This window comes from Homalodisca vitripennis, chromosome 3 (assembly GCF_021130785.1).
Source record: "Homalodisca vitripennis isolate AUS2020 chromosome 3, UT_GWSS_2.1, whole genome shotgun sequence".
NCBI classification, from domain to species: Eukaryota; Metazoa; Arthropoda; class Insecta; order Hemiptera; family Cicadellidae; genus Homalodisca; species Homalodisca vitripennis.
This window is the reverse complement of record NC_060209.1, coordinates 139,047,386-139,323,127: the sequence shown is the minus strand read 5'-3', so window position 1 is coordinate 139,323,127 and position 275,742 is coordinate 139,047,386. Positions and strand designations below refer to the sequence as shown.

The following is a 275,742-nucleotide window of genomic DNA, read 5'->3' as shown; positions in this document are numbered from 1 at the left end:
GGATCTCGACTGCTGGAATAAATTTTTTAGCCTCTTTCGCAAAATTAGCTAAAGGAGTCAACATCTTTTAGCATCAGTTAAACTTGGATTATGTTTCAAGAGTACTTTCAATATTTTACCAATTTCTAAAATATTTAAGGGAAATTTTTACCACAAGAAAACCTTTATCAGACTCCATCACTATTTAACGGTTCAGTTTTATTATATAGGGAGTAATATTTAAACTTATTATATATATATATATATATATATACTCACGAATTGGTAATTTTTAATATTCTCATTATTTTATTTTACAATAGTTATTTATTATGAAAGGATATAATTGAATAGATTAAGTTAAACCTGTCAGCAATGAAATTCAAGTTGTTAAAGAAGAGGTTGTTCCATCGTAATAGTTTACCAATTTCCTAAGTTTGTATTTCATTCTACAGTCTCTAACAACTATTCCAATAAGAACATTATATATGTGATAAACTTACGTTTCCTTTATCAAACATGACTTCACTCAGACTTGGTTCGACTTAATTCTTGGTGGTTTAGTCCTGAGAAATATTTTACACAAACATAAATTATTTAATTAATTATAATTGTAACACAAAGTTAATGTTTAAGTAAATATTTTCATTTACTTACTTTTATAAACGTGTTAAAATAATAAATTTAGGTTTGCAAGCTGCATTTCATACTGCACTGTTAAATATGATCTATCAGTTGAGTAGATATGAAAAGATTTATGCCATATAGAAGTACACACTAACTGCAATACTCTTATTTTATTACTTTTAGCACATGCAGTAGAAAGAACATATGGTAGCTATTAAGAGAAAGAATATGTACAGCAAATTAGAAACATTAAAAATCCAGGGTGGACTTTCATCCTACAAACCACTCGCCAATAAAACCAATGTATTTTTTGCAATCAAAAGAGATAGTTCTCATGAATGTTGAATCGCTCAACTCAAGATTAAAGTGCTCATCAGAGATATAGCTTGAAGCCAAAAATTGAGCTTATCCTCTTCTATGTGCGTATTAGGGCTTCCCGAATTAAAAGATATATAAAATTAAAAATTATTATTGTAAGTGGCAGTGAATATTCAATCAACGGTTTGGCTAAACCATTTACGTTATTGATTAATATGCCATATACATGTATATCTGTAATAAGCTGCATGTACTTTTGAGGAAAATGTAATGATTATGTTTTAGTTATAACAATATAATAACTTGTATTGAATTAGGGAATAGAATATATTATTTTTAATATTACAATGTTTTTATAATCACATAGAGTGCCTTCATTTCTGACATAGTAAATATTATTTACTATTATTATTTTACTTACAATAGGGCAAGTGACAAATTTAAATCAGGTTACCTAATTCTTTGTATATTTTTAACCAAACTATAACATTCATTTATGTTTAATGTTCAAAATTAATATTTGCACGAAACGTACCCGATGTTTGGTTGTCCTAACATTGTGATACCGAGTATTTACAGTGTAGCTGTAGAAAAAAACTAAAAAGACGTACAATAAAATAACACTATTGTGACAGTCTTCCCGTGGCGAGCCACTGACCATTGCATATGAAATCGCAAAGTAATGCACCAGACACAAGGTGCAGTTTTTTAGGGTTGAGAAAGCATGGAGGGAGGAGCGAGTACGTTTTGCACTGACAGTAGATACGAGACTGATTAGTTTTATACAAGTTTATATTATTCTATATAAACTATACGGACTATAAGTAACTAGGATAATATAGTGAACAAATATCGCAGGGTACAGACTTGCACTCTGCTGAATCAGGTGTATTTTCCAAGAATGTAAAGCGAGGACAATAATGAATGTGAGCCCATAATAATAATAATCATTATTATTATTATGATTATTAATAACATTACCCCCCCCCATTGGGGGGGGGGGGGGTAATGTTTTGCGAGCTGGTTGGTCCGCAAAACAGACAGATGCTTTTTTAAGTTAAATCTGTTATACAAAAGCTACTTTGTACAGTTGTTTCGAAAGTTTACAAAAACGCTAAAATAGTACACAATTTGATCCGCTTAGGTTGAATGTGAAACTTCAAATATACAGTTTATATCATTCTCGAGATGTCATGCCGACTGATAGACAGACATAACATCAGTCGGACATCAGACTTTTTAATCATAAAGAAAAAATGTATATTCCCTCAGTCGACAAGAATAAAAATTATCAGCATACAGAGTGATAAGCTTCAATAAAGCTCAGCCAAATTCCATGGTTGGATATCCTTCATTATAGAACTTATTCTTACATATTTAGAAATGATACTCCATACAGTATTTTAGGTCTTTGGATGAAATTATTCTTGAGATATTTTCCCTCATGATGATTCACAAACTTTATCACTAAGGTAGTTTTAATAGCTCCTATAATTCATATTAAAAAAGTCCGTTAGGGTGGTACAATGAAGAGGTGAGCTAAAATAAATTCTTACCACTAACTTTTAATTACTCTATGAATTCATAGTTTTAATCAATGAATACATTTCACATATTAAAATACGAATACTCAGTTTGTTTAAATATTTATTGATTCTGCTATTTATCCGTTGCCACCATAGTTACTCATAAGACAGCCGTAAAAATATTGACTAACGCTCAGCAAAATCCCAAAGAGTGGCATATTATATCATCGACTCAATATTCCCAGTATAGAAATGAAGGTTGTTAAAAAAAAAGTAAATGGTAATTTACTTTTCGAGATATCGTGTAGATAGATAGACTGAAATTATATTTTTCCAGTCCCTTGAATTTTATATGTACCACTGTGAAATTTCGTAGAAACGCTAAAATAATATGTTCCTCAAGAAAGCTAAAAGAATTAATTTAGTGTTCCTCTTCCTGGCCTAAGATAGTTCAATTACTACTTGTCTCTGTTGTGCTGTAACGTAGTTTTACTGGTGTGTTGTATCACTGTACTGGTGGTAAATGTCCGGAACAAAATCTGTTACTTTCCAGTTGCCAACATTTATCTTAAGAAAATAATGACATTTATAAAAACGCGGAAGCTGCGCTAACATCCAATACATGTTAATTTATCTTTAAAACAAAATATTTTTATTAGTTTCAGATCTTCAGTGAGATTTTTTTAATATATGTTGGACTTTTTAAAAGACAATCCAATTTTTTATAGTAAAATTAATATTAATATATGAGCTTTGTACATCGACGTAGCTACACGTACTTATTTTCAGACGAATAGTAATATAAGGAGGCATTGGGTGTAATAGGAGCATAAGCCGTAACCCGTTACGTAACCAATGCACTTTGAGCAATACACTTCAGATTTTCCGTTATTAAACACTAATTAATATACTAATTGTACAACGATGGACTCAATATTTTACAAAGTATCAGCCATATTTCACAAATACAGCCCCTTGGTCATTTGACTTTATATGATCGATAAAAATGACCTAAAACTGTCAGTATAAACTCTTCAATATTTTACCACATAATAAAAAGTTAATACTCAAGGATTGACTATTTACCTGAAGCATCATAAGTTGCGGAACTCACGGCATTATTTAAAATGGTGTTATCAATTTAAAATACCAGTACTCTTCTTTAAACCTGTTGCTGTAACCATCTGTAGTCGATATCGGCTTACACATGTTTTGACTTGACTCTTGCACTTATTGTGACATTACATTAATACGCACACTGATATAACCTGTTGAGTATCTGAAGATATGTTTGAAATTAAACTGCTTAAACAGTCTGGATTTAAAAGAATGTTATGGATACTGACTACAAACATCTATTGTCATACGAAATATAGAACTTCCAGAAACACGCAATACAATAACATCGTTAAGCTGCAATGCAACATAATTTATTATGTCCTTTTATATCCAAACTTGACATTACCATATGCAAACAACTTGGCTTGTCACAGGTTTTATGGTAATATTTACAAGAGTATGGTAATGATATTGTGGTCATGGTTGGAAATAAAATCTCTACTTTGCGGAAATCACATTTAACTAGTCTTAATCACTGTTTGTCAGTGTGGCCATGGCAAGGGGGGCAACGGGAATACCATATAAATTAACTTATAAGCTAGTTGAAACCTCCTTCAGCCAAAGTGTGTTATGAAAGTCATCACCACAATCCGCATTAAAATAATTCAGTAATGTATACTGGATTTACTCATAAAATCGAATTTGGAATATTTATTCTAAAATCTTGCATCGCACTAAAGAAAATATTTCAACAGAAAAACTATTAGTTCTCATTAATGCACCAATGTTTAAAGCACTACATCCTAAGTGGGTTTTAACAGTTATATTTTACAAACAGTCTTATAATAATGGGAAATTTAAAATTCTGAGCATAAAAACAAAAAATCAAAAGGTTTTGTAGCATAAAAATATAGAATAATATGGTTACATAATACTAAGGGTAGACATTTTCTATTGCTATAAAAGTTTTGTAATTTAATAAACTACGGCTGCATTAAAACATTCAAAATTTCAGTACTGAGCCACTTGAAAGGAAACGTAATTAACTTGTTGAAATTGCTAAAATCAGCCTATGTAAATTTTTTTATATGCAGCATATGTCAATCTTTAAACGTGTTCCTTTTCTATTTCATATTGTACATTGTTCAATTTTTTTATTTTACATTTTTTAAGCAGATAATAATGTATATGTCATGTTATAATATCGGGGATATTATCAATAAATATTAGACGTCGTAGTCTATAATCCTATGTGATATTACTGACAATTTACTCATTATATTTAAATAATACATAGCTCTCACATTCGTTAGCGTATTAGTGCACGAAATACACAGTGTTTTTTAACTGCCAGTTACGTTTAAGCATAAATCTATTTGATAGCACTTACGACATTTTATTGCAAGTCCAGGCCATTCTAACCACTAATTTGTGGAAACTGGAATCCTGCTTTATTGTAAGCTGGAAACATTTTTATTTGGGTTGAAAGTAATTAATCAAATAATAGTTTATTCAAATCTTTAGGTAACAATATGATATCAAACGTAATGATGTAGTTTATATGATCAATATAACGGATTGTATTTTCTTTTAGAATTTCCCAATTTCAAATTCATGAATAGATACAATAAGCCTTATATAACAATTATGTCACTGGAGGATTTAACAAGCAAAAGGCTCTTGTTATGAAACAAACATTGCGTTTATTTAACTGATGGACCATTTAACTACTAAACTACATCCAAATTTCTTTACCATATATTTCTTAGACAAATTCGTGCCTAATATGTCAGTATAGTTCATTGATTTATAAAACTACCGTGTTTGCTTACAATACTAGACACAAAAATATTTTACTGGCGCATCATGCAGTGAAACATATGCTTAAGCGTGTAAAATATACTTAATAGATTAGTATAGATATACTTAAAGTAAATTTTATATATATATATATATATATATATATATAAATTCTAATTTTTATTTGGCCCTAGTTACAAGTTTGCCTAAATGTCCCTACTGAAATTTGTTGTAAAGAGAAAAAAAATGTTATTTAAAGAGCAATTCTTGAAAATAAAAAATATAAAAAAACCATAAACCAACTGCACCACCTTAAACGACCAACGAGCAGTATTTGTAACACATCTGATATTAGCTTACTAAAATTAAAACTCTGTATTACCAGATATATTTCAAACCCACTAGATTTGCATTTTAAATTCAACTCTGCTACTTCAGTTGTGAATGAGATGATGCAATTGAAACTATAATAGCCACTTTACGGAACTCAGCCACTTTAAATGTAAAATACACCGCTCGGCATGTCAGCGCCAGCCGAATATCCAAGTGGCCTATTCATTCTGGCGCTGTTCTAGCCATGCATTTTACATGTCTTCGGTGGCGTTATTCCCCAGAGTTATGAGTGAGAACGAGTGTAGATAGAGAGCGAATCGGAGGTACATCAGCATAATGACATGATGCGTATAATGTGATGATTAAGAAGAAGGGGTGAGAGGGAATGTGGGGGAGAGCAGACCGCGAGCAGACAATTGGGGTTGGGTGGGGGGTATCGCAATCGTGAATAATCGGAATAGTAAAAAAATATTTCGCCTCAGTGATTTATTTCGACAGCAATGACAGTGGTTAGTAAATGTTTCTATAACCATATTGGTAAAAAATCTATTGTTTACTTTTTCAACAAACAGGCAATTTTAAAATGTTACTGCTTTATTTAAGCATGCTTACTTTTAATCTGTGCACATTATATATTCATAAAAGTATTTAAATATTCTTCTACCGTACATGTCACGTTATTTTGTTTGATATATTGAAAAATAATGTAAATTCTCGTTTTATGAAGTTAGTTAAGTAGGCTACATTCTCCAGTTAAACGTAACCATGGATTTTTGTTCAAACATAGCCAAACATATAATAATTACGTACGTTTGTTATTGACTCTCTTTGCACACTTTTCTAGCATTTAATATATGTTATAAAACAACGATAATATTTACTCTTGTAATACCTATAGTTATGTATATTGTTAACAGTACGCTGTAAGGTGTGAGTGCATCTTGAATTAAACCTTTGTAATTACTACCATGACAAATAAACGCAAATATAACAGCGATTCGGAAATTTAAATACTGACAGCTTTTGGAATGATTACAATAAACGTAAAAAACCACGTACGAATTATCACCTAAAAATATATTGATTGTTATAAATATAATTTATATATAGTTTAAACACGTTAAATTATTAAATTAACAATTATACAATTCTTAAGTGTATTATAAACAACAATTCCTTCCTTTCCAGGAATTATGAAATTATTTACACAACAAAATTTTTGTTCGATATTAAAAATAAAGGCTTTGACACCTTTAAAAATTTTTATTACAAAATATACTCCAAAATATATTTAAAATTATTTAAAAACTTGCAATTTTAAAATAAAATATTATTACGACCAGCTATGAAAGTTCGCAAGATTTTACAGGGCGCAGTCAAGACACTCGCCCTGATACTGATGGTCCAGTGCAATAAATATCTTTTAATTAAATGAATTCTAACCGCATCCGGAAAGATCGCGGATTTAGGAAACAGTCATGGATCGAGAAAATCCTCTATTTAAGAAATTCTGATAGTTTTAACTACACTGGAGAATAGAACCTTTCAGGAATTCCTAGTAACTGAGAGTTTTTATAATCCGAAAACATCTAGAAACTATAACGTTTAACAGGCTGGCTCCGAGAAATGTATAAACCAAATAGGAAAAGCCATTTAGAACCCTGAAATTTCTTAATCCGGAAAACGTTCATTATATCTTCTACGGACTGTAAGCTCTCTGACGCCAAGAACCTCTAGAGGGTGGGATTTCCCAGAGATGCTTCCAGAGTCCAGGTGCTTTCACAGGCAAATATATAATATATACCGAGATCTCCTAGAGACTTTTACCAGATAACACTACGTGCTCAGAGGTCGGGACCTTTTAACAGCCGAAGCTCTCACAGCAAATATTTCCCATATATCGGAACATGATAGATATCTAGAACTTATAAAGGCTGGAAGCTTGCAAAGGCAAGAAGTTTCGACAAACTTGAACCTTCCAAAAGCCGCTGGCTTGCTGAAGCTGGTGTTACAGCTCTCTGATGTCAATATTTCATAAGCAGAAGTGAATGGCTTTCAGAGATTGGTGACCTCTGAAAAAAAGGTGCGATATGCTGGATGCTATTGATCTTACGTGGAGCAACATCTAGATGATTCTCGTAAACATCAAGTAGTACAAGCTATTATATTTTAAAGGTTAAGTTAACTAAAACATGATGTATTGTACATTTTAAGCCGGAACTTTTCATGAGCCCATTCTAGCCTGGATAGTTTAAAAATGAAATTTTTCTATTAATCAAATACATCAATCACGTAACGGTGACCTGCAGAGTTTTTTTGTTAAATAGAGTGTATTATATATATATATATATATATATATATATATATATATATATATATGTATGTATATATATATATATATATATATACATATCAATGAGTGTTTTTCTGTATGTCCTTTATATAATCGTAAACCGTTTGACCGATCATTATAAAAATATACGTATATGTACTTTTCCACAGAGAAGGCTATGCCCATTGATGTAACTCACCACCCGGCAGCGTGGCGCTGCAAAAGATGAAAGTTTTCAAAGCGCCTGCACACTACAAACTGCAATTACGTGACAGTTACGTATTATAAATAGCCTATTTTAAGGCGCTAAGTTATTATGTATATTTGTCTTTATGATAAATTTCTGGTTGAACTTAATAGACCACTTTATAATAAAGTACATGTACGTGTACAATGGCGTTGGAAATATAATTCATTTGAACCAAAAGTGCCCATACATGAGCAAAGCTTAAGAACATTGTGCGAAGCCACGAAAATAGCTAGAACAAAATAGATACAACCTCCTTCTAATTGGCAGATTTTCATAATTTTCAAATCTATTTTATGAAGAATTGAGTATTTATATAATGGAGGTTTAAAATTCTAATTGAATTATTTTCGTCATCAGCTCAATAACTGATCCTCACTTATAAGACTACATTCCATAAACATAAACGTGACAAATATATAAGCCAACGCGATTAAAATTTAAAGGGTATTTTTATAAGAAGTTACATTTCTATCGTTCTGTTGGGTTGTGTGGGGGGAGTTATTTATATTTGTTTGCATTAAATATCAAAGTTTAAAAACACATTCAAAGCACTAGCAAACAAAATAAGTTTGATTCCAAATGTTCGCAATCAGCAAAATTATGTAGACACATTGAATGAAGTATCTGTACTACTAATTAATAATGAATTACTAAGCAAATGAAACAGGGACGTTATTGAGTCCATGTACACGTACAAATACTGTACACTTTTATACCCTACCACTAAATGTAATCTGTTTTAATTACATCACTTTCCATCAATATTGATAATATTGTGCTATGATTGATAACCATCCAACAACGACATGTATTGAATCCAACTGTAAAATTGGAACAATACAATCTACATAGTAATAGCACATTATTTTGCTGTTTTATGTGCTTCCTGTGCTTGGTATTACTGGGTGATTTTGTAATAAAATGATTTATATTCTATTTCACTGCAGCAATTGAAAGTAACTGATTAGGCATAATAAATAGAAAATAATTAAACAAATAAAAGAAAAAACTTCTACAGCTGTTCAATGGACTGAACAAAAATACATAATTTATAAATAATATAATTTTAATTCCTCAAGACATAAATTTGTATAAAACATGTTGTTTATAATATCTTATATCCTACTAGGAATATAATTTTATGTCCTACACCAAAGTTTAAGTAGTCTAAGTGTACATAAAAATAAATACTAAGTGTTTACACATTGCTTTTTATTGTCCTGTACCGTTTCTTTATTTTTTTTAAACAACCCTGTTGCTTGTTATTAGCTATCAATATTTTTCCCGTGTTCTTGGAACTTAATTCTTGGAGGAATCACAACCTAAATATCACGCGTAGTGCTCTCTTCTTTATTAAATTCATAGCTGACCATCTGATAAGGACCTCGCGTGCTTTGTCCGTAAGTAAAATTAATATTTTTTTATCATCGATTAGCCCTTTCATAGGAAACGTGTATGTATATGTATTATAAAGTAAATGTGTACATAGTGAAACACATTATCTGTGATGACCTTTTTGCCAAATATCAAATGATTAAATTTGTGAGGGTGTCCCACTGACAAGACCAAATAGTCGTAAATGTAAGTTGCCTCGATACAGGTAAATGGCTAATCCTGTCGCGATACCGTTTAGGCGAGTTCCGTTTTCAGCTTTAATCTTCAATTCTGTTCTTCATCCCAGCTATATTGTTTTCTTAACTTCACCCCGAGTTCAATTCTTTGGACTAAAAACTTTTGAGCTCTAATGTCTGAAGTTAATGTCGAGCAGAGTCTGTTTTTGAACCGAGTTAATTTTGTAGTTTGTCTATCAACGTCTTAATTTAGGGAAGTCATGCTAGTGTTTTAATAATGACAAAGAACTTTCGTAGGAAAGATTCTAAAGACCATTGGAAGCACTAGGTCCACCTGCAGATACCAATTATGTTCGTTTTTATGATATATTGGTAGCAAGGCGGCAAAGCTATTTATGTATTTAAGACCTAGCAGTGGTGCGTCAAAGTTTACTTGCCACTCTTAAAGTTCAATGTAAACTTTTTAATTTCGAGTATTTATTACTTCGACCTTAGACATATCCACCCTATGTTTTCTGACCATTTTGGACAATATTTTTGCCAGTACATATGTATTACAAACAGTAAATACTACATAAAAGATGGTTTATTATTATAACGTGTTAGTTTATACAAACTGTAAACGCCAATAAAGTCTTCGTTTACTGTAATTGAAATGTCGAGATTGACAAGAGGACAATAATATTTAATATTAGAAATGACTAATAGGTTAAATAGACTAAGAATAGAAATGACTAGTGTCCTTGTTGAAGAGGCATTCGAAGGTGTAACCGGAGTTGAAGAATGGCATCCTTGTACCAGTATTAGCAAAATATTACTGTGTGTGTGTGTGTGTGTGTGTGTGTGTGTGTGTGTGTGTGTGTGTGTGTGTGTGTGTTGGCAAAACATCACACATTATTCCCTCTGGTTTATCAGTCCCTGGGAAAATTGTGGGATCTAATGATCTTTTAAATAATAAACCAAAACATATTATTTTAAAATATTTATAACTAATATTTTTAAATAATACTAGAGATATTACTGCCTACTACTATTACTTCACTATTACTTGCGTTCTTCATTATTTTTTTTATAAATGTAAATATTGTAGCATTACATAAATAATGAAATGCCATATCAGGATCATATTACTTTCATAAAATTATCCAACGTCACCTATAGCCTGTTCAAAATTGAATGTATGTGCAATCAGGTTACTTAGTTTATGAATATTCGTCATCCTTAGACATATACATACTTTTACACACGTAGTAGGAACAATAATACGTATAATTTCATCAATTATTTTGTACGTTAAATATTATTACAGAAGATTTTATTTATTTATTTTCTTATTGCTTGTCAAGTTATGAATAACTATGTTGATGAATGATTTGTGGAATGAATGGGATGTCTTGTTGCTATTTTAAGTGAACATGAAACGGAATAGTTGTGACTATGGAAGCTAGGTACGAAACATCTTAACGTAAGTTCCGAGTAACATAGATCTTAGTTCTTAGCAATAAGAACTGCAAATTAACTGATTAATAAGAACGGTATCTCAATCCTCATATTGACCGTCATAGATCAAAGTTATAAACATATGGTAATACTTACCAACCTCGGCTCACTGTATGACATGTTCCAATACAAATCTTTTCACTGAATAATTAAAATTAAGTTGTAACTCCATTCATTTTTGTTGGTCTGTATTGGATAATATGCACCAAGGAGCACAGTTCATCAATGTCGTTATTGATAGGGAACTTGTCGAAAACCCAAAGGGATGTAATATTCTATGACCAAGGCAGAAGATAGGAAAAAATCACACCCCGACGGGTTTCAATGACGACAGGAAGCAGGGGAGCAGCGAATTGAATCCGAGGGCAAATTGGCGACGGATTAGCGTGGAGTGTCGGCAATCAGGACGGGGCGGGAAAGAGATGATGGGAGTTTGATGGGGTGTGACTCACATGTGCGGCAAGTGGTGGAGGGGCCTTAGACAAACCGAACACTGAATTCCAATAGAAGATGACAACTAGATTAAAGTCAAGGGGAGGCCGTCTCTTCAGAGTCATCTAGTCCAATGTAGGACATTATAAGGCTTTTGCTACTGTTAACTTGAAACGTAGACGTTATGACTTATAGGAAATAATGTACGTATTTTATGATGTTATTAATCATGGCAAATAAATCAGCTATCATGAAGATAACATCACACTTCTAAAATGGGTATACAACCAACACAGGTATTTATGTATGTATTATAGACGTGGGATGTACCCAGTTTCTTAATACTTAACTCGTATATACCCCTTATAGTGCAGTCATTGAAGCGAAAAATACGGTCTTACCTCCGAATTTTTTTACTGTGAACCGATTTGCATGAAATTTTGGAATTAGCCTCATCTTACCCTTAACTTCAAAAGTGAAAATGATCTGAACTCCGCCTATTATTTTTAAGGGGTGTAAACAACCCCTTAATGGAAAAATCGACATTGAGCCATTTTATCGCTAGAAAACATGTTTAATAGTAAGTGGTGAAATTTTAAAGTGTTTTCTAACACAATTACCTCATATTAAAATAATTTTCAACCCCTTGAACATCTTACAACCCTTGCAAACAACCCCTAATTTGAAAAAAATCACAAAAAATACTTTCGTATGATATAAAAAGATGTAAGTATAGAGTTAGTAATATTTTATATTTTCTATAATTATTATCAAATTTTTTATACCTACACTTTTATTCGTATATGTCGTCACTTTTGAGATATTATGAAAAAAGGTGGTTTTTTAAAAACTTGAAATTTTTTTTAATCGTGACTTTTTTGAAAAATATGTGTCCTGAAGCAGCCAAACTGATAAAATCTATTACACTCTTCATAAAAAAAGTTGATTCTAGGCGGAATACGATTAATTTTTAATTTTGGTGGAAATGGCACTTCCATTTCGTGAAACAATTGCGAATTTTCAATTGCCAATAACTTGAAAAGTATTGGATTTTTCGAAAAACGTTATAGATGATTTTTTGCTTAAAGTTAGGCCTTCTATCGATATCCGAGGTTATTTTGAAAAAAAAATAAGTTCACTTCCGAGAAGGGGTGGCAACCACCCCCAGGGTGGTTGCGGAGTTCAAATCATGTTCACTTTTGAAGTTGAGGGTAAGATGAACCTAATTCCAAAATTTTATGCAATTCGGTTCACAGTAAAAAAATTCGGACCAACAATGCTTCAATGACTGCACTATTAGTGTTTAAGATTATTAAAAAAGGTAAGGGTACGCCACACTACATGTCGAAACAGGCTTCGATAAGATTGTATGGAAACTTTTAAGGCAACTATCTCATTTCATTCTCGTGATGACCTGCAGACAGATAAATAGGCAGACAAACAGACATAAAAGAAATGTTTACATCCCTCCCGGCAAAAAAAGAGAAACTGAGTGATAGGCTTCAATTCCACTCATCCAAATCCATGATTGGACATGCAGCATCATAGAACTTATTTTTTTGCCTATAAATGAAGTTAATATACAATTTTAAGTCTACATAGGAAATCCTTCTCGAGATCTTGCCACATGTTACATTCACTTTTGTGAAATCGTTATTTTGTTTAATATTTTGGGTTCCATATCAGTGTTTAAAAAATGGACTAAACATCAGATCACCAAAACATGATATTGTATGTATTAGGTAGTTAGGCTATATTTTTTTAAGATATCACAAGTAAAAACTTCATATGTTTCTAACCTGTTTATTTAAAACCTATTTAGTTTTCTATGTTCTCGTTGACATCATGGTTACTGATGAGACCAATGTAAAAGTATTCGCTAATACTCAACAAAAACCCATGGAGTGACATGGTCCATCATCGAGCACAGTTTTGCCTTTATAATATATAAATATAATGAAGCTTCGTAAAATCTTTCAAGACTATAAGTCAGCTTGTTATCAAGGTATCGTTGCGGGCAGACATACGGGTAGGCAGACAGACAAAATACCAAATTGCTACCTTTCAAGTAGTAGGCTTCGCTACCGTTCGGCCAATTATCCTATTGTTAGTTTTGTTAATAAATATCGATTTGTAACCCGGAAACTCGTAAAGACGATATAATGTTTTAATATGATGGCCGTTCACTTTCGAAAATGTTTCTTTCAACTATATCTAAACGAAGACCCAAAAACGAAACGTCTTTTAGAAATAGTAGGTGATGAAATAGTTTTCTCTCTTTTTTATAACTTTTAGGGTTAGAAGATAGCGGCCGTAGAAAATTATGAAAATGAATGGTTTGATTGAAATTATTAGATATCGCACAGCAAAATGAAACTTTAAAATCTACGAGTAGATTATAACAACATTTTTCTTTTTACCTTGTTCCACCTTATGTCGAATTGATACCTTATTTAATTGGATCAAGGCTCTAACATTTACCGTAGGTTTGAATAAATTATGACATTAATTTTGTATTAGTGCGTAAATATTTTACAAAACTCGCAGAAGTTTCCTCCAGAGCCTTGTGTTGGGAAATGATGAAAGGGAGACGAGGGTCGGAGGGGATCGTCCACAGCTGTTACCTCTTGTCAAAACTCGAGTCTTACTCTTTCTGGAATCACAATTTAAGGGCTGCTCTGAATCAGAAAAATATTAGCTTGGCGCAGTCTGCTTCTTTTGTACTTAGTGAATATTGATATCCATTTTATATATGTCGCTGGGGAGTGTTGACTTATTGATTGCCGTCGTTACATTACTACTGTACGTAATGTACATTTACATTTTACATTTTATAAACTGTCGTCCAAAACATTATTACATATTTTATATACGTGTAAAATATTACAGAGAAGATATTGTATATTAGGCCTATTAGTCAAGCATTTAAAAGAGATCTTGATCTTTATTAAAAATTATGACATTTGCTGGTGATACTCGTAAATTATAAGTGGTAACAGATTGTTTGGGGAGAATGAAGCCATATCATTTAACTTACGCACCAAACTCTGTATTTAAAATATGCTTTTCACTTACTTTCTTATATGGCTGGAATTTAAAAACCCATAGGAAACAGAGACAAACTGAGCTACGTTATAAAATACCCTCAAATACGGTATTTTTATATTGATACGCAACGATAAGAAAATTAGCTAGATTCATCCTCTTGTTTACAAAGAGACCATGTTTGTCATTACCTACCCCTACCTTACACCCAATCAAATTGCCTTAGTAATTCCAAACCAAAACATTGCTGTAAGTGTAAAGGATTTATCTCGGAGTACTCTCCTTAGATGAGTGTTCCATTTCAAAATGTTTTCACACTATAATGAATTGTTGAATAAAAAAACATGATCCTCATTATTTCTGTACGAATAGACCAACCAATATTCATTATACCTGTAATTTTCTGTAAAACAACTCGGGCTACAGGCCTTAGGAAAACATCGACGACGAATAGATCTTGTCTTAATTGATATATCGTGTCACAGATATCGCGTTTTTTGTAACTAGTGCAGTTTCAGAGCTTTTATCAATCATTCCTCTGATTGATGACGTCACGTCCCCCGTTCGTATCAGTAGCGACCGGAAGTAGGGTTGATGGGAATTGAATCGGTTTGCAAATTGACGGGATTAGCTGCGTTGGAAGCAATCAGCGGCCTGTGCGGCGCGGCCTCGGTCTGACGAGAGGGTGATAACAGAAACTATGCAGGGGGCCCACTAAATTTGTAAATTTATCAATTGTACAGGGTAACTACAACCAATGTGCATGGTTTGATAAATTGGGCAAAATGTATGCAAATAATACTGAACATTTCCCAATCTGGCATAACTGAGCTTATGAAAATTTATTTGTGCATAGCTGTAATATTTTTTAATTAACGCACATAATTTACAACTTAACAAGGCTACGTAGAACAGTATTTTAGATTTTGGCTGAATAAAAAATTACATTTATTTAAAATTTTATGCCAATTGTTGAAAATAAGGGAAGAATAAAACATTTTAGAAACACAAAAGATCGCCAGAAAATATAAAACGTTTAGTACCTTATGTTATTATACAATGAAAATAACTTAATCTTTTAAGCATTTTAAGAAACCGTTTCAAGGAATATACGTAGCTGAAGAGTAAAAAATGTTATATTCTATCATAATTTGGCAAACGAGGCGTCAAATATATTACGTTTTTTGCTCGTTTTTCTTATATCCTATTAATGTTTTATCTTTGATGGTCTTTATACGGTCTTTGATGGTTCTTAGTCTTAAGTCTTAATACGTTCTAGGCTATTTGTAAATAAATTTAAAAAGTTTTTTACTTTTTTATGGCTTTACTTTCCAAACGTTAATGGTCTGATTTTATTTATTTATTATGTATAAGCTTTTCAATTGAGGGGTAACTCATAGCGAAGTATGATATTTTCAGAGAAAGAATATATGTTGTTTTAATAGCTTTTATACATGTATTTCACTGCATTAAAGCTAATTTAGTGACTTTTGCCGTATCATGCCAGCATATTCAGGCCGCCTATCAGAAGTGTGTCGAGTTACGAGACGGTGAGGAAAGACATGCTATCACTAAGATAGAGCTGTTTGATTGAAATTCTCATTCCTAGGCATAGCCACATGTTATCTTAGTTGAAAGGAGGATGGCTGGACACTGCTGTAAGAACGTGATCTCAGCCAATCACGGAACTCACTCCTTTGAGGGGAAATGCTTCCTTCCTACTGATGGAATGAGTGATTGAACTGTTTCTTTTATCCAGTTATGACCAGTACAACATTAATCCGAGTTAAATAAAAAGTACAAACAATATGTTGATAGTTGAACGCTGTCCAAGCAGATATAAACTGTTAGGAACAGGCATTGTGCAACGACAAAAAGAACCATCCATGATTACTGCGTTTCAACACAACAATAATTTCATAGAAGAAAATATAATTCATTATAAATAGAAATTAAAAGCTGATGAAAGCCGATTCCTGATTCCCAGATATTTTTAAGGAAACATACGGAATGTAGAGACTACAAAACGTTTGAAATTTCTCTTTCACGATACATTTGAGACAGTGATTAGTAAGGAAGCATGCTTACTCTAAACGCCTTCTAAAATTTGTACATGAACTATACAAAAAACGGGTTCCGGATATACCTTACAACGGAAGTAGATCGTATTTCACCGAAGAAGAATTTCCAGACCAAATTATTTCTAAGTTTTCTTGACAAGTGTAACAATGCAAATACTACGACGGTGCCAAAATTACCTTAGACCTTAAGTCAGTTACAATGACCGGAAGTAAACGCTTTTTGGCCATAGAGAACGTTTCAGACCTACGTTTGTATTTATTTTCTTAAGGACATCATTAATCCACGCTATCTGTAATTCTGTTAATAGTATATGGCATATGGTCTCCGTGTTTGCCGGCCTCCCCGTGGCGAGACTGGATATGTCATGCTTACATTTAAAGCATTGACAAACTAACGGGCAAACACCAGTTTCAACAACAATAAGTTATTACCAAATCATTTGACACAAGTATATAAACAACTAAATTTGTACACGATATGAGTGAACATCATTAACCAACGATTGCTGTAATTTTGTTAATAATATATGGTCTCAGTGTTTGCCGGCCTACCCGTGGCGAGACTGGATACGTCGTGATTACAGTACATGACATACTAACGGGCAAACAACATTTTTATGAGCTAAAAGTTACTTGCAACTAATTTGACAGAAATATATGTACCGATAAATCTCCCAACTTGCACACGTGATGCGTAAACATTATTAGTAACGATTTGACCGCTATCGGACCCGAAATCTCAATTTTCACGTAAATTTTACCAGAATTTCGAACGTAATCGCGTTTTATGTGCCTAAACAAGGTAGATACTGCAAAATACTACTTGAGTTTTGTGTAGACAACATTATACACTAAATACTGTTTAATAATGTGTTTTACCACGAGAAATGACACAGTAGGGGACAGGTAAATGGAAAACATCAAGTCCGAATTGAACCAAGAACCAAATCGCTCCTGTTCCCGAATTCCGCTTATCCCCGAAGTTGGCCAATACCCAAATGGGGGCCGAAGGCGAGTAAGAATATAAAGCCCGACATTAAATAGTTTTCTACAGTAGGCTTCTCCGAACGTGTAAGTAAATATTTTTGTAACGTTAAAGAAAAGGAAATTCTACCCCGGAAATATATTTGGATTGAACCAAAAATGTTATTTCACGCGCACAATGTGAAGTAATTGTCAGTATCAATTTTGTTTAGCTTTTGAACCTCTTAACAGTGAACATTTAAATAATATGTACCTCAGATATGTCTGCTTACAATTCAAAATTATTATATAACTCGATCATTTTACATCATAATTGCTCTCATTAGGATTTCTATGGACTTATTATTTCTCGTCTCGTGTCAAAATTAATTATATATATAATAAATAAGTGTTACGGAAGTTTGTTGGACCTATTAATTCAAACACTACTGTTAAATAACTAATTCTAGCTTATTTAAATTTACAGGTTAAACTATATCGATCTTAAATAAGAAGGATAACTTTTTTATTCTTCTCCCCTCCTACAGCTTAAACAACGAACAGTTTTTATGTGTTTGGTTTAAAAGCACGCTTCATTGTACAACCCTTTAATGGGCGAATTTAAACCTCGCAATTAGCCAGCATCCGAGCCTCGATTATACGGCGATACTGAGGTTATATTTTAGAAGCAACATTTGAAATAAATGTGTCGTTTTTATGTTGAACGTCATGATAAGTCTTAATATAATTTAAATAATATACAAATAAATTGCTTTTATATTTTTAATCATTTCAGAGTATATACTTTAGTTGTGGCGGCTTAACATGTCATTAAATGCATACGTAGTAACCTAGGTTATGTTTATTTACAGTTATGACAACAGAACTATTAGAGGAAATCCAACACAAACTGACAGATGAGATGATGAAACAAGTTTGCATACGTTAACATAAGCTTTAATGATGCAAAGTTTTGTTCTGAATGAGCAATGCAAGATTGCCATTCCCCTCGTTTGTTATCCGAGCGTTGTAAAAGTTTCACTATTTGAACTCAAATCCCACTTTATAATGAGCCTGGAACACGAGGTTTAAATCAGAAGTAAATTAATTATGAAGAACAATTTCGCACATGGGTAACTATGTAAATTACTTTGTTGAACTTCCAAACTTCTCCCGTTCGGTCGTACCTTTGGCGGAAAGAAGGCAAATGCTCAAGGTTTGCTGTGAAAGAATTGTTTTCTCTGCTCCTTTGCCAATAAAGTTACTTAGAGTAATAAGTCCAAATATATGTATGGAAATTTTTGCGTACTAACCCTTTAAAAATATTGTATTTATTACTTAGTATTGCTAGACTGTATTTTCAATAATGATTTTTTTCATTACTTTCAAACATGTGAGCGTTTAAAGAGAAAATTTTTATCTCACACATAATTTCATAATCAAAGAATAGTTACCGTTTTACAAATCTCTTTGTATTATTTTGATATAACTTGATTTATTTTATTTTTTACACCTTTCTGTGAGGCTCAAAGCCTTCTCACTTCTATTTCTAAAATGCTAAATATAGTGATCACATATGTTTTCACATGTTAGTTTTTAAACAATGGAGATACTTCAACACTTATTACCATATAATAATTAATTTTTATTTCATAATTCTATACTAAAATTATATAACAGCAACATATATGACCAAAAGAATAAACATCAAAAAATATTATATGAACAAGGCCTCCATCTACTTTTACTGTATCGACTTAAGTGCTTAGACGACAAATTCAAATAAAGTCATTGCAAGAATTACAAATCGCCTTTAAATTTAAATTCAAGGTCTACCAATACCAACATGAAACATCAATTGTGGCTTTCTTTGTTCAACGAAACCAATTGCAATTCTTCTTTAATTAGAACACTAAAACCAACATGAAAGGCAAAGACCTAGTGTCGCCTTCAGTTAATTAAACTCTCACTGAAACCCTATTGAATTTCAATTTCCTATCGGCAAAACTGCACAGAAGGGTCGGTAGCATCCACCATCCTCCCCCCTCCCGCCCACATTCAACTCTGAGTCCTCGAGGAGGACATGCTCTGCATTGTTACAAGACTTAATCAATTGTCTATCCCTGGCCCTGCCGCTAACTGACCCCGACACTACTCTGTCCGGGCTCTCAATTCATTTAAATTATGATATTCCTTCGATTAAACTACTAGTGTATCTGGCTTAGCACTATATGTAGTTAATTCGCTGAGCGTTTGCAAAGCCTATCACCTAAGGGGCTGGAAAAATGTCATTTCTATACGTCGTTTATCTGTTGGCTGTTTCTCTCCATCGATATATAGAGAACAAACTTGCCTCTAGACTTTACATTAGGCATGAATCTTCACTTTTATACAGGGTGTTTCCAAAAGGTGTTCCAAGTTCCAATATTGTGGTATTTTGTTCTAGACGTGAAAATGAGCAAATAAACTTTCATATGGAGGTATGTCCTAAAACTTTTAATTTTCCGTCTATCTGTCTGTACGTGATTTTTACCTAAAAAGTTATATCTTTTATACCAGTAAAGATAAAGTTATGAAACTGTGCAGTTGTGTTGGCCTTTTGTATGGCCATTTGAGAAAGAAAAATGAACAAATTATCTTTACCCGTTTCAAAATGGCAGCCAATCATAACTTTTGATGTTGCATTCCGCAAAATCGATACGCTGTATGAAACTTTTACAAGAATATTTAAATGTTGTAAACTTTATTCTAAATCTAACAGTGGTTGTTTCATTAAAATTGGATAACAAACAACTGATTAGTACTACCAAAACATAATACCATGTTTTACACATAACACAACAGGAAGTATAGTATGTTTTCTAAACTGTTTTCTCCGAACAGCTGATTTAAAGTCAATGAGCTGATTAATGTGAACAGCTGTTTATTTAAGTATTAAAAGTTGTTTAATTCTGAGTTCGTAAATTGGTAATATCATTGTTTACCATTCCTGTTGCTAATGAAAAGAAACTAAATCATAAAAACTTACTAATTAAAACAAACAATACTTTATACTAAAGTAATTGGAATGGAGACAAAACAACTTTTACATTACAGAAGAAATAGGTTAAGTTAGTTATGAGTAAAATGCAAACCATGCCAGAAACATAAATACCTAATGATAGCTTAAATAAACAGCTGTTCACATTAATCAGCTCATTGACTTTAAATCAGCTGTTCAGAGTAAAACAGTTTAGAAAACATACTATACTTCCTGATGTGTTATGTGTAAAACATGGTATTATGTTTGGTAGTACTAATCAGTTGTTTGTTATTCGATTTTAATGAAACAACTACTTTTAGATTTAGAATAAAGTTTACAACATTTAAATATTCTTGTAAAAGTTTCATACAGGGTATCGATTTTGCGGAATTTAACATCTAAATTTATGATTGGCTGCCATTTTGAAACGGGTAAAGATAATTTGTTCATATTTTTTCTCAAATGTGCATAAAAAAGGCCAACACAACTGAAAAGTTTCATAACTTTATCTTTACTGGTATAACAGATATAACTTTTTTTAGGTAAAAATCACATACAGACAGATAGACGGAAAACTAAAAGTTTTAGGACATACCTCCATATGAAGTTTTTTGCTCATTTTCACGTCTAGAACAAAATACCACAATATTAGGACACCTTTAGGAAACACCCTGTATATGCAACATCGAGTTCGATTATGGTTTATTTCACTTCATGGGATTTACCTTAGCTTTAACCAAAAAAATTCTTACAATTAATATTAACATAACTTCGTAAAACAGTTCAGATAGTAGGCATTAACGCTAGTATAGTTTTGACTACTAACAAGTCGTGCCAGTATTACAAAATATATAAAAACAATGGCTGTCATGTAATTTCGTGAGTAATGTGTCTATCAAGTGTTATATGTCTCTTTATTTTATTTATGTATTCGTTGTGTTTGTGCTGGGTTTGTACATTTAAAACTATGGCAACTCCGGATGGATAATCCTCACAATTTAATACTTATTGACGCCAAAAATATGACTTTGTAGAAGATGAAACTATAGTAGCGTATATGTTTACTATTTGAACTGTTTGGCGAAGGTGTGAATTAATATTCTATACTCAGCTTAGGGCTATAATAATAATATTTTACATTTTTACATTGACCTCAAGGACGACCATGATGGCTACGAGAAACTAAGTATTTATTTGTAAGATATTGCTATGAAATCTAACTGTATGAACAAAAATGTGAAAATATCATATGGAAGATATCTAGAGAAAGATTTCATCTGTAAACGTAAACTTTTACAAAAAACATTAATTCCATATAGGGAACACTGAATTCTATGATGGTAGATGTCTAACCATGACAATTTGGGTGAGTGTCATTGAAGCTGATCACCCGAAAGGGTGACACAATTTATTTTTATCTGCCTTGGGGGTGTAAAAATTATTTTATGCATGATTTTTTGTCTGCCTATCTGTAGGCAGGACATTTCGAGAATAAAATGAGCTATCGACTTGAAATTGTGCATATAATCTTTGCTAAGCGTGTTACGCGACACGTGGTGTGGTATATTTATGTACCACGTCTCAATGCTCAATATATCAATAACAGGTTAAACTTTTTGCATCCAATTTCACGTATGCTTTATTATTTTACTCTATAGTTTTTTTATAAAATATACAAAGAACTGCATTTTCTGCACTTCTTGCTGTATATTTTAATATTTCAAAGGAACATATATTTGAATCCTCTTATTGCTATGAAAAAATGTATGATTACTTTATTTCTTTCTGTTCTAGCCTGAAGTTCCCTCTGGTTCTGGATATGTCACAGCGTTGTGAAACGCCTTTAGATGAAACCTACGCGGAATGTATAATTTTTTACCCCTCATTGCGTAAATGACATTCTGATCTTATGACATTCCAGATTTGGATAACCGCGTTCCGAAATCGCTTCTGGTTCTTAATCATAGCCAAAATTTTAATTACATAACTTCCTACATTTAAATGTTTCTAACAAAAAATTACTGAATGGTGGCAGTTGTGCAAAAAAAGCCTGGCTACATTCACAAACTCTTCATTAGATGACTGGTGACGTAATGTGTCTGTGATAAACGGCCACATCAGGTTTCAATTAGATTGTTCACGACAATATTGTTACTGAGCAGAACGTATAACCGTACGGCTTATGACAATGTATAAAGTTTGCTGGGCGTTCATGGGACTTATCACTCCAGGAGCTGAAAAGTTAAATTTCTGTATGTTTGCTATCGTATATTAATCAGCCTCCATAACATCTTAAGAATAAACAAACCTAAAGACTAGAAATTTTACATAAAGTTTATTTTGTTAGGAATATTGAGATAGTAATAATACACGTCATTTGGCTGAGCGTTAAAGAACATTTTTATATCGGACTTATGGCAACGATTATTTATATTTTTTATATAATATATTTTATAACCATGATGGCAACGAGAAAATCACACAATAAATAAATTAGTAAAAGAATAGAATATAATTATGTGATAAGTAACATAGTAACACATGTAGCCTAATGAATTGAGGTACAGATCATGACATGATATATTGAAACCTTCAACGCGACACGTGTTTAACGTATTTCTAAATTACAGTATAATATATAAGCTATTTGTTTGGATAGCTACACATTGAACTATAACGGTAAATTTTATATTTTCTGTACTAAAATTGAATTGCGTTACAAAAATGAAACTTTTTATGTAGGCCTGTTTAGTATTAATATTTTCCAAGCTAATTACATCAAACTTACTTTAGTTAAAGAATAAAAAGTTATCATTGTCCTTGTTTTGTGTGGAGCACCATGTTGTGTTAGGTGTAACATTTACACAACATATTGAGTAAGATGTTGACAGAGTGAACTTTCAGTGATGAATTGTTGTATTTAAAGAAAAAATGTTGTCTCTTCAGTGGACATAACATTCCGCACGAACCACTATTATGTCACAACAAATTCTCTTCCCGCTCGCTTACAACAGTGTCCGACAGTAAAATAAGAGACACGAGACAACGGACGAGTCCATTACAGTAGTGATCCTAATAGTTTTGTCTTTCAGTACACAGTAATATAATTAATATAAAATTTAACGATTTCTTACACCAAATTCGTCTGTGAAATAACTTTTAAAAGCCCCAACCAGTTTTCTTGAAAACTTATCGTGAATACTACTTGTTATATAAATTGTTCTTCTCGTAAATAATCTGTTCTACGTGTATATCCGGAGCTTTCTTGTTTAGCTGCTAACAAATTTGCTAAACTCTGCTTGTTGAATAGTGACCCTTCAGGGATTATACTCGTATCCCTTTATTACCTTCACACACACACACACACACACATTAACTCAGGTGGTCGTCCCACGCGCCGACTAGCTGACTTATCTATAGTCATTAAGTGGTAGCATAGCGTACAAAATCAAAGTTTTTTTTTATCTTTATAAAAGAATCTAAATAAAATAAAAAAAGAAAAAGAAGTCTAAATATGGCAAAATATATTGAGCAGTTTTTTTAATCCACTAGGCTGTTTGGCGTGATTTATTTCTTAGGACGTCTTTTGTGAGTTGTGTTTCTAAACATTACGTTGCTACTGTTTACTGCGACTTATTTCAGTTGATTATGAGATAAGGGGTTGATTTTCTGGGAAAATTCCACCAATCTTAAAGATATTCTTTAAATACAGGAGAAGGCTATTCGTATCATGACCAAGTCTCACTGCCAGGCTGATTGTACACCACTTTTTATTAATTTCGGTATTTTAACTGTTTTGAATATATATATATATTTTTTTTTTGCTAATATAATATTCATATGTATATCTCATTTAACGTGACAAATGAAATTCATGAAAAATCTGCAAGGCCCGTTAATACTCTTCACGTGACTTGAAATAAATGGTTTATTTGTAGGTCTGTTACGTTTTAGAGATTTGTCCCTTTTATTTATTAAGTAGCTTATTTATTTATTTTAAAATCTTATATTGATATTCAACAATGTTATTTTATTTCAAAATTTATCATAACCAAATACGTTTTACTTAGCATGAACAAGTTTTATGTTATCACTTTACACTAGCCCACACCTACCTAAGCTGTATAAACTTTGCTATGACAAGTTATGATCTGTAACACAACATTTACTTTATTGTATGCCTAAGGGCAATAAAGATTTTTATATTTACTTACGATTTGGAGTAGTGAATTTATGGTTTTAATACAGTCATATACGTTATAAGTTAGCTTTAATGTTGTATATGTAAAGTGAATTTGGCTGTGCCGATGGTTGAGCGGTTTAAAATGTTAAACTTCATGAAACTCTGAGGTAGAGATAGCGCATGTTCGAATTCTCTCTGTGACCGTTGCACTTTTCATCAGTACCAGGATCTTATACTGTATAGACTCTACCTCTTATTCTGTTTCCTGAGATCTTCGCACAGGCCATTGGTCCATGAGGGCGGGCAGTATAAAGCTTAAAAGAAGATCGGCTTCTCCTTAAAAATATTGCACTCATTTTGTTTATTATAAAGATGTTTTCAATTATATGAAGAAGTTGTTTGAAAAAAAGGTTTCCAAATTTAAAAGAGGTTAATCAAACTTATCAATGCACATTTTGGACAGTTGACGATTGACAGGTCAGTCTGCCATGAGAACTGTGAGTGCACGAGCTGTTGGGTTTGGCGAGGGTCGGTAATCCTTTTCTGTACAAGAGGAGGTAAGATTTTTTTTCTGTACAAAGTATACATAAATACTCTACTACTTTACAAAAATATTTATTTTTGTGCTGACAACATCTTTCTTATTAACCTTTACAAATATTAAAGTATTTTTCAGCTACATATATGACGCTCTTCTGCTTACTAATAATAATTAAAAGAAACACACAAAATTAACGAGTTAAGAAAATTAACATGAATAAAGATGAAAAAACAAACAAAAAATAAAATAATTGTAATTATTTTTAATAATTTTATTTTTTTTTAAATAATTTTATAGGTTTTTGTTTTATAAAATAAATTCTCAGTCTAGATATCGTTTAATTTAGTGATGGAATTTCAGACGGTCTATAAAATCATCAAGATTTATTTAAATTGAACCTTATATCATCGCAGAGAAATATTCATATTTGCTTCTAAACCACATTCTTTACAATTGAGAAACATGTTCGTTCAATTTGCCCAAACGTGACGAGTTGTTGAAAAATGACAAGGGATGTAGATGTAGAAAGTTACGAGGCGAATGGTGGTCGGGTGGGGGTAAACAGCTGGTGCGACAAGCCCATTCCTGCCCCGAGTTATTGACGCAATTGTAACCCTGTAGAATACATTTAGGCCAAACACGGCTCTGTATTACTGTGTTTGACGAGAATTCACTAAACTGAAAGAAAATTCATTACTCATTAATAAACTTTTTATAAACAACAGTAATCGCAAAGTAAATATATAAATAAACGTCTAATCCATGGAATTTTATGAAATTTCATTTCAACCGTTGGCTGCTAAATACGTATAGTACTGACATATAAAATAATAAGTATTAAATGAATATCTAACTCCTATTCAAACTCCTAACTTGTATTCAAATCTTATAACATGATTGTGCCAATTTTTACACAGAAAGTTGAATTACTTTAAAATTATTCACAGAAATATTTGTAAATTATTAATCTCTGTCGTATATTTAATTTCATATTCCAAAGCTGTTTTTCAATCTTTTTATGAGGGTTTAAAATACACCATATCTAGAATTATTATTTAAATTATAAAATGAAATATATAAATGTAAAAATTCATGAATTTCTCAAAGCGAAATAACCTCAGGCATCTTCAAATTGTAATAAGTTGCTAACATTTTTTGAAACAATAAATTTTACACTTGAAACATGAAAAATATGGAACAAATATTCATTATCGTATCTAAATTTGTGTTGCAACAAGCACAACCTTCCAGAGGGTCTGAAAATGACAGCAGACTCAATGTGGAGATGAGTTACTGGGCCCCCACTTGAAAGTTTATAAACATTAAGGTACACAGTAAGTTTATAAATATCCTAAGTATTAAAAGTAAGTATGCAGTTTCAGTATACAGTTAGTATATATTTTTGTAAGGACTAAGTTATAATACAGTAATAAAATAAGGTTATTGAAAACAAAGATTCGCGTATGGAATGGGAATTTGGAAATTTGTTAATCATATTCAAAACCAATAATGATAATTAATTGTCTAAATCTTTATGGGAATACAGTAATAATATAAAACCAAAATATTTAGTATATTAAGGTTTTAACGTTCTAAATTCCCCTATAGAAATATTTAGCAACATGACAATCTAGCTATTGCTGAATACTGCATTGAGGAAATATCAACCTTATGACAATGAGCTCTTTAGTGCAAAATGGCACCTGCTGACCTAGGACATCTTAGAACGACATACGTTGAATATTTAAGAGTTATTCCTTACTTAACCAAATAGTAATTTTAACATCAATGATGATCGACAAATTGGATTGAAAAAAATTTATTTTTCGATGGAAGCGTTGTAAGAATATAAATATTCTATCTTTCGGAAGGATTTTCAGGTACATTTCGGTATATTTCAGGTTTGTAGGTATACCATACATATTTATTCTAAAATATTTGCTTATCTTTTTTATAGTGTAGAATTCATTTAGCTGAAAGAAATTATTCCATGCGGATAAAAAGCGGTCGAGGATAAATATAATCGCATTTAAACCCTCTTTTCTATTTCTCAGGGACGGTTTCGTGACAACTTGAGGTATTATCGGAGATGTGTCAATAACTCGTGCTACAATATTTGTCGTCACACACCGGCTGACAACCCTCCCCTCCTCCTCACACCCCCTACACATCCCTTCTCACCCTCAAAACAACCTCTACAACACAAAGCTTCTTAGGCAGACACTTCTTGAATAATAAGTGTATCCCGTTACACTACTGTAGTTTCCTAGTTTAGCGCAGGGAGTTATGACTTAGAATACATGTACATAGCTTAAAGGCTTATAAAAACAAAAAAACTTGTAATTTGTTAATTTGGGAAACTTTTCATTCACTACGCACATTTATTGGCTAGATTTCTACCTCTATCATCTAATCACATATCCAAACATGAAGTATTTAATTTCTTAAGATTACTACAATATTTTTGCTTCGCTGTCGAAAGCTGTTAAACCGATTAATGCTTCTTATTGGCAGTTACAGTTAAGCATCTGTTGACTGACGATGGCTCTCCGTAGAGAAGCTGAAAAGTTTCGAGAATTGTGTAGGCAATAAATAATTATACGCGGTATAAATAGGAAAACTTAGTCAACTTAAACATTATACATTTTTATAGCAAACGAATACAGAATACGTAAAAACATAAGCATTAAACTTAGTGTTTGGATCTGTATATGAATAATATTTAAAAATTAACAAAATGGTATACAGTATAAAAATCAAAATAAATGTAATTAGAAACGTTTAAAATATTTAAAATATATACGTTTTTGTTAGTTTTCTGTTTGTTTTTGTATTTGTAGTAGTATTTTCTTGTGTCATTTCTCCAGATAGAGGATCGGTCGCAGTCAGCCATCTGCAAGGTGTTCCTGACTGTATAGGTGAACTATACGCTTCCTAATTTACTAAACTTGTTGCTTCTTTGTTAAATAATTTTCTCATTCTTCACATATAAACGAAATACGTTTTGGATAGCAATACTTTTCTTGATTGTTAAGCGTACTTTGTCGCTATACGGTTATATAGCGATGAAACTTCAATTAAAGAAATTCATCAAACATCATACTAGTGTATAAAATATCAGTTTAACTCACATTGTACTGATAAGGTCGTGTGAATTCATCCCTGTTTAGTTCCATTTAATCACAATCTGTCTTCTGGTTTGTAAAGAACTACTTAAAATTACAATATTGAAAAAGATTCTCAATACATTAGTGGTAGACAGCACATGTAGGCACGTTGTCAACATGGAGAAGTGGCACTAGGAGAGTGGTGATGGCGGCAAGCGGTATTGACGTGTGATTAGAGCGATATCAGGCGCTACGTGACATTTCTATGTTCTACACCCTCCCTCTCACGCCCGCCCATGGACCTGAAGCTCACTAACGTGACAAGGGGAGTCTCCCTATGTCTGACATCTCTAGTCTGGACATGAGAATAGTTACCGGTTTACATCACCCAGATTCCAGGAACCACTATAGTCTGTAAAATTATGTAGATTGTACAAGTCGTTAACATCGAGAAGTTGCACAATTACACTGGTGGTGGCGACTTTTAATAAATTTATGAATTTTAAATCTGGCTAGTTGACATTGGAAGGAAAACTTCAAAAAGAATCTCGGACTAAATATTTGTATTGATTATTACATCAACAATGTAAAAACTAACGATTAATCAAATCAATAATACAGAAATGGGTTTGAGATGTGACAGTGAAATCTTAATTCAATAGCATAAAACCTTTTCTTTTCTGGAAAACGATATAGGACTTCTTTCTAAAAATGCAATCCATCGTTAGTTACAGTAAATATAAAAAGGGGAAAAAAATAAAACTAACTTTTTCTTGACTCATATTTTCTCTAGTTAATATGTATGCCAACCGTTTGGCAGATGAATAACATTAGTTAGTCAACTACCCTGAATTTCTTATTTTTCGGGTCTGTATACGGTTAGATGACACTATTATTAGTGTTGCAATTATCAAAATAATTTAATAAAATGCGAATTCTTATATTCTAAGATTAGTTTCATATGAGCTGGCAGACATGTCAGAAAATAATATATGAATTGTTGTAATATTTTTATTTCAATGAATTCGTTGTGTTCAATTAACTTTATTGTTTTGTTAAATTATTTTAAGTATAATTATTCACAAAATCTTTTAGGAGCGTAATTTTGAAATAAAATGCTTAAGCCGACACTATTAGGATGCTTTCTACACTCAATGTTTATGCAAATTTTGTGTTGAATACACTAAAAATAACAATCGAACTAGCATAATGTAACTAATTAATAAATATTTGTATTGTAAAAAATTATTGGGTCAAAAAATAGGACTTTTTAATTTATTGCTCGCTGGGTCACAGAGATTTATGCTCCTTCAATAATGTTTTTGGCAATACTAGTTGGTATAAATGAGTTTTTATTGCAGCAGCATGAATGAAGGCACTAAAATAGCAAAGAATTATTATCTCAAGTAAGAACATCAAATCGGATAACGATGTACATTCATTCGTAGAATGACGTAAATTTACTACTAGCTTGATTTTCTTAATACAGAATATTATAATGCTTTTAAATTAGCTACCTTTACCAAGTGATAAATATAATTGAATAATACCTAAGTTATAGTTTAATTTACAAGATTTTTAAAGTGATCTTCTTATAGACTTTAACATTTCCAAAACCAACATAGGAAACATCTGTATTAACGCACGCACATAAACCAAAACCTACAAGTAAATAACCTGCAAGTACTTTCTGGAGTTTTCTGCTGCCCCGATATAGGACTATTGACACGTGTAAATTAGGACGTAAAAAGTAATAAACATTTACGTTGCAGTTATTTTCAGTGTGTAATTCTTTACCTCAGCTATTACTTTGAATTTTGCTACAATGACAATCAAACCGCTTTAAATGTTATATATCTAAAACGGAATCTTCGAAATTCAGTAGGCTCTCTTGAGAAGAAATTATATCAATGAATAGAACATAACATTCAAGAGGGTTTTTTACAGCTAGTTTGATTTAAAGTTCATTCATTTGACATTATAACAGAACGGAACATTTAACTAGTGACGTAGGTATATTATTGCCTACTGCGTGAGTAAATAAAAGCCGGAAGCTGTACAAGAAGCTATTCATTGTTATCACTAGCTCGAGTAGAGGAAAGGCTTCATGGAGAAAATACGCAGGATCGTGTTGCCGATAATGAAGCTCTCTAAGTTAGCTAAGTTCTATTTAAGTTACAAGTCATATTAGACTCTTCAGACCTTACCGCTGAGTCTTACCTAACAATGCTAATTGGGATCTGTGTTCCCTTCTCTATAGTTCTCTTCGTTAATACATAGATACTAAGAAATGTATTTTAATCAGTTACTTCCATAAAAATATCAGTTATATTTGTCTTATCAGAAAGTTTTAAACACATTCATATGTTTTGTTTATGTTTTATTTATTTATTTTTAAAACACCAATTCATCTCAACATTTTTTTATTATACTATTATAGTAATGGATAAAGCAATCTCATCTGAAAAACTCTGGTTTCCTAGAAGTATCAGTAATGAGTATTCAAAAATCTACCTGATACTCAGATTCTTGAGGGATTCCGGTCAGCACTGCTACGCCTAGTTTGAGATGACCCTCAATAATTATTTCATGTTAGCTAAACATTAAAATTTATTAAACTAAAACTTAAAGAAACCAGTTATATCGGCTGCTTCAAGGTTAGTAGTAGAATTTAATAGTGATAAAGATAGAACCCTTGTCCAAAGTTAATAAAGTTGCACTACTACTTTTGTACATATTCTGTGCCTGTTCAAGTAGATCTACTATCACTAAAACCAAAATTGTTTATAACAACAAAAACTCCTTCCAAATAGATCACACCTCGTGCCTACACTTTCGTATTACTGAACGATGACAAATGTCCGGAAAATTATGTTTCCTTCACAATCATTTCATCGTAAAAACAAACTTTAAACAAAGAATCTATCCAGATACTCGACATATTCAGGTTGAATAAGTTTCTCCAAGATTATAAAGAAAACTTAAAGCAAAGTAATGAGAAAAATAAGACAATCCAGATGAGTTGCTTTAATATTCTAAAATATTGATATGAAAACCCTTCGGATTTTTATTTAGAAAATGTCCTTTATTTTGTAAATCAGAAACTATATTTATTTCAATTTATTATAAAAGACAATATTGGAGATGTATGATCTGCATTGGATTCAAAAAAAAACTTCAAACGAAAAGATTGTACGAGTAACTTATGTTCGGACTGTACAGGACAACCTACATACCGTATGCGGCTCTGATTGTACCATAGCTAGATAATGATTAACTGATTAAATTCCAGCGCAATACACAGCAAAGTACGGCGCCCACTGAGACCGGCCCGGCCTTATTGTAAAGTCGAAATACACGCAATCAAATGGACACCTACCAACTGCGACTGGCCCGGCCTGGATGGACTCGGTCCACAAGGCACCGGCAAAGTCCCCCCAAGAGCCGACCGAGGCCGGATAGGCCGAGCCGGACTGGGCTGGTCGCAGTGGGCGGTTGACCATTTCATTGCATGCATTTCGACATTTCGTGAAGACCGGAAGGGAGGTGATGGTATGGTGGGTTGGGGATACCCTTCTACATGGTCTCCTTTATCTGTCTAGAATTTTTCCATTCTCCGAACGTCGCCTCAGCAGTGCAGGTCGTTTTATTGATCCCTTTGATAAAAATGGCTAGTTGCGTCTATTCAGACGAAATCTTGTAAGTGATCTGGGAAGAGATGAACAAAATCGCCACATTATTACCTTTTTAAATTGATATTGCCGATCCAGTACCTTGGTTCTCTTATGCCTAGCTTACAGCAAGCTACAGCTATCTTAATATCTTCTTCGTCAGAACTTGTATCTTCACCACTTAATATGTTTAGTATAACACGAGTAGAAGTAGTAACAGTGATTTCACAGCGGTAAATCAACGAAGTGTGAGGTTGGAGAGAGACTACTGACTGCGCTGGTGCAGGTGGAGTAGATATCACGGCGTTGACGTAACAAGGGCTGACCGGGCCGGGCCGGTCGCAGTGTGCGGGTACATCTGGCAATGCGTGGAGGCAGACCGGAAGTGGGCCGGGTCATGCTGGGCCGGGCCGGTCGCAGTGGGCGGGTACATCTGGCAATGCGCGTAGGCAGACCGGAAGTGGGCCGGGTCGAGCTGGGCCGGGCCGGTCGCAGTGGGCGCCGTCCTCAACTACTCGTATTAGTTATGACTATTCATCATCAGATGGTCTCCATACCTCACCAGTTCACATTTGTACTTGAATTCCCAAAAACCTTTATGTACAAAATTGTATGAACGTTTTCTTTAAAAAATTGGATTGTTATGTCTTCGGGAGAAATCCTTTATGCTTTATGCAATAATAGTCCTTTAATATAACTTCTCCAAGCACAAAACAAGCAAGCAGCTTCTCCTGTCCTGTCCTTGCAAGCAGCCCGCCTGCCCGGCCATTGGTGGTGGTTCGGAAGTCACCTTTAAGCTGTTGGTCCCCAGGTTAAGTGTTAGAGAGGGCTTCTTAGCCCTAACTTCGCCTGGTACAGTTCGAGGACTTTGGCTGTGCACGTGACCTTGAGTGTGTGTTGATAGGCGGGAGGGGTGGCGGGGTAGCATTATGCGCTGCGTCCCGAAAACATTTCCTATGTTCCTATGTCCTGGGTAAAACCCTCCTTTCAGGAATCGTATTGGCCCAAATAACTCATCATACTCGCTAAAATCGTGTGTTTTGTGACAGTGCTGAGTGTGGTGGTATCTTGTGCTTCGCTTTTACCCATAATGTCTGTTGAGTTAAAGTCGAAAGTCAAAGGCAAAACTATTCATAGTCAGGCTCGCGAAATTGTGAGTAATGTTTATACATTTATGAAAGAGGAGGCAGACTATCAAACTGTTAAAATTCCGTTGTCAAAGGCTCGCCAAAGAACTGCTGCAGAAGCTGGAGAGTCAGAGCGAGTTGTGACTAAAATAAACAGTGAACTTGAAAAGTTTAAGGTTAGTAACCTGTGTGAGGCAAGTTTTACTACGCCAAACAAAAACCGTCAACTACGTAGAACAGTTACTCATTTAGATGACTTCGATAAATGTGTAGTGAGAGGACTAGTGTACAATTTCCATATTGAAGAACATCAAATACCGAGTGCAAAAACTATTGAGGGAGGCGCTAAGGGACAAAGTAAATTTTCCAGGGTTGTGAGAAAAGTTTGAGGTGGTTATTAAAGGACCCGGGATTTACTTGGAGAAGGACGGCAAACAATAGGAGATTATTAATTGAAATGCCAGAAGTCCGAGAGAAAAGTATAACATACTTGAGAGCGTTGAAAAAATTACATGGAGCAAGGACGCCCCATAATTTATTTAGACGAATCTTATATACTATCGTCTCACATCTAACCAAACTTGGTCGGATAGCTCAAATGAAGGGTTACACGTGCCGATTTCCAAGGGCGAGAGACTAATAATTATCCATGCGGGTGGAGAGGAAGGGTTTGTGCCCAATGCTTTTACCTGTAGGAAAGCAAGCAACCATAGTGGAGACCACCACGACAACGTGAACGGGGACATATTTATGAAGTGGAGAAAGGAAAAAGTGTTACCGAATTTGGAACCAAATTCAGTACTGATAGTCAGTCGATAACGCGCCCTACCATAACATACAAATTGATAAAGCCCCTACTTCAAAAAGTAGGAAGCAAGATATGAAGGTGTGGCTTTCAAAAAACGGAATACTATTCTGCGACGATAAGCTTTTACCTGAACTCTACAAACTTGTGCAGCTATATATATATATATATATAATATATATATATATATATATATCCGGTACGCCTTGGACGAAACTGTTCAACTAGAGGGTCATGACATCTTACGACTTCCGCCCTACCACCCAGACCTCAATCCCATTGAGTTAATTTGGGCCGAAGTCAAAAGTTATGTGGCTATGAGAAATAAATCTTTCACTATGTCTCAAGCTAAAGTGATGATAAAGTGTATCATGCAACGCGAAGACAAGACTTCAAGTATGGGCGCAGAAGAGTGGTCAGTAAAGTGCAAGCACGTAGAGAAAATCGAAAGGGACTATGCACCCGCAGAACCCCAGATTGACAATATTATAGAATCCCTTATTATATCAGTTGGTTCGGATACAGACAGCAGTGACAGTGACCCAGAAGAGGAGGACAATTTAAGTGGGATTGAAGTAACATTTGTTATTAGAAAATTATATTCCAGCATTATAATTAACTAAATATTATTGAAGTTATTGTAAATTAAATAATAAGAGAATACCAAATAATAGCAATAATGGGACATATCCTTGTTTTTCAGTTGTTATAGTATTCTTGAAGTGTTTTTGAAAATAGCGTATTTGTCAATACTAATCTGCAAATCTAAATCGTGAGTTTAAAGTCGATTGTTGCGCCTTCATCTCAGCGGCTAGCACGTAAACGCAACCCGCCACACAGATAGCGTTTGTTTGTTGAAAGGGTAGTATTAGGGCTGCACGAGCACAGCTAAATTCCTCCAACTGTTTTGATTTAAGAGAAACTAGAGGCACTTAGGAAACGAGAAAACTGTGTAATCAGGACCTGATAAATCAGTTGAAATTAGAAATGTTTACAATATGTGCTGTAGATGATTTACAGCTTTGGGGCGTTACGTAGCTTTTATTTCAGAAAAAAGTAAGTTCGTTAAGGAAAACATATAGTATACAAACATGTAATGTATTGAAATTATATTTAATACAAAAGTACGATTTCTTTAAGTCATAAATAAGTAAAGAAACTCAAGTACTGTAAATGTTTCCGGTTTTACTTAACTCTCTTTCACAGGAAATGGTCCTAAAGGACAATTCAATTTCTTCATAGATAAATAGCTGATTTTTCCCCAATTTGAGCCTAAAATGATAGGTAATTTTTTTCCCTGCTGTACGGAAGGATATAGACTGAACACACCACTCTTTATTACAATCCTAGAACAAGTTTTATTTGCTGTCTCATAAGTATGTACGTACAACATTTCTCCTACGTCGTGTGAAAAGATATTTTTACTTTATGATACCATAATATAAACAATAGAATACCTTGTTACACAAGTTCACAGCCTCAAAATTCTCACACATCTTCAATCTTGGGAATTGTACACTGAGATAGGAGTAGAATACATCATATCCTATGTCACCTAACAATCTTCGCTGAAGTATCTTCAGCCCTATGCCGAAATTAGTTACTTATTAAAATGTCGTATAATTGCTCTCAGATTGTTTACATGTTTATATAACTTTGTTTTTCTCGTTGCCACCATGGTAATCCATGGGGCTGATGTATAATTGTTCGTTAATACTCAGCGAAATACCATTGAATGACATGCACTATTTATTTCGTCTCATTGAAATAAGGAAGAGTCTTAAAAGAAGTTTTAACTGGCTTTCGAATAACCTTATAAACGTACATACGAATTTTCATTATACTCGTATGAAAATTAGCTGTTAATATTAGTTTTTGGGGTAGATATTAAAATTATATTATGAATTTCTGTATGTAAAAATATTTTATGATTTGAACTAAATCTCATGTGACAGATCAAATAAAAAATCTTTTTCGTCGTTTAAATTGGAGTCAATGGCCAAATGTTCATGCGAGATCCATTGTTTATCACCCAGATCTAGCTGTCATAAGTGTGTCTTCCTACTATTTTGTCCTAGATGCTGGTCAAATAGAATGGTTAAAATATGAAAGTGCATGGACCAGGTGTTTCTTTCTCTATTCTCATTGCTTATTCAGTGAGAACCAGACCACCTGGACCACTGATTGTAGTGCCATAACAAGTGAATATAGAAACTCCGTTTCAACTGTTCTGCCCACCCCCCTATTTTCTGGATTAAAAGTTGGATACCATTATTCTGATCCCCCAAAACATATGTAAGAAGTATGTGGGGAAGGGGAGGTAGGGCATTATTTTTGGGAATTTTGTAAATGTAGATATGGGGCATGTAATACCTCATTCTAAAGGTCTCTTGGCACAGATACTTTTTAAATGTTTTCAATTTATCTTGTAATAAATATTAAAAAATAACAGATGTAACAGGTTTTGTATTGTTACTTTATTGGTCAACGTATTAACCACTAAATATTAATAGTGCAGCAGTCATGCGTCAGAGCTCGAAGGGAACGGACGGTCTGCCTCTTATCAGTTCCTTACCTGAAGTAACCTAGTGAAACACAGAGCGGTATGTTTTAACAAGCGTGTGTATTGGTTAACTTTTGTTAATGTGACTTGTTGTCTGAGTTACCACTGTTTTTTGTGGTGTTGTAAAAAGTGTAAGTGCTTTGTTTTTAGAATAATAGTTATCATGTCGGATAAATGTGGAGTTTGCGTTAAAAAAGTTGTGGCAAATAGTCTGAAAGTACAATGCGTTGATTGCAAAGGCAGATTTCATGGAGCTTGTGCAGGGATGTCAAAGGATGATATTGATTTTATTCAGAAGGAAAATCAAATCTGGAGATGTACACAATGCAGTAGGCTTCGTAGAACAAGTATGCAAGTGGAATCCGAGCTGGAGAAGAGTTCACCAGACATAAGTGACGTCATGAAGCTACTACTCGAGATGAGACAAGAAAACAAAGATCAAACTAAAAACCTTGAACTTGAACTTGGAAAATCCATTGAACTCTGCCATCAAACTATCTCTGAGTTAAGGAAAACTGTGGATTCACAGTCTGAGGCTTTGAACAGGTATAAAGACTTGTATGAACAACTTTTGTCCGAACATAAAAGGCTGCAAATTAAAATTGTTGAGCTGGAAACCCGTCAAGACGAAGCTGAGCAATACTCTAGACTTAATACAATAGAAATCAATGGGATTCCTGAGAATGAAAATGAAAATGTTTTCAGTCTAGTTCAACAAGTCGGAAACAGTCTAAACATACAAGTAAAGGAAGAGATGGTGGATGTCTGCCACAGACTTGGAGGAAAAAGTGGCGAAAGACCCCGAGGCATCGTAGTGAAGTTTACAAGAAGAACAGTCAAGGAAGAGTTTCTGCAAAAAAGGAGAGTCAAGAGAAATCTGAATACGTCTGACATTGGTTTCCCAAGCCCAGCAAGTGTCATCTATGTAAATGAGAGCCTTACTCCTACAAGACGGCGGATATTCAACGAAGTACGATCGATCAAGAAAGAAAAAGGATTCACGTTCGTCTGGATACGGAACGGCAAGATCCTGGTCCGACCATCAGAAGGTGACAAGGTGTCAGCAGTGAGCAACTGGAACGACGTGGAGAAGCTGAGGAAGCTGCCGGCAACAACAGGCTCGCCTCAAGCTCCAGGTAACAACTCCTCACCGACAACAGTACAAACAGTTCATCATGTTCACCTAAATGAATAGTTTAAAAGAAACAAGTTTCAAAAATAGTTTGTTTACTACTATTGATAGTTCAGATTTAATAATAGTACATCAAAACATCCGTAGTTTAAGGTCTAATTTTGACAATTTTTTAGTGTTTCTAGAAAGTTTGAAAAGAAAGCCTGACATTATTATACTAACAGAAATTTGGATAAGTGACAGTGAGGTGGGTCAGTACAATTTGCCTACTTTCTTGTTAAATGTTCAATGTAATAATAAGTACCGTGCGGGGGCGTGGCGGTGTTTGTATCCGACCAATTGAATTGTGTACGTCAGGTTAAAACAACAATGGCGACGGCAGATGTCGTACACCTTCACTTCAAACTTGAACGGGGCATAGCTGTTGATCTTTTAGCAGTTTACAGATTACAGGCGTTCTCAATCAATATGTTTAATGACGAATTTCAAAACACACTAAGCGGTATAAAATCTGAAAATTTTATAGTGAAAGGGGATTTAAATATTAATTTGTTGGATACATCTATTAGAAGTGTAGAGGACTATTTAATTTTAATGGCAAGTCATGGACTCAACTCACTCGTCAATGAACCCACAAGGGTAAATAATCATTCAGAAACCTGAATAGACCATGTTTTTTGTAGAAGTAAGTTTGATAGTTCTGTTAAGTACACAGCAGAAGTCTTGAAGATAAATATAACCGATCATTGGATGACAGTTTTGGTATTAAATATTAAAAATACTTGTATATCACGTAAAACAAAAAACTGTTTTGAACATGTTTCAGTAAATTTAAATACACTTAAATTACTTATAAGCCAAGAAAACTGGTTGGAAATATACAACTGTACTTCAATATCCGATGCATTTGAAATGTTCCTGATTAAAATTCAAAGTTATGTTTCAGTCTCTACGAATTGTGTAAACGTTAGTAATAAGTTTTTAAAACCCTGGGTCAATGCAAGTATTGTAAAAGCAGTTAAAGAAAAAAATAATTTGTACAAAAAAGTTGTCAAGCAGCCTAATGATGTGAATTTAAGAAATAGGTACAGGATTATTAACAACAGTTTAAAAAACCAAATAAAGCGCACTAAACAATTGTATTATTCAAATGTTATAGAGTCAAACAAAACCAATACAAAAAAACAGTGGAAAACTATAAAGGAATTAGTAGGGGATAAAGTTAAAAACTCAGGTGTAATTCTGGTGAAAAACCACAATGATATTATAACTTCAAACCCGAAAGAGGTGTCCAACATTTTGAATAATTTCTTTTGTTCAATTGCAGTAGACCTGAGACAAACAATAGAAGCAGAAAACACTCCCACAGAATCCCACTCGTATGAATAGTTGTCACCAAAATATCTTCCATACTGTGGCAATAAAAGACTCGATGTTTTTGTATCCGACTAATAACAAAGAAATAAGCAATATAATAAAATCTTTAAAAAATAACAAAGCTCCTGGTTTTGATAATATTACACCTGTTATCATCAAAGAAATATCCGAATCAATTACAGACGTGCTAGTTTATTTGATAAATCTTAGCTTGTCGACAGGACAGTTCCCAAAAAATTTTAAAACATGCGGTAGTCACTCCACTCTTCAAAAAAAATGACAGATCAAATCCTGGCAACTATCGACCTATTGCGTTACTTTCAATATTTTCTAAAATACTCGAAAGAATTGTTAAAGTGAGGCTAGTGAATTTTCTTACAAAACATAGTTTTTATAGTAAAAAACAGTATGGGTTCCAAAGTAAGTTAAATACAAGTGCTGCCTTATTGGACTTCATGTCTCAGGTCTACACAGGCATGAATGAAGGAAAAGTGTGCGCTGGACTATTTGTCGACGTCATGAAGGCGTTCGATACAGTGGATCATCGAGTACTTTTAAATAGAATGCATGACGCAGGCATCAGGGGAATTGCTTTGCAATGGTTTTGTTCTTATTTGACAGATAGAACCCAAGTAACTAGAGCTAATAAAACTTTTAGTGAAGTAGGTAAACTAGGTATAGGGATACCCCAAGGACCAGTTTTGTCTGGCCCTCTTTTTCTAATTTATATTAATAATTTGTGCAATGGTAATTTCAAGGGCAAGATTGTAGCATTTGCGGATGATACTGCTTTATTTTATAAAGCAGACTCACTAGCACAAGTACAACTGAGTATGCAACATGATGTAAATGCTTTAAGATGGTGGTTTTCTAATAACTTCATGGTAATGAGCCCTAAAACCAAATACTTATTATTTAACTTATGTAGAAAAGTATCCTTTATTTCACCTGTTAAATACCATGTTTTGAGTTGTTATTCTAATAATAATATAGTGTGTAATTGTTCAAACTTAGAACAGGTTGATAGTATTAAATATCTTGGATTACTGGTAGATTCAAAGTTGAATTGGAAATCTCATATAGCTGAAGTTAAGTCTAAACTAGTGAAGTATGTTAGACTTTTTTATTCTCTTAGAACGGTATGCTATACAGGATTGCTTAAACAAGTTTATTTTGCTTTTATAAATTCTAAAATTGAATACGGTTTAGAAATTTGGGGAGGAACTTATATTACAACCCTCAAACCAATTATTACTCTGCAAAGACATTTCATAAGAATAATAAAATTTAAGAATAAAATGGAGAGTTCAGCTCCAATTTTTAGAGATTTAAATGTGTTACCGATAAAAAATCTGTATATCTATAAAGCATTAAAATCATTTTATAATCAAAGCAGCAGTTTTTACAATGCAAATTCACATTATAGTCAGAGAAGAATAAACGTTCAAGTTCCGAGACCCCATCTAACCTTGTTTAAAAAATTCTATCTTTTTTTAGGACCAAAGTTTTTTAATTGTTTACCAGAATATTTAAGAAAATGTAAAATCAAAAATAAGTTTGTTAAAATGCTTCGGCATTTTTTGTTATTAGAAGAAGATGTAGACAGGTTTTACAACACTATAGTATGATCATTACACTTTTAAATTGTAACTTTATATTATAATTTACCTGAAAATCTGATCAACATTTCACGTATATTCCGTTTTATGTTACTTTTTTTTAGAAGTTAATCTAGTTATAGTTGTTTCAGAGTGTATCATTACGAGGATCTGGTAGGGCAGTCCTTTTTTTTCGAGTTGCTGTTTCTTTCTGTGTACTAGTGTAATTCCCGAACAGGTATTTTGTTACCTCGGGCTTTATTGTTGATTTTAGTTTAAGATGTACTGTATGTAAAATGTACAACTGACAACAATAAAGAAATTTTTCATTCATTCATTCATTCAATATTACTCAACATTTTTAAGGATCTATCGTTCCAAAAAATAACTAAAAACTGTATGTTCCTAATATTTCGACATTTACAAATTCTTTACTTTTTGAAAATAAAAAATGTTTATAACCAAGAATATTAAATACATTAGCAAATGGTTTGGTTTAAATTACATAAAATTAAAGATTTGGAATAAAATGTTGTTTTTCGTACTTTATCTCAAGCGGTTTCGGTTCTGTTACCAAAAAACAATATCAAATTATTTAAAATATGTTTTTCGTCTAATCAAATGCAATAGAACAATTATTGAACACTAATAATACTTTTAAAAGAACTCCTTCAAGCCCACCAACACCTTACAGGTGCTCATACTGTTTCCCACCGTTGCCAATTCAAACCTCCACGCCCACCCACTGAAGCTGTCTACTGAACGCTGGATTTCTTCTAGAGAAATGTAAGCTACTGCATTTCTTATTCTTTCCATCATATCATCTCTAGGGAGTTTGTCTTGTAGGATAAAACATATACTTCAACCTTACTCAAAGGTAGTTCAAACATACACATGTGGAGAACGGGCGAAATAACTGACTGTTGCACCCCGTCTTATCCATTTATCAGGGAACTGTTAATTAAGTGTACTAATACGAACGATAACATAATTTGGAGTGGCGCCATCTTGCTACAACCACATTCTATGTCTACGTTCGTTCAGGAGACCCATCAGCAGGTAAGGCAAGACATTTTTAAGGAAATAATTGTACATGTCTCCATTGACGTTTCCTCCAAAGAAGTGGGGGCCGATTATTCTGCTTCCAATGATGCCACACCACGTGTTGGGTGTCCAATATCTTTGAATGTCTACTGCACATATCCAATGTGGGTTCTCAAAGGAGCAATAACGCATGTTAAGGTGATTCATCTCGTCGTTACTTCTAAATGTCGCCTCTTCACACCATAGGGCATCATCAGAAGACAGGATTCATTCTCTCTTGGGCTTCATAAACAAAAGTTGATCCGCTGAAGACAGTATGTTTGCTAAACTCTTGATGTAACGATATTTTGTAGTGGCTGCATCCTTTTTTTTTCGTGAAGGATTTTCAGAACTGATGTTTGACTCAACTCAAAATCAGTTGCTATACTTTGGCTTGAGTCATGTGGGTTTTTTAGAACAGCCGCTATAACATTGGCATAGTTTTCGCTTCTAGTTCATAGTTCATAGCTTCACAATCATCTTACCGGTGTTGCGATCACAATTCAAAGTTCCAGTTTCAAGAATATGATCAGCTAAGATTCGAAATACCTTTCGTGACTAGTGATTTCTTTCAGGAAAGCGTTCAGCGCACAATGCAGCCGCTGCGGTGATGTTTTGATAACACTCACGCAAAACCATCAACATAACAAACTCTCCGTACTGGAGCGAGTTCAAGCCGCTTTAAAATTTAAATAAATACAATTACAAATGAAACAAAATTACTTTAATTTTACGGTGAGTAACTTTCAGAACTGAGACTGTCACAAGAGTAACAAACATCAAAGAAACAAAGATAATGCTTCCTAGCTATCATAGACTTGTTCAGTGCTGAATTGGCTGTTAATACAATATTAGTACACCAGGTAATTTTTTAAAACAATGACGATACCTGCATTATCATAATTGTTTCCCAGAATAATAATGCACACCTTATCACCTGACAAAAGTTGACGGTCAAATTACACAGAAGCTAAAACTATAATAACATGAAGACGAGGTACATTTTTATGTATAACTTATGTATTATTATTAAAATGTATGTATTATTATGTATTTTATGTACTAGCCCAATTTCAAGGTCTATTGAAATTGGGCTAGTACGTTATGTATTAGAAGACGATCAGAGTTTGAGGACCAGCAACAATTTTACAACTTTTATAAAGACATTGCTTAGAGAATTTGCAATTGTTATGTTTGCCTATAGAACCGAAACAACGATACAAAGCCATATTTTAAATAAAAAAATTATTGTTTTTACTACCTTTAATTTGGTGTAATTTTATCGGATTCTTTTGGTACAATATGGGGGGGGGGGTTCAGTCGAAACGCAGTTTCTGTTTTCCCTTGTTATACCACTACAATCAGTGACCCAGGTGGTCTGATTCACCCTTTATATATTTTTGTTTTGTTTTCATATTAGCTACACCTTTAATGTAACTTTTAACCAAAAAGGAGTGCTAATTTTGAAATTAATTTATAAGTAAGTTATTTCTGCAATTTTTGTGATGTATTTTGGAATTTTTGTTTTAAAACCCTTACTTAGAAACAAGAATAGAATAGAACTTTGTAACGGATGAAGTTAGGATACTCAATCTTCGATTTACGCTTTTTAGTTATTCATTCAAAAAAGTGTCAAAAACTATAAAATTCTAATAATATCTGTGAAATTCGATGTGTTCTAATTATAGGCGTATGTGGTGCTTGTACTGGTTTTGTAAGGAGCCTGTAGATACCGAGATGTTTCTTTTTTATTGATTTCTTAGATTATGATTTCTTAAATTTACGCTAATTAAATATTTTCACTCCCCATCCACGTTTCTAGAAAGGAGAGCAAATTCGTTATCTTTACAAGAACACTATTGTCTTGAAGATAGCGAGTCGCAAGGAAGCACAAGGGGGTGTGCATTATTTAGTACATCAAAAATATATTTCCCCGCTTGTACCCCGCCTTTGTTAGGCGCTTTGTGAACGCCGCGCCACAGTCGTTCTGGAATTGAATTATTTTTAACAAAAGGCCGGCAACTGCACCTTTGTTCGTTTCACCTCCCTTTCTTATTCATTACGACAACTTTGCTGGATCTTCACAACTTATAAAGAGGCTGCTCTCGGCTCTTAATTTGTCCGAGTGAAAACGTACACGGTGCAAATTTCGACTGAAAAATATCTCCGGTTTAAATTGTTTTGCACCCTAATTCTTTCCGCTTATACATACAGACTTCAATTACTGACGCAGAGAAATTAGAAATTATTATGAATAAAAACTAATTAAGATGTGACAGAAAATTACTAATTACGTGCTGTTCACTGATGTCCCTCGGCTGCTGCAAGGTCATTACGGGATAGTGTCGGAATGTTTGATTAACCTTTATAAAAATTAATCCTAAATGTTGTGTACCAAATTATATTTAAACTTGTAAATTGTAATCAACATTTCTAGACTTGATTATATTAAACTAATTGGCCGAGCATTAACGAAGCCTATCACTCTAGAACCGAGAAAAAATCATTTTTGTCTGTCTGCCCATCTAGTTTCTGCACAATATCACGATAATTAGGCCTCTTATGTGCACGACGCCTCATTTTTATATGGGCAATACTAAGTTTGATGATGTTCCATGTAACTTAATGGGATTTGGCTGAGCGTTTGCTAATATGTTTAAATTACCAAGTGAGAATTTAAAGCACCTGATTAACACATGTTTATAGTCATCAAAAAGAGCAAAATATCATACACAGTGTTAACATAAATTAACAATAAATTTAATGTTAAAATTGGGTGATAAGATTTGATTCAGCACACTGTTCCCTTGCAGTACATTCTCTACCCAAATTCGAAACTTATATTATTTAAACACTGATATAAAACATAACTAAAAGAACGTAATATAAATGTATTATGCAGGAAGATACGTTGAGGAAGATTTAATCTATTGACTTTAAATTTTGCAAGAAACTTAATTTCTATATAAACGAGAATGGTTTCTATGATAGTTTATATCTAGCCATGGAATTTGGCAGAGCGTCATTAAAGCACATTACTAATTATGCTGACAGAAGTTCTTCTTGGATTGTCGGCGAAGGTGAACATTTCTTTCCTATATAATTTCCTATCTGTCGACAGGACACCTCGAGAATGTAAATGAGCTATAGACATCTAATTTGGCACACAACTTCAGCGAAGCCGGTTAAGTTTAACGTGGTGTGGCATGCCTCTATAACTTGTATGAAATAACAAACAAGAAGTTCACCAATAGATACTATGAATTTATATGAACCTGATTAAATTGTACCTCGTTTAAAATTAAGCTTAGAAAGTAACATTCCTAGTCTACTTATACTGTTTCAAAACTTAGGAGCCGTGTTATATTAAAGTTCAAATGTTAAAATAAAGCAAAGGTATCTCATCAAAAATTAAGAAATTTACTTGATGGTAATCAAAATAATATTACTTTTTTGGTCAGTAAATCACAAATAGGTAAATGTCAACAAATAGGTTTTTGAGATTAAAAAGAATAGCTTTTACTTGGAGGAGTTATTTTTGTTTTTATAGCAGATCTCAGTATGATCTTTTGCGTAACATGCCACAATCGTTCTTATATAGTTATAAAACTTAAAATATCCTAAATTCCTTGATTGTACTAACATATATAATTTTGCTTCTTTGATAATAAACACGTTGCATGACACAGATAAAAACATAAATGTAAGGTGCATGACACAGATAAAAATATAAATGTAAGGTGCTAAACTTTTAAATAAGTTACTATGCATAAAGCACGACATTACTAGTCAGCCACGACAATGAAAAATAAAAGGTCTAACTACTTTACTTGTATAATTATACTCAAAATTAAAATATATCTGTAGATAGAGAACATACTTTTACCACACCGGTCGTAGAGAATATCTGTGGTAAGGAATGTGCACAAGAATGAATATTATCTAACAGCGAATATCAGCTGTTTATAACAGTCAGGTATTTATTGTTGTACCATAGGCTAGTATTGTGATTGTACTAATCAGCTCAATCACGACAATATTGTTACTGTGGCAACAACATTTTTCAGACGTCATACTTTATTTTATCAACTGTCCGTTACGTCTGTATACGTAAGTTTCCAAACTTTGGTATCATGGCTTGTTTCACATTTCACGATGGTTTATTTGAAAGGATACCAGTATTTCAAACTTTCAAAACAATTTTATTTTTGGAAGGAAAAATTTCTGTTACCAAGAAGGGCTTTGAAATATCGTCCAGTTTTGTTTCTTTTGTTAATTTTTGTACGTACATGTCTGATCTTAGATCTAAGGTTTCGACATCTGAAGAAGAATAATATTCCAGTTTTCGATACGTAGGGTTTTCCACTATGTGTTTCTTTATTCATAAATAGTTCTTTGACAATTACATTTTACCTTGTAATGTTTATTTATGTATACTCCCAATGTGTGTAGATTGCATTGTACCGATGAGAGGCAAAGTATACTTGTGTTTTCAAAAAGACGATGCTCTTGCCCACTTCGTGGATGAGGATTGTAAGTTCAAATTGAACTGTTTGTCTTATATTAAATGGACTACCCTTCACAGTGGTGTTAGGGAGGCAAAAACCACCATTTTCTTAGTTATCTCCAATTTTCGACTCTATACTATATGTTGTACAAACAAAAGAAGTAAAGTGTTTCAAGTGCAATGAATCAGGTTTGATGGTATTATAGAAGCTCGTAAAGTAAAAAATAAGTCGAAAATATCGATCAAACTCTTTTTACGTGTCAACTTAGAACGTTAATATGTTGTGTTGGTAGAGCGATGTTGCTAGAACTCTCTCCCCTATTTATGAGTACTTATAGCTATAGCCAAGATATAAAGTACAACAACTTATTAACTTTACACTTGTTTTGTAGCTTATAAATTAATTTGACATGCATGACAAAAATACATAATACTAAAATTGAAGATCTTCAAAGCGCCAACGTGCTCCAAAATAAGCCTACGATAAAAATATTCATTTGCGCGTATGTAACCTAAAATATTAAATCCGATCTGAGACAACCGGCAGCCTTTGTGGATTTATCCTTAGATCACTTAGATACCAGCTCTATCTGATTAGCATACAAAGATCGATTACAGTAAATCAATGTGACTGAATAATTAATTAAAAATTTCCTTAGTTACTTTGTTCATTTGAGTCAATGGTTAGTTATTAAGGAAATCATGATTCAATCATGAGTCAATCAAGATTGAATCATTATTCAATCTTGTAATTTTTTAATCGGTGCTCTTAGTTTGAATTAATATGTGAAGTATTAGAATGTGTATGTGACTCACATACAGGCTGGTATCTTAGTCAAATATTTCTTGACCACCTTCATAAAATATGGCAAAAAGTGGGTCAAAATAAGAGAACTTTTTTAATAACCATATACATTTATTTGAAAACGCGTTTAGTATCAAAGGACTCACATCCAGAGCTCAGGTACTGGGCGGGTTGGTTGGCCGAGTAAATCTTTCGAGGTATGTTCAGAACGGACTAAACGAACTAAATTGAAACAGGTTCAAAGGAACTGATATTTCCCGCACATATAAATCATAAGAAAGCATTTTTTAAACATGCATGGTTTTCCATGTCTCTATTTCCGAATCTATTAAAGGATAATTACGGTTTATTTATAAATTAGTTCTATGGAATAGGAATTACGTTCATCCTGCCTGTGACGAAATTTTAAAAGCAAAAGAACTATGTTACTCACATGATATTGAAACTTGTGAAACGTTTGCTATATTGCCTTTACAATTTTTGTTTGATAATAAACATGGAAAAACTTTTCTCGCTGTAAAAAAATCACTTTGTCAAGGGATCAATAATATATATCCCACAATGGGTTTTGTGATACCTCATGGGTTCTGTAGTGAAAATAAGATTTTACGTATACTAGATAGAGGATATTATAATACAATTAACCAATAATTCTGTTTATATGGTACGAAATTAATTTAGAATTTATATACATTTCTGAATACTCTCATAGAGGCTAAACGCCTGTGCGTGATGCGTGAAGTGTCTAATAGAACTCTCAATTAATTCATCTAAAATCACCGAATAATGCACGTTACATTAGTTAGCTCGGCAGGCCTTAGTTTGAGATGCAACCGGTTACCGACAGACGTGCAAGACTCACTCTCCTCTCCCCCCCCCCCCCCCCCCCCACCAACTCTCCATACCTACAACCAATCACCAACATTGTCTCGGCTTATTGCTCACAACCAATATTTGAGTAATTAACATACACTCATTATCTAAACACATTTCCACTTTAGCATCTATATCACACACTCCTGCATTCACGCGCGTCGTTCTCTCATTCCACATGCCATACAAGGAAGCATACACATATATTTTAGACACAGACATCCTTTAAGCCACTATAAAAAAAGAAATATAAAATAAATACACATGTAAAAAAACACAAAACCATTTAATAGTTTTTTTTTTTTTTTTTTTTTTTTTTTTGCCTCAAATTTTAAGAACTGGTGTACGTTATAGTGTCAATCTGTCGGCAGATTCCTGTAAAGAATGTGGGCTGTATAAAGATACCACACAAGTCAGGATTATTGCAAATTTGGGTATCTACTCCGAGTTTAAAAAATTCAAATTTTGATTCACTAAAAATATTTCCAACGCAAATGTATTCCATTTTATAACTTGAATTAAAGATATTTGAAACTGAGCAACTTTTATATTTAAAGTTTTGTCTTATTAGATATCCTTTTAAAAATGGCAGCCTAAGCATAGATTTTTTTTTTTTTTTATTAAGTACCTATTAAACTGAAGGTATTGAAATTGGGAAATTACTATCAAATAATAATAACGTTAAAAATTTCAATAGTAACATTCTTGTAAACTACTTAATAAAATAGCTATTATTAGTCGACATTGTAATTAATGCAGAAGTTTCTAAGGATATTTTGTTATGCTAATGGTTACTTCATACACACGCGTTATGATAAAGTTATACTGTTTCCTGAGTTCCGTATATCAAAACAAATTCTAGGTAACTTTGATAGAGCGTAAGGATATTCGGCCTAAAGAGTCGGACTTTGATCCTGAATTTGTGATAGTGCAGGAACATATCCTGTTTGTAACTTTTGTGACTCCACCTTTTTAAGCCTGGCTGAATCGTGCCGAATCGTTTTGGCACGTCCCGTACAAATTCTAATGGAATGGTTTACATCAAATCTAATGGTGGTGGCCACACGGCAACGTCACAACACGTCGCGTCCCGTCCAAATTTTAATGGAATGCTGTAAAATAAATCAAATAGTGGTGGCTACATGGCAACGTCACAAAAAGTCACGTCCCGTCCAAATGTTAATGGAATGCTGTACAATAAATCAAATAGTGGTGGGAACACAAAACATCACAACACGTCGCGTCCCGTCCAAATTTTAATGGAATGCTGTGCAATAAATCAAATAGTGGTGGGTACATGGCAACGTCACATCCCGTCTAAATTCTAATTGAATACTGTACAGTAAATCAACTGGAGGAGGCTGCAAAGCAACGTCACTCATGTCACGTCACTTCCAATTTCTAATGAAATGCTGTACAATAAATCAAATTGTGGTGGCTACACGGCTACGAGTCGGGAGAATGCTGTCAGAACTATCCATAGCGGACAGGATGTAGCGTCCATAACAGAAAAATAATATTTTTGTTTAAAGTTAATTAAAGTTAATTGTTTTCATGGCAATACGCTCAACGTTTATAAAATTGTTTAAGGGCGCAATCCTATCTTTTATGGAGCCTCCCGTTAAGCAAGGCGTCCACTGCGGTCTGACCAGCACAGCCCTTGCCAGCCTTTTCGTAAAGTCTAAACATATGTAATCAAATGGACTCGGCCCACGCGGCAAGGGCATAGTTGCCAAAAGAGCTGTGGTTGGTCGAGGCCGGATAGCCTGGCCGGGCCGGGCTGGTCTGGGCCGGAAGCAGTGAGCGGGTGTCCGTTTGATTGCATACATTTAGGGATCTTCAGAAAGCCCGGGACGGTAAGTATGGTAAGGGGTAGGGAAGTTACACGATCTCTACCATCCTCGAGATTTTCTGCTACTGTCTGCACTAACTTAATACAGTGTAGTTCGGAGCAGTCACTGATATGAGTAATATGTCTAATTGTGTACCTGATTAACACGACGGTCCGCCACTATGTGGGCATTTATTATGTTTATTAAGAACGTCACTCACACAAGCGACATATATGATCTGGCAGAATAAAGCTGAAAAGGAGTATTATTTAAAAAAATGTAAATTCTTTATAATTCAAAGCTCTTAACTATGACTAGCCATAAAATTTCATTTATTTACGAACCACTTACGTTTTATGTATCTAGCGATAATGGAGTATAGCTTTATAACATTATCTAAGACTTACATAAAATCCACATCTCCAAAGTTACTATTCCTTTACTACAAAGAAATCGCGACCTTACAAAAGCTATAGTTTGTCTTTGAAGTTAGCAATACAATGAGATTTCTTTTGATTTATAAATGAACCACTCCTTCCCAGACTAAAGCCGTAACAAAACAAGACTTTGTTTTCTTGTTCCCCTCTGAGTACACAGTTTCAGTGTGTTTTCATTCCTCTTCTTTTGGTTGACTTTTCTCTAAGAGTTTTGATTTCCGACCAAAGAAAACGTTTCAGAACCATCGAAACCTACAGGTGAATCTTTTATAATAGTGTGAAACACATGGAAATAGAAATTATAACTCCCATTACTTCGTTTCATATCTTTTAGATACAATTTCAAGCCTATATTATTAATTCTTAAAGTACCAGCCAATAGGCTGAGTTGCTAGACAGGTGGTGTATGTCCCTGACAATTGACATTACAATACAAAATTTTAAATATGTACGTTCTTGTCACTTTTTACAACGTAGAATAATTTTTATAGCGCTAATTTTTTAATCAGGGGTTTATTCCAAACTAATTATTAGATTACGTGTTATAAAAACAAATTAGTAAACACAACAAATTCTGAAGCATGCTTAGATTGTTTGAATGAGCTATTTTACGATACGTTATCTACTTATCTCTAGACAACAATGATTCAGTGTAATGTAAAGAACGCAGCAGATGAACGTGCGTGGATTCTGTCAGTTCATTAATAGTATATACCACTTAAGTCTTACATGAGAATTAAACCTTTTTTAAATTTGTTTCATATTTAAAAAATTATAATGACCTAAAACATTGGAAATTCATACACTTTTCTAATTATAAAGTGGGAGTCAGCCACACCACGTGTCGTAACAGAACTCATTATGAGTGTATTGCGTTTGATTGCAAATTTATTTATCCTGATATTTTCTAGTTGCCATCGTGATTACTCGAAAGACCAGTTTAAAAATATTAGCTAATGCTCAGCCGGCTGGATTTCATGGAGTGACAAGCACATATATAGAAATGAGTGTTCCTCATATGGAAATGAAGCTTCATGCAAAATTTATCAAGCATTTCAATATGTCGTGCAGGCAAACAGATAGACAGACAGACAAACAGAAATGACACTTTTGCAGCCCTCAAGAGCAATAGAAATTTCTAGAAATATAAATTAGAAACCTTATCAAGTGGCCGATACTATAGCTTTTCTGATTAACTTGGCTGATAATGAGGGTTGTCTTTAATCCAAATGAGTAGACTTTTAAGGGTTACTGGAGGATTACAAGTTTTCGAGAGGGCCAAAAACGTTCGTAAATGGAATTTTTATCACTAAAATCAGTAATAGTTTTAACGAATCATTCAAAGCTATTATTGCACCATAAAGTAAGAATAATTAATAAGATAGCAAATTATATAAGAATAAAGCGCCAAAATAAACATTATGGTATTTTTTGTTTACTTACTATGCCCAAAACTCTTTAAAGCTATGATTTTCTGGAGCAAATAATAAAAATTTAGTGTTTATAGACTCATATTAGATCATATATGAAAGCAATAGACAATATATATTAATACTAAATACGGAATGAATATTTTCCAGATAGGCATTTGGATATTTTTTCTATACAAGAGTAGAACAAACAAACTCTTCAATAATTTATTAGTTTGGTCCAACTGAGATACATTTAAAATAATGGATCTATTAATAGGATCAATTGTATTTACTGACCTGACGCTAATCTAGAATTGATTGAACTAGCTGTACCACATAAATTTACAAAGCCTAACATCGCATTAGGATTTTTTCCGACAACTAAAATTGTACAGATTTTATAAAGTACAAATAATAACAAGTTATTGTAAAACAAGTACTAATTATTTATAATAATATTTTTTAATAGTATTATAACTATAAACTGCAGAACAATACAATAAGCACGCATATAAATATTTTATTTAGATAATGGAAGAGTTCAAACCAGTATTAATTAAAATCTATATATTTATTCTCATTGACACTTACATATTTTTTACTATGTCATACTTTGAACTTAAGCACATTTTATCCATTCCACATTTACCTATTAATATTACCTAATTAAAATATTTAATTACATTTATTATGTCAGAATTTTAAATCCATTTGTGGGGCATACAAATAAAAATTTTATGCGTAATTGTAGAACAGTTTTACATTTTTGTAGCTTTAAATGTTAAAAGTTTCAGAAGTGTGCAATCTAGGCAGGCCTAGAAGTTGGAGTGTCGTCGCCAATAAATGGCTGCATTGTGAATAGTGGGGAGTGTTTTCGGATGAGTGAACTTAAGAGTGAATGTGACAATAACAAGCGGACAAAGGTCGAGAGTGACTCACGGAAGGGCAGCAACCCTATCTACCCTCCGAGTCAGTGGAGTTCTGAGAATCATTAAGGGATCATTGCTGTTAGGGTTAATACTATAAATAGTACATTATTTGGATCTCTAAACTGATATTCGTGTTGAACTTAAAAGTAAACACTTTTCGATTTGGGTATAGTTCTGCAGAAGAACACAATACCTTTGTTATAAACTATTAAAGGATAGTGCGAACAAAGGAAGTAACATGTGCGCCAAGGATCACTTGAGCCTGCACAGAGATGTCATGATATATTAACCACGGAGTGCAAGAGGGGTGAATGTCTGATATGCAGTTCACCTCCACCACCCCTAGGGACACTGCCGCCCGTTCACCGCCGATCTCTGACTGTCAGGTGTATGAGTGTCTGTACATCATCTGATCCTCCTAGAGATGTGACGTGCTCAGTATCTACGTTTTGGAGGGAGAATTTTATATTCAATCATCAATAGTGGGAGATAAAAATTTAAAAATTTAGTTTACTTTTATTGACCTTTACCGCCAACTCTATGCGATTAGTTGGGAATAATTAGTTCTTATTGCACTATATATAATTTAATTTAATTCACTATCACAAATATTTAAATTATCTATATAGGCTCTGGTTTTTACAACCTGACATAATTTGAAGTACTTTTATTCTTTGAGCTATTTAGTAAAAGAACATTCAATTCACATTTAGCTTATTAATACCTTTTCACTTCAGTCTAACAGTGTACGCTGTAGAATAGCCGAGAGAAATGTTTTTCACAAATAAATATAAATGACCGCCATGCCGAAGCTTTTAACTGCATTGAGTTGGTTTATGAACTTGTTTAGGACATTATACGAAAATAAAATAGGTTTAGTTCCAATCAGTTCCAAATTATGAACGATTGCTTTCACTCGTATTATTGGTTTTCACTCTAACTTTTTTATTTACAAACTTGAACATAAGACATACCACACACATTATATTGACTAAAGTTGTTTTAGGTGGTCTATTACTTTGTAACAATCACTTTTTATCATTGGTTTGTAATAGTTTATAGCTCAAAAATACAATCACTTTAACAAATTACAGAATATTACTTAATCCACTCCGCTTTAATATTTAAACCTACAGAATTATAAAAAACGTGAAAAAATAAATATTGTTTTAGATTTATTAGTTTCTAAGGTATGGTGGAACGTTGTTAGTTACAATACTGCAATAAACTATATAATCTATAACGGTAAACAACCACCATGGTTATGTATGATCACGTTTTAATTATTTCTAAACGTATATAAAACACTTTTTTAAAGATTAACCCTCAGTCTTAGCCAACTCAACGATGCTGAAAATCTCACAATTGTTTACGTCAATTTAAAACAGAAATATTTCAGACCACCATATTTACATCTTAACTTAAATCTTTATAACTATTCAATCCCAAACTCATTGTGCTATTTATTGTCATTAAACGTGCAAATAATGTTTAAATAACAAGTGTACTCTTTGTGTAATCATGTAGTAGTGTATGAATGAATAAATTTATAAAAAACAAATATAGATTAAATTGTCTATAGTTAATACATTCCGTAGATGTTTCTCAATTTTTAAAACCATTCGACCTTTTTAAATTGATATTTTTATTTTAATATTCTTATACGTATTATATTATTGTATATTAAGTAGAGAGGGTTAATTAAAAGTCTGGAGAGCCTTAGATAACTTTGTTGTGTGAATTAGTAAAAAGGAACTGTATTTACTTGGAGTAAACATGTATTTTTATGCGTGGACAAATACGCCCACATGCCAAACAAATTGGAAATCTTGATGACTGCTCAGAACTTTTAATTGAAAAATAATATCATAGGCTTCCCTTTTTGAAGGTCAAGACTGGAGGTATCTATCTCTAAACCCCCAAATGATAAACACTATAAATAACGCACAATTAACAACTTGGAATCTTTTGAACTATTTCTCATTATAACATGAACAACTTAATAAGGTTTGAATCAATACTATTTATGACTAATATACTTTTGTCTTCTTAACACCACAACGTGAACTTTGCAAGCTGGATCATCTGATGAGGAACTAATTGAATTTCCTGGTATTTTAGAACGATTTCTAAAATCTATAACACTTTGTTGTACGTTTAGTAACTCTGTATTTGGCGTAATCCCAAATGAAGTAGTCCCGTGGTGACAAATCCGGTGATCTGACAGGCCACTCAACCGCACCACAACTGCCTATCCATCGCTCTGGAAATCATTAACTAAATAGTGAATATGTTTTGTCACCATGAGGAGCCTGATTTAGCATGATTATTGGCAGAAACTTTTACATAAAATACTAAACTATTTCTTTCAACTAACGATCTCGATATTGATTTCGATCAGGGTTTCAATCTTGAGTAAATTCCTTCCTTCATTGTAAGAGCGAAATCTGTTAACTGTAACCACGCATAATTAACACTTACCACATAATAAATAACAATCTCGCTCACTTAATTCATCATAAATAAAGAAGAAAATGGATATTACTCATTAATGGAATGAGACTGTAATATTAGTAAGGAAATACCCAACAACTGATAATAGTTGAACAGCCAGTCAGTTTACACGGGTCAGAGTTCATTTGAGGATTGAAGTTGAGTTTTGGAATTTCCCAAGAATGTTGTTTTTCTTTTAACAGTTGTCATTCAGGGCAAGATAGAGATAAAGACCAATAATTAACACTGGTCATTTTCTTTTACCAAGGCCTTAATAAAGAATGGTCACATGATGGAGTTTGCATTTTAAAATATTGAGCAGTTCTCAAGATTTCTAATTATTTTTTGCATGTAGGGACACTGAGCCATGGATAAAAGAGTAAGGTCTTATTCATTATAAATATATGAGCTTGTTTTGTGTATAAAAGTTTGTTTATAGTCTTTTAATCCGGTATATTCTCCAGAGATAAAAATTATAATTTGTTTGTACATGGACACTAGCCATGATAACAGTTATTTAAATTAATACATCAATTACATAGTAAAAGATAAATGGCTTATCGCAGATTAAGAAAACCGAGTTAGTATTAGGTAAACATTTCCTGCTCCAATAACGCGTTGATATGACGGTATAATTTTCCTCTAAGTTGCGATTACAGAATCATTTTTATCTGTAATTCCTTTCTTTTGGGTAACCAAAACATGGCCAACATTCACCTCCTTCTATTTATTAATGATATCAATTTTTATTTAAGTACAATTTTTTACTATTACTTGAACCAATTTTTTTAAGTGGGTCTGAGTATGTTATTATGTTTTCCTTAAGGCGAAAGGTCTTAAAAATGATAGTTCATTATTGGAGTGCTTGATTTTTAAATTGATGAAAAAAGGCAGTGTTACGGGAACAGCAGGCCCTACAAACAGAGTATTTTATATGGTGGTATAATTTTGTACTATACTGCTGTTACATAACCATTCTTATCAGTAATTCTTCTGCTGTGGGGAACAGGAACGAAGAGAGTATTACGGAAACGTCAGGCCGCGCCAACAGAGTGTGTTTATACGACGGTATAATTTTCCACTACATTGCAGTTACAAAATCATTTTCACCAGTTGTTCTACTGATGGGGAAAGAAAATGTGCTATATTAAATAAAGAAACATTTTTCATTGAATTTGATTAAAGATAATAACTTAACTTTGTGTTGTATTTTCATTTGAAAACTAACCGAATGAGTTTTGTAACAGATTGTTTACAAAATATTATTAAATATATTAGAAGATTTTTAAAACTTACCACTAACTTTTAAGTAACTCAAACTCGATTATAACACACTAAGTAAAACTTCCTCCTGATCGGTTCATTAACCTGATCACTACATTCCTGGCATTAAAATGCAAAATTATTATATATACTAAATGAAAACATAAGGATGGTAATTAATGGTTACCCTATGAAAAATAACGTGTAAAAATGAATGCATCATAACACAACAATAAATACAGTACAGTTATTATAATATAACTGTATCAACTATTTCTTACTAAAGTTTTAAAAGTAATAAAGCATAACCCTGCTAGCTTTTCTATCCTTGGCTTCCTGTTTTCGACGTCTATGATATTATAAATTTACCGAAAAATGGATTTGATTTGTTAATTTTTATTTAGGATCATAAAACATATCTAGACTAGGTTGATTCTGATATGGCAACTATCATTAATTATAAAGTCATGCATATCATTCGAAGTTATGCGGTATTAGCGTTACTATTTAGGAATTAGTTCAAGAATCTTCAGCTATAACAGAACCAACAAATAATTTTAGAGCCGTCAGTAGTGAAATTTCTTACTTTTACCCCTTCAAATTGAAATTTCTTACTTTTACCCCTTCAAATCAATCAATTTTTAAAATCCTCAAAAACTGTTTACGCTATGATAGAAATGCATAAATTTCACAATATTTTGTCACAGAACTATAGTTCATGATTCAATTAGAGATGTAATTTTACAAATCCAAATGCTTTTAGTTTTTCTTGTAAAAATGTTTATTTTTTAGTATTCTAAAGATCAAGTGCGATAAATTGGAGTGTTTTGAGAAACCTATTAAAGTAGAGAAACCCCTAAAAAGAGTTTAGATTAAATTTTGACAACGAGACTCCCCTATAACTGTATGATTAAAAATAAGGGCGTAAAAGTGTTTGGTATTTTAGACCATTCAGGTGAGGGCTAGATCAAAATACAGGCTAGTACAGCCGACGTTAAAATCACGAAAACTTATATACAACATATTTTTTGCAACTCAACGAGAATATTAGGTGTTATACCTCCAATATAACCTCGTAGTTCTATTGTGTTATGAAACACAACACATGTTTAAATACTTTAAGAATTCTGAAAACATTACGTAATTTGTTGTTGACAAAGTTGAGTTCAACTCTTGTTATGTTTGCGACTTGTCACATGTAATGTGTAAGATAGAATGAATAATAATCATAAAGTAATCAATAATAATAATAATAATGGACTTATTTTACGGCCTCGTATAGTGAGAAATAAAATTCAAAACTCGAGGGTGAAAATATCTACTCTCACTTGTAGCATTTTTAAAGTGCTCGTCTAACGGCTCGCACAAGGAAACCCTCTTTTTTACTACTAGTTTTGAAATATACAATCTACACCGAACAGTAATATTGCCTAATGCTATCATTGTGTTTGGATATTAATGTAAACAGTGTAATTAATATACACACTACAATGCGAGACGGCCTCGGCGCTACAGACGAAGGGAACTGCGGTGTTTGTCTCTCCTTTGTGGAAACGTATTCCCCACCGGGAGAAATGGCAAGGGGTGAACAAGGGACGTGTTTGACATTGTTACTTGTGTAATCAATCCCCACAGTCCGTCTTTGTGTTGCTAGTCAACCGGCGCTACCAAGGCTAGTAGTCTCCTACTAACTATGTTCAGGCATGTTTATTTATGTACCATGCACTCTAGTATAGCTACAAGCACACTTGAATTAGCACACAGAAACTTTGTATATCACTGTTAGTTTCATTAAAAAAAAATAATTTATACGTTTTATCACCATTTATGATAGTTAAGATAATTGTCTGTTTATAGCAGAACCGTATCACCCATTAAATGAATACCAGCTACCTAATATAAATTTTTATTATACTACACAGAAAAGCATGTATTATGTCTAAAAAGTTGTTTATTTCCTCTTTCAACACGTACATATGAAAAGTTAATGCAAATTGCATACGTTACGTTTCCCGCTCCTTTTCTAGTGAAACAGCTGTTCATCTCTTGTTATGTCTATAATTACAATTATACATAAATTTTTTGTAGGCTATACCAAATTTTTATTTTTATTATAAATGAAGTTAGTGACGTGCGGATTATATTATAACGTACTAATTGTTCTTGAAAGTAGGCTTAGTAAGCAATATTTTTCTCGGAGTTTATTGGAAAAGGTTAAACAAGTGTTTAAAGACTAGGTATATAATATTTCGCGATACTTGTACGAGAAAGAATTCAATGTAATGTACTATATTGATCAATCAAAGAGTTTATAGTATATATTGAGTACATAATTTGCATTATATTGAAAAGTATCGTTCATAACTCGTCCGAAAAGCAATTCGAGTGCTTGAACGCCCGCTACTCCTCATTAGAAAAACGTAGTCTCTCACTAAAAATAAACATTTCTGGACTTAATGAAATAGACTATTTTATCACAAAATGAAGAGTGGTTATTTTCCATGTGGAATCGTGACTAACGAGTTCCTAACTAACTCGTAAATACGATTACGTTCAAAAGACACTTGCGCTCCTTTTGATAAACAATATCTTTTATAAAAAAATTTAACATATATTATAACTATTATATCAATTTTCAAGTATACATGAATACAGCTGTAATTTACGTGTACTAAAATAATAACAAAATTTAAGGTTAGCACACTAAAAAAACTTCAACTATACCCCAATTAATTTCTTAGACTCCTGTCATGAGGAGATAAAAAAACAATTACCGCATGGCCCAGCTCAAGTACAGAACGCATTATTTTTTATAATAATGTTTACTTCAAATATTTATTTTAGCATAATGATTAAAAATATACATTATGTACCCTAGCGTTTACTTAACATTTTTCTTTTAATTTAAGAATTATTAATATTTAAATAGGTTGTTACATACCTTTATTGAGCAATCCAAATCCAATATTGCACTTACACGTTTCGATGTTACACAATCACTGTCAAATCTGTGTTATAATCCTTAAATTTTTCAGCACTGGGCGTCATCATAAATTAAATCACAAACATGCACACAAATGTAAAATACTTTTCAAAACATTACAAACACATTTGGTAGGCATACCGATACGGTTCGGTTGTGGGCAGGTACGGCACACTATAACTTATCAGATCTACGATTTATTGTTTAACGCACGTTCACACAAGTGCTACAATTTTACTACGTTAGCTGCATCGTATAAAATTTGGAAAGTTGTTTTTCGAAAACGAAATCACTATTTAACTTGCAGTGCAGTTGTGGTTAAAGATATGGTAAGACACTTTTTGAAAGAAACAAATTTGATTTCCAATATCTTATGTCTGTGAATCTTGAATTTTAGAGCTGAATAGTACCTCGTTTATTAATATATTTTACCAAAGATATTTCAAACGTAAGCAAGAATTCAAGCTTGAAATAATCCATTTGGTAGAAATGATTGCTATTTTTCACAAATTGCAGTTTAGTCTAAGATTTTGTAGCAACCCTAGATTCATAATCTTTGAATACAAGTAGTAAATTCTGTACTCAAGCTATTATAAACTCGTTATAAACAAGAACATCTACTTATTTCAGGTTTTGTTATTATATTTATTACTTAAAATTAAGTTGCTTTTGTCTTTTCATATCCAGTAGTAAAAATTTAAATCACTTAAACATTCCACAGAAAACTTCCTCAGAATATAATATAAAATATACAAGAAAATATTGTATCCTATTTTATACCTTGATTACTGGTACATACATACTCATTTTGGTTTTTTTACATCTTTAGTACTAATACCATCTATAACGAAATTTTTTTAAAGAGGTAAATGATAACAAACGTTTTTCTTCTAGTATAAAAAGCCTTTAATGAATAAACACACATAAAATTATTAAATAATTTTAGAAATCTCTATATAAAAATATATACTACAGTATATAGATATTTTCTCTAAACAAACGAAGAAAGATCGTTGTTGTGAGAAAACTGGTGGGATAATAAACATTTACAAATAGAGAGTAACGAATAAAACAGTTTAAAACCTTCTCAGCCGCCTTTTAAATGCCTCCAAACTCTCATCAGCCATCTGCCTTTTCCTGATGACACCCATGATGAGTCTCTTGACCTGCTTACTACGAACCTTCAGACTCTGGGAGATTTCCCACAGCTTCTGGGAACTCCACTCCTCCTCGGAGTCATGGTGATGCTGGAGACTCGGGAGACTCGACAGTTGATCTGTAGGGGTGGCTGACCTCGGAGTGGGAGTCGTTTCGACGATTACCTCAGACTCGTAAAACATGTCGGGGGAATTCTCGTAGTGATGATCAGCTGCTACTGTGATCTCGGAAGGAGTAGAAGACGGCAACGAAGGATTTTCCACTGAAGACACGTCCAGAGGGGCATCTGAAGTTGCTGAAGAGATCAACATATCCTCTCCCTTCTGCGTAGGCTGTTCGTCGGAATCTTCATCCGGTGATAAAGCTAGATTTAAATCCGAAGTATCGCCTTCTTCCTCTTCTTCAAGACATTCATCAGAGTCCAAATAAATATCCGGTATTTCATCGCTATACTCGGTTTCTTCTGACCATTCGCCGGAACTGACGGAGGAAGCGCGGACTCTGTTTGAGTCGCAATGCTCGCAACTAATTTTAGATAATTTACTATATGAATGAAATACCAGTTTATGATTCGATGCCTTCCAACACTGACATCCGGCGTCGATGTTTTCGTCACTGCTGCTTGACACCATTTCGGAAAATAAATCACTGCTCTGCATTTTTAGGAAATAGACGCAAAAATTACAAGTTCTAACCACACAGGGCAACACCCACAAGGTTGGTAACACTCCGAGTTCGCACACGCACGGACACCTTGCAACTCACCCCGGCGACTGTCGAAGTGCAACTGTCCACCACGACTGAGGAACTACCGAAGACTACCAGCCGCAAGCCTAAGTTGTCCACTGAGTAAACACGCTACGTCATCGCTACGGAATGTCATTAGAAGCGAGCTGCTCAGTCAGACTTTCTATACTAGATCAGCCGATCCTATTGTTGTGCCTTGTCAGACTTATCGGTCTACCGCACAGTCATTGGGTCAAAGTCTGCTACTCATTGTTATAGATGTTCTCGTCTGGTGTCCGTCTGACGTTTCTAAAGATAACTTCAGTATGTTTGCTAAAGACTAAACAAATACTTTAAGTGCGTTTCTTTCACTAGGACAAGTCAAAAATGGGTTTTAGAATTAAAATAGTTCAACTATTTTAAAACCGCGTTTATAGTAATCGTGCATGTATTCTGAAGTTAAATTTGAATTGTTCAGTCATCACGGACTGAAATAGGCAACTTTTGATTTGTACATAATTATAAGTACGGTAATTTTTTATTCATATTTTTAAATTACAGACATAGGTACTATAAAAATTAAAAATCCCAAATTAAAGAAACTATTGTAAAAATTCATTAAAACAACAACTAACGTTAATATATGTTTGAATTGCAGCACAGTTTATTATTGTATTTTTTAATGAAATTTCTTTCGTCTACATAGAAAAAGTTTTTATGTCAACACTCTGCTATCTGCAAACCAACCGTATTGTACTCATTCTATCTACAATTAACATTTTGTACATGCATAGAAATATATTGACAGCGACTCGCAGATGTAAACATATTTAGTGAGATTTTACCATATTAAACATTTTACCTTTTATTTATTCCTTTGGTAAAGAATCATACCTTCGTTTAAGTTCACCTTTCGGTAAACTCATTCTATGATGAACCAATCCACCTACTCTACGTTGGTACTCTCATAATTAACTCAACTCCTTAAAGAAAGCAGCACCTGTTCTTTTAACCCCGGTAACCCTACCCTCCCTGGGAATATCTTCTAGACGAAATAAAACACCCTGACCACTTTATTCGGCTAATAAAGATTACCGTATATGGTTAAGTATTCCCCAGGTATTCCGGACACCTTTACCTTTAAACCCTCGGCGAGACTGACTTAAAATGTACAATGCCAAGCCTACATACTGATATACTAGAAACTTGAAATTTGACAAAATTATGGCTTAGTCTCTGCACCCACTAGAAAACACCTGAAAGCTATAAATTTCTTCTTTTACATTAACAAATTCAAGGATAAGAGGATTTATGTAAAACATTTGAATTCGGGGCTGACGTTTTCCAGGGATTAGTAGATATATTAGTAGATCGTAATGCCTACTTGCTTTCTGGATTTTATCGAGATTTTGATTTTGATGGTGTTTTCGAGCTTAACCGTTGGAGATACGACGAAAGGTGACTGGATCTTCTATGCAGAAAATTAAAAAACAATTTACAGTGGATTTGAGCTAAGTACTGATCTGCCCTATACACAGGTTGGGAGAAAAGACTGCATTATGCATTTTTGGATTAATAAAATAGCCGCCATCTTATAAAGTTTTATTGGTTAAGAAAGGCTAACAACCTCGTCTAAGCAATGTACAAATTCTGTCGAGGTAACGGGTTTGGTCTGAATCTATTAAGAAGTATGGTAATTATCGTGTTGAAAATCACTAACGCAACGTTGTATACTTGTTAAAACTATGTACGCCCACTATCTGAAAAGCATATGTAATATCTAAAATTTCTGCAAATGACCTAAAAATTCTAAAACACTTTTTTTGCGCTATAATTTATAATAAATAATATAATATATAGCTATTCATTCCAAAAATTCGAATTGCCGCCATTTTAAAAACCTAATAAATATCGAAAAAGTTATGAATAAAAGTTGTAATGTCCTAATATTTATTTTTTTATCTATATTTGTGAACTACAAAATTCTTTCTCGAATTTGAATGGCCACCATTTCGGACGTACCAAATCTCGATATTTGTAAAACTGCAACAGTTCTCGAGTTCACAAGTTCGCTTTATATTGTATAAGCCCATATATATATATATATATATTATATATATATATATATATATATATATATATATATATATATATATATTGGCCCGGTCAATATTGAAGAGAATACAAAACATCTCTCGGAAATTCCGTCATGAAGACAATTGCCCACTATACCTAAAATATACCTAAAAATAAAAAATATTTTTTAAGTTTAGCATTGCATTTCTTGTAATTTTGTCATTATTAAACGAATCCAAGCCGTTAGCGTATACACATAAGCAATACACAAATTGGAATTAAAAAATATTTTTTAGCTGCCCTCCATTTCAGTTTGATGAGTGATTTACCCGTTCTTATGATATATAGTTTAAAAATAAAAAGCAGTGAAAACACGAGAAAGAGTTCGTTCAACGAAAGGAAAGATAAAATCGCTGAAAAGAAAATGGTGGTAGAAACTAGCAGGTGCATTTATTTTATACGTTATTTAGTTTCATTAAAAGAACTTATATCTAGAATTTAATTTCTATATTTCAGCTGTGTCTCGTAAGAAAATGGTGTGTGAAGTTATTATTATTATTTGATTAAGTATACAACATTAGTATACTTTGAGAAACATGATGCAACGTATTAATTTATTTAGTTCGATAGAATGTTGAAACTATTAATAAGAGGTATTACACACCACTTGTGACAAAAAAGATTATTTTATGATAGAATAAAATATTTTCTTTCTACATAAACCATCGAGAATAGTATTGAAATACTACAATGCCTATCTGAGTACCGAATGTGCCAAATCCGTAGATAGACCTATATGGTACTATATAATTTTTTTTATTTTATTTATCAAATGTAAAAATATTTTGAAGAAACTTAAAACTATTTAATTTTTTAAATTAAATAAACAATCTTAGACGTTCGAGTACAGGCAGAATAGTTACGTTACAACGCAACAACTTACTTTAGACACACAAATTAAATCCTTAATTTTACAGGCCTTTGTTTGCCAAACACTTTAGTCAAAATCGGCGTGGGTTAAGAAATTTTAATGCGTGGTTTCACGTATAACACCTTAGTGACTGCAAGAGTAACGATATAATATGTTTCTTTGACATTATTATTTTTCTTGGCATTAATCAGTATTATTTTTTTATTTAATAAACAAGAAAGTGTGCTGTCAATCCTATTCTATGTTTTGAAAAATTAATCACATTTAAATGTTAACATTTTGCATTACTTACATAATTGTAAGTCTTTGCAAAACCATTAATTATTATTTATAGATTTACTGTATTCAAATTAGGGCCTACAGTAACAAATTTATTTAAGTATAATTTTAACAAATTTTGAAATATAAAAGCCACCTAGGTGCTTGAAATGCAAAATCCTTTAATACACATATCGTTACATATGTTAACATTTTAAAACTGAAAAATCGGATCTCAGAAATCCAAAATCGGACAAACATTTTCTTGGAAAAAATCTTGGAAACATGTCAGTTTTGTGGAGAAATAGTTTATTTTAATATTTTAAATGAGTCTCACAATCAATTTGGGATATCTTCTACGAAACACTGTGTACATGATTTCCTCAAGAATTCCTGTTGTAGAAGAAGTAACTCACATACAAGTATGATTCCTAACATTATATGTTGATTCATTTACACCACATTATTCAGTTTGTGCCTTAATTGCAATTTAATTGGCAAGCAATTGCGTGCACAATAACGCTACTTAATGGTAAGAGGAAGCCCATCAGAATAGTGATGTACTATGATAAGCACGCGGAGGGTCGCTGATGGATATAAAATGAAACGCAGTGTGAACCCGACAGATTTATCCTAAGTGCTCCTAATGTGAGCAATAGGACCGAGGAAGGGGTGGACTCGGGTCTGATGGGGCATGAATCATGTGGGTCAACAGAGGGCGAGGGCAGGGCTGGAGGGGGTCAAGTAATGCATTCCTTGACATTGGATCTTAACTAAACAGCATCGAGGGGTTCTTGACTCATCGGGTGACACTTAGAAACCAAGATAATGCTCATCGTTAAGGAAATATTTTCATAGATAACAAAGACCCCAAAGAGTTTGTTCAGATAAGAAATTTTTGGAACCAACAATATTGCAGTTCGTTTAACAGTACTTTTATCTTCACATGAGGTTTAGCTTTAGTCAGAATAAATCCTACCGATACTTCTGCATTCAAAATATTTCCAAACCTTTGCCCCTTTCTTGCTTAAAACATTTAAACTACTTTTCATATGAAATACAAATATCACCAAAATCACTTAGACATATATTTTAAAGAATTTATTGACTAAAACTTACTCTTTGAAAACTGTTCCCCAAACTTTTCAAACATTATTAAATAAATTAACTGTGTTTAAACTAAAAATAATATTAATAAAACTTAATCACAGCTAAAAATATAGAGATTAGTATTTACATTTTAATTAGTTTTTCACTGTTCACTACTTCACTTTTAAATTTTATCCATTTATAAAACAGAGGATTTTCATTTAGGTTGCTAAAATAAATACTATATGATGTAAGATCACTTTAGTTATGGTATACACGAATCTTATTATCCATTCGCGAAATAGAGTCACTAACCAACTTGTAGTGTTCTTAACGTTTTATTCTTTTCTGTATTTCTTATTACTAATTTTATGGAATAGTATTTTTGTTTTACTTAGGATAACAGCATCAAAATATTACCAATACGATAATTAATAAAACTATATAGATTTTACTGCAAATTAGGCACTACTATTTTAAATACAAAATTACGCGGCTGTACTTAAAATGGTTCAGGATCTATACTCTCTTAACCCAAAAAACACTTTAGCGTATTGGTGATAAACGAAACGAGGTGATATGTGTACGAGTATAAAGTCCCAGAACGATCTTATAGTCGTTTAATAGCTTATAAAAATTTAACTCTGCACATCAGCCTTAAACTTAAAAGCCGTTTTTCGTACCATAAGTTACTCGTTACATCCTCAGGGCTAAACCCCATTAGAATTTCATGGAAAATTTCAAATAGAAGTAATGGCAATTCCCATATAATTTTGAAAGTATAAATAATGTGAAATATTGAAATTTATACGTCTGTGAAAGCAGTGGCAGCAAAGATACATAGTGCTACGAATGTTAATAAAAGTGCAAAACAATGTTTTTCTAAGAACTAATTATTTACAACAAAGTCCGCCATCCCCACAAGACCGTGCAATATGTTAGTGGATTTCCACATATTTAAATTATAATTCAGCTCTCTACAGCTTACAACTATCTTTCAGTAACTACGATAAACAATATTACACAGTCTTTTTAATATTTTATTATAATTTTTGTACAAGATATATTTCAGGTTTCTGAACTTAACTTTTTGCTACCATTTTACTTACTCTAGTTGTTTTACTAACATTTAAAAATCTTCAGTTCTTTAAGACTTTAAGTGACATTTTAATATTATATGTAAGTAAAATTTTAATATAGCATGTATGTAAAATGTGAAGGCTTCTCGTAAAAACGTATATCTGTGTATAACGTATGTACATAATGTATGTTATCGTGAACCCACTATTGAGTCTGATATACAGTGTAAGTTAAAAGTATGGATACACTATGTTTAGTTTTTTATGGAACTCGTGACACCTTTCTATAAGTACGTAAAGCAAAATAGCATTTGAATGGTCTTGATAACGGAAGAAGAACAGTGAAAACTAGAGCTTTCAATCTAACCCCGTACAAAATGGCAGCTCATTGAAATAAATTAAGTTAAAACCATGGATGGATCCTACTCAACCTTCAACGGACTAAGATAATGGGTGTTCACATTTCAAAACTTAAATTCATCATCCTCCCCCCAAATCCATTTTGGAGAAATGGGCAAAGTTGTAACAGTGATTAAAAAGTTCACTTCTTTTTCCTAGAAAGGTGTCACGAGTCCCATCCCTCCATCTTTATCCACCAAGAACTTAACAGAATGGATTCATACTTTTAACTCACACTGTATAAGGATAATCCATATTAACGTTTTTCCTGACTAAAAAAAGTAAATTCCTACTATAAATGTTTTTATCAGGCGAATTACAAAGCTCTACGTATACAGTCACAATAGAAGTAAAGTATATACAGTAATGGGAGTTTATAAAATAATCATATTACTAGACAGGAACTTATTTTTAAAGTTTCTCCAGAACATGACGAAAAATATACAGAAGAGTTTTAGGTAGGTAAGAGTTAAAAAATGATAATAAAGGTGTAAACTACCATTACCTCCTAATATATACATTCAATGAGAGTAAGAAGGATGCAAGTAAAGTAGAGTGAGAGGAAGGAGTCGGATAAAGTCTGCTTTGAAAAGGGATAAATTAAAGTTGAAGTGTCGGGAGACGGCCAATCGTGTCACCTCTAAGCTTGACTTACTTGGCGGAACCAAGCTTCGGATAATTGAGTCAACCAATTTCCAGGTCAACAAGTTATCACACGTAAATATAGGTGTTTCAGATTATATTCATGGACTAGTGACAGATCGTGCTCAAACATTTAACATACAAAACACTTAATCTGTTTGTAAGTAACTATGACGTATTACACTGAATTCAAGAACATTTGTTTTAAGGAATACAATTAAATAATGATCATACTTCAGCAAGCCTCAGAATCAAGAGTCACCAATGTTATTTAGTCAATACAGTCAAACAAGCATTTAGTGACCATGGAGACATGCTCTTTAAATTTGTTGCAGGGAGGGGTTGAAATGGGTTTATTGCATTTAGTCACAAATACAGGCGAACGTATGAATACTTTATATCGTCTAAAGTGACTGTTTTTGAGAGCAAGTAAAGAGTATCTTAAGTAAATGAACCTATTAATACATGTTGTTTTGTGTACACTAATATAACTGAGTTAAAGTTTTGCGATAAGTGTTATATTATAATAATAGTTATTGTAATATTGTAACAAAACCCATTTAAAATATATAATTAAAAAAACTATTTAAACATATTTTGGTAGTTCTACAAGTTATTAGAGAATTTTAAAGTGTTATTTCTAACAACAAGGGTGCAAAACTGTTGCGGTACGTGTATGATGCTGACTGAAGAAAGTAATCTTAGAGGGAAATGACTAAAACTTTTTCCTAACCTAAATTAATTGCACCATCTGTAATAAGGTGGCTGCTGTTTGAACGAATACTTGTTGACATGTCTGTTCCTGCAAATTAGCTAACCGCCCACCCACTTGCCAATATTACTGGTGGTTCGGAAGTCATCTCATATACTAACGCCACTCTAATGTCTAGTCTGTATGATGTAAAGCTCTAGGCTCTTGGATTCTTGTGGTTACCTGTGACTAACACGGACCATATCCCGACACCCTCAACCGCCCAGAGCTGATTCTTACTAACTTCTCCACTACATACCACATAAACTCTTTTACCTGCATCATAATTTTCTAAATTCAACCAAATATTTGAAAAATACAGAAACAATCAGATCAACGATGCTAAGAAAGTGAAAATTAAATTTTGTTGACCAAAGAATACAGAGGTAGTTTTTTTAAACTTTGTAAAAGCAAAGATGGTTTTGTATAAACATGACAATGAAATTACATTATAAATTTATAACATTAATATTTCAATTCGCATAATAAGATTATTACCATTATATTGTAATGTATGTATTTGTAATTAGTGATATGGTTTTTATACAACGAATATCACAAGGGAGTCGAGTTTTGTGTCATAAAGGTACCGTCATTTGGAACAAAGGACTTCCGTAGCGGAATTCTGACACAGGGTGGCTAATATGCTTCTAAGAAATGAGTAATCAACAAGTTATGAGTTTACAGGGGTGAATTCAAAGTGAGTGTTACCCAGAGTAACACCGTGTTAAATTGTAGAAGTGAATTTTTAAACTAGGTAAATTTTTACCCAGCTGTTGGTATTTTTTATATATTCCATTACTATTATCTCCTATAATGTGAAATAATAAATTGTGTTTGTAAATTTTTATATCCGAATATGCCACCTCCAAGTGATAGTAATGCCATACAACTCTCAGGCAAGAACCGTTATTGCATCTGTTTTGCAATACATCGAGTGGGAACGTGACAGGACCGGTATTAGATGTTACAAAAGTTTCTGAAGGGGCTGCCCGAGATTGCAATATTTCAACAAGAACGTAAGAGCCACATAAGTTTGTAATCAAATCAATCACTGGAAGGTCACTGAAGCCACCTCAGTAAACATGGACCAAAACTTTGAAGAAGCGGACCAAAAACATACCTTGTAACGTAACCAAAATAAGTTATGAAAGTAGTAGCGCCAGTCTCAGAATTAATGAAACTTTAGGCACACATAATGAACCTAAACTGTGTATTCCAAAGAAAAAAACCTCTTTTAAATAAATTTTAACAGAGTTAGATCGTTTTAAAGAAACATCAATCAGAAACCAAGCAATGAAATATTGTAGACGCGTGCAGGTGCTTACCCTTCGAAAAATAAAAGAAAGCTAGCTAGATGATAAAAAAAAAATAATAACCATCAGTGGCCTTAGCCATATACCATTTTCTGAAGAACAATTTAAGATATAGACTTTTTTATTTTATTTGTGAATTTTTTTAACGAAATCTGGATTAGAGCGAAAACTTCTATAAAGTCTAAATGGACCGATTATACCGTACGAAAATTAGTTCCATTACGAAAAGGCAAACGATTAATAATTTGTTTTTTTGGGGTATTCTACTGATGGATTAATTCGCCACCGCTCGTTTTCCAATAGGAAGAAATAGTGCATTTCCACGAACAGATGAACCATGAGGTGTTTTCAGGTTGGTTTTTTTGAAGTGTTGCTCAAATAAATTCCGTCTGCCTCATGACATGCAGAATGGCTAAAAACTCGTAATATGCGTATCTGCAGACATGAGAAAACCGGAGTTATATAACATAGTAAAGCTGCGAAAGCCTTAAATCATAAGTTACGAGATCGACAAGAAATCCTGTTAGCTTGGGTTCAAAGTCATATGTCTTACACCGTACCACTGCAACTACAATCCGATAGAAGTTTAGTTTGTTTTTCAAAGAATATCCTTGGTGGGACCGGATCCCGGAGACCTCTCTCACACACTAACAATCTCACTTCAAACATGTACCACATTATAATATACACCTACATTACCTTGGAAATAATTATTTACTGTTTGGGTAGTATTCAGCCATGTATTTGAGTAAAACAAAATATTTTTTGTGTTATTCTTGATTGTAATAATCAAAGATATGGAAAAAAAATTCAGCTTTTTAACTTTGACTTATTATTTTTCAAAAAGTAAATACCGTAAAAGTAATTCTTATACATCATTTTTCTGTAGTATGACATACAAAAAGTTCTGGGTTCTGAGTTAATAGTTATAAGTAATTAATTTTTTTGTACACCCTTACAAAATCGGATATTAGCAACGATTTTGAGATATGTTTGTCTTTACGTATTGGTCGTGAATACTGATTAGCATTCGTAGGCATTGAATTTTACACAATCCCACAAGTGGAATATATTTTTAAAGAGTTTTGACAATGGGTGACGAGTGGGTGCTTCCTGGGCCGGGAGTTCAGTCTGTGTCCTCAAGCGACAATTTTGGCCGAGCGTCATCGATCCCCGGTGGTTTGTTAGGTTGACATAATAATTTCCCAAATTTGTTCATATATATCGCTAGTTCTTCGATGAACCTATATTTTTATATAAATAAAATCACTAAATAACTAGCGAGATCCCTTCGCTAAAGAACAACAAAACGACTGTTTAGCTATTTTTGGCGTTTGTTTGGCATTCATGTGTGAAATAAAAGGAATCAAAGTGTTTTATATATATATATATATATATAAATATATATAAAACAAGTACTTTTTGTGATTCAATGTTTATTGAAATTAAATAAGGCTATTGCCATTTATACAATTTAACGTATATATATATATATATATATATATATATATATATATATATATATATATATGCAAAGAATTTTGTAATTACTCTACAGTCAAACTCAGTGCAGTGGTGACCAAGATTCATAATTGGTGGAAGATTCGTTATAATATCTTTTTCAGAAAGAGAATGTTTTTGCAAACGTAAGACGGAAGTAACGCATCACATAAATATCAGCGTTTACCCGTAACTGAAACTTTGAAACATTGGGATTTCCAGAATGGTTATTTTATTGTTTGGAAGCATATTTAGAACATTGGGTGTGTCATATTGAGGGGAAGAGGCACTACGGGTCATTGAGCACATTAACCAAAAGGAGTGTTGCTGTTTTGTCCAGGTAAGGACGCAGCTTCTAAGAAATGTTCATCTAAATAGTTGCTCTTTTCATTCCTACACTTATTCAGTCATAGGCTTCCAAACAATGTAGTCCCTAGTCACTGAACATCAGGATATTTTTGCCTTTCCTTCATTATTAAATATGACATTCTCGTACAAGCATACATGCCTAATTTTAACATCTTCGTTCGTGTGAAAAAAAAATCTCAATATTAAATTTTTAACAAACAGTTTTAACATACAGGATTGATTGGAACGTTTTATTATTATGGCATAATGTAGCAAGGTATGTCATTAATGTGCTCAATGACCCGTAATGCCTCTCACCCTCAAGCAACACTTCCGGCACAATGGCTGGCCGAACCCATCGCAGCATGTCTAGAATTCAGTCTAGTAACTGTACCTCGCTTTATCTGCACCCTCATTCATAATTAAAGACAGTTAACAAATATTGCCTGATTTCTAAATCAACGCAAGACTAATTATTAAAAATCCAGATCAGTATTTACATCCAATACGTATAATATCATGCAGTATTTTTCAAATCTCAAAATAATAACTAATAAACGATTCTGTAAGAGTGTACAAACTAATTAATTACACCTTTGCTTATTAGCTTAGAACTATAGGTGTATATTTTAATGTGGTAGATGTTTAGTGAGGCGTTTGGCATGTTAGAGAGGTCGCCGAGACCCGGCTCCGCCAGAGATCTATCGTCTTTAGAAAAACAAACTGTAGTATGGGCAAATTTGTAACCTTTTTTGCTGCATAAAATACCACATTTAAGCTTAATGACATTCAATGTTTGTTTTTGGAAGGAGTGAGCTTTTCTACCCCGAATGACTGGACATAATGCTTCAGCATATAGAACAAGATTTGGCCAAGAGTGGGACTTGACGACATTAGTGTCCAAGAAATAGGTATTACTTTGCACCTTCTGACTCGTAAGGCAGCAATTTCGATAATGACGACGATTCCGACTTAGGAGTGACACCTTTGGAGTATTAAGTTATGGGAAAATATAGAAGAACCTCAAATGAAAATATTTATAATTTATCGAGGTTAAAAAATATCTTATGAATTACGTAGATACGTGCCAAGGTGTACAAATATACATCTTTGCTTAATACAACGGCAACGGTATATATTTATATTTACTTTTAGAGAGAAATTAGTTTTATAATGAGTAACAAAGTATGTTAAACATGATGTTGTCTATAGAAATTACTGCAAAAGAAATTAATAAAATGTTTAGCAAAAAATTTTGAACTTTATAAATTAGTTGACATTCTATATACGACTTTACTACTTGCAGAATAATTTTACAAGATAACCCACTCACTACAATGGACAACTGTACTATTTAAAACAACCCTGGTTCCGTATATATCAAAACTATACATTATTAATATTCCATAATATTCTTATAAAAGCATGTAATATTTTGTTATATTTAAATATATGCTTATAACTTTGAAATATGTTAGTTAGTATATGTGTACTAATTATTATGTTTTTAGGCTATGTATATTATGTTCTCATAAAATTTTGTAAAACATTGCTTGAATTATATTTATTATGGAATTAAAATTATAGGGAACGTCTTATAATCGGATGCATTCTGATCGCATTTTAAAGTATGGGTTGTGATATTAAACGTTTATCCAATAAAATTGTGTTTTGAGTTATTATTCCAATCCCATTAACTTGTAAGCTTTATGAGCAATTGCCTCTCGGAAACATACAGTATTAGCCACCCTGAGTCCGACATCCCCTGCGGAAGTTCATTGTTCCAAGTGACCGGTACGTTATATCACAGAATACAAGTATCCTTTGTGTCACTCGTTATATGAAAGCCATGCCATTAGTAAACTACAATGAAATATTATTCTTTGTGTATTTCATTGTCATACATTTATAGAAAACCAACTTTATTAATTCAAACTTTAAACATACTATTTGTTGTTGTTTGGTTTTTAAAAAAAATTTCGCTTGTTAAATACAGTTCATCTTATTTTTTATGTAATTTTCAAATTATGTATCATATTGCTGAAATTTTAAATTGGGTAAAAAATATTTTATCTAGTGGGGAACCTAGCAAGAAACGACTGCGGGCGGCTGAGATTGTCGGGAAATAGCCCGGGCCAGTCCCAGGTAGCCGAGGATCCGGGAGATAGGATACACCACACAGATTATATATCATTAGCATTAGGGATTATGGGTGAGTACCCAAGTAGTTGCCTTGCACTCACGCACCCTCACAATCACAAGCAGAGAGGGCTGAAGCCATCTCGTCATCTGCCGTTTCCGATCCAGGTTATCAGTAACTTTTTGACAAAACAGTAGTCTTGGACAATTTGAATGTATTATATATTGTTTTGTACAATTTTCTTCTTATGATGTTTAAAATATATATAAACTAAACACTTTAGGATAAAATTTAAAAAACAAAATTATGGATGTGATTAGAGAAGTGCACTAATCCGCTGTGTGTGTGTGTGTGTGTGTGTGTGTGTGTGTGTTTGTTGTAAAACCAACTGGGCTCCAGCCGCAGTAACTATGTGCTAATACTATAAACTCATAATAACGAATACTGACATATTATCCATTTTTATTCAATATTTGTCACATAATCCTACAATATATGTAATTTTAAGGTATGATTTATAAGCATAAAATCTGTTTAATCTTTTTCAATATGTGACTACAATTTTTAAATTTATTACTTTAAATATACATTATTAAAAAAAACACATTATTTTGGACCTATGATGACACACACCTAATCAAGGAAATGTATATGAGGTATTATTCACCAGATACGCCCTAAATTACACTGTAAAACAGGTTCCCTGTCATGGTTCGACTGCTAACTGAAGAGTGGAATAAATGAAAGAAGAGTTCTAATTTTCCTTTACGCGAAATCCCAACGTACTTCAACTTGAAATTATGGCACGTTAAATCCCTCTCATGTGTGACTGCCTGTAAGGAAAGGGTGAAGGTTGGAAAAGTTGTTCTCGACAAACAATTGAAAATCACACATCTCTGCATTAAGTTGCGCTACTGATTGTGTACAGCTCAGAGGGAACAAACTTTTTAACCGATATAAAATTACAACCAGAGTGTCATTAATGATTTATATAATTATGTAATAGAAGTATAAATGTTTAATAAAATCTGTACTATCAGTATTTGTGTGGAGAGAAAACTGACGCTTTATTTAACGATGTAATGATTGTAAAACATTTTATAAAAACCATTTTATCAACATAAATATCTATGGGAGATAAAATTGTTTTCTACAACTATATAATGACAGTAAAATCTATTTAACTCACTATTATACCTCTCATAAGTTGCTAATTGTACAGCTTTTTAAACGCAAGATTGTAACTGAGAAAATTATAGCACTTTAATTATTGAACAGTAAAATCAGCAACATTATTAAAAGTATAACTGAAATTAGCAATGTTTTACTCCATAAGGTAGACAATCCATGGCATTTTAGAACAAAATCACAAACATAACCACGTTGTATTATTTTTGTTTAAACCCGTAATGAGTTGAGAACAATATTTAGAGTTAAATTAAACTTCTTTGAGATTAACAAAAAAAACTGCAAATCATATAAATAAAGCGCAAATTTTGATTTGATTTGACCATTAGCTGCAAATGTTACACTCTATGAAGAGTGGTTCTAAGAAACAAGGGAACAATCGAGTAAACTTACTGTTGAGTGACAACAAAACAGAGGCTGCTAAATTGTGAAGTTTTGTTAAGTTATGAAATTAAACACCGATACGAAACCTCCGCAATAGGAATATGTAAATACGCGACAGTGGTGGGAGGGGGGTTAATGGTCATTTCCAACCATAATATTTATATACCAAAAATAGCCCTGATTTAAACAGACAGGTATTTACTTTATGTAACATACCAAATATTGTTCCAACAAGTTGCTGGTTGTGCATGTTTGAATGTGTAATGCTGACTTTTCAAATGTGAGTGGAGCAGAATGCTGACATGGTGGGAAGACGCCCAGCAGGAGAGCATGCGCGCCGGCCACTGCCAGATGTGACGCGGTCCTGCTGTCAGTTTGTCGCGCGTATCTCGCAGCGTCGCGACGTCAGTGAGGTGGCGCGTCTACCGAAGGTTGTGTGTTGGAGACCATCGCAACTGGGGAGACCTTTTGCGTAAATCTTGTTTGTTAAGTTGGCTACTATACTACGAGTACTATACTGATAGAATATTTTACCGAATTGTTCGCTTCGATCAAGGTATAAATACAACAAAAACTAAATTAATGTAAATTGTCTTGACTTGTATGAATTAAATTGTTGAAAACATTTGATAATCAAGTAGATTATATATTTAATAGGATTACAGGATTTCAGATTTTTGCTATTGTTGTTTCAAAAAAGTATAGTACTACATTTCGATTATTTCAATCTGCCCTCTTCTTCAGGTGAGATCCTCCAGATAATGTTTTCATGCCTTATGGGTTTTAATTTTTTAACATATAATGATGGAAAACGTCCCAAATCTTATTATTCTTGCACATCATCGATCGTCAAGAACGTACTTTAAATCAAGAATAATTATGATAGCAAAAGATTTAAGTAAAAGATTTTATTCAAGTTTATTTTATCTAATTATGTAAGCAAACTTTAATTAGGTACATAGGCTTTTATCTTTAAGTTTTAGTAAACTATTGTGATTTCGAATTTATATTGCGTTTAGATCGTAATTTTATTAAGTTTTTTTGTAATACATTTCTTACCCGAAAATATTAAACTATTTCCAATTTCACAACTTTACCAGGGTAAAGTAAATATTTATGATGTTTTTTTATCTAGCCTACGTAATATCTGTCTAGTTATTAACAAATATTAGTTAATAATTATCAATTCGGATAGCTGGTCTGTTTCAAGAACTCCGTAAGATATATTTGTTCATTCACAGTTTATATAAGTGAGTAAAGGAGAAATAGTGGTGTGCACCTCCATAGAAACATAAACACGTATACTGATTGCAAGATTTAAATATATACGTCCATTTGTGTCTTCATTACTCCTTCAATATGAATAGTAAATTTTAAAATAATATTTCAGTCTTAATATTTGTCTCTTCTAACCTATGTGTTTTTCGTACAGAAACCATCAGATTATATAAATAAGATTAGTTAATTACAAACATTTTTTTTTTGTTTCATGTTTAGCCTAATAAAATAAAATTCAATCTCTTTAATTTTCCGCTAATGGTGAATATTTTTTTAACTAAAAATTATTATTAATTTTATATCTACTTAAATTATTCATTTCGTTGACAATTTTAGTTAGCTAGCAAAATGACATGTTCAGTTATCGAACTTAAATCTTTGGTAAATATTTGGTAAATTCCACATGTATTTTTTAAAATCTAATAACTATAAAACATTTTAATCGTGTAATAAATTAAACGACACTTCATATTTAAACAAGAAATACGTTAGTTTTAACTTCTTTTAGCAAAAAAATAATCATGCGTAAACTGTGTTCTGAATACTGAACCAGTGGTAGAGCTAGACTCGGTATGAGTTTGGAGTAACGAAAAGCGAGCTTGCCGTACATGAGCAAGCTTTTATTATTGTCTCTCAGAACATATTGTGATTTGTGCATCTAATGTATCTAATTGTTATATAAGGCAATTAGTTTACTTCTGACCCTTGTGATTTTCTCCCGGTCTGCTATTCCGGGTGCTGTAGTAACGTTTGCATTGTTGGCCCGACCAAGAAAGTATATACATATTGGGGTGAAAAGTCTTCTTTAGTCAAAAAGTCTATACTTCTGACCATTGTCTACTTCCAATATCATAGTAGTGTTTGAATTGTTGCTATAATTAAGAAAATATACTGTACGTTTGTTCAAACAATCTACTCTGATAAAAAAGCGACTATTTCCGGGTCATTGCAATTTACTTTAGGTCTAACTTATTCCCGGTGCAGTAGTAACGTTTGCAGTTTTGACCCGATCAAGATATTGTGCACTTACATGGTCTGAAAAGTCTACTTCTGTCACAAAATAACTTATTCTGGTTATTAGAATCTACATCCAGTACCGTAGTAATGTTTACGTTTTTGTTACGATTATGTCAACATTAAGTTAGTCTACAAAATCTGCAAAGTGCCTATTACGAGCCATTAAAATCTACATACGGTTTAAGGGATTTCAGGCACGAGTATTCTTTGTCAGGGGCATAACTTACTTGTGTGTGAAATTTTACCTTTCCAAAAAAGCTGATTGTTAACAAAAAACTATTGTTTTCAATGAATTTCAACACCAATCAAACACCTATACATGGTTTGAACTCCGTAAATATTTAGTGTTTTTCTTTTTAGGTAATTATGAACACGTGTGTTCATTTTGTATAGAGTCTTAATAATAAGAAGAAAAATTTGCTTCAAAGTAAACCTATTTTCTGAATAATAGTCTAGGAATGTTCTATTTTCCGTCACGACGTGTACCGCTACATATAGTTAGAAGTTGAAGTGGTCATTAAACCCCCAGTATTACCTCTCAACCCTTCCTCCTTTCACTAGATAACGGACTCTTCACTGCTCTACCCTCAAGTTACAACTCTTGTGGAGATTAATTTGTATGCTTTACTTTATCGTAAGAACATAAATGCTATCACCAATGAACTGCAGATATTTCATGCATATTACTACTTTATTTAATAACTAATTTCAAGAATTTCAGCTACAACAGCAATTTTAGGAAAGTAATTGCAATACTTATTATTAGTTGTTTAAACAATATAATTATAACTAACATCAAAGTCTTCATCTAAAAACTTACTAACACAATTATTTTCAAGAAATGTTCCCGCTTTCTCTTAACTAATGATGAGTCTCCACAGCAAGTCTGATATAATTCAAGAAGATCATTGTGTCGATAGTATATGGACGCAGTGTGAACCAGAATACTTTGATGTTAGGTATGACACCGACCGCGTAATATCAAACTTATAACTAAGAATTTAATCATATTTTGGTTCCAAAATTAATATTACCGAGTTTTGAGAAAACTTTATTTGAGTAAATTGATTTCAACGTTTTGTATTGATCATTATTCAGTCATGAATTATTTTAAATTTAATCCTACGCTTGAAAGCGTCATTAAAATCAACCTTTGACTCTTGTTGAGGACATGCAGGCAATGGAAAATGAAAAAGTTAATTTCCTATCTCATCATTCCAGGGTTCGGGTTCGAATACCAAAGTCAGCACGCCATTTTACCCATCTACTTAGTCACCACCTGGGAATAATATGATGTAAAACGATAAAGGATTCGGCAATGTATCTTCAGGTTTTGCAAAAAAAAATATATAAATAGTTATAATAAAGGATAAATATAACAATATCAATAAAATTTGACTCAATGAAATTATTTTCATTTTACAAAAATAAGATTATTTGGTAAATTAAAATTACACTCGTGAAAATATTCCATAGCCAGTGTTACACATGTAAAATTAAACCATTTTAAAGAAAATTTTAGTATGATTTGTACTTCTCTTTTGGCCTTTTGATATCCCCATACATGTAACAAAGTATAGAGAAATAACAATTTTTGACAGTTTGATTATTATTGTCCATTTTCCTTCAAACTATCAAACTTTTACTGTTGAACTTTTCTTGAAGTATACTACTAAAAATATTAAGCCATTATTTCCTTTCATTTGATATGTTTCGGTATTATTCGCAACCCTGTTACTCGTTACTGGTTAGTATAATTTTCTCCGATATTCTTGGAATTAAATTATTGGCAAAATAATAACCTAATTGACACGCGTAGTTATTGTTTCTCTCTTGAACTTTTCAGCTGAATATCTTGCAGCCGAGCAACTTGTCGCGCTACTTGTCTGAAAATAAATGTACATTTTCGTATTACAAATTATCCCTTCCATGAGAAAACTGTAAATAGTAAAGTAAATCACCTTTGATGATGTTTTATTTGAAATATTAATACAGATTAAGTTGTGGCGATGTTCTTCTGACGAGACCACGTTGTCGTGATTATAATTTGTCTCGATAAATGGCTATTACCGTCGTTATTTTGTTTTACGCGACTGTGAATTCTAATTTTTAAGTTTGAATTCCTCTTTGAGTTTGTGTTCGAATCATCGAGTACTTTTAGTTTTCATTTTCTAGAATTCTAATCTTCTGATCTTCCTATTTCCGACTACAGCTACAATTTCGAGCCAAGACGCTGACACCGCGCGTGGGAGTCGATATCGACGCGAAAGAAAGTCAATTTTAAATTTTTAGTAAATGATTCATTTAGTACGAAAAATTTCAAAGAACATTCGAAGCATTAGTTAGGCCCACCCTGAAGACGTCATTTAAGTTCATTATTACTCTAATTTGGCAGGAACGTGGCATGATATTACTTTATTTTTACATCTAGAAGTGGTACTTGTAAGTTTTAATGGTCAGACTTAAACTTAGAAGTAAACTTTGCAAATCGAGTATTTATTACTGCGAACTCAGTGATATCCAACCCCATGTGTTTCATCTATTCGGTACAATACGTATAATTTAAATATTTTATTTATTTTGACGTGACAACGTCTTAAATTAGGTTGCGGCTCGGAGTCACTCATGAAAAAGTGTAACGCCCGGTAACGTTACGATGCCCGTCCAGTGGGTCCGCCGCACGGGATCCGCACGGGATAAAGCAGATAACTGTGGGTCCGCCGCACGGGATAAAGCAGATAACTATGTTTATTCGTGAAAATGTGGAGTGCTTAGATTCGTCATTTACAACAACTACAACAATAAAGGTAAATAATTGTACACTGATATTTCATTATCGTAAACTATGATTGATTGATTAATTGTTAGATTGACACAAAAGTTGAGAAACTGAGTTTATAGGTTATGTCATACTATTGACAAATGTTGATAGTGTTAAGTAAATTATTAGTTTAAATCACTCTGCAATCAATCGTAATTCAGTCGATTGAGAAGAAACAGCGCGTATTGCTAGTCAAACATTTAAAATAACAAATTATAACCTCTAACCTGTCATAACAGTGCGACCAAACAATCGAAATAAACCGACCAATCACCACGCGCGGAGTTAGAATTTAACTGTGTTTAGCAAGAATTTCAAATTCCAATTTTAGTAAATGTTTTATTCAACTTTACCATTTACAATAACAAATTTTAATTAATTTCAAATTATGTACAATGTTTTAGTAAACAAAATATATTTCTATAGTTAAAATTTGTGCAATTCTTATTTTCATTCAATTCCTTGTTCCTATTGTGCAATTTAATAATATTCATATCAATAAATATTCTACCGAGAAAAAGACGTTGTCACGTAAAATCTTCGCCCGTAAAACCGACTTTACAGGCAACCATAATTTTTTATTTAATATACATTTATTTACGCACCCAGTTAGTATATGGTCATCGCTCCTCCTGGCATAAAACCCACTAAATAAAAGTTACAACTCCGATAATGTCTCTGGAGGTAGAGTGGCTACTAACTTATTAACCAGCACCGTACATAAACAGGCGAGAGGTACGATGAGAGTGGAGCTGCTGGCCCGACCCGGAGATAATGGGCTAATAGCTGTAGAAGAGTGGGTATACAATATGTTTACCTGATCAATACATCTACCTGACTGGAAAATCTTAGAGATGAAAAATCCATTCAACTGACAAAGAACAGAAAATGTCAGTCTGGTCTTTTTTTAATATTGTATTCTCAAATTTTACCCAGAAACAGTGTTCTTTATGACCATGCTATTAGATATTACTCATGCACTATTTCCAAATCTAAAACAGTAATGCAACATTAAATCTGGATTATATTAGTCCATTATTTGTTCATAAACAAAAACAATATATTGAATATTCACCAAATTCTCTGTTAGAACATTATTATCTAAACATGTTATGCATATATGCAGTAATCGATTATAGAGTATGAATAATTAACTAATCTCATTACAGAGTAGATTACATAGTGCAGCTGTTACATACTGATCATGCTGCATTGTACAACGTTACCGTAAAGCATAATATTTAAATGCGAACTATTAGCATTTAACCACTAATACTGACATTAATGTAACGTTCTATTCATTTTTATGGATAACATTACCTAATATTTTACAACAGCGCTGTTTCCTCTTGTCCTTGGTTGTAACTTGGTTGTTAAAACAATAATGTTACAACATGCATTAAAGATGAACTAATATTCAGTTTAACTTTTTCAGTATTGAACGCTGAGAAAGCTGTACTTAGTTAATTGATGTTTATGAATTAGTCTACTATCGCCGGAACAGAAATAAACCATCCATTAAAATTTTTAAGCAGTATTACTTAAAATATATCAAAGCATTATACAATATTAAAACGCTTAAGATTTTAAAGCATTTTACTTATACTTATCTTTTGATACCAAATTTAAAATTCCAAACGACATTTTGTCATCGTAGTCAAAAATAAGACTACTGGACAGTTAGTGTGTTGCATAACAGTGACGTATTGAGAGCATAGAATCTCCTGCTGAAGTAAAAGGGAAATTGAACGCTCTAAGTTTACTTTACCGTCGTTTTCATTTGATATATCATTTTTATTCGTTCTACTAATATTCACGATAAACTACCAGTATGTGATTGATTACACTTCTGCGGACCCAGTCCAGTTTTGAAGGGGTTCTAATACACGCGTAATGTCGCAGCTAGCGCAGAGAAACATAACCAGCCATTCAAGTAAAGAACAACGTAACAACAGAATCCAATGGCCACTTCTTCGTGTTTATTGCAAGACACAGAATAATGTGGCAGCTACCAGACAGTAACAAAACAAGACATGCAAGTAAAGAACATCACAGTAAGAAAGTTGGACGAATGCAGGCTCGCCAGCAGCTTGTCGAGATTGGCTTGCAGCGCCCTACATTTCAATCCAAAAACGTTTCAAGCTTAAATTGGATTCTAATTGAAATACTGGTCTCATCCCTCTTCTCAGATAACGGCAAAAAAATATCCAAACTAAACAGCTTTTTAAACGTTTTCAATTCTTAGCAAATATTTCAACTTCACCTGAAATGTTTACATCGGTTACCTGTATTTATTAGATTTCTTATTTTATCGTAGGTTTTTCCATGAATATAACTAAATGGATAAGCGTAAATTACAGAACGAAAATGATAAGTTTTCTCTTTGCGAGAAATCACGAGATCGCTTTGTATACGTAGTATTATTCAAACTAAGTATTTGTTTTCAGAACAAGTGCTCATATTGCATACAATATTAAGAAGCAATTTTAAATCTGGTGGCAACTCCAAGTTACACGAAGAGTCTATGAACATTTTTAAATTAATAAAAGCAAACTTAGACAAACTTGTATACTGATGTTCTCATAAATAAAGTGTGGTATATAACAATATACAATTATAATCCACGGTAAGGCTATAAACTAAACTTCAATATTTTGTAAGGAATTTTCAAATTAAACATATTTAAGTAACAAAGAAAATAGTGGCTGCTTAGATAATTATGTAATAAGTTTTAAAAAGTTTAAAAAGAATGTTGTACTTTTATTTGTCTTTCACACAGTAATAAAAATCGAAAAGGTTGATAGAGAGTTCTGGGACACCCTATATAAACTAAAGTTAAAAGGGGTTTTTTTGCTACAGCCAGTTTCATAATATAATTGAAATACCCCCCTTGAATGATAATGTCGACTATGCAATGAGTTCAAATCATGTATCTTTCTTCAGAATGTAAAATTTCACATGATATTACGTGTTACGCTACACTCAGACGACCCACCTTAATTCTACTTTACTGGCGGAATTTCTATTGGGTATTAATGAAAGGTAGTAAACTATTTATCCTTTGTGTTCAAATGAACATATTCCCAGTTTTGTGTGGCATGTTTAAAAAATATTGTGATAATACCAACAAGAACACTGAATTCAAAGTTCTTTTTGTGTGAAATTTGTTCTGAAAATGAGTTTAGAGCATGATTAAGAAGTATTAAAAGTCTGCAAAAGTTTTAAGAGATACCGATAGCATGTTTATACTCGTGCACTTGTACGGAGACTTTGACAAGTTATGTAATATAGCATTAAAAAATTTTTCTCGATTTCAAAATGGTGAGCTCAATTTATTTTTAAATTGAACGGACAATATGATTATTGATTGTATGGTAATAATATTAAAATTCACAATACAATGTACAAAAATTGAAATTGGTGCTTAAGTATTAAGAATATTTAATTGTATTACACTATAGGATTGCCTATGAGTAAATTTGCTATATTAAAAATAGCTTACAATAAAACGTATTGAAACGTATGAAATGTTACGTGGCAAATCTAATACAGTATCGCTTTGAAAAATTTGGATAAATAAGGAACGTAAACCGATTGGATAATTGCTATAGATTATTTGTAGATAAATGGACCAATGTACACCGATGAGATGTTGACATTAACGTATAAAGTCATTTAGTTAACAGCGCGGCGCCACCGCTTATTATGGAGATGCATGTCACAAATCAAAGGACTGTAAGTGCAACATGGCATCATCTGATTCGTAATGCACTATTAGCTATGCTTTTGCCTCTTATGATAAATTCCTTAATGTTAATATATCAACTACAAAATACATGTTTTTACTAAATACTTTGGAAATAATTACCAACATCCAAAGTTATATCAAAATACAGTTGTCGTATGTACAAAAGGGAATTAAACACTTAAAACTTCGTTTCAAACTAGTATTCATGAATTGATTTTCTCAGAATTCTGAGCCATTATCTTTTGATTGTTAACCTGAAACGCCAAAATTAATTAATTTGAAGAAGTAGTATTTTTCATGCGTGCAATACAAACATTTACATATTAATCCAACTTTTAGCAATGATTCTAAATCTTAGACATAAATTTCAAGCATATTTAACGTATCAAATTTAAATATTTATAAAAATAAAATGAAATGTATTAAATTTTGATGATTAAATTATATAAACAATATATTAGATGTTACATATTGAATTGCAGATTTTTTTCAACATTTCACTAAATTGTAGAGTTTGATTTTAAGCTATTAATGTAAAAGAATGTACAAAACATGACGAATGACAACACATTATTTAAATTGGAATCTATAATGAATTTTTTGGGTTTTAAGTAATTTTTTATTTACGAGAATACAATAAGATTTTTACATGAAGGAACCAATGTAGTGACCAACACCCCTAAGTATGAATTATACTGATAAGTCATTGACTTTTCGATTGTACTCACGAATTTATATACAACCACTTAACTGTAATAAAACGTCAATTGACATATCATAAACCTAATTTCATGATTCATTGAGATGATTGCTAGGGTTTGTTAATAGTTGAGTACTAAATAGGTGTATTAAAGCATGTTTATATGGTTTAAAAAATTCAAGGAAATAAATTCTGATGGTAAGATTAAAATCAGATTAGCCACAGATGGAGTTTCTTAAAATTGAGAAACGTTTACACCATATTTAATTAACAAGTAAAAATTTGCACTGTAAGGACACAATGTAAAAACTGATTCATGTGAGAACAAATAAAACACAACTAAGTGGAACGTTCTGTTCATTCGTTATCGATCAGCAGAATATGAGATGTCAGTGTTGCTCTTCGTTCGGTTGGAGTAGGTGTCGTTATTGCCTCATCTGTTTGTATTGTATTATCTAATCCCAGAATAATAAATGTCATAACTATTACCACTTTGTAAATAAACAATATTAAGGAAGCTTTCTTTCTGTGTCCCTAACCTCCTTATCCCTTCCGAAGGTGAACGCGATGGCCGCCCTGACACTTACTCCTAAGTCATTAACTATTCTTATGTATGAGTTGTGAACGGTTGGTCGGTACTGAAGCCTATCTACCAACTTACTGACGTACTAGTTTAACAGTGTAATTTCTAGGCTACTTAATTTTGGAATACAATATCGATTCTTAAATATTGAAGTACTTTCCATAGCTCATAAAATATTATCAAAACAATATTAACGTATTTTTAGCTGTAATTTCTTATGATTCGATGATGTTATGTCTCCATTGGAGAATACATAATCTGAGTACGTTCCCCATATGACACAACACGTCTCAGGTCCCTTAATACCATATCATTAAGCCCTACAGCATATTGCGGCGTACCTGGACACATTCCATAACGCTCTTCGCCCGACCACATTATGCCACTGCATTCAACGTGTACCTGTACTTAACATTAATGTTACGAGCAAAACATAAAACGTATATAAATTTCACCGTATAATCCTACAATCAAGATTCCTGGCAGATAGATATATTCAATAATATTGAGTCATATTTAATAAATGCTGCGGTATAGCTTACTTTTTGAAAGTACAAAATTAACACATTTTGATCAAAGAAAAACTATTTTAAGAACGGTAAAAAAAGTGTCTAATGTATCTATGTTGGAATTGAAATGCGTTGGTAAAGTAATGAATCAATCGGAATCCACGATAAGTTTTAGAATAGGAATACTGACGCTACAAGCCAGTCTCATCGCACAGTGTAGTCGTTCTCCTAAATCACCCGCACTCGCACAGTCAGATGTTAGCAAACTTGCAAGACTTGTCGTGTGGTTTACCGGTTCGGCATACCTACCTCGTTCGATCTGTAAAGTTTGTTAAAGTTAGAAGAGTTCGGTCTGCATTCCAACAACAAATTTTGCTGTATGTGACTCGTTTCAGAGACTAAAGGGTTGTTACTTGTTAAGCATACTAGCTAAAGTAATTATATGGAACGGGTATAAATAAATATCTTTAGTCTAAAGTCGCTAAACAATGGATAATATAAATATCGGGAAACCCAAATATTTTTTAATTAGGGAAATTTTAATGTAGCATTAAAACATTATACTAAAAAAGTTTGCTACTAAAGCGCCTTTTTTATTCTGAATTAAAAATAAATTACTAAATAGGCTTATCACTAGCTTTGTGTATTTATGGGATATATTAAAAATGGTTGAATTAAAATAATATGTACACCTTGTATGTAGCCTATGTTACGGTTCAGTTAGTTGAAATTTAATAATTATGTACACACTAGTAAAAAAAAAAAACACTGAAATTTCACTTTGATTGTTTTAAATTGGTATTACTGCAGTTCAAGATACTTTTTCCTCGATATCAACCAGCACTTCTAACATTTCAATTCCTTCTAAAATATAAACAGTGATAGAAATTGTTGTTATAAATATTGCAAACGATTAAGTATTACACGAAAAGTAGTGTGACAATCAGATATTGCAGCCTTATTTGTTCATCCCACGCATTTCTGGAAAAAATATGACATTGTAATATGATACACCTGAACTACTCCCGGATCACTGAAAAGTTATTGGGTCAAAACCCTGTGGTCAGATCGAGAAACGACTTCCATTTGTTACTTTATTGTTATTGTTTTATAATATATTACAATACAATTTTGAGCATTTCCAATCACTTTTAAATTACAATTGTTAATGCAATTCAGTTGTATTAGTTATCATAAACAATTAAACTAAATATAGCTGTAGGGATCAAAATGAATCCACTGTTAGTTGCGCTAGTTTTCATGACAAAGTAGGAGTGTAGAAAAGGGTTAACGATAAAATTTTTTTTTAATTGAAGGTTAATTATTTGTATCATGATACACTTAGCCTACTACTAATAGTCAGGCATATAAATAATAGTTAAAAACTGGGTTAAAAGAGGCAATTTCTTTTGATCGTGGTAACATTTTATTTTTAGCATTTTAGCTATACTACCTTTTCAACCTATACCAAAAATAGCACGACGACCGCTTGATTTGATTCTTCTGAAAAATCAGTTTTCTATCGATTTTAAATACATTAATTATAAGTGAGTTTGACAGACACAAACAATTAATTAATATAACGCAATGTGTTCCAGTTCAGATGTTAAATTCGATGTCGAGTACTTGAACAGCACTTTTTTAGGTAGCTTTTGTCATCGTTACGTCTGAGATCTGTGGACGTGACAGGCGTGTTGGGAAGGGAAGGAAGGGAGACACTCATACCAATTGGCCACGATGTCACTTTTTACGTTGCAATCCTACAAATATCCCTCACTCCTGTAAAAAAGAGCCCCCATAATTCTACCCTCAAATAATGGAGACCTTTAACTCACTGGCGTTAAGTTAACACGAATCATAGTTTTATTCTAGGTGTATTTTTTACCATTTGAATTTAATACCGAAACACATTACCTAGATTACAGCAACCACTAAATATTGATCATGCCGCCTTGTATTTGGTAAAAAATAACTTATACCTACGGCAGACATTTTAACATTAAAATATATAACATACCAAATGTGGTATTACTTAAACAAAACATGTATTAGATTAAATTATTTCCACAAGGCTTAAGTTAAAAATAAATAAATTAATATTCTTGAAATTTATTAATACAATGACCTTACTACCCACTAAATAACTATTAACCACCATACCTTATATATTAATAATAATAACAATAAAATTAACAAAATATTACATATTATAAGGCTTATGTTGCGTTTGTATGTTTTTATGTAAGATAAAATACTAAATAATAATATAACAATAATAACAATAAATGGATTATAATATATCGATAGAAATAATAATATAACAATGTATTAGGTTTGTAATGAATTAGTAGGAGTAAGTGATGTATGAGAATGTATGTATTCATTACTGCACTAATCCAAATATAGTAATGGTCTGCAATGTTACCAGTATTATTTTTTTGCAAATCCTTTCAATTTTTCTAGTGCAAAAAATAGAATCAAGACGGATGTTTTGTACTAGTAGCCTTTTATATGTCTATAGAATACATTGGCTTGGTGTTTTGTATTATCTGAAAGGATTTTTGCTCATTCTTTGGGGCAAAATTTGCACATACGAGTTTACCTAAATTTTAAAAAATTTGGATTGCCAGGGAATTGATAATTAGAAGATTGCCTAAGTTGAAAGTAAACATAAATATTTCTCAAGGAAGTGTTTATTATACAGGGTGTCCCATGAAGAAACGGAGAAACTGTCAGGACTTATTCTTACGGTGAAAATAATGAAAAAGTTCATATACACATAGGTCCAGAAACGCTTAGTTAGCGAGCTATACAGGAACATTATATCGGCATATTCTTCATTAGAAAATTGAAACGGCATTCTTTTATACTGTATCATAATTTACACTTAACTTATCTGTATGACACCAATATAAAATATTCAAAAAAAGTTCGTAATTGTGATTGTTGAACAGCTGTTAGTACTGCCAACCTATGAAAATAATATTTTTGTTACAAAAGTTGTAGAATAACGTAAATTAATTCGCAATTATTGTTAAGTTTCAGATTTTATGACACTACAGTTTTTTTACTAGTATGTAATTCATTAGAAAAAAATCGAAGAATGTTTCTATAAATAAAATCTATACATAATTATTTTCAATAATATTTTCAATAATTAACATATTTTCTCCAAATATTAGGATGTACATTCAGTAAGAAAAAAAGTGTAACCGATTTTGTCTATTCTTCATACGTTATTTATTTAATTAAAAATTGATTTTATTATACATTAAAGTTTACGTATAATTTGTATTGGCTTATTTTACATCATTATCTTGAGAAATTAATTCTTTACAAGTTTTGTTAAAGAATTTTACGTGTTTGTTACACATTTAACAAAATTAATCTACTTGAAACCTAAATGAAACTTGTTTTTGGACACCGAATTTTGCGTATTTCTTCAGATATCTTAAAAATTACTGCAGCTAGAGGTCTGGTACCAATTTTATTCAATTTTTCAGTTCAATTTGCATAATATACATTAAATTTTACGTCCTGGGTAACGCCCAAAATAATTTAATAGGGCTCCCTTTTAACGGTGGCACTGAAATATGGGCGAAATCTTTCACCCTGTATAGCTCGCTAACTAAGCGTTTCTGGACCTATGTGTGTATATGAACTTTTTTCATTATTTTCACCGTAAGAACAAGTCCTGACAGTTTCTCCGTTTCTTCATGGGACACCCTATATAACAACGAATTATCTCCAAAGCACTCCACTGTAACCAAATGACAAAATAACCCAATCCCGCAACACAACATTCTAGCTAAACCAAATTCATGCACCTCTTGGACTATAGAAATTTGATTTGGCCATTATAATAATTGTTCACCTCAGTATTCAGTTCAGTACCACTACAGATCCGAAACCTTGGCCTGCAAAACATATAAATAAACTTTGTTTCAAGACGATATAAAGAAAAAAGTATAATATTGGACGAATTGAGACATTATTGAAGAACCAGTAATATATGGTTCTAACATAAATCCGTGTGTCCATTAAATATATGTGCCATGGAATATAACACTACACTAGAGATTAATTGGTACATTACGATAGTAGTCTAGGTAATATTTTAGCAACACTAGCCATGCTTATCCACTAGGACTTGTCATTGCATTTTTTTAATTGTGATCATTATTAATTCACTTAGACACTAATGAACCGCCAACAGGATTCGGCGTGATTATATCACTAAAGAACGATTAACGAGATGCACTTCGCAAAAGATTTGGCGTTTGTCTAGTGGCCATTCTTATTACAAAGGAAGCTCGTTAGCATTCATTAGTCTTTCGTGAGCCTCCCTTATCATTGCTTATTCCATTCAGCTTTTTTGTAAAATATTTAATGACTTTTTAGTTAAACGAGTTGTTATAATTTCATTATACTTAGTATGCCGATTTTTAACGATATAAAGTCGCAACACAGTCATTTCTATATTATTAATAAGTAGAATCTTCAGTCTGTAATCGTCTATCACATCTTACTTTGACTTAGGCCAAGCTTAGATGAATATTGGCTGAGGTTTAACGAAGCCTATCCCTCGTGGGGTTGGGAAGATTTTATTTTTGCCCGTCTGTCCATCTATCTGTCTGTCCGCACATATCTAGAAAACGAACTGACCAATAGACTCGAGATTGTGCATGAAGGATTTCTGTATGTAGAACACTGATTTCGATGATGGTTCATGTTATTCCATGGCATGGCTGAGCGTTTGCGAATAATTTTACAATGGGTAACAATAGTCATTATGGGTAACATAAGCCATCATGAGAATTTATAACGACGTGTAGATTTTTAAATAAATCATTAAACTGTAATCTGTTAAAATGTAATATTCCGAAATCATCATAATAACAATAATATTCAAATTTGTAAATACTAAAAATATAAATCAACTCGTATACTATTAAGTGTTACAAAATGGTGTCTGGTAGCTTCAATATATTGCCAAAATCCAAGCATGAATCCCCTTCGAGGGTAAGGCTTTTCTAATTTCATATTTGTAACATTGTAATTATATATTTTATTATAGATATGATATTAATTTTCGAAATATCTCTAATCTGTAGATAAGAATTCATTATAAAATAGGTCTCTTTCTTGTGTTCTACGATGGCCTGAGTGAGTAAAGAAGTTTTAATTATTGAAAATTAAATCAAAATATACCTGAAAATAGCAAGGTCAAGTTTAGATACCCTCTCGCTGGAAATATTTTCTACAACGTACACTTCGTCTGAGACCAGAAACAATTGGCCTCTTGTTGCCTTTTACTAAAGTACAAAGTCGAAAGAGAGTTCTTATAGCCAATCTCCTGACAAAGAGTATTTTTGTTTTTGTATAACATGTTATGGCAAACAGTAACTTTATGGTTGTAATTAACATATAAATGCGTCGTGATGTTTATTAACAGTGTGAGGATTACCTCATAAATGCTTCTTATTATTATTAATTAAATCTGTTTCGTGGCAATCCAGATTTAGTTACATCATTTGATCCCACATTATATCGAGCTGAAATGTTCCCCATAAAACCAATGACAACATCCAAAAAATATTTTTCTTATTTTCGCAGTTAATATTTTCCACTTTCGCCGTCGTGTAAGCCAAAGTAAATTAGATTTGGATTTAGTGTTCTATATTATGTAAACTATAACTATATTATATAATATGTAGGCTAAAAAATTAGAGAAATGCTGCTGAACACTTTTCATACATTATAGTGATTCATGTAATGAATTGTTTAGGAAAGAGAATTAATGATGCAATCAAAGCAACTATTGTTCTTGAATGTAATGTTCTTCCAACAATAAATCTTCTACTGATCTGAATCAGTGAAACATCATCGGTGGGATATAAACATTACAAGTGATTCACTTGACGCGTTTTTTCTTTTTTTTAATTTTATTAAGGAGAAACAATTTGTCAATGTGTTATGTGAATGACTACTATATAAATCGCCTAATAATATGGAGAGCAAAATGCTCAATGAATTCTTTTTCCTTTCGCCATCACCCGCGTGCCTATGAAAACGGTCTGTTATGTTTTTAATGCATCCATTGATCGAGAAAAAACGTAGATGTAGGGAATACCATTTTTAGGAAAAATATGGTTGCTGAGAGCTTACACAATCTGGAGGAAAAATTATCGTCGGGCGTTATAACCCTTTTGGCCCCCTTTAACTACATTGCGGCTGACAATCAATAGATAACTTTACACTATCTCAAAGGACATGCTTTTAATAATCTCATGTAAAATTAGGCTAAATGTGTATGCAAAGCAAATTTATTCTCGGCTGCCGTACATAAACAATACTACTATATTTTAAAATATTGGAAATATAATCAAACGAATAACCACGTAGCCCGAGCGGTGTATTCACTGTTAGCGCAATACGTTTATGATCTAATTTGGGTATAGCTCAAGCCGAACAACTTTAAATATCAAGAATGAAGACAAAGAATCAAAGCCTTTATTTGTTCAAAATACATTTTACATATTATGAACGCGTCATAAGTACAATAGTTAGATGGAAGCAATTATTATTAAAATAAACAACAGTACAAAGTATTAAAACATATTGACATTATTAATATCATTAAGTTACCATGAAAAAACTTACTGATAATGAAGAGTCTAGGCTTCTTTCTGACAGAAATGCAGCACTCAAAACCCACCAAGCTCGCAAGGGTCAGAATTTTAAGTTATTTAAAATGTGAAAGAAAGACAAAATCTTGGTTTTAAGGTTTTTAGTATTATAGACTAAAAGTGTTCAATATCTGTTAGTAATTACAGCATGATGCTTCATACATTTCTGACACTTAATTTATCATATGTTGATGAGTGTGTTGATGCTTTGATGTTTTGTTGCATTTGTTACAGAACTGTTACTGAGTTGACTCAGAGTATATAGAGGATCACTTCTTGGTAGTTTTTACGACACATCAGTCCTTTTTCTGGAGCACTGAAACAGTCGTGATCCTCTGTGTACATTGTGTATATTAAAGTAGGCAGGCCGTTGAGGTCAATGACCAGCCTTTTTGTACTTTTCCTAAATATGTCAATGGAAAGCCATTAGCAGCAAGAGTGGCTAATCCCCATTCATTCGTCAGCGACTTAAATAGCACATGACGTCACAAGGAAACGTGCGCACTGGACCGTATACCGTCACTAATCTCTTGACGTCACTCATTCAGAACTCCCTTCCTACCGTCAAATATACTATCTATAGTAGTTTTACAGCATATCTTTTTTGACCATAGTGACCTTGATAATTTCATGATTTTTATATGTCCATGCCGTTGTATTCTTTATTAACACAGCTATTTAACTTAACCATAACATAAATAACAATACATCAAGTTTTGCCGTGTGAGTTAATTTTCTATGTGTAGGTTTATAGTGTTTTGTCTGCAATGAAAAATAAAAGGATATTATCCTAAATGTATGTTATATTTTATTATGACGAACTAATTTTCTGATGAATAACTTGAGGACGTTACATTGACTTATTATTATGAAGAATTATTATCAATGGGTACACGAGGAATGAAAGTGGCTGAAACAATTGCATACTACTTTACACACGGAATATTCTCCCTATGCTGCTGACTGTTATGCGGCTGAGTTTTTTATTCAAATCTTATGATGTAAAAGGCTTGGTATGAAAGTAATTTATATTCGAATTCCGACAATTTGATCTACTTTTAACCAAACAATGAGAAACTAGTTAACATTATAACTACGTCTACAACCCATATATTTATTTTTAGTGGTTAAAAGCGAACATAAAGGATAAAAATACGTCTTACCAAAAAGAGCATATTTTAGGTTTTCGATATTTTTATTTGGTACTAAGATATAAAATATCAAAATTCCATAAATTATTCTTTCAGATATTTAAAAGCTTTAATCTTTTCAAAAAGGAATGGTTAGGTATACGGCTTATATAGGAATGAAAACGATCAAAATTAAGAGAAAACTTTTTTTTAATTTACCACATTGTAATAAAACTCGAGTTCTTTTCCTTACATCTAATTCCTGGTAATATAATAAACTTTTACAAAACTATTTATAAAATTGGTAAGATCTCAATATGTAATAACATTTTTCTAATAAAACTTGCGAGATTAGTATACAAATTGACTAGCATGTCGGTCAGTTTGGACTAAGATTTTAAAGTAATTACATTCCTAATATATTTTTAATATGTTTAGTATTATAGAAGATATCTTTTGTAACCATTAAAGACCATAAGACATTTTGGAAATAAACTAAACCCAATATCTGTAGGATGCGCTGTGAATGGTCCATTTCCATCTCAAGATATACCGCTACATATTGCCATTAAACCCCAAGTATTACCTCTCAACCCTTCTTCCTTTCACTAGATAACGGTCCCTGCACTGCTCTGCTCTCAGGTTACAACTCTGTGGATATTAATTTGTATGCTTTATCATAAGAACATAAAATTTATCAGCAATGAACTGCAGATTTTCATGCAGGGGTTACTTTATTAACTCATTTTTAATAATCCATCTCCGACAATATCATCGTAACTAACATCATAGTCTTCGCCTAAAAGGTTACACGATTATCTTCAAGAAATATTCCTGCCTTCTGTTGATTAAAGATGACTTTTCACAGCAAGTTATTTTAATAAGATAATTTTGTCAACAGAGTTTCTACGCTGTGTGAACCTAAAGACTTTGATGTTAGGTTTGAAGACGACAGCATAACCTAAGCCTTCGAACTAAGAATATAATCATAATTTTATTTCATACTGAATATTTCCGAGTTTTGAGAAACCTTTGTTGGAGTAAATTGATTTCAACGTTTTGCATTGATCATAATTTAGTCAGAAATCACTTCAAATTTAATACTACAATGAAAAATACATTAAAACAACAAGGAGGGATTCTTGCAATATCTCTCCTACTGTTTGACTTGTGCAGGCCATAATAGTTAAGAGTTAACGTCTTAACTCATCGTAGATTGTCGGTATCATTTCCAAATTCAGCACGTAATTTTCATCTTCTATTTAATCATCACCTGTGTCCAATCTAAAGTGAAACTATTAAAGATTTCGCTATATATATTCAGAATTCAAAACGGGAAGAGATATAAACAGTTTCAATAAAGAAATAAAAACTATAACATTGACATTTAATACACTTATTTTTATTTTATTAAAATTAATATATTCAATAAAACAACGTTACGTCTTTTGAAACATTTTAATAGATAGTGTTAAACCAATGTTTAAAATGGATAACTCTAAAATGTTTATGAAACTTTTACTATGATTTTTACTTATTTCCTGTCTTTTGGTATCCACATATATGTCATATCCATAACTAGTCATTTTTGAAACTGATTTTTATTGCCCATTGTCCTTCGAATGTTCAATTCTTTCTTCTAGAACATTTCTTGAAGTATACTACTAATAAAAATATAACACATATTTTGTTTTACTCTTCTTCTTTTTTAAATACACTTTTCTTTACATCTTTAAGTTAATGTGTAGCCATCGCGCCTGCTTACATTAAGCCCAGTCACCTATTTACATGAAACCCACTAAAAAAGAGTTACACCTTCGATAATGTCTCTGGAGGTAGAGTGGCTACTAACTTATTTACCAGCACCGTACATAAACAGGCGAGAGGTACGATGAGAGTGAAGCTGCTGGCCCGACCCGGAGATAATGGGCCGCTAGCTACAGAAGTGCGGGGATAAAATAGTTTACTTGATCGATGCAGCTACCTGACTGGAAAATCTCCCAGCTGACAAATTTGTTCAACTGGCAAAGAATAGAAAATGCCCATCTGAAGTCTTTCCTTGAATATTGTAGTCTCATATTTTATGAAGATGAAGTGTACTTTATGTGCATGGTGTTAGCTCCTATTTACCAATTTATTCCAAACTAATAAACAGTAATGCAACATTAAATCTGAATTACATTAGTCCACTATTAATAAGCAATAACAATATATGGAATATTCACCAAATTCTCTATTAGAATATAATTAGGTATATATGTTATGCATTTATGCAGTAATCGATTATAGAGTATGAATACTTAACTAATCTCATTACACAGCAGATTACATAGTACACCTGTTACATAATGATGATGCTGTATTGTGCAACGTTACTATAAGGCTAAATATGTTCATGCGACCTATTTAGCATGTAACAACTAATACGATATCCATGTAATGTTCTATTAGTTTTTACGGAAAACTTTACCTGACCTTTTTTGGGTAGTAATACAACGGCACTACTTCTTCATTATCCTTGGTTGTAACTTGGTTGTTAAAACAATGTTATAACTTGCATTAAAGAAGAATTAATATTCAGTTTATCTTTTGTTCAACGAGAGAAACAGTTTGGTTAGAAGTCTTGCAATATTAATCACTGAAAGAGCTGTATTTAGCTCGTTAGTGTTTATTAACAATTCAACTATCGCCGGACCAGAAATAAACTTTCCTAAAACTGTTAAGATGTATTGCTTAAAATATATCAAAAGATTAGACAGTATAAACTTTTAAGCTCTTAAAGTATTTTACATTAACTTTTCTTTTGATACGGAATTTAAAATTCCAAAAGACATGTTGTCATTATACTAAAAAATGACACTACTGGACTGGATTATATGTAAAATAAAAAAGATGATATTCGAGCGAATTTTTTTTTTTTAATAAAAATGGGAAGTAACCAATCTGAGTTTACTTATCAGTTGTTTTCATTCAATTTATCTTTGTAGTTTAATTTTAATTCTACCAGTTTATGATTATCGACACTTCCGAGGGCCTACTCAAGTCTTAATGGTTATTCCGATACACGCAAATGGCAATGTTGCAGCTAGCACAAAGTAACATAACTACCCATTAAGGCAAGTAAATATAAACATAACATAACGCAAAGGCCATTTCTTTGTTTATTTAAAGAATTAAAGAATAATGTGGCAGCTAGCAGACAGTAACAAAACAAGACTTTCAAGTTAAGAACATCACAGTAAGAGAGCGGTAGGAATGCTGTCCCGCCAGCAGCTTCCCGAGATTGGCTTGTAGCGCTCTACATTTCAATCCAAAAACCTTTTCAGAATTAAATTGGATTCTGATTGAAATATTGCTCTCATTCCTTTCCTTGGATAACGGCAACTAAAAATATGCAAACTAAACGGCTTTTAAATGTTTTCAATGTTTAGCAAGTACTGTAACTTCAACTAAAAATGTGTTTGATTTCAGTTGCTTATATTTATGAGATAATTTATTTTATCTTATTTGTATAGATATTACTGTAGGTGCGTAAGTTTAAAGAATGAAAATTCATTTAGTATTGTCTGTTTTCTCTCCACATAAACTCATGAATCCGTTTGATATAATCAGATTATTACAATTTAACGCCGTTATGCATTGGTATTATAATACGTTATGGTGGACTTTTTTCTCTCTGGGGAGTTAAACGATAACTCTTTGAAAAAGCCAAAATACTTATAGAGTTCTATACTAGTAGAAGTTCACTTAAAGAACAATGTTGGTGTAAGAAAATTTAAAATTGCTCTACTCTCTATGTAGAAATAAAATAAAGTTTACTCAATTCAAAAGTCAGACCCTATATCATTCCTACAGAGTTCCGGTTATGAGTTAATTGTCATGTTTCCGTGCCTCACATTTAAATCCTAAACTTTTCCGACTTCATTACATTCTGATTGAATTACCGCTATCATACCTTTTCCTGGAAACAGACAACAAAATATCCTAACTAAACTGTATTTTAATTTTTTAGCTTCAAGGGCTCCAACTTCAACTAAAAATGTTTGTGACATAAGTTACTTGTACTTATTAGATTATTTATTTTATCTTGGTTCTTTACATGGAAATAACTGGATGAATGAAAGTTACAAGATTCATCCGGTTACTTATAAAAGTTACCTAGTTCTTTTATGTATGTTTTCTTCACATGGCGAGACCGTTAGATATAAGCAGATTATTGAAACTAATTAAGTATTTGTTTTAAGAACTAGTATTCAGAGTGTCTACTACATTAAGCGATTTAAAATCTAGGGGAAGGTCCACGATGCCGTTGAGTCTTTGAAAATACAAAAATGAAAAAAATAAAACCACCATGTATATCAATGAAATTTGTTATAAAAGATTATAGTGTAAGATAAATTAAAATTTAACTGACCTCGATATACAATATACTATATTTACAAATCTATATACTATATTTAAACTTATTGCAAGAAGGAGTGTTCAAATTAAAAAATGTTAAGTTAAAAAATAAAATAGTGGGTGTTTAGATAACTATGTAATAAGTTATAAAAATTTTGAATATGATAGATTTATCTGTTTTTTTATATAGAAATAAAACTTAAAAGGTTTGAAGAGATTTTTGGAAGACCCTGTATATATAAACTAATGTTAAAAGTGCGTTTTTGGCGGTTCAGGCTGATAATGTGGATTATGCAATGAGTTCGAATCATGTATATTTGTACAGAATGTAAAATTCCGCAGTCACGTGTTACGTTTTACTCAGACGGCCCACCTTAATCCTGAGAAGGATTTATAGTCAAGTATTCTACTCGTACTTTACTGGCAGAATGTCTATTGGGTAGTAATGAACGGCACTGAATGCCTTATCCTTTGAGTACGAATGAACGTATTCCCAGGTTTGCGTGGCATCTTATTATCATAATAAAACAAGAACTTCACAGTTCTTTTTGTGTGAAATGTGTTCTGGAAATAAGTTCAGAGCTTGATTAAGAAGTATTAAACGTCTGCAAAAGTTATGAGTTATTCCGATAACGGTTTAAACTCGTGCACTTGTACGGACACTTTCACAAGTTATGTAATAAAGCATTAAAAAATAAATATCCTCAACTTCAAAATAGTGAGCTTGATCTATTTTTAAATCGAGCTAATAAATTGATTATTGATTATTGATTGACTATCGGAATAAAATTTCAAAGAAAATGTATAAAATTTTCAATTGGTTCTTACGTGAAGAAAAAGTAAATTATCCTCGATAAAATTGTATGACATCGTCTATGAATGCATTTTAAAACTAATTTTTCAAAACAATAAAACGTATTAAAATTCAACAAATGCTTATGCGGTAAATTGCGCGATAAATATAACACAGTATTGCTTTGAATAATATTTTCAGGAACGTGAAACAATTAGATAATTGCTGCAGATTATTCGTAGATAAATGGACCAATGTACACCGATAAGGTGTTGACATTAACGTATAAAGTCATTTAGTTAACAGCACGGCGCCACCGCTTATTGTTGAAATGCATGTTACATGTCAAATGACGTTGTTACTCTGAGTGCATCATGACGTCATCTGATTTGTAACGCACTATTCGCTACGCTTTTGTCTCTCATGATAAATTCCTTAATTTTAAATAGCAACTTACTAAAAAGTGCATGTTTTTAGATTCCTGTGGGAATAATTATCAACATCCATTTTTTACATATTTATATAACAATACAATTCAATTGTCGAACGTACAACACAAATTGTACACGTAAAATTACCATCTACTCATAACAAGTTTTATCAGGATTTTGAGCCATTACATTTTGAGTTTCCACATGGAACCCCAGAAATAACTACTTTAAGAAACGAGCATTCCACATATTCACATATAAATACAAGTTTTAGCGTAGATTCAAAATCGTAGGTATCAATTTCAAGCGTATTTAACTAACGAAGATTTATATTTAAACTAACAAAAAGCAAATGACATGTATACATTTTTGTTGATTAAAATAGAGAAACGTTAAATTAGCTATTACATTTTTAACTAGAGATTAATTTTACCATGTTCACTGTTTTTACTTTAATAATGATTTTCTGACAAGTCCTCTTAAATTGTAGAGTTTGACTTTTAAAATTATTTTAAGGGATGCACTAAAACAACACTTTATGCACGTTTGGAACCTGCAATTAATGTGATGACGTTTTTCAATTCAATTTTAAGTTTTTAGGGATACAAAGTAAAAATATTTTTAACAAATCAAGGTAACGACCAAATGCCCTAAGTATTAAATTACTTTATAAGTCATTAAAGGTATTATTTACACTAACCAATCTATACGCAGTTACTTAATGTATTTAAAGGTCAAGCATATCATAAACTAAATTTCATGATTCTTTAAGATGACTTCTAGAGTATTTTCAATTTTTAATACAATGTAGCTACATCAGTCCATGTCCATACGGCTTGAAAAATATGTAACTCAATAAATAAAATGCTTATAGCAGGATAAAAATTTGGTGTGCCACTCTAAAAATTATTTTAAATCTTTTTTAAGTAACACGTAAAAATGTATATTTTAATTAGTCTGTAAAAACTCTATATGAGGACTAATCAAACACTTAACACGTAGAAGGGTCTATTCATTATCGATCACGAGAGTATGAGATGACAGTGTTACTTTTAATTCAGTTGGAGTAGGCGTCGTATATCCTCATCGAACTGTATTGTATTAGAAGTACCAGAATTTTGATATACGTCACAATTATGATATATTTTTAACAACCACTGTTTAGTCAAATTTTGTTTACGAGATATTTATTTATCTTCCACTTTCCATAACCTCCTTATCTCTTTCGAGGGTGAACATGATGGCGGCCTAAAGGTTACTCCTAGGTCATTACATCTGGGCTTTTGCACGGGTTGAGTGGCCGGAAGGTCATTACTGAAGCCTATCTACCAACAAACTGGCGTACGAGTTTAGTAATGCAACATTTTAAACTACTTCATTTTGAAATACAATATCGATTCTTATATATTGAAGTGCTGACCATAGCCCAAGGGAGTGTAAAATAACCTTGAAAGCCTATTTTTATTGACAATTATTTTCCTTCGATTGACAATCATATCAATAGGTGTCATTGACAAAATACAATCGATTATTTATCTTGTTGTATGATTGACATATTTCTATGGTTAGTAAGAAATACAAGGCATTATCATTTAAAATGTATAACTGGTCATACATACTAAATATACCTGATTTGAGACGAAAAAGTTCTCTTGCCTTGTTAGATAAATTTCTTGGTATCATTAACACGAGATGTCATAAGAGATGAATACAAAAATCATTTGAGAAATAAATATATTCGGATATGGTTAGAATTTAACTTATCCTTTACAAAAAATCCAAATAAGAATTTATATCAGTAATTGTTTAGTATATGTAGTGAACATTAAATATCAAGAGTTCTACTTATGAAGTAGACATTGAGTGCCAAGGTATAGCTATCTAAGTTTGCCAATAGTAAGTGAGTATATTTGGAAATATAATGTACTGTATATTGTAAAATACGTAATCTAAGCACCCTTCCCCTATCAGTTATTCCGTCCTAGGTCCTGCATACCACATCATAAACCTGTAGGACAGGATATTACGGCATTCCTGGACACATTCCATAACGCTCTCTGTCCGACCACAATACCTCGCTGCGTAAAACGTGTTAAGGTATTTAACATTAAACTTATGAGCAAAACATAAATCACAACCTCATACGTTTTTTACCTCAAATTACTCCAGTCGTGATTCCTGACATAAACATATATTTAATAGAGCGATTTATTTAAATGGTGGGTTGAATCACATATTATGGAATGTAATAAATAACAATATTTTTATCGAAGGAAAATAAACTTCAAGTAATATAAAAAAGAGCTGGTTTTGTCTCTAGCGAGATTGGAAAGGATTTATAAACTCGTATAACTATCCGAATACACCATAAGTTAGAAAAGTTTTAGAATAGAAATACTGACGCTACAAGCCAGTGTAGTCGTTCTCCTAAATCACCCGCACTCCCTCAGTCAGATGTTAGCAAACTTACAAGACTTCCCGGTCTCTTGTCGCTTGGTGTACGGCTTTGGCATATCTACTCCTTTCGATCTGAAAAGTCTTGATTCAAACAAGGAATTTGTACAGTATTTGACTCTATTCCGAGGCAAGAGAGAGTACAAGCTTGTTAGGTAACGGTTACCACACAAACCGTTTAAATAAGATACATTTATTTAACCAGAATTAATATACAACTTAAATTCGTCTAACAATATATCATTGAAGTATCCGGTAAACCCATGTTTTTAGTATTTTTTTGTAAATTTCAATCTCGTATTAATAAATTACACTTAAAAATATTTGCTACAGATTGCTAAAGGAACATTTTTGTTAAGTTTGAAGAAAAATAATTGACAAAATAGACTCGTCTTTACACACGTTAGGACAATTTATATTAGACCTTGTATAAGTAACTTTGTTTGGGCATATAAAATTGTAAGTTCAGTTAGATTGAAACTTAATGTGAAGAAACTTACATGTGTGGTAAAACTGATCGGATTATTGAAATTAATATACTATGTAAATACTTGTAAGATAAGAAAATCGCTTAAATTACAGATTTTTTTATTGCTACTATTGCAGTTCAAGAACAATTATCTCGATACTGGTAAGTAGTTCCGTTATAAATAGTATAAAGGATTACAGAGTAAATTATAAAGGGTAAAATAAAGGATTATGTTTTCATTGCTAGTAAATTGGATAGTACAGTTTATATTAATAAAAAAGCACAATATTCTGCGCCAAAGCAGCCATGCATGTTACATTGTGCAGTGTTTAATTTATTATTCAAAAATATTTATTTTTATTTCAAATTTCAATATTAAGAATGTTTAATATATTATTAGTTGCGTAACACTGAATTTTATGTATTTTAACATGACATCAAGGAATCTGAATTCGGGATACCAATCCCGAAACACAAGTAATCGAGTATTACACGAAAAGAAGTGAGACGATCACGTATAGCCTTATTTATACATTCCACACATTTCTGGAAAATTATTATATTAGAAGATATTGAACCGGAACTACTCGTGAATCATTGAATTGGTAGTTGGGTCAAAACCCTGTAGTCGGACGGAGAAGCCGTTTCTATTAACAACTTTTTTGCGGTTTTAAAATATAGTACAAATCTTATTTGAGCATTTTTAAATTAAACTTTGTAATAGAATTCCGTTTCATCATCTAAATAACGCACACTCACACTTGTATGTACTTTGTATATATATATATATATATACCCTAGTTTTTTTATTCAGTTGTTAGTTACTGTCATTTTTATTGTATAATAGGATTGTTTATTAATTAATTGTTGTCTTGTTATTGTTGTTTGTAAAATCTGTAATATTGTATTCAATTGTTGTTGTTAATTGTAAATTTTGATTCGCTTACTGGTTGTTATTTGTTATTACTTAAAGTTTCCTATTGTTTCAGTTTCCTCGTGCATTATTTCTTGTTTTTCTTCTATTTTTTATAATTTGCAGTTCACTTTTCGGCTTGTTAAGTTTTGAATTAGCTGCTTACTTCTTAGTTTACTCGTTGTTTAGTAAGTTTAAGTTTGGGAGTGCCGATAGCCGAGTGGTCTAAGACGTTGGACTTCAAGTCTGAGTTAGAGATAGCGCAGGTTCGAATCCTGTCTGTGACCGTTGCACTTTTTATCAGTGCCATCGACCTTGTACCGTATCGACTCTCCCTCTTATTCTGCTTGATAAGATCCTCGCACAGGCCAGTGGCCCATGAGGACGGGCAGAGTAATCCTTAAAAGGGGATCGGCTTCTCCCTTAAAAAAAAAGTTAATTGCATCATATCTTTGCATGGAACTTTTTATAATCAAGCATTGCGGAGGATTGAACTAATAAAAATATAATAAAACTAAATATTCCCTAAAAAGCACTTTACCGTTAGTCGCTCATGTTTAGGAACAAAATAGGAGGTTATCAACAGGGTTAATAATACAAAATAAACAGTTTTTTTTTTTTCAGAAGCCATAATTTTTATCTTGATACTCTTAGCCTATAACTAATCATCAGCCACATACATAAAAGTTTTAAAGTGTGTTAAAAGAGGCAAACTCTTTTGCTCCTTGGCTGTTGCTGATTAATTTAATACGAGTATATCTGTTCTGAAACGGCTTTTAAGATTGTACATTAAAAATTATTATCGCCTTAAAATTTTTCATTTAATTTTTGTTATGACTCCATTTCGACCTCTTCCAAAATCACCGATCAATTTAATTTTCCAAAAAAATTAACTATCGATTTTAATTTTATTATTTGACAGACCCGTACAATTAATATAAAAAAACTCATCGGTTTCACCTCAGTAAGAAAAGTCACAGCGACAAATAATGAAATGCGGATGTTAAGTGATACAAGATGGGATGTAAATAGTGCGGGAAAGAGTTCATATGTTAAATTCGCTGACAAGTACTTTAACAACATTTCTTAAGTAGCATTTATCATCATTACGTCTCGGGTCTGTGGACGTGACAGGCGTGATGGGAAGGGAAGTAAGGGGAGACACTTACACTAATTGGCCACCATCTCACTTTTTTACGTTACTACCCACAAATATCCCTCCCCCGTCTGTCTAAATAAATGCACCCCCATAATTCTACCCAAAAATCAAGGAGACCTTTAACTCCCTGGAGTTAAGTTAACGTGAATTGCAATTTTCTAGAAGTATGTATGTCGTATTAAATTTACTACTAAATCACATTGCCTAAATTCCCGTACTAAATACTATGATCAAGATGACTTGTATTGGGCGAAAAAACTAATCCAAGTACAGTAATAGTTAAAATGACCTGAATGTTACCAATATAAATTTTTCTTTGGTGAAAACCCTTTGAGTTTCACCTACTGAAAACCGTCATTACAAGATATGGAATCTAAATAAGCGTGTTATACTAGTAGCCACATAAATGGCTACATAAAACATTGCTTGTTTTTTTTATATTATCTGAAAAGGTGATGTTTCGCTAAACCACTTAACGAGCTCTTTCCTATAACAAATTTCAGTATTCGGTTCTGTACCATTACAGACCCGAAACCTGGTCTCCAAAACATATAAATAAACTTCGTATCAAGACAATATAAAGCAAAAGGTATAATATAGAACGAATTGAGATATCATTAAATACCCAGTAATACATCATTCTACCATAAATCCTAGTGTAGAATTAGAATTAATATATCCTGATAATATTATGCATGCGAAAGTGGTTTTGTTTGTTTGTTTTGTTTTCACTCCTAAACCATTCACCGATTGTACTGAAATTTTTACATTGACTTTTATAGAGTCCCTGGGATATACTTGTCTCTAAAGCAGAGAAAAACTTCCTTGGTCATTAAAGCTGAGTAATATGAAACGAAAGAGGCTTTTTCATGTAATTAACTGTTCTTTGTAAACATTGTATTATGACAGCACGAAAATATGTTTATTTAATTTAACTAATATTTTAATTATAATATTTATGTGTCATAATCAAAATTTAAATAACACTAAACTTGGCAGTCCTAAGATGTAAGATGTGTGTCGTCAGAGCAAGGAGATAACTCATTTATTAAGCTGGAAATATATTACATCGGAAGTAAATGACAATAATTGAAAAAGTGGTTTTATAAACAAAGTAGTTTGAGACCTATGTATATATTTTCTTAATGAGATCAACAAGGCAAATTCAGTTCTGATATCGTAAATATAATTAATTTGAACCAGAAATTTTCCTAAACGCACCAAACTTGATATACAAATTTGTTCCTCAACATATGGTCCCCAAACCATGAACACTAAAAAAATATAAACTTGATCGTATGCCCATTTACGTTTTTGAAAAAGCATAGAGGACCATCATATTACGTTATAAGTGCTTTGACAAATTACGCTACGGACTCTGATTTAAAATAACCGCGTGCGAAGCCACGGGTAACAGCTAGTATTTATACAGATTGAACAACCATATTTCATAAACAACTCCTTAGAGATGATTTTTAAAATTATGATAGTGATAGTTTATATTATCTTGGCAACATAATATTTTAATGTGACATCAAAAACCATTAAATATTAAATTTACACTAACCACGCTTATCAATTAAAACTTGTTTTTCCATTTCCTTAGTTGCAATCATTAGTAATTCAATTGGACACTAATGAACCGCCAACTGGATTCGGTTATATAACAATAAGGAACATTTAACGTAATACACTTCTCAAAAAAGTCGTTTCTCTAGTGACAATTAGCATTTTAAAGGAAGCTCGTTAGCATTCATTAGTATTTCGTGAGACCCTCTTATCATTACTTATTCTATTCAGCTTTGTTGTAAAATATTTAATTGCGTTTTAGTTAAATGAGTTGTTATAATTTCATTATACTCAGTATGCCAATTTGTGATCGAATATAAAGTCTTAACACAGTAGTTTCTATATTTTTTATAATCAGAATCTTCACTCTGAAATAGTTTATCACACCTTACCTTACGCCAAGCTCAGAGATTATCGCCTTAGGTTTAACGAAGTCTCTCCGCACGATATCTTAAAAATGAACTGACCTTTAGATTTGAGATTGGGCATGAAGCTTCATTTCTAAACAAGAAACTCTGATTTCAATGATTGTACATGTCACTCCATGGGATTTGACTGAGGGTTAGCGAATAATTTCACTTTAGTCTTATAGGTAACCACGATAAAATAGCAGAACAAATTTCATATGCTGCGTGAAACTTGATTTCTACAAGAATGAGTGTATTATTGTGTATTATTGTTTTATGCCTTTGTTCTGTCAATGAAATGAGATACATATTTGAAATTTTGCATGTAACCTTGGTGAAGCCTGTTACGACACGTAGAGTGGCGTGTACAGCGAATATTCTGTTTCAAACCAGGATTTGGATCCGGCTCCTGGGATGAAAGCCGAAACGTTATGCACACAGCTATCAGGTTGAAAGCGTAATGTAGTAGTCCAATTACTCAAATTTAATACTGGTATTATAATCATTTTATAAGGATGTTTCATATATAAGTTTCATTAACAATAAAAATATAAATATATTTCGCATTTGTTCTAATATACGTCGAATGAAAAACTAATATATATCACGAAGTAGATGGATGAATAGAATGGTATAATAGAGTAAATTACTTAAATGTTCTTAAAAACTGTAATGTTTAAATAAATTACGTAATAATAACAATATTCATATTCTTTAAACGCCATAAATGTAAGGCAACTCGAATACGATTGAATGTAAAATTCTGAAAGTTTTATACATCGCCAGAAATTCTACCATCCATCCCCTTTGGAATTGAGGCTTTTTTAGTTTCATATTTATAACATTGTATGTAATATATCATAGATAATATAATAGTTTGCATATAGCTTATATCTGTGGATACGAATAACTTATACAGCTGTTTTTTCCCCTATGCTATAAAGTTGGAATAAAAGAAAATGTTTTGGTTATTGCAACATCAATTCAATGGACATGTCAAATAGCCATGTCAAAGTCTAGATTTCCCCTCACAGGAAATATTTTCTACAACTTTCTCTTCGTCTGAGGTCACAAACAATTTGATTCTTATCGCCCTTTACTAAAGTACAAAGGCCAAGGAGAGTTCTTATCACCCATTACTTGCCAACACGTGTTGTTTTTTCTATAGTATCTTAAACCAATACCTTTATGATTGCACACACCATTACTCATGTTTTATCCGTAAACATGGCACATTCTCTGACAGATTTCTGCTGCGATATTCCTCCTCACTGAAACTCCTCAATTAACATTTGGCGAGAGAATTAATAGAGGCGGCCATGTTTACGCGACTACTACTCAGCACAAACTACTTACTTGAACTCGGTAGTGACACATGTTGTAACGCTACTGCATACACAGCGGACCTGACACGTGTCTGGCCGTCATAGCGTGACTTTGGTGGTTTAATAAACGTCCCATTTAATTAATATATAAATTCCACGCAAAGCTTATAGATAGTATGAGCATTACCATACAAATGTGACCTGACTTAACACAGATAAAAAAAATACATTTCTTAGCATTCCAAATTTAGTTACATTATTTGATCCCATACTATATGTGGATCAAACAAAGTTTCTCAAAGTGTTTATTGCAAGATAATCGGGTCAAGCAACGTCGAGCGTGGCTGTTGCTTGAATGGGTGACCGCTGAGCGATCCTGTCCTTGCAAGCAACCTGCCTGCCATGACATTGGTGGTGATTCGGGTGGTCACCTTTAAGCCGTTGGTCCCCAGGTTAAGTGTTACATAGGGCTTCTTAGCCCTAAAAGATAAAATAAGACATCTTTAATTTACTTTTTTTATATGTCAAGCTGACATTATTCCAACAAAACCAATGAAACCATTAAAAACACATTTTTCTTATTTTCGCGGCTAAATTCGTCCCGTTCCGCGACGTATTCAGTGTCGTGAACCTACCGACTTAAACATCATTTTAGCTTTAGAATTCCATAAAATGTTGAAAAATTAATATGTTGAAAGAATTTCATACATTTTAAATTAAATTTGAACACTTTTGACACATAATCGTGATTCATGTAACGATTTTTTACAACAATAGAACTAATGATGCAATACAAAACACTGATTGTTCTTGAATGTGACGTTCGTCCCACACTACTCCTACTACTGGTCTCAATCATACAATGAGTTAAATATACATTATAACTCATTCACATGACGCGTTGCTTTTGTTAAGAAGAAACTATTTGGCGGTGTGTTATGTGAATGACTACTATATCAATCGCCTAATATAGAGTATGGAGAACACAGTGCCCAATTAATTTCAACTCCCTTCGTCATCACCCGCTCGCCTATGGAAACGGTCTGTTTTTTTGTTTATTTTTTTAATGCATCCATTGATCGAGTTTGAACGTAGACGTGGAGAATACCATTTTTAGTAAAACTATTGTTGCAGAGAGCCTTTACTATTTGAGAGGCGTTGGGGGAATTATCGAGTTTTAACCCTTTTAGCACACTTTTTCTCAAATTTTTATTGGTTGACAATCGATAGATAATCTTTTACTATATCAAAGAAAATGCATTTATTAATTTTATGGGAAACTGAGTTAAATGCTTATACAATGAAAATAAATTCTCGGCTACCGAACCATAAGATATGCTAGTAGATAATCAACTACTGAAAATATAATCAAACCTATATCTATTTAGTCCGTAATTTGCGATAAACTTACTGGTTTATTCTTCCGTTATCGAATTATGCTTAAGATACTATGTGAGAATCGTTCAAACAACCTATTCTTAATCTGAACATCTTTAAATATCAAGCAGAGAACGAAAACAAAGAATAAAAGCAGTTATTTGTTCAAAACGCATTTTACAAGTTATGAACAGGTCATCAGTATAATAGTTGGAGTAAAGCAATGTAATAGCAATGCAATCTTGAATCTTAGAATAGTACAAAAAGACATGTTGTTATTAGTAAAAGTATTAAATTGCCTGGAAAAGAAGTTCTTAATTTACATGGCATTCTTGTCTAGAAAAATGTTTTTAATTTGCGTTTAAAGGGAAGCTCTGAATTTCAATACATTATATCAGTAGACAAAGAATTATAAATGTTTACGTATAGGAGATAAGGCTTTTTCATATCCCGTTCTGGAATGTCTGTGAACTGCCAAGATAGCTCTGCCGTTCGTAATGTACAAGTGATAAGATCCACCCACAATGAAGAGATTAGGGCTCTTCCTAAGAAAAATGCTACACTCATAACCAACCAAACCCGCAAAATTCATATCTTCAAAAATCTCAAAATCTTGGCTTTAAGGTTTTTAATATTATTGATAAATAAAAGTGTGTAATATTTGTCAGTAAGCATAAAATTGCATGCTATATACATTGCTGACACTTAATGTATCATGTCTTGGAAACAAAATAATGTTGATACATTTGATGTTTTGTTGCGTCTGTGAACTGAACTCCTACTGAGTTGACTCAGAGTATAAACTGGATCACGTGTTGGTAATTCTTACATCATACATCGGCTATGATTCCTACAGTCATGAACCTCTATGTACATTGTATATCTTAAAATAGACAGGGCGTTCAGGTCAATGACCAACAGTTTGTACTTTTCCTAAATATGTCAATGGAAAGCCATTAGCAGCAAGAGTGGGCTAATCCCCATTCAATCGTCAGCGTCTTAAATAGCACATGACGTCACAAGGAAACGTGTGCACCCGACCGTATACCGGTACTAATCTCTTGACGTCTCTCATTCAGATCTCCCTTCCTACCGTCAAATATACTACCTACAGTAGTTTTACAGCATGGCATCGTTTACCATGACCTGCCTTGATAATGGCATGGTTTTTAACTATTCATACCGTCTTATACTTTTAATAACATAGATATTTAACTTAATTACAAATTAAATAACAGTACAAGATTTGCTAAGTAAGACAATATTTTATTTGTAGGTTTAGAGTATTATCGTCAAAGTAAAATAAAATGATTGATAATAATATATGGTATGAATAATAATATGGTATAACAAATTTATGTTAATTATTTATTATGACCAAATAGTGTTTGATGAATGACTTGAAAACGTAACATTGCCGACGACAACTTCATACCAATGGGAACACGAAGGAGAAGGGAAGGAGAGTGACTGAACACAAGTGTACACTTCTATAGGCACGGAATATTCCTGACACTGTTTTGCGGTTTAGGTTTTATATTAAAATCTTACGACGTAGGGGAATTATGTCGAATATTCATATTCAAATTTTGACTACTTTATCTACCTTTAACGAAACCGTATTACTATAACTACGTCTAGAACTCCAATATTTATGTTTAGTGGCCATATGCTAATGTAAGGCAAAAATATGTCTTAGCAAAAAGAATATCTTTTATTATTATAAAATTTTCATTGGATACTAAAAAATAAAATACCAACTCTTGTAAAGATTAGTTTGTATGCTTTACTCCATCGTGAGAACATAAAATGTATCAGCAATGAACTGTGAAATTCCTCTTTTAAACGTTAAGAAATGTTATTTTTTATTTAAAAACTGAAAAGCCATATAATATTTTGTTAGTGTAAAAACCTACCAAAATAAGGGGGGGAGGAATTACTTGTGATTTTTTATAGTGCGATAAAACTAATGTTAGTTTCTTTACAACTGATTCCTGGTAATATACTGTAATACAACTTTTACAACACTATTTATATAATTCATACAATCACAATACGTTATAGAACTTTCTGAATAAAACTTGAGTGATTAGTAAACGAAGTGATACTTATGTCAGTAAGTTTAAACTAATATTTTTAAATTATTACAAAAATAATATATTTTTAAATATATATAGTTATAAAGATGATACTTTTTAATCCATTACTTTAACGATAAGAAAATAATTTTGCAATAAATTAAACCAAATCTATGCAGGATAGTTTACTAATGGGCTTTTCCCGTCACAAGGTATACCACTACATATTATTAGAGATTGAAGTAGTCATTAAACTCCTAGTATTACTTCTCAATCCCTCCTCTTTTTACTAGATACCGAACCCTTCACTGCTCTTCCCTCAGGTCACAACTCTTGTAAAGATTAGTTTGTATGCTTTACTCCATCGTGAGAACATAAAATGTATCAGCAATGAACTGTAAATGTTTCCTAGAGATTGCTTCTTTATTAACTAATATCTAGTGTTCCAGTTGGAATAATAATTTATAGGAAAGTAATTGAAATATTTAGTATACAAAAACTTATTTATACAATTATATTCAAGAAATATTTAGGCCTTCTGTTGACTAAAGATGGCTCTCCACAGTGAGTCTGAAATATTTCAAGAATATAATAATAGAGTCCGCAGTGTTTCGATGCAGAGCGAACTGAGAGACTTTGATGTTACGCATGCTACCCACCGCGTAGTCTAAGTCTTAGAACTAAGAGTATCGTCATAATTAGGTTACAAACTGAAGATTTCCAATAAAAAAAAACTTTAATGGATTAATTTTTTAAGTTTTGAATTGTTCATCAATCAGTTAGGAATTAATTTCAATTTAATCCTTCAGTTCAAATATGTTGGAATCAACATGGGACTCGTGTATTATCTCTGCTACTGTGTAAAATGTGCAAAGTTCATGACAGTTAACTGGTTAACGTCTTATTTCATTATCCCAGGGTGTCGGGTTCTAATTCCAAATTCAGCATGTCATTTTCATCTTCTACTTGGTCATCACCTGAGCCTAATCTGAAGTAAAGCAATATATCTTCAGATGTCGGAAACGAGAAGAGATATAAATAGTTTAAATAAAAAAGAAATATAATAAACGAAAATAAATCAATTTTATAAAGATAAGCGTATTTAATATAAATACACTTTTGTTTACGCCCCCAGTTGAAGTGTATACCTTGCACCTACTGACATAAAGAGTAAACCCTAGTAAAGAAGACTTGCAACTCTAAGAGCTAGAGTGGTTACTTACTTATTTATCGACATCACCCATAAACAGGCGAGAGGTACGGCGAGAGTGGAGCTGCTGGCCCGAACTGGAGGTAATGGGTCGCCTGGCACAGAAGTGCAGGGATAAAATAGTTTTACCTAATCTATAAAGCTACTTCACTGAAGTTTCCCTCCTAACAACTTCATTCCACTGAAAAAGATAGAAAACTACAGTAAAACTTTAAAAAATTGTATTCTCATTTTTTCCAACACCGAGTACTTTGAATCACAGCACTTTCAAACTGATAAGCAGTAATGTGGCATTAAATCTGCATTAATCTGTACATTGATCAGTCCATTATTAATAAGCAATAAACATATAAATTTAAAACGTTATGAATTCCTTGTTAGTACGATATTATTGCCTGAGCTTTAGCAAAGTCACTCATAGAGCTGGAAACATTTCATTTCTGTTTTTGAATATATGTCTGTCAGCACGATATCTCGCAAACGAACTGACTTACAGACTTGAAATTTTCATGAGACCTCATTTCTATATGATGAACACTGAGTTCAATAATAGTGCTTGTCAGACCATAAGATTTGGCTGAACTTTAGTGAATATTTTAGATTGGTCTTTCGTAACTAAGATGGCAACGAGAATAGCAGAATAAATACATTGGTAAAAAAACTGAGTACTATCATATAAGAAGAACTGATACTGACTACTGATATGAAAGAAGAGAAAGTGGAGAGTCCATGTTATAAGTTGGTTACATACTCCACGTTGTAGTATACTCCCTAGTTCACAGAAACTTTATCATTTGAATTGAACATTGCAATGATAGCTGACATAATGAACAAAATGTGAATATATATTATATGGCAAGATATCACGGGAAAGCTTTGACCTGTAAAATTTTTATTTTGCATGAAACTCTAAATATACAAGAACGAGTTCTATGGTGATGCTTATCTATGGTACCATGGGCTTTGGAGCCTATGAGGGTTATCTGAGCCTATCACTAAAACAATTTTACTGACACAATTTCTCTTTTTTCTGAGGTAAAATGTCTTCTGTATGAGTTTCTATATGTCTATCAATATATCCGCATGAAAATAACATCTAAATGAATGAAATAAGCTGTAGATTTAAAATTTTGCAAGCAACACCAGCAAATCCTGTTACGCGTCACATGGTGTGGCGTACTCCTACCTTGTTTATACTTAACTAAACTCCTTTCACAGTAGGTTACAAGGTGCACCTTTTACATAATGATGACGATGTATGGTGCAACGTTAGTCTGGAGCTGAACATGTACGTATCATCATGATTTGTATTTTAGGCACGTTTTCAGTGAAAGTAACAACTAAAATTACAAGTTTGATGAGGCGTATGTTGCCTAACGTCTTATTGGTCGATATGTTTTAGGTGGATAACACAACGGTCACTGTGCCCACTTGTCCTTTACTGAACTTAATTTTACTATTAATAATATAGCAACCAGTATATGTTATTAAAACAGTGTTACTTGCACAACTTGCATTAAGGAAGAAATAATATTCAGTTTTAATTTTGTTCACGAGAACCAACTGGGTTAGTAAGCTTACTTTATAAGGGATTGAGAAAACTGTACTTAACTCTCTGGTGTTTATTAAATATTCAAGTATCCCTGTTACCTTAGTACAGAATTAAACCATCACTCAAAACATTTACAGTATTACCTTGAAATATCAAACCATCAGATATTATTTTTAGCTTTGAAAGCAATTATAAATTTAAATTTTGCTATACCAAATTCAGAACCACAAAAAAAATTTCTTCAATAAAAGTACCCAACGCTAGGTATACGTTACATAAACGAGATGATATTGAATTAAAAGGAATCTCTCGCAATGAAGCAAGAGAAAGTGAACACTCAAATTTTAGTGATCATCCGTTTAAATATGATGTAATTAATTATCTGAGTGTAATTTTAATTTATTGTTTTAATATTTACAATTGTTTATGATTGACGACACCCTCAAAGACTATATGTGAGGCCAAACGTAATAATACTGCAGTTAGCAGACCGTAAACTAAACAAGATATACAAGTTAAGAAAATCACAATAACATAGTGGTATGAATGCTGTCTCACCAGCAGCTTTCCGAGGTTTACTTGTAGCGCCCTACACTTTAATCCAAAAGCTTTTCGGGCTTAAATTGAATTCTGATTGAATTACTGATCTCGTTACTTTTCTCGGATAACGGCAACAATATAACCAAACTAAACTGTCTTTTAAATTGTGTTAATTATTTGGCACTTCAAACTAAAAATACCTTTGACTCTAGTTACTGGTATTGATTATCTAATTGATCTATACAATCTTGTTATTAATATACACCTTACTGGATAAGCGGATGTAAATCTTCTACGTTATAAGTAGAAATTAAATCGTGTATGTTTTTCATTTAATTGCCATATAGGGTATTTAAACGTAATATATGTTTATGTTATGATACAGATTGCTTCCACTTATGAAGTTTTTTCAAGTATTTTTTTTTTAGAGAGATCCACGATGAGTTCCAGAAAAAGTTCAAACGTAAACATACACTGAATTTTATATTAATTGAAAATATTAGTACGATAAATTTAGATTCATGTTAGCTCAGGTAACAGCTAAAGGTATAAGCGTGTTTATTATTAAAGTATGGAGATTTAAGTACATTTCACGAATGTAACATAATCCACACCTCTGTTTCTCTTTTAGAATTCTTGAGATGTAAAAAGCTTAAAATTCACGATGTTTATTTCTACTGAATGGAAACTTCCGTGAATGCAAATCACAGCGTGTTGTTTTTAAATTACAATATTATATACCAACATGAAATCTTACTATAGTGAAATATGTACTGGTGGTGATTTTATGAGACATAGACATAATCTTTAAACCTGATCGCTAACAATGAAAGTAACCAGAAAAATATTCACCGAATAGATTTAACTCTAGCGACTGGGGTTGCTTGAAAGCGCGATTAACCTCATTAGCAATAATTTACAGTAAAACGTAATGAAAGTTGAAAATGCTTACTCAACTTTATTCAACAAATGTTTTATGATAAATGTAATAAAGGGAAGCAATGATGAGTTTCTCCAGTAAGGTCTACATAAAATAATAGGATAACTTCTATAGAATATTTGTACATAAATAAAACACTACAATTTAAAATGTAATGGCGCTGACATTAAGTTAATAAGTCTTTATTCAACAGAGCAGCTCCTCCGTTTATAGTAGAATTGTACGTACAACTCAGTCGTTTTATTCTAAGTCCATCCTGAGCTAGTATATTTTGAACTGATAATTAACGTTTAGTACCTTTTAAATTAGATTTTACTAATAAAATATAGACCTTTATAAAAATATAAACATTGAACAAATACTTATAGTTTTAAATTTTCTTGATAACTCACTGGCGGTTCGATTTGTACTCACAAATGTTTATACAAGTAAAAGAGTATTTTTTTAAAGATTTTTTTAATTATCATGTAACAAATAATAAAACACTTAACAGAGTGTAACGTTCAGTTCATCCATTATCAATCAGGAGACTTTAACAGGGCGGTGTTACTCATCGGACAACTGGAATAGACGCCGATATTGAATCGTTGATTTATTATATGTGCGTTATATTACCAAATTATAGATGTAATTGTTCTTAATTAATTACCGTGTAGATAAAAGTTGTTCCAAAGGTCATTTCTTTCTCTCCACTATCCCTGACCTCCATATCTATCCCAAGGGGTGAACATAATGGTCGGCCTGACAGTTACTCTCAGGTCATTAACTGGTCTTATGTACGGGCTGTGTGGTCGGAAGGTCGTTACTGAAGCCTATATACTAACTTACAGACGAACCAGGTTAATAGTTTGGAGAGTACTTACTGAAAACGATGAGTACAAAGATTTTTATAAGCAACTATATACGGATTTCTTTAAAACATTTCATTGTATTTAAATGAACTGTTGCAACGATTTTAGTTACACTTTAGTCTGTATTAGTCTAATTTAAAGCACTTGATGTAACATGATGGAGCCCAATGATAATATTGAGTCGGAAATAGACATATGATGGTACATATCGTTTCAGTGTTCACTGTTAATAGGTTAAAAGTAAAATCTATTTCCACTGTATCTTATTTCCTCCAGTTATATTGCATACATGACAGTAGAGTTTTAAAAGCTTGCTGCCGCGATACAAAATTAGACATATTTAGTGTGAGAAGCCTACTTTGGTGGACAATTTTTTTCTTTGGCTCTTGTAATCTTATTTCTATCAAAGTTTACCCCACTGACCTGTATTGGTTTACATTGGTGCTCCGATTAAGAAACTATATGCATACATAGGTGCGGAAAGTCTTCCTCAGTCAAACAGTGTCTATTTTGGGCCATCATCACCTTCCTAAAATATTTCTGGAGCCGTGGTGGCTTTATCATTGTGCCCTCAATTACGAAAATACATACATAAATAGGTATAGAAAGATTTTGGCCAAAAAAGGTCTCTTTCCATTCTTAGTAATCTACTTCCTGTTTAGAGTACTACCAACTTCTTAGAGTACTTATTCGTACTTCCGACTCCTTAGCGTTTGCTTTGTCGTTCCGATGAAGAGAGTATATACAGTACATACGGTCTAAGGAGTCTGCTTCGGTCGGTTGATCTTCATGAAAATGTATAATTATTCTATTTAAGTAATGAGGCATACGTTTACCAAATTTCAACTTTCTGAGTAGTCAGGCAAACAGAAGAATTATTGATGATTGAGTGAATGAGGATTTATATATATATATATATATATATATATATATATATATATAGAAAGTAATAAATGAACATATATTTTGATCAAAGAAGAAACAAGTTCAAGAAATGTCAACATGTTCCCAATGTGTCTATTGAGGTTATCGGAAAGAGTTGATAAACTAATAAAACAATCCGAATAAGTTAGAAAAGTCTTAGAATAGATATACGAGCGTTACAAGCCAATCTCAGTGCACAGTGGACCCGTACTCTCAGTCAGATGTTAGCAAACTTGCAAGACTTATTTGTCTCTTGTCGTGTGGTTTACCGCTTCTACATACCTACCCCGTTCGATTTGTAAAGTTAGTCAAAGTGAGAAGAATTCGGTCTACATTCAAACAACAAATTTTGCAGTATTTGATACGTTTTTCAGTATTTGACAAGGTTATCACGTTACAGCTACATGAACTCCGGGTAACTGAAGTAATTGTATTGAACCGTAGTTAATAAATTAATATTGTACCGGCGCGGCGCCAGATAATAAAACACCAGGTAAGCTCAAATAGTGTTCTGATATTATTTATTACTTTTAAAACTAATCGAATATTAGTGAATTTTACTTCAAAATTAATTCACCTAACTACAGAGACCTTTTCAAGTTTGAATGAAAAAAGCCTCGTCTTTACACAGGTTAGATAAATCTATAATAACACTTGCTTAAATAGCTTTGTGTATTTATAGTAAATCAAAACTATGAGGTCAGTTAAATAGAAGCTTCGTATACGAGTAAACGTATACGTAAACAAAATTGCATTTTATTGTACGGTAAAACGGGTGGCTTTGTCGAAATTCACTATTACAAAAAAAAACAAACTACTGAAATTAGATTTGCTGTTGTCGTTCAAGAAAAGTCCTGCCTGTCACCATTCAACTGTTTTCACACTTTAAGTGCTTAAAAAAATAATACAAATTCGTGTTTTAAATAACTTTCAAGCTTCCAAAAGTATGACTAATAAAGGATTGATGTTTTTGACTCTTCCTAAGAATTTGGGCACTGTAGAATATATTTTATTCCTTTTTTCTTAAATGTATACACTTAAACACGTATAAATATGGCTACGTGTGTTTAAGGTGTAACAACTGCAAGGCCTTTAAAATGTTAATTTCGCACGAATGACATGCACTGTCAAACTATTTGGCTTATAAAAATTCATTTATTGTGTAAACAAACAAAACAAGCTATTTAACATTAAGTTCAATGTTTGTTAATTTGTAAATCGTATTGTAGTGTAAGGAAGGGTTTTTCTTTGTCACCAATCATCATCATTGACATTTTAATTGGTCCTGTAATATTACAGGGACAAAGGTTTTTATTATAATGAGTACACACAAGTTCAATGCCAACTGCAAAGGGATTTAATGTTAAGGGTTGTTTTCTATTTAGTAACAAAGCTACTGCATAATAGCTGATATTCTTTGAATAATATTGAAACAGGATAAATTAAACACTTTGGTTTTAAAATCCTCCTTTGGAATAGTAACAAAGGAAGAGCAAATACCTTAAACAACGTTGAAGATGTTTATTACAGATTTACGAGAGGAGGCGTGTGAGAGAGGTCTTGCTTCTCAATCTAACTTCGTACAGGATATTTACGTGACACCAAATACCTATCCGTATCATCATATTTCCTTTTCTATTACCTTTTCTATAATGTTACAGATTTTTTTTACAATATATAAAGAGGCTATACCCTTTTTCCTTATCAATTAATGTAAAGGATTTGTGAGTTATTCTGCTACTCACGAATAAAATTAGCGCTTTAATTACAAAAATTACATCGATAATACTGACTCATTATGAAACTGTTTAAAAATGTACATAAAATTTCAATGTTTTACATACTAAAAGGATATATTAATGAAAGTAAGAACCATCCCAGTGGAATAAAACATGCAGTGTGACAGTTTCAGCGGCAACAACAAACCATTAACCCCAGGTGTGTTTCCCACACTCATTTGTTGTTGGCTGAGCCCGCAATAAAAACTTCAACGTGAAACAGAGGAATCGAGATTCGTTATTAAATTACTGTCGGGTGAACACAAATTGTGCACCGCATCAAACATTCATGTTAACACGACCCAGTCCACACATATACTCATATATAAGTTCCCCCTGAACAAATAGCCTTTCTGCGGTGGTAAATGTTTGAGTTAGTTTCCGCGCCACCCCACCTTGAGTCACCTGTTTATCAGTCGTACACCGCTATTCGTCCAGTCGTGGCGTCAAACTATGTACAGGTGTCACTTATATAAATTGTTCCTGATAGTTATATTATGTATAACTATCAGGAACAATTTAGTTATACATAATATAACTATCAGGAACAATTTATATAAGTGACACCTGTACTACATACTTTGAGTTTTCTTGTAATATATATTAATTGTAACGTTACTCTTCTGTATTACAGTACATTGTTAAATTTTTCACCAATGTTCAGTTATTAACAAAGTAAAGTAACGTGCCTCGTACCAGGCTTCACTGAAGTTGCATATTTAATTTCAAGAATATAACTCATTTCATTCTTCAAATATCCTGCGAAAGTACAGCCAGAACACCATGCTAAAAGAAATTTAACATCATCCTTTCAGGCGAAAGAGAAATGTTATTGTTCTAGGCAATTTTAGCTTGAGATATCATGCGGATAATTAAACTACATATATTAGTATGTAACATATTCAAACTGCACATGACCATAAACAGTCTGTATATATTCTACAATTATCTTTTTTTCCACCACCCATAAGACCATTGTAAATATTTTCAATAACGGTGTCTAATTCTATGAAATTACATGCACCATCATTGAAATCGGTTTTATCCTTACCACGGAATTTCGAGTTTATAGGTCGGTTTGTTCCTGAAATATGATGCGGACAGTGAGAAATGACATGTTTTCCAATTCCATAAGTGGTAGGCTTAGCATGAAACTTCAGGTAGGAACAATTTACATAGAAATATTGTAAAGTTTTTACTCTGAGTTTCTGACTCCAAACATATGTTGAACAGGAAAACATTGGACAGTGTGAAATATTATATAGCTCTTGTAGGGCTACTCATGTCAGTGAAGGCTCGTATTTAAGCCTGGTCAGTCTCCTGGGGACGTCTGTCAGACAGGCTTTTCTCTGTTTCTATGCACAATTACACTGATGCAGTAGAAGTGGAATTATTGGTGAAAAAACTAAAATAATCTTTTAAAGACAACTGCGTAGTTGAACATTTATAAAAATAACCATTAAGTACTAACACAAATAAACCAAGCAAAAAATCTATTTAAATTATTAGGTGGCTGACTACTGTTTATCTTGGATGAATTATAGCGTAATATACCTTCTATATATTTATTCTTTGTATAAGAACACAACCTAATTTATGCTAATACATATCGAAAATATCTCATACAAAAGAATCCACAACCAGTAGCGCAAAAGGGTTAATGTAACAGTATTTTCAAGAGTACAATTTTTTATCCTGATACAAATCATTCGTCAAAACGTGAACGTGAAACGTAAAAACGTGAGATTTTACATAGAATTTCCGTTCGTCTCTAAAAGTGGTCCAGAAACGGCTTATATATATATATATATATATACAGTATATAATTATATATGGCCTAGCTTAAGATATACCAACAATTATTATAAACAACATGATGCTTGTCACTTAACTAATGGAAAGTCAAACCTAAAATTAATGAATTGTGTTTAGGAGGTGACGCAGACTAAAAAGCATGAAGAGTTTATATGGAAAATTCGACGTCAAGTGCTTTAACGACACTTTTTAGGTAGCGTTTGTCATCGTTAGGTCTCGGATTAGTGGACGTGACAAGCATGTTGGGAAGGAATGGGAGACACTCATACTAGTTGGCCAAGATGTCACTTTTTACTTTACAGGCTACAAATATTCCTCCGACATGTTTATATTCACCTCTATAATTTTACCCACATGAATCACATTTCTGTTCCAGATGTACTTTCAGGAACTACTGAAAAATATACCATAAATCCCACGAAAGAGTTTTAATTGCACAGCTTATTTTCAAAATAATATGACCATGGCTGAATTTTATCGCATGAAAAAGTTACTTCAAGTATATGTAATAATTATAATAAACTATAATTAATTTTTAATTCAAGCCTTCAAGATTTCCCCAGGACAATCATTTTCATCATTAATGAACCTTTTTTCTTGTAGGCTCTTATTTAGTGAGAAAAGAGAGGAACTTGGGTATTTAAACTAGCAACATACGCTTTCGTGCCATACGTTCTCGGGTACCCAGAGGATTGGTGGCAGAATTCATATCTTATATAAATTTGAACCTAAGTTTCCTAGAGAATCCTTTATTTATAGGATTCATACTAACAAGGAATTAAATATAAAGCGACATTAGTCAACGTTCTTAGTACCTGCATGCTTGCAGATCTTGTATTTTGAATTTTATATTGTATATTATTTTTTAGGATAAAGAAAACCCTTAGATAATGCCCCTGGATTTCTATAGTATTTTTAAATAATTCTCGACTACATATACCTTTAATAATGAAAATCTCAGATGAAATTTTCATCTGACATGATGATGATGATGACAAAAATTAATAACTCCATACTCCTCGGTTCGTTGAAGTAAGACTAAAACTTAAATAAACATCAACGCCACTAGTACCTTACACTGCAAGATAATTACAAATTCTCCCAGTATACTGCTGGCGGACTTAAAGGAACTCACATCTATAGATAATATCTAACCATATCGTTCCTCTAAAGTCTTGAATCTATTAAACTAAAAAAAGAAAGTATTGTGCAACATTATATTGACAGAGTTGTCTCTACAGCTCTCTGTAGTTGGAATAATCTCCGTCATTATAGCGAAGGATAAAATAACCCATTTCCGCAACTCACTTTTCTCGCTTAACAAGGCGGAGAAACCCTTTGCATTTAGCAAAGATGGCATTATAATTAATATTCACCTCCGTACTCAAATTTTTACCACTACAGAACCAAAGCCGACCTTCTAAAACATTTAAATAAATCTTTATATTTAATAACGATAAATAAAATAAATCCATCCGACAGTATTAATACAATGAGTATTGTATTAGAAGAATCTAGATCATCATATATAGGTAAATAGGATAAAGAATAAACTTTCATAGAGAACTTATTTAATGATTATTGTAAATTACAATAGCTACTAATACGACTTTTTCAACATTAATAATAATTTCTAAACAATTAAAAATTTAAACCCTTAATCTAAACTAACCATTTATATCGATTAAGACTTATATTGCAATCGTTAGTAATTCGATTGGACACTAATAAACCACAAACTGGATTCGGATTTATATCACTGAGGAACATTTCACGTTTAACGTTTGTGCATCGCATTAAATTTCGTTTGCCTAATGACAATTCTCGTTTCAAAGCAAGCTCGTTAGCATTCATTAGTCTTTCGTGGGACTCTCTTATCATTGCATATCCTATTCTGCTTTATGAAAAATATTAATGACGTTTTTAGTTAAAAGAGTTGTTATAATTTCATTATACTCAGTATGCCAATTGTTAACGAATATAAAGTTATACCGTAGTGGTTTCTATATTATTACCGGTGAAAATCTTCAGTCTTGAAAAGTTTATCACAATACTTGAGGCTAAGCTCAGATGATTTGTTATCGATCAAAGATTGATCGAAGTCAAGATGCCTCAGGGAAGACAAACAGAAACGCTATCCACACAGCTATCAGGAAGACTAATGTAGGTGTCTAATTACTCAAATACCATCCTGTTATTATGACTATCAGAGGTAATCATGTTTATTATTGTTTTCTCAAATTTTTAGATAAGTTTAATAAAAACCATACATGTATTACGAAGTAAAATAGAATAATACAGTAGGAGAGTAGAATACAATGGAATAAAACACCTTCATTTTCCTAAACATATTTAGATGTTTTGATAATTATTGTAATGATAGCAATATTATTTTTCTGTTCATACCAAACTGTAAACCAACTTGAATACAATTGAATGTAAAATTAAGGTAGATTGTAAATTAATACTTGGCAAAATCCCTATTTTTTAAAAGAAATTAGGCTTTCAAATGAATGGTGGTTTTTGATTGAATTATATAAGTAATTCAAAATATTTAATCCTAGATAATGATTTTTTTAAATAACTTTGATATCGATTATACAACTGGATTTGTTTCTTGTGTTATAATGTTGAGTTAAGTAAATAACAAGTTTTTAACTATTGAGAACATAAATCCGAATGTTCTGACAAATATCAAGCTGAAAGTCCAGATTTTATCTCGTCGTCGATATTATCTACAAGTTTCTCTTCATCTTAAAGACCTAATACATTTTTAAACATGTTTAGTTTATATTGAGGATACTTTCGTAAACTATCAATTTAACGATAAGCAGGCTTTGTTGCGATAAACTATACCAGTCTTCTTCAAAATGGTCTAGAAATGGTCTATTTCTCGTCACGATATGTACCGCTACATATTGTTATAAGTTGAAGTGCCCACTAAACCCCCAGTATTACCTTTCAACCCTTCCTCCTTTCACTAGATAACGGACCCTTCCTCGCTCTGCCCTCAGGTAACAACTCTTGCGGAGGTTATTCTTTACCTAATGGTAAGAACATACTTTTATCGGCAATAAACTATAATTGTTTCATTAAGATCACCTTAACTCTCAACTGCAGCTTTCCAAGTGTTTTGAACACATTATTAGAGTACAATTGTTCTTAAGAAATATCTTTTAATTTAATTGGAAGTACAATTGAAATCAACAATGGATTTAATAAAAAGAAAATCTTATATTGCTTATAATGTAAGACTCAAATTTTTATGTTTTTTTTTCCAAAATTAATGTGAATGTCCTAGCTCATCACAGGGTTTGGGAATAAAATTCCAGATTCGGCACGGTATATATACACGCTATTCAGTCATAACCTGATAAAAGATTCCGCCATGGATTTTCAGACCTCGAAAACTACATTAAAATCTGTCAAAGAAGTGATGTAGATTCAAGCATTACTGTTGTAATGCACGGCTAAATTCCTATTCTTTACAAGTTTACGGCGCTATTAACCATGCATTTCAACCGTTAAAGACTTATATCTGCATTAATTACAGTCTGATTTTTATGATTTTAATGTAAAATTGTTTGTAATTAAACTTGTGTTTTATATCTTTACTTGTTTCTGAAATATAAAATAAGAACTAAAGAAAACACCTACAGATAGACGGTTAACGGAGAGAGATATACATTAGCTGCATTTCTTTTTTTAGATCCTCGAAGTCCATTCAGCAATACCCTACAGTTTCCGTGCTAATTTTTGTTAGTTCTTAATATTGTATATGTACTTTACTTATTATAATTAGATCACAACTCGAAAGAAGTTTTAAATCATTATTATTATTTAAATTAGTAAACAGTCAGTATAAGTTGCCTAAACAAAGTAATATGAAAAGAAAGAGAATACCAGGCTGAATAAAAACAAAAAGTGAATATTGAAGTGAATCGTTCTAATTTAATTTAACTATTTATTCTAGTATGATTTTAAATGATTCTTCAAATAATATTATGAACTGCAGAGTTATGATTGAGGACTTTCCAAATCCTATAAATAGGTTACAGGTATTTTAATTTAAATGTCAAACTTCATGGTATTTTCAGTATATAATTCATGCCCCATTGTTTTCCTACAGAGTACTGGTTATGTATGATTTTTGTGAATAGAAACTTTCATGGTTCCGAATCACGTTTCACTCAAGCGGGCTGTTTAATCGATGATCGGTTGAAATTGAAATTCTTATTTATTTAGGTGCTTAAGTTTGAATGTAAGATGATTTGCTCCTGTTCTATGCTCTTACTTTCCCCAAAATGACTCCCCACGCTGTTATGAAATAAAATCGGTGATATAGAAAGTACAATTTCATAAAAAAAGTTAGAGGGCTGCAAGTATTTTAAAACTATATTGAATACTAAATTAAATAGGATATCAATTAATGACCATATGCCTTTACAATAATGTAACTCAAGAAATAAAATTCTGATAGTAGCATTAAAATCTAAATCGCCACAAACGTATTTTCTTAAAAAAAAGAAAACAAATTTTAACGTCATTTTAAAGTCAGGAATAAAAATCTACATTTTAAGCAAACTCTTGCTGTAAAATATAATTTATAAGAGAACAAAACAAACACTTCTGTCCTCCAGATTATGAGATGACATTGTTGTTATTCAATTGTTAGGAGCCTCGGTATTGCCTATATTAAAATTGCCAGAATTGCAATTCATAAAGGTAATATTAATCTTGATCAATCGCCGTGTAGAAGAACAATTATTTCAAGGGTTCTTCTTTTTCTCCTCTCTATCCCTGACCTCCTTATCTCTTCCAAGGGGTGAACATAATGGTCGGCCTGACAGTTACTCTCAGGTCATTAACTGGTCTTATGTACGGGTTGTGTGGTCGGAAGGTCGTTACTGAAGCCTATCTACCAATTTACTGACGTATGTGTTTTATAGTGCAACTTTGTAAACAATTTTTTTAATACTACATCAATTCTTTATATGTCATAGTGCTTAACTAACATACCTAGTAAAAGATTATTGTTACATTTTTATGTTTTTATTTCTTACGTTATGCAATATCCATGCTTTCGATAGAATAATATCAATCGTGTATTTTCTTCAAAAATCCTTTCACTGAATATTTTTAAATAAGAAATATTAACAAGTTAATTTCGTTAAAAATGTAAGACTGCTATATAGTTTGAGACTTGTAGGGTCCATATAATATAAAGCGACCTAGACGCTCAAGTTCTCTTAGCTTGTTAGATAAATATATCATCATTCTGAAGTCTTGGTAGCATAAACTTAAAGATTCTAGAAGTGAAGAATATGATAAATATTTTCCAAAAACCTAAAAAAGGAATATGCATTTTAATTGTTTTAGTGTGTGTTGATGACCGAACAGCTTATTATTTCTGCTTAGTAAAATGACATTGGCCACAAAGTTACTTTCATCTACTATCACCTATGTTATGTGTGTTTATTTGTTAATAAAATAGTCCCTATGTACAGTGCATAGGAAATACTTAATCTAAACACCCTTCCCATATGATCTATTCCGTCCCAGGTCCCCGCATACCATATGATAAACCTTTCGGACAGAAAATTGCGGGATTCCTAGACACATAGCTAACGCTCTTTATCCAACCACAATACCTCGCTGCATGCATCGTGTATAGTACTTATACAATAAAGTACGAGCAAAATATAAATCCCAACTCCATATAATTTTTATTTTAAATTCCTACAATAAACATTCCTCAATTAAACATTTATTAATAGGGTAAGGGTTTAGTAAACAAAACCAACCACAAGGAAAGACTTATACCATCTTTCCAATAAGGAAACCTCTTAGTTTATTCCATATTTGCATTGGCAATTAAGAAATAAAATCTAAAAATTATATTTAGTAATCGTTTAAATATTTAAAAGGTAAAAATCCTTACAACAAAGCTATTTTACATGTTTTAATGTAGTAAAGTAAAAATATAAAGGTAAGGGGATGAAACTGTTTGTGTTTTAATGTAGCTGTTGTGGAATAAACTCAAGATCGTTTCTTTACAGCTGATATCTAATATCATAACACAAGATTTACAAAATGACTTATGTAAATTACTGTTAAAATTATAATATCTTTAAAGAATGTCCTGAAATACAAACGTGCGATATTTGTATAACATGGTCAATTCGAACTGAGATTTAAAAATAGTTAAAGCCTTAATACTTTTTTAATTGCTTGAAGTTATATTGAGGATATTTTTGTAAACAATAATTTAAACTATAAAAAGAATGTTTAAAAAATAAAGTTAGTCTATAAGATGATCTAGGAGTAAGACTATTTCACGTCAGACGGTGTACCGCTACATATTGTTAGAGGTTGAAGTGCCCATTAAACCCCCAGTATTACCTCTCAACCCTTCCTCCTTTCACTAGATAACGGACCCTTCCTCGCTCTGGGCTCAGGTTACAACTCTTGCGGAGATTAATCTGTATACGTTACTTTATCGTAATAATTTAAATTTTAGCAGTATTTAACTGTACTTTTACTATCAAGATTAATTAATTCCAAACTGCTACTTTATAAATGTTTTTAACACTTATTAGAGTAAAATGGTAGTATTAGGGTGGAAAGTTTGAATTGTGTGTATTACATAATGCTTATCATTCAATGAGGAACAAATTTTAATTTAATTTGAAGTACAACTGAAATCATCCATGGATTCTTGTAGTACTTCACTTTAAGATTTACAGCTTAATTATTATATTTTGTCAATATAAATATAAGAGTTCCAGAGCAATCTCATCATCACAGAGTTTCAAAATCGAATTGCAGATCCGGCACCACATATTTACTCAATATGAGATTAATATTAAGTAATTTAATAAAAGACTCCCCTATGGTACTTTTCAAATCGTGGAAAGTAGAACGAAATTTTCCGAAAAGATAGAAAGTACTGATAAAACTACTAATATTGACTTGAACAAAATTGTTTTAAATTTACACAAATGTAGTCATTCCAAAAAAAGAAACGTGAGCAATTTAAAATGTTTACTACAGTCCAACATTTTGATTATATTAATTTTAGTATGTTTTCTGCAAAATTTAAGTCATATAAAGTGAACTTTTTTTACTTGTCTCATGACGCCCCTAAATAAAATTATTATTAAGGTATACATATTTCGAAATCTTTTAACTTGTAGCAAATTAAAAGATATAGACAGAAGTGGTTCGAGAACACTGTGTTGCCATAGTATTTTCCTAACCATTTAAGAAATAGGCAGCAATGATTTAGTTGCGTAATAAGTCAGAACTATTCCCCTTTTAATAGTGATGTTATGACATAAAACACGGCAAATAAAAAGTATATTGTTTATTTTTTTATTGAGTTTCAAACTATCCAAGTCTTCAAAGCTTTATTAAAAATTGTATATGCTAATGAAAGTATAACTAGTGTTTGTAAAAATGCTTTATCATTTACGTCACCAAGTGACGAGTATTCATTGCTTCTCCTCACATAAAACCCACTAAAGAAGAGTTACAACTCCGATAATGTTTCTGGAGGTAGAGTGGCTACTAACTTATTTACCAACACCGTACATAAACAGGCGAGAGGTACGATGAGAGTGGAGCTGCTGGCCCGACCCGGAGATAAGGGGCCAATAGCTGTAGAAGAGAGGGTATAAAATAGTTTTACCCGAACGATACAGCTACCTGACTGGAAAATGTCTCCTACCTAAAAAAATGTATTCAACTTGCTGAGGACAAAATTTTTAAGGAATGTCATACTTTTTTCCTTTTTCTCCAAGAAATAGTATACCTTATATCACACCCCTTACACCAAACTGACAAACAGTAATCTCCTATTAAATCTTAATAATTTTGATTAGTCTATTATTAATAAAGAGCAATGATATATGGAACATTCAGCATATTTTCTGTTACTACATTATGATATTATATATTATATGTGTATACAGTAATCGATTAATAAGTAATTAAATATTTAACAAAACTTATTTCAAAGTGCACCTGTTAAATCATGATGAATCTAAATTTTCAATTGTTGCCTAAAGCTAAACATAAACGTGTTGTTATTATTTATATTTTAGATTGTTGCCCATAATATGCTTCCTAACCTTTTAATAGGCAGTAAAGTTTTAGATGCGAAATAAGACGGAATTTAATCCCCTTTTTAAATTGGCCAAGATATAATGTAGGTGTAAGCTTTTAATTGTTGCATAGTAATAAATGGTAAAATCTCCATTGTTTACATGTTTTCAGTATTATTAACCGTGCATTACAACCATTAAAGGCTTATATATACATTATTCACTGTCTCATTGTTATGACTTATATGTAAATGTTTGTAGTAATTAGATTTACAACTTTTATTATTCTTTAAACATTGTCATAGTTTTATTATTTTTACTGTATTAAGCTTTAAAATCTTTAGCCACCCACCTTCTTTATACTTAATTATTATACAAAATATATATAAATAAAATATACAATTTTAATAATAATATTGTATCAGTTTTTATTTTTATATCTTTACTGATATCTAAAATTAAAAATAAGAACTAAAAAACATTTAAACAGACAGATTGTTAACGAAAGGAGATAGACCATTGATTGCATTTAGATTTAGATCCTCAAAGTTAATGGAACAATACTCTACAGTTTGTATAGAGAGCTTTGTTAGTTAGTTCTTAAACATTATATACGCACTTTCCACTTGATACTAAAACTAAAACTTAAAAAGTATTTAATCATGTTTACCAATGAAATTACTAATCAGAATAACATAGCTATGGTGGGTAGGATCAATATACTTTCCTCTTAGTGCAGTGTCTGGATTCTGATGCTGTCAAAGACTTGACTCCTGGGATCTGGAATCATGTTCGACTGAAGATTTTAAAAATTAGGTAGACTAGAGCTAAGCTCAACATTACCAGTTATAGTACGGTGTTATTAACCTAAAAAAAGGCCTAACCTTGACATCCAAAGTAAAAGTTTTATTCCAACTCCAAATTGTTCTATATAACCCTCTTATTGTTTGGTAAAAAGTTACACCATTTTGAGCGTCGGGTTTGGGGGAGAGGGGGAGAAAAAGTAGGAAATTTAGTAGTTTTTTTAGTTTTTTGGAAATTGGTTGAAAACTAAGCTGTTTAGCACAAAGAGTGTTATATACAAAAATATTCTACATGAAATTGTAAACAAAAAATGTCCTATGCATATTCCCTGTAAAATTTATGGTTTATGAGTTGCAGAGGGTGTAAAAATAAAAATGATATAATTTTTAAGGTTTTTTTTCCAAATAAAGCTATATAGAAATAAGTAAATGATTTAATTAAAGAGTAATAATATACTACAGTATTATAGTCAAAAAGAGGCTAAGAGGCACCATAGAAGGTTGAAAAAGTAAAAATAATTGTTAGGAGAAACGTGGTAGTACAAGCAGGCGTGGCCGCCATCATAGTGACCTTGGACCGCGGGCCGCAACCAATGGCGGTTCTGTCTTCTCTTCTGTGTGTGTTAAAACCTTGTAAGGACAAGGGTGGTGAACTAATTACTCTGACTAGAAAGGCGGTGGACAAAATAATTCAGTGCAGTGAAATACGTAAAGATGGCGTCAAAGCCAAGTTCCTGCAGAATGATTCGCTTCAAGTACATAGTAAGTGTCGACAAACCTATATATTACGTCCAAAACCACCTGAAATGGAAAAAGAACCTCCAGCAAAGATACCACGTGAATCATTTGATTTTAAAGTCTTATGTTTTCTTTGTGGTCGCAAGTGTGTAGATGTATCTAAATGCAGGAATCCTGCTCAAGAAAAGTGGAGTTTAGTGCAGAAACTTGAACTGATTGAAAGCATCAGAACGGAAACAAATAACAGGCATGACAAGTAGGGAGATGAGGTAAGTGTGAGGCTCTCTCAGGTCATAGATCTCGTAAGTTCTGATGGGAGGTACCACTGGCATTGTTATCAGACATTTCAAATCTGCTACTACGCTAAATCTGCACACGTTTACCTACAAGACTCGCTGGAACTTCTCAACACATTGCACCAAGAAAACGATTTATTTGTTAATTGTGGTTATTTCACCATCCGACGAACTGAAAAGTTTTGGTCTGGAGTATGGAGTGATATGACCATAGAACAGGTTTTGATGAGGTCCTTAAAAAGCACTGGTGGATTGACTGGAGGTAGAGGAATGACAGCGACAACTATTGCCACTTGGATCAATTCCATGCCGACTTGTTCTCGGGTGTGCGAAGCAATGGAAGAGTTTGCAGGTGTTCGCAGCCTCTCTTCAGAGCAGCACGTGGAGCTACGAGATGCAAGGCAAAAAAGAAACAGTAAGGACTTGCAAACCTTCATTTCTTGGATTGAAGAACATAATCCGTTCTCTAAATCACCTGAACTCTCTTCCTTGTCAACAGGGGTTATAGGTGATGAAACTGTAAACTGCGATAAAGCATTTGAAATAGGAGCCATATCCATCAAAGCTATTGAAAACAAAACATTTAAAGAAATACACATGAAAAGAAAGTTTGCTGTCAAGTCTCTAGCCTCTATAAAGAAGTCGGTGAAAATTAACAACGACATGGTATGTGTAAATCCTAACACTCTCTTACATCGGATGGTGTGTACAGTAAGGTGTAATGAGAGATTAGAGGAAATTTTTCAGTTTGAACTCTGTGCATATCCTCTATCACTGTTTGACGAATCTGGCTTGATGAGGAAGGGGAAAAAATCATCAATGGTGACGGTTTTGGTTTCAGATTCAAAAGAATCATCAAACATCGATGACCCAGTGAAAGTGTCCTATATAATTGACAGAGGCCACCTCCTACATCGTGTTGTCTGGCAACAGCCTGCTACATTTAAACAGATTTGCGAGCAATATAGTGATTACGTATGTACTCATTATGGAAAAGCGACTGTTGTTTTTGATGGTTACGAACGAAGTAACACAAAGGATCAAGAACACCTACGAAGATCACGTTCCAACATTGTGGTCAAAGTAGAAGACTCAATCCATGTCAACATAAATCAAAATGAATTTTTAGCTAGTGCTAAAAACAAGATGGGTCTAATAACCCTCCTTTCATCGCACTTGCAACAATGTGGTTGCACAGTTCTTCAAGCATCGGGTGATGCTGACCTATTAGTAGTCTTAACAGCTATTGATGAAGCGAAGAAAGATGTTCAAACGTGTGTTATTGGTGATGACACGGACTTGTTAGTACTGTTGACTGTCCACGCACCTTCAGGGAATAAACTGAAAATGGTCCTACCTAAAAAAGGAAATCACCAGGAAAAAGTGTACATTATTTCTGACATTCAGCAAGGCATTGGGGATATGAAAGATGTACTTCTGGTTACATACGCCTTCACAGGATGTGACACTGTGTCTGCTGTCTATAAGAAGGGAAAAATTGCACCTTATAGGAAAGTTCAAGCCTACAACGTTCTTCGTGAAAAACTTCTGGTCTTCAACAACCCCAAAGCCGACCCCAGTGCAGTGGCTGATGCAGGAAATTACTTCCTATTTTTAATGTTTGGAGCCAAGAACACTGAAGATCTAGATTGTCTCCGCTACCAGTCCTACTTGAAAGCGATTGCAAAGCAGCCTATACATGCATTACTGAAGTTGGATGCACTACCCCCCACTTCAAGAGCGTCCAGACAGCATTCATTTAGGATCTACCACCAGGTACAACAGTGGCTGAATGAAGATAAGGATCCTCTCGAGTGGGGTTGGAAGAAGATTGGCGACCACCTGACACCAATTACAACAGCACGTCCCGCAGCCCCCCAGGAATTACTGTCCCTTATAATGTGTACTTGCAAAGATGAATGCGTTCGTAATTGTGAATGCAGAAGGAGTGGTCTAAACTGCACTAGCATATGCAGCAATTGCTCAGGCCAAGCATGTGATAACATGGACAATAATAACATCTTAGACGACGAGCTAGAGGAGGAGGATAATGTGCTGGAGGATGAGTGAAGTTAATAAAGACATTGAACATTCCAAATTTGAAAGATGTTTATGCTTAAGAAGTGAATTTATGTTGCAATGTTCGTAGAAAGTTCAGGGTCGGTTTCTCCGTACCACAGGTTTATATGGCCTAGGCCTGTGGAAGCCTCTTTTCCCTTAAAAAAGAGTGCCCCTTGATAAGGTGGTGAGGTTGTCGTTCCTTCAAGGGCTTATCACTAACATATCACCAGCCACTGAAATAGCAACATTCTTTTACGAAGCTTATTTTTTTAAAAAATTATCAAAATTACAAAAAGTTAACATTTACACCGTCTGTAACTCTTGAACCGTACAATTTAGAGTGATTATGAAAAGGACCATTCTTATTTACAATTTAACGTAGAACATTTTTGTATATAACAATGTTTAGGATAAACCGCTTAGTTTTTGAAATATTTACGAAAAACTAAAAAAACTAGTGATTTTTCAAATTCCCCCCCTCACCCCCAAACCCGACGCTCAAAATGGTGTAACTTTTTACCATAGAATAAGGGGACTATGTAGAGCAATTTGGTGTTGGAGGAAAACTTTTACTTTGGATGTTGAGGTTTAGGTCTAATTACACCGTACTATTAGTATAAGTTGCATAAACGAGGTGATATTAAACGAAATAGAATACTTGGTTGAATAGAAACACGAAGTGAATATTCGTTTTAGTTTTATTTAACTATTTATGTTATAACGATTTTACTTTATTTTTTAAATATTCACGAACTGCCGGTTTACGATTGAAGACATTTTTGAAGTCCATTGCTTCTTTTAGTGGCTGTTCAAGGACACAAATATAATGTGGTACTATCAGACAATAACAAAACAAGACATGCAAGGAAAGAACACAGTAAGAATGCAGTCTCGCCAGCAACTTGATGGGATTGCCTTGTAGCGCCCTACATTTCAACCCAAAAACTTTTCCGGCTTAAATTGAATTCTGATTGAATTACTGCTCTCGGTCCTTTTCTCGGATAACTGCAACAAAATGTCCAAATTAAACTGTCCTTTAAACGATTTCAATTATTTGGAACTTACTTCAATTTCAACTAAAAATGAGATTGGTTTCAATTACTTCTATTTATTGAATAATATGTATTATCTTAGTTGTATACTTGCCTAAATTAAATCATGTAGTTCTGTAAGTATGTTTTCACGCTACACTGAATCTCTAGCCCGTGTGATATACGAACATAATTTAATCCTCATATGCATTTGTGTGTGTGTTATAGGTTATGGGGATTTTTAAAATATCAGCAGTTTCACGACGAGTCTCTGCAAAAACTAAAATGAGTTATATATTAATAAAATTCCTAAGACGTATAGGTTTCTGAATGATAAAAATTAATACTGCACTGCCATGAACTATATATCAAGTTAGAGTTATAAGTATTTTTACTGAAGCTAGACACTTCAGGCTACTTTAAAAATATCATTCATATCCTATTTTATTCCTACAGAGCTTTTAGTGAATAGAAACCTCCATGGATCCGAATCACGTTTCAATCATAACGGCAGGGTAATCGATTTTCGGCCTAATATTTTTTTTTTTTTTTTAATAAAATGATGGTTGTATGTATTTCTGTAAGATACCGTTTTTTAATTCAGGCAAAATATTATTCCACAAGGAGAGGTAGGAAAGTAAAAGAGATTGTTGGTGCATTTTATAATCAGGTCCAAAGACAACCGTCTCGGTTTTTGAGTTGATGAAGTGGGGCTCGTTTCTGAACAAAATGTTAATTTCCTGGGTTTGTCTATTAACAGGACTTTGAGTTTTTCCTCACATATAAACAGTATAGCACGGAGGATGTGTTCTGGAATTTTTCACTGCTTAAACTTGCACACTTCACACACACCTGCGTTCTTCTTACAGTATATTACACTCTGATTTTCCCATACCTGACTTACGGTATGGCAATCTAAGGATTATAAAAAAATAATTTTAAGTGTGTTTACATATTATAAAATAAGGCATTACGGATTGAAGCTTTACAAAAAATGTATGAATGAAAGATTCGTATTTACGATAGGAAATTACACACCTAGAACTCTTACTCAGGGACGTTATTTCAAAATAATGACCTATTTCATTTTGTTTTTCTCTAAAAAATCCAGAAATAACATAAGTGCAATTAAATAGTAATTGATCGCTTAAGAATTCCATGCACTTGCATATAAAAAGCCGAGGTCTTGCAGGGTCTTGCAAATGCATTGGCACACTGACCTTAATACTTATAACTTTGAAAGTTGAATGTACAATTATAAATAAAACATGCTATAAGATAAAACCGATAATATAAAAAATAAAATTCCATAAATCAGTAAGAGAGCTGCCAGGATTGTTTAACTATATTGAATACTAAATAAAATATGACATCAATTAATGTTAATACATCATTACAAAAATTTGCCTTAAGAATTAAAATTCTGATAGTAGGATTTAAAAACAGATATGCCACAAAAGAATTTTCATAAAAAAATAAAACATTTTTTTTAAACAAGCCATATTTAAATCGCAAGTGAAAATCTACATTTTAAGGAAGCTCTATTTGTGAAATTTAAAACTACTCATCACTTAACAAGGTGGAAAGTTCTGTTCATTCGTTAAGAAAACGCGATGAGTGTTGCTATTCATTTGGCTGGAGTAGGCGTCGTTATTACCTCATGTATTTTATTACAATTACCAAAATTACATGTCATAGTTATTATATTTTTATCAATCACTATGTAAATAATCAATTTTCCCAAGGGACCTTTCTTACTCTCTAACTTTCCCTGACCTCCTTATCTCTTCTAATGGTTGAACACGATGGCCTATCTGTCAGTTACTCTCAATTCATTAACTATACTCATGTATGGGATTTGTGGCTGGCAGGACGTTGCTACAATATATCTAAGAACTTACAAAAGTGTGACTATAGTAGTGCAACTAGCATTTTATTGTGAAATATTACATCGATTCTTTATATCGAAGTGCTTAGAATAGCTTGCAAAAGATTATTATTAAATTTGTATTTATTTTTCTTTCTCACACTTATGCTCTCTTCAATATCACTTTTGTTATGCATTCGACAGATTACTATCAATTGCGCATTATTGAAATAATTTTTGCACTGAATATTCATAAATCAATCAAATTAAAATGTAATTTTGTTTAAAACGTGACTACCACATATATTTTTAGGATTGTGGATGTTATATAGTATTGTACATATAATGTACATCGAACTAGATGAACAAGTTCTCTTAGCTTGATCGATAAATATATCTCAATTTATTTTCTATTATTTTAATTTGAAATTTAAAATTATTGAACATTGTGTTTTAAATTTGGTGTTTTTATTTAAATAAAATAGTGGAAAATAACTTTCTTCTCTAGTAAGAAGAGCTTCTCCTTCAATGAATTACCTTACCTTGTCTCATTCTTGGTAGCATAAATTTACAAGATACCATAAGTGAAGAATATAAGAAATTTACTTGCTTAGATTTGATTAGAACGTTTTATACATCTTTCCAAAACTTTAAAAAGGAATATATCATTTAATTCTTGTAATGAGTGTTGATTTCCGCACAGCTCATAAAAAGTAGTGCTTATTAAAATTACATTGCCCGCCAAGGTACTGCCATCTAAAATCGCTAATGATGTGTGTTTAATCGTAAGTAGTATGTGCAGCGCATAAGGAAATACGGAATCTAAGCACCCTTCCTCTATGAACTATTTCGTTCCAGAATCCCGCATACCTTATGATAAACCTTTAGAACAGAATGCGGCATTCCTATACAAATCCAATAATGCTCTTTGTCTGACCATAATACCTAGCTGCATGAAACGCGTACTGGATTTGTTAATTAAAGTCATGAACATACCGTAAATGTTCTTAACTAGTACAATTTTGTACTTGTATCTAAAGAGAGATTGAAAAGAGTTGTAAAATAAAAGTAGAATTTGTTCATTTATCGCAAAACTCATATAATTTGATCTGAATTTCGTAAAATACAGATTCCTCAAATAAAAATGTATTTATATATTGGTGAATTATTCAATAACTGATGGGTTATCAGTTACTTTTTATAGTAATAAATTAAAAAATTTTAATCAACTAAAACACATCTTGAAAAAAATTAAATAAGTTCCAATATGTCCATGTTTAGATTGTTAGTAATAAAACAATCCGAATCCACCATAAATTAGAAAAGTTTTCGAGGAGGTTCACGAGCGCTACAAGTCAACTTCAGCGCTTGTTTCTTGCCCCGAGGTTTACCATTTGATCGGTAAAATGCATGAATGAAGAGTTCGGTTTATATTATAAACAACAAATTTTGGAGTTTTTGAATGGATTCCGAGGCGAAGAGACAATGCGACGTTTTTATGTAACAACGTAACGGCTGCAAGGAGTTCAGTTCCTTTAGGTAATTATATATATCAAGATATATTATATATACCATTAGTCGTGTTACGGTTTGCACGACTATTTGTTTACGTTATCTGATATTAATTAGTTTTGTTTTAACGTGAAGAAAAGTTTTCTACTATGCTAATACTTAGCGATGACAAGTGTCCGAGATCCTGTTATCTTACTAAATCAACCATCGTCAATAACAAACTTTAACTAAAGAATAAACTTTGAATTGGCTATTTAAGTTATTTGGTTTTATTACCTGTAAGAAGCTGTTTGTGTTATATTACCGTTTGTAGGTATTTTACACTAGCACTTATGTAGCTAATCAGGCCATAACCCCATCACCTGGTTCATACTTGCGTCTAGTTTTATATTATATTGATACATTACGAGTTCTACTCCATGATCCATATCTTGTAACACTGGTTTAAGTTTATATGTTTAATGGCTGCATATTTTTCCACATAACCTTAAGTTGTGACGTGAAGATTGATTATTGTCTATATAGCAATACTAGCCGTTTCCCGCGGCTTTGAACGCAATATCCTATTAAATAACAGGTACGTTATACCTACCTGCGCTATACCTTCAGGGCCTCGGTCTATCCTTTATAAATGTCATAATGAACCCTCTTGAAAATAAATCATGATCACTGCAATATATTCCAATATCCATATCCGTTTCAGACGAATTGGAATTTAAATTCGACAGTACAAGCAATTTTCAAAACGTAATCCACACTTCCTGTCTGACTTATAACGTTCGGCCATGATATCTTAACTGAATAGAAGATTCCATTGATCCCCATCGCATTCCATTTACACCGACTCCCTAGTTATCAATTGAACCCTATCTGCGTAATAATGAACAAGACTGAATTTCTTTGAGATCAAAAGAACGTATCTCCAGTTTTTCCTCTCATATTTGAATAATAGTAGTCAACATTTTATTTTAAATACTATACGGAAGTGAGGTGTGTACTAGGGATGTGTGTAGAATGGGAGTGGTCACATAAATTCAAGAGATACAGATATCAGTTTTAAAGTCGTGTTCCAATATTGAAACAGGGAATAGAGCAATTTACCGATTTTATTGCCTCTGGAGTACTTCCAACGATTCGTTATCTTTAATAAAACGATGAGGTTTGCTTTTGAGCGTATTTTTCTAATGTATTAAAAAATTATTTATGATAGCGTTACATGTAACACAGAAGTTTATTCGTCAAATTGAGTGATAAATGTAATACAGTAAACAAATATAATTTTTTCCAAGTCCGTAAAATAATAGTTAGTATTATTATTACAGATAATTATTATAGAGTAGTTTAATTGAAATTAAGATGTATAAATTGATTCAGATAATAGCGCAACGCCATATTTTATTCTATAAATACATCTTGCAAGTCACAGGACTCTTATTACTCTAAGTGCATGATGACATCATCTGATTTGCAATGCACCATGGCTATTCAAGCTATCTTCTTGTCTCTATTAGTAAATGTTCCAATATTATAACAACAACAATAACCTTAAGACATTGATGTCTTGGATTTCTTTCGGAGTAATCATCATTTACAAAGTTCACATTGTGGATGTCTCGTTTTTCAACTTTTATTTTCATAAGATTGGTAAATACTATCAAAAGTGATATTCACATGTAAAACTATCATCCACTCATAGTTCGTATATTTTCATGGTGATTGGGAATCATTAAGTTTTGTGTTTCACACTAGCCCCAGAAATAATTACTCCGATTAAATATAAACTGTTCTTGCAGATATTTCACGCACTCGCATATCAAGTTCTGGCAGTGATTTAAAAATCTTCGCACAATTCTTAGCATATTTACCTTGTCAGTTTAAATTTTCAGGTCACTAAAATGTAATGACATATTTTTTTCCAATAGTTTGTTTATTACTCTGTTTATATTATAAATGTAATAGATGGCGCTGCTTTACACCACAAACAGTCCAACGTCACTCGGCTCTGGCTGGTGGTCTGCCACAAAAAATCGGAGCCCAGATTTTTTTGGAAAATTTATTAAAATTTCCAAAATATTGAAGAAAAGGCTCAGTTCAAAAAATATTAAGTAAGCATTTAGTTCAGGGATGCTTCTACTCAGTTGGCGAGTACTTGGCCTGCTTTACCATTTAATATGTTATCTTTGTTATTTTTCAGACGTGTTTTATTTTTATATGAAGTTGGTGTTATATTTTTCACCATTATTGTGTATTTATTGTACATAACTTATATTATTGTAATTAGCCTTTGTCATACAAATAACTTGTCAACTATAATAAAATATGATTTCTTAATTTTTTTTATTGCAATTCTAAATTATAGTTTAGCTGTTAGATTTATAATACGATACATGTCCACTCTCCTTACTTAGCAAAATTCCATGATAATGTTATTTCAGTTATTATTTAAAAGAATATACAAAATCACGACTTCATTTATGTTTGGAATAGTTTATTATTTTATTTTAGGTTTTTAGTTTAGTTGCAATTTTGACAATACAAAACAAAGAGGTTTTTACAAAAAAACATCAATGTAAGGACCAAAATCCTGAAATTCAAAATTATGAAATTTTCTTGATAACTCAACTACTTTCAATAGTTCGAAATTTAATTTTAAATTTACTAAAATCTCTACGCAATATCTTGAATATAATTAAGCGTCGAGAGGCATACCATTTATATGGAATTAAAATAATAATACAGAAAATATTTAATAATTCAATAAGAGACTGCTAAGATTATTGAAAGATATTTCTGCAATACTAATAGTCATATCATGTTCGTACAAAAACTAATTCATGAAATAACATTAAGTAGCTGGTTTCGAAAATATATTTTTTTAACCAGTTGTGCAAAAATCGATTTTATAAATCCCGAAAAATTTAACTTCTTTTTAAGTAACAAGCAAATTCTCTAAAACTTACTTATGTGGGATCAAATCAAACACTTCACAGAAACAAACATTCTTTTCATTCGTTATCAATCAGCAGAATATGAGATACTGCGTTCTTCTTCAGTCGGTTGGAGTAACCGCTGCGCCGTTATAGACACACAAATTTGTATTGCATTATGAATACCAGAATTACACATGACATGATGATTATATTTTTTATGAATCACTGGAATCACTGTACAATCAAAAAAATGTCAAGGGACCTTTTTTTCTCTGCCACTATCCCTGACCTCCTTATCTCTTCCAGGGAGTGAACATGAAGGCAGGCCTGACAGTTACTCTCAGGTCATTAACTGGGCTTGCGTAAGGGTTGTGTGGCCGGTAGGTTGTTACAGAAGCCTAACTATATACTTACTGACGTACGACTTTAATAGTGCTTGTAACTTTATAGGCTAGATCACTTTGAAATACAGCGATTGTTAAAAATTTAATCGTTTAACATAGTTCATAAAAGTTTATCATAAAATTGTAATCTGTTTAAAAAAAATGTTTTTCTTTCAATGCTGTTATGCCTTCGGCAAAGTACTATAGGTTATGTGTTATCATTTATGTTTTTATTGAATAATAGGAAATACAAGTAAATACCATTTAAAAGGTATGACTAACCATATAGTCTGATGCTTGTAGAGTATATTTAATGTAAAGCATTAAGTTACCTTGATTTACAAAACAAAGATAAGTCTAGGTAGCGTAAATTTACACGATGAAATAATTTAAAATATGAGAACTATTTGAGAAATAAATACATTTTTATATTGTTAAAATTAAATTTAAATTTGGCCAAAAAGTCTAAAAAGAAATTCCATCAGAAATTGTTAAGTATGAGACGATCGCCGTAAAATAAATTCATTGCATATTTTTAAAACATTGCCATTTTTTTCCATCTAAAATCGCTAATTATGTGTCTATTCTTATAGAATATATTATAAAATAGGGAATATAAGAACCCTTTCTTATATGAGCTATTTCATCCCAGGTCCCCGCAATCCATATGATAAATCTTCCGTACAGTATATTACGGCATTCCTGGACACACTCCATACTACTCTTCATCGGATTACAATATCCCGGTATATACAAAGTGTACTAGCATTTCATTTATTAAAGTTATGATCAAAGCACAAATGTTTTTCTTTCGTATGATTTTTTAAATTCAATACTAATTGAGTGATTTTTTTGTAAATAATGGAGCTATTTATTGAGCTAATTTTCTGTTACTATTTACTTAATGTAAGTAATATATTAAAGATTTTTATAAAAGGAAAAACAGGAGGTGAAGGAATTTAAACAAATGCCCAAAGAGCCTTTATTGAGTTTAGGAAGAGTTGATAAAGTAATAAAACAATTCGAATCCACCATAAGTTATAAAAGTTTTCAAATAGAAATACTGGCAGTACAAGCTAATCTCAGCGCATAGAGGAATCGTTTACCTAAATAACCCGCGCTCGCTCACTCAGAAGTTAGCAAACTTGCAAGACTTGCTTGTCTCTTGTCGCGTGGTTTACCGCTTTGCTATAGTTGCTGCGTTCGATCTGTAAAGTTCTTGAAAGTTCGGTCTACATTATAAACAACAAATTTTGAAGTACTTGTCTGGTTTCCGAGAACAAGAGAAAACAAGGTTGTTACACAAGGGCGTTTAAACTTAGGTTCAATTAAAGAATTTTCTTGACTCATAATAAATATAACACCACGTCGAGACGTTTACGTACAGAAAATAGAATAACTAGCAAACCAAAGTATTACTCTGATTTAATTTATGATAGTTTAAACTAATCTAGTAGTAGTAAGCTAATCAATTTTACTTCATAAATAATACATTAGTATGCTGATATCATCTAAGTAAAATTATGTACTTCTGTAAATATGAGTTTTTGTGTTTAAGGTATATTATAAAAGCTTCGAGGCCAAATAGTTAAGTTAGAAATTTCTTATTAATTAGGTATGCCTGGTGAAATTATTTGGCTTGTATATAAATTCATTTTTTATGTAAACAAAGATCACAAACTTATTGAACTTTTAGTTTCAGGTTTTTTTATTTGTAAATTTTGTAGTAGTTCAAGAATGTATTTTTCGTCATTAATCAGCAATTTTGGTATTTCATTGCTCCTGAAATAGAGACAGGGGCAAAGGTTCGTGTTATAATAAATACAGACAATTCCAAAAGCAATTATAAAGACAAATAATATAAAGGATTGTTTTATCTTTGAAAATATTTTGGATAACATTGGTGATATTCGTACAGTACAATAAGATACATGAAAAACCTTGGTTTTAACATTTTCTATTGGGAGACAAACAAGGGACGATAAAATAACTAAAACAACGTTGTATATGTACATTGGTGATTTACCAGGATGAAGCGTTTGAGATAAGAAGCCTTGGCTCTGAATTGCTTAGCCATGTATTCACTTTTTAGTAGATATTCGGTAATATAACCATTCTTCTTTACAACATACAAAGAGGTAATACAATTTTCCCATATCAACGACTGCAAGTACTTATAAGTTGTTATGTAAATAAGTTTAAAACTTTGTTGTTTTAGATCATCAATATGTTTTTGTACATCTTAAAATCATGAATTAAATTAAATTGCTTCCAATAGTTACTACAATGGTTACTAGTTTTCGACACTCTAAGAACTCAAAGTATATATATGAAGGATAGTAACAACCTTTCCAGAGGAATAAAACATGCATTGTAACAGTTCCAGCGGCACCGGCAACTGTAAACCATTAACCCCAGGTGTGTTTCCCACACCAATTTGTTTTTGGTTGAAAACGCAATAAAAACTGTCGAGACACAAAACTTTAACGGGAAACAAGTAAATTGGGGTTCTTTATTAAATAAATGTCGGGTGACCACAAGTTTTGTACCACATCAAACATCCATGTTAACACGACCCTGTCCACACATACATACTCGTATATAAGTTCTCGCTGAACAAATAGCCTTGCTGCGGTGGTAAATGTTTTACTTTGTTGCCACGCCGAGCCATCTTGACTTACCTGTGTATCAGTCATACACCGCCATTCGTCAATCGTGGCGTCACTCTGTGTATACGAGTAGATGGCAAATATGTAAAACTATCATGAGTATTAATGGTATTACTTCCCCTTTTTTAATTCCAATTTTCAAATGTATTTTATTGCCACAAATTTCAACATATCCTACCAATTATTAAAAATGTTAGGTAAAAATAATTGTACGAGACTATATTAATTGTGTACTATAGCTTAATAATCGTAAAGTTATGTTCAAGAAGATCACAGTGTAAATTTAGAAAGGATGTGTAGGACATAAGACGTCAGCAAGGCTTTATTTAAGCCTCCTGAGAATGCCTGTCAGACGGCTCTCCACTGTTGCTATGGATGAGACAAACTCTCAGAAGCAAATCATTATGAAGACTAAGAAAATCATAAGAATGTATGTACTTATTTATTAGGAAACGTTATATTTTTCTAAGTTTCACTGCATCTCTGTAATTTGAACCGTATTTTTGAGTAAATTGAAATAGCTTTTCACTATAGTAGCTAGAAAATTAAACAATCTAATTTCTTCTTTGTCTGGGGAAGGTAGATGAAATAAATTTAAACCATTAATCTAATAAAAGAGCAGCTAAAAATTTAAAATATAAATATAACAATCTTTCAAGCACTAATTACGAACTCTATGAAAACATATGTAAAAATGACAAAATAATTAATATAAGTTCATGTATGCCAATTTACGAGAGGAAATCACAATAAAAATATTGAAATGTGGTTACAGGATTGCGTAAGGGGGATTGTAAATAACCCAGTGAAGAGTTCAGATGTTAAATTCGCTGACAAGTGCTTTAACGACATTTTTTTAAGTAGCGTTTGTCATCTTTACGTCTCGGATCTGTGGACGTGACAGGCGTGTTGGGAAGGGAAGTAAGGGGAGACACTCATACTAATTGGCCACAAACTCACTTTTTACGATACAGGCCTACAAATATCCCTCCCACATCTGCAATTCTCCCCTATAATTCTACCCTCAAGTCGTGGAGGCCTTAACTCACCGATGCTAAGTTAACATGAATCATAGTTCTTTCCCAGTATATGATTTAAATATACTACTAGACCACATATTTAAATACCAGCAAACGCTAAATACTATTATCTGTAACCCTATAACCAGGCTGAATTATAACGGATGAAAAATACTAAGTGAAGTACTTTAAGAATTATAATGAACTTTATAATATCACCAATATTAATTTTTATTTGGTCAAAATCTTATCAGGTTTTTATAATGAAACCATCATTTCCAAGATATGGAAACGAAATTAACGACATAATATGACACATCATTTTAAAGCCCTTGTTAAAACGAACTTATTCACTTTTTGTTTGTCAATACACCAAACCGTTCTCCCGTTATACATACTGCACGGGTGGTCTGCCTCACCCGGTACGTTAACCTTAGCACTCGATTCTGTATCCTTACAGACCCAAAACTATGACCTTTCAAACATAATAAGACTTCGTCTCAAGAAGTAATTTTAGAGACAATTAGTATAATATTGACTGAACTGAGATCATCGTTTAGTAGCCAGTAATACATAAATATAAAATAAATCATAAATCCCCATGCTGTGTGTGTGTGTGTGTGTGTGTGTGTGTGTGTGTGTGTGTGTGTGTGTGTGTGTGTGTGTGTGTGTGTGTGTTCAAGATTTAATTGTTAAATGGCTATAATTTGCTAAGTAAAATTTGTCAACAATAATAATAGTTTATCCTGAAGAAGAAATATTTTATTGTGACTTCTTAAACCATAAAATCGCACCAGACCATTAATATGAATCAAGGACCCCACCTCCCTAATTGCAAATTGTTAGTCATTTCATTTCACACTAATGAACCGCGAACCACCAATCCAGGATTGCTTACATCGCTGGAAGAACGTTTTGCGTGATTCACTTCGCAGAAAATTTCTTTTTTCTAACGACAATTCTCATTTCAAAGCTAACTCGTTAGCATTCATTAATCTTTCGTAGGGCTTCCATATCATTGCCTATTCCATTCAGTTTTGTTAAAAGATATTTAATGGGTTGTTTTTATTTAATGGCTAAATGTTTTTTCTGACAGCTATCATCAGATTACTACAAGTAATGCCCATGATTATTTATTTCTTATCCAGTAAAAATTCACTGCTCAATCCGCGATACAAACTCCAAACTGTGAGATGTCTCTGGGGTGAGAAGCTGACCACTCAACTACCATGACAGTGGTTCAATTACTGAAATATCATCCTAGTATTATGGCGATTGAATGCTATTATGATTACCATGGTGTTCTCTTATTTTAAAGTTACTATAACTTGAATTATTAACTTAAATATTTTAGGTACTATTACTAGCAGAAAAAAGAATAAAATACGTAATTTTAGATTTTTGGAAAATGATCATAACAATAAAAATGTCATTTATTAAAATGGCAGTAATGCAGTCGACAAAGCACAATAATAAGTTTAATATATAATTTTTTATACAATTCAAAATTCATAGCATATTTTAAAATTATAAACGAACTCTAGGCAGTTCTTAATAGAATATAACAAAGAATTCAATTTGGTCCTTTAAAAATAACGATTCTCCATTTAACCTATCGTTGGGAACCTTAATCGTTCTAGTTTTTGTTATTGCGTGATAGTGAGAGTTCAAGTGAGCAAATAATTTTCGATTGTTAAAAACAAGATCTGAAAAAAAAAAACTTAGCCAAGAATAAAACCAATTCTATTTTCCCTCTCACTGGAAATTCCTCGACAAGTTCATCTTCGTCTGATACTGCTTCTCTATGTGATAATACTTATCGTCATTTTAAAGCATGAAAGTACTCTCAAAGACGATTTGTACTTCTATATGATAATGTAGAACATAATATCTTTCAGGTGAACTAAAATGCAATAACAATAGATAGCATGAAGCACGTATAACACGTAAAAATGTCATAAATCAAATTAAAATCTGTTTCGTTCCAGGTTGAGGCAGATTTCTCTATTTCACAGTATATTGTGCTGGACACAACAAACCCAATCACGTCAGCGAAGGTAAAAGTTTTTTATTCAAGTTCCATGACACATATAGTGTAGTGAATCTAACAATGAAAAATCTGTTTAGCTTTAGATTGAAAATGATAAACATTCATTCAACATTATTTACGCACAATTGTGGTTCAAGTATTGAATTGTTTACGAAAAAGATGCAATCAAAACACGAGTGTTCTGCTGTTGTCACTCTCTGAATCAAAACAGCATCATCGGTTGCGATATAATCTTTATAACTTAGTTGCTCAACCAGTGTGATCTTTTTCCAAGAATTTGCCTGTGTGTTATGTCCTTATTTACTATAGAATCTAACATCGAGCATATAGACCGCAGCGCTCAATTCATTCCTGTTTGCTTCGTCGGTTTGCAATTGTTAGTCTCCTTACACTGGAAACAAGAAACATACATTATGACAAGCTTAATCTAGGATCTAGAACGTCCTGTTTTTAGTAATAGTTCTGTCGGTTAGAGCCAATTTTTATTATTGCATTGCATTGTATTTGAACGATAATAACCACGTGCAGTCTCTTTTTCTTGTTCGTTAATGCCGATATAACTATTATTGAAGATTTTAACGACTTGCTTTTAAAGTTTGAAGATGAAAAGTGAAAGTGTGTGCTATGATAAAATTTATCGATTTGTTACTCTTCTGTGTTGACTTCCACCAAAAATAGTGCAGCATTTAGAACGAAGTGGAGTACTTCATATAACCAGCTTAAATTAAGTATGAGATCCCGGATTATAAGAAATAGTATTAAAGTATCAACTATTGCCATTAAAAATATTAGGATAAATATACTGGATACTACGGGATCTACTCAGTACTACTCCATTTAACTACTCAATCCATAAATCAAATATTACACACAAAACACTGGCTTTAAAGCTTTTAAATATTACAGACAAAGACAAATATTTTAATAATTAAGTACAATATAATATAGTTTATACAATGTATTTAAAATATTACCAACCATGTTTATTTTCAGTCGTTTCAGGCGTTTCTCAACTAAACCTCTGATGTAGAGTTGTCCCTAGGTTTTTATATAATGACCAGAAGTTTTGTACTTTCCCTAATTAATAAAATACAAATGTATTGGCAGTAACAGATCGTTATAACTTATAATGAGGACATTACTAATTCTGTCAGAGCCTTAATTAGTACAGCACATGACATTAGAAGGAAACGTGTGCACCCAAGTGCCTGTCGGCTCTAACCTCTTGATGTCACTTCACTTTCAGACCTTTCTTCATGCTTTAAAATATACTACCTGGAGAAATTTTACGAAATACAATAGCTTTTGATCAGAATAGCCCAATCTTCAAGATAGTATGGTTTTCAAATATTGATACTACTGTTTGTTTTTTTGTTTTTTTTTTCAATTTTATAGCAAATTGACCAGAAATATTATAAACACAATATGTAATTCTGATAAAAAGCTAATTTAAACATATAATTTAACGGCAAAAATATTTACGGCCATAATTAAGAAATTAAAAATGGTTTAGAGCTAACATAGTGGCATAAATCTCAAGATCGTTCCTTTCCAGCAGTTCCTAATCATATAATAAACGCTTTACAAATAGGCTATAAACTGATAAAATTACGATATATTTAAGATTGGTTGTTTGATTACAAACTGGAGACTTATAGGTATTTTGGACACCTGATTTACCTTACTTAAAATGCATAATTATTTACGCCCCCAATTAATGTGGAACTATCGCCCCTTCTAACATAAAACCCAGTAAGGAAGAGTTGCAATTCTGGTAATGTCCCTGAAGATAAAGTGGCTACTAACTTATTTATCACACATAAACCGGCGAAAGTGGAGCTACTGACTCTACTCAGAGATAATGGACCGGCTAGCTACGTAGTTGGGGATAAAATAGTTGTCTGGTCGATAAAGCTACTTGACTGAGAAATCATCCAGCTCATAAATTTATTCAACTAACAAATGAGAGAAACGTTCTCTATAAGGTCATACCTTAACAATTTTTATTTCGATATTTTTTTCCAAGAAATGGGTGAATATCTACTATTAATTCTGAATTACTTTGATTGCCCATCATTAACAAACTAGGCTTCACTGAGATTTAATAAAAAATTTCAAGTCTATAGCTTATTTATTATTTACAGATAGAACGACAGACAGGTATACGAGAAAGATATTCTACAACATTATGAGAAAACTGTACTTACCTCTCTGATATTATTAATAATTCAACTATCAGTTACAAAAGGAAAACGACGCAAAACTTTTGTTTTTCTTAGTATTAATTTGAAATTTCTAAGCCTTAGGCAATGTAAAAACTTGCATTTGCAGGCCACACATAGCAGACAGTAACAAAACAAGTTATGCAAGCAAATAACAACACACTAAGAGAGTTTTAGGAACGCAATCTCACCAGCAGCTTGCCGAGATTGACTTGTAGCGTCCTACATCTCAATCCAAAAACTTTTCTGGCTTAAATTGAATTCTGATTGAATTACTGGTCTCGTTCTTTTTCTCGGATAACGACAACAAAATAGCCAAAACCCTCTTTTAAACGTTTTCAATTATTTAGCAAGTACCTCAATTTCAACTGGATATGCATTTGACTTCAATTATTTGTATTTATTATATAATGTATTTTTTGCATTTTTACAAGGAAATAAGTATACGAGCGTAAGTTACAAGGACAAAAGTACACGTTATGTTTTTGTGTACGTTTTCTCCTCACACGAAATCACGAGCCCGTTTGATATACGCAGATTATTTAAAACTAAAATGAATACATTCGTATTTAATACGTTATGATAAACTCAATAATCTCGGGCATGGTACACTAAAACTCTTTGAAAATATTAAAGTACAAGCATAGCCCGAGTTGCATATTAATAAAACTTTTCTAAAGGAGTAATGTTGGTGTGAGAAAAGTTAAAAATTGCACTACTCTAGGTAATAAGCAAAGGTAAAAGTATAAGTATTAATTTTTTTTTATTTATGTTTAACAGTTTAGGCTAATTTAAATTACTAATTCATATAATTTTCGGTTCATGTATGGCTATAATTAATGGAAGCCTCCTTGCATACGTATTACATTTCTCTTAGACTGACAATATAGTCCAAAGAACGTGCAATTCATTTTCTCTTGGGATATTTTAAATTAATGTTTAAATATAATTTTAATCACAGCTCTGTAAGACCGTTTTCGAAAACCGGAATAATTTATTAAAATTATTTCATGAGGATTGGTAGGAAAGTAATGCATATTTTAGAAGCATATTTTAATTAGGCCCAAATAAAGATAAATAAAGGTATTACATTTTTACAGTTTGTACATGAAATAAAAAGGGAAGAAGTACCTACTCTTATTAATAATAATATCTTATTAAATATTAAACAGAGTGGAACTTTCTTTTTTTTTTTTATTAGCAGAATATGATGTGACAGTATAACTGCTCGGCGAATTGTATTAGGCGCCGCTATTGCGTTGATTTATATTGTATTACTAGTGCCAGGAATGTATTGTCTTACTCATTATATTTTTCATTAACAATCACCCTATATAAGTGCAATAGTAAGTAGGATCCTTTCTTTCTCTCTCACTACCCGTGACCTCCTTATCTCTTTCAGGCGATGAACATGATGATAGACCTGACAGTTACTCTCAGATCATTAACTACTGTTATGTATGGGTTGTGTGGCCGGCAGGGCATTCCAGAAGTCTATATACAAACTTAATGACGTAAAGATTTAATAGTACAACCTTATAGCCTAATACTTGAGACAACATTTCATATATATATATATATATTTCAATAGTATTCATCTCACAAAAGATTATTACTGCATTTATATCTTATTTTCTTTCTGAATGTTCTTTGAAAATCCCTTTTTTTATGCCTTCAACAAACTGCTATTTTCTTAAATAGATCTTTCACTGAATAATGGTAAATGTGAAATACATGTTAATATAAATTAAAATGTAAGACTAGTTATATAGTCTGAGACTATTTAAAGAGTGAACTAGGTAACAATCTAAACAATCTACATGGCAAAGTTTACTTGACTTTTTATATAAATAAATTTTAAACATATTCTTAAGGTCTTGGTAGCATAAAAATACAAGATGCTATAAATGAAGAAAACGTGATAAATATTATACTGTTATAATTTAATTAAATGTGGACATAAAATATTTTTAAATAATACATAAGCTTTTATGATATATGTCGATCATCGTATACAAAAGTTTACTGAATAAATGACAATGGCCGCCAAGTTAGTCCCATCTAAAATCACTCATTTTAGGTGTGTTTATTCGTTAATAGGATAGCATATTTGCATGGTACATTAGAAAACACGTAATCTAAGTACTCTACCCTATGAGCTATTCCACCCCAAGTTCCCGCTTACCGTATGATGAACCTCCAGAGCAGGATATTGCGGCATTCCTGGACACATTCCATAACGCTCTTCGTCCGACCATAATACCTCGCTGCATACAGCGTGTACAGAACTCGTTAATTAAAGTCATGAGCAAACCATAAATGTACTTAACTCGTATAATTTTGTGTTTGAAATAATCATTAATTTTTCAATTCAGTATTTCTCGCGAGTGATTTATTGAATGACAATTTAGTTATAATTTATATATTTAAATTAGAAAACTAAAAGATATTTATAGCATAAAAACAAACAAGTTGAATAAGTGTAAACAAGTCCTACAAGTGTCCATAGTGAGATGGACAGAGTTGATAAAGTAATAAAATAATCCGAATCTACCATAAGTTATAAAAGTTTTCGAATAGATATAAGATCCTTACAAGCCAATCTCAGCGCACATTGGAATCATCCTCCTAAATCACCCGTAGTCGCACAGTCAGATGTCAGCAAACTTGCAAGACTTGCTTGTGTCTTGTCGCGTGGTTTACCGCTTTGCCATACCTACTCCGTTCGATCTGTACAGTTTGTCACAGTTAGAAGAGTTTAGTCTACATTATAAACATCAATTTTGCATAGAATACGAAGACTTATGTAACGGCTGTCACAAAAAATTTAGTAACGGTTAACTACAGTATTTATAAATTTCTATAATTATTAACCATCGCACCGCCGTCGTATTAAGCCTTGATAATGGAGATGCTTGATTAATTTAAATACTTTCCTAATGTTATTTAGTACATTCAAAACTAATTTGGTATTGCTTAATAAGTTTTACTACCAAAATGTTACTGCTTTATACAAAAACAGTGACAGAATAAACACAGCCATGAACACGGTAAATAAATCTATATTAAAACTTGGTTAATTAGGGTTGTATTTAGGATATATCAAATCTGTGACTTTTAAAATTAATTTGGTAGAAACAAATTTACTTTTACCGTAAACAAAAAAGTTACGGATCAATTCATTTGATGTTTGTTAATTTTTGCTACTCCAGTTTGAGAGGAATTTGACTTCATCATCAATCAGCAGTTCCGATATATTTATTAGATCCTGCAGTATAGACAATCGTAAAACGTTTCTGTCGTGATGAGTACAAGGATTTTAGGAGTAATTACAAAGAAAGTTAAGGGCTGTTTTTTGTTACTAAGAATTTAGGTAGTACAATTAACGTTGGTACAGTTATTTATCAAACACTTCTTAAATAAATTTGTTTCATTTCAGAATAAGTCGGACGGATATTTTCGGAAGCCTCTAATAAGTTAAAAAACTTGAAAAACATGCACTCTCTCAAATCTATTGATTTCCCTTCCCTTCGTATTTCAGAGATGCTTTTTTACGTTTGAAAATGCTTTGCTGACCATTATACCACACTTATTGTATATAATGTATATTATTGTAATCAGGCCATTGTTATACATGTAATTCATGTCAACTAAAATAAAAATATCATAACATCATCATCATCATATAATTGATTGATTGACCATTTCCGTATGGTTAAGTTGAAGTCATGCAGTCGGACGAGAAACCGAGCCAGTTAAAAGGTATAATTTAATTGCTTTTAAATCAATTATAAATCACTTAGCTTGCCATCTTGAAGACTCCCTATGCTCTTTCATTATTATCCTATTTGTATTTGTTATTACTATATCATTTAATTTCACTTTTTTTGCGAACTAAGCCAACAGTAATCTCTTAATTAACAATATTAAGCGATTTTTTTTCTTTCTTAAGCAGTCAGGGGAAAATAGATGAACCTAAAAAAAATTGCATTATCTATAACGTTAAAACTTCTGCATGTGTGAAGATTAGTTAATAGTGTTGAGTAAATGCTCAAAACGTTCCATCGATTTCCATTGATTTACAATCCTCCCTCCCAGGCTGTAATGGTAATACGAGGGTGACCACAATAGCTTACTCTCCCTTCATTTATGAGCCAAACGTCACTTGATTTATTTTAGCGCTTAAATACTAGGGATCATTACTGATCTCTGGAATTGGTTGGAATATTTCACCGTACAGGTAAAAGGTCCAGTTAATGAAACCTCCCGTTCAAGGGGCTGAATAAATATAATTTCTTTTTTTTCTACCGATCTCTCGGCACAACTCAATAACGTAAAGACTATTCTATTTGAAACTTGATGGTGGTGCATGAATTTCCATGGAATTTGGCTGAAAATTAGATACCATTTTTTACATTTATATTGTGGATAACCATGATGACAGCGAAAAAATTGGGAATAAATCAATTTCAATACAGTTTTTAACATGTGACATTACAAATTACACGTATATCCCACAAGATATATGGAGAAAGTTTCGTGTGTTGACAAATTTGACATGCAACTTAGACATGAATAAGTTGATGATAAATTTCAATCCATAGGATTTGACTAAGCGTCATCACTCGGTAGGCTGGTACAATTTCTCTTTTGTCTTCCGTACTGATGAAAATTTTACTCTCTGTATTATTATTTGTTTGGCTGTATGTCTATCCCCAGGCCACCTCGAGAATGAAATGAGCTATAACCTTAAAATTTTGAATGCAATCTCAACGAAGTTATTGTAACTATTTTGCAATCGTATTTATGCTAAGCGGTGCTTGCCACTTGTCCTGGACAAAAATACTCTAATCTGGTTATGTCTCTAAGTTACAATCCATTCTATTGCACGCCCCCATTCGTTGTAACGCTTGTTTAATGTTGTAACATAAATAATACATAATACAGTGACTGTATTATGAATATTGAATTATTAATATCCTTCTGGATGGATTAATGCAAATACTCATTTTGATCGAACATGGTGATTTTTAAATTACCTTTCTTGATTTTTATACATTCCAAGTGAATTATATGACTTTTTAATCCCACCAGGCATGTAATTTTAGAATCTTTTATACATTAACAACTAAGTTCATATTGTACGATTTTAAAAAATAATAGGACCATGCAAAACATTTCAAAAACTTTAAAGTACAGCAATGGAATGTTGACCTAAAATGGCAAAAGTCCAAAATCCTATTATCCATTTAAATTAAATCATCCATCAATAATAAAAGAGTTTAAATAAATATTTTTCGATTAAGTAATACATCCCTCGAATGGAGGTTGTTTATGTCAGAAGATATGGAAAGAATTGAAGTGTGTGTGTGTGTCCGCTTTTTTATGTTAGACTCTTAAACGCAAAAGTTAAATCAAAATTGATAAGGATAGAAAAAGGATTTAGTTTTCTTCATTTCTGCACAACTCCATTTCTTCACTTCTGTTCATTCTGAAACTTCATTTGTTGTCAACTATTGGCTATCTCAATCCATCCAAGTAAATGAAAGTTCCTAAAAATAATTAATCACAGCTTCTTGAATCAAAATTTTACATATCACAACCAAACACTGGATCTTCCTAAAATATTATGGGAATAAAACATTCACTGTGTGAATATTCTGTATGTATTTCAGTAGCAACAGTGAATCATTAACCTCAGGTGTGTTACCCACACTCATTTGTTGTTGGTGAGCGCGCAATAAAACTGTCGAGATGTAAAACTTCAACGCGAAACAGGCGTACTGGGGTTCGTTATTAAATAACTGCCGGGTGACCACAAATTTGCACCACATCAAACATTCATGTTACCAGGAGCCTGGCCACACACATACTCGTACATAAGTTCCCTGAACAAATAGCCTTTCTGGGGTGGTGAATGTTTTAGCTTATTGCCACGCCACATTGAGACGCCTGTTTATCAGTAGTACACCGACACTCGGCAGTCGCGGCGTCATCATGTCCATACTAGTCACTGCATTTTGAATTTTCCTAATTATTAATGATTACTAGATATTTTATCATTTGTATATTTTTTATGATATGGTACATGTCCAACACGTCCGATCAGTTATTACAATCGTCAGTTAGCAAAAATTATATGGGATACAAATGGTGTATTCGGAGTTTCTTAGCGTAAAATTGTGTTGAAGAAGAACACGGTGGACAATGTGAAATATTAGAGAGGTTTATGTAGGACTTTTGACGTCAGCAAGGCTTGTATTTAAGCCCGGTCAATCTCCAGAGAATGCCTGTCAAGAACGCTTTCCTCTGTTGCTATGGATGAGAAAGCGCTCAGGAACAGTTCATTATCGTATAAAGAGTAAGAACATTTTAAGAAGACCAGTAATTTATTTCAAAGGTAATATAAGATTTTTATAAAGTTGAGTAAGAACTGTCTATGTTAAGTAAACTTAAATTGCTTTTGTTACTTTAATAGCTAGTAAATTATACAACCTAATCTTCTTATTTATCTGGAGTATCTAGAAGAAATCAATTTGAAACTTTAATATAATAAAAGAACAGCTAGTAATTTTATATCAATAAAATAATCTTTCAAGGTACGTGCCCATTTCAACGTCCACGAAAAGTATTGAGAACAGAAAACAATTATTATTACTTAATACATGCCAATTTATTAAAGGAAAGTCAATGAAATGTATTGAAATGTGGCTACGAAATTGTACCACATTGGAGGATTGTAAATAACGCAGTGAAGAGTTCAGATGTGAAATTCGCTGACAAGTGCTTAAACGACACTTTTTTTAGGTAGCGTTTATCATCGTTACGTCTCGGATCTGTGGACGTGACAGGCGTGTTGGAAAGGGAATAAAGGGGAGACACTTATACTAATTGGCCACAATGTCACTTTTAACGTTACATGCCTACAAATATCCCTCCCCCTTCTGTAAATTCTCCCCTATGTGTCTACCCTCAGGTCTTGGAGGCCTTGAACTCGCTGATGGTAAGTTTACATGAATCATAGTCCTGTCCAAGAAATATATTTAGCTAAATACATACAACTAGACCACTTTGCCTAAATTCTAGAAAAAATTAAGTATTATAACCAGGCTGAATTGTAAATGATAAACATATCCAAGTATATTAATAGTTACTACTACTCGTATAATGTGACTAATATTTTTATTGGTTCAAATCATTCGGACATGTAAAATACTATGATAACATCATTTCCAAGATATTGAAACGAAATGAACGTGTTTTTCTATACATGTAGTCACCGTTATCACTACAGAAAAGGCCGGCTTAGCCTATTATATTAGCAAAGGCACAGAGGGTTAAGTTTAAAACGAAAGGGAAGACTTTCCGGGTTTCTTTAAAAGTCGCTGTGATTTGACAATGGTAAAAAGTTTAAGAGAAGTTCTATTATGAGTATAAACATATAAACAGATATTAAGGTTTAAAATTGGATGTTTTCAAATAAATCATAGCGGCATCTATTTTACTGCCAGAAAATTATTTTTATAAGTTATAACAGGTAAGAATGATAATAAAGTTTTTCAGGTTGTTGTATTAAATTTTAATCGCAATAGTATAAGCGAGACTGTCCTCAAGCTAATGTTCCTAATAGCTGCATGTTTATGTAAGTGTTCTATCCGAAAATATTGTCTAGACTGTATTTTTTTAATTTTCCTTGATTTTAAATAATTACTTACAGTATCTCTCTGATAATTATAAATATTAATTACATCCCATTATACCATTGGTATGTTATATAAACGAAGAAATAGTCACAAATGGAATATCCTGCTGGTCATAAAAGGAATCATATCTCCAAATATCTATTCATTTGGTTTCAACAGAGCATGAAATTCCCCTTACTTACTGTTAAATAACAGTAGTGCTTAACATCTACTCTGGAGTAACAAGTTCAAATGTTCACCAATATATTTTCAGTTCTAGGAAACTAAAAGGAACTGTGCAACTTGAAAAAGAAAAAAAAAACTGTTTAAAACCACAAACATTTAAGTGAGCGAAATTCTGTTAAATCTACACAATCTAGGCCAATCAAAAAGAAGAAACAAAATCACTGAAAGATATTTAAAATTTACAGTCTAACATGGGTAATTTGAACATATTTTCTGTATAATGTTTGGATAATAGGCTATGAATTTGTTCCTTGTATATTAAAATTCAAAAAATTAAGTAAAACGTTTTCATAATTCAAAATCTCCTATATTTTTAATATTTTATTGAAAGCGCATATCCAGTGTTTGAAGCTGTATTAAAAATTGCACGTGCTACTCAAAATATAACTTATTGATTTTATTTTACTTTTTTGTAACAACACACTTTTATTTACATCCCTAATTAATTTGCAGCCATCGCTCATAATTAGAAACCATTGGCATAAAAAAGTAAGGAAGAGTACCCAGTAAAGAAGAGTTACAATTCTGATAATGTGCTGGAGCTAAAGTGGCTACTAACTTATTTAACGCCATCACACATAAACACGCGAAAGTAGAGCTATCCTGTCCCCTGTGGCCTGTCCCGGAGGTAATGGGACGCCTAGCTACAGTAGTGCATGGATTAGATAGTTATCTGATCGGTACAGTTACTTGACTGGAAAATCTTCCAGGTTACACATTTATACAACTAACAAATAAGAGAAAAATTCTCTATAAAGTCATAATTTAAATGTTTTACTCCAATATTTTTCCAAGAAAATTGTTCATATGCATTATTAAATCTGAATTACTATAATAACCGCATTAACAAGCTAGGAATACACCGTAACACCTGTCGAATAATAGGCTTCCCTGATATTCAATACAAAATTTCAAGTACATTCAAGTACAGCTCATTTCACAGATAGAACGATTTACAATCATACGTCAAAGAATTTTTAAATCCCTTCGGAAAAAAAATAAATTGTGTTGCCTTAATGACTGAAAGGCTTCTAGTCTACAGATGGAATCTTTCTTGAGACATCTTACCACACGATACATTCACTTTTTCATTAAGTTTGGTTTGATATGAGTGATTAAATAATACAATTCTACACAACAAGGCACCATGAATGATGTCCCACGTATTGGAATAACTGGGCTACCTGTGATAATATGTCACAAAGTTAAAACCTCTAACGGTATATTGAGTTTGTTGACAAATTAATGTTAGTTATTTTCTTGTTGCCATCATGGTAATCCATAAAAAATAGATCGTAGCTCAAAGTCAAAATCCCATGTGGTGACATGCACCATCATGGAAATCTTGCCTTCATAGAGATAAATGCAGATTCATGCACAATTTCCAGTCGATTTCAATGTCAATGTTCGTTTTCTAAATCTCGTACTGCATATAGAAAGTCAAAAAGAACGATACACATATGGAGAGAAATGAGAGAAATGAAATTGTTTAAGCCTCACGAATCATATACTTCGCTAACATTCATTCCATAAGAAAATCAATATAGAACATACAGCACTTTAGTAAATTATTAACTACGAGTATAACTATAAATGTTGTGCATACAGGAAAAGATTACCAAATTGTTGAATAATTAACTATACTAATTATAAAGCATAATACATAGTGCATTTGACTCATATTTATGCTCCTGCATTGTGCAACGTTAATCAAAAAAGCCATACACGTTCGTGTCGTTACGAGTTTCAAATTTGGCATATGATAATTTCGCTGTATTAATGTTGCAATACCAGGTTGCCCAACGTTTTACAGAATGGCACTATTGGGTCGGAGCCTTTATTGTAACTTTATTTTCAACCTCAGACGTGCATGTTATTCTAGGAATGTAAATGTCGCAACCAAATTTCCGGGGGAGTTCATAGCGTTAATTTAAATTTAGTGATATAACTAATATATTTTCTCAAAAAAATGTGTGCTTTGTGTTCAAGAAAAATTAATGAATTGTATGTAGAATGAGAAAATAATAAACAGAAAACATGATAAGAAATCTGAACTTACCTCTCTGATGTTATTTAATTGTCTCCGGTTCATAAGAGAACCGTCACAAAACTGTAGTTTTTCATGCTTTGAAATGTCAAAGCATTAGGCACTATATAAACGTGCATTTCCAAGAAATAGATAATAATGACACAGCTAACAGACAGTAACAAAACAAGACATGGAAGCAAAGAACATCACAGGAAGAGAGTTGCAGGAATGCAGTCTCACCAGCAGCTTGTTGAGGTTGGCTTGTAGCGCTCTACATTTCAATCCAAAGACTGTTCCGGTTTAAATGGAATTCTGATTGAATTACTGCTCTCGTTCCTTTTCTCGCATAACTGCAACAAAATATCCAAACTATATTTCTTACCTGTATTTCAACTGAAAATGCTTTTGACTTTAGTTATTTGTATTTAATATATAAAGTATTTTATTATATTTTTTTAAAGGATATAAACTATATGACCGTAAGTTACAAGATCGAAAATTTCACATTATTTTTTCGTGTTCGTTTTCTCTTTGTTCGAAATCACGACCTTGTTTGATATACGTAGGTTATTTCAACGTAATATGCATTTGTATTACAGTACGCTATGATAAAATTTATAATCTCGGGAAAGGTACAATCAAATCCTTAAAAAACTCAAATGTAAGCATAGACCAATTTACATATAAATAAAATTTCTCATAAGAAGCAATGTTTGAACAAGAAAAGTTAAGATTACACTACTCTAGGCAATATATAAAGGTAAAAGTCTAAGTATTTTATTTTCTACTGGTGTTTAACAGTTCAGGCTCATTTCAATTAATTAAAAACCCATATCATTTCTACGAAGATCCGGTTATGTATAACTGTAGTTAATAGAAACCTCCATGGATACGAATCACGTTTCTCTCAGACCTAGTCGGTCCACCGCTCCAAGGTCGTGCAATCGATTTTCGTTTGGATTATTTTGTATCACTTTTGAATAGAATATTAATCACAGCTCTGTAAGATACCGTTTTTTAAATCAGAAGAAATAGATTAAAATTATTTGACGAGGAGTGGTAGAACAGTTTAGCGTATTTTTGAAACATATTTTAATTAGGCTCAAATAAAACTGGTTGAAGTTGAATATATTAACTTTTACTGTTTGTACCTAAAATAAAACTGGAAGAAGTGAATCTTTATATTGACCACAAATTATGCTCTCAATAAACAAAGTGAAGGTTATTCGTGAATTTCAACGAATCTTAAGAGCTGAAATAGATTGCCTCCAATAGGAAATATATGTTGTGTTTCAACGTCACGCTGTCCATTAAAGGTTAAATCTAACACAAATGTGTATTAGGAACTGAGTTAGAGATAGCACAGATAAATATAGTACTTTTTATTAGTATCATGGACCTTGTACTGTATTAACTCTCCTTTATTCTTTTTCATAAGATCCCTGCACAGGTTAGTGGTCCTCTAAAAAAGCAACTCTAATACGGCGTTTGAAATAGAAATGATTGTTCACACACTAAACCTGACTTAAGAACCGTTGGAAATTTTGTTTAACCATTTAATCTCTTAACAATTAGTACTGAGATAATAAGTACCTTATACATTTCTACTTCTAATTCAAAATTATCATAGGGCTCCATTCAATTACGTCTTATATGCTTTAACAAAGATTACTATATTTTTTCCAATCTCGCATGAAATAGTTAAAGAGTCACTGAAGTGTTTGGTCTATTTATTGAAATATACGAAATATTTCTGGGAACTTTTTTGTTTCATCGGTAATCGAAAAACTGTTCGGCTTCAGGAGTACGAAACATTGCTCCCTATGCTTAAAGTCCATTTATTCAGGAACGGATCGGGATATTGGAATATCTTCAAGTAAACAACACTTATTTTCAGGAATGTCTATAATGCCATTTAAAAAGAATATGCATACGAAGTACTAGATAATCAGTACGAAACCCTGTGCAAAGTCGCGGGTAACTGCTAGCCGTCAATAAACCGATGGGAGTTGCCTATGAGTGCGTTGATTCTCTCATCAAAAACATTTATATTTTCAGAAAAACATATTAAAAGTCGCATAAATATTAATTGTAACGTAACGCATCAAATAATATCTACAGGTACGGGAAACAATAGAATAAATGCTATAGGCTAGTTTTAGATAAGCAGGTATGTGTAGTTTAGACAGAAAAGTGTTGACATTAACATATGGTCATGCAGTTAACTGGACAGCGCCATTGTTTACTGTCTAATTACGTGTTACAAGTCACAAAAGTGTTATTACCTTAAGTGCATCATGACATCATGCGATTCGTAATGCAGTATTGACTATTCAAGCCATCCTTTTGACTCGCATAATAAATGCTCTAATGTTATAATACAAACTCCAAAACACTTCTCTTTTGAATTATTTTTGGAAGAATTATCAGCAACACAATAAAATAGCCATACTTAAGAAAGTAACTTTCACATGTTAATAGTTCAGTTCAGCTCAGAACTTATTTCAGGATTATGAACCATTACGTTTTGGTATTTGCCCTGAAATCCAGAAATAATTACTCCAAAATAGTAATTGTTTGTGCGGGCATCCTACAAACTCACTTAGCTAGCACATTTATCAGTTGTTTTATAATAAGATTTCTTTGTATTTTAAGTAGTGTTTTGCACTTAAATTTCAAATTTAAATTTAGCTGTTAAATTTGGAATGTGAGATATAATTGCAATATGTGTCATGTCCATACTTTAGCAAATAATTCTTGTAAATACCATTTAAAATTGTATAACTGTCTATGAACTAGTTTATTTTAAAGAGCTTACATGGTCACAATTTTATAAATATTTTGAACCGAAAAGTATTCTTTTAGGTAGTTTTCTCCAGTTTACAATTTTACGAATACTAAACGAAGAGATTTTTGGAAGGAAAAATCAATTTAATGACCATACCCCTAAGTATGAAATTGTCTTAGTAATTCGTTGACTATTTGGTTTGTACTGATAAACCCCTGCACAATCATTAAAATATGACGATGCTTCAAGAGAAGTATCTTGTTTTAATGATAAAACCACACTGAATTATATGAAAAATAAAGGTTGTTGTGTCAGTAAGAGCAATGCTAGAATTTTCCAACTATACAGAATATTAAGTAAAATATTATATAAATTCATATTCTTACAACTTGACAAAAGCATTAATGAAAATATAAAATTCTGATGGTGGTATTAATATCTAATGTGCAACAATTTAATTTTTTTTTTTTTATCAAAGACATTGGCATTTGCAACGTGAAAAAGATTATTTGTTAAGGCAACTGTGATTGAGAAAATTAATTTATGAACGAAAAAACACGAAAGGAGTGGAATTTTCTGTTCCATTGTTATTGATCAGCAGAATATGAGATAACAGTGTTACTCATCAGTCGTTGGATGCCTCGTTATTGCCTCTGTGGTTTGTGTTGTATTACAAATAAAAGAGTTTTATATATATATATATATATATATATATATATATATATATATATATATATAGAATTTACTCATTATATATTTCTTTATCTATCACCCTGTATAAGAACGGCAGTTCCTAGGGTCCTTTTATTTTCTCTCCAACTATCCCTGAACTCCTTATCTCTCTCGGGGAGTGAACATGATGGTCGACCTGACAGTTACTCCCAGGTCATTAACTGGGGTTATGTGGCTGGTAGGTTGTTTCAGAAGCCTATCTACAAACTTACTCACTTCCTTAATAGTGCAACTTTATAGGCTACTTTGAAATACAACAATTCTTAAATATTTAAAGGATATCAATAGGTCATAAAATATTATTATTGCATTTTTATCCGTTTTGAATGTACTTTGAAATTTCCTTTTTACTATGCCTTACAAATTACTATCGATTGTACATTTTCTGAAATAGATCTTTCACTGACTAATGATAAAATGTGAAATACAAGTTAATATAATTTAAAATTTAAGACTATTTATTTATTCTTTGAGTAAATTCAAAGACTATTTAACAGTCTACACCAGCGTTTCCCAAACGGTGGGTCGCGGGGCGGATTTAAGGTGGGTCGCGGCGTGACTGTCAACTCTTGCCCGAGTAAGAACAGACGTCAGTGGCGTGATACTCGTCCTTAGCTTTTTTTTTAGTGACTGTTACATCTATTTACGATGGAGAATTGGCTGAAAACTGGATTTTGTGATAAGAGAAAACTGGAATCTACTGATGAAGGTGAGCTTAATCGTCCGTCTACTAGCAATGACGTTACAGTGCCTCGAGTATTTTTCAAATGCTAAGAAAGGGAAAAAAATGTTTCGAAAGTATTGTCCTGAATACCTTCAATATGGATTTTACGTTCATAGGTACGGAAGAAGAACCTTTACCCCAATGTGTACTTTGTTTCGAAACTTGGCTAACGAAAGTATGAAGCCTTCAAAACTTCAGAGGCACATTTCAACAAAAACGTCCACAATGCTTGAATAAACCTTTGATGTTTTTTCAAAGTAAGAAAAAAGAACTTATTTCGACTCGGTCAAATATGGAGAATGTGTCATCTGGGCAAGGCAATAAAAAAATTACTATGGCCTCTTACCAGCTGTCTTTGCTAATAGCAAAAAAATAGCGCTCCCGCACACAGCAGGCGAGAACCTTATTTTGCCCGGAGCAAAAATAATTTTCGTCACTTCTGCTTGATGAAAAATCAGGTCAACAGATAGGTCAAATACCCCTATCCAACACTACAGTGAAACGTAGAATTGAGGAAATGTCTGCTAACGTAAAGGAGATTTTAATATCTGCTGTGAAAGAAAGTGACTTTTATTCTTTACAATTAGACGAAAGTACAGATATTGCTGACAATGCTAATTTGTTATGTTTGCAAGGTTTAATCTCAATGGATCAGTTGAAGAAGACATTTTATTTTGCCACTCACTAAAGACCAGTACAACTGGCCAAGACAATTTTCAACTCCTTGGATAGTTTTTATTAGCGAACATGGAATTAATTGGTCGAAATGTGTCGGGCTTACAACCCGATGGAGCTCGTGCTATCTCGGAAAAATATACGGGCCTAGTAGGTAAGTCAAGGAAGTAGCTCCGTTAGTTGAATGGACCCACTGCAGCATCCATAGGGAGGCTTTGGTGGTTAAGGGAATGAATCCAGACCTCAAAAGCACTCTTGATGACGCCGTAAAAATTGTGAACTTAATAAAAGCACAATAAAAAAAACTCTCGGATGATCGCTGTAATGTGTGATGAAATGGGAAGCGACCATAAGCAGTTACTTCTACATTGTGAAGTGCGTTGGTTGTCACGGGGAAAGGTGCTTTCCAGATTGTTCGAACTTCGAGACGAAGTTAGATTGTTTTTGTTCAAATTAAACACGATGGCAAAGAAAAGGCAAAACATTTTCTTTGCGATTGTCTGAATGATGAGACTTGGCTGATAAAACTGTCATACCTAGCTGGCATTTTTAGCTCACTAAACATCCTTAATCTTACATTACAAGGAGAAGATGTACATCGATTCTTTGTTCAAGATAAAGTGGATGCTACTATTAAGAAAATTGATACATGGCATAAAAAGGTACAAGCAAATAAATTTGATGCATTCCCATTGATGAAACGAATTTGTGGATTTCAATGAGCTGACAGTCGATTCAGTAACCTCAGAAATTATAATAACACTTACAAGGCTTGTCATACCGAACTGAGGCGACACTTTCCACCAATAGAAGCTACAACCAATACAAAATCCATTCGACGAGGATAATTTAAAGAACGTCAAATTAGCAGCATTTGAGTTATGTACACATTTTTACATGAACTGTTTTGCTTAAATTTTATTTTTATTCAGAATTTTTAAATGCCGATTATAATTTTTTTTATTGTAATTAACTTAAGTATCACACTATATCAAATTTTTCTGAATTTTCAATGGTAGCTATTTTTGTTCTTGTGGGCAAAATTAACTCTTTCAGAAATATGTGACAACTGGTTGACCTACAAGCTTCAGTTTTTAAGCGTTGCAAAATTACCTTCTATAAAAAAATATATTTTTGCTTCTTTCAGGAAGATGCTTTAATTGAGTTGTCCTGTGATTCCACCATGAAAAAACCATGTTCAAGAAGAAAGGTGTTTGACCTCATTTTGGTTGAATGCTAAGCAAAGCTATCCAGTTGTGTATGAAAAGAAAATGAGATTCCTAATGGTTTTTTCGACACACATATCTTTGTGAGCGTGCCTTTTCAACTTTGGTTCACATCAAGAATAAGTATAGAAACAGACTGGTTGGACGTTTGAAAGTGATTTACGCCTCAAAATATCTAATTTTAATCCTGACATTGAATTACTTGTTCAGTCAAAACAATGCCAGAAGTCACACTAGTATTATAGAAAAATTATTTGTAATCTTGAATAATCAATAAACTCTTTCTATGTTTTCAATGTTTTCTAAGCTGTGTACATATGTATTTACATTTTTTTTTTTCTATACACGTATATATAAATATAAATCATGTGTATATTATATTAATGTTATATATACATAATATACATATGTATATATAAAATCACGAGTGACGGATGGGTCGCGAATGTGAAAAAACATTTGGAAGTGGGTCGCCAAACACAAAAGATTGGGAACCACTGGTCTACACGACAAAGTTTACTCGACTTATATATATATATATGTGTGTGTGTGTGTGTGTATGTATGTATGTATCTTTAACATTTCCTAAGTTATTGGTAGCATGAAGATACAAGATGCCATAAGTGAAAAACGTCAGACCATAAGGAACGGTTAGTATATAATAAAATCTTAAAATTTATCGTTATTCGTTAATAAAATAGTGCACGCCACATTATAAAACACGTAATCAAATCACCCTTCCCATGTGACCTATTCCATTGAAGGTTGCCGCATACTATATTATAAATCTTTAGGACAGGATGTTGCGGCCTTCCTGGATATTTTCTATTAAGCCCATCGTAAAACCTCAATACCTTGTTGCATACAACATGTACTAGTATTTATTAATTAAAGTCATAAAAAAAAACATCATTTTTCTTAACTTGTATAATTTGTAATTTAAATAATCAATAATTTCTAAATTAAATATTTCTCGCTGAAATATTTCTTTTCTTAAATAGAATGATTTATTGAATAAGTATTCAGTTATAATTTACTTATTGGAAGTTGAAGGAAGGTAAACAAGTACTCTATGTGTCCAAAGCTAGTCTGGAAAGAGTTGGTAAAGTAATAAAACAATTCGAATCCAACGTAAATTATACAAGTTTTCGAATAGATATACGAGCCCTACAAGTACATCTAAGTCACAGTGGAGTTGTTCTCCTAAATCACCCGCACTCGCTCAGTCAGATGTTAGCAAACTTGCAAGACTTGCTTGTCTCTTGTCGCGTGGTTTACCGCTTTGATATACCTACTCCTTTCAGACAGTAAAGTTTGTCACAGTTAGAAGAGTTAGGTCTTCATTTAAACAACACATTTGCACAGATTATGACGTTTCACGTAACGGTTGTCACAAGAACTTAAGAAGCTTAATGTGAACTATAAGTTTCTTGAATTAATAAATATCATGGTTTAAAGGTCGTTAATATAGATGCTTGGCCAATCTAACTATTTTCTCATATTATTTGTAACACTAAAAACTAATTTATTATTTGTAATATTTTAAATATTACACCTTACTATAAAAATACCCTCGAAGTAAAAATTAGTGACAAAGTAAATGCGGCTAGAACACTAGTTGGTTATCAGCACTCCTCTACTTAAGTCTGTTAGTCAAAAACCATTTTCAAACAATTGAGTCTGGTAAGGGTTGCCTAAGGCAACCTTGAGTCTCCTTTTTACGTTTTCCCACCGTGTCACCTTGCACCACATTCCCGTAGGGACATTTGCGAGTTTTCGAACTTATGCATTAAACAATTACGCTTGACAGTTTCCATGACCAGTGAGGTATAAATTTATCGCCCCACGTTGTTGCTCCAACCGTTCTCTCAGGCCTTTAATCTGTCTAGCCACCCACCGTCCTCTGCTCTCTAGCAGTCTTAATTCCTGCCAGTCCCTGGTGTGTTCTTGAGCCTCGGTGCAAGTTACCACAACGTTCTCTTCGAATATCCGCCCCTTTTCGAGTGGTCCCACCACTACGAGAACGGCTGGTTTGGAGACAGCTCTGTAATCGCAATCCGAAGCTCCCCTTTTCTCTGTACTGCCGCTATCTTTTACCTGCAGCACACTTGACGTAGAGCGTTTTGCCTTACCTCGTAAACCGTACAGGAGCAGCTGCTTGTTGACTCACCACAGGTTCGCCGATACTCTTCATCAGTCAGCTCAAAGAGGCGGTAACAACCATGGCCCAGATACATGGTTCCAGAACGTGAGCTTGATACTTGCCATGGTCACACCGAGATATATCACAGCATTCTTTGTCTATATAATTTCTTGGTCCTTCGTCCGGTGAGCAATACGACCTGGTTCTTCTCCGTCGCCGGAGTCTGGTCGTGGTCACACTTCCAAGCTAGCACTCGCATCATGACTTGGTCGAGCAGCCATTGTGCCTCTTCCAAGGTTGTCACAGAGATGGCGACCGCGGTAATATCGTCTGCATATCCCACGAGGAATCTTCCTTCAGGCACTTCAATTAGGAGGATCCCCCGTAGACGATGCTCTACGAGTCCGGTTCCAGAATGAAGCTCTCCGCACATCCAGCCGTGATCTCTCCCCAGAACGGCCTTCGACAGTCATATAAATCAATCTCCTATCGCTAAGAGAGATAAGCAGGCTCGTGAAAATCGTCCCATTGAACACGTTTTGATCATGCAGCGAGGCCAGTATGACCATCCGTCCCCACGCTGAGCCGACATGAAGGCATCTAAAACCTGACCCACTGCCCCCATTGCAGCACGGCCTGTCCGAAACCCGTGCTGACGGTCAGGAAGGCCTCCACCCACTTTGACGGCCTCGTCTTCAGGAGCTACTTAAGAAGTTTCCCTTATATATCGAACATACAGAGAATTTTCAGAGGATCCAGAGACGTGATTTCAAGATCTCCATACTTTATTTATGAGGCCCAGGCGTTGAAATTTTAGTCGGTTATTAGAGGTGCCTTCTTGCAAGCAGCGGTTTTACACATTCAGCAGCAGTTGTGGACGGGTCCAAGCTACTACCTTCAGCACTTCTGCCGTGACACCGTCAAAGCCAGGCGCCTTACAGCACCGCATTTGTCCAACTGTCCGGGATAGCTCCACATCAGTGAGGAAGGGAATTAGCCCAGGGTCGACTGGGACATGTTCGTATTTCCTGACCCGATCGGTAGGAAATATAACATCCAATATATTTTAAACAAGGATTGACCTCTTACTTGGGCCCAACTGACTGAACACGGAGTCTACTCATTGCTATTCGATAACCTAATTCTCAAGGGTCGTTGTCCGAGTCTTCCTTTAATTTTTTTACTTATCACAATTGCTCCTCGTCATTGTTCGTCTGAGAGGCCCTGTCGCTGAAGGGAACGCCACTGCAGCGGCCTTGGGAACTATGCGCCCCTCTCCGCTGTCAGAGAATTATCCTCCGCCTCAGGCAGAAACATCTGCTGTGGAGCAGTGCGATGTCCTCGATTTGCCAGTATACTAAAATTATACCATGTCTAAGGCCTCTCTTTTCCGGCATTGAGGCGCCACACCCTAATATCGTATAGTTTACAATTTCGCAAGCTTCTCTCGTCACTTCTCTCACAGCATCTTTTCTCTTGACGATAATCTCAGTTACAGTGTCTTTACTTAGCCTGGAAACGTTGCAAACTTGAGGTCGTTGGGGTTATCCAGGTCGCAACTCATGATTTCTTAGCACGATACTGAAGGTGATATTCTGGTTATTACATCCAGTAAAGACCTTCAACACCCTCTAGTCCGTGCTTCTTCGGTAGAGGTTTCTCCTGTCAAAGTAATACTCGTAATGGGAAAAGCGTATCCCGGTCGACGGAATGTGGGAGCGTTCCCTCCAATTCACGATAAACAGGCCAACTCGTGTAACCATTTCCAGAATGCGGTAACCTCTAGTAACCATTTCCATAATGCGGTAACCTCTAGTAACCATTTCCAGATTGCGGTAACCTCTAGTGTCCGTCACTTTCATCCTTTTATTAGACTGCCTTTACGTTAAAATCGTCGACGTTAAACAAATTTCCGAAATAACGTCCTCCAGGTTGTCTATTTTTCCTTGAAATCGACCACACATTCATTTGGTGGGAAATAGCAGCTGACGAGACTGACATTATCGCTACTCGCCCGCAGGTATCGTGGCTCCGACACACGACAAGTGTGTCACACACAACCACATTATACTTGGTTAAATATGGTTGCGTTTTTATCTAAATTTACTTCCAACATAAATTATCAAAACTAACTGAACAATTAGTTTGATATTTGTTAATTTTTACTACTCTACTTCAAAAATAGTTTTGCTTCATTATCAAATCAGCAGTTCTGATATTTTAATTATTCCTGCAGTGTAGACAATCGAAAGAAACTCTGTTATAATAAATACAGGAGGATTACAGGACTAATAATTGCGAAGGGAAGAAATCTTATAGGTTGTTTTCTGTTATTAATTATTTAAGTAGTATGGTTAACGTTCGTTCAATAAAATAAAATACCATAATACTTTTTTAATGAAATTTCACGCAATTCTAAATAAGGTAGACAGATTGTTTTTGCAAACTCACCAATAAGTTTAAAAAATTGAAAAAATGCTCTCTATAAAATATATTGAGAGAAGATTTAGTTCAGGGATGCTTTTACTACGTAGGAGGTACTTATCCTAAATTCTTTTAAAACTGCTATTTATCATTTATAAGGTATGTGATATGTGTTATAATTTATTTAGATGACGTTATATTGTTTTTTATTTAATTTTAATATTTATATTTTATTATTTGCTGGCCGTTATGATATATTTACAGTATAATCGTATAATGTATAATATCGTAATTAGACCAGTATCATACATGTAAGTCATGTCAATGACAATAAAAGATTATTTATTGACCGCTTTCGCATTATTAAATAGTTGGTTGTGTGTTGAGTCTTGCACTCGTAACGCAAAACTGTTTTGGTTAAAGTTTAGTTTCGTTGCTTTAAAATACATTATAATAATTGAAATTCACTTTTAACACAATTGCATTTGTTTATTACTTTATAATTTAATTTCACTTCTGCTGAGAACTAATCTAACAATGTCGACCTAAATAACAATATAAATCATTTTGTGTGTTTTTTTTTTCTTCTTACGGAGTCAGGAGGAAATTGCTCAAACTAAAATAATTCCAAACAATCTCATTTTTCGTAACCTCAAAACTTTTGTATGTGCGCGGATTAGTTACTAATGTATGAATAAAGGCACAAAACGTGCCTGGTCGGCCCTCATCGATTCACATTCCACCCTCCCAAGCTCTAGTGTTAATACGAGGGGACCACAATAGCTCACTCTCCCTTCATTTATAAGCCAAAGCTCACTTGATTTATTTGGGAGTTTGAATACTAGTAATCGTTACTGATCTTGGAATGCGTTTGTCGTACAGTTAAAACGTTCAGTTATTGCCGTTAGCGAATCCTGTCACTCAAGGGTCTGAAATAATGTAATTTCTTTCGTTCTGTCTGTCCGCACGACAACTCAAAAACCACAAACCGTTGGATTTATAATTTTGCAAAAAGCTTCATTCTTTACAATTAATTTTGAGTTCGTTGCTTGTGTATCTCATTCAATGGAATTTGGCTAATAATTAGAGAACATTTTTTACATTGTTGCTATGGATAACCGTTGCGGTAACGAGAAAATTACAGAATACATCAATTTGAAAACGAATTAAATACATATGACCTATTAACATATACAACTTTATCCGCCAGATTTCTGGGGAAAGTTTCATATCTAAACTTTTAATTTTGAATTCTACATAGACAAAAATGAGTTCTATAATGATGCATGTACATCCATTGGATTTTACTAAGCGCCATTGAAGCCCATCACTCAGTAAGTAAACTGGTAAAATTTTTTTTGTCTGCAGGATGGATGTACATTTTATTGTGTGTATGATTATATGTCTGTCTATTTATCCGCAAGTCATATCCAGAGTTAAGTTAGCTATAGATTTAATATTTTTAATGCAACCTCAGCGAAGCCTGGCACGCGACTCACACTGTAGCGTACTCCTACCTTGTTTTAATTTTGCAGGATACAAAATTTGTGGCCACAGACGGTCTGAATAACCTAACGCAGTCTCAAAAAGAGGAATTATATAATTTTATGCTTAAAGATGCTTAGGGCCGTATGGCGTATAGATTAGATGATAACTTTTTGATGGCAAGAAACAGCTGGGTTTTATTGTTGGGGAAAAGTTTATGCCAGTAAATATCATTCACCGAATACTCGTCAACATGTAAGACGAAGTATTAACAGGTCTCTCTATTTAATATTGAGTTTAATATAAGCATTTTGAAGACATTTTATTCTAAGACAAAGTAAGACGGTCAGTAACGTATTTCTTAATTTCTTAAGGAATTGCTGTTTATTTGTAAACAAAACTTTATCAAGCGACCTTCCGGTAAAGGATTAAATTAAATAAGCTAACGTTTTGTGTTATTAGGTAACATTTAAGTTAAAACAGCAAATGTACAAAAGTGGTGAAAATCCGCAATTATATTGTCCTTTTTAAATCATCTATTGTCAATAATTTATAACTAATTGAGTTTAATGAGGAACACATACTTTCGATGGAGTTTGCGTATATAATAAGATATAGAGAAAATTGATATCTATATTAATTTGCCTTTCTGGTGGAGTTGCTACCAGCCAGCACTATGTCGATATGCATAGCACCACACAATAAGTGTGTGTGTGTGTGTGTGTGTGTGTGTGTGTGTGTGTGTGTGTGTGTGTGTGTGTGTGTTTAAACATATCAAAAACTTAAATGGGAAGGGTGGAAAAACGTGTATAAGGATAAAAAATAGATATAATTTTCTTCATTTTCTCAGTTCTTTTACTATCTTAATCCATAAAGTAAATGAAATTCAAAAGTTTCAAGGGATAACTAATTACACCTTGTGTTAGCAAAATCTTACGCATCACAATCAAACGCGATATTACGAATCTTCACTAAATATAGGACAATTTTCATATCTGTTTGTTCTATTTCTATGGTGCATTCGTTGTAACATTCAACTTTTCGACGAAATTATTCAATAATTAAAACTAATGTGTGCAACATTATCAATTAAAGACCAAAAATATTGAGCAATGTTGTAGAGTTCTGTCACTTATCTACCGGGATGAACCCTGTGAGAAGAAGCTTTGCGTCTCATTCCATATAGGCTACATGTGTAACATAAAACTCAAACCTAAATGCCATGTTATCTTCGATAGTAGCTATTGGGTAACATTCTGTATTGTTTCACGAAGAGGTATAACGGAGGGAATAAGCTGTTAAAGAATTAGCTATTATAAATGAATTATTATTTTGCAAATAAGTCAAACGTGATATATTATTGGCACTATCTTGCAGCAATTAAATCACAAAACGCTTGATAATTGTTTTATCTAAACAATTCATTTTTTAATAAAAAAGATTTGTTTGGACTTTGTCGATATTATTGATGCATCATGTTTTTAAAGCAAGGCGTAACGTTGTATTTAAAATTCCAACATATAAACACATAACTATGAAAAACACATATGAATGAAAGTAAGAACCATCCCAGTGGAATAGAACATGCAGTGTGACAGTTTCAGCGGCAACAGTAAACCATTAACCCCAGGTGTGTTTCCCACACTCATTTGTTGTTGGTGAGCGCGCAATAAAAACTGTCGAGATGTAAAACTTCACCACCAAACAGGCGAACTGGGGTTCGTTATTTAATATAAATAAATGTCGTGTAACCACAAATTTTGCCCTGCATCAAAATTCATGTTACCACAACCCTGTCCACACACATACAAGTACCTGTCCACACTTTCCCTTCAACACAACTCCTTTCTGCGGTAGGAAATGTTTTAACATGTTCCTACGCCACCTTCAGCCCGTGTTTATCAGTTGTGCACCACCATTTATCAGTCGTGGTGTCACCCTATCTAAACGACTCACTTCATTTAGAATTTCCCTAATAAATAATTATTAATTGATTTTTTTGTATTTCGTATATTACGGTACATTTTCAAAATGTCCGACTTGTTATTGAAAAAGTCAAGTAGCAATAACTATACAGGATAAAAATTTAGTACTCTGAGTTTCTTATCGCAAACCAATGTTGATAAAGAGCACAGTGGATTATATGAAATATTAGATAGATTTATGTAGGACACAGAAGTTATATTTTTACTAGTAAAATATGTTTTCAGGGGAACATTTGACACCCCAGTTTGATAATGTAATGTTTGATAATAAAAATAAATGTAATAATTTAAATTATTAAATAGCTAAATAATGAATATGCTCCTCCCATTACTTTTACAATCTAAAGTACTAATTCTGTTATTACTAAACCCTGTTAGTCCTATACACAGTATTGATACACTAAAAACCTTGAAAAGAAAGTGTAATAGTGTGTTTGAGTTTTCATTTTTCTATATATTCAAATTACATATATGAATGACAGTAATAACCATCCCAGAGGAATAAAAAATGTAATGTGACAGTTTCAATAGCAGCAGTGAACCATTAGCTCCAGGTGCATTCCCACACTCATTTATTATTGTTTGAGCGCGCAATAAAAACTATCAAGATACAGAACTTGAACGCCATACAGGAGAACCCATTGGGGTTCGTTATTAAACAACAGTCGGGTAACCAAAAATTGTGCACTGCATTAAACATTCATGTTAATACGAGCCTGTCCATACACATACTCGTATATAAGTTCCCGCTGAACAAATAGGCTTGCTGCGGTGTAAAATGTTTTAGCTTGTTGCCACGCCACCTTGTTATGTGTCGTACACCGACAATTTGTCCAGTCGTCACAATATCTAAACTAGTTTAATTTCCCAATTATTAATAATTACTTGGGTAATGTTTTTTTTTTTTTTTTTTTTTAATTCGCACATATGTAATAAGGTACGTTTTCAACATTTCCGAAGTGTTATTACAAAATTAGCATCGATTACGATTGAAATAGTGTATCTGAGTTTCTTTACGTAAACCTGTGTTGAATATGAACACAGTGGGACAATGTGAAATATCAGACAGGTTTATGTAGGACCTCTGACGTCAGCGAATGCTTGTGTTTGAGCCCGGTCAATCTCCTGAGAATGCTTGTCAAGCAGGCTTTCCTCTGTTGATATAGATGGGACAAGCGCTCAGAAACAGTGTATTTCACTATATGTATTAAACAAAAGCTAATAAGAGCCATGGTGCATCTTTCTAGCAAGTTTTATAAAGGTTTCTTAATAGTTTTCTTTTTCACCAGCTTTTGTATCTAAATTTAAATTTGTAAAACTAAAAATAAAAATTAAATTTCAGTAGTTTTTACATTTCTTTCACCTATTTGTTCTCGTCATCTAAAGTATGACGTAATAGAACCAATTTTCACAAGTACACTAATAGAAGAGATATTACTGTTGTTTCAATGTAAATTGTATAACTAATGTTCCTTTATCACATTAAATGCTGAGTAATAAGACAATATACACACAAACAAGTTAATTTAAATTATTAGAAAACTAATGATGTATGCATATAAATATAAATACATCTTATATATCTATGCATTTTACAAGGAAATATCCAATTTTTGCGACAAATCTATAGGGGAATTTACAAAAAGGAATCCAACAGCAGTAGCAATACTTTTTGGATCAAAATTGGAGGGTAGCGAAAGGGTTACAATGCAGTATACAGGTTGTGCTAGTTTCAAATTATTAAGCCACAGGCAACGTTTCCATTAGTTTCAGTTGTCCGAGCAGGAGATGTCCGAGCAATTCTGCTCGGAGAAACTACTTAATCGCTCTGGGTGCCAAATTTCCGAGGTTCATTTGCCCAAGTAGATAGAAGGGAGATGCGAGTGCGAAACGGCTCGCCCGCCCTACGTACAGAAATGCAGTCGCAGTAGCATTAATGAAGTCTTACCTTTATAGAACTGTTATTTGTAACGTAGTAAAATGACTATTTCTATTTAAACTTAGTATATAATGAATCAAACTAGTCCAAAACATAGAATCTTTTTATTTTTGAAATCTATGAGTAAAAATGAAAGTTAAAACAAAATATAAAATAACAGTCATACTTATGCAGAATAACTTGTGGGGGAGTATGAAATAACGAAATAGGAAGATAGTGTTGTTTTTGATACATGATAAGTATTATTACCAACCATGGAGCCCACTTTTTATGTTTGTAATTTTGACAAAGCTATTAAAAAGTTCTATTTTAAAACTTTTATTATTGCTTTTTTTTATTCATTTCATATGTGAGATATTATATTATATACTATACATATAAAATATATACTATTCCCATTTCGCAACAGTTCTCCGTTAAAATCTCAAGATGTAAACATACATTTAGGTCAAGAATACATATTATAGAAAACCGTTTGTTGAAATTTTATTTGTTTAAATAATTAGATTATTAAATTTAAAATGCATTTTTTAGTAAAACTAAAGTTAATTATTTTTTATTTTTAATACAAAAAAACAGAATATTTTTCGTTTAGAAACAAATGAAGTGATTATTTTTTACGATCTGTACGTTACGCAGATAACAAAGAATGTATAAGGATTTGTTTAAAATGTTCCTTCAAGTTTATTAAATTCAGTATAATAGTTTTTTGTTAATTATACAATTTTTTAGCGTAAGAAACTGTAGGACTTTGCAGAACTTAACTTAAAACATAACTTATATAGAACAAACTTAATTATTTAGTGAAATAATTTTTTATCTATGAATTGTTTTTCATAAATTTTTGTATTATTTTTCAAGATGCAAAAGCTATTCAATAGAATGCTGTTTTTCAAATTGAACGATATTTGTTGACTTTAAAAATGACGTAAAATTTTATTACTACGATAATATTGTATTTAGTGATTTTTTCATCCATTTGTTTTAAGAAAAATATAGAAAAGGGAAATTCTGCTTAGTTTTATACTTTAACTATAAATGTAATAGATTTTCGAATTATTCTGTTTTATTACTTTCATTAGTGTTTTAGTACTCTTTTCTGTTTCATTTTTAGTCCCCAAGAACTCTGCTTTCCCTTTTTTCTACTATATTTATAAGAATGCATAAGTATTTTATTCATTTTTAATATTACAAATAGAGGTTTTACAAATAAATGAAGTTATCCCAATGAAAGAGGTTCCTTCAAAGTCACAGATACTATTTACCAACTGCTCTGAGTTGAGTGCCTTCACTTAGCGATATAGAAGAGAGAAGTCAGCACGGTTGTGTAGGTACACAGATGCACAAAGCCGCACTCTACTTCTACAAATGCAACTCGGACATTTGACACTTAGAGCAATAAACATTTTCTCACTTCTACTTGGACATTTGGCACTCCGACATTTGCTACTCGGACAAAATTTTCTTCTTTTTTTTTGAACAATCAATCGTTCGGCACATAGATCATATTATATCATCGTCAGATAGCGACATAATGATGATGACTATTACTTCTTTCTGCCTATGGTTCTTTTAAATTGTTCAAATAAAAAAGTTCTCTGAAAAAAACAAACAATGTTTTGTCTTTAATGTCGACCTGATAAAGTTACAAGAATACTGGTGAACGAGTTTGACAGATACAAACAATGAATCAGAAATGAACAAGTGAATCTATACCCCTTTAATAAAGGAAAGTCATACAGGAAAATTATTAAATATGGGTGGAAAAATTATTAAATTCATGAGGATGGTGCAGGATGGAATGTAAACAATGCGTTGAAAAATTGAGATGTAAAATTTGGTGACAAATGCTTTAAAGACCCTTTTTATAAAAAAAAGGTAGCGTTTGTCATCGTTACGTTTCGGATCTGTGGGCGTGACTCCTGTTAGCATGGGAAGAAACGGGACGGGACACTCATACTAATTGGCCACGATGTCACTTTTTACGTTACAAGCCTACAAATATCCTCCCCCACCCGTCTCTACATTCACCCCTTTTCTACCCTCAAATAATAGGGGGCCTTCAACTCGCTGGTGTTAAGTTAACGTAAACCAAATTGTGTTAACGTAACACCGAGTGAACTTTAATATCACTAGTTAATACCACATTAACAAGGAAATAGTCACAAATCCTGACTTGATTCTACCGGTCATGGAAGGATATAAACTATCCACATCTCTCGTTCCACTATATTTTAAAATTATTTAATCTATAAAAAGAACAGTATTATTCAAAACTATTTCAACATCGAAATGGGAGTGCCGATGGCCGAGTGGTATAAGACGTTGGACTTTGAGTCTGAGTTAGAGATAGCGCAGGTTCGAATCCTGTCTGTGACCGTTGCACTTTTTATCAGTACCATCGACCTTGTACTGTATCGACTCTCCCCCTTATTCTGTTTGATAAGATCCTCGCACAGGCCAGTGGCCCATGAGGACGGGCAGAATAAGGCATACAAGGAGGGATCGGCTTCTCCTTTATAAACAACAAGAAAATTAAACATATCCAGAAACTCTCAGCCTGTAGCAACGATGATACAATATTTGGCCATTAGAAGAAATCTCTATTTCAGCTATCAACTTCAGCAACCATTCAACACTATACCGGAAGGGAAAGCGTTGAAATAATCTTCAAGACATATTTGTAGTAACATAAAGAGGCTATAGTGTTGGAAGAAATGAGTCGGACTTTCAATAGTCAGTTATCAATAGCCAGAATAGAAAAGGCTGGAACAGAGCGAGCCTTCTCTTATTCAAGTTTCAAGGTGACATTACTGATTTATAGTGTCTGCTATCCCTCCTCGTAATAAAAATGGGGTCTCGACAGGAGGTGGTCCCTACCCAATCTTACATGTCCTGAATATCCTGTCACTCCAGAAGTAGTACAAAATATATTTTAGGACTAATGCAAGAATAATTTTCTTCGGTTTCTTGTCCTGAGTTAAAAAGTGTTCATACAATTTATACGTTTTAGATCAAAGGTCAAACAAGTATATTATACTGAAGCAGAAACATTCAATTGTGACTTTAAAAAGAATTTTTATTGTAAACGTGAAATACAAACTAACGTGATCCATTCTGATTATTTTTTAATTTCTTTAATTCCTATCGTTAGTAATTCGATTAGACACTAATGAACCACCAACTCGATTTGGTTTTATATCGCTGCGGACCGATTAACGTGATGTGCTTTGCAGAAAATTATTTCGTTTATCTAATGACAATTCTCATTTCAAAGACAGGCTCGTTAGCATTCATTAGTATTTCGTGGTTCTCTCTTAGCATTGCACTCCATTATCTTGGAGAAAAGATTTGATGACGCTTAAATGAGTTAAATGAGTTGATAACAATTCTATTGCGCTAATTGTGACATCCAGAGAGTTTTCCACTAATGTAAACTCGTATGGACGTTATTTCTGTATTTAATGGTTAGAATCGTTTATTACATTACTGTAGGTAAATAACCAGTTATGTGTTATCGAACTGAAATCCCAAATGGGATTCGAACACGCACACCTGGGATGATCTGGGATAATAAGATTAGATGCTTACCACATAGCTACAAGGATGACAGAATAGTGTAGTGGTCCAATCACTGGAAGGTTATCCAGGTATTATCGGAGTTTGAGGCTATAAATTTATAATAGTGTTCCCGAGCGTTTTTCATCGACTATTTGTTGAATTAACATCTAAATATATCAGAAAATCATGACTAAAAGTATAACGTAATAAAATATATTACTATTTATTTTCATATTTAGTGTTTCCAAAATAATATTATAATAACAATATTACTTCTTAACATTCAAGTAATAAACAAAATTACTTCTTAAATTATGTCATAAATAGGTTATGATATAAAAAAGGTATAAAAGACGTTCTGGTAGGTCACATAGTTTCTCCTCGCAAAAAACATGATTTGAAGGAATGAGGCTTGCGTAGTTCTTGATATAATCAGCATAGAAGTTAAACATATTTTATCCTAGATAAAGTAATTAATTTTTTAAATAACTTTCATCTCTAGTTAGGAATTATACAACTTGGTTTGTTCCTGTTATCCAGTTGATTATTGAAAAAATATAAACCAAATGTACTTGACAAACATAGAGGTCAAAGCAATGATTACTGAATTTATCAGTATTCATTGAGTCGAAGTCTAGATTCCCTCTCGCCGGAAATTTCTCTACAACTTTCTCTTCGTCTGACGCCACAGATAATTCTTATTTCTTTTTAGAGATTGCAAATACTTGTCAAATAGGATTACTATTTTAATAGGATAAGATGGAACACATTATGTTTCATAAATGTAAGTGTAATTTTCACAACACAAGGCGACTTCGTTTCTCAAGCTCTAAGAGAAATTTACCAACGTCTACATGTTCTGTGTAAAATTAGACAGGCCGTTGAGGACAATGGGCAGCAGTTTGACTTTCCCTAAATATGACAATGGAAAAGGATTACCAAAGAGAGAGGGGAGGAGGGGAATTACACATTCAAGCAGGACCTTAAATAGAACAATACGTGGCGTCAGAGGAAACGTGGCCAACCGACCGTTTAGAGGCTCTAGCCTCGTTACTCATTAATAGCCTAAACTTTACAACGGCATTACTTTAATTTAATATTATCGTATTCTTTTAATAAAACAACTATTTTAATTAAACCATAATTCGTAATTTTTTGCATTGCGAGGCATTTTTTGCAGGTTTGCAAGTTTTGTCGGTGGAGAAGTAAAGATATAAAATCATGATTGTAGGACTGTAGGTCCACGCCTAGTTTGACGAGGGTGGCTGACGTCACTTTTCTGCAGGGTAGGACAGTTAGTCCACGCCGACACCTGTGGACTAACTGTCCTACTTTTCAAAACTGATCTGGCTGTGCATTAGTTTTTCTACCTGTACTTATTCTTTACTCTGGTCAGTGATGCTTCCACTACATTCGCACAGCGTACTGCTAAAGCAGCAAATATTAACAATAGTTTACTCAAGCTATCACATATGAAGTGGATTACTAATAGGGAATATATCTTAACGAATTCCATATAGCATTATATTACTATCTGATTAATTTGGCATTGTCCTAATGAATCATAAACATCTGCAGTAAGTTTTTATTAGTTATTCCTTATATTGGACCATCGTTTGTATAATACTGTCTATACCAGTAGACACTATAATGGTTAGACATTCTTAAGTTAGAAATGGCGTAACTAACCTGACTTTATTTTATGTATATAATTTCGTTTCATTCTTTTTGCAGCTGTCTTATGTAGTGTACTGAAAATTATTTAGCAGATATAGAGTTTAAATCTCGAAACATCCATTCAAGTGCTGCAGTGTGAGTACGACGATCCCTTATCAACCCCTCGTCAAAAGAAACCCGTGAGTCGGACAGTGAGTCCCAGGCCGGTACCGTGGACCTACTGTCCACCCCTTAAGAAGTAGGTATGAAATGCTTCCGGCAGTGTTATGACGTGGACCTACAGTCCGTTTACCGGCCCTTTAACCCTCCAACTGATAATAAGAAACTCCCAGAATGATTCCATGGTTTTTGTCTTTGCGCAGTATATTTTACGGATTTTTTTTTTAATATCTGCTAAATGCTGAATAATATCATTTTTTTTTGTTAGAAACCAGAAAGAAATTTGATAATAATTCAAATATTCATTTACTGTATTGTTTTTTTTTTAATTGTCCATAAATTGAAAAATTGATGAACGTCTGTGCCGACGGTCAATTGTAACTAAGGCTTTAATGAGTAATCCTCTCGGGTCGAAGAGACCGTAGTATGGCATGTTAGCAGACTCCATACTGGAAGAAGTCAATAATTCAAAATTCGTTGGAATACACCTCGATCGAGGTTTGGCATGGAATCACGTTTGCTTATTTTTAGCCTCTGGCTTTTATGATTTAAAGTCGTTAGCCAAATAGTACAGTTGCTGGACTTTACCAGGCCTTTACATTTTGGGATCAACTTTGCATCAAATGTCTGAACTTCCTAATAGTGGTCGAGATATACATTGGTATACGTCTGGAGGCAGAGAACTTCCTGTGCGGAATAGGAGGTATAGGTGTATGAACACTTGCTCTCACAGGCAGGTGTTCATTTTATCAGGTTACCAAATTGGTAGAAATTCCACAAGTCACTTGACATTCGTCTAAAAAGCTTTTTATCGTCAGTATTTGATAACCTGAACGAGTTTTTGGCATACAACCGGATTGCACGTAGGCTAAATTGTATATTCAACTGTTCACTTTTATGTAATGCAAATGGAAAGGAACATAAATTTAAATTACACTCGATGTGTCTTTTTTAATACATAGTTTGACTGCCTAGCCTGCAAAGGAGACCAAACCATATGTTACGGGATTTAAAGTATTTCGGTTTAAAACAATTTGAAGATTTTTAGGATTCCTAATTAATTGCACTATAGGAAACAAAACAGAGCTGCACAAAATCGAATCGTTAGTGAATTTATATCTACTATTTTAACCGGCTTTCTGAAAATTTCTCAGAAATATTAATTAACAACATGGTTTGATATTTTCTCTCTTTGGCTAGACACATTTAATTTACTTATTTTCTAACTTAAGAAACACATTGGTGTTTTTGTATTTAACATGTGCTGAAATGTCGTCTGTATGCCACTAGCGCGTATTGATTAAAAAATATTTAGTGCTTTATAACTACCAACAATCATTAATAAACAATATGGCCACAATTTCCAACAGACAGCAGTGTAACCATGGAAATAAATGAATAAAGTATCATAAGTTATAGAAAATTAAACACGTCTTATAAATGTCATAAAATTTATTTAAATATACCTTTCCCAAATCAACTCCGATGTACAAAAATTGGTGAACTGTGACTAAGAAAATACTAGTAAGAACTTTACCAACACCTGCTGAAGAACACTAAGAGAGTGACTAAATTACCACAATACAGAGATCATGAAAATCAACACAACACTCGTGGACTGGAAGACACAGAGGTATGTCACGTAGATTAATGGCCGTTTACACTAAGTTCTACCGAGGACGCTGGTCACTTGGTACCAACATTTGTCGAAGTACATCCACACTGCTCGTCCCATTTCCAAGTTCTACCGAGGGCGCTGGTCACTTGGTACCAAAATTCGTCGAAGGACATCCACACTGTGCTCGTCCCATTTGCAAGTTCTACCGAGGGCGCTGGTCACTTGGTACCTAAATTCGTCGAAGGACATCCACACTGTGCTCGTCCCATTTGCAAGTTCTACCGAGGGCGCTGGTCACTTGGTACCAAAATTCGTCGAAGGACATCCACACTGTGCTCGTCCCATTTGCAAGTTCTACCGAGGGCGCTGGTCACTTGGTACAAAAATTTGTCGAAGTACATCCACACTGCTTGTCCCATTTCCAAGTTCTACCGAGGGCGCTGGTCACTTGTTACCAAAATTCGTCGAAGGACATCCTCACTGTGCTCGTCCCATTTGCAAGTTCTACCGAGGGCGCTGGTCACTTGGTAAATAAATTCGTCGAAGGACATCCACACTGTGCTCGTTCCATTTGCAAGTTCTACCGAGGGCGCTGGTCACTTGGTACATAAATTCGTCGAAGGACATCCACACTGTGCTCGTCCCATTTCCAAGTTCTACCGAGGGCGCTGGTCACTTGGTACATAAATTCGTCGAAGGAAATCCACACTGTGCTCGTCCCATTTGCAAGTTCTACCGAGGGCGCTGGTCACTTGGTACATAAATTCGTCGAAGGACATCCACACTGTGCTCGTCCCATTTGCAAGTTCTACCGAGGGCGCTGGTCACTTGGTACATAAATTCGTCGAAGGACATCCACACTGTGCTCGTCCCATTTGCAAGTTCTACCGAGGACGCTGGTCACTTGGTACCAAAATTTGTCGAAGTACATCCACACTCCTCGTCCCATTTGCAAGTTCTACTGAGGGCGCTGGTCACTTGGTACCAAAATTCGTCGAAGGACATCCACACTGTGCTCGTCCCATTTGCAAGTTCTACCGAGGGCGCTGGTCACTTGGTACATAAATTCGTCGAAGGACATCCACACTGTGCTCGTCCCATTTGCAAGTTCTACAGAGGACGCTGGTCACTTGGTACCAAAATTTGTCGAAGTACATCCACACTCCTCGTCCCATTTGCAAGTTCTACTGAGGGCGCTGGTCACTTGGTACCAAAATTCGTCGAAGGACATCCACACTGTGCTCGTCCCATTTCCAACTTCTACTCAGGGCGCTGGTCACTTGGTTCAAAAATTTGTCGAAGTACATCTACACTGCTCGTCCCATTTCCAAGTTCTACCGAGGGCGCTGGTCACTTGGTACATAAATTCGTCGAAGGACATCCACACTGTGCTCGTCCCATTTGCAAGTTCTACCGAGGGCGCTGGTCACTTGGTACATAAATTCGTCGAAGGACATCCTCCACACTGTGCTCGTCCCATTTGCAAGTTCTACCGAGGACGCTGGTCACTTGGTTCCAAAATCCAAGTCGATGTCCACTTATACTGTCCTCGGCCATTTCCAAGCATTTTTAAAAGCATACAATTAGTAATAACTGTGTCTTTCACCCGATGTTTGATCACTGTAATCACTTGTATTTTCGTGCAAAAATAAAGACATCTACAATCAGGAAATTACTTTTCTAACTTTATAAATAAAATTGAGTTATAGCTAAAATTATGAATAACAAATTTGGAGTGATACATCGAAAACAATTGTTCACAGGCCTAAAGCTCAAGATTACCGTAGTTTTCAAGATTATCATTTCAATTCATAAGTGAATGAAATGTTGGATGAATTATAATTAATTCTTTAATGTGTCACGCTTCATTTGAATTTGAGGCCAATCGCACCATCTATTTGTTTATTCCTTGTCAATCCTGAATGAGTGTAGGTGACCTGTGTAGTCTTGATACTTTATAAGGTTTACAGAGGATCATTAAATTAATAGCCCTGTAGTCAGAGAATTTAAGGACCATAAATTTGAATTGAACTTCTAACAAGCCAGGGATTGGTAAATTTGGTCTGATTGTGTTGGCCGAGAGACAAACCCGATTGTCAGTTCCTACGCTGACTCTGATTGAAATATCGCAGTCAATCTAGAGTTATTCCCTTATGTATACTGGCTGGAAAGTGGGCGCTTGGATGAATGAGCAAAGTCTGCACAGGGCAGTCTTAATCAAACCTAAAAATCTCATGCGATTCGACTCATACAATACATCAGCCATTCGACAGTGACTCAGTCTATGGACTATAAAACCCACATCTAGACGAGGAAGAGTGCTGCTCTATTAGCATCTCGATGCGAACATTTGCGCATGCCAGCAGCACCAAAAGGTCTTCCGGAAAGGTAAGGATAGCCGCAGGTCTCGTAAAGGGTCCGGTTCGATTATTCCACCGATCGTTGGCCCAACGACCCAAACATTACTTTAGTTTAAAATAAGAGGGTCGTTGGCCCAACGATCAGTGGTGTAATCGGACTGATTTGTTTCATAAAGTAAAACATAACTAAAATGGGTCGTTGGCCGTATTTACAATTTAAACAGTAAATTTACAATCAAGGTTCGTTGGTCCAACGATCCAAAATTTACTTACAAATACTAATAACGTATATGGTTCGTTGGGCCAACGACCCTATTGCAGTAACAAGTTAAATTGTAGAATGCAGGTTCGATTACACCACTGTTCGTTGGGCCAACGACCCGTTTTATAATTTTATAGAGGTTCTATTAGTCCACTGGGTCGTTGGCCCAACGACCCGATCAAATAAAACATTGCATTTCAAATGAAAAGGGTCGATTACTCCACTGACCGATTAGTCCACTATGGACAAGGGCAGGCGGTACGGCAGCCGCTCTTCCTGCACTGTTGGAATTTTATCTTCATTATGAGCGTGAATACATTTGATGAAAATATAAATATATATAACTATAAATGTTATTATAAATTATATATTAATTAAATGCAGGTATGAGGTAACTTGTACATTATTAATATTTTTGTCGGTAAAGAAAAAATTACATTGGTTAATATAAACGTATATTTTAGTTATAATTTCTTCTACATCATTGACGTGACTAAACAAATATATGTTTATATAAAATTTGTATAAACGGCAAAATCGTGATTTAATGTTTATTTAAACGACATTAGTATCGATTTTTTATCATATACATATACATGTACAAGTAAAAGAACTGGCCAATTCTCTTAAAAAAGCCTATGTATAATGTTCTGAAGCATTTAAACATTTTCGTGTATCTGGTACATTTCTTCAGATGGATATAAACTACATTTACAGTACATACAGTATTAGAGGTAACTATCAATCATTAAAGCTTAATTGAGAATATGTTGCCAACTTTAAAATAGAAGCCTCTGAATAGGTAATGTTGATTGTTAATGGGATGTGAGAGAAGGCATTACATTATCCTATACCGGGTATTCTATATGAGATAATCTATAAACGTAATGCACCTGTTAGACTCTTAGTTATAAGTAGAATAGTGTAATTTGTGGTAATATATTAGAAATATAATTTTATTAGTGACGTCGCAAAAAGAATTCAAATTTCACATGCAACTGTGAAAGTACAGTACTACTAGAGCTTTAATTTCCCATAAGTTCAACATTATTCTTTTGATGGGGTCTTCTTCAGTTTATTTCCAAGTTGAAACATGCAAACTTGAATTGATGTATCCGTGACAAACCTTGTTATAATTATTAATACTCGTAGTTTTAATGTGAAGTAAACGTTTTCTTTGGCGTCTTCATTGTAGCTTTGTACGCTGTGATGGCTGAGGAGAATAGTGATAACTATCGACCGTGACATGAAGTCGCAGTCATTTACATGATTTTATTAAGTTTTCATTGAGCCCTGTGGTTTACTTTTACAGTTAATTTACATAATAAAAGATGGTAAACGGATTAGGTCTTCGGTTTACACGGCCGGTGTCATAACCAACTGTTTTGGTCTAACCGTGGAAAGCTACCCTCCACCACAATATTTTTCCGGTTTAAGATCTGTTGTTTAAGATAGTTCCCCACATAAAAAAACCGATACATTGTAAGAATTTAAGTATCGTTTCGACGAGGTGTAAACTGCACAACACATCAAATATTATCAAATCATATAGCTCGTGTTTTAGTATTTAAGGTTATTTAACAACTATCGAGAAGTCTTCCATGAAATTTTTAAAACCTTCAAATTTGTGTACATTATTTACATTTACTCTATATCATTGTCCAGTATGACTTGGACAGTGAAGCAGTGGACCTGTACAGAAGGAGAATCAATCGTGGCCATTAGGCAAACTAGGCGGCTACCGAGGACGACAGCTTTAAGGGGTGGCTAAAAGAAAACAATTACAAGAATGTGTATAAATTACTTTACAGAAACCGAGCCAAAAAATACATAAAACAGGCTTGTGTCACTTTAAAATTCAACCTTTATCATATCAAACATTACTTAAAGTGTCAGCGTAAACCTTAGGTAAATTGAATATAGTACAATAAACCTTTGTAGTTACCCTCTGAATGTGAAATTGAAGACGGCAACAGTTTTAGTGTTGAGTTCGGAGTTGGGCGTGATGTGGCCTCGAAAAGCATATTGTCGCATCGCTTCTATAACCCCATTACTACTACTTGTCTAAACCTTTACTCAAGTCGGAGGATTGATCAGTCATTAGGCTAGTTTTGAGGGTTTTTTACCGACTCTGTGTAATTTTTATTAGCGGTATCTAATGTTGCTTGATTATGCGAGCATCCCGTATGTAAGAGGACACGCTAGTGGATGCTGCCTGCTCTTCCGAGGCTCTATATTTAACATGGAGCAAAAACTCAATGGAAAATAGGCACTTGACTTGTCTCAAACTTGATTTCTCAATCTTTCATTCCACAAACAGACTTTATAGTTGAACGCCTGGGGGTTTTGACTTCGGATTACAACTACAGTGAATGCATTTATATGGTCGATGTGGTATTTTGTTTTTCAGACTATAAATTGCAATGTTTATCAAATTCTTTATCTAGGTTTTTTCATTGTTTAAACAAATTACTATAAAAATTCATCTTTGAGCATCTAGTTTTGCTCTAAATGGTATTTTTCAAATTATATGTGAAATTTCACCTAAATAGATGTAGAGAAACATCTATTAAGAACACCACTACTCTTGGTGTGTTTTTGATTATATTTAGGGTTGTCGGGCTCTTGAAATGTAGTAAAACGTGGAGGGAAGAGCGGAGCTGCAGGTGCAAAGTACAATGGAAATATGTAATATAAAAGATAATATACATGTCGCCTTATTTTCAGATTTTAGGACTGTACGTCCACGCCTAGTTTGACGAGGGTGGCTGACGTCACTTTTCTGCAGGGTAGGACAGTTAGTCCACGCTGATACCTGTGGACTAACTGTCCTTCTTTTCAAAACTGACCTGGCCGTGCATTAGTTTTTCTACCTGCACTTATTCTTTATTCTGGTCAGTGATGCTTCCACTACATTCGCACAGCGTACTGCTAAAGCAGTAAATATTAACAACAGTTTACTCAAGCTACCACATATCTTAACGGGATTATATCTTAACGAATATCCATATTTCCATTATATTACTCTCTGATTAATTTGGCATTGTCCTAATGAATCATAAACATCTACAGTAAGTTTGTATTAGTTATTCCTTATATTGGACCATCGTTTGTATAATACTGTATATACCAGTAGACACGTTACTCGTAGTACACGTTAATTGAAATGGATGGTTTATTGTTTTATTAACATTGTTAATAGTTAAAATAACAATTTAGTTCATATCTAATATATCATTTTTAAAATTGTACCAAATTAAGTTAAATAGATACGAAGACAAAATATTTTATTACCTTAAATAGTGGCTCTTGGCATATAATCCAAACAGTAAACAAAACATCTTCCTACACAGACATACTAACTTACATAATAGTGACCTGATGTCGCTAACGATTCGTTGTAAATATCACTCAAACAGGAATTCGATGAACGGCTAAAAAATGTGTCTAGTTTTATTCAAACTTCCAATTGCTATTCATCTCTATATCCCGCTGCGAAAAAATTTAACGTTATTTCAAATAGTGATCCCGGAACGACAGGAGATAACATGTTTAATTACTAGCAGTTATAAGAACTTCGAACGCACCAAATTCTTAAATTTATTCTTAAACCCTATTAGTTTTATTCTCCTTTAAAATAAACCGTTAAGCGTTAAAAGGTTTAAAATTTGGGGTTTAGTTAATAAAAAAAGCCCTAGTTAATGTTGCTTTATTTTCTCGAACAAGGTACAAACAAACTTCTGAGAAGCCTACTTCTGTCAAAAGTCAAATAAACTATGCGTTTTATAACTATATAACAGTTATATAGTACATTCCTTTGATGTCTGCATACAGTACTCAACATGCATACTCAATATTTACTAAAGTGTACAGTTAAAAGTAGATTTGTAATAAAACTTTTAGTTTTCTTATCTAAATATTTGTCTTACTTGTGCTCAACAGTGGTCGCAAAAAAATGTTTAAATAAGAAGTGTTGTTATTATCAAGCTTACTCTATGCTTTCACGACTAAATGTAAGGTAATTTATGATTGTGCTACTATAAAACAATGTTTACACAGGACAATTGACTAAAGTTAACAGGCTCTTATACTATTATATAAATGTCTTGTTCTCTTTACCTGATTTTTCTGTGCATTCTTACGATATTTTAATCGTTGTTCTCCTAGTCGGAGCGAAAACATATTCAATAAACCAAAGACCACTATAATTGTTACAGACATTCTTAAGTTAGAAATGGCGTAACTAACCTGACTTTATTTTATGTATATCATTTTGTTTCATTCTTTTTGCAGCTGTCTTATGTAGTGTACTGAAAACTATTTAGCAGATATAGAGTTTAAATCTCGAAACATCCATTCAAGTGCTGCAGTGTGAGTACGACGATCCCTTATCAACCCCTCGTCAAAAGAAACCCGTGAGTCGGACAGTGAGTCCCAGGCCGGTACCGTGGACCTACTGTCCACCCCTTAAGAAGTAGGTATGAAATGCTTCCGGCAGTGTTATGACGTGGACCTACAGTCCGTTTACCGGCCCTTTAACCCTCCAACTGATAATAAGAAACTCCCAGAATGATTCCATGGTTTTTGTCTTTGCGCAGTATATTTTACGGATTTTTTTTTAATATCTGCTAAATGCTGAATAATATCATTTTTTTTTGTTAGAAACCGCGGACCCACTGTCCACCCCTTAAGAAGTAGGTAAGAAATGCTTCCGGCAGTTTTATGATGTGGACCTACAGTCCGTTTACCATAAAATCATATATTTAATATACAATAATTTTTCTTCTGAATAATATATTGAGTTTAATATTGACAAATACGACGTGAAACCTGTAGAAGCTGAAAGAATTGTATATTTCAATGCCCAATCACTATTTACAATATACGAAATGCTAATAAATTAAATTATAGTTTTTAATATTAAACTTATATTTATCCTATCTTAATGTTCAGGGCATTTTCATTTCTTTAAGTCACCATGCTGACATTTCTTCACACCACTGCTGGTTGATTTAAGTGATTTAGGGACTAACGATGGGGATAATACTTGCTGTTTTGCAATGCTGAATTACTTCCTGTAAGTAAAGAGGCTGTACTGTGATTAGTAGCTTTGTATTTAAATCTTACGAAGTAAGAAGGAAACTGTTTGGGATGAAAGTCATTTGCATTCAAATTTTAACGACTCCGTTTACCATTAACGACTTCAGTAAGATACTATGTATATCTAAAAGCTTATATTGCAGTACTATCATACTTTTGGAGAAATTCTCTCAATGATTGTGTTGAGACGTTAGTGTAAACAAAATATAAGTGAGGGCGTAGAATAAATTCTCACTAACTTCAAAAATAACAATTTTGGGAAATCGTATAAACTGTTATGGTTACTTACTAATGGTTTTGAATAAATGACTTGTTAATTTTAAAAACAATAATAGACACTCTTTGTTACATTATATATTAGCAAAACGTACACTGTGTTCTTGTAAATTAGAAATAACATTGCAATTAGTGAGTTTTGACCTGTACCGATTTGGAAATAGTGAGTTTTGATCCTCATGAAGAATTAGTTTTTTGCCTAAAATTAAACATATCATTTCTGTGTGTGTCTATCTGTCTGTGCATTACCTCTGGAAAACGAACTGACATCGAATTCGAAGATGATGCACATCATCACATCACTCCATTGGATTTTGCTGAGTGTTAGTTAACATTTTTGTATTGGTCTTATCTGGGTAACCATGATTGCAACGAGGAAAACGCAGATATAGATAATAAATTATACGATACGATAAATAAAGAATATGATAATGAATTGTAAACAAACTGAGTACAGTCATACGGCATTTTAACAAGTAACAATGTAACACATGCAGCCTAATAAAATGATGACGTAATTTTGCACACAACCTTAGCGTAGCCTGTTATGCGATAAGTGGTGTAGCTTATTCATATCTTCTCTATTTTAATACTTGCTATTCTGGAAAATATAACCTCATAAATTGTACATGTCAATTTTACGTTTAGTCGATTTGAGAATACTGTCACGTGGTTTTAATTCATTAATATTTTGTCCGATGTATACATGAGTCTAATACAATGTTTGCTAAATTTTCACTTAAAATTACCACATTATCTTATGAAATAATGAAAAGTGTTTTAAAATTGTTTTATTGGGAATTTAACCAAAAGGCGATTGCTCGCTCACATAGTGGTAATAATGGGCGCTCTGCCTAGACAAACACCACCGTAATTATGGTCAAGCTATGGTTTATTTTCAGACCTCGGAACAATACAGGTTTTGGACCTATTACGGAACTAATTACTTACCCCGCACAGAACTAGCCTCCATGCTATTACCAGAACATAATCTGGCTAAAGCCCCAGCCCGATGTATTATCCCCTCCATTGTCTCGCCGCCGCCCCTCACATACCGGATGACAACCCTTTACTACAGGATATTAAGCCATTCCTGGACACAACCCACACTAATCTATTATTCCAGTGTTGAAAATTGCAACACAGAATACATGCGTATATAAATGAAAATTATAGTGGAAAACGTGTGTTACATGTATTCCGCATACCGTACGCGCAGGCAGACACACAGCAATGAAACGTTTTCCAGACTCAATAAAGCTCAGCCAATTATATAGGTAGTATCAATTAAATGCCCTAATAGAATTAAATAAATATACATAAAGAGGCAATTTCAGAAGAGCCATAATATAAATAACGGAAAATATAATCAGACAGGAATAAAAGGTGAAGGATCACCAAAGAGTTTTAACAGATCTAACGAGCGTAGTTGTGTTGTGTGTCTGGCAGGTATTCATCTGATATGTTGTCGGTGTGTAAGCAAACACAGCAAACCAGATGATATACCAACCCCATAAATGCTGGGTTGAATGCTGTGTTTTATTTGTTTAGTGACCATGTACTTAAATGCTGTGTATTTTCAACTGCACACACAGCTTGATGTCGTCACTCATACGTATTGTTTGCTGAACATGTATACATTGTTTCCTCAGAACAGATAGAATATAAGTGTTTCTGTGAATATAAAAAGAATGATACGGACCTCCCTCAATATTCCTGTAGTATAGGAAATTATGTCGACCGAAGGGTATTAAATCAACTGTACGCTCCGCCGCAAGTAGGCTGAAGAGGCAAAACTCCAGTATTTCAAACCATCGGAAATTGCTAGCTGGCAATATTTCTAGTGATAAGAGGATATAAACTGAGCATTCTATGTCAGTATAACATTCTAGAAGCAACATTCTAGATATACAGAATCTTTTACATGGTCGTAATATTATTACATTTATTAATCATTATTTTAAACGGTAATGGTATTGTCATAAATAAATGTTAGATATAATAACATTTGTTTTCTTAATATCAAGCTAATAGATCTCGGTTTTCTAAAGTGAGTACACAATTTCAAACTAACCAAGAATTTATAACCAACTTTATCTGAAAAAATGTAATTTAACAGTTTACAATCAAGGAACTTACTATAAAGAAAATAATTGTATTAAACTAAGTAAAAAAAGGTTTGGAATTTATATTATGAAAAGAATTTCTAATTTTTATTTGTCGATATTACGCATCTAAAAATATTATTTTATATGCACATGTAGTATCAACCAAATTTTCTTTCACTTTAAATGTGCCTTTTGCCGATCTGAAATACATCCGGCTTTAAAATTCAGCCCTATGATCTTCCAAAGTTCCAATACTAATCTTATGAGAGTATTTCATTAGTTTAAAACAGCCGATTACTAAAAGTCATGTGTTGCTCAAGCAGTTATACTCGGTTATTGACCAACTGCTTATTTCACTATAATGGTTTACTCTAATATTGTATTAAGCTAACAATATTACAACGTCAATGGATTGTTGACGGAATATAATATTGCTTTGAACAGTAATACTTGTGACAGTTTCTTACAACTATTCACACGCCAAAATATTAGTGTTATGAATATAAGTGACATTAAAAGTCAGCAGTAAATAATAATTTTAGAAAAGTATTTATTTAACAATGTATTTGTTGGCGGTTATTTTTAAATGTTAATGAACGTCTTCTATTAAAATAATAATTTATTAGATGCACATCATTAGTATTTGTGGAAAAAAATGAAATAATTACTCGAAGGTATAAAAAAATCATTTTGATCCATTTATCTAGCTATCCACACAATATCGCGAGATAGACTTGGAATGTTGTATATTCCACAGGACGGAAAGTTTTTTGTGAATATAAATATAATTATACTGACCTGTCTCTCAATGTTCCACTTATAAATAAATATTCCATATAAATACTGCATTTATAGTACATAAGTAACACCTAGCTTGACGAGCGATGGTACGTCTATAAGATTTTGGCGAGAGTAAGCGAAAATTTTTACATTGGTCTTACCGGCAACTATTATGATAACTAAAAAATTGCAGAATAAATAAATTTAAAAACAAACTGAGTACAATTATATGATATTTTAACATGTGACTACAACAAAATTTAGTATAACTATCTGCTACATATCTCAAGAAAGATTAGTCTAGCAATTTTTCCTTTGTCTGCCGGGGGATGTAAATTTGTTTTTCTATGTGATGAGTTGACTGAACGTTCACGGGACATTTTGACAATAAAATGAGATATAAATTAAATTTAGCACGTAATCACAGTGCAGCCTGTTACGCGACACATAGTGTATTCAACTCCTACATTTTAGATCAATAGTTCAATCCTATGATTTTTTTACTTAATATAATGGAATTTTTAAAGTATATTAAACATAGTTTTAATTTCTGTATTAGTATTGATCGTCCAATCTAACACCTGAGAAGTAAAACTCATAGGCACACAATGAAGATGGATCGTCTCTGCTAAATTAAGACCCTAAGCCAAGCCTAATACGAATAAGAGAAGAGTAAGGATGGGGGGGGAAGTCGAGTAATTATTAGCATGCGGTTGACATCCTCACGCAAGAACCGCGATGTTACGGCTCAACTTGGAGTTTAATGGGCACAAAACTTTGCTTGGCCCTCCTAATACCTTTCAAGCTTTCTCTTCACACGAAAATAGCTAACTGCATCCATTCTTTACAACTTTGTTTACTTGGGTCCAAGGGTCTAAGAGTTTAAAAGGATTTGGTAGTATATGTCTGAAGTGTATAAATACAATATTAGATCTTTACTATAATAGTTTTATCTAGGGAATCTTCTTATATTGATTACAATTATCCATTTTAGTATTCATTGTAAAAGGTTTTAGGCACCCTACCATATCATTAATTTTTACTGTCTCCGACACACATAACATTAATGTATTATGATCGTGCAGAAAACTTAATTGATATTATTCGCAAAAATATGGATTCTGGGTAAATTAAATCTAGATATAAAAAAGACGCCAATGTATGCCAGATGTCGTGACTTTTACATTTTAGAAGCATACAGTCATTCTTATAAGTGAATAATTTCTTCTACCAAAACCATTTTTATGCTTACTATTTAAAACAGTAGTTACTGTGAAATAGGTCCATACAGATAGGAACCACACTACAAATATTTTATTTTAAATAAACAAATAGTCCTAAATGCTTTTCCAGAATATGAAGTTTTCTTTTATTAGTTTTATAGTGTAATCATTGTACTATTGTATTGTGTAATCAAGTATTGTTCTATCCACTACCATCATTGTCATTCTCAATGTCAACACACATAAATTACAACTATAGGTATAAATGTACAGCTGAATTAAACATTAGTGACGGTCTATAGGCCTACTGTCATCAAGCCGCTATGTGTTTTCCCGCAATTATCATCTGTCGGTTGGAGTGAGCAAACAAACTGTTGAGATTGAAAAAGTGTAAACCCCACACTGGATGTCTGCCGAGAGCGCGGTCACAATTTTCTGATCTTTGTATATTTTCAGTAAATAAACATTCATCTATTCCGGATAGTGGCAGTGGATAAAAATAGGAAATATTGCACTCAATTCAATTTCAACTTCAAACTAACAGTTTATATATTGATATTTTTCCAGTATTAACTACTGATATCTCTTTGCCTTCGCGCTATTACATTGTTACTATTCTGATAACTTCCTTCCCGAATATTTAACAAATTCATACGCCATAAATATCACGTAACAGGCTTCGCAAAAGTTAAATGCAAGCTTTCAAGTCTACAGCTCATTTCTTTATTCTACATCATAAATTTCCATGCCAGATGATAAAATGCCATACGATTGTACTCAGTTTGTTAACAAATTTATTTATTCTGCGATTTTCTCGTTGCCATGATATGTATGTATATATATATATATATATATATATATATATATTATATATGTATATATATATAAAATTTCAATAAACATTGAATCACAAAAAGTACTTGCTCCGCCGGGAGACGAACTTATATATATATATATATATATATATATATATATATATATATATATATCCAGATAAGACCAATGTAAAAATGTTACTTACACTCAGCAAATTGGCATGTAGTAACATGCTTTATCATCAAATCCAATATTCCACATATAGTAATGAAGTTTAGTGCTTAATTATAAGTTATTTTGTTTTGGCAATTATGCGCATAGACAGACAGAAGTGAATTTTTCCAGCCCATTGAGTTTTAGGCTTCGCTTACGCTCAGCTAATTGATTGAGTATAAAGATTTAAGTCTTTCCAGGCTATAACATATAATTTGCAATATAAAAATTAAAATACTCATGTTTATTTTGATAAATGTGCATCATCATTGGAGGATGCGTGTCAACTGTTCAGTTTTTTTCTTGAAAGTTTATTTTATTCATTTCAAATAGATTGGCCACAGTATCCTACACAAAAGCAATATTTCACTTTTATTTGAGTCGTTTAGAACTGCTAACGCCACGACTGACGAATGGCGGTGTACGGTGATACACAGGTAACTCAAGAAGGCTCGGCGTGGCAACAAACTAAACATTTACCACCGCAGAAAGGCTATTTGTTCAGCGGGAACTTATATACGAATATGAATGCGGACAGGGACGAGGTAACATGAATGTTTGATGCAGGGCAACATTTGTGGTCACCCTAAAGTTATTTAATAACGAACCCCAATTCACCTACTTCGCATTGAAGTTTTGTATCTCGACAGTTTTAATTGCGCGTTCACAACCAACAACAAATGAGTGTGGGAAACACACCTGGGGTTAATGGTTCACTGTTGCTACTGAAACCAACACATTGAATTTTTTTCCTCTGGGACACTTATTATGCCCTTCAAATACGTCCTTTGAATATCTAAAACATTGAAAACCCAAATAAATTGTTATACTTTTTTACAAGGCTTTTAATGTATCAATGCTATAAACCATCTATACTACAGTTTAGTAGTAATATAATTTGTATTTAAGTGGTAAAAAATAATAAAAATAACATATTTGTGAGACGTGCGTTGAAAGCTTATAAAAATATCATTTAGTCTTGAACTAATTTGTAAAAGACACACAAAATGTATTAAGTTAAAACAATATCTCTAGCTTTAGATAGTTAGCCAATTGTTCGGCTACTACAAATTTCCAACTCAACATTCATCAAATTGTTTATATAATACAAATATCAATCCTACCTTTATCTTCCGATATACTTATCGATACCTCAGTATACATAGGTAAATACAGCTCTCAACTATCCACTTTAAATTAGCATTACAACTTAGAGTCAATATGGGATTATTCGCTTCTTTAGATACAAGTGAGATGAAACTCGGAGGGATTTTCAAAATAAGTATAGGCCTATATTCATACCAGGAAAACTTCAGCAGAATATATTGAAAAACTTACGCAAGAAATCAAAACAAACAATCAAAGGCACTTTTGCTGTTATAATATTATTAGGATGTCAGGACTCATAACTGTAGAAATGTAAGGTACAAATTAGTCGAGATTGCGATTTATGTTTCGCTCATACATTTCGATATTAAATATCCGTTGACAATGTATGCAGCGAGGTATTGTGGTAGAAAAGCGTTATCGACTGTGTACAAGCATGCCGCAATACCCTGTCCTACAGGTTTATGTAGGCCTATATTCGTACCAGGGAGACAAAGAATGTTCATGCAACATTTCAGTACAATCCATTGAATAGTTCATGTGATCGAGTTATCGATTGAAAACAAAACAAATAAACAAACTAGAGCACTTTCGTGTTTATAATATTACTAACAGTTACCCGTGGCTCTTACGCGATCGTGTAGGCTTTGCACATGTGTGAGCATTTCTTGTTCGATTAAATTTTATTTCCGACGCCAATAACAAAATCTCCTTGTTGCCACGATTAAGTCAATCTGTCCAAAAGTGTATATTCATGGTCATTGTAATTTACTCCGGTTTCAGTATTTCTTGTTCCATACTTGATTTAACCTTTTTTCCAATTAAGAAATTATATTTACATACTGGTTATGTAAAGAGGCAACTAAGATGGTTTTTTAATCAATAGCAAAAGTCTATATGTGTCAAAAAACTAGTAATTTTCTTACCTGGTTATTTTACTACTCAGTGCTGAACATCGGGTACAGAAGAGGTTGAAATATGAAGTGTTATTACAATTAAGCTTACTCTACGCTTTCACTCTATAAATCTAAAAAAAATTGAAAATAGTTGTATAATTAATTAAACATGTGGTTGTGCTGCCATAAAACAATGTTTACACATAACACTTGACTTTTCACAGACTCTTTCAATTAATATTTCCCAACCTTTGTGACAAATATGGGATTTTTCCCATATTACACACCAGTGGATTGTAGCTCGGAGAGATTTTAGACATAAGAATAGAAGTATATTCAAACCAGAGACCATAAGAATGACCATATAAACCTGAAGTACAATCGGTTGAATAGTCTACGACAAAGAAACAAAGGCACTTTCACATTTATAATATCATTAGGATTTAGGATAAGCTAAAATATTTTTAAGAAACAAACCATTGCTGCATAGCAAATATATTGAGATAACTGAATACGTAAGTTCATTTATCATTTGTTTGTCTGCGAAAAAATATATCTTCTTTGTATAATCTACAGCCATACCATCACGCTATTCAAAGGGTTCTAATTCTTTTTAAATGCAGCCCCTATCAAGCGTGCAGATAATAAAGACAAATCGCGTCCGGTACTGAAGTGGTGGGTTCTACAAGTGCGGAGTTTGGGACGCTCGCTCCCGGACAAATGGTGGCGTGTTGCTGACAGTACACAGGCGCTAGGCGGGCTGATGGAAGAGTATTTTAGCAGCACACCGAATCGTTATTATAGTCTAGGAGCAGAAACACAATTTACGCTTTATAACCACACAACAGGCAGCCACGCTAGTTTTGGTATGAATAGAAATGGAAGAGAATCAAAAGGGTTAAAAGTATAAAACGATCATTTTTTCTGAGATTATATAGCCTACTTTGTAGCTTAATCCACTTAACACTGATCGATAGACACGTAAATAATAGTTATATCACTGCCAGGCAGCAAGAGACTAAAACTCGCCACTAGAGGGATCAGTATATGGTTATCTGACTCTGATATCTGGTTATCTGACAATTATCCTGTTTACAAATCTATACATGACTAGAAAACGTTTCTTAGTCCGCGTTTGGGATAATTAACGTTTTATATGCAGTGAAATTTATGGTTGACACAAACCGGATACATGACCACACCCTCAGACCTGAATCGGAACAACCAGTGTTAAATTTAATTTATAACCTCTGGTGCTTTGTGTGTGGGCTGAAACCGAAGTTATAAACGTATAGCCTTAATAAAAGTTACAACCGTAGGAAACGCATCTCCTGCACGAAATGGGAACATTTTTTCTCCAAATGAAATTCTAAAAGTTAATTATAATTGCATTAACAGCAAGAAAATATATTATCAATATGTAAATGGGTCAATCTGTCACAAAAAATCTTCTATGAAAGATTAAAAACCAGGCAATGAAGATATACTGAACAATCTCATTTAATTTATAATTAAGTAGAAAGCTTAAAGTTTTTATCGCACAAAACAAGGAAGTAAACGTTAAATTTGAACTTATGTTTTAGAAAATACACTAAACAGACGACAAATACCACCAACGTGTCAAAAATATTTACTTTTGACAAAATCTTAGAAAAATCTGTTTGATCATACTTGTCTAGCTCTGGCTGTATTTTGTGAAAATCGTATAGTTCTCAAACATTTCGGGTGAAAGTATTATAATTCTTCACGTTTATTCATGTCTAAAAATCGTAACAGAGGCTTAAAAGTTAAAAGAAAATGTATTCACCGGTTACAAAATAGCGCGTGGCGTTGACTATAGCATGGATATTGATAGATAAGTATCAAATTTTGAACTTTGAAAACCATTAACTATTCAATTTAGATCTTAATGACAACATAGATAAATACGTTAATCTTTTGCGTAACAGACTTCGCTCGCGTCAATTTCAGCTCATTCCGTTTCGAGTTGTTCTGCGGACAGTCAGGCAGTCAAGACAAGAGATAAATTTACAGACCAGGCAGGTTCAGGCAAATCCCACAGAGGGACATGCTCATCATCAAACACTACGTTGCCAATGTGAACTTGACGTTCGCAGTCAATAGCTAAATTCGTGCTTGAGATATGTAGCGGAAAAACAGAAAGATATGCAGGAAAAGGATTTTACCAGAATCCTTAATAATAGCTAAGCAAAATATACAATAGGTCAATTCATTCTCCAATCTGAGTTACAGGCTTATCTAATCCCTTACGTTCAGCAAAATCCACCATTATTAACCTATATTTTGTATATATACAAATAAATTGATTCGACAAAGTATCGAAGGACTCGATGTAATGTAATAAATGTATTTCCAATCAATCTACAAACATTCACAAGTTAAAATACCGAATGATTTTACTTATTCATTCACACATTTTCGATTCAATGATTTCTCATTACCATCATGGAACAATGTAAGATCTTTCGTTAACGCTCGGCCAAATCCCATATAGTGACGAGCACTACCATCAAACTTGATGTTATACAGAAAAGAAACTTTGAAAATTTTAAGTCCATAGGTCAGTGCCATCATGAGATATCGTACGGAAAGGCAGACAAACAATTATACGTATAAGGGTTCCTTGAGCGATTTGTATCAATTGTAACAAGCGAAACTTTTCCTTCCTCTTCCACAAAATAAACTATACGCAAATTAATCAAGTAATACAACTACTCAGTAAAATAAACCGTATGATATGCAGCATTTCGAACATTGTACAATTTTACATTATTCCGTTTCATTCATTGTTAGCCTCTCCTCTTGTCCCCTCTGGATGTAAATAACTTACACCCTTCATTGAATTTAGTGCACTAGATATAAACCAGAGGTATTTTTAAGAAAGCTCAATTGGTCTGTCATACGTTAAACGGATAATCTTCTTTGCCTCACGGATCAGAGTAATATTTGATGTGCCTCTGTGTCTAATTATACGCCATTACCTAAGAGACTGAATAGATCCGGAGATTAAGTTACGCTTCAGAAGACCGAATTGGGAGTTTCTTCAAATTAAACATAATTACTGATTATGAGTGATATTTTTGGTGAGATTTAAATTTTTTAAATTAAATTCTTTTATTTATAATTTGAGAATAAATAATTTTTATTTTAAAACAAACATAATTTTATTCAAAATACAAAGTCCTACTTTTGTCAATATATTTGGGTCAAACTAAATCAACTCCATCAGCCTAAAGGACATAGCGTGTCTGTATCACTAGAGATACGATGCTGAAGTAGTTGGTAGTAAACTGCGAACGCACGTAAAACAGAAGATGGTCCTGGGTAAAGAGATACACCTTCTCCGCCCACAATTTGTGTATAGGCTCAATTGATCACCCAGGTTTGTCACTGTCTGTTTCCTTCTAAGACGATAAAAGTAGCATTCTGTAGACGGATACAGGAAACCCATGTGTTATAGCCGATTTTACATAACATAAACAATTGGTCTTTTTCAATTCTTTTTTCATTGTTCTTATAAAATAAGAAATATTTGCAAATATCTTGCAGCTCAGCCTATTACATTTTTCTAGTTTTGATAAAAGCTTCTACTTAAACAAATTTTATATTTTAAGAAAATAAAGAATTTCAACACCTTAGTTTTTCATAAGATATATTGCAGAACTTTCCATAACATTTTCTTTATTTTATATTATTTTTAATTAAAATGGTAAGTTCTTGGAATCATTGGCCTAAAGGAGGCTGGCAGTCTTAATTTTATACTTACAGGCTATCAGTATACAGGTACTTTCGAATTTGGAATATGACCTTTCTCTTGTGTTCAAAACTCTCAAAGGAAAATATGTGATACATCATGTAAAATCTTAATGAAATTTGAGTATTATTATTTCTTTATCCATATTTCTTTTCCACTCTCCATATATGAGTAATATTGTTTTATATTTAATATCCTCGTATGTTTAGATTTACTTTATGAATCATTGTCGTATTATACTTATAATCTTAAAAGAACTAGTGTTATCTATACAGCACTCTCCCACCTTCAAAGTAGTCATCGGACATTTTGCTAGATGTCAACATCATTCCAAAATGTTACTCATTGATGAACATGGGGAGAAACTATTATTTGTAAACATATTCCCTTTTCCTTGTACCCATTCTTGGTAGTAAAATGTTTCCATCATAAACTCCCGCTAATCTTACATGTATGGGGAGGCACCTATGTAAAGATTCCATCATTGCGTCCTGCTCTTTATTTACGTCTCACTAAATTGGAAAAGCCACTTTGTTAGAGCCTTGAACTATTCCTATATTATGTAAATATTTGTACTACTTTTAAATAGCAATCGTTTAACGCTACATAATAAATAAACAATCAAATATCTAGCCAGTAAAAGTCATTTTCCTAATGCAAAACTCAGGCTCTAAAGATTCCGATTAAAGTGATATTTCTTAGCAATAATACATTCATTTAAAATAATGTAAAAATAGTTTTATTTTTTGTAATCTGCTCCATCCAAAATGTTATGGATTTTAATTTATTAAACATTATGAGGAGCTTTATTACTAAAAGGTATATTAGACGAAGAAACAGTAAATCTATCATATAGAAATAACTCAAAACTAGGATTAGATACAAGATTAGAGGGGAGGAAATGTGAACTGGAGGGATAAAGGGAAACCACTTATTGTAATTGGCCAGGAAGTTACTTTTTACGTTACAAACAAAAAATATTTCGTTCTCTCCCTTTTTCATCACCAAACTCACACATATGTTATGTCCAGACAATTTACCATTACTGGCATAGCCCTTTTTATAGTTCATTATACACTGCAATACAACAACGTTAAGGGAATCATTTACATTATTAATATATATATATATATATATATATTTACATTAACCAAATTTACAAGAACACTATGATTTTATATTACTGTTTTATTGCTATAAACTTTTTTTGAGCTACTTTTTTTAATTTTAAGGAAAGTTCTTTTTACAAATTCTAAAAGAGATCAAGATTTGTATGTGACATTTTACTTTGTAGCAACAATGTCAATAAAAATGAACTGTGTGAAATGAACATTATATAATACACCAAGATAATTTGTGTTATGAACATCTCGTTACTTTCAGGTACTCTTCTATTTGTAATTTAAATAGTTTACTTTATAATCCAGACAAATATTTAAGATATTCAAATTCATTGGGTTGTGGATTCTTTGACGTTTACTTGGCAAAAAAACTATAATTAAATTCGGCACTAATTTATGTTAATCTCGATTGTAACAAGTTCTTTGTGTCATTTTTCAAACTCGTCGTCAGCATCAGCTTAATATTATAACTTAATTTCATGGTGCTAATTAGTACAATTATTTCATCTTTATTATGTGAAACTGTTTTATTCTGTTTTATTTGTTAAAGGCAGTAATTAAAGTTCTCATATAAATAAAATTTATTTCAGAAGTACACAATGCCATCACAAAATTCATCATTGAATACAATGATTATCTGACCACCAAAACAATTACAATGAACAGAACAGTAATCGGCATTGCCATTAATACTGATGCGTTTGTTCTCATTCAAATAATAGTGTTGTGAAATCAAATAACTTTGGACATTTTTAGTGTGAATTTTTAAAATGAACATTTTCAGGGATGAAATTTAAAGTTAGGAGCTATATTGAATCAGCCCATGGAACTTTTAATTTTTAAGAGGTGACGCATAAACGAAGGGGTACATGACTTTTAGAATTTCTCGGTCATTTCAACTTGAAACTTGTAAGGCTTTTTATTTAATAACTTTTCAAGGTAATGAGCGGGAAAATTTTGGAGTATTAGTCAACATAGAAGTACGCAAATAAAATCAATAGTTCTATTATATTTAAACGATTTGAACCATCCTTGGTATTAAAATGATACTTAATCATCTTGGCTACTTTTATAAGGAGAGGCCGATCATCTTTTAAGCTTTTACTGCCCATCCTCATGGCCACTGGGTTTTTAAGAGGATATTATTAAACAGAGTAAGTATTAAACAGATACTGATAAAAAGCGCTACTGTCACAGATAGGATCTTAACCTGCACTATCTCTAAATTCAGATTCAAAAGTCCGACGTCTTAGACCGCTCAGCCATCAGCTCTCTCATTCCACGAGTCAACCTCATTGAATAATAAATTTGGTACGTTTGTTGGATATTTTAAAACTTTTTTAACACCGTACAAATGAGCCATCCTCCATAGAGTTTCGATATCTCTAAGATAGCGGTTGTAAAAATGATTAGAAGAGAAGAGTCATTTCACAGCTACTCGTATTAGGCATTATAAAGCAAGAAATGTGTAATCTTTAGGTCATTATAATAAATTGTGTCCACGCATTTTTTTCAATACTTCGTAATATTTTAAGTTGGCAATCCTACAGCATTTTTAGGATAGTACAATAACAAAGCAGAAACACGACGAGTACTACACATAGGTATATCATAACTTCTAGCTAATTGTAACCACACATATCACGATTGCAATTAATATACAATGAGAGCTCAATCCAACGAAATAAAAGTTTCAATATTCATAAACATGAGTTCTTTATTATTGACCGTTAATATAAATAATTTAACGTGGTGAACTAACTAATACTGATGTTAAAGCTTTGTCTACTTTAAGAGAATTCTTAAGGCAAACATAAAGTGGTAAATTACTCTACATTCTCCTCACCATGTATGTAATATAATTGATTAAATTTCATAATGTTCAAATGGTGCACCTTCCACATATTTTGAACATACGATTTTAACATGGAACCTATTAAACGTCAATAGAATAACAACATTGTAACAATTAACCTTCAAATTTATTAATTCATCTTCAATTAAGTTAATACTTAATTGTTTTAAATAACATAAACGTAAACACATAAACGAGAGTTATATCAGCATTATAATATCATACAAAAAGACTAAAAACATTTGGTCTTAATAAAGTTGGCTGAATCTTATTTAAGTTTAATTTTAGTGTCTGATGGTTGGTTTAAAGTGTGTCAGGCTAAAAATGTAATCTAAAAAACAATTCTTGTTTGAAATTTTCAACCAATACTTTTCTCCTCATTTTGACCCCTTAAAAAATAAACTATCGATTTATTTCTTAGAAGAAATTTCACTATCAATTTTTCAAAAAACTATTTTTTGAACAAAATTCGCTCTTGTCTCCTAGACAACGCAACAACAACAGCAACAAGGTAGAAATATGCCACACCACGTGTCTTATGCAAATTTAAAGTCTACATGCCATGTTTCTCGACATATATTGCAATATAATACATTGCATTCGTTTGGATTTCATATCGCTATTTAAATTATAAACGTCTACACACCACAGTATAAAATTATGTATGTGTTGGGATAGTTAGGCTTGATGTGTTAAAATGTCACATGTTTCTATCTCTTACGATTATACGGAGTTTGTTTACAAATGTATTTATTCTGTTATTTTCTCGTAGCCATCATGGTTACTCATCATACATATGCAAAGAAATTCATCGTCTAACAAGGTGTTCCTTATAAATTAATGAAGAGTTTCAAGTCTATATGTCAGTTCGTCTTGGAGATATCGTGCGGAAGACAGATAGAAACCATTTTTCCAGCCCCACGAATGATAGGCTGAGCATTTACCGAAGCTTGTAACAAACTCGAAATATTCTAGCATAAATGAAATGCCCAAACACAATTAAATAAATACACATACAGAAGCAAATTCATAAGAGGCAGAATACAAATAACGGAAAATATAATCATACAGGAATAAAAGGTAAAGTATCACCTTTAGCAGATCCAACGACCGTAGTTGTATAGTGTGTCTGGCAAGTATTCATCTGATATGTTGTCGGTGTGTAAGCAAACACAGCAACCCAGATGAAATACCAACCCCATAAATGCTTAGTTGGATGCGGTGTTTTATTTGTTTAGTGGCCATGTTTAAATGCTGTTGATTTTCAACCGCACACACAGTTTGATGTCGTCACTCATACATATTGTTTGCTAAACATGTATACATTGTTTCCTCAGAACAGATAGAATATAAGTGTTTATGTGAGTATAAATAGAATGATACGGGCCTCTCTCAATATTCCTGTAGTATAGGAAATTACGCCGACCGAAGGGTATTAAATCAAACGTACGCTTAGCCGCAAGTGGGCTGAAGATGGCAGAAACTCCAGTATTTCAAACCAACGGAAACTGCTGGCTGGCAATATTTCTAGTGATAAGAGGATACAAACTGAGTAGTCTATTTCAGCATAAATATTCTTGGAATAACATTTTAAATGTGCAGAACCATTTACATTACCGTTATATTATTACAAATATTAATCGTTACTTGCATAAAGGTTTTTCATAAATAAATGTTAAAATTACAAATACTTGCTTCCTAGATATCAAGCCAAAAACTATTTTAATCTAACTAACTTTTTAATAATAATTTAAATAATTATTAAATGTGATTATATTATAAAGAATATAAATGTATCAAATAATATGAAAAATATCGGAATGTATACTATTAAAAGAATTTCTTTTTTTAAGACTATGTTACGTACCTAAGTTATCCTTAGCTCTTGGCTATGCTGGCTTGTCTGGATCACTTCGGCTGTTATTCTTGTCTGATGGGACCACCCCTACCCGTGATCTCTCAATTAGATAACCGTGACTTTATCCACTAGTCTACGGAGGAGGACTTAGAACGTTTTTCACTTTATATGTGCATTTTGCTGATCCGAAATACAGTCACTTGTAATGCTCTGTTTTACCATCTTCCAAAGTTGCAATGTTAATCTGTTGAGGGTATTTTTTTAGTTTAACACAGCTGATTACTAAAACACACATGTGTTGCTCAAGCAGTATTCTCAATTTGTTGATCAACTACCAATTTCTTTATAATGGTTTACACTCATATTTTATTAACGTAACAATATACAATATTTTACGTCATTGTAGACGAAAAATAAGATTGTTTTCACCAGAAATATTAATGACAGTTCTACAACTATCCTTAAGCAAAAACTGTATGCATATAAGTGATATTAAAAAGTAAGCAAAGTATTATAATTATATATATATATATAATTATAATACTTTAATTATATTATATAATATATATATATATATATATATATATATATATATATATATATATATATGCAATGGTATTTTCTGAAGGTTGTTTTCAAAGTTCTGCGAATGGCCTCTACTGAAATACTCATTTATTATATTCACATCACTAGTATTCGTGCTGAACATTGATTGAGCGTTAGCGAAACCTATCACTCGAAAGGTTGAAAAATATTTAGATCCATTTGTCTGCCTATTCCCACAATACCTCGAGAAATTAGACAGTATTTTGTATGAAGCTTCATTTATATTAAATAGGCGGTATCTAGCTTGACACATGCTTGCACGTTACTCCATAAAATCTTGGAGAGAAATAGGGAACATTATTACGTTGGTCATTATGACAACGAGAAAATAACAGAATGAATAAATTTGTAAGCAACCTGAGTACAACCATAAGACATTGATTACATTCAAGACACGGGGGAGTAAAAGTATCTTTTCTATATCTATAACATTTTCTGACTGTCCAGAACATGTTCAGAATAAAATGAAGAGAAATAAAATGCATGTAATCTGAAACCTGTTTACACTACTCATTACAACCTATATGCACACCTAACTTTCAGATCCAAATTTCAATTGTTTAACCTTTATAATTACTATAATGGAATTTTTAATGTCAGTATTATTATTGATCGTACAGTCCAACACATGGCAAGTAAAACTCACAAACACATAATGAAGATGAATCGTCTCTACTAAATTAAGACCCTAAGCCAAGCCTAATACGAATAAGAGAAGAGTAAGGATGGAGGGGGGAGTCGAGTAATTATTAGCATGCGGTTGACATCCTCACGCAAGAACCGCGATGTTACGGCTCAACTTGGAGTTTAATGGGCACAAAACTTTGCTTGGCCCTTCTAATACCTTTCAAGCTTTCTCTTCACACGAAATTAGCTAACTGCATCCATTCTTTACAACTTTGTTTACTTGGGTCCAAGAGTTTAAAAGGATTCAATAGATCTTAACTGCCTGAAGTGGATAATAACAATCGTCGTTACTATTTTCTAGTGAAATATTATTATTATATAGAATTGTACTGATCATTTAAGCATTCATTTTGCTTTTTAATTATCCTATTATCCCATTTATTTTTACTGTCCGACGGACATAGTATGCATTAATTGATTATGATCATGCTGAAAATATACTTGAGGTTTTCGTGGAAATATCGATTCTACGTCGTCTACAATGTAAAAACAGGTAACGGTATCGTGAAATGTTTGTGCGGGTGCGCTCGTGCGTGGTGAGTACATCTGTACATTCTCATTGCACTTAGCGACACATATTAAGGTTTGTATGACATTTTGTAAGTTGTACCTGCATATCTCTGGACCATACTTATTTTTTAATTCCTCTAACATAAACCATTATTTAGTGAAAAGATTTTTAAGAACTTATTTTATTTATATGATTAAATAGAAATTAAATAAAACATATCGTTTGAATATAAATGTATATGATGTATTGTGGATCATAGGTTGGTGTCGTAGCTGGTGAAGTTTGGGTATTTCTAATCCCTCATGAGAGTAAGTTAAGACTTTTGAGAGCCAGAAGTATTCTTCATTTGGAATTTGTACTTATATGTACTGTATTTAAAAGCTTAGCTGATATATTCCCAATTCTGTTTTGAACTGGTAATATACAATTTTTGGTGAAGCTGTTATATTCAAAATTCATATTTGATATTGACGAAGGTATAAGGTTGAATAAGATGAGATACAGTTTCAGGCGTGAACCGTTGACTCTAACGCTGTCATAATATTGGAACGATAAGTATGCAGGAGAACAGTGGATAGCGCCTTGAGGCTAGTGAGATAAGTTTACTGACAGTGTAAGACGGAACTATCAGGTAACAATCTAAATTGATGAGGTAGGATCGCCGAAAATGTAAGTTTCCAATACTGACAAGAAAGTTGTAAACTAGGAATTACTTGAAAAATGTGTATGTATTCAGTATTTCTAAATATGGAAATGGAATGGTAGTTGCTGCAGAACTGGACAAAAAACCTTTGGAACCTTTTTAAGTTAATTGTTATCTGAACGACGTTTTCAGTTATGTTGCACCATTTATTGCGCTAATCACGGTTTTATAATTACTATGAAAATCACTGCCCCTGATTATTAAACGTATTTCTAAAAATATCCTTCTGAAAATGTATTTTACTTCCGTGTTCTTTCTAGACAGTAGAATCTGTCTGAAACCATTGAATCTGGATTTTATATAGGTGCCAGCTATCAAACAATGGCGTTTGCAAAATATAATGTATAATGTATAGCTTGATAATTCTCTAACGCGCTCTCATCTTATGTTTCCGTTTATGTTATTAAGTTTTAAATATCCAATGTTACGATTTTAATCCATTCCTACTAAATCCAACGTCGATTTCTTATATTTCAACTTTCTGAATAGTTTTACTTTGAGTTTTAGTTTATATATTTTTTGCTCTCAAATTTAAATATTCGGTATCCGTTTCAATATTTTAAATTTGTTTAAGAAATTCATATGGAACACGTGTTGGATATAACATCAAGATTTGTTATTTATGTATTAGAAATTATTTATTTACTCTGCACCAGTGTACATAATGTCAGAAATGTTACAGTTTAGAAGCGTCCAGTCTTTCGCATTAGTGAATCATTCAATCAACCAAAAACATTTTTATGCTTGCCATTTAAAATAGTAGTTACTATAAAATAGGCCCATACAGGCATGAACCACACTACAAATATTCATTTTGAGTAAACTAAGAGTCATTAATGCTTTTCTATGATATGAATATTTAAATTGTTTTTTCAGTGTAATTGCAAGTATTGTTCTATCAGACATCGTCATTATTCTCAATGTGAACACACATAAATGACAACAGTAGGTAAACGGTACAGCTGGGTGAAACATTAGTCACGGTATGTAGACCCACTGTTCATCAAGCTGCGATGTATTTTGTCGTAATCATCTGTTTGTTGGAGGAAGCAAACAAACTGTTGAGATTGAAAAAGTACAAACCCACTCCGGGTGTCTGCCGAGTGTGCGGTGACCATTTGCTGATCTTTATACATTTTTACCATAAAATCATTTATCAACTCCCGATAGAGGTTAAAAATAGGAAATATTGCACTAAATTCAATTTCAACTTTAAACTAAGAGTATCTTTATTGGTATTTGTCCAGTATTTACATTTTCACTATGCTTATACTCCTTCCCGAGTATTTAATTATTACAAGTTACAAGGCTTCGCAGATATTAAGTTGCAAGATTCAAGTCTATAGCTCATTTCGATATGTTACATCACGAGTAACTCAACTATATCATGTTAAAATGCCATAATATTGTATTCAGTTTGTTTAAAAATGTATTTATTCTGTAATTTCCTGTTTACCATGATGGTTACCCAGATAATACCAATGTAAAAATGTTTTTTAACGCTCAGCCACATTCTATAGAGTGATATGTGTCATCATAAAATCCACTGTTCCCCGTATAAAAACGAACCTTTGTGGTAAATTTTATTCTACAGGTCATTTAGTTTTTAAGATTTCGTGCAAACAGACAGACAGAATTACATTTTTTCCAGTCCATGAGTAATATGCTTCGCTAACGCTCAGCCAATAGGGTTATGTATAAGGATATATGTCAATTTGGACTATAACACATAATTTAGCTATCTAAAAATTTATTTAATTCTCACATTTATTCTGATAAATTTGCATCATCATGAGTATGTGACTAGGTCTATCAATTGTATAGTTTTTTCATGAAAAGGTTGCTTTGCTTATTTCAAAATGACGTTAGTGTCCTATATAACTCTATATAATTTTGCATATAAACCACTGTGTTCTTTTTTAACATTAGTTTGCGATCAGAAAATTAGCCTATAGTGTCAATAATTATTATCATTTGTTACTTTTTGATCATATTTATTGTTGCTACTTGACTTTTAATAACTGGTCGGAATTTAAAAAATAAACCGTAATTACTAATGTAGCCTATTATTAGAAAGATACAACATTTTAAATTAATTAGTAAATTAATAATTATTAATAAGACAAATTCTATATGCAGTGAGTCGTAAGACAGGTTAGCGCCACGACTGACGAATGGCGGTGTACGGCTGATACACAGGTGACTCAAGATGGCTCGGCGCGACAACAAACTAAAACATTTACTACCGCAGCAAGGCTATTTGTTCAGCGGGAACTTATATAAGAGTATGTGTGTGGACAGGGTCGTGTTAACATGAATGTTTAATGTGCACAATTTGTGGTCGCCCGACTGTTATTTAATAAAGAACCCCAATTCGTCAGTTTAGTGGAGAAGTTTCGTATCTCAACATTTTTATTGCGGGCTCAGCCAACAACAAATGGGTATGGGAAACACACCTGGGGTTAATGGTTCACAGTTGCCGGTGCCGCTGGAACTGTCACACTGCATGTTTTATTCCTCTGGGATGGTTTTTACTTTCATTCATATATATGTCCTTTGAATATCTAGAACGTAGGAAACTCAAATACATTGCTATACTTATTTTCAAGGCTTATAATTTATAAGACTAAAACAGTTTTAATGAAATAATTATTATTTTAGATTATAAAAATAATGAAACGAGCATATTCGTTAAATATATGCTAAAAGATTTGCAATTAATATTAAACTATTTGTAAAAGACACACACAGTATTTATTGACATATATGCGGTAACCAATAGCGCCATTATTACTGATTTGTGTGCAGATTATTAACAATTGGAAATCGATCTTGTGATCATTAAAATAAAATTCTTAACTCTCATTACACAATTATATCGTTACATAATTACTCTTTACCGCCAGGATCTTGCTAACCCAGCATCCAGCAAATTCTTGGTTTAATCCAAATATCAATCTTGTCTTAATCTTCTGATACATTTATCTCAGTTTATATATGTGAGATATGTTAATAACCGGTCAGAATTTTAAAAATAAACCGTAATTACTAATGTATTATTATTAATTACGTTATTAAAAATACAGTTATTAATATTATTTAAAATACAGCTCTCAATTCTAGTACATACAATGAGCACTATAACATATGGTTAGATAGAGTACTGCAGGCCACGACAATGGATAATGAACCGCTTAGCTACTTAAGTGCAAGTACAAAATAGTTTAATGAAACATAACTCTTATACGCCATACGTTCTTGAAATAGGCAATGTAAAAAAATTATTTCAATCTTATTCCTAGGCCAACTTATATTTACATTGTGAACTTAAATATATATCTATCTACTGATAGCAAAACCTTTACTCTTGGCGTCGCTTGGTTATCTATCCATCGTAGAAATTAAGGCGTTAGGAATAAAAAAATTCCCTAAAATTGATAATGCTCCTTTGTTTCCGTCAAGACTTGACATATGTATAAAAATTATGTATAGGTCTAAAGTGAGTCAATTTCAATCTAAGGATTATCACTTAAAAAGTGAAACTGTATTGTTTAATCTGTTTAACTACAATGCGATTTAACTTTTACTATATAAGCTAAAATATTGTTAGTAAAACAGCAATTGCTTGCTACACGGCAAATATTTTGATCCAACTAAACATGTAAATATCTGTATCATTTGTTTGGCTGTGGAAACAAAATATATCTTCTTTGTATAATCTACAGCTATACCAACACGCAATACAAAGGGTTCTAATCCTTTTTAAATGCAGCCCCTATCAAGCGTGCAGATAATGAAGACAAATCACGTCCGGTACTGAAGTGGTGGGTTCTTCAAGTGCGGAATTTGGGACGCTCGCTCCCGGACAAGGTGGCGTGTTGCTGACAGCACACAGGCGCCTGGAAGGCTGATGGAAGAGTATTGTAGCAACAAACCGAGTCATTATTATAGTTGGTTTTATGTGTGTAAATCCTTTTAGTATCCTCCCAGTTCAAAATCATCACGGCTGACGATCGATTTATTTGTTAGACGAAAATTATCAATCGATTTCAAGAAAACCTAGTTTATTTACTTTTGAAATGCAAATTAATTTCCCTTGAGGACTTTCATCTGTAACATAATAAGCGTCTCAATTACATAAATGACTTAGATTACAAACGTAAAACATATATATTCTATTGTTATTATACTGTTTACAAACCTATGCCCTGCGAGAGAATGCTCTTAGCCCGAGTTTGGGATGATTAACGTTTATATTCAGTGAAATGTGTGGTTGTCCAAAACCGATTAAATGACCACACCCTCAGACCTTCTGAATTGGAACTGCGGTTTTGATTTTATTTATAACCTTTGGTGCTTTGTGTGCGGGCTAAATCCGAGAAGTTATAACCGTAGGAAACACACCTCCTGTATGAAATGCGGGGTGTTTTGTCCAACTCTAATACGGCAATTTAACATTTATAATAATAATATTGTTTACTTATAAATTTATTTTTACATGGAAATTTTCCAAACTGATTAGCAAAAGAATTTGATATCAGTGACAAAACAAGGCATTAATGTATACGGAACAATACCATATAATTTATAGCTCAGTGCAAACCTCAATTTGATGGACCAAGACATGGGCGTGACTTCCAATTAAAAAAGTTTTTTATTGACGACATATAGAACAAACTATAAAAATTTTTACGAAATTCTGAGCGGAATCTTGTAGATCATACTTGTCTGTCTCATTGTTTCTTTTTTTGTTTGTTTGTGTTTTTGTACATAAAATGATGTTGTTTTTAAATAATTTGGGTTAAATTATTTTAATTTTGCACGTTTATTGATTTAAGAAAGACCTCATAAGGACTTAAAGGTAAACAATACATTCGCAACTTTAAAAACTGTGTAGCGTTGGTGATTCCTTTGATTATGATAAAAAGTGTCAAATTTTAAACTTTTAACAGTTACCACTATTAAACCATTATTATTAAACCATGGACCATATTTTTAATTTATAAATATTCCAATAATTACTAAAGTTAGATCTTCGTGACAAACAGAAAAACAAACGTGAAACTTTGTTTAACATATTTCGTTCCAGTCTACAATGTATAACTAATTTTATTTAGAGCTGTCCTGCAGAGAGCCTGTCCGCTCTCAGCAGAAATGAATTTACACCTCAGGCAGGCTCACCCTAATCCCAAAGAGGGAAATGCTCATTATCGAACACTGCGTTGCATGTGTAGACATGACGTTCACAGCCCATAGCTAAATTTATGCTTGAGATATCTAAAGGAAAACAGAAATATAAACAGGGAAGGAATTTCCCAGAACCCTTAGTAGCAAGATAGTTAAGCACATATACGAAATTTCAAGTTTATAGTTCAATTCATTTTCCAGATGACAGTTTGAGTTACAGCCTACATCCCTTAACGTTCAGCCAAACCCCATTGAGGGACATCCCCCCTCTATCAACCTATATCTTGTCTTGTACAAATAAATTGTCTATGGATTATGGAAGCACCCGATATAATGTAATAAAGACCACAAGTTATAATACAATATGGTATTTATAGAACCATAATTATAGTACCATATTTATAGTACCATACACCATAATACCATATAGTTATGAGACCGTACATCGCCGCTCGCACACCCCACAGCAAACCATCAGGGAAGCGCGCGCCCATGGTGGCGAACGGGATGCCGGATCAAGACTAAAACTAGGTAAAAAAAAAAAAAAAAAGAAACACCGTGGTCAGTATACTCAGGTTTCATTTACTAAGACACACATAGGGCCTATCCAGTCAATATAAAATAAATATGTATATATACTATAAATAAAAAAAAAATAAAAAAAATAAAAGGTGCCTGCAGTAGTAGATACCTCAAACAATCCTTGTCAGGTGCACCTGAAGCATAAGCTATGGGCTGCCGGATACCATCTACTTCTTGGGATAAAACAGCAGCAACGGCTAAGGAGGAAGCATCAGTTTGCAAGACGAACCTACGACTGAAATCAGGCATAGGCCAAGACTGGAGGCTGCATCACTGCCTCTTTCAGCTGCTCAAAAGCAGTCTGTTGCGCTTCACCCCACTCAACTTGGCACCCTTTTTCCTAAGAGAGTTCAGAGGGGCCGCCACTTCAGCAACATTGGGGATGAAACGACGATAAAAAATTTATCATTCCCACAAAACGGGCAATCCCCTTGGCATCCTTAGGAGGAGGAAACTCCCTGATTGCCTGGGTTCTCTCTGGATCAATACAAACACCTCGAGAAGAGACAAGATGACCCAGAAAACGATATTTCAGGCTGAGCAAAACTCACCTTTTCAGGATTGACGGTAAGGCCAGACTCTCGCAGCCTAGTTAGAACTTCCTCCAGATGAGTCAAGTGCTCCTCATAACTCTCACTGTACACAAGCAGGTCATCCAGATAGTTGAACACGAAACTTAAATTTGACATCATGAAAGATAGAATCCAGGAGTCTGGTGAGTGTTTGGGCCCCCACAGCCAAGCCCATTGGCACTCGGGTGAACTGGTACAAATTCCAAGGCACACAAAAGGGCAGTGAGAGGTCGAGACTCGTGTTTTAGAGGAATCTGATGGTATGCCTGATTAAGATCAAAAAATGGAGAAATACTTGGCCTTACCAAACCAGTCGAAAGCAGAAGGCAAATCGGGGAGAGGCACGGAGTCAATTTCTATCTGCGCATTGAGCTTTCGATAATCCAGGACCCAATCTGGACTTCCCATTAGGTTTCGGCACTAGAAACGCTGGACTGGAAAAATTTGAGCAAGACGGCTCGATTACCCCACTCTTAAGTAAATCATCGATCATATTTCTCAGGAATTTCCATCTTGGGCGGAGCAAGCTTATATGGATGGGAACGTACAGGACGGGTGTCTGTAAGACGAATCTCGTATTCCAAGAGATTGGTCGTGCCCAGTTTGTCAGTGAGGACTTCAGGAAAACTGGAACAAATCTGCCTTATGTCCTCAGCCTCTTTCGGCGTAAGATGTCCTAGTTGGTCAGGAGGAGACAAGCTCTTATCTTCCATCTCTAAGGCAGCAGTCCCACGAGACTCGACATCAGAAAAGGGGAACGAGCACCCGCCTGGCGAAAGCAAAGAAAAACATGACTGGAGGCCAAATCCAAAATCATGCCAGTTTTTCCGATAAAATCTGCTCCCAAGATGAAAGGAAAAGTCAGGTCCTTAGCCACCAAAAAGCTCCAATCCCAAGAGAATAATTAATTTTGATGTGAATCTGGGCACTACAGATAATAGGTAAAGGTGTGCGTGAAGCAGTCCAGCAGATAAGTGAACTAGGCTCAACCTGCCGTATTAGCCCAGAGATTTTAGATCTTCAAAAAACGACAAAGAAATCAGGCTGCGTGCTGACCCAGAATCAACCAGGGCCTTCTGCACCACATTCCCCACAAGCACATCCAGTTGTGGGCAGGTTGAGCGGGCAGCCCTTACTCCCTGCGCAGCCAGAGCAGCAACCTCCCCTCTCGGCCAACGATGATAACTGTCCCACGTCTATTTCTTTCTGTTTTCTTTCTGTTCTGTATTAAACCAGCTACCCTTTTTACCATCAAAAATTAGGTACATATTTGCCCTCAAAATTACCTTTACGGCACGAGTCGGGCTTACTCGTCCGCAAGCTTACTAGTTTTTTTTATTAAGTGGACAAAAACGGTCTAATATGTCCCACTTGCTTGCAGCCATAACAGGTAGGAGGGCTGCCTACGGGAAGGAGCAGCTGCTGGCTCAGACTGCACCGGAGCATGGACCGGCCCCGGAGGCAAGTGAGGAAGATGCCTCGACATGGCCTCCCTTTGATCATCCGCATCCTGAACCCCTCTGGAGATGATGGAGAGAGGCGGTCCAAATCCGCAAAAGATGCGGGACGGCTACAAAAAATCAAACGGGAGCGTTCTTCAGGTTTAATGCCCTCCAAAATAAGGCTCACCAAATCCGTTTCGCTCAAGCTCAAGCGCAACACCCGGGCTACATCCCGTATCTCCCGACAAAATGGCTCAACGTCTCGTCTGGTGCCTGAGGACGGTAAACGCGTTCCACCCGCAAGCGCTCCCTAACCCGAGCAGGTACAAAGAACTCCAAGATCTCGGCGTGGAAACTGGTCAAATGTGGCACCTCGCTTAAGGCAGTCTAGAAGGCGATCAAAAAGCGGCCTTAAGGAAAACTGCGCTAAAATCTGCATAAGCATGGCATCTGTCATACCAGGGAAATTCTCTTAGCTTAAAAACTTCCAGAAGGAAATGGATAAGTAAATTAGTGTCAAGTCCATCAACTCTGGGGAAGTGTTGTAAAACACTCCCCAAAGGATGAGGCAGTTTGCCAAAGCTAGAAAAGGAAGGCACAACTATAGATGATGCCTCACCAGCCCGCTTCAGGAGGGCCACTACCCATCGGAGACATAGTAACTCTGGGGAGTCTCGAAAGAAAGAGCCGGTGGATGGTTAGCAAAAGTAATGGTAGTGGGAACCTCCGTTGGAGTGGACAGCGGTAAATAGTACCCCTTCTCTTTCACCGAGCGCACCTCACTCATAACCATCTAAGGCTTGTTTTAATTTATTACTGGCCGAAAAAAGCCCAACTTTTAATATCAGAGTCTAAACTAGGAGCTGACATAAGTAAAACTATTCTGTCACGCCAATGTAAAAGCTGAGATGCCAATCTAGCCTTTGCTGACCCGGACATGGGAAGTGACTCAAAAATTAATGTCGTCTTCTAACTCTTCCATTCGGGTTTTACAAAACTCAAATTCAGTATTAATTTGGAAACTCTGCATTCCAGCTGCGGTCCAACGCTATACAAGCCCGTAATTGAGCTCTTAATGCCCTCACATCTCCCTCGGCTTCTGTCCTCTCGCCAGGACCTCAAAAACCAACTCGGGCTTGCGCAGATGTTCAGGCACCAGGGGAAAACGCCATACCAAACAATTAAGACAAAATAAATACAACAAAGCGTACGCAACAATTACTTAGTAACCTAAGTGGACTCAACTCACAAAGGGCTTACACTGACGAGGTCCAAGTGAAGAAAACTTAATACCCTGCCACCTAATAGAAGGATACCCTGCAAATATACACTAACCACAACCTACAAACACAGAAGCAATAAATATAACAAAACAACACATTGATAGGGGAGAAGTAGAGTTCAGTTTGATAAATTTAGCGGTTAAGGCAATTTAGAGTCCCTTGCTCCCTGCAAAGGGTAAGTCTGCAGGAAGCAAGACACTAAACCAATTCCACCCGGTATCCTGTGCTAGGGCGAGCTCCTAATAAAAAAAAGTGTGTACTCTGACCTCCCCCTACCTAACACTAACCTACACCAACAAACAAAACCAGAACTGAGAGACAGCTGAGAGAAGCAGCTAACCACGCTCTGCTACCATTGAGACCGTACATCGCCGCTCGCACACCCACAGCAAACCATCAGGGAAGCGCGCGCCCATGGTGGCGAACGGGATGCCGGATCAAGACTAAACTAGGTTAAAAAAAAAAAAAGAACACCGTGGTCAGTATACTCAGGTTCATTTACTAAGACACACATAGGCCTATCCAGTCAATATAAAATAAATATGTATATATACTATAAATAAAAAAAAAATAAAAAAAATAAAAGGTGCCTGCAGTAGTAGATACCTCAAACAATCCTTGTCAGGTGCACCTGCATACAAAAATTAGAAACGCCATAATTTGAAACAAGAAATGCCAATTTCACCGGTATCCTTCGGCTAAGGGCGGGCTCCTAATGAAATCCAAGAAATAACTAGATAATATCTAAAACTAACTTAAAATTAAATAACAAAATATAAAACTATATAAATGGCAACAATAACAATATCAATATCACAGGGTATCACAGATGTTGACTGGTAGAAATGTCCATCATGGTGGCCGTCTTCAGTAGAGCGCAAAAGCGAAGGTTCTCTGCGACCACGCATGATGGAGAGATGACAGGAGGAAAACAATTCATCCCTTGGACCTCATCAGTGAGGGGCCGTTAAACTTAGCCGCACATGTCAGAAGGAAATCAGCTCAGCAAATAAACAAAACACTTAATTAAACTAAAAAATTAAACTGGAGCTACTCCTAACTTGTACACCACGGCTCGGAGTCTTTGCCACTCTGCCGGAAAGGCCAAACGCCTTCAAAAAGGTCAGTCGCCTCTGCAGCCAATAAACCACACACACACTATATAAAACACACATGAGCCGGGAGATATAGGTATTGAACCGGCTCAGTTACAATCATATGATTGTACTTAGTCAGTTCACACATTTGTTTATTCTTTGATTTTCTCGTTGCCATGATGGGTACACACATATGACCTATTCAAAATCTTTCACTAAATCTTACGTGTCTCATTATACGTCATTGCCTAGGGTAACTCTTCTGAGGACGCAATTGGGATTTTCTTAAAACTAAACACGATTACTGATTAAGTTTCATTAATTGAGATTTAAATTATTTAAAAAAATTGAATTGAAAGCTTGTATACATTTGATTTTAGAATACATCTTTATTAACACCTTAACATTATATAACTTTAGTCCATATACGAAGTTCAACTTATGCCAGCAAATGTATGTCGAACTAAAGCAACGTTGTTACCCTAAAGGACATAGCGTATCTGTATCTCGAGAGATATGGTGCTGAGGCAGTTTACTTGGTAGTAAACTGTGAACGCACGTAAAACAGAAGATGGTCCTTAGTAAAGATACACCTCCGCCCACAATCGGTGTAAAAGCTGAGTTGATTAGCCAGGTCTGTCATCTTCTTCTTCCTTCCGAGGCGATAAAACTAGCATTCTTTAGAGGGATGTAGTAAAACTGGCGTACTACAGATACTGATTGTATATAACGTAAACAATTTACAAGTTGTTTTTTTCATTATTTTTATGAAATGCGAAATACATTTTAAAATATTAGTTAGAGATTACGAAGAGGCTTTTACATTTTTCTGGTTTCAACAAAAGCTTTTATTTAAATTGATTTAATACTTTAGGAAATTCATTTCAAATCTTACCAATTTATAAATTACATTGTAGAACTTTTTGTAGTATTTTTCTTTCTTTATACTGCACAATTAATATAATACTTCTGGGAATCCTGTGAATATAAAGAAGGGTGGTACAGGTTAAAATATATGAAATAATGAAATAATGATTTATTCTTCCATAAAATTTTCAAAATACAAAAAATATACATAAGTTTCTTAAGAATAAGCTAACCACGCTGCCAGTAATGTGGTTTAGCTGCATGTAAATTAAATTCAAAAAAAATAATACAAACTTGTTGTGAGTTCAGTTCACAATAAACAATTTAATAAAAAACAGCCAGAATGCCACTCTCTGGGCGCCTAATATAAATACCTATAATACTATACAATACAAGATGCAGGAATATCATACACAATATCACTGACAGAATAAAAACGTAATAGTATCACAACAACATAAAACAAAAAAGGTAAAAAACGAGTAGGATCAAGTTGCCGACATACACAACATAAGAACAAAAATAGTAAATAAAACTAACCAAAGAAACAAAAAAGATTAAATTTTTTAACTTTCAAAAAATAGATAAGAGGATTCGTACAAACACAACAGGAGCATTTACTTTAGTACAAAAATTAAACAAAATTGTATTGTTGTTTTCAAAAAGCCATTGTTTTAACTTACGGAAGAAATAATTTTTAAATTGTTTATGTCTTTTATTTCTGTAGGTAAAATGTTAAAAAATTTTGGTCCAGAATAGAGGAAAACACTGTCTAAAAAATTCTTTGTTGACTTTAGGAATTCTAAAGATTTTACGACTTACATTTCTTGTGTCATACCTCAAAGAATGTGTTCCGTCATTTCCACTTTCAGGTAGAATAATTTTAGAACCTTAAAACACATAAAGGTGTTGTATAGGTAAGATTTGTAGTTGGCAATATAATGGAAAAGAACTGTCCCGTGGTTTTTTATTTAAAATTATACGTATTATATGATTTTGAAAAACTCTTTACCTATCCATTAATGTTTTATACGAACCTCCCCAACAAATTAACCCGTTATTGCAACCTAGATTGAATTAAAGAAAAGTAGAGTGTTCGTAATAAATTTGGATCACATTAGGCGTCTCAAAAAGTAGAAAGTTCTTTAGCGTATGCGAAATTTTTTCGATGAAGATTAAGAGTATGTTCGCTCCAGTTTAATTTGTCATTCCAAAATTAATCCTAAGTAATTAAAATTATCTACCCTCTCAATATTCAAACAGTCACAGTTAAACCTTAGTGCAATTAAGAGTGTGGTATGTAATCGGATATTGAAAAGCAAAATCTCTATAGCCAAAATTTATGTACTTCGTTTTTTTTACGTTAATTATCATAAAATTAGAGTTACACCAGTTCTGTAATAAATCTAAATCGTGATTTATTTTACGGTACAGGGATTGTGAGTCTTCGTCTGATTAGAAAAGTGCGATATCGTCTGCAAACGCATTAACCGCACCAGCAAAGGGCTGTTCAAGAAGGTCGTTTATAAAAAACTAAGAATAACGTTGCAGACATTACAGAGCCTTGAGGGACACCTGTCTTAATAAGCAAAGGTGGACTTAAATTATTTGTAACTCTCACCTGTTGGTATCTATTCGTAAGGAAAAACTCTTTAAACCAGTTCAGGGGAACGCCTCTAATGCCAATTGATTCCAGTTTTATTTATTAGCACGTTGTGATTAACAGAATCGAAACGCTTTTCGAAAATCAATGAACAAAACCAGTCACTTTTTTGTTTTCATTTAGGCTACTGTAAATTCTGTTTGTTACGTTAATAAGAGCGTCTTCAGTGGATTTACCCTTTATGAATCCACATTGATTGGTATTTAAAACAATATTTCTATTTAGGTAATTTAACAGTCTAACATTAACTATTTATTCAATGATCTTCGAAAATACAGAAAGAAGACTGATAGGCCTGAGGTTATCCAATTTAATAGATTTTTCTTTTTTGAATAAGGGAACGACAATACTTGTTTTCAATTTTGTAGGAAATATACCAGTGTACAAACTTAAATTAATTAGGTTTGTTAAAACGGGGACAATTTATTCAGCAATATTCTTGATAAAGTTCAACAGAAAATGAGTCGTGTTCCAGTGAACGTTTGTTTTTCAAGTGTTTTATAACAGACATAACCTCGTTCTTCAGTTGCAGGTGTCATAAAGAATGAATACCGATAGGCTCGAGATGTAGGTGGACTGTCGCTAGGCACAGCTGTTGTCTGACCTTGACCGCGATAATCAGCTGATGCGATAAAGTGTTTATTTATAATCTCGGCTACAGCTCTCACATCAGTCACAACAGTGCCATTATCTAACATAACCTTATCAACAGTTTTGTATAGTTGTATAACCTTATCAATATATAGTTGTAAGCTACCAATAACTGTTTCTATTTAAAAACTTATATTTCTCTTGTGTTCTAAAATCTTTTTATCATACCAAGAACAATATGTGATAGGTATGGAAACATTTTACGGACTTGTTGCGAATTATAATTGTCAAAACTTAGAAAAATAAAAAATTGGACAGAAAATTAGGTTTTAATAAGATTATTTCTTCAACAGAGGGGCATACGTGAGCAATATGTTTTTTTTTTTTATTCAATGTCCTCGTACATTTAGATATAACGTTTGATAATTGTTGTATTTAATTTGCGTTATCTATACAGCAACTGTTCCTCCACCTTCATCAAAGTAGTCATCGGTAGCTTTGCTAAATGTCATCATCCAAAATTTCTTCAAACTATTCCTTTATTATGTATCTGTAGTGTAGGTTTATTTCGATTCGTGTTTACTAAAGCTATCTCATACTTGTTTGGACATTATTTTAAGTTATCAGAAACCAAGGTTCGAACCCGAATATCTGAGTAACAATCTAAGCTATCGCGGCATGTTCAAAAGGTAATTTTCATGTCCTCATTGTCTTTACATTTTTAAATTATTAATTTTTACCATCATATCAATATTGAATTAATATGTAGGCTAACTGCAGACGATTACACCGTAATTAAATCCTTACAATTATAAAACTGAATTTAAATTTACCCAACCAATACTCTGCTACGTGTGAACATGTTTAATCCTTAGAACTCTACTTAAAGTGACGTGTCAATGTGTAACTAGTAAAATTCGTTGTCACAATATAAAATAAGATTCTAGAGATTCATTTAAAATTCAAACTTTATGTATTAATAAATTTATAGAAAATAATATTATAAGTATTATATTTTTTGTAGATTGTTACAATTAAAATTGTATTCATTGTATTATTTTTAATCATTGTGAGGAACTCTATTACTAAAAAATATATTAGATTAAGAAACAGTAAAGCTATTACTATTACAGATAAATAAAAATGTTCCAATATTGTTTTATTGCAAGGTCTTTCAGAATTAATGATTCCATTATCAGGCACTTCATTTTTGTAATAAGTATTTTAATTTTTGTAGATTGTTACATTTTAAATTGTATGCATTGTATTGCATTTGTGTAATATTTACCGTCGATAGTAAAACTTTTTCCCAATGCTCCAAGATTCTTCATTCAGTAAAGCTATTGTATAGAAATAACTTAAAACTTCGATGAGATAAAGCATTAGAGGGTGGGGGTGAGAACTGGAGGGGTAGAGGGGGACCACTCATATTAATTGGTCAGGAAGTCACTTTTTACGTTACAAGCAAAATATATATCTCGTTCCTTTCCTTTTTCATCATCAAACTCACGCATATGTCATGTCCAGAACATTTACCGTTACTGGCATTACCCTTTTTAGAAATCATTACACACTGCAATCAACAACATTAAGGGAATCATTTATTAATATATAAACCCTAATTTACAAGAACAGTATGATTTTAGGTTACTATTTTATTACTGTGATCTTCTTTTAAAACTACTTTTTTATTTGTAGGAAAATTTGTGTTACAAATTTTAAAAGATATTGATTTGTGTACTAAATTTTACGGCATAGCAACACTTCCAATAAAAATAAACTTTGCTGATATTTCATACGTATTAACTAACGTTCATTAATTGTTTTATGAGCATCTCGTTATTTTCAGCAACTTCTTCATTTTTATTCAAAACCATATTGTTATTTAAATATTTCATTTGTAATTTAACTCTGTTACTGCTTAATCCAGAAAAACGACTAAGAAAGTCAATTTCATTGAGTGCTGGATCTCTTTGACATTTACTTAGCAACCACCCACAATTAATTTCCGCGCTAATTTAGGTTAATCTTTATCTTAACGAGCTTTTATAGTCATTTTTCAAACTCGTCGTCAGCATTTACAATCGTAACTTGTAACATGTGAAACGTATTATTTAAATTTCATTGTTCTAATCAATACAATTATTTCATCTTTATTTCATAAAACTATTGTATTGTTTCATTTGGAAAAGGCCGTAATTAAAACTTGTACACAAATAATAACTCTCACAACTCACACAAGCCATTAAATAATTTTGTACATAAATCGTATTACATGACTTGTCAGATCATGGAATACAATATTGTCTGACTATCAAAACAATTACAACATCAAAAAACAATGAATGGAAAAATCTCTACTACTCTTGAATCGGATGTCATTAATACTGTTGGATTTGTTTTCAGTCAAACAAAAGTGTTCTGAAATAAAACAACTTTGGACATTTTGTAGTGTGAAGCCATTAACGCAAACAATCAATCAAGCTCTCGCGGCCCGAGACAAACACAAGCCCGTAAATGAAGATGAATCGTTTCCGTTAAATTAAGACCCTCAAGCCAGGCAAGACTTACACCAGAAGGGGTGGGGCATGAAGGGGAAGGCGAGTAATTATTAGCATGCGGTTGACATCCTCACGCAAGAACCGCGATGTTACGGCTCAACTTGGAATTGGGGAATCGCCTGCCCTCTTTTATACTTATAATGCTTTCTTCTAAGAATGGCAACTGAACAGTCGTGTGTTGTTTTCGATTGTGTAGTGAATCTGAATTTGTGAACCGGGGTGTAATTATTTTCTAGGAATCGATAGCTAATTTGCATTGTACTGCCACACAACCTAATTTTAAATGGAATCGGTGCAGGAATTTTCAGCAAGAAATAAATCGATCGACAGCAGCAGCGTTAGTTTTGGTGGGGCTCACCTCGCTCGCTCGTTTCCTCAAATTGTGGTTAATGGTTCGTTGAATTATGTTATTGCCTAGTTATTACATGATTGTCTCCATTAAATACTGAACATTATGCTGTCTCACAATGTCTAAGGACTTCTTCGAGTACACTACATATACACATTCACAATTTGGTCCATTATGCAAACGTGCAAATGTCGAGAATGGTTCAGAGTAAACTAATTATTAATTTAAGAATAACTGTAGGTTTTATTATGGAATAAAAATATACTATATTTTTGATCCTGATATCTGAGTAATGTGTACATGCTTAATTTCTTCACAATCTGTCCACTGGATTCTGTGTGGTTGACAATCAAACATTCAAACATCTTCAAAAACTTTCACATGTATAATATTTATAGAAGGTCTATGTTTGAAATTGTACACTAATTATAGTTTGGATTTTTCCGTTTTTCGCATTTGTGTGCCTACATTACTACCGTTTAGATCACAATAAATATCGAGTGCTTAATTAAGCATGCAGCATTACTCCTATAAAGTAGAGTTATAAAGTAGAGGCATTCATAGTTTGCGGCCGTGAAAGCCAAGAATCAAATATTCTCTCTATTAACATCAATGTTGAATTTCAAACGAAACCACAAAAAATGTTTACTGTACTTTGATTTGACAAGGAAATTAATTGCTCGCAGTATATTAAAAGAGAAAGCGTAATTATTTGTCTTGTAATTACTTTTCCGCTTCTAAACTAAGCTTATAAATATTTATAAAAACAAAGTTTCTTTTAAATCTTTATTAAATTATTTTAAAGCAGTTTTATCATTTTTAATAAGCATCCAATACATTTTTATTTCAAAAGACAAATTTCTTAGAAAATGTGTACCAAAAAATATTCAATAAAAGGAAATATCACAAAACGTCTTGTTTAAAACCCTCCTATCCTCTGTGCTTAGCTGTTTGCATTTTCATAAAAATGTGATAATCTGTCATAACATTTGATAGTTAAATGTTTATTATTAAAAATGATTTAGTATTCATTAAATTGTTTTTATTACGATTTAAACCGGGGATAAGCCTCTGTAGCCAAGATTTATAAAGTATTTAAATTCAAGTAATGGAAGAAATTAAAATTTGAATGTTTCTGGGATACATTCTGGGAATACAGAATTCTTAGGCTTCCAATGTTAATGAAAATATAAATAAAAAGTACAGGTATTAAATCTATATTGTCATCTAAGTAATTCAATGGCATCATTTAATTTATAAGACCATGCTATAAGAAAACTATATCCTTTTAAATATTTCTTTTACATGACCAAGTTTTATCTTGCAATTGCATCTTTTTGTATCACATAATTACTTTGTCGTACATTTAAAATTTGACACCGCCTCCAAAAATTGTATGATATTGGTTTTGAAAACTCTTATTTTGTAATTTAAAACTTTTTTTATTCCTTGATTTTAGTACAAGTATTTAGTATGGATTATGTTTATTTTAATAACTGTATTTTTGTGACCAATTTTGAATATTCTCTTTTGCAATTACAAAACACAGTTAAAGGTATTTAGGGACTACAATGCAATATTTGGTGGCTCCATTTAGCAGATATGTTGTTTTGTGCCGACCCCCATTGAACGTGCCGATACATAATGGGGCATTCATTTAATCAAAGCTAAAATCCTTGACTTGTTCCATACAGTTATACTCAAATATTTCTTGGCATCCATGATATAAATGATAGTAACAACTAGAAAAGTACATATTTTCTAGATAGTACATCTTGACAACATATTCCATCTCGTTGCACTTTGTAATGTTTCAAAGGCCTCTTGGTGGAATTCTGATACAAGTAAAAATAGTTTCTAAGCGTCTTTGAGGTGAGCTCATTATTTTCTGGACTCGAAAAGTATTACTTATTGGACTTTCTTATCTTACTGTTCTAAGACAAATTTCACAAATTTCTTCCAATAGAAGTTTCACTCAAACGATCATTACGTATAAAACATTTGGTGTGTTCCCTAACATCTGAGAGTTAAGCTATGGTCATTAAAAGAAATATACATCTCGGCTACAACTTATTCCGTCTCGTTGCTCTGTACTATGATTCAAAGGATTCCTAGAAGAACATCATTTGGAATCATGATGTAAACTGAAAAGCTTCCTACAGCAACTCTGAGGTATAAATGGTGATTTTGAACAATTTCAATCTGATAACTCAACCCTTCTCTCATTTCTCCAGACGGATTCGACATTGATTATAACAGGAACGAGACTCGTAACGTTACTGTGAACAACAATGCTTGCCTAGTTTTTGTAAGGTAGGTTAAGGTCATCAAAAGATAAGTACATCTTGGCAACTCATTCTATCTTGTCAGTCCATATCATGATTCAAAGGATTTCTCCATTATATGGAATACTAATGTAGCCTAGGAAGTTTCTCACAACAACTTATAGGTAATATATGGTGATTTAAAAAGTACAATCTCCGAACTCAATCCTGCCTTATGGCTTCAACAGGAATTCTACGCTGCTTCCAACAAGGACGTCAATCGGACCACTACCATGAACAACGGTATGTTCCGTAGCATCTTTGATGTCAAGTGTGGGCATTGGAAGAAAGTTAAATCTCGGCATCTGCTCCATATCATGTCTTTTGTACACCTACAGGGGCATTTTCTGAACACTGATGCAGACTAAGAAACTTCCCACAGTGACTTTAAGGTAATCAATAGTGATTTTTAAATTCCATACACCGCAACCAATCATGTCCCGTTACTTCAGGACGGTTTTCATATCTCTTACCTGAAATAGTAACGTCATTCCGAACCCGAACACGAAAAGTTATGTTTCCTAGCAATTTTTCGGAAAACACCAGTCGGCTTACATAGGAACCCGTCGCATTGATAAACTTCCTAAAATAGGCAACATACATAAGTTTTTTCGTATGCTTACTAATATTCCTAAATAAAATACGATTTCCCGTTGATACTATACAACTAAAATGCACGAAATAACAACTTTTACCGTGCCAAATCTCCACAGTTACGATAAATATTTCTTAAGAACACTTTTTCTACAACGTAGATATGTGAGGTTATCATGATACTTCTACATACGATATTTATATATCCCCCCTTCTTCTCAGTTGACTTCCGAACTTCCAAACTCTCGTGAAAAGAACCTTGGGTACCTCTCTCGTGTTTTGGTAGAAATCTCTGCATGAAATATAACGTTCAAGTTTGCTGAAGTTAAAATACCAGTATTTGAATACTATATAATCAGTCTCCTCGGACGTAAAAATGAACTATTTATCATGTTTCAGTATACTAATAAAAATAAGTGATTGATCTGCAGGTGTATAGAGAGAGAGTAGTGATGCGGTGTTCTTACGGGATTTAGCATTTCTGAAACATAATTTCAACTGAAGGAAACATTAATGTACGCGTATAACACACGGCCACGGCTGCGAACTGCTGACATAAATGAACAGAGAGTGCAGTGAACCTATGCTATTCCATGATCTCCGAAACATTATTTCGACTGAAGGAAACATTAATATACGCGTATAACACACGGCCACGGCTGCGAACTGCTGACATAAATGAAACAGAGAGTGCAGTGAACCTATGCTATTCCATGATCTCCTATGCTATTCCATGATCTCCGCAACATTATTTCGACTGAAGGAAACATTAATATACGCGTATAACACACGGCCACGGCTGCGAACTGCTGACATAAATGAACAGAGAGTGCAGTGAACCTATGCTATTCCATGATCTCCGAAACATTATTTCGACTGAAGGAAACATTAATATACGCGTATAACACACGGCCACGGCTGCGAACTGCTGACATAAATAAACAGAGAGTGCAGTGAACCTATGCTATTCCATGATCTCCGAAACATTACTTCGACTGAATGAAACATTAATGTACGCGTATAACACACGGCCACGGCTGCGAACTGCTGACATAAATGAACAGAGAGTGCAGTGAAGTGAACCTATGCTATTCCATGATCTCCGAAACATTATTTCGACTGGCTGAAACATGAATATTTTGTGCTATGAATATATTAATCATGCATGGTCAGGACTGTGAGCTTTTGACATGCATGAGAACAGAGAGGGTGGCGAATCGGTGCTCTTACACGATTCAAAATCTGACGCGTTATTTGAACTGGAGAGAACATTAATATATTATGCACGGCCAGGGCTGCGGCGAATGAATGTTTGACGCTTTCAGAAGATTTAACTCACTCGGAAATTTATTTCATTGTTTGTAATACACTCCCCACTTTCTTTGTTCGAAACGTGAACTGATTTTATGTAATCCTGCTATACTGAAACTGTTTCATTGTACAGTATAAGTACATGTTTGTGAGAATTTCATCTGAGCTCATGGACAATGTATATTTTTGCATTTGGTTTCATAAAGATTAAATTAAATTAAATGCTGTAGATCTGTTGTAAATTGTTAGGTACTGTTTTATGTAAAATGAATTACAGGGGTTCCTTATTAAACTATTAGTAAACACGTAACGCTAGAGGTTCTATGGGTATTATTATTGTACCAAATAATAGTTCTTCTCAATAATGACTTCAAACGCATCACTAAAAGCCTTAAAATTTTGCTTAGCTTTTTCTAATCATTATTAAATAAATTCCATTCTCTCTATATGCCAAGCAAACTCTTATTGCAAGAAAGAGGTAGAATAAAATATGGCTTATTGTCGTCAAATATGCCATTGTCGTTAACTCTACAATTATATTACAACGATTTCTGTCACGGATGTACACAATGGCGTAGCGAAAGGGGGGTCCGGAACCCCCGAAATATTAAGACATATTAAAAAATAAATTAAGCATGGAGCAGGAAGGGAAAGGAGAGTTATCATTACTCTTGTCTACAAACATTAAATTGATTGATTTAATTGATTAAAGTGACCGTTGTTACAAATATAATTGTCCTTCCGTTTAAATCATAAAGTATCAAACGATACTTTTGGGCTCGGCCTTTCGGATAGTGTAGTGTAATCACGGTATTTGTATAGGGCGCGGTCACGTGACGTCACAAAGTAACCTGAAACGTAACACGGCGAGCGGTTTAAATTAGCGACCACTTCGTTCAAATTCGTCTTGAGGACTTAAAATGACTGCTTAGAATTAAGTTACGACGTTGATTTTAGGTGTCATTAAACTGTAGACAAGTATATAATTATCGAAAAAAATTTAAAAATCACTTTTGGTCGAAAATACACCTGAAAAACTGTACTGATTAGAACTTCAACTAATTTGGACTTCAGTGATTGAGGTGAACGTGGTATATCCGATTGAGTTAGGACGACGATTTTTGTTATCATTAAACTGTACCACTGTACACGAGTATCTATATAGTTATCAATAAAAAATACAGAAAATCACTTCCGGTCGAAAAATACCGAGGAAAAGCTCTATTGATTCAGATTTTTACAATTTTGGATTTCACTGGTTAAGTCGTTGAGATAAAAGTGGTACTTAGAATGATGTTAGGACATTGATTATAGGTATCAATTGAACCTATACTAACTAATACCTATATAATTATCGAAGAAAAATTGGAAAAATTACTTCCGGTCGGATAATATACCAGAAAAACTCTACTGATAAGAAGTTCCGACTATGGATTTCATTGACTGAGGTATTATTTCATTTTCCTTAGTATATTCCGATAGGAAGTGATTTTATTTCTCTATAATTATATAGGTATTAGTCGGTGTTCAATTAATACTAAAATCAACGTCCTAACATAATTCTAAGTACCACTTTTACCTCAACCACTCAACCAGTGAAATCCAAAATCGTCAAAACTTGAATCTGTAGAGCTTTTCCTCGGTATTTACCTGCCGGAAGTGATTTTTTCTCGATAATGATATAGGTAGTCATATACAGTTTAATGACAACAAAAATCGTCGTCCTCACTTAATCGAAAATACCACGTTTACCTCAATCTCTGAAGTCCAAAGTAGTTGGTTCTAATCAGTAGGGTTTTTCCGGTGCATTTTCCGACCGTTAGTTTGATCTGTACCCGAGATATACATAAATAAAACTGTTTCTATTTATGTATATAATAAATTTTTCTATTTTTAACACTTTTGAAACATTTTTATTTTCGTACAATGTACATTTAGAATTTTGGGAATTCATCTTCAGGTACTAAGGTTAAGTTAAATTATGAAAATAAATAATTAAAACCAAATTGTTATGTGTTTTAACTACCTTGGTGGCTAAATTTTATGTATTTAATTTTATGTGTGATCAATGTATAAATATTGTTTAAAAGTCTATCGAATAATAAATTTGTTCTTAGAAAATCTTTGTCATTTAATAATATATTATGATTAATTTTGGCACTTTTGTAAATTTCATAATGTTCTAAAGTAGACAATAGGCGACTTTTTTCATGTGTGTAACATTTCTAGATTGTTTTCGATGTTAGTGTATGTACGGCCGGTGTTATTTAAATGTTCTGCATATTTTTAATTTGATGATGTTTTCAATGCTTTTATATGTTCATTAAATCAAATTTTTAAGGATCGACGGTTTGTCCAATATAGTGGGATTGGCAATCGTTGCAATTTAATTTGTATACTCCACTATTGTTGAATTTTGAATTTTGATTTTGGTTTGTTGAATTGCTTTTGTTTTTGATTAAAAGTCCGAGGTTGTTCGAAGTTTTGAAAGCTAATTGATATCCTTGTTTATAAAATGATTTGTTAATTTTGTGACAATGTTTACCAAGGTAGTCTGTTTGAATGTATTTGATATCTCTTTCTTCTTTCTTCTTATTTTCTTTTTTTGTGTAGTTCTTCGATAATACATCAATCATCATACATCATATATCCATTATTTTGGGCTATGTATTTAATAATATTTAATGATTTATAAAAATCTTCAGTTTTCATTGAAATTTTGTGTAATCTGTCGATCATTGATTTGAATGCAGCCATTTTTTTGGTGATGTGGGTGATTCGGTGAGGAAGGAATAACTAAATCTGTGTATGTCGGTTTTCTGTAAATTTTGAAATTGTAATTTCTGTTGATCTTGGTTATAGTCAAATCAAGGTAGTTTATTGCATTATTTTCTTCAATTTCACTGGTAAAATTTAGATTATGATGGATTTGGTTTAAATAGGTTTTGAACATGTCTATTTGTCTTTCATTTCCTTTGAATAGACATATTATATCATCTACATATCTGTAATAATAAATTATTTGTGTTAGATGTTTGTTTTTATCGCTTAGTATGAATTTGTCTTCTATTTTGTCAAGGATGTATATTATTATATACATATTTATCAAACACTTTTCGAGGCTACATCTCTAATACGTTTCTATTTATCCTTTATCACGTTAATTACCGTTAAATTGACAATATTCTAACATATTAATATGTTGCAGGTTGGACATGAACGCTAGATCTGTCAAATATTGCAGACTTGGAATATAAACAGTATTAAAAACTGTGTAAAACGCAACAAAAATGTAATACCCGCAGTTGAAAATGCTTTATGCAAGCGTCGTTTTGTGTTTTTGTCACATCATAATAACTTCGTCAAACCAAGGTAAGTTTGTATTTTCCGTTTTTATACTGCGAGTAAAATTAAAGCAAAATCCACCTCTTGCTAATGATTGGATACATTAAAATTTGAATAACAATTGAAATATTTGTCACGAAAAAATACTAGTAAACATATGTAGAAGAATCAAAAAACAAATTACACTACTACAATTACAATTACTAAATAAACAAAGTAAAAATTTGGGAAAAATTATTGAATAAAGATAAATGTTGATTTCTTAGTGTGATTTATAAGTGATTTTACATTAATATTTTAGGTAGACTTTCTCTTTCAGGTTAATATTATATTACGAGTATTTAAAGAACTTGTGTTAGAATATTTCTAATTTTAAACTTATGTAGTATCTTCTGTTGAGACTGGGCAGTAATTTTACGATGTATCATGTTTCCCGCTTAATAAAATTGAAAAATAGTAATACAATTTTACATTAGTTATTGATTGTAGGGATATTATATATTTCTTTTGAATAAGTTTAGTATTAGACTATTTTTAAAAAATATTGTAAGCATTAGACATAAATGACTACATTTATACTTCAGCACACCTCATGGACCAACAAGAGAGAGTTCAAATACTCATCTCTGAAATTTTTATTATTTCATTAACGTGACCAAAAACAATAAAAATCTATAAGTGTCACTGAAGTTGATAACAAGGAACAATCACTAGAATTCGCTAGTGCTGCGTTCTCATGGCGGCGCGGTGAACAGTGAACTACAAACACTTTCTAGTGAGATTTCTGTTTGTATATTTTCTTTGATTGCAACAATTAACGTGTTCTGGTTAAAGAAAGTCCTGTTACAGTCTAAAAGGCTTGAAGTTATTTGCAATCTACTTAAACACGATAAGTAGTGTTTCTTCACTTTGGTAGAGGAATTTCCTTTAAGAAAGAAATATATTCCTATAGTCCACTAAGGTAATTTTAGAATAAGGTCGAATATGAGTGAGGAAGTAAAAGTTATGCCAACATCAATCAAAAATATCACTAAATATTACGACCCTCGTCAAATTGCTGCTGGTTTTATTTTTTCTTAAGGTAAATCCCTCTATAAATTTCACAAAAAACTAAACTGTGTGCAAACTGGGTCTCGGCTCCAGGACAGAGTTCCGGTACCTAAGAACAAAAAATTTAAAATTGTTTGTGAACATTGGATTCAAAACATTTTAACATTGTCTTAAGTTGGCATGGGTAGTTTTAATGTGTTCATTGATGTAATACTTCATTGGAATGTCCATTTACAAAGTATTATTTTAAATTACAGCACACTATTTGGATTAGAAAACAAATATATATTATTTTAATCCAAGACTGATAGTGCTTTACTGATGACATAATGATATAAAATTAAACAGTTATTTTTACATGTTATTACGTAAAGTTAATTTCACCACAGATTTTAGCCTTTAAGAACATCAGGTTTGCTACCAAAGAGGACACCTTCTTGTGATTTCAGAAAGCAATGTAAAACAATAGGATTGGAATTCAAGTTTACAAGCACTATTTACGGGTAATGTCGATTTGCAGATGTAGAGTCCATGGGTGAGGAAGATGGGTTGTTGGACGATGCCCTGGACTTGCCCTTCACTTCCGAGCACCTACCGGTGTTCCTGGAGGAGCCGGTGGACACCTACGCCATGAAGAACAAGCCAGCCGTTCTCTACTGCAGGTCTGCACACGCGCTGCAAGTGAGCTGATATTCTCTTTCTTTTCTTAGCTCTCACTGTATAGCCTCACATGTTTATAACCATTATAAGTTCTCTTTTACACTAAATTACCACATTAGTTTTATCAATGAGGTCGAGATGAAATGAATACTATTTCTGGATTTCATTAAATTCTAATAATTTTTGCAACATGTATTAAAACGTTTATAAGATAACCTTCACAATAATGCTCAGTTATTTGTAAACATATTAATGTCATATTTTAATTTTAATTCATACGAAGATTTCCTTGATTTGACAGTTTAGTTTGAATAACTAATGTGTTTATGAGCTTTATGACTTAAAATTAATTGTCTATATTACAATAAAAATTTGCATCAATGCGTTGAAATAAGTTTAATATATGCTCAACGGTTTTAAAAGAAGAGTATTTTATAAAAGAACTGTTGATACTAATACTTTATCCTAACGATACCAATTTCATAATAATTTATACATTTCCAGGTGTTCTTCAAGTGTAGTGGAGAAGCATACCACAGACTTCTCCCCCAGCAAGTTTTTGTGGACCCTGAGACAGGAGTAAGAGTTGTAGAGACTGCCATCAATATCACTAGGAACATGGTGGAAGAATACTTTGGCAAGGACAGGTTCCAGTGTCAGTGTGTGGCCTGGTCCTCTCGTGGTGAAATAGAGAGTCAGCCAGCAACTGTTGAGAATGCTTGTGAGTATATGTTCTATATTTCCCACATAGTTACATGGATTCAGTAATAATAGTAATTGTAGAAGTTGTCTTAAAAATAAAATCACTTAGATCAGAATACTTTGGCAGTGTCAGGTCTTAATTTCACTATGTACTTGGCCCTCTCGTGGTGAAATGTAGTCAGTCTTCCAAGCTAAAGAATACTTATTATTACTTCTTTCTATTTTAATTGGTTCTCAAATAGTATGAACATCTATCTGCCTTCAAAGTCTATCGGAATATTGTAAAGGAATTTTTATCAGAAATAATAATAGTATATGAGCCGAGAACCAAGTTTTTTGTAAATATTATAGTGGAATATTTATTTAGAAAAAGATTATGAGACGTGCTGGTGTTGGTAGAGTTATTGGAGGTTAAAAAATGGCTAAAAATATCAAACTATATTTTGTATCAAATTATTTTTAAACTTAGCAGTTGCTTAAGCAGATACTTAAGTAATAGCGGTACTGTATCACCAAACGCGATTTAGAGGCTGAAAGTTGAGATTTCTAGACAAATACTCACACTTCATATAGTTACTTAAGAAGAAAACATAATCTTTGAACAATAGTAAAAGATTATATGCTCTCTAGTGTAGACCGTGGCCAGAATTTTTTACAGTTACAACTTTTTTGTGACCTGCACATTATTTATCTGCACATTAAAATTCCAGGAGCCGAAACTCCCGACGGGTGAAACACTATACCTGTATATCTAAAAGTTTAAGCCAATACACTGTAAATACCCAGAGACCGATAGCTATCAGAAGCTGTAACTCCCCCAAATGCTAGGAACTCCCACAGGATAAAGATTCAAGAAGTTTCCGGACGTTGTGCACTGTCCTTCCAACTTTCAAGAGAATTAAATGAACTTAAATTTAACCTAGCCAGCAAACTAATTTTACCATGTGCAAGGTTTACCTGCTGACTTTAGTTTCTACCATATTACGAGTATGAGTCAGTGATTATTCAGTGATGAGTCAGCGCGCTCGGAGAGTAAACATCGTTATCAGTGCGTGCTCCTGCTACTGTGTTTCGAGTGGTCGTTGATCTAGTTCACGTTTCTACAAGTCGTGCAACAGTGTTTAATTGCTATTTTACACAGCGATTTTCGTTTTAACAATTATTTTCTGTAAAAATGTTGAGCTGTGGTGTATTCGTCAAGAATATTAAAATTAATCAATCTAAACTCACCTGTTTTGACTGTAAACGAGATTTCCATGCGGCATGTTTGAAATATAGCAAGGCTGACGTGGATTGCCTAAATGAAGAGGGTCTAGTTTGGAGGTGTAAGGACTGTCAATCCACGAGGAGGAAAAGCATGAGACTCGAGTCTGCAGCAGATGAAGGTAAACCATCTCTCGAAGATATCATGAAAGTGGTTACCGATATAAGAGATAGCCAAGCAAAATATGAGAAAAGTTTTATAAGGCCTGTGAATCAATGGACTCACAGCTCATAGAGAACACCAAGGCGCTTAAAGCACAACAGGAGCAGAATGAGAAAACTTTAACAGCTGATTGAGTCTATCACATCGGAGAACAAGGAGCTGAAGAAGAAGGTGAGAGCTCTGGAAGATCGTCTGGAGAACATAGAGCAGTACTCTCGCAGTAACTGTGTGGAGATTCAAGGAATCCCTATAACTTCCAATGAAGAATGTGTTGACCATCGTGAAGGACGTCGGCAAGGCACTGGACTTAACCGTATCTGACACTATGGTGGACGCGTGCCATAGACTTGGTGCCAAGCAGAGTGGAAACAATCCGCCGGGGATTATTGTGAAGTTCGTTCGTCGACTGGACAAGGAGGAGTTTCTACAGAGGCGACGTGTGAAGAGGACCCTCTCAACTCGTCACATCGGTGCAACTGATGACCGTCCATCTACGTCAACGAGTCTCTATCACCGGCGAGACGGGCGCTGTACGCTCTGGCGAGGAAGTATCAGCGCGAGAAAAACTTCAAGTTCCTCTGGGGTGAGAAACGGCAAGATCTTCCTCAGGAAAGAAGAAAAGGCGCCAGTCAGAGTTATCACAAGAGAGGAGGACTTGGACCTAAACTAAACTGTAAATATATATATACTCCACTTTCAGTAATACTTTCATCGTATAAGATATGCTACGTATTTTGGTTTGTTTTTTGTTTATTACTGTTGTTACTGGAAACATAAGTTTACATTTTAATTTCTCTTTAAAGTTAAAAATAGTTTTAAACAATAGAAATATTTGGTTTTTACAATACGTTATTTATTTATTTCTTTTAATAAGTAAATAATATTCTGCTAGATTTAATTATTTTCAAGGTAGTAAAACTTAGTAGTAGAACTGTTTCAATTAAAAATTTTTTTACTAGAGCCGTTAATAAATTTCAAAATGTAAAATAATGGATACGACTAATCAGTGTAACGTTAAAACAATGGTCGGATTTTACAATATTGCATCAAAACATTCGTAGTATGAGAAGTAACTTCGATTTATTCATTGCTGAATTAAGTAGTAGACATTTGTTTCCTGAAATAATTGTACTGACAGAAATATGGATAGATAAGGAAGAGTTACAGTTTTTTAAAATTCCAAGTTTTATTCACAGAGGTTTTTGTTTGTTTGCAATTTACAGGCTGCATAGCTTCAGCAAGGACGATTTTCCTAGTTGAGATTAATGAGTATTTTCTTTTGTAATAATAATTTTAAAACAAAAAAGAACGCTCTTTTCATCGGGGACGCTAATTTAAATTTATTTGAAAATAGTATGATAATTGACAATTACAATGCGTTTTCTTTACTCAAACGGATTCGATTGTTTATTGAAAGAACCAACTAGAGTAACGACAGAATCAGTTTCATGCATCGATCACGTGTTTGCTAGATTAGCAAAACAAAGTCAAGACTCAAGTCGATGTAAAGGTAATAGACGCGAATTACAGATCACAGGATGGCTGTTGTGTGTGTGCGGGTGGTCGTGGCGGGGGGAGGGGTGGAGGGACAGACATCAGCTGATTCTGCGGCCCCCTCCCCTCCTCCTATCGCGTAGATTACGACGGGCTTCTTGCGCGACTTGAACAGGTTAAATGGGTAGAAGTCTACGACGATAAAAAACCCGTCAACTGCGTTTGATACATTTTCATAATACCATCCAAAAAATAATTTCTGAAAGTAAATTTGAACAATCAACCAAAACAAGCGGCGTTTTTAAAATTAAACCTTGGATGAGTGATTGTATTTTTGCAAAAAAAATAAAAATAAACTCTATAAACTCGTTAAGCATCACCCAAACAATGGAAAATTAAAATTGCGTTATTAAAAATTACAGGAATAAACTACAATTTGAAATCAGAAATTAAAAAAATTCTTATTACGAGAATACTTTTCATAAATGTAACGGAGATTCGAGGAATACGTGGAAGGTTTATAAATGAAATAACAGGACAAAACGTCAAAAGGACCTCCCATACAGTCTTTGAATATTAATGGTAACGAAATCTGCGATATTAAACAAATTTGTAATGAGTTTAATCATTCATTTTTTGTCTATTGTAGATAAGCTAGACATAAAAAAATTAAAACTGATAACTTTGACTTATGTTGTTATAAGAGATTTTTTAAGTTATATAATTCAAGCAATTCCATGTTTTTAGCTCCAATAGTGGTAGATGATTTAGTATCTGTTATAAGAGATTTGAAAAAATAACACTCGCCTGGAATTGATAACATTAGCTCATCTCTAATTAAATTGATGTATCCAAAAAATAGTGAATGTCTTACTGTACTTAAATTAATTTAAGTTTTGAAAAGGGCATATTTCCGGATATTTTAAAAAACCGCTGTGGTAATTCCTTTGCATAAGAGTGGACCGAATAATGACTGCAACAATTTCAGACGATATCTTTACTCTCAACTTTTGCAAAGATTTTTGAAAAAATTATGAAAAAAAAAGATTAGTTAAAATTTCTTGAGCAAACCCATTTCTTTAGTAAAAATCAGTTCGGTTTCAGAGAGGGCTTGAGTACTGAAACTGCGTTAAAAAACTTTATGGATGAAGTACTTGAAGCGATAAATTCAGGACGCAAAGTTAGTGGATTATTTTTGGACATAAAGAAAGCTTTCGATACTGTAGATCATCACATTCTTTTAAATAAATTATACTGTTTGCGGTATCAGAGGAAACGTTCTTTCCTGGTTTTCAAGTTACTTCAATAATAGGAGACAATGTGTAAAAATTAGCAATACTTTCAGTGACTTTGGTATAATAAAAAGTGGAGTACCCCAAGGGTCAGTATTAGGTGCAATATTGTTTATAGTATATATTAATGATCTCTGTAATTCAAATTTATATGGTAGAATAACATCATTTGCTGACGACACAGCATTAACTTACATAAAGGATGACTGGAATGATATAGAAGAAGCAATGAGTATAGATTTAAAAGCCCTTCAATGGTGGTTCTCAAAGAACAATATGTTATTAAGTCCCGAAAAAACAAAGTACTTAAATTTTAGCCTGAAAAAAGATCCACAACATTTTACCAAACAAATTTTATACAATTGTGTGAGTTGTTTGTGTACAAACAAAGAGTGTCCTGAGTGTGCAATTGTGTCTCAGGCTGACAATTTGAAATACCTGGGAATCTTGCTGGATAGGGAAATAAACTGGAAAAAACACATAGACATGGTAAAGAAAAAAACTTAATGGTATTTTAAGAACCTTTTATTTCTACAAAATATGTGTACAGAGGAAGTTATGAGAATGTTATATTTTTCATTAGTAAATAGTAGATTAGAATACGGAATATTTTGCTGGGGTGGAACCTCTGAAAACCAATTTAAAGCCTCTTCTAATGCAACAAAAGAAATTCATTCGATTAGTTAAAAGAAAATGTAGGTACGAGCCATCTCATCCATTATTTATAAGTTTAAACATTTTTCCAATTACATATTTGTTTGTGTATAAGGTTTTATAAATATTTTATGTCACTAGTGGTAATTTGCCTGTATTAATTAATATCTACAAAAATAAATTAAGGCACAAAGACAAAATAGCAGTTCCAAAACCTAATTTAACTATTTTTAGAAAAAGCTATTGTTTTTTAGGACCTAGAATGTTTTAATACAATACCAAAAGATATAAGTAAATCAAAAAAATATACATATTTTTTTCAAAACTATTGAAATTATGGTTATTAAGTAAACAGAATATAAATTGTCTTCTGCATACCATTAAGTTAAAAAGTTTTTATTCGGATCAAAGTTGCACATAAGTATACATTTAGAATTAACATAGATATTTGATAAACAGGAGTTTTTCTAATCAAATTAATTGTCAACATTCTATCTGAGCTATAATGAATTTAATTTAGCATGAAGGAACCTCTGCACAGGCTTTGCCTTTAGAGGCCCTATATATTCATAAAAGTATGTTTCATTAAAATATTTGTTAGTATAATCATATAACTGAAGTGTTTCCTTTTTTTACTTTTAGTTTATTTTGATGTAAGAGTCACCATGCAAGTGGTATATTTTAAATGTGTGCTAGTGCTAAGTTACTACATATTGTTAAATTGATTCTTAAGTTATTAGTATGCAATTCTTGTACTTGTTTAAAAATATGTACGGAACACTTTTATGAATAAAAATATTCCTTATTCTTATTCTTATTCTTATTATTCTTATTCTTAGTATTAAACTACCTGGTATTTTTTGTTTAAAATTATTGGTGATGGAAGATTTGAAAGGATAATAAGATATTTCGGGCATAAAATGTCTAGCAAATCGTTTCGAGTATTGAAATCTATCCTCTTTGTCAGGCCAGAAGAAAATTAGTACATAAAAGTTACAACGTGTGACAATGGACATCCACTAAAACCTAGAATGTTCTGCTACCATTTCCTCAAGTCCAAAAAAATAATGAAAATAGGTATTAGTTCTTTTCTCCTAGATGTGCAAAATTATGTGTAATGTACAATATTACCTTCATAAGAATGATTCTGTTTGGTCACTATAATCCCTTTTAAGGTTTTAGCCACAAATGTAAGATTTTAAGAGTCCGTATCTCATATTTCGTCAAAACAAAGCAAACACAGAATTTTATTAATTGTTATTTAGTACATACTAAACTAGGAATTAAATGGTTTTAATAGTATAATAGCTGTGACGGTAAATACAAATCTTTGGTTAGTAATAAATTCGCTCTAGGATTTCAATCTCCCATCTTCCTACTTTTCAATTTATATGCAACAAATAGCCTAAACTGATTTATTTCATAAAAATATGCTAAATATTTTGAATAAAAATACACACTTTTCAGATGATAAAATATTTTATCACAAGCAAAGTTGTCTTGCATTTGCTTGCACAAAAGAACTGACATATCTTAGGAGAACAGTTGAATAAAACATAACCGGCTTGACTTGTAAGCTGTCACGAGCAGTAGATGGAAAGCAATGAAAAGTAACATGCGTGTGAAAAATACAAATGGAATCCACTTCAATTTCGAGAAGTATTGTTGTCAAAAGCAGCTTTAACCAATCCTGGGGAAGGAACGGAACGACCCGCGATTTTGCCACCAAAAATTGGTTCTACGTTTGACACCCCCTCAGTCCTGCCTCTAGGGTGAGTATATCCCCTATCGGTTTCCTAGCAATCCTTTCCCCCTCTTTTGGTTGAGTGACCTTTCTCATTGTTTGGGATCAGGACAAGATCTTGTGGTAATAAAGTAGGGATTTCAGGAGACTTGGTCTTCTTAGTAGTTTTGAACAAGTAGATTACTTGTGTTAATTGAATTTTCTTCATATACTAAAGCTTTTATAAGAAAAGTCCTTTTAAATACGTTTGGATATCACTAATCATTCTTATTTGTATTGTTAACATTAGGATAGGAACATTTTCAACTTAATGCTTGAGTATTTTATGAGATGTTAACTAAACTATACACTCTCTATAACATGTAAGTAACATATCGCGTTTCTATAACACGCCAGTCTATAACTAAACTGTATATATAGCTGTTTAAAAACTTATATCATTCTTTCCTTCGATTTTGTTAAACCTTTATTACATCATTAAAAGGGGCCAACAGTAGAGCGGTATAGGACGTTGGACTTTGAATCCCAGTCAGATAGCGCAGGTTGAGATCCTGTATGTGACCATATCAGTTTTTGTCAATACTATAGACCTTGTACTGTATAGACTCCCCCTTATTCTGTTTAATAATATCATCGCACAGGTTGACAGCATTGACTGCATACTGATTGATACAAGTTTAAATTATCTCCTATATTTGGGTAAATTTATACTAGTTTAACTGGTAAATTTATAAGTTTGGGGAGTATTATGTTTATATCATTCTACAAGTGATATGGTCTATTTTGCAATAAGGATCACTAAATTGGTTTAGTGATAATGTCGTTAATGGGCAATGCTGAGTGTAAGGCCGATCTAAAGGGGGGGGGGGGGGGAATTATTGGTTTCAATTTGAATTTTTCATTTATTAATAGAATATTGTACATGGAATGCCAAAAATTACCTGGGATTAATTACAATGATTGGAAAAATGATTTCCTGGAGCTAAACATTTTATTTCAAGACCATATAGGGGAAATCGTTATTTTAATAGGGGATAAATGGACGCATAGCCAAAAGGCAAACTTTGAACGATCTTAATTTAGTAGAATCAGAATCTGAAGGGTTTTTTTATAGAAGTTCTAAAGATGAAATAATAAATATTAAAGGGCGTAAAATTCTGAAAATATATCAAAATTATGGTTGTTATACTAAACGGCAGAATGGAAGAAGACAAGGCAGGGGAATTTACATGTATTAGGTCTTTGGGTTGTTGTGTAATTAACATCTTTAGTATCTATAAATATACGACACAATGTTAGCACCTTTGTCGTTATCAGTCAGGCGGGTTCAGATCATATGTCAATTAAACTGCAGCTCAAGGTCAATGGTGGCGGAGAGTGAGCGCGGACAGATATTTTGCCTCTTTTACCAAAGTTAAGATGGACTGCAAATGATGAAATTCGTTATAAAAATAGAAATGAATGATTTGCATAAATATGAACCAAAATTTGCAGAACATTGTCAATTATTTTATTAATAGAATTAGACAAACTGCCTCTTCAAAGCCAACACCTTCAAGCGGCATATGTTGCATTGTTAGAAATTTTAAAAAGCCTTGGTTTGATTTTGACTGTCTAGCTTCTAAGCGTAAAATGTTTCAATTACTGAATATGTATAAGAAAACTAAGAACAATATGGCTAAAGAACTGTACTTGGAGGCAAATAAATCTTTCATGTCCTTATGCAAGGAGAAGAAAACAAATACATCGGGACAGTCTTTTAAACACTTTTGTGCAAACAAATAATGCTAAGAATGTGCGGGAAGCCATTGACAGTTACAAAGTGACCAAAAGGAGAACGTTGGCTAACTTAGAGACAAATGTGTGGGTACAATTTAAGACATTATTGGACCCGCCTTTACAGGTAAGGTATATATCCTTTGCGGGGCCTCTTATTTTAGATGACTCAGAATCAGAATCAGAAATAATTTATTTCGTTAATAACATAAAGTTACATGAAATAAGTCATAGATAAAATAGTAGATAAATATAATAATAACAATTAAATAAAATCAACAATCAAATAGTCAACATAGGTTATTTCACATGTTTGTGCAATCTGACAGGAATTCTTGAACAGAATATGGGCATTTTTCAAGCAAAATAGTTTTAACGTTTTTTAGAAAAATTTGTGAGCTGGTTATGTTTTTCAGGTACCGAGGCAGCGCGTTATAGAGCCGTAGAGCTGAATAGTGCATGCCCCTTTCAAAAATTGTCAATCTATGGATCGGGTAGACCATATTACCCCTGTGGCGGGTATCGTACTGATGATTAAAAGTGTTCTCTGCAAAGAGACGTGGGTTATTTTTGAAGAAAGTCAAAACTTCAAGTATATAGATACTTGGAAGAGTGAGGAGATTAAGTTGCTGAAAAAAAAGGCTTACAGTGAGCATGATTACCTGCTGCAGACATAATGCGAACAATTCTTTTTTGGAATCTAAATACCCTTAAAATTTCACTAGAAGATCCCCAGAATCCAATAGCGTATTTCAGTCTACTATATACATAAGCATAGTACTCATTAGATAGTCTATTCACAAAACAAGGAATTACATCAGTATTAGGTAGCTCGGAAAATGAAAAGGCACCTGGTTTGATGAGTTCCTTATGAATTTTGTAAAAATGGCTCGGAACTTTTTATTGTTGCTACTGTATAGTAAGATTTTTGAAAACGGGAGCGTGCCACAAAATTTTAAATTGTCCATAATATTTCCGTTATACGAAAAGGGAGATACCAATAATGTAGAGAACTATAGAGGTTTATCTTTCATAGACTGCATACCCAAAATATACACGAGTCTGCTTTATAGCAGATTGAACAAATGGCTGAACGAGCGCAATATAATTAGTTAGTGTCAAGTGTTAGTGGGTTTTCTGCAAGGCTATTCAACTATTGATAACGTTTTTAATTTATCTAATATAGTTAGTACCGGTTTAAATGGTACTACTGACAAGCTTTATACCTCATCGTTGATTTTCGTCTGCTTTTGACAGTATTGATAGAAATGCATTGTTTTATAAACTTTTTAGTTTAGGGATATCCACAAAAATGATCTCAACTTTAAGAAATCTATAAAATGGCACTGAGGCAGGCGTTTGGTGTAGAGGTAGAGTAAGTCACTGCTTTAAAACTGCCATAGGTTTAAGGAAAGGTTGCATATTGAGCCCGCTCCTACTCTCGTTATTTATTTATGACATCACAGATGTATAGGAGGGAGGGTGCTTGTTTGGACAGAGAATAAAATTATTGCTTTATGCGGTTAATATTGTAATGGTAACGAATTCAGCAAACCATTTACAAATGATGATTAATAACCTCGAGAAATATTGCGATAATTTGAATTTATTTGTTAATTTAAATAAATCAAAAATTATTGTCTTTCATAAAGGAGGAAAATTAAAAACAAATGATAAGTGGTGGTTCAAGAATAAGGTTATGGAGATTGTCAAATAATATTAATATTTAGGGGCAACATTTACTTCAAAATTGACGTGGGAACCCCATTTACAATGTAGGTGTTCGTCGGCAAAACTTGCAATCAATAGTATTTGAAAAAGGTTTAACAGTGATAATAAGGTTCCACTAAATATTAAATTTTCTTGTTTCTTTGCTACCATCAAAAGAGCTATGGTGTGTTACGGTTGTCAGGTGTGGGGTAGGAGCAGTGATACAGTTGAAGGGATGCTATGTATATTTATAAAGAGAGTGTTTCGTCTGCCAAATAACACACCCAACTACGCTTTATATCTAGAAACAGGCATTAACTTAGAATTTATGCACTCATCGTGCATTGAAATTATCTAATTAAAGTGCTTTCGTTACCTGGAAATCGTTTACATAATATTCTAGCTCGTGAAATTATAAAGAAAACTGTTTTGGTGGAAAGAAAGTGGTATTTGAGCTAAAAACACGCCATAGATATCTTGGATGGAGGTACAGTTGGAGGAATTTAGCTGTGCTCGTAGGACCCAGATACTACGCTCTCAACAACAAACGCTATCTGTGTGGCGGGTTGCGTTTACGTGCTAGCCGCTGAGATGAAGGCGCAACAATCTCTTTAACGACTTTAAACTCACGATTTTGATTTACAGATAAAATTGGCAAATACGTTATTTTCAAAAACACGTTAGCCAGCACTATAACAACTTAAAAACAAGGATAAGTCATATTATTCCTATTATTTGGTTTTCTCTTATTATTTAATTCCACCAAAGTCAGCACTTTTACAAAACAGACTGATTTTAGCGAGTGTGATGAGTTATTCGGGCCAATACGATTCCTGAAAGGAGGGTTTTACCCATGAGTCACAGGAAATGTTTTCGGGACGCAGCGCATAATGCTACCCCGCCACCCCTCCCGCCTATCACCACACACTCAAGGACACGCGCACAGCTAAAGTCCTCGAACTGTATGTTGAGGGAGGCGGCGGTAGCCGGTTTGCGTAATCAGCTGTTGTGAGTGGTTAAGGCTGGGATCGGAACGAGTAGAGAAGTTTTGCCGCAAGCTACACGGGTGACACCCTACCACCCCGTATACGCCTCGCTTGACCTTGAACTGGGAGACAGATAATATTGGCATTGATGTTATGCGATGGATATTCAAAGCGAGGGTGGGTGTAGTGGATTTAAATTATGAACCGTGGATAAATAATTGGCAAAAACTATAATTGCTTTGTAATTTTCACTTGTTAGGAGACATATATCATTATGTTGCTAGATGTTCTATACTGGCAAATTTTAGGAAACCCGTCTTTATGACAGCAGAGATAGATAGGGAGGAGTTGGAACAGAATTTCTTTTTATTGTTTTAGTACGGTCTATTCTGTTAGTTTGTGCTGCTATTTTTTTAGAATAAAAATGTTACTTATATTATTTTAGTTTGTTTCTGTGTTAATGTATATCTGTGGATATATAGATATAGAGTATATAGATGAATAAGGTTAATATATTTAAAACCCCTATTTATGGTGCTCGTACAATATATTTTGTGAAAAATAATTTGATGTAAAACAAGGAGTTCATGTAATAATAGCTTTAAGTACATTTCAAGTTGCATATCATTCTATTCGAATTAAAGAGATATTTTTTTAATATTGTATAGAATTTTATTTTTATGTGCAGTGTTGTAGTTTCTGTGTTTTACAAAATTATATTAGTATTTTAAATACCGTGTAGAAAGTTACCATTAAACACTAAATATTAACTTATTGCCAACCCAACAGACGGCCTTACAGCCATTGCTGAAACGTGTCAGTAAATATTATTAACCAACAGGTATTCCTGAGTGGAACCTATACATTATAATAATAGCACAGGTATATTACAAATGAGTACAGGCAGAATAAGGCTTAAACGAGGATGGGCAGTTTTTTAAAAAGAGTAAAAAGTAAAAAATAAATAAATTAGTGTTTTTTGTAGTGTTTTTTCATTTTTAAAATAGGGTCAAAACGTTCAATAAAAATTTCAAAACTTATTCTTTACCGGATAAAGAAAATAATTCATCTGAATGTAATTTATGAATCATGAGAAAAATCTAACTCACATAAAATAGTGCCGTACAACAAGTTTTTAGCATTTTTTATATAGTATTGATTACAAAAAATACAGTATTTAAAATATTTTAAGATAACTGTTTGCCGATAAAATGGAAAAATGTTCGTTTGAATGCACATGAAAGAGCAAGGAGAGATTTATTTGCAATATACTCCTTTATGGCTTCCCTAATGGAGCCTACCACAGCTCACAGCAACAGGCTTCTAATATTCTGTGTGATAGCGACTACCGCTTGGTAATCAAAATGTTTAAAAATTACGTGTATTATCACTAGTAAAGTACAGTTCCATGTAACATGTTCACCACCAGAGCTTACTGCATTAGTCCTACAATATTCTGTGTGATAGCGACTACCGCTTGGTAATCAAAATGTTTAAAAATTACGTGTATTATCACTAGTAAAGTACAGTTCCATGTAACATGTTCACCACCAGAGCTTACTGTATTAGTCCTACAATATTCTGTGTGATAGAGACTACCGCTTGGTAATCAAAATGTTTAAAAATTACGTGTATTATCACTAGTAAAGTACAGTTCCATGTAACATGTTCACCACCAGAGCTTACTGTATTAGTCCTACAATATTCTGTGTGATAGCGACTACCGCTTGGTAATCAAAATGTTTAAAAATTACGTGTATTATCACTAATAAAGTACAGTTCCATGTAACATGTTCACCACCAGAGCTTACTGTATTAGTCCTACAATATTCTGTGTGTTAGCTACTACACCACTTGACAATCAAAATGTTCAAACCGTATACCACAGCTTGTAAAGTGTTAACATAATATAACTCGTTCAACTTACAGTAGCAGTTCATTTTGTGTGTTAACACCTGCAGGTCTTCGTACCATAATAAGTGTTAAAATTGTGCACTACAGCTAGAAAAGTGTTACCACATTCAGTCTATTACGTTTACTAACAGAGCTTATAGTGTCAGACTATTGTAACATTCTGCCCGTTAGTTTAAGATAATAAAAATATTAAATTAATTATTTTACATCCTAAATCACTTTTTGAATCTGTCTTGATCACCAGTTTTTTGATTGTCAACAACTACAAAATTTTTGCACTATGATGTCAGAAGTAGGCTACAGGTGTTTCATAGATAAATTAACTTTGGTCTAGACTGATCACTCATTCAATTATTTTTAATAGTTTTTACTAATATTTCAAAATAATTTAAATTTAATTCATCCCCTCTTTGTTATGTACTTCACTGATTTTAAAGAACATTAGTACCTCAAAAAAAACAAGAAATCTGCTGATCATTAAAAAGGTTTTCATACAAAAAGAAATGTACTGTTCATTAAAAATGTTTAAGCTCTCAAAAACTTATTGACAAGCTCTCAAATGTCGCAAAATGTTTTATTTGTAATTTAACTATATAATTCAAATCCTTTCATCTTAATACAATCATTGTTTAAGTAGTTCAAAAAGTATTTATTCCAAAAATTAGCTTGTTAGGTAACAATAAAATCTTGGCAAATACATTCAATAAAATTGTAATTAAAATCGTATTTTTCCAAATTGCAATAAAACATTAGTTTTCGATGTAGGTACATCAAAGTATAATTTAAATTAAGAAATGTAATTTAATATCTTATTGATGGCTTAATTATATAAATCAAAATTAATTGCATTAAAAATCCAGTTAACAAGGTTTTGAATTGTTTATTTCAACAAACTATTTCAAAATTCCAGGTTGTAATCAAAAGAAAGTTATTAAAGAGGTAATAGCAAACATTTCAGGTTAAGATCCAACTTCAAGAGCAATGTTTGTTGTTATAAATATATAAAATGCCTTATAGGACCTTTTAGGTATATGATACCAATAGATTAATAAAGTTTACTATAAAATTAAAAACTTCTTGATGCTGTTTTCCAAGTGTTTGAATAAAACTAATCAAACTTCTTTAAAGTTTAGTTAGATAAATTAGTTGGATGGAGGAATGGAGAGCTTGGAGAATTGTTCTAGATGGGATTGCAGAGGTTCTTTGTTAACAGATCTTGGAAATGCACTGCATTTTTAACTTCTGAATGATTAGATTTATTATAAGTACTTCTTGTAAAGTGTTTTCAATGAAATATATTTTAATATCTACAGTATCTCAATTAAATTTTACATGAAAATCAATGGGGTAAGATGGTTGATTAAATTAAATCAAATTTAATTTAATTTCCCATAGGATTTGTATTAGCCTATACTTTATTTATTGCATATCAAAACTTTATTTTTTAAACCATACGACCAAGACATGAGTGATGTTTTTTTAAGTTTATTATTGACAATAGGATTTCAGACATTTTCCATTGTGAACAATCAAAGAAACCTTAGCAAGTAAAATTCGAACTTACACGTGATTTTGATACCTAGAACAAAACCTTAGGACCGAAGGTGTCTGCCCCTTTTCTCTCCCAACCACCACCATCCAGTTTATCGTTTTAGATGTAAGGCTACGGTATGTGCCAATGTTGATTTTCAAGTCTTTCACATTGTGTAGTAAACTCAGCATGCTACAGGTATGTGTCGTGCACATGTATTGTGCAGTTCATATTTTGTGATTCTTCTCACAGCTATGAACCTCAAGTACATGCTAGAAGGTTTTGACGTACAAATTTTTATTTTTTATGAGTTTATTGCTATACATTGATTTGTGCTTAATGCATCCTATGTATTAAGTCGTTTTATATCAGAAGAAAACATTAGATTTCAATCCTTAAAACATAGTGTTCTTCCCTTGTAACATATAAAAATAGAAAATATATAAAATCCTATGTTTTCACCAAGGATATGGTATCACAATGCTTGTTCAGACCTGCAGAGACAATTCCTGACAGTGCCACATCCTGAGAAGGTGGAAGTGGACCATCAGGTGGAGATGCAGTGTCTCCCACCCTCTGGTCTGCCCTCGCCTACTGTTCGCTGGCTGAGGAACGGAGTTCCTGTTGAGCCCGATGCCAACGTCATCATATCCAGCGAGGGCCACCTGCTCATCGGTCAAGCCAGGGTCAGCGACTCTGCCAACTACACCTGTGTGGCTGAGAATGTTGCAGCAAAGAGAGTCACCAAGCCAGTTCTTCTGCTAGTCTATGGTAACGTCTAAATTATATGTGATCATCATTACTTTTTTATGCTAGCCAATAAAAGGTGTATATCGTTCAGCTTCAGCTTTCCATTCTTTAGTAAGTGTCAGAGCTAAAACCTGTATTCCAAGGAATGGGAACTTTTGAAAAAAGACTTCTCTAATAAACTCTAGCATTTGGTAGAAGTTAAGTTTGCCTCTTACTTTCTTGAACAATCAGCAATCCCTTTTTTTTACTAGGCTCTAAAGCGCGGATTCTCAGCTGTAAGGGATTATGCCGGGAGAGTCACTGGTTGTTTAAAGCTTTCTACTGACTAGATCTGTTACAGAAGCATACCTTTGATTACATTTATACATACAAAAGCTATTTAAAACTTGTGGACCAAAACAACCTTCCAACCAAAAATTGTAGAAGTCCCTGTTACTTTGATAACATTAAAATACAATCACAGTGCCTAGTATGACGAGACATTTTAAGCCATACTTTGACACTACTTATGTTGAATTGTCAGCAATAAAAACATACAGAGAAGAATGATGAATATAGAAACTGAAATTATCATGAACTTACTCATTATTTAATTTTCTTAATGTTTTTCTGTCTGAGGGAAGTGTACTAAATAACTCACAGATACCTGACTATCATCTCTTTCCATATGTTTTGTGTTCTCATTTAGTTCTCTAATACATAATGCACCTGGCATAACACATTCCTTTAGTGGAAAATTCAAACAATATTGTACCAAGCTACCTAGTACAACTCTACATCACCCAATTTCATGATAAGTGTTATGAATGGAGTAATAAAGTAGATAAATGTTTTCCAATTTAAAGTAAAGGAAGACTGTAACAGGGAGCATATACGAGATGTCCTATAAGGTAAATATATAAAAAATCATAAAGAAAGAAACTGACACAAAAATTACATACAGTAAAATTCTATGGTTGGACGTACCATAGAACAAATTTTTTCTATATAGAAATATATTTTCATGCAAAATTTAAAGCCTACGGATGAAATCTTTCTCAAAATATCTTGTCACATGGTGCATTCACATGTTTGTTCATTAATTTAGAATTCATAGCAGTGCAAGTAATAAAATTTCCAGTGAGCTAGAAAGTGTACTGCAAGGATGTGCTAAAATCAAATCTTGTCACGGACTGAACATTAATATTCTTATCTATTATATTTCTGTTACACTCTATTGAACAAATGTAACATGTTCAAATCTCATATGATAATGCTCATTTTGTTTACAATTTTATTTACCCTTCTATTTTCCTTCTAATTTTCCATCATGGATGGTTACCCATAAGACCAATGCCAAAATATTCGCTAACGCTCAGCCAAATCCCATGGAGTCAATTAAACCGTCATTGAACTCAGTGCTGCTTAGGTAGAAATGAAGCTTTACGCAAAATTTAAAGTTTATAGGTCATTTCGTTTTCATGATATCTTGAGGAGATATGGACAGATAGGCAGACATTAATCATTACAGCCTCTCGATTGATAAGCTTTGCTAATGCTCAGCCAATTATTTTGTTACAATAGGAACATGCCAAGTACAGTACAGGTGATTTGGTCTTTCTTTGTGTTCACATTTGTACTTATTTCCTTAAAGTATATTTTCCAAATCAACTTTCTTTCTTTCATAAAACCGAGTTCCTCCAATCTTGTTTCACTACTCTCTCTGGCAAACATTCCAATTGACAACTTTATCTTAAATGTGTAGTCTATTTGAAATTTTTAATTTCTGGAATATCTGCCACTTTTAGGCCATCTTTTATTGCAGCAATTAATTCATATTTTTCGTTTTGACTCGATTTTCATTTAACTCTACAATTAGCTTTTTTAACCTAGTGGGTTCCATTCTCTTGATGTTCCCATAAAACTTCAGTCTTCATTTCCTCATGCCAGAAGGTAGTACTATAAATTTCAGTAAAGACTGGACCTAGTATTTTCTAATGTATATTTTTCAAATGTATTCCATGTTCACTTTTCTGTTTAGGACAAAAATATCAACCATATTGAGTTATTTTTAAGTTTTGTATATTTATAATCAGAAGTATTCTACTAAAGTAACATGTGTGATGAACCACATGGAAATTGTTCTTACGTGATTTTAAATTCTAATGAGAGTATGCTGGGTATTACAGCAAGCAGTAACTAATGCCAGGACACACTGGGATCATATTCAGCTACTGCAAATTAATGGTAATATGAGAGAAGGGTGTGGATACAGATGCTTGGATCTTATGCAAATGTGGTAGGTAAGAGGTGTTGCTTAGGGGAAGAGATATGGGTGTGTTCCCTCATCTTTATTTACAAGCTTGATTATCATTAGTGACTGATCATTAAACTTAACCAAGTGTTGCTCAAATATAATTAAGGCACAATTATTGTAATCAATATTCTACAGTTAATTGCAATTATCAACAGTGAAAAAGATCACATACAGCTATTGATTCCCAGTCATCTGTTTGTAAGTTCAATTTCTGAAGACTGTATTAATCTGGACACTATGACATTTTTTCCCTTGTTTGCTTCAAATTTCATATAACGCTTTATAAAGAACAACTGTTCTTCGTTCAGTAAATAAATGTTGGAGACCAGAAGAAGATAAAATTTTTATCAATAAAGTATTGTAAAACAAATAGCACTTCCTTGAATCATCTACTAAAAGTTCTAGTCAGTCAATATAAAAAAATATTTGTTTACAATGCTATTTCATATCCACTTGAATATACGGAAAAATTAACAAAAACTTGACAATATAAAATTAATTTTTGTATCGTTTTTTAATATATACAAATCTTTGTTTAAAGTTTGATTTTTAAATATGTTTTTGTGACATTTACAAAAAAAAATAATAATGTAATGTAATGTAATAATGTGTGTGTATAAATAAATAATGTATGTTCAGTGATACATAAAATCAGAAGCACTCTAGATTTTTCAATCTACAATCTGAGGTTTAATTACTCAGGTGGATAACTAACACATAACTACAATCTAGGATGAAATAAATAAATAAAGTAGGATGAATAAATCATACCACAGTGTTTTTAGATGCATTAGGAATCACAACAAATACAAAAACTCCATGCATACTATCTCTAAAACATATACTTACTAAAAATAATAATTATAGGTTGAACTAAAAAGCACAGGCCACTATATGCCAGGTGTATAAACCTACACATGAAAATATCACAAGTAGAGAGAGTGTAGAATTATTAACAGAAAAAATATTTATAATAGATATGTCTCATGTGACTAAAAAACAGCTGAAGAAGTTGGATATTGGCTGTAGCAGCTTTCACTCGAAAATAATCCCTTTTGGCATGTCCAACCTAATGTTTGGATAAATTTTTATTTGTTTTTTACTTGCTATTAATTTTGTTTATTGAGGTAACTGCTTATAAGATATATCACTAAAGAATATATAAGAAGAATATATAAGAATATATATATATATATATTGAAAACAAAGTGAACCAAAATGATGACAAACAGGAACTATACAAACAATCTGGAGTATACAAAATTAACTGTAATGACTGTGAAAGCTATTATATTGGGCAAACTGGAAGAAATTTTAATAAAAGGTTTAAAGAACACATACAAGCTTTGAAAACAAATAACATGTCTACAATAAAATCAAATTTTGCTGAACACTTATTGGAGACTGACCATAACTACACAAATATTGAAAAGAACATGGAAATTTTAGATATCGAAAGGAAAGGAGAGAAATTAAACACAAAAGAAGAACTACATATTTATCTAAATTATAATAAAGATCCTTATAACACTTTAAATAGTGATCTGAAAAATAAGACAAATCCAATTTTTGAAAAAATTAAAATATTAAATACAGATTACTCATAAGAAAATTACAACTGTGTCATTTAAATTTTAACATATGTTTAAAAGGTCCACATGTGTATATCTAATTATTTATTATTTATTTATTTAGAGGTTAATAATGTAGACTGATGATGGTTAAAAAACCGAAACACGTGTATGTAATAAAAAGATTTTTTAGGGGGTTTTAGTTACTTTCATTACATTAATATATAAGAATATATATATGTAAAATAAATTCAATTTTCAATATCTTATTTATCCTAGCCTCGCCTGTCTTGATGGGTTTGTTCTATCAAAGACATAATCAGTGAAGATCGTCAGTGTTCATTGAAATCTTTCCATTAGAATCACACAAGCCAAGATTCCAAAAATGTTGTGTCAGATTTCCTACATTCTCCACCAAAACATAGCAATAATAGATGATAAATAGTTATTTAGAAAGCTTAAACTATAAAACCTATGTTTCCCTTGATATACCATACCTGCTCTTTGTGAAAATAACAATTTATCCCCTAACCACATGGTAAACATTTCTAGTTTTCGTACCTATCATAAACAACAAACTCTTCCTAAAATATCATCTATCAAGAAAAGAAAAATGTACATGTATTGTGCATCTCATGTCAACTTTTATCTTCCAATGTTTTATTTAAATAAATATTACAATGAAGTTCAAAAAGTTATTATATTCATATTATTTTCCAAAGTAATGTAAAATTGAAAGAAAAACTTAATTATTTTCATATAAAGTATAAATATATGGATTTGTTTTTATGGAAAACCACTATGCACTAAATAGCCATGACAATTAAATAAATTTAGTAATATGTTTCACAGCCAATGGAGGTTGGTCTCCTTGGACAGAGTGGTCAGACTGTCCCCAACACAGCTGTGATGTTCAGCAGAGTCGCTACCGACTGTGTAACAAACCTTCACCTCATCATGGACTGCCTTGTCCTGGTGCTTCCGTTGAGACTAGGGAGTGTATGGACCCTGACCTCTGTTTAGGTAAGTTGAGTGGTAATTACATTGTCCTCAACACAGCAGAGTCAGTACCGACTGTGTTACACACCCTCATTCATTTCATCATGGACTTCCATATCCTGGTGCTTCAGTTGAAAATAGGCAGTGCATAGACCCTGACCTTTGTTTGGGTAGGTTGAGTGGTAACTACACTGTCCTCAACACAGCAGAGTCACTACTGACTGTGTAACAAACCTTCACCTCATCATGGACTGCTTTGTCCTGGTGCTTCCGTTGAGACTAGGGAGTGTAAGGACCCTGACCTCTGTTTAGGTAAGTTGAGTGGTAATTACATTGTCCTCAACACAGCAGAGTCACTACCGACTGTGTAACAAACCTTCACCTCATCATGGATTGCCTTGTCCTGGTGCTTCCATTGAGACTAGGGAGTGTATGGACCCTGACCTCTGTTTAGGTAAGTTGAGTTGTAATTACATTGTCCTCAACACAGCAGAGTCACTAACGACTGTGTAACAAACCTTCACCTCATCATGGATTGCCTTGTCCTGGTGCTTCCATTGAGACTAGGGAGTGTATGGACCCTGACCTCTGTTTAGGTAAGTTGAGTGGTAATTACATTGTCCTCAACACAGCAGAGTCAGTACTGACTGTGTTACACACCCTCATTCATTTCATCATGGACTTTCATATCCTGGTGCTTCAGTTGAAAATAGGCAGTGCATGGACCCTAGCCTTTGTTTGGGTAGGTTGAGTGGTAACTAAACTGTCCTCAACACAGCAGAGTCACTACTGACTGTGTAACAAACCCTTACCTCATCATGGACTGCCTTGTCCTGGTGCTTCCGTTGAGAATAGGCAGTGCATGGACCCTAGCCTTTGTTTGGGTAGGTTGAGTGGTAACTACACTGTCCTCAACACAGCAGAGTCACTACTGACTGTGTTACAAACCCTCATTCATTTCATCATGGGCTGCCATATCCTTGTGCTTCCGTTGAGAATAGGCAGTGCATGGACCCTGACCCTTGTTTGGGTTGGTTGGGTGGTAGTCAGACTGTCACTAAAACAGCAGTGATGTTCAGCAGAATTGCTTCCAGCTCACACGCGGATAATATGTAGTCAAGAGAGAAGACAACGAGTATTACTGAAGTATTATCTTATGCTTTACATTCAAATGATTTATTTTATCATTGAATTAAAAAATGTTGTTTTTAAATTAACGAGAAACAAAATTTAAAAGTAATGTAAATGCTGAGGTTTAATACTGAGATTTATTCATACAGGGATTTTAAAATACCATAGCAATAATTGAGATAAACCTGGAGAATTGTTTTCAGGAATCAAATTAAACCTTATAGTTATAGATTCTGGTAAAAAAACAAAGATGTGCAGAATAAGTCCTGACAGTTTCTTTAAAACACCATTGTTCATGTATTGTTTAATACATTGACATTTTAATATATACCATTTGCATGTAAAGCTTTCAATATTAAGAAGCATATTACTGACTTATAATAATGATGTTTGTTGTTTATTTCTTCTTAAAGAAATATACTTTGCTTTAGACTAATTGTTTTAAGTGAAAATATGTCAGTGCTTGTAATCGTTAATTCTTTTTAAAAGTTAAAACCAAATGTGAATAGGAAGGGAGTTTTCACCTGCCACACACATAGCATGGTATGGATATCAGAGATGTCTTACCCTCCCAAAAGACTGTCACACGGTTGACATACTGTCTATAGGCAAATTGACAGTTCAGAGTAGAGTATGGCACATTTAACACTCAGAGTCCCCCGGCATCAAAAGGTAGGAATATCCAATTACATGAGAATCCACATCTATCCAGAGTTGCGAAGGACGAACTCCACAGAATTTAAATGAATAAAGGGAACACTAGTCCACACTTTGTGAGAGTTAAAATCACATAATATTTAAAGAGAGAAAATGGCAACGGACATGTGCTCAGCCCAAAACAAACAAACAAAAATAGATATCCACCACTAACTGATTTAAATTATGGAATACTGGCCAGGGCAGTGAAGCAATGCCGTCCGATTTGCTCACCGATGTCATTGCAATCTGGATGGGTAAGTTAAATACGTTGACCAATCAAAAGAGCAATCATGTGATTATATGTAACCATCTAAGTCTATCTATTCAGTGCAGACAGCCCATTGAGTATTATAGATAAAAATACAAATGTACAACAAATTAACCTGTATAAGCCCATGGGGTCAATATCGACCCTCTTCTAGTACAACATTACAACCAGAGTAACAGTTAGAGTGACAGTTTATCTGCTCAATATTCTGGGTATATATGGCTTAATCTAAGCAATTAAATTATATTATATGCTACAATAAAACAGAGCTGTAAATCTTAGTTTGAATATATTTTTCTTTTTTAAAAAAAAGGAGAGGCTGATCCCCTTGTAAATAAATTGTTAAAAATATTGTTTATTTCATTTCATTTCAAAAATAAAATAAAAGACTAGGAACGTGTATGCACAACTTTTTAATACAATAAGAATACTTGGTTTAAAATTTTAAAAATTACAAAAAATGCTGGTTGTAAATTTAAAAACAATAAAACATATTATGTTTAAGCATAATTGAGTATTTTTTTTTTCCTTTTTTGACCAGATTGTAACTTGTTTTGAGGGTATGTGAAGTTGTGCAGCAAAACTCTCATATCAGCTTCATGTACTGTAGCCTATTTATCTACAGATGGATATGAGTAGTGTTTCGGGCTAACATAAATTCTCAGCACTAAGAGGAGCTCATCTCTAATACAAACCTGTAACCTGTTGACAGTGGTTGATGGACAGTGGTCACCTTGGTCCGAGTGGTCTGTCTGTGACATAGAATGTAAACAGTACCGAGCCCGTAACTGCTCCCAGCCTGCACCATCTCACAATGGTAAACCTTGTCCAGGGGAGGGAGTTCAAGTCTTGTCCTGCTTCTCTGGCCAGTGTAAAGGTAAGTAAAATTTTAGGTTTTCAGTCTCAAACTTTTTACTATGAGGTCCACTTGAATTTATCTGTCATTGTCTTACCTGCTTAAATACTCTTGTGGTACTTATTTAGTACTTTTAACCATCCAGTAAGCACTAGGATGTCTTTCACAGTCAATGTGTTAATCAATCCCTGAATTGCTCAGCCACAGCAAAATATTTTAGTAATTTCTTTCTGTTTATATTTTAAATATCATATAGTGAGAAACAATCAAAAAGAAAAGAGTTCTTTAAATTGCATTTTGACTATAATCTAACTAGTATTATGTGATCTATGAAGAAAAAACTCACAAAAAAGACCTATATCACATTTTTCATGTTTGATGACTGTGTTTTCATTCCAATGATTACAATATAGACAATGGTATATTAATCAGCAAAATATAAAAGAATTATAAAGATTTAATACTAATTTTTTTACAATATGCTAATAATTTTTCATAACAATAATGTTTGTGTTGCATTGTTAGAATAGAGATGATGAAATAAAGACCTTTATTGGACAAAACATTACCAATAAAGTTTATTTTATTATAAACTAGCGGTTACCTGCGGCTCTCCGTGCAAATTTCAGAATTGAAGTCCCTAATCTACTTAGTAAAAACACTAATGATATAGCACAATATGGAGCCCCATGAAAAGTTTCAAACCCAAGTAGAGACATAAATGTGCTACTATTTTTGTTACTAAGTTTGCCTTGTTGCCCTGATGAAGAAATTACAAATACATACATCTCAAAAACCTATTTCGGTCAAAAAGCATTCAATTTCAGCCCTCGTATACTTATAGTGTAACATATTTCAAGTGCCATAGTTGAGTTTGTTTCGTAGTTATAGTGAAGAAAATATACATAGGACTGAGAAGCCTTGTTTGGTCAAAAGATATCTACTTCTGGCCATTTAAATTAAATCTTAAATCTTACGCTGTCATAGTTGCGTTTTTTATTGCCTTCATCAAGAAAATGTACATATTCAGGTCTCAGAAACCTAACCTGGTAAAAAATCATTGGCTTCCTTTCTAATATATTTCCAAAGTCATAGTAGGGTTTGTCCTGTTTTCCCGCTGGAGGAAACATATATACATTCGTAGGGCTTAGAAGCCTACATTACTCATAGGTTGCTGCTACTTCCGTCTGTTTAAATTCACTTATGGATGAGTTTACCTTGTTGTCACGATAAAAAATATACGCATGTAGCTCTCGAAAACTCTTGTAATCTACTTTCCCTCTAATATATTTTCACTTCCATAGATGAATTTGTCTTTTCCCATTAAAGAAAATAATCATTACATACGAGTACATAGGTCTGAAAAGCCTATTACTATACTACCAAAAAGCATATACTTTCGTTGTAGGGGGAAATCCCTACAAAGTTCATGCAACATTTCAAAATATCTTTTTCAAATAATGTTTTATATTATAGAAGTCTTGTTGTTTTTTGGACTGTAGTCAGGGAAAGAATGGCTAGTTAATGCATGTTAGTGTTCATTCCTCTATTTTTCCGACACTGCAGAAATGCCATATCATGTCAAGGAAGCCAACCAGTTTTGAACATCTCATGTAAAACATTAACAGCTGTGTTTTATAAAGGTGGGTTTTATAACAGTGTTTAAATAGTATTTACAATGCATTAGTTGTTTAAAATCTGGTACTGGCACCAGTACCAGATTTGGAGTAAAAGTTAGATATTACTTTGTCTTTGCTGTCTCCATTACACTACCTATTGATTATGCACTGTTCTAAATGTTTAAATGTAAGCAAATGTTTCATCTTCTTTGACTAACTTCACCTAAAATTGTTACCTAACAGCTGTTTGGTGTCAGTTAAATTTGGATTATGAAACATAATTAGGTACCATTTTTCTAAATTCTATAATAATGCAGGAAACTTTTCCAATATCAGCACTTAGCAACACATTTTAGCGATTCATTTTTATTTATAATATATTTAACTATATTTTATTAACTACATTATAACCTTCATTACTAAATTAGAATCTTCTGCTGAATGTGATCCTCCTGGACATTTGAACTTGACACAGTAGTTACAAAACATCAGTGTTGATTGTTTACTTACTAGCTTGAATAATGTTTCATTTTGTGTTCAGCCACCAAAAACAAGATGCCTGCTGATCTGGCGATGTACACAGGGTTTGTAGTAGCAGTCTGTGTATTTACATGTGTCCTACTGGTCATTGTCTTTATCATGTACTACAGGAGGCAACAGTGCACGGTCCATACAGCTGTTGTCTCAGGTGAGATACTAGTAACCTACATTAACCACCTTGTAACAAATGTTACTGCTTACGTTACGATTGTATTGAAAATCTAGCTCTAGTGTAGTTTTATCTGAATTACTTGTGTCATTTGTGTTCATGCAATGTTCAAACCTACAATCTGCAGGACTGTATTTATTGCTTTATAAACAGTTGAAGATTGACCAAAAGGTTAATTCTTAATGTCCATATCTGAAATCTTATCTCATATACCTAATCTGTATACCTAGCTTTCCATGGTTGTGTGGCCTTGACATGGATATTGCGATAAGTGCTTAAATGTCTTAGCTTTCACACATAAGAGCTGATCAAAATATAAATACTGTGTGACATCTTCAATAATAATGTGTTAAACTTTGTTAGATCATTTAACCCTAATACAGCCAAAAACTTCATTCCCTTTGTTAAAAAATTTCTATAGAAAAAATGAGCTATGGTCACCAGTGCCCAGAAGAATGAAATATAAACTCATCATAGTCTTTAAACATGCTTATATAACTTTAAACGCTATATTTGATAGTATTTTTGTGAGTGTGTGCACATGCATAATAATTATGTATATGTGGAGATGGGAAGGTAACTCTATAAATCATGTTTAAAAAATTTCATCAAATTTGGTACCAACTATAATTGCCTTAGACAAGTTTGTTAACTGGGCAAAATCAGTACAAGAATATTTAGAACATTTTCTATTAAATATTGCTTTGTATGGTTGTTTTGTTTGAAGTAAATAAAATTACTTTATACATTACAAACTCATTTAAAACATTAAACATTGTTTTGCTGTAATAGAGCTGGCAAAAAAATTTAGATTACATCTTGCTATGGAATTTGTCCGAATTACTTTCAATTTTAATTAAAAAACTGCTACATAAAATCAGTGGCGTACATAGAAAATATTTTGCAGGGAGCTGACACATTGGACGGATTAGAATGTATAAAATATACTCCAAAAAAGAGGCTCGGGAATCTCTCCTTGGGATATTGTTGAGTTTAAGACCTCATAAACAACTGCTAGATTAACAAAACTACTGGGTGTAGTTTTATTGTTTGTCTTTCCAAATTTGAGAGAGAGGGGCTTTCTGAACAGGTGTACTCTATGGACAGTCCAACATGAGGACCATATAGCTTAATAGCGTATATTACGGAATTCGCTTAAGTCCCATTACCACATCTAAGGCGTGGAACAAAATACTTTTATTTTTTTCCTTTCTTAAATCCTAACGCTACTGTACATTTTAGTGCATCCGTGTGGACACATCTCCTGAATTAGTTGAAGATCTACATTATCAAAGTAACAGATACCTTGGTTTGAAGGAAAACCTAAATTAAAATACAACTCAATTTGTTGTTTTAAAATAATAATTTTTTAAATGCTAAATCAATTTAGAGTTCAAAACATATTTTTTAATTTAACAATTTAATGCTATTGTGTAGAGTAAGGAAATAAAGCGATACTATCTGGGTTTGACTTCCAATTCATTGAAAGTGGTTTTGGGGTCATTCTTCCTGACATAAACTTCCTGCAGACTCTCTCCAATGACTACTTCGGCAGTGGTATGTACCTTGGCATTGCCCACAAGGTGGCCCCCTACCACGGTGCCATCAGCCCGCCCTAATACCACGTGCAGATGGCAACCCCCCAGGCTGACAGTGCCCACTAGAGATAGGATGTCAAAGTACTCTTTCTTGTAGGTCAACTCCTGTAAAAAAGGGTTCATTTAGAGCAAGACCTTCAAACTTTGTTGGCAAGTTCGTCATGTGCTAAATACATTTTCAATTAAGAAAAACATTATTGTTTTATCAGCCATTCTGAAATAAAATAAAATAATTTATTAACAAACAAAAGAAAGATTAATGCAAAGATTGACTGATTTCTCTTTTATCATCAAATTAAACTGCATATGCGACCATAATCATGAGCAATTGCTAATGCTGACACTCCTGTCGCCTTTGGAGGTCAAGATGCTTGGTTGAAGGAGTGTAACCTATCCTTTAAGGTTTATATTTTCTCCCCAGCCAGTCACACTTTTATTAGGAAGTGGATACCCAAATCCACTTGGGCCTGAGGATACCCAATTTTATGCCTCAGGACAAGAGGATCCTGATTACAATCAGGTAATGACTAGAAGATGCCAAATTCCAGCAACAAAAAGCTTCCTCACCCTAAACTCAACACGGTCCCCCATCAATGTTAAAATGGCAGATATGTGAAATCTGTTTAAAGATTTAGAGACAAAATTGTTAGTTTACTAAGCACCATAATAGAATCTGAAAAGTTAGAAACAAATAATAAGGATTATATTTAATTAAAAGGTAATAGTGATAAAATACAGACAGTTAAGGTTTGGCTAAAATTCTTTAAATGCTTTCTATTTTGTTTTAGTGTGACAGGTATTCTACAATAGAATAATTAAACTAACACTTTTGTGTTTTATGTTAAAGGTACACTTTCAATTTTATAAGTATCTGTAATGAGGAAGTTATATTGAATTGCATATTTTTTATGTTTATATAGTTTACAACCTCGTGTAAAAACTCAGGAGGAAGTACTACATAATGTAATATAAATGTTTAAGTTACATAGGATATTACCTTCTCAGAATATTATGTTTACATAAGTAGTTTATCCTATTCAAAGCAATTCTTATTGTGTAAATAAAAAATAAAAGTATAAGTGATGTGAAGTGTGAAAATATAATTGGCCTTGGATCTTTCTTCTTATTCTAATCCATCACTGAAGATAAATTAATGGTTTTGTATCTATAGTGATATTATTCAAACCTATTTGCTTAGTTAAGGAATATTCATTGTAAAAGTTCTAATGGTTATTTCTTTGGTAAAAATTATAATGCAGTAGAATATGATGTACCACAACATATCAAAAAATTTTAGCATGCTCTAGTATATCTAATTTTTATGACTCAAAATAGTTCTGAAATCTGACAGGAACATCATAAAGGAAAACATAAAAATATTAATTCTCACCCGATTCATAGCAGGAATAGGTCCTGTCTTTGGTATTGGAAATCTTAAAGTAGCGCTTTCTATACTCCCCACACAAGTCATTATGAACGCCGCCTCCAAGGTTCTTCTTCTCCACAAACTCCTCTATTCCTTCTCTAAGGTCCTGGCCTGGTAGAAGACGTATTGTGTAACATTGGACATTGGCCTTACTGGTCATTATAGGCAAACAAGTGAACTAAAAGCTATTCAAAGTTAACTAGGTGTCCAAAAACTAAATAACGGCTTATCTTAATTAGTTGTTTAAAGTAAAATAGAAGCTATATCACAAGCAAATCACATTTGAGATAGGAATTAAGTGCGTTAATTATTAGTATTTATGAGCTGTTATCACATTTATGCCTAGATTGGTTGATTTGGGAAGCAGTACAGTTTTGGTTATACCACTCGCTTCTAACATGTCTTGTGTGAGGTCACCAGGGTGTTTGTTCCACACAAATTCATTTATTTTCTTTAGTTCTACTGATTTTTATTTTATTTTGTCACTTAAAACACCCCTAGATGCATTACGTACAGGGATTACTCTTTATGATTTTAAGATTTTTGAGATAATTTAATTAATACCAGTGTTGTCTGTGTGACAGACTACTACGGAGGAGAAGAGAAATCAGAGACACAACCAGATGTGACCAAGACAGTGTTATATATGTACTCTGACATAGACGGAGGCAGGCACAAGCAGTACATGTTGCCCCACAGTGACAGCCTCCATCACTACGATGTTCCCCAGCTGAGCCCCCAGTCCTCCTCTCACTGGATAGGTAACTGACAATAGTCTGATGTTAGTATTATTATTGTTCTTTTGAGATAGTTACAATACTAATTACTGTAGTAAAATTCCGAAACGGATTAAATATATAGTAGCATGAGATATGTAGTTAATATTTGTGACTAAACAATTTACTTACAAATGAACTGTATCACAATAAATCTACATTTATCACAAGTTAACAACAATCCATAGTCGGAAAAATAAACACTGATTTCAGAACACTGTGACTGTCTGGGCAGTCAGCTAGTTGAAACAAGTTTATAAATTTTGCAAATGTTCCTTTTTAATTATTTTAATTTATTCATTCCAAATATTATTTAGCTTCTTCTACTTCTTTGACTCTTAAAAAAGTCTACCTACAATACATAATGTATAAAATTCAATAAATAAATTTGTCATTAATGTGAACTAAATTACATGCAAATCATTAAAATGTTGTGCAAGAAATTTCAAAAATTAGTAAAAATTATTATTTTCTACATTGTATTTTCCATAGTTTAGGTACTGTTTCTTGTCTAACAAAATGTAACACATTCACTGCTGATGGGCCACAGTGTAAACATGTCTTTTTTGTACAAGTTAAGTGCAAAGTTGTGTCTAAAAACATCCTTACATTTGTGTACACCTGCTATCTGCCAATTGGTAACTTAGCTGATTACTTGATTGTCGATCACATGTCAAGGCAGTAAAGTTTATAGGTTAATTTATATGAGTCAGTTTCGTTTTTTATGTATGTGATTGTGAATTTGTCAGTTATCATCCTCCAGAAAACGATACAATGTGCAGAATATGTGTTTACGAGTCCATTTTTTATTTTTCAAAGATAAAACAATAACGTTTCTTAGACTTATAACAAAGATTCTTTATTGTCTTACCTTAAAAAGCTAAAATTTCCAACACTGAATGTGTTAAGAACAATTTGAAATGAGTTACAACTAAATTGTTTACCATGCATTTACATAATTCTGAGCTATAATTGTTCCAGTTGGGAATAGGCTTGAAGATTTTGAAATTTTAAAATCGTCTCAAGAATGCTCCCTAATGTCGACTTTTGACCAGAAGCACGGACTCTAATTTCAACATTTTTCCAGCAAGTGAGAATAACTACTTAATTTTCTAACAGGTACAGTAAAGCATATATTTATTGCACTTATTATAGTAGTTTGGTTTCAAATCACACTGCACTGATAAAACATAAATTATAAGTAAATTCACTTTTCCTAACTAATTTACTCTTTTTGTAATTTTCTTTAAGTATTTTTTTTTTAGAACTCGTAATAGTTTCTTATTCAATGTCATTTAAAACTGGCATAGTGCTTGTGGTTGCCAGATTTAAACCTAACTTATTGGAGCATCCTTCATATGTGAAAGTCTTTGACATGTAGTTGTCTAAGACAAGAGAAACAACATGTGAGTCAATACACTGTTGTCTCTCAACCTTTGTAACAGTTTTGAATAATAAACTACTCACGTACATCACTAAGGTTTAGTTTACTAAGCAGAAATTGACAACAGGCTTTCCTAGAGTATTTTGCATTACCCATGAACAAAGTGCAGAAGAATAAAATAAATACCAAAAAAACTATCTGGAGTTGTGATTTAATTTTAGCTAAATTTCCATATCCTTATAACTTAAATACATTACTGTGGCACTTTTGTACATATGTTTCTTTCCAAACATGTCCAGTACCATTCTACTTCTCATTAAAATGTTTGTACTAGATTGAAATCCAACATATTCATGTATGTTATAATCTGTAGTAGAACTTATAAAGCAATGGAATTATTCATGACAAAGACCTATAAATATTTCTGGAAAGACTGTTTGTGGAATTTTACGTGATGGCCATGTTGATATAAAAGTCTTTTTGTGTATCGTGGAATCAAAACAGTTGATCTTATGTAAATTTCTGTGAGTGTGTGTATGTGTTTTTATGCACAAAACGTAAATGGTAGTGTAAATAATTTTATAAAATGTGCTATATTGACAATCCCATTGCAAGTGCCGTGTTAGAGTCCAACCAGTGTGCTTATCAGTTATTTTCTACGTTGATGATAGTTGAATTATTGTTGTAAGCTAATTAGTTGTTTGTAAATGGATAGATAGTCATAATACTGATTTAAAACTCTAACTAACAAAATTATTGTTTAGAGTACAAAATAGAAATTAACATGTTGTTTGTTCCTTTAGCAATCAAGAACAAATTAAGTGCAAGTTAAATCTAAGAAAACGAAGTTAACATAATTGTGTTTTATATTAGTATAAACATAACATGTTGTTTACTGGCTTAACTGAAAAGCAATTTTATGTATTCAAACTAAATGTTATATTTCACTTACTCAGTGTAAGTTCAGTGTTGTCCAACTATCCTGATTATGTAGATTTTAATGAACAACAAAACAAAAAGTCCTATGCCAACCAAAGAGAGTTGTTTCCATGTCCAAAACTATATGAGTTTGTAAGTAGATACTTTAATTATTTAAAATATAATTACTATTGTGCATAATACAACAAATTAGTAATTAAAATTATTGTTTTTATCTTATTTATTAAATAATTAATTAAATAATAAATTAGAACTTATATTTGTTTAGACAAAGAATACCTAAAGGTAAACCAACACAAAGCTATAACTTACTTATAACTTAGCTTATAAAGCATATAAGTCTTAGTGGCCAATGACTTAAATACAAGAAAATTAATCCAAGAAACAGCCAATTGCACCACCTGCCACATAAATATTGCTTTTACTGATTTTACTTGTTTATTTTTATTAGAGAGTAGACAATTGGTTAAATTATATAAGTAAGTTTCTCTAATTTAAAAAAAAAATGGACAATGATTAGTAGTTCATTTAACATTACATTGATTCACACTATGAAATTTCTCTGTGTTGATTAAGTTCTTCTTATTGGTGCTATTCTATTGATTCAATCTTATCAGAATGGTTTACACCTTCAACTGAAATATAACAAGAATATCTCTCAAAAAATTTTAAAAACCAATTGTAAAGTTTTATCAAACAAACTTCATTATTCCTTAAAGCTTATATATTTAATAGCAGTTACCCTCAGCTAAGCATAAGATTTCCTATTGAATGAAAGGTATGTCATAGACATGTCCTTTTTAAATGGTATAATAAACGCTCCTGAAATTAAATGATGGTCACTAAAATATATTCCAGTCCCTGGTTCACTTCACAATTATTGGACTGTTTAAAAAGTGAAACAGTATTATTTTTAATGAGTAGCAGTGAAATACACAAATGTCTGTGTAACATTCCATAATATTTTAATGAATAGCTCTAATTAATTTCAGTAACAGTTGAAATATTACAGGACAGAGTGGAAGAATACTAAGTCTCTCATAGTAATCTTTGTGAAAGCACTTATGATGTAATATACAAGCCCAATAAAAATTTTAATTTAGAAGTTGACATGTATATGGTACATATTATTTCAGTGATCAAAAAGGTAAACAAAATTTGTTATTGCCTCTTACTTGAGGTCTAACATGTGGAGAAACATTTTTAGTTTGAATCAATTGTTTTTCACACATCATAGTATACTAGAGTTTTCCTTGTTGCCACAATTAAAAAATTACATAAATACATAGTCTGAAACACCTACTTCAGAACTAAATTGCTTACTTTCAGCTCTTGTAATCTTCTTCTGGACTAAGTAGCCTTCTCCTCAGTACTCTAGTAATGCAATGGTGGGAAGGATTGATTCAATATGAATGTTAAGTTCAGCTCCATTTCACCTTCTGCTTGGTGCAGCGTTTGAAGTCTAACACTGTAACAGACTTGACTCCTGGAATCTGGAATCTACAACCATCTGAAGAGATCCAAAACTGTTAAAGAAGAAGAAGCTCTAAACAAAGTCCTTAAGTTGTTTATGCTTACGTTATGTGTAGAAAACTCGGTTGCTGTAAAACACTGTGCCAGAAACATTGTAGCGCACTCAGTTATGCACTTGATGAAACAATAAAAATACCACTTCATCTGGACTACATTTGTTTGTAGTCTAGGTATCTCTGATGTTAAAATGATTTATGGAGTCTGATTTGAGCTTCTTCGATATTCACTGACTGTTTTGAATCTCTTAAGACTTCAAACGCTGCACCAAATGGAAGGTGAAATGGAGCTGAACTTAACATTCATATCCTAGTAGTGTTCGCATTGTTGCTCCTATCTAGAAAATATATACAAACAAACGTTGGGCTGAAATGTCCAATGTCCCTCTTCAATCAACAAGATTCTTCTTCCGGTCATTCCAATCTACTGTATGTTCAGTCTAAGGAGTAGTCTCATATTACACATTTGTAAAACTGTCATCTTTTTAGAACAGTGGAAAATTGAGAAACTAAATATAATTTTTATAGGAGCTGCAATCCCATTCAAACCCCTATGCATGTTTTATCTTCATGACAATGCTTTCGTTTTGCTATTTCATCATGAGATATTCATGTACCAAATTTTAACTTTATGGGAAGCTGGAGGATTATTGATGAGTGAATCTCATATAAAGAGATATTTTTATATCTAATCACTTCACTTTATTGTAAAATAACCCCCAATAGCATATTTCTTTATAAGAAATTATAGAGCCCCTCCTCTATAGTTTCTTATAAAGACCAGACATTATTTACACACTGTATTTATCAACAGAGCAAATTGAACAAATTAAATTTCAAAGTAGCTTAAATATAATTTGTTTTTGTACCACTATATTATTGTAGATTATATAGCCAAGTTCATCATTTGTTTTTTTTGTATTATCTGGAGAAGAAGGGATTACAAGTATTAAATTTCTTAAAATAAAACACATTTACACAGATAAAGTTATTTCAACAATTTTCAAGCATAAAAAACCATCAAATTTTAAATGCTGTATGGGTAAAAGTATAACCTTTATTGTTTATAACATAACTGTTACAAAATATGTATTATAAAATCAAAATACTAAACTAAATATACAACAGTTTAGTCAATTAACATTATTAACTGAAAGATTAGTATCAGTTACAAATACCTACGAATCTACCTAGGGAGAGTATGTATTCTACTTGTTAAAGACTTCCCCAAAGGATAATTTGGTACTAGCAATTTTGAAGTTTACCTGTACTAAGTACTGTATATAACCAGGACCGTACTCAGCTTTGCCGGGCCCCGTTATTTCCCCCCACTGCGCCATCATCGATGCAGTCCCTTCAGACGTGTGGCGAGCTCCAGTAAAATAGTCAGAATAAACCGGTTTGAGTACGGGCCTGTATATAACCAATGAATTCCTTAATTGGCTGTTCTTTATTTTTAGGATATGGTTTTTATTATATGCATAAACAAGGATCCTGTGTGGTACAACAGATGATCAAACTCTTATGGAGCCCATTGGATCTTACTTTGCTGAACAACATACATAAAATTAGATAGTTTGTGATAAGGTCCCATAAAAACATCAAGTCTATTGCCCAAATCAATTCCTGTGCTTTATTAGTAAAACCACATCAATTCATATTTTAAGAGCTCAAGGGAGAGGTTTAGATCAACCTTGATACTTTATTTACTTAAACAAAAAGGTTTCCTCTAATATTATGATTATCCTTATCATATACGTAATAACTTGTATGAATATTTGTTCTTGTCTACTATGCTGAATTTTATAACATACGCACAGTTATAATTTTCTTAATCTTGTAATACTCTCTGAAAATAGTAAATACTCTCTAATAATTATCTCTGAAAATATCTCCATACTGATTTCCAGCTGTAATAAAAGTTCATAAGGACGATAAGTTTGGAAGATATAATAACTATGCAATTAAAAATATGCTTGGTTTGAATTGAAGACTAAGAATTTTTTATATTGTATTCATAAACATATTTATAATATAAAAAAAAAAACAAGAAGTTTGAGTTGAATAGCTAAATATTACTTTTATGACTTTCTTGATACTTATAGTTTCCAAGAACACAAATGATCTCACATGTTGTATGGCTAAACTGGTGTTACAAAAGAGATCTTAATCTCAGATCTGACCAATATAGATGTCATTCTATAGCTCTGCAATAAATTAATCTTTTCCAGCAATAATAAGTAGGTGACTGATTTTTAACAAACACAGTAAATTTCTTTTCAGTAACTGTATACGGATATCATGCACTAAAATTTGTATTTTGAAACTTTTTATTAGATGTAAAAACCAAAGATTTATAATGAAAGCAATATAAGGTGAATCTTCAGTATGTATTTTTAAAACGGAACTGAATGTCATATTACAATTTCTAACTGTGTAATGCAGTTTATATTGGTGCTCTATACAGTATGTTGTTGTGGTTTTTTCCAGAAAGTAAAATGTTTTAACTATTATAACATTTCTGCAAAAATATATGAATCCTTTAGTAAAGGATGGATAGATCCAAGAACTTTGAAGAACTTCTCACGTTGCTAATATGAATTTGATGTACTGTTTTACTGTGTAAGCATATATCATGCACGTAAATATTTCAATATGTTTGCAGTGTGGGGATCTAGGCTTTTGTTGTGAAGGCCTACAATGCACTGATGCCACCTTCGAACAAGACACCAAAGACTATGTGTTTGAAAGATTCTTCTGTGGAAATGCCTCCAAGAGCTACAACGAAAATTTGAAAGGTCTTAGAGAATTAATATTAAAATTCCAGAGAGATGGATTTATTTGAGACTATTGTTAATCCTGGAACTGGAAGTTGAAATTTCCTTAAATGATAAGTGCTTTTGGCCTGTTTTGCAAGTTTATTTAAAAAAATGAGTAAACAATAATTATACACCACAAAATAGGTAGCATTACATATAAATTTTTATATTTATTTGTAATCTTATGTTTTTTACAAAATATAACTTTAGTAACCAATATATTAACAGAAAAGCTTTAATTTTTAATAAAGATTTCAAAATAGCAGTTCCCTTCCACATTTATTATTGAAACAATATATATATATATATATATATATATATATATATATATATATATATATATTTATATGAGTAGTTTGTATAGTTTATTTTGCTAAATCAATCTTTTTGCAGTAAAAACTGAAACGCTGACAAAATTATGATAACTATGAATTTGCAAATAACAAGTAAACATTTATCTGAATTGAGCACTACGCGATACAAGTATGACATATAGTAGTTCTTCTTAGCTGTTTAAAGAAAAAATAATTATTAAAAACTTAAATTTATTAAACATTTTTAGCTACGGTTAGAAGCACTTGAAAAAAGATGTTTTAATTATCTAAAAAAAGATTTTTGCCAGTTCCAGGGTTAATAGGTAATGAATTTTTATCTAAAAGTGCTTTACTGGACCTAATTTTGCTCTTGAACATTTGATGATATTTTTTCATTTACAGATTGCATAAATGTAATACTTATATTTTTTATTCTGCTACAGCTTATACATTTTTCAATGTTTTAGCATATAGATCATCTTAGTTTTTCATATGAACTAACAGTAGAGAAAAATGTAATTCAGTACTTTCACGTTCAAAACCATTAAAATTGTCAACAGTAGTTCCTAATGTATTTTGCAGCATTGAAAATGTATAACAATATACTTTTGTACATATTATATTCATTAGTTTTAATGTATATTTTAATTTTTTAAGTGATTTGTGAGATGTAAAAAATATGTTTTTATGAAATGTTTATGTAGATAAATCTATTGCTTTTGCATTAATTTCCTACATGATTTTACAAATATGAATAATTTATAAACAATTTGTTGACATTTAATTTTAGTATTATCTGAACAACAAGATTTGTATCATGTGATTCATATGTAAAACAGTATAAAATAAAATTAACTGTATTAAAATATTTATTTATTACCCAAATTTATAAAACGGCCTAGGAACTGTAACGTGACACTAACATGTTAACTGTGGCAGATGCCTTACAAAGCAGTCAGTGTGAGATCACTCAGTGTAGAGCCACAGTGAAGGTGTTAACTACATGTATTATAGATAGACAGTTTTTGTATAGTAGTTTAACATGTAGAAGCTGAGTGACAGTCGGCTACTAGAGTAGTCTTTAGTATGCTATCTTTGTTTGAAGATATTAGAGTGGTGTCATCGCTGTAAAGAACACTTTTATTTGGTACCTAACTAGGCAAATCATTAATAAAGATGAGAAATAAGACAGGACCCAGAACAGAGCCCTGAGGCATCCCACTTCTCAGTATTGAAGATTCAACCTCTGGTCACTGATAAACTTTACAAACTGATAACGATCAGACAAGTAAGAGATGAGAAGAGATGGCTCATACACCTCTATACCATAATATTGCAATTTATCAATTAGCTCATTGTAGTACTAAATCAAAAGCTTTACTTAAGTCTAATAACAGGGTTGCAACCTTATTCTTATTTTCAAAACAAGAACAAGAGATGGCATTTTCAAGAGCCTTGATGGCGGTAGATAATTTACTTCTGAAACCATATTGAGTGGGATTTTGTATCTGATTGTTCTCAAAAAAATATTCCAACAGATTTTTTTTAGTAACAGTATTTTTGAGACTACAGTAATTAAAGAATTAGGACAGTAGTTATTTATACAGGGATTATCTCCCTTTTTCAAAACTGGAACAGTAATATTGTAATGCTTGTATTTCAAGCATTTTGAGAAGATGCCTACAGTAAACATCCAATTTATTAAGTGTGATAAAGGAAAGAAGATACCTTCAATAATATTTTTAACAAAAATTTGAGTGTTACAAACATCAACATTGCTAATCTCCTGCCATTTCAAAGATGAAATATGAGTTTTGATAGAAGACAAGCCCAAAATATCTAAGGAACTAGTTACATTTTGATTAGACAATTACTTCAATTATTACTAATATTTACAAAGAAATTATTAAACTGATTTGATGTAATAACTAGCATTTACAGTGTTATCTGCTACTGTGCCTGTTATAGAATTTATAATCTTTCATGTTGATTTACAATGATTATTATATTCTAATATATACAAACTAACATCCAAAAGTATCCTGATCTTTCCAAGGTAGGATGTGTACCAATTTTGTTTTATAACTGACCCAGAGCTTTTAACACCACTGTCTATAGGACCCACTGTTTTTAACACCTAAGTTTTTATAGGACCGAACTTATTAACATTTTCAGATAATATTTGCATGAGTGATTTAAGGCATCATCAGCATTACAAGCCAATGAGAACACATTACTCCAGTTAATCGTACTTAACCTATGTTTTAACTTATTGATACAGAAGTTGTTTATCAATCTGTAAGTAATAGTTCTAGATATGCTGGTCACATTTCCTTTACGAGAAACTCCTTCATTGTCTGATGTTAGGTAATGTGAATTGATTCTGAGAAGAAGTCCTAAATGCCCCTGGGAGATAAGACTGAGTTATTTCACACGCAACAGCAGTAGGTTGGAAGTTGGAGATAAAATTGTCCAGACAAGAGTGCAACCAGGTGGGTTCAGAATATAGGCAGAAACAGTTGTAGGATTTCAGCATATTTATAAAATGTATGATATGAAAATTATTACTTCTGGGGTCCATGTTAATATCACCTGCAGTGACAATTTTAAAATGTTTCTATTTATAATTATTTTCAAATATGTCCAAAAGGTTTGCAACCTTTTCTGTGCAATAATCTATATTTGCATCAGGAGGTTGATACACAGACACCAATATTAGTTTAAGTTCAGGAAGAGCTATCATAGCCGCTTCAAAATGGTTAAGTTGACTGAGAGAGTTAATTGTAACAACTTCATATACATATTCAAGCGAGTTTTTAACCAAAACAGCCTTTCCACCATAAAATGCAGTCCTGGAGTACTTACTTGCTAGTTGAAAATCTTCAGGCAAATATATGCTTAATTTAGCCTATGTACACCAATGTCCATTTAAGCAAAGAATTTCACAATCTGGTTTTTTAAGAAAGACCTCTAAGGAATTTGTTTTATTTGTAATGCACTGAAAATTCAGATATACTATTAATAGACTAAAAGGTTTTAGGTCAGTTGTTTGTTGGGTCAGTTTCTCTACGTTGGTATGATTGGATGTGACAGGGGCAGTTTAAACGGAGATGTCTCTGTCTCCTTATCCTCCGATGTGGAATAACGTGCAATAACCTGAGCATCAATGTTGGAATTAGTATCTGTACATAACATCCACTGTTCTGTGTTGCTGAGGCTTCCTCTTTTATCTGAAGAGTGACTGTATCACTGGTATAGGCTGATGGGGTGCTATGCGTTATTGTCACTTCTGGCTCTGATACTTCATTTGAGCCACATGCTATAACAAAAAGTCATCCGGACCTAATTTTTCTCTATCCAAGTCGTCATAATTTAATACCTGTTCTGCTCGTCCCCCTGGCCTGACAAAACCCACAGCATCAAAAGGCTTTGAGCACTTATTCGGGTGAAAAGCCAAATTACGACCATGACTATCAGAGCACAACACCCCTTTTTTTGTTCGTTTGATCATCTGTTTTATGACTGTGGTCCATGTCAGGAAGATGCAGGATTCCGAAATTGTTTTCTGCTCACAGTTTGAGGACTTACACTATAGCCACTTATGCCATTTTTATTGACACTGCTTTCCATTTCATCAGTCCTATCCGCTATGCAATTTTGAAGAACATATATATTCTTAGAGGTAAAGTCAGGTTCTGAAACCTTCTTGTTTACATTGTTTGACTTTAGTGGCTTATGACCAAAAGATGAACATACTACCTGCCATTTATTAGGAACAGTGACAGCTTTCTGGGTGTTTTTATTTTAACTAAGAGTAGGAAAAAAATTTAGGCATGCAGAATTTATTAGATCTATCTGTGATAACTCATCTGGTTTGTACAAATTACCTTTCTCCATTATTTTACTTATTTCCTATAGACTACGTTTTTAAACCAGCAAGTTTGTGTTTTGGTACAGCAGTTGCATTTTCCATATTCAATCACATTATTTTTAGTGGTGACTTTAGTCTCCTCTTCTATCTGTTAATAAGGGTTTTTGTTGTCTTTTTTCCGTTTTGAGTTGTTGGTCTAAGAGTTTTATTTTATTTAATAATATATTTTCATTTTTATCAAATTTCTTTGTGATTCAATGGTATCTTCCTTTTCTTTTACTTTATCTTCCAGTTCCAGTACATAAAGAGAGCTTTGGCTTTTTTCTTCAAACAGTTCCCGTTTTAAATCCTTATTGTCCTTCAAAACAGATTTGTTTAACTCCTCCGCAAGTGAGGAACAATTTATCTGGTCAAAATAGTTATCATAACTCCCTTCAGGTGTCAAGTCAATTGCATGGTCCTTATTTTCAGTGATCAGTTTTGGCTTCAAACATTTCCACTCACCCAAAAAAATCTTCCTTTTCCATATTCCTTAGGATCATATCGTAATCCAGCACATTTAGAATGCAACCACATGTCCCAAAAGCCAATACATAAAATTGCAGAAGACCGCACATTTATCCCATATACTCCACAGGGATATTTGGTTATGTTATTTTACTACGGAACCTATGAATCAGCAAATGTAGAGTTTAAATAACAGATATCTTTATATATATATTTCTTGTGTTCGTGTGTATGTGACTGAACTCCTCCTAAACGACTGGACTGATTTTGATTAAATTTGTTGAGTGTTTCCAATGGAATTCGAGAATGGTTTAGATTCACAATTTGGTCCACTGGAAAATGTTTTTTTAGTTAATTTTTCATTTGTAAGTAGTTGTTGATTTATGAGTATTTTACATTGGATCCAGCAGACTGCACTACGACATGTAATACAAAGTGAACTGACGTTTAACACTTTCAGCTGAAGTTCATCAGGGAAGCAGAAACATTTGTTTACATTTAAAATTTAGAGAATATTATTATTGTAAAGTGTTTGATCAGTAGTGTAATGCAGATTACATAGAAGAATTGATTGCCTAATTTTAAATTTAGATTGCGCCAATGATCAATAAATTAATTATCTAATACAATGAAAAACTATTAAACGCTGTTATAAAAACCACCTCATTGTACAAATCCGTGAATGTTTGTACAGAAGATAATCGAATTTGGTTAGATCGAAGGTAAATGAAAAGAGTTGAAAGAAGACGCTTTATGATCGAAATTGGTTTTCGTTGATACATTTTCTTGACCGGAGCACAAGGCAAACTCCACAAAAATACTGAAAATATCTTAGACAAAAAATTAATTTTAACAGACCGAATTTAATTCTTTGTATTTTTTATCTAGATTCATCCACATAAATTAATTGTACTGAATAACTTATCAACACCT

At 32.9% G+C, this 275,742-nt stretch overlaps 3 protein-coding genes across 4 annotated transcripts; 2 read left to right on the top strand and 1 right to left on the bottom strand.

Annotated features, from left to right (window-relative positions):
- The first annotated feature begins 37,184 nt into the window (after positions 1-37,184).
- On the top strand, positions 37,185-38,030 carry LOC124358372. Its single transcript, XM_046810672.1, has one exon. The coding sequence runs from the start codon at positions 37,185-37,187 to the stop codon at positions 38,028-38,030; it is 846 nt and encodes a 281-aa protein (XP_046666628.1).
- A 37,908-nt stretch (positions 38,031-75,938) lies between these two features.
- LOC124357560 (netrin receptor UNC5C-like) lies at positions 75,939-271,314 on the top strand. Of its 2 annotated transcripts, XM_046809476.1 has the most exons (12): positions 75,939-76,100; positions 146,408-146,476; positions 231,673-231,836; positions 233,380-233,540; positions 234,024-234,240; positions 249,241-249,519; positions 254,218-254,388; positions 257,175-257,339; positions 259,479-259,625; positions 263,255-263,431; positions 264,428-264,565; positions 269,964-271,314. In XM_046809476.1, the coding sequence occupies exons 3-11, from the start codon at positions 231,776-231,778 to the stop codon at positions 264,514-264,516; spliced, it is 1,467 nt and encodes a 488-aa protein (XP_046665432.1). In that variant the 5' UTR covers positions 75,939-76,100; positions 146,408-146,476; positions 231,673-231,775; the 3' UTR covers positions 264,517-264,565; positions 269,964-271,314. The 2 variants fall into 2 exon arrangements, with proteins under 2 accessions (XP_046665432.1, XP_046665433.1); XM_046809477.1 differs by lacking the exon at positions 146,408-146,476.
- LOC124357562 (bifunctional protein GlmU-like) lies at positions 261,028-262,929 on the bottom strand. Its single transcript, XM_046809479.1, has 2 exons — positions 262,635-262,929; positions 261,028-261,349 (listed from the first exon to the last, which is right to left on the bottom strand). Exons 1-2 carry the CDS (start codon positions 262,713-262,715, stop codon positions 261,104-261,106), a joined length of 327 nt encoding a protein of 108 aa, XP_046665435.1. The 5' UTR covers positions 262,716-262,929; the 3' UTR covers positions 261,028-261,103.
- Positions 271,315-275,742: the final 4,428 nt, after the last annotated feature.

Coding starts and splice junctions, on each gene's coding strand:
- LOC124358372 (XM_046810672.1), top strand. CDS start 37,185: ATGCAAGTGGAATCCGAGCTGGAGAAGAGTTCACCAGACATAAGTGAC.
- LOC124357560 (XM_046809477.1), top strand. CDS start 231,776: ATGCTTTATGCAAGCGTCGTTTTGTGTTTTTGTCACATCATAATAACT. Junction 234,241..249,240: donor AGCAACTGTTGAGAATGCTT/GTGAGTATATGT, acceptor ATGCTTGTTCAG/ACCTGCAGAGACAATTCCTG. Junction 257,340..259,478: donor CTTCTCTGGCCAGTGTAAAG/GTAAGTAAAATT, acceptor TTTTGTGTTCAG/CCACCAAAAACAAGATGCCT.
- LOC124357562 (XM_046809479.1), bottom strand. CDS start 262,715: ATGACTTGTGTGGGGAGTATAGAAAGCGCTACTTTAAGATTTCCAATA. Junction 261,350..262,634: donor CTATTCCTGCTATGAATCGG/GTGAGAATTAAT, acceptor CCTTTTTTACAG/GAGTTGACCTACAAGAAAGA.